Below are 263,890 nucleotides of genomic sequence, written 5' to 3'. Positions count from 1 at the left end.
CAGCCGAGCGGTGACCTTTCTCTACTTGATTGTTCCGCTCGCTCCCATAATCCTCAGTCGGTTAATCACGAGTGCACCTGCACTGGATAAATACACAGCAGTCTTATGAAAAGATGCACTTTACACAGCTTGTTGCCATGATGGGATGTGGCAGGAGCAAAGAGGGGTTTTTGTATCAGTGGGAGCAGGGGCGCTGCTGGAAATTTCGGTTCCCTCTTAAAAATAGCACATGGGGGTTTTTGAAAGTACAAAAAAGTAAAGTGAAGAAAATACCATCTTAGCGATGTCCCGTTCCGCCCCTACCTTAAATAATTAACCGTCCCTACCCAATTTGGTGCCCTCAAGTGTCAGTGTGTGAGCATGTGTGCACTCAAGCATTTACAGTAATTGCAAGTTGGAGGCGTCTGTGTGTGTGTGTGTGTGTGTGTGTGTGTGTGTGTGTGTCTGTGTGTTTCTCTGTGGTGTGGGTGTTGTGCATTCCTGTCCCACAAACCCTGGACCACTCCAAGCAGATGTGAGTCACCGTTGTGACAAGATGTGATGTGTCACCTGGAAGACGCACACAGACACAAAGGACAGACACTAGCTGTTCACTTGGCAAACGTCCACACACACACACACAAACATACACTTTACACATCAGCTTCTCAAATAGCCGGTGATGGATGGTTGTTTCTGCACAACAGCTGGAAAGAAACGGGGGGAAGTGGGAGTCAGAGCAGACGGGTTGGGAACATCTATTTCGATGTGCTTCCCACTGGCAGCGCTACATTAACTCCTTAATTGAAAGGCCCACTCTGAACTGGATCTTTCCTGTGAGCTGACTCAGGGATCAAGGGCATTCATCTACACACGGCTCCTTTGGGGTTTTTAAGTCATTGATGGGAAATCTGATCTTGGACAAAGTCCCAGTGATGTGATTCATGCTTTCATTTAGAGCGACTCGGCGGATTAGTTACAACTGTGTTCATTCGTCCCTCTTCATACTGAAAACTTCATAAATGAAAAGCACAATCAAATCTTATTAAAGGGGTTTTAAGATAGGAAGGACAAGAGCAGTTTCACGATTCCAGTAAAAGCATTCTGTTAAAGATTCTATTTTCTGTTAGAAGCAAAACCACAACAATTTCATTCAAATTCATTTGAGGCATTTTAAAGCTTCAAATCTTAACAGGAAGTTTTAAACAGTTTTTACTATATCAAACCCGAGAACTAAAATCTGAGTTCAAACAGGCAAGTACAGTGAATGAATTCAATGAAACCCTTGAATTGGAGCTGTGTCCTTCGGAGGCTGCATTTAAAGAGACAGCAGGATGGGCTGTACCATTTCAAAGACTCCTGCGAATATGGGTAGTCCCTGGTGTATATTTTTTTTTACAGTTTGACGCAAACACTCAGAAGCGGGTGAACTAAATGTTACTGCACGTAGCTAATTTACATGCTAATGACCAAGTTTTATTCCAATTAATATCTTAAGTGAACTGATTATTCCTCTCGTAATGATATTTCTTTGTGCATTTAATTTCCATCAAGCGCATTATTACCTGTTGTGTATTCCTGTCGGATGGACTCAAATGTTCCATTAGCAATTAAAAACAATGCCGTATAAATGAAATCTGTGCCGGTGAATACAAATCATCTGAAAGTAATTAATCTACAGAAAGTACTTTGGCCTTTGATCCTCCTTTAGCATTCCTCGAATCCCAAGATGCTCCTTGGTCGTCGCTCCCGTGTGATCACGCTCTGACCCCCGACTCCTCTCTGTCAGTGTTCATTCCCATGAAGCACTGACTGAATTAGTATTGGCTTTAACATCACCGACTGATCCCAGGAGCCTTGACACCTCTGCATCTCATTTGCTTGAAAATATTTCTTAAAAAGCCCATTTTCTAATTTCATTTACATGTTCAGGTTCGTCAGCCGTGTATGAATAATTAGCAAATTTCCCCCTGATTTTTCTGACGCCAGTTTTGAGCTGTAAGAGGAGCAGATGCCTCATCCCAATTTATTTATGCAAAGCAGATTAACTTCGGCACCTTGCAAATCACCGGGTTTATTCATGAGTGAAAAAAAATCCACACAATTGACAAACAGGAGCGGCTCTTGCGACGTTGATTGTGATGTGTAGAAAAAAAATGATTTGGCCACCTCCAGCATAAGGTGTTTTTTCCACGAGCGCATCTGTCCTCCTCCAGGTTTCCTCCCGCCAGTGTTTACGTTCACACATGCAATAACACTTCTCTCATAACAAAAAACCCAGGAGATACCCCGGCTATAACTGAATGCAAACCTGACAGTGCTGGTTTAGTGGGACTCAGACATAATCCTGCTATTAGCCAAGACAGGATTCCAATCAGGGCTTCACAACAACAGTTTCCCTCGCTCTTTCACTCTTTCGCCGGCAAAACAGGGGATTAAGAGGTGACAGGCAACCTCCTGGCCCCCGATGTGGGATCAGCAGGAAGGAAAACCTAACAGGTGGTAGTGACAGCATCCAGTCACAAGTCAAATGCCAAGAATAGACAATTTCTTGAACATGCAAACATTATTTCTTATTTTGTACATTTAAGTGGATTGAGAAATAAGAAATGTGGTTAATATTTTTTTGCAAAATTTGTTTCTCATCAATTTAAGTGCTAGGATGTTGCCAATGAGCAAATAACAACACTTTTGAACTAAAGATGTCATGCAAAGATTAATTTATTGACCCTTAACAAAAAATGACAGCTTTTGCCAATGGCTAAAGTGCTAAAGGTGCACGATTATGATTATTTTCTGAAAATTTATGCTATATTTTGCTGGAATCATAATGTCTAGGCTAGTAATCAAATGTGTACATGTGGCACACGCACACGCAATAGCCTTTAGGTGCAGAATCCCAGTTATTTATGACTATTCATCGCTCACCAATTTGTGGTTTTGTTTCTGTGACCTTTGGTGGTTAATTAGTTTTGGATCTTTTTTTTAAAATTTGTGTATTTGAAGTGGCTGAAGCTGAGGGTCTGATTATTGTGCAACACACACATACTTATTCATGCTGGGTGCTGAATGTTTGCACTGTGATACAACTATGCACACGTCCACTCTCAGATACTAATGTGCAGGAGCAGCCACAGCGAGCGGAGCTTCAGCGGTTGTGTTTATAATTTGTGGCTGAAATCAACACTTGAGAATTAGTTGAAGCTTGTTGGCTCAACGTTTTACTTCAACGCTCCAAAACTGGCTGATTAGATTGTTTTGGCAAATGACAATTTTCCCCCCAATCTGCAGGTTTTGTCCTAGTTTCATATCTTGTTCTCTGTAACACTGCAGCACACACACATGCCTGCACAGTGAGGGTTGTATCGATCTCCTGTTGGAGAAGGAGTATTGTGGTCATTACTGTGCATGACACCTATAGTCTGAACCCGCGCTACGTACCCTCATATTAAATATAGACAATGTTGTGCAGCAAATATCGACACAACAGGGTGCAGACGTGAAAAAGAGGTCTAGCAAATATGCCTCTGAACTGAAAACACTAAATCCAAACAATATCGGATAAGCTATACATTTCATGTCATGACAGGATTCTTTGTGTGTCCTCGTGCACGCTGCTGGAAAACAGATGATTTGCCAGCACGGCCATAGCTGCGAAAAGATTCCGTACATGATGTTATAAATCTCGTGTTGAACACATGCTGCGATGGCTCCGGCGCTGAAGACTTCAATCGGTCCTGCTGCGGAGATGCCAAAACACGAGCTTGGCTTACATGCTACATGCACACTCCTGCACTGAGAGTCTGGATAATTAAGTGAAGGAAAAACAAAACTGTTCCACTTGCTTGCATTACATAGGAGCTTTAACTGCATGAGATCCATGACAGCAGAGCTAATTGGCTTCGGTCCTCTGCAGTTCTTGTTGTGTGCCAGTGAGCAGGATGAAGCTTGTTTATGTGTGTGTGTGTGTATGTGTGTGTGTGGGAACACTTTAATTACTCCTCCAATTTCTCGTTAGATCCAACTTTACTGAGATGTTATCCAGAGTTTTAAGGTGGCCTTTTCCTCCACAGAGAAAGTTGTGTTTTTACCTCTTCACCCCTTGTCAGATTGTTTGTTGGTTCGTTTGTATTGGTTTGTGTTTGCAAACAAGATTAAACTAAAACAACTAAATGGATATCCACACAACTTATTGGCCGGATTTGGAATATTTCAGCGAAGAACCCATTCAATTTAGCTGGAGAAACCTTTTTTCAACATTTCCACTAATTTACCAGGGAATAATTCATGGACCTTGATGAAACACACAAGACACAACACGCAAAAGGAACAACACAACTACAAAAACCCGAGTGAGTTCTATGAACAGCTGTACCAAGACACATTAAAGAGATAAACATAAAATGTTAAGCCGCGACTGGCTTTCTAGTTGTGTTGCCTTTCAGCTGTGTTGCTTTTGCTCTTGTGTTATGGCTTTTTCGGTTGTTTTGGCCTTTGTATTCATGTCTCTCGTTAAAGAACTTGTGGGAGACATCTAGACCATAGACTATAGGGGTGAAATACCACCCGTCCAACATCAGGGAGGATGTGGCAACCTGATTCAAAGACAACCAAAGACTCTGTGTGTGTGTCTGTGTGTCTGTGTGTTTGTGTGTTTGTGAGGCAATGACCAGAAAATGTAGCGTAAATAATCTCCACAATCAAAAAATGGCAGGAAGCCAAGTGTGTGGACGGCAGTAATGGCCACATATCTGCACATCTGCTGGAATAAACCCAAACCCTCTGCTCTGCCTTTCATTAACATCCGTTTTTTAAACGAATGGGAGAAAATGTTTGCGTATTTGTGTCCTGCCCGTCCACGACAAGTCTCGTCCACTTACAGCCGGATGACATATCATGTTTGCTGTCATGCTTTCCTCTTCAGGTGCCCTCGGCAGCCAGGGGAGAAAATACATTTGTTGTACGTTGCATTATGTATGTGCAAAATGGCAGCAGCAATACGGCTGCTTTAACATGTCGCATCCAATAAGGGACTCGGACTCGTATACATTTGCTTGAGGAGATACAGTCACGCAATGCATTGTGTGCTAAAATGGCCTTAGCATGGATACACATGGAGGGATGATGCTAAAAGAGCGGATGAGTAATTGGGAGTGGCACATGGGGGTTAACGTGTACAAAGCGACAGATGGAGAGCAACACTTCAAACAGGGAAGTACAAAGCAGCCGCATTACAGAGGGATCCTTATATCTTTACAACTTCACCACTTTTGTGTTGTGTTCACTGAGCACCTCCTGTCAATTAATCCTGTTCGGTTAATCTTGTGGAAACAGTCCCCAGACGCGTCCGCTCGTCCTCTCTGCAGAAACAAAACAAGAAAAACAGCCGGAGTTCAGGGGAAAGTGGGAATTCTGCCTGAGCTCAGCTTAACGAAGGCCGTGCATAGCAGCCGCAGCCTCCTGTCACATTACTCCAAAGATGATGGCTGGAATCCTGACTCTGTGTTCTTGTCTCGCTGGATTAATACGATGTCAGGGGACGAAATATAACCTTCCATCTGGAGAGAGTTAGTCATGTCAGCCGCTGGAGGTTCGACTTTGGGAGGAAGAGTGAGGGGGGTTGTTGCTGCTTGAATCTCCCATTGATCTTTGACGGAGACATAAAAATATCAACAACGTGCAAACACGGGGAAACGCCGTTGCTGGTTCGTGCCACGGCATAAATCCTCACCCTCACCCAACGATGCGCCATAAATCAATCGTGAATCTTTTACCCAGAGCACAGAAGACGGAGAAATGAAAATCCGTTGAAACAGCAACGTAAACAGTGAGTGAAATACATCACAAACATATGTCGATCTCGGAGGGACACAAAAGATTGTCTCTGGAGCATCACGCTTGAAAATACGCTGTCATCTCTCATCTGGCAGGAGAACAGAGTCTCTCTCTCAAGCTCCATCCTCTGTCAGTTAAATCAGAGGCAGCATTAATATTGTTAGTTGGACCCGAGTCTCCACTTGGGGACCAAGGTTAAGTAATACGGGTCACATCACAGTTTCTTTTCCTGGAACGTGAAGCAGGGAACAAAGCTCAGATTCTCTGGATGTCACAAATCTCCATAAATTACATCTTTATGGTAGATATTATTTCCCAGCTAGGTGGACGAGGTGTGTGGTCATGGTGCTGTGAAGCATCAACCTAATTTATTATGAGCTGCTTGCAGGAGGCAACCAGATAATATGAATTCAACTCACGGCCAATCATATCGGGATGATAGATCGTGTGGATGTGTGTGTGTGTGCACTCTCCATGTCCCCTCCTTTCGGTAAACTTCCCTGTTTATATCTCTGCTCCACTATCTGCTGTTTGAAGAGGCCTGGACAGATGAGGCCGGTGAATTATACTCAACCTGCAGGAAACCAAATGAGTGTCAAAGGTTGCGATAACGGTGGATGATGGAGCGATAAGGTTTCCCACGGCAGCCGAGCTGAAAAAAAAAGGCACTACACCAAATCCCTGCAAATTCTCACAATGAAAAAAGGATTACATGGAGCTTTTATTTTTGAATGAGTCTGAGGCTGTGAGTTTGGGACAGTGTGCAGGAAGGAGAAGGAACTCGTATAGAATACTTTCACTTCTTTGTACAGGTTTATGTGAATGTTTGGCCTTTGACCTTGATTCATGATTACATGCTCCAGAGAATCCATCAGTATCTACAGGAAATACTGAGGACAGATCATATTGCAGATATCCAGAAGGTTCATAGACTGTATATAATGACTACAATAATGCAGTTATTATAGTATTTTGAATCCTCTGTTACATACATGCACATACTTGCTATTCTCTTCTTCGGCATCTTCCAGCTTCAGGGTCAAGTGTGATTCTTCCTGGTCGCCCCAGGTTGTCAAAGACTTCAGTGTGAGTGTCAATCATTCACTGAGGGTTTGATGACTGTAAAGGAAAAAAGGAAGGGTGAGAGTGAGCTCTGATGTAGCTGCACTTCAAAGATATCCTGGCCTCTAGGGTGCGTGTCCCTCCACTGTACCTTGGCTCGTGTTCAGCCCCGGCAGGAAGTCTTCCCCCCTTTTTTCCTTTCCCCTCGTTGCAGCTGACTGTTCTCTCATCCTTCGCTCCCGTTAAAGCTACAACAATTTCCCCCCTTCTTCTCAGCGTGTGCAGCATCTGACAGCTTGAGCGCCGGCGAAATGGCAGAAATTCGTGTCAAGTATGTCGGAAAGGATTGGGCCTCTGATCCCCGGTGCTCCCCTGTGGATTCCGGGTGGTTCTGTTCATCCGATTTAGCTCCTTCTGTACTTTTCTGTTATACACACGTTCTCTCTGGTTATACACAAAACGAGATAGAAGTAATTTGTGCACATTTTTTTTTTTTTAAACATATATTTATTGGTTTTATATAGTTTTATACATTTACATCAATTTACATACATACGAGAACCTTCCCCAACCCGAACATATGGCAGCATAACTGGAAATAAATAATATAGAATTCACAGAAATGGCCAAGAAATGATTACAACATAAATTCAAGTACAAAAAATTACAATGAAAATACTAATTTAGTTTAAATTGAATTAAAACAAAATTAAATATATATATATATAAGTAAAATAGAATACAGTCACTAACAAGAAACAGAGCACAGCACACATTCCTCACACCAGATTAGTCACTTCACATTTCCTATGTAGAAATTCACATTGGACATTGGAAATGTGAATTTGTGCACATTTAGCTAGTTATTTAAAAAATGTCTCCTTTTTGTTGGTATTCATATTAGTGCATTCGATTTGAGAACTTGTTACTCTGGCTTCTCTCAGTGCTCCTCTTCATGCAAACAGCCAATCTCTTGATTAATAATCCAGCTTCCTGCTGCAGAGAGTCTGATGTGTGTGTGTGCTACCACACATGTGGTATGCTTGCCACCCTGTGATTCTAAATGATCAAGAGCATTTTCTTTTCCTGATGAGAGCGATGCAGTGACAACCTTCCTTATTGGAATGCTGAAAATTCCCTACAGTGGGAGCACGGGGGTCTTTGATCGAAGAACCGTTAAATAATGAAGATGTGCATTCACAGAGCTCATCAAACCTGATGCAAGTGTCTCTCGTACTCTGTTTTCCCACGTGGACTCATTTGAATGATGACCGCTCACTCAGAGAGAGCGTGTTTTGCGTCCGCACGTAAACACGAACTATAATTCTGAAGCCCGGCGGCGTCTTTAAACCGTCTCTCTGTCATAAAGACCACCTCCTGTAACGGGAAACCTCTCAATCCGGGAGTGAGGCTTGATTTCCACTGAGGTTGCTTTCTCATTACTCAGCTCAGACAATCCTGTCTTAATAACTTTCCTCACACAGTCGACACCTCGGTCAGAAAGCCTCTAATTAAAGTCCGTATATCAGGATCCACAGGTGGGTCTGTTTCACCGGTGTCAGAGCCAGACGCAGCGGAGAATCTGGCTTTCACCTCGGCACATCCTCCCCGACCGGGTGGCTCCACTGGTCTCTCAGTTGAAGGGGGGGGGGGGGGGGGGGGGGGGGGTGTGTAGCCGCAGGCCGGCACACAAATGGAGATGTTAACGTCTCTCGGCCTGTCAGGCAGAGAGGGCTAATTGTAGGAGAGGAGCAGGTGGAACCAAAGCTCTGACAAAGAGGAGAAAACTGTTCAGCCTGGGAAAAGTTTTTGTTTGACTCGCCATTAGAGTGCAGGGAAGCCGAGTGAGGGAGCTTCAGTCGAGGGTTTGTTTCTGGTGGAAGGCCAGGTTAGGAGTTTTCTTTAAAAAGACATTGACGGACTCTCGAGAGCTGACTTCAAAGTCCTGTCTGTTACATTCAAACACTGACTGTCAGACATTTACCTTGTAAAGTAGATAGATAGATAGATAGATAGATAGATAGATAGATAGATAGATAGATAGATAGATAGATAGATAGATAGATAGATAGATAGATAGATAGATAGATAGATAGATAGATAGATAGATAGATAGATAGATAGATAGATAGATAGATAGATAGATAGATAGATAGATAGATAGATAGATAGATAGATAGATAGATAGATAGATAGATAGATAGATAGATAGATAGATAGATAGATAGATAGATAGATAGATAGATAGATAGATAGATAGATAGATAGATAGATAGATAGATAGATAGATAGATAGATAGATAGATAGATAGATAGATAGATAGATAGATAGATAGATTACTTTATTCATACCCGAAGGGAAATTAAGTCGTCATAGCAGCCGGTATATTTGAATACAATTAAATACAATACAATAGAATAAAATAAAAAATATTGAGGTAGAAAGAGTAAAAACATAAGATAAATAGGTACATAAGGTGCAGTGGCAAGATGATGGTAATAGTACTGATGAAGTAAACTACTAGTAGTAGAAGAGAGAAGATGTATTTTCTAGTACTTTTGGCTTCTATTCCAATTCATTTATCAGTATGTGTACTAACTACTTTACTATATTTACACAGCATTGCGTTACATGTTCATATTATTACTTCTGCCAAGGAGTTTGCGCTTTTACTGGCATTTGTTTAATTATTAGCAGATTGCTTCTGGAAGGTTTCCTCAAAACTTGAAATAAGTTTATAACTCATAAAACTTTGGTACGGTTACAAATCGAATCAAATTTCCTGTGATTTCTTAGAGAAGATTCATGAATCTCAAAGAAATCCGGCATATTAAGGGAACTAATATTTATGAGCTTGTGCAATTTGGTGTTGATCCAGATAAAAAAACGTATCTGTAGTTAATTTAAATTTGTTTTTGTTTTTTATCTACACATATATTTCCAATTAATTTAAATGTTTTTATTTAGAGTGAAACACTTACTTTTGCTCAAGTCACAAACTCGATGTGGTGCTTATACTTGAGTGCATTTGTATTTTTACTTTCCCTTGAGTAAAATGTTTGACTTTAAGTAGGTCCGGAGGGGGTCTTGAGGATTTTATAATTGTGTAACCATTGTGCTCATCGCAGCCGCAGTGGAGTGAAAAATAAAAGGCAGTGAAATGAGGCAAGTATGAAAAAAAGAAAAAAGGACAAAGTGATAAAACATGGAAAGAAAGAGACAATGGGCAGAGGGATGATCTGCGGGAGGCGCAGCACGGCGAGTGTTTGTTTCTGTCTTTGTGCTCTCCCATTCATTCCAGGCAGGGCCACAGAGGCAGAATGCTAAGCTAATGAGCTCCCGCAGGACAGCGCCGGTTTGGCACGCCGACAGATGACTACACCAGCTCCCTTATTACCATCCGGCACAGTCTAGGCTTAGCTTAGCTTAGCTCCGGCTGCCAAATCCCCCTGCAGATCATATCCCGTCTGAACTGTCATCCACCCCGGCTTCCTCAATTACACGCACACTGTGAATGCATCTCTATGTTGCATAATTACCCCCACCTCACAACGTTGGAGTAATGTGCATATATTATTGCGTTTGTATTTTGTTTGTGTGTGTGTGTATCTGGCTGTGATACCATTTGGAGGAAAAAGCACAGGTACACAGCTTGAAAAACTCAATTGTCTTCCTAATCTAATTTTGCTTCTCCCCTCTGCTGTCCTAATCACATTCAACATACCTGTGTGTGTGTGTGTGTGTGTGTGTGTATGTGTGTGCAAATAGACACAAGCAAACACAGTAACACACACTGAGCTGCACCTTTTTAGAAGACATCCTATTTATAATTAACTGCACTTTGCTTCCAAAAACCAGTGAAGGCCAGATGGGCAGATATTAATCAGAGAGCCTTGTGCAAGTGGGTCAGAGAGAAATTCGGAGACTGGGATGAAACTAAGTTCATTTCTTGACTTTTGGTTAAAAATGTGAACAGAAACGGAGTCAAGATAAAGTTTCATTTGTCAGTCGCTACTTTTTGTCTTTCACATTTCGTCCTTTAAAGGATTCTCTTGTTCTATCTTTGAGAAAATAACAGAGGGAGAAGATTATTGTCCTGGCTCCTGGTTGAATGTTGCTGCTCGGGTTCAGGCAGAAGCGCGGACCAGGAGCAGCATCTGCAGACACGTCTGGAGACACGGGGATGAGTTATGGACGAGAGCAGGGTTGAATCTCAGGGCTGCTCTCAAACACAGACAATGAAGATGGATTTCACTGGGACATGGCCGTGTTTGTGTGTGTGTGTGTGTGTGTGTGTGTGTGTGTGTGTGTGTGTGTGTGTGTGTGTGTGTGTGTGGAGAGTAGAGATGGAGGTGACAGCGAAATCTGCTCATGAACCTGTCAATATGATGGAATGTGTTGGTATGGGAGTATAACCATGTACATACGTTATGAGCAATGTTGCTGGATCTGTTGACATTGATCTGGTTCTTGCATTTCACGTGTGTGTGTGTCTATGTGTGTGTGTGCGTGTTCGCCCTCTTCAAACCACATTAGTGTAAATCTCAAGGACTTGGAAGGATGATTGAGCCCGGCTTGCCTCTTGCCTCCGCCTGTGTAGCACGACAGGTTGGGGAGTCGGCTGTTGTTTTGCCTGAGAGTGATTTGGACTGAATTGATAAGAAGGCCATTAGCCGCCGCTTCAGCCCGTTGCCATGACGACGTGTCTTGTGTGGCTCTTGCCTCGAGTACCTCTTCCGAAGACGAACCTTTGTGTGTGTGTGTGTGTGGCTTTTTAAGTGTTTTCCAACGACTGGACCTGCCCCCCTGCCACGTCTCCTGGGCAGAGTTAACATCTGTACATGTCAACGGCCGCTCCGATTGGCCGAAACGAGCATCTGCCCGGCGTTCGATTGGGGGGCGGTGTGAGCCGAGGGTCGCTGCTCGCGTTTCTAAACCCTCGTCGCTTTTAAGTGGCTGCAGTAGACGCCTTAAAGGTCAGAGGAGCTTAGTGACTGGAATCTCGCTCACTCTGCAAACGGAGGAATATGCATGAGACCTGCGTGGGAGGCAGCGAACAGCCGACTTATTGTAAATCTGCCCTTGAGCAATGCAAAGGCTGCTTTTGCATCAGGAACTGGAGGCAGCTTGTGTGTGTGCACAGTCTTGGTAACTGCATAGAAACTGCGAGGAGCGCTGTGCTTAGTTCAACCTTGAATAACAATGGTTGGGAAAAAAAAGCATATTTCAGTTTGAAAGCAGGCAAACAAAAGGGCAAATTCTTTGAGTGCTAATATTCAGATTCAAACTTTGTCTGACTGTATGTGTGTGTGTGTGTGTGTGGTTGTCAACAACACAACGGCAACCCACGTCCAACTCTCCTCCCTGGTTGGCGAGGTTGTTTCAAGACCGCCTCCCACTTTCCTCTACCTCGAGGAGTGTTCACCCATCCCCCCCCGCCACGCCATCCTCGCCCCAGCAGAGACGTTGACAGATAATATCACGGAAAGACAAAGAAGAGGAAACGTCGATCGCAGAGTGACGTGCATGTTCAGGAAGTGACCGCTCGCTACTCAGAGTGGAGCTGATTGAGACCTTTTGAGCTGTGGAAGGGGAAGAAATAGAAAGGAAAAGGTGTCTGACTTAGAAATACATGAAGGACGTGATGAACAATCAGCGGTGATGATTGCAATTCTGTCATAACAACACAATTTATATTCACTTTTATATTTTGATAGACTGAAACTAATTCTTGTTAACACGTGTGTTTTGACGAGAAATCCTGTGATTGTCAGTTACTTTTACAAAAAAAAGAATTGAGTCTTTGAAATGCAACAGGTATGAATTTTTCATCAAATGGATGTTCAGGTATCTGAGGGTTTTCCATTTCTTCATATTCATTTAATGCAGGCTGCAGAAAGGTTATTTTAAAGGTCACCTGTTGAGTTCTTGAGCAACATTTCTCCAAGTGTCTGATTAGAGACACTTACACACAATACACGTCTGTGAGGAATAACATCATTATATCTGTTCAGGAGACAATTCCGATATGTAACTTTAAGTTAACAAGGCCTTCGACAATCAACAGGAGGTTCTGACGTTCAAAAACCTTCAACCTTCATCTGCATGTTCACTCATTGTATATCTGCATATTTGTATAACTGGGTAGTTGACAAATAAGGGTAAAACATTATTTTTTTAATAAAGTTCTAATGAGGATTACAGTTGTATGAAATTATAATGTTCAAATGCTGAATTTTTTTAAACTGCTAAGTGTTTCGTGGATTTTTTGTATAATTAAATGATGGGGCGTCACACCACAGGACATTTTCATCCTTGTGGCCATTTTGAGTCATTGCTATACAAGACTGACCTGAGCTAATATGCTAACTGAATAATAACACAGTTTAACCTTAATATGTTTAATTAAATTTAAAAAAAATGTGAAATTTTTTTTGACATTTTTTTTTTGACACATTTTTAACTACAGCCGTCACACTACAGGACTCTCAAAAAATGACACATTCATTGTCTGACAGAAAGAGTGAAATTTATGAAATTAATCAGAGGTTAACAGTCACCTTTCAACATACACAGTACATTCCAACATCTGGGGGGCTTCCTGGTAGTGGAATAAACTAAGGGCCCCTATAGTTGTTCATGTAACTGCCGTTTCAAAAATCTGATTTTCCATGTCACGCCACAGGACAGCATTTGTGTTACGAAAGTTATTTTGCTGTAAATACTAATATACTAGTTTTGTGCATATTAAAACCTAATATTAATAAAGTCATTATATACAATATAATGCCAAGGCAGTTATTACCTGCTCCAGATATTTCTGGTTTATTTTGTTAATATGTAAGTTTAATGCTTCACCTATGTTACGGTCACACCGCAGGACATTTTGCCAAATTACCTTAAAATTAATAATTTAAAATAAAATCAAAACATAACAGATATTTCATACAAAATCATAAGTTTAACACAAAGTACCATAATATGCATCACATCCATGTGTTGTTTAAGTGGTTAAATGCATCTAAATGATCATTCGCACTTAATTACAGAAAAATCATGCGTCATGTCATCCACCCAACTGCAAATGCAACTTAATCTGAGAAGAAGTGTTATTCAGCTCCATGCCACGTGGCACATACTATAATTGGCCTCACCTGCTGCAGAAGGAATATCTGTTCAGCAACAACGTTCACCACCAATGAAACCAGTAACCTAGCAATCAGCGGCTGGGCTGACCTCCTCGCCACGGCAGAAAACCACCTGTCAAATAAACCCCTGACCATTGCAACCTGTCACAAACCCTCCCTGCGTTTCCCCCGTTAAACGTACTGCTGTGTTGAGAACCCTGTCACCCTTAGAGACACTAACAGACACACACACACACACACACACACACACACACACACACACACACACACACACACGCACACACAGTGGAGGGAGGGTCCAGCCTCAGCCAACAGTTATGTCTGTCCTGATTGATGGAGGCTATCAGAGAACAGTGCTGGTTGCAGACTTAGGCTGTATGTTCGTTTGGATCATGATGTATGAGCACCAATAATCTCTTAATTCTGTTCAAAGATGCTTTTCTGCAGTCGTGCCATCAACATGTTACCGTAAATGAGCCAAAATTGGAATCGGATCCTTCTCATGTTCCCAGTCTGATTATTCATGCGGTGGTAGAAATCATCTCCGTTAACATGGCTCCTCCTCGGGTCTCATGGAGTATTCATGGCTGATACTCAATGAAGATCTGCTGGGATCTAAAAATAGCCCGGCAATAAATCAGGATCGTGTGTAAGTGTGAGTGTGGCGATGGTTTTCTTCCATTATCATGAGCTCAAGACCCGCGAAGTACATCTGTGACAGGAGCACAAGCTTGTTTATGTGAAATAATCTGCAAGTGTTAATAACTGCAGGAGAGCTGAACTGTATTTTTGCTTTGTTGTATTCAATGTAGTGTTTTCTAGAAGAAGAGGTGAAGGTAGCAACTCTCCACCATCACAAACGTATAGCAAAATCATCTTGATCACCCCTTGTTGGCTGCATTATATGTCATAAACATGCCTCCTACATGTGAGTAGATGGGACATAGACCAAACTAAAAAGGTAAAACACATGTTAAATACATTTTATCCTTGAGGTAATTCTTATCACACTGATGTTTGTTCAAGTGCAAGTAACTATTAGTATGGATACTTTAAAAAAAGGCATGAAAGGTCATGATATTGGTCGAGCTTGTGACTGCACCACTTCATCATTGCATGTTTGTGTTTATTATCTTGTTGCTCATGACGATGAACCCCTGACCGACCAATCCAATACTCACATTCTGATGAGCAACAAACAAAAACAAACCTACAGGACTGCTTTAACATTTCATTGGTGCAGAAAAGTTACCCAATTTCATTATCCCTGACAATAGGCTGGTTTTCAAATACGTTTTTGTAATTTTCTGTGATCAGCACCTAATAACAGATGGTCCAAGAGGCTGTTTCACTTCAAACTCAGTAATTGGAGAGACAATATGAAGGCAGCCCAGCTTTCATCTGTTCTAAAGTCACCCTGTCCTGCAGGGACCGAGTGGAGCGCTCTGAGAGACTCCAGGATTTGGGGATAATCAGCGATTTTTGAAAATGTTTTTGCATGTAAAGTAGAGCACATCCACTAATACACACCGGGGCCAAGTTTATTCTGCAATGTTCGCTGGTGTGTGTCCTCGACTTCCTAGAGGTAGTTTTCTGCAGTTTGTCGTAATGACCAACACACACACACACACACACACACACACACACACACACCGGCAGCCCGGCAATTATAATGTTTACTCCGTCGCCTCTTGGAGAGTCGGTGCCCATACACTGTGCCCTTGTCATCTATGGGGGGGGGGGGGAACCATCAGAGGGTGTGAGAAAGCCCGGTTCAGGGTGACCGCACGGCATCTTGGGAATTTGGAAACGAGAACAAAAGATGAACACGGGGCATTAACAGGGCCTGTTTGTGTGTGTGTGTGTGTGTGTGTGTGTGTGTGTTTAGAGGGTTTTTGTGTTTCTCTGCTGTTGTTCCGGATAAGGAAAATCGTAGATACAATAATGTGTCATGCATTTCTACCCATGCTGTTCTTCGTGTTACCTCTTTTCTTTGAGGAACAGAACAAGCTTAGTTATGACTAACCCTCTGTGAAAGTATGAGGAATTGACAGGTATGTAAAAAACATTGTTGTGATAACTCAGGGCGCTTTGACTCCTACCTCAGAAATCCAGCTTCTCTGATAGCGACTATTAGAATATCAATATCAGACTCGGATAACACGATGTTGAACAGACATTTAATAAAACTGATAATAGAAGGATGGAAATGATTAAAGGGAACCAAACCTCTGCAGTTATGGATATTACATTATGACATATTGGATGTCAACGGAAAGCAATTATGTTTTGCAACGGGTCTAACAACATCGGCGGCAATAAAAAGTCCTAATAATCCACAGTCGCTCAGTGATTATCACGTAATTACACGATGTTGCGTGCTGTGGTTTGGACTCTCTTCTCGATTTCTTTCTCAATCCGCCCTGGCCGAATGGAAACGGCACAGAAGGAAATTGCAACAGACGGGCGGACTTTTCCCTCCGGCCAGCAGTTTTCTTAATATCATCCAAAATTTAGCCGGAGCTGCGTTGGGATTTTTTCTCTTAGGTCTAATGTCAGCAGGATTTCTTGCTGCTGCAGGATGGAGTCATTCAGAAAGTCTTGACGCTGACGGCTGCAGAGTCAGAGAGTCAACGTCCAGTTGTAATCAGATGTGATGCAGACATGTACGGAAATTGGCTCAAAAAACATACGAACAACAGACTGTTAGAGTCATTTCTCACCTTATATTCTACGCAAGATTATTGTGAATAATCTTTTGAGTATATTTAATGTTATCGTGATTGTTTTATTAGTGTATTCATCAGGGACAATCCTCATTGAATCGCAAGAGAAAAAGACCAGATGTATTATTATGCTCATTATAATAGCATTGTTTCAACAAAGGACATTTTCGTTAAAGTAACTTGATTTACACATTCCCATCTATTTCTAAAATACAAACACATTTGCCGTGAGGAGCTTTGCATCAGATCTATTTACATCTACGACACAAATTGCAGTTATCCCGGTGTTTTGCACCACAAAAGGACGAGTAGATGTGGATACAGCGGTGATGCAGCCGCGGCTTTCAGTGGCTTTCAGCGGGTTCATTGTGGAGAGTATGTTCCAGTTGACAGGCAGAGACGAGGAGAGAGACCACTCACAGTTTTATGTAAATAGCTGTCGGCTCTCTCCAGAGTCAGAAAGATTAAACTGAGGTCGTGGCGAACCCACAGCTGTTCAGGTTTTTTTAATCGTGTTGCTTTCTCCTCAGTGTCTATAAGCTGAGTGGACATGTTAGCATGTTTTCATGGGAACACATGGTTTCAGCTCAGTGACAATAACTAATAATATATGCAAACAGCTTTCATAAGAATCGTAAGAAAACAGCAGTTGAAGCAAACGTTAGTTGTGTAGCATTAGCAACAATCACAAATACTACTTTTGATGAGGTGGTTCATGCTGGTGACATTAAATCATAGGAGGAGGAGTGAGACTCCCAAGGACATCGGAGTGGACGTATTGTGTCAGACCCCCAACTCGATTTAAGTCGAGGGACCCCCCCAGGTAATCAGCAATCTATAAAAATCTCTTTGTTCCCCAGTGGACCTCAGTGTATGACCGGATCCGATACTGAGAAGGTCCCCAAATTCACCAAAATATACCTCTTTTTTTAGATGAACACATCTAGAAGGCAAAAATAAACTCTCTCCCTCTCTCTCTCTCTCTCTCTCTCTCTCTCTCTCTCTCTCTCTCTCTCTCTCTCTCTCTCTCTCACTCTCTCTCTCTCTCTCTCTCTCTCTCTCCCTCTCACACACACACACACAGACAGTATCTTTGCTCACCGACGAGCTTGCACTCTGTCAGCAGTGGGCTGGAGTCCAGCTGCGAGGCGCCCTGCGAATTGCCAGTGATTACAGCGGTTTTGCAAAAAAAGAAATTCAGTGGACGAGTGAGGGAAGCGAAAGAAACGGGGGGGGGGGGGGGGGAGATAGAAAGAGAAGGCAATCAATAAATTCTGAGCACAGCGTAAAAGGAAAACTGACTTTCTCGTCCATTTCTCCTCATCTGTCTGTGGTTTGCACTTTGATTAAGGCCGGTCTGAGCTGCACGTTGGGTCGGAATCAAAGGTATCTGTTGATGGATGAAATGTCTGAGATCCTTTTTCATGTTCCTAGGCTGAGAATATTCCAGAAAGACGGGGGGGGATTCAATCAATAATCCTTTAAGAGCTCATTTGTTTCCTCAGACTTGAATGGAGGCTGAACAGAGAGAGTTCGATTGTTCGGGCGATATCATGCGCGTGATGTTCCTGCACCTGTCATGTACTCGCAGCTCAAATAATATCTTTCTTTCTTGTCGTTAGATGATATTAGACGACTCTAATATCTGCTTGTTAAAAGCGCAGCAGCACGTCAGAGTCTGGTTAGCTTAGCATTGTTGAAAACAGGGAAATTCAGCTTCGCTTTCTATTCATTTCAGGAATCAAAATACGCCCACCAGCACTCAAAAAAATCAAAAGGGACTTGATCAATTTAGTTCGCCATGCTAGCAATACTGCTAGCGAGCTGGCCACTAGAGGCTGCAGCCTGTTACTACAGTTTTGAGGGACCAAAGTTCGTGAGTTTTATGCTTTTGTTACAATGGAGAAATGCTCAATATATAATCTTTGCGTTAATGTTTGAATCCCACTTATTCAGAACAATGTAAAAAGTTTCCAAATAACTTACACTAGCCATGTGACACAATAAAGACATGTGTCTCGCTAAGCTAGCAAACATGTGGCTGTTCATATGCGCTTCATATTTACTCTCAGGACATGGTTCCAAAAATGCTGAGCTGTGCCTTTAAACCAGGCCGTTTGTTCTTTTTCTCTCCGCTGGCTGACGATGACGTGAAACATTGAAAAGCAGATTCTAATCAAAGTCAAATCTAATTTTCATTTCAATTTACACCTTGCCGAGTCGCGTGGAGCTGCAGCGGACGCCTGGAGGATTCTCCCTCTCTTCTCCTCATTCCTCCATCCTCCCGATCCGTCCCTTGATCTCGTACCGACTCCCCACTTTCAGACGGTTCAGAAGAGCCTTGTAAAAAAAAGCACAAGCGGAGAAGAGCTACAGCGAGAGGAGACCCAGGCCCGGGTTCCACACGCTCTCACAACACGGAGAGGGAACCGGTTAATCACAGCTGGGTTTGTGTGACATCTTGTCATTTGTGCTAAGACAGGAGAAAGAAAAAAGAAAAATCAAAGGCCATCGGTTCACATTTTTCGCTCGCTCTCTATTTTCTCCACAGTCTGCACACATTCCCTTTCTCCTGCTCTCTTTGTCTCTTTGTCCTTGTCGCTCAGGTGCCTTATCTGTCATTTTTAATCTTTCGCTCGCTCGCTCCCTTCTCCCCCTTGCTCTCCCTCTCTCTGTTGTGTACATGGTCACGTGACTAAACTAGTTTCTCATGGGGCCGACTGTCCGCTGCCTCCCCACCTCTTCCTATCTGCCTCCCTTTTTCTCACCGTTTTCTCTCTTTCCGCCAGAAGCAATATAGTCATATGTGGCGGATGAAAGCTCCAACTCTGTATTTCTTCTCTGTGTGTGTCTGTGTGTGTTTGTGTGTGTGTGTGTGTGTGTGTGTGTGTGTGTGTGTGTGTGTGTGTGTGTGTGTGTGTGTGTGTGTGTGTGTGTGTGTGTGTGTTTGTGTGTTCCTGCTGGAGCCAAGGCATTGAGGCAGGGTGGGGCTGAGCTGTCTGTAACTGGGTATTGATCTGACACACACAGGTTTGCGAAGGACTTTCCATTCATTGTGGGCAGCCTAACCACAACCTTGTCCCTAACCTTAACCATTACCAATTCATGCCTAACCCTAACCTTACTCTAACCACAATTCACCGCTGACCCCCCCGTCACCTGATCCTGGAGCACAGACAGGCCTCACTGTGACCCGGCTTCGGCCCCATGAGGTCTGCTGGTCCTGATATGCTCAGTGTCCAGGCTGGAAAACGCTTTGAAGAGATAAGAAAGATGACCACGCGTGCACACACACACGTGCACAAACATTTAAAAGGCACACACACTGTGAGCCATGCTCGCTGAAGGGAGACCCACTGACCTGAGATCAGATCAGATTCAGCCTACCTTCTGAGATGAAGATGCTTTTGATTTTCCATGCTATGTGTGTGTGTGTGTGTGTGTGTGTGTGTGTGTGTGTGTGTGTGTGTGTGTGTGTGTGTGTGTGTATGTGTGTGTGTGTCTACTATGCAACGTGCACAGGTTAAAGGGACAGTGCTGGATAATGATTGCTGCTGGCTCTGTGTCCCGGCTGTGTGTGTGTGTGTGCTTCCACACAAAACAGAATACTCAAATATCAATGGACTGACCTTTCCATTCTTACATGGTGCCCTATCCTTGTCTGTGAACAGACCACTAGTCAATCCATCCTCTAATAACCTGGTTGTTGAACTGCCCTGATCTACTGTTGAATAACACAACCACATTTAATTAGAGATTATGTGAAAACCAATGTTGTTTTATATCAATATTATCCCCAGGTATAGCAGATGGATAAATCTTCTCTGCAGGCGTTTTCAAATATCTACAAGTCCCTGATCCCTATTGACATGTTGACATTGTCAGGATTTAATAAAACCAAGAAAGGACTGTTTGTTTGTAACAAACGTCTGGTTCCTCATCTGCATCATTCCTGCTTTGGCTGTGGTTTTTATTTACTATAAAACAACCCAGTGCTGCTTGCTGGTTGCAGACAATTGTGTTTAATACACAAGCTTTATTTCGATGTTTATCCATCATGCCTAACTTACCTTGTGTGCTCAGACAGAACAAGAAGCTAATTTCTTCCCCCTTGTTGTTGATTTGCCACAAACAGTGAAGACGCTGACAGATCATTAGAAACGTTTGTAAATGAGTTCATGTTCTCAACCGCAGGCTCGGTTCATTCTGATCTTTTCCTCCATTTTCTGTTCTTCTTCACTGGGATCTGTTTCTGTGTTTGGCTGAACACACCAAAGAGGTTATTGTGTGTTCAAACCTCTCTGAGTTGTGTGTTTGTTGAATATCTGTCTCGTCATAGTCTGTAACCTCAGCTGGGTTCAGACTATAATTATGTTTCTTGGATGTTGAGGAGATGCCGAGGATAATTACCACTTGTCTAGTTCCCTTTGCGAGCACAACACAATTACAATCGCGCAATATTTCTGCCACCACAAGAAAATACAAAAATATGTACACCACATATGTACAGATTATTGTGATAGGTAAACAGAGCTTTCACCCTTCATCCAGGTGACTCTTCCTGTGTGTCTCCCCGTCCCTCCTGTCTCCTGGCCTCTGTCGACCTTGGACCATACGCCTCGCCACACGCTTCCCGCCGCTCTCGCGAAGCCGTCATAAACAATCCCCAACTGCTAATTACACGCTGACAACAGTGAGCCATAAATCTGCAGCCGGCTAATGAATTTGCACAGATCCGATCTTTCTGCGAGTGTGAAAGACAGAGAGAATGAGTGTGTATGGGGGGCAGGGAGAGATGGAGAAGTCACTGTTGTTTTTGCTCAATCCTCCAAGACCCTGTCTGTATTTTCATTTATTGTGCTCGAGCCCACACGCACAGTGGAAGGGAATGAGGCTGAGCTGCAGTAATTAGCGCCTGGCCGGGGAGTAAACTGGCTCTGTAAGATATTAGACTCCTGATATTAAGTTCTGTCTGACGAGTGGGGCCACTCAAGGGGAGAGGAAGCACGGATTTCAAGAATAAAGTCTTTCATAAGACTAAAGTTGTAACATTACGAGAAAAGTTCTTATCTTATCAGAATAAAAAGTCACAATATTACAGAATGAAGTCTAATATTCGGCTTTGTATCACTTTAGAGGGGGAATATCAGAAGGTCAGTCTGTTGTCTGTATTTAAATGAGGAAAGTGCAGCATCTTATAATCAGTTTCACAAAGGACGTCATACTTCTTCTTCTTTTGGCCCCAGCCCTACATTATCATAAGTATCAGGAGTTTGAAAAGATTGTGTGAGAGTTTTTTCCCAAGAAAGAACCACACAGACAAAATTGCTTTTTTTGTGAAGGAGGAAATGTTTGTCAGTGGTCGATAGTGAAACATAGTTTCCCGGGAAACAATGAGATTTATTCAAGCTTTTGGATCCAGGAGAGGAATTCGATGAGGAGCATGGGTTCACCTTGTTGCTTATTTCCCTGAAAAATGATTTTTGTTCTCTATTCTCGTAATATTATGATATTTTCTCTTAAAATAAGACATTATTCTTGAAATATTACGACTTTCTTCTCATTAACTATTATTCTGGAAATCTCAGAATGTATTTTCTCTTCTTTGGGCTCAACACTCCACCTTAGTATTACTTGCTTAATTGAAAAAGAAAAATCTGTTATTGACAAATCAGAAAATCTGAAACGTGGATTGTGTTAAAGTGGATTCGGAGTCTCCAGCAGTGGCAGCAGCTTTGTGAGGCTACACTTGGACTATTACTTTGTACATTATTACTTTTAAATCCTCTCCTGAATCTATTCGGCCACATCCAATCCAATACGGTGACTTTCCTCCTCCGGATATTCCTGATGCTCTCCGGCGGAGCAGCAGTTTGGTGCGATGCTTACTGCAGCACGTGAGAGGAGGTGAATGGGTTTTGTGTTTCGATGCTAACGGCGGCCGACCCATAAAAATAGAGCCGTTAATGCGCAGGGCCCGTCTCTTCCGATGATTTATTCAGATTAGCTACGAGTACACATAACGCGGCTGTATGGATGCAGCTGACATGTAGCTGTGGTGTCTGTCTTCTGCTGAATACCTTTACACACTGAGGAGAGTATTCATCACGTGCACACACAGAAACCCTGGCGTGAGGCGAGTTGTGCATTGCTGCACTTTGAGATCAAAATGCTCACTGGGGGACGGTTGCTGGTACCAGTAGTGTGTGTGTGTGGGTGTGTGTGTGTGGTTTGCCCACAGCAATCCTCTGTCTAGTGTGAACAGCAGTCCTCTGGCCTTCTTGCAAATGTCCTTGAGTGGATGTGGTGAAGTATTGTCAGCGGACCACCAGTCATGATAAAAGCTGTGACAAAAAAAAACACACAAGTTAAACGCAACCATTCAAACATTTTCTACAGCTCTTCTCTTCCTCTTTGTCTCAATCGTCCTCTCCGCTCGTGTCTTTGTCTTTCTGGATTTCACTCCTCTAAGCCGTCTCCCTATACTCTTACTGCTCTTTCTCGTTTCTTAATTCCCTGTCTTTCCTCACTCTCTGACCAACAATTTAGCCTCCCTCCCTCCCTCCCTCCCTCCCTCTCTCTCTCTTCTCACTCTTTCCCCTTTCTCTCTCTCTCTCTCTCTCTCGCTCTCTCTCTCTCTGTCTGCAGCTCTTGACACAAGCTGAGATAAAACACAATGTCAGAGCATGCCTCAGCTCTCTCTCCGCTGAGTGGGAAAATTGACTGGGATTGTCTCTGGCAGTCCCCACTCGCAGCAGTCTGTGGCCCGTGATGCTTAAAGTGCTGCGCTAATTAGTTTTCTCTCCATCCCTCCTTCCATCCAACACACACACACACAGACACTTTCTTTCTCTCTTTCTCTCTCTCTCACACAGTGTCCCCCTCTCTTTTGTGCTGCCTTCGCCGGAGCCCATCTATTATGTAACGATGTTTTGGAAAGTGCCGATGCACCTTCTCAGGGGCTGTTCTGTGTGTGGCTCTGCATGTCACACAAGTGATGTCTCTTTATTTGCTGAGGAAGCACATGAAGGCGGCGGCGGAGCCAACGAGATGGCACATGACCCGGCACAATCCTCGTAAGCCGAGCCTGAACCTGCTATTAGCCCCCATTATCTGAGCTTTCATGTGCTTCAGTGGTAATGATGTTTACAAGATGATGGAGCGACATGATACAATATGTACACACGTCTGATACATGATGTAAAATGTCAGTGTTGTGCCTTTAAGGCCATTTTGATGCAGGTCAGAACCAGAATTAGGTCCAAAGCTGTAATGCGAGGGAGTAATGAATTTTAAGAACCAAATTTACCTTTCAGATAGAACACAATAGACACGCCTGTACTCTGAAACACATTCTTATCAATGGCCTGCTCCCTATTGGTAAAGTTCATAGAAAGCTTTAGTATTGTTTAGGGCTGGGCAACGATTAATAGTTTTAATCGCGATTAATTGCATGATTTCCCTGATTAATCACGATTAATCACATTTGTATACGTATTTAATACAGTAGCAGTTAAATAAAATATTCAGTGTAAATCTCAACTTAACAATGTTATCAAAGCAAATACAAAATTAAAGCTCAATGCCACTGTCAGGGCATTAATGTTATCCTCTTCGTTATGAAAAATGTATACTCCTCCCTGCGTCTAACGTAGTCTGCCGAAGCCTCGCTCCACTCGCTGTTTCGTTGAGTGATTTGCTGATATCAACTGTGTGTTTTGCATTCAGGTGATATTTTAGACTGGAAGTACTCCGGTGATAAGAAAATTCACCTTGGCAGTGGCTACAAATTACTTTGGTTCTGTCGACTCCGCCGTCTGGAAGAACTTTAAAATGAAAATGGCCACGTAAAAGCTCCGTACCCTTATCAATGGTTGTTTATCCGCCAATTATTTTCTTTTTTCCGGTTCCGCAGCAGTCAGCAACAGACTTTCACAAAATAAAAGCCTGACTTTCACAATAAAACAATAAATAATCAAACCTGAGGTAATGCGAGATAAAATAATTGTCTGAGTTAAATAAGTGATGAGTTAACCTCGATTAAAACGAGTTAACTTGCCCAGCCCTAGTATTGTTACTTAAAGTCTGTGTGTTGTTTTCCTGCCTTGTCCTCTTAGATAAGATAAGACAATGTAACACATAACAGTGTCTTTGCTGTGTGGTGGAAAACTGGTGCACAAATGATTACAGTTCAAATCATGAGTTCAGCTTGAATTAAGGCTTCACACTGAATTCTCTCCTCAAATCAGCACCTGACAGTAAAAAATAAGAATTACATTTAATTGATAGCAAGCAAACGCAGCCTGAGATAAGGTAAGAGAATGGGACAATACCTCAGTCACTTCACAGCATGTTGTAAAAGCATTTCCCTCCTGTAATCACACCCAAGCCTCCAAAGAGCAGAGCCGACACATTTCCCCCTCCCTCCCTCCCTCCGCTTTCGCTGCACCAACACTTGCCGCTGCATCACAAGCGCTTCGGCGAGAACAGGCAGAACGCTGCGAGGGCTAATGAATTGTGCTGTCAGGGAAGTAACAGATTTATTTACATTTGGAAAATGCATATCTCTCTCGGAGCCAGTCCTGGAGAGCCGAGCTGGTGAAACGCTGGGTTGCAGGGGCTCGCTTAATGAATCGGGGACAAGAAAAAGAAAAGAACATTAGGGAAATACTCAAGAAAACAAAGAGAACGTGGAGAAATCTCCAGGAAACCGCACGAGGCCGACCAGCGTGAGGTTTCTACTGCACCACTGGAAATTAGACGGATAATAAACCAGCCAGAGGAAGAGGAGAAATAAGTTGAAGGCTATTAGTTGGAAATCCACTTTAAGAGGTGTGGAGCTGGAGAGACACACAAACACACATATACACACACACACACACACACACAAGAAGCCTTGGAGGCAGGTCGACAGCACGCACATCTTGCTTATCAGGCCTGTTTGGTGTTTCAGGAGGAAAATCCCGTACACACACACATGCACACACACAGCTTGTCGACAGGGAAACCAGCTGAGTCTCTTCTGAGAGTGAACAATGACGAAAATACCTAAAATTAACTGAATTTAGACACACAAAATTATCCTTATTAGGACTTTGCATTGACTTCTGTTCATGCTGGACAGCCTGACCAAAACCTTATCCGTACAATAAGCTGACCACAAACCAGGAGCCCAGAAATGATGCTTTGCTTTATTAGGACCAGGCTTCGGGGCTGGAAAATCTCCTAAAGAGGCAACAAAACAAAAACAAAAACACACACACACACACACACATACAAGCCAGACAGGAAGGAAAGAGAGAGAAACAAAAGAGAGAGCAGGTAGATATGAAGAATCAGTCGGAGGAGAGATGATCTGTTTTTCATCCGTCTCTCTGGAAGTCTCAATCCATCTTTTGATCTGTGTCTCATATCCCTCATATCTCATATCTTTGTCTTGAGGAGTTGCTGTGTGGAGGAGTGGTGCTGTGTGTGTGTGTGATTTTTTTATTATTTGTTGTGTGTGATGTTCTGGTGTATTTGTGTTATGTGGAGAAAATGAAGCCATGCTGGGCAGCTCCCTCGGCACGGCACAGAAACAGACAACGTACGCACTTCTCACTTGTTTCTAATCCGAGGAAGGTGCAGCTCACTGCTAATCAGGGTGCAATGTAGCATGGTGTAAAATTAAACCCTTACAACACAGTGCGAGCCGTGTTGGAGAGGGCAGGGAAGGACGAGCCTCCGGCGGTGTTTGCATGTGTGTGTCCATGTGACTGTGTGTGTGTGTGGTCTTGGATGTTATCAGTCATGTCGGCTGCTGGCCACAGATGAGGTCATTAGGCCCTTTAGCAAGGCAGATTTCTTCCCTCCTGTCGGCCTCTGTTAATAAATCTCCTCGGACGCTTGCATTTTATGGTCACTTCTGTGTTCGTGCGTCTGTGCTTGTGGTTTGTTCAATGTGTGCACTGTGCTGATGTGTGTGTGTGTGCGTTTCTGTGCAGTACATGCGTGTCCATAATTGTGTGTCTGGGGAATCCCTTGCTTTGTGCGTGTACTGTACAGAGTCGTTAAGTGTGTTTGTGAAGCGAGGGCTTTGTCTGGATGCATTTTGGTGAAGAGGCCGGGGAATTCAGAGCAGCCAGTTCCGTCTCGCCGTGGCAGTTTTGTGTGTCTGTGTGTGAGTTTGTTTGTGTTTGTGTAAATCAGTGTGGAGTTCTTGCATTGTTTGCAAATGGCTTAAAATACTCAGTGGGCATCTTTGCTAACAAATTAGAATAGATTATTTATTGCTTGCTGTGGAATGCGTTGTGTTTGCAAGATTGAAAACCAGACTGTGTGGGAGTGTGTGTGTGTGTGTTTGTGTGTGTGTGTGTGTGCATTTTAATCACAGTAGTTTGAAGGTCCTTCACACCTACACAGGTGTTTCTTCACATAGCCTGACTGATGACAGTGATTATCTGGTGCAGTTGCCTACAGGCTGCTCGGCCTTTAAATAGATGGAGACCAGGAACCGTCTCCATTTGTCTTTGCTGCTCAAGCTGGAATCGACTCTTAACACTGCCAGCGACTCAAAGAAGTCGTTTTTATTTCAATAAGTGCAAAAACAAATGTGGATATTAAGACAAATATAGACTATGACTAGAAAACAGGACCAGGAAAACAGGACCTTTCGCCTCCTGTACCTACGTTCTTGCTCATTTACATTCTCACGTGTTTTCACAAACAAAACAAAGAGTTCATTAGGTTCTGATAAATTGTTTAAATCTCCTTGTTTTTTTTAAGTCTATATCTGATTTTATAGTATCTCCACTAATATTGTGTGACTGTAAACCGATGAAACCTTACTGTCTATATATTAAACACAGCAACAAACCTTTTTCTGTCATACTTGGAAAAGCAGCTGTTCTTACTTATCCTTTTTAAGAAGTCTCCATCTGTGTGAATGAACTACTGCCCGAATAAAGTGCTCTGAAGCTGAAAGGCCAGAAAGTGGAAAAGATGGAAGATCTGAACAAAGAGATGGGGAAAGAGTGAATTGTAGAAAATGAAAAATTCATCCTGAGAGTGTAGTGAATGCTCTTTGGCTCCTTGTTAATATGTCGCTCTCATCTTTCGCACCTTTCACACCCTCTCTCCCTCCTTTCCCCCCCGTCGGCTCTTTGCTTCCATCGGTGCGTCACTTCACTCAGATTTGTCCTCGACAGCTTCTTTCAGGAAAGTAGAATCGGGTGCGTTTTTCACTGAAGTAGCACATGATAATGTGTTTTTTTTTTTTTCAGGGTTCCACTCTAACAATTTCTCCAGCACTTAAAGACCAAATTCTTCATTTCTTTTACAAAAAGCCGGAAGAAGAATCGGACGTCAAAGGATTCGGTTATAACTGTGATTTTTGAAAGAGGCAAAGAGGGAGAAAGAGGGAAACTAGTTGAAAGGAAGTGTTTTTATGTTGTTTGTCTTTAAAGTAGATAACAGTTCTCCTGAAATATATTCCTTAATTTTTGCTATTTTCTACTTTCAAATCCATCTTTCTGCACCTCACTCATCTGCAGTAATATAATTCCATAATTCCCAATAAAGGCTCTCTAATGTCTTATTTAGCCCAGTATCACTTATACAGACCTTTCCCCCTTAAACGGAAAAGTTTCTCCGAGGCTGCATCTGAGAGAGGAGTAATTATCTCACCCCGCTGAGAGGGTATTTCAAACATTATAGCAGCAAGAATGTTTTAAAAACTGTGAAGCGAAAAGGAGAAAAAAAAAAAGACCCTCTCAAGATTAACTTTTCATTTGCGGCGTGGCTTTGACAGTCGGTCTCCACTGACGATGAAAAACACCAACTCCAAATGAGACTGTAATCCTGCGACGCACTGAGCAGGAGAGCAGGAGAGCGGGAGGAGGGAGGAGGGATAAGAGCCGCCGCCGCCGCTGGCTGGTTCGCACGGCGGCTCATTAACCATGTGCACTTTGTGTGTCTGTGTGGTTGTGTGAGCTCTCCTTTAATTGGATTTAATGTACGAAGCAGCTCATGTTTAAAACAAAAACCATTTGCAGACATTCAAATTCAGATGATGGTGTTTCAGGTGCACCGACTCCTTACGTATCTGCAGAAAAAGCGTCTGAGATGTAGTGTGTCATGTTTTTCTCTGGGTTTGTGTGTTTGTCTAATGAGGCGTGGGCCAATGTGTGTGTTGAGTCTGCAGGTGGATGCAGGGAGGAGACGTCTCCATGTGGCTGAGTTACTTTAAAGCTGCTTTCAGACATGTATGGAACTCCGGATATTCTCCTGTAAATATCCAGAGGGGATGAATGTGAGAACACAAATGTTCGAGTCAGTTGTTCTGGGCATTTTCCAGAACTTTTCCTGACACTCCCCTAGTAAAATGTCAGAGTTCCTCATGTGTGAAAGACAAAGTCCAGATAATGTCCGGACCCAATTGTCTGGACATTATCCAGAGGTCATGTCTGAAAACAGCTTTATTAAGACGAGCTAAAGGGGATTTGCCAACCTGGAAAATCTTCTTATTTCCACTTGAACGTGTTGTTCTTGCTGTACATGTGCTTTGCTCATCAGGGTTGATGCCGGCCTACGTCAGTTGTCACCAGTTGTTGAGCCGCAGATGAATGTGCAGACTTCAGCAGGTTTCAGCACCAAGGACAGTTCCAGTTCTTTGCTTTGCAGCCACTCTTAACCGACTCGTTCTGAAATAACAAAGCTGCACGTTTTCAATCATCGTGTCACATTCTGCTCTCCAGAGTTGCTACATCGTCCCCACAGGACTGTAAAGTTTGTGAAGGTCACCGAGCCACCAACACAAATCCCCCAAACTCCCATTAGGTTCTGGTCCCTGTCGCCTCCCTCGGTCCGGACCGTGGAGCCTCGGAGGCACCTTCAACTTTCCTCATGTTTCTTAAACTTATCTACCCACCTTTTTGTTTTTGTTTGTTTCCATGCAGTCGATAAAAACCCACGCAAACAAGGATTGTTGTTTGCACCAGGCCCGAGCCTCTACGTACTGTTTACTCGCTGCCGGAGGTTTGCCGATGCCGCACGGAGATAAAAAGTATTGATTGGTAATCCTCTGTTTTGAAAGGAGAAAACTCAGATTAATGACCCCTCCTGCAGTTTGTCTACAGAACCAAAACGAAAGCCACTGAAAGTTAGTGTTGTTGAAAATGCAAAACTTTGAGCTGCACTAAAGCTGAGCACTAAAGTCTTGCGCACCACTTCACAACACGTCTGACAAACTCTGTAAAATCTTGATTTTCATGTGACTTCTCTTTTGCTGAAAGCGTTTTTTCACAGAATCTGTTGATAAAAGCTCCATTATGCAGATTCTCCTGTGATAAACCAGGTGATATCAAATAATGACTCATCCACTACAAATGTTAGGTCCCAATCCATATTGCTGTTTAGTGTGCACACTTAATTTTGTGAGGATGTTAAATCAGACATGAATCAGGCTTTAGAGGTAAATATGTGACACCTTTTCATAACAATTCATTGTAACATACTCCCAAATAATACAAATATAACATGGATGAAATTTTTGGACATTTTAATTCTTCCCCTCACACATTTTAAGCGGGACAACTAAAATGATTGCTTACTCTTAATATGCAAGTATGTAAGTTTGTCAAACAACTGTAAAATGCTAAATGAAGGAAGAAGACATTCTAGTTTAAACCCTGGGTTTTTCTAACCAAAGATTCTCAGGGAAATTAGTTTTATAACTTTTGTGTCAAACTGTTTTTTAGGTGTCTGCCTTGAGAAGCTCATCATGCAACAGGACCAGGATCCATTTCAGCGTACTGATGACTTCGAACATCAAATATCTTCCATATTAAAGGTAAGATAAGAACAAACTGTCCCCAAGGTGTCAAAGCCTCATAACACAAGACTGAAACCTTCTAAATGTGTTAAAATATGCATGCAAATCACCACTAATACTTTAAAAGGAAACAGAAAGTCCTCACTGTCTCCTGTTAAGACGCCAGTGAAGAGAATTTGAAGTCGTAATTGAACAACTCAGGAACGATTGTCAACATTGTTGTCGACTTCCCCTGCCGTGCTAGTTCTGCTCTGTGGATACCTGAGGGGGAAAATGGATTTGCAGTGTTTCCGGAGAAAAGCAGTGACACGCAAACAAAGCACAAGATTAGATTAACAATGCCGACCTAACAAGATAAACGGAGACAATGATGCACGTCGCACAATGGCAGCGACACAAGCCCACCTCCGGTTCCTTTACTCACGAAGCCACTTCCTGACTCACAAACACTGTGATGATCGAAGAATCACAACAACTTTCAGCTCATCGAAGCCGACGGCGAAATAAAGTGCAGACTCACAGGTTCGGGACAGAGACAAATTTTCTATTGATTTTAACTTTGTTCTCGAGAACAATTGCATTTGAGATTAAACAATTGCTGAGGTTCAAGTCAGCCAGATGGAGTTTCAATGAATATTGTTCAGTTCATGTATAAGAACGGAAAAGGAACTCCTGCTCAATGACGGTGCAGTTGTATCTTTAAAACCATTTAAAAAAGTCTTAGCAGGTCTGCAGCTTTGGATGTTTGACGCTCTAATAAGAACGATAATAAGCATTTAAAGACGTTGAAGGGAACTTTGTTTGTTTGTTTGGAGGATTACGCACAAAGCTACTACGTCGATTTCCACAAAACTTGGTGGAAGGAGGGGCCATGAATCAAAGAAAGGACATTTACATTTTGCTGTGGATCAGGACCAAGGGGTGGATTGCGTTCTTTGACATTTTCTCTGATTTCCCTGGGAATAATTCATGAATCTTGGTGACAGAAATCAGGCATGTTCAAGAGGACTGACATCTGAGTGTGTGCCGCTTGATGCATTTGACCTGCAGATCTAATGGATCCTGATAAACAGACGGATACAGAACTTCTTTTAAATTGTCTTTTTCATGGTGAGATGGAGGCTTGTGCTTCCCAAGTGACTTTCTAGTAAAGACTGTTTTATAAAGTAATTTTAAACTGTTAGTTGGAAGTGGAAAATTGAAAAAATTATCATGTGCTGTGTTAAGTTTACTCCCGTCTCCAAATCTGACTGCTTGAAACAGCTCAGACCTTTCATTTCCTCCCACCGGGCCAAAGGTCGCACCAAGTGTTTCTCCTTTAAAGTGCCAGCATTAAATCAACCCCTGTCTGCAGCATCGCTCACATATTCATGTGAAAATCTCATATTGTGTGAGGCCCGGGCGCAGAGACAAGTGTGTCCTCCTGGATCCTCTCTCGTTGAGGGACCTTCCAGGACCGTTGGAGAGGCTCTTGTCGTGATTATTTCCAATCACTCCGGAGCATTTATTATCGGAGACCTCTTATCTCTCCCTTCCTGTCAGATAAGGACAGTGCAAGAGAAACAATGGGTGACCTTCGTCTAAACCCTCCGCTGACGACCGCCATGTGTGCCTTCTTCAGCGTTTTCATGCTTGTGTCACTCGTGATGGACGTTGATTGTAATGTAAAGGAAATCTGTTTCCTTCTCTGCTTAATTACTCCTTTTCTTTCCTCCTTTCTTATCATCTTAAGCTGGGTCTTAACTGCCTTAATTCATTAGCAAATCCAAAATATTTTATTCAACACATGCCCATTATTTTCCCCCCAGAGACTGAGCTCTGCCATGTATGATATACTACCCTGCAAGAAAGAGCTGGGCCAGAGCGTCTTGTTTTGAACGGTTGTATAAGGAAGGATGATTAAACGATCTCAGCGGCCTTCCTCCCACTCGCTCATTAAGGTCTTCCCCATCGCTCCTTTTCCAATACAATCACACCGAGGATCTTCCGGCTGCCGCGTTACACCGGGATTTTCTATTGATCGCTTTGAAACCGAGAGTAAAAAAAGATAAAGACGGCGCTTTCTAAGAGCACTGATTGATTCGGGAAGCGTGAAAACTGACAATGACTTCAACAAGGTTAAATTGCTCCGTTCACAATGCGAGCCGGCACCAGTTTTCAGCTTAGTCTTCTGCTAAATTGTGGTTTTCATGGAAAATTCTAAAGATATGTATCATCGGTAAAAAGGCTGTAAACTGGGGCGAAGGATGTTGAACAACTTCCATCTAAAAGAGGAATGTCGCAATCATGATTGTTTCTGTGAAAGACTGAAAATAAACCTCAAGTGTCTGCAGGCATGTGAGCTCACACACAACAACACTGAGACAAAGCTGTGGAGGGTTGAGCTCCCCACCGAGAATCAAGCTGCAAGTGTTGAGGATATCAACCATCACACTACCAGGGTAAATATCTGTAGTTCTGATATAAACTATTGTAGTTCTTTGCTGTTTCCATTTGTTCAACAATTTCTACACAAAAACAAAGAATAACACCCAAAATATCCCTTTAAACATCAAAAAACCCCAAAAGCTTTTATTGTTGCTTTCAACAAACTGGTTTAGAAAGTCCCAGTTCCCACATTGATGTTTCCCACGGCCCCCTAGTGCCTCTGTTTCCTCACTTGTCCCAGTCTCACCAGGCTACAGGCAAAGCACAGCAGCTCCCAGGATGAGATCCGTCTCTCTGATGCTGATTCACTCCAGCAGAGACCTAGGTGCTTTGTAACTCGCCATTTATTTACGGCCGTTTATTCCACTGACGCAGAAAGATTTACATTATCTCCCCAATTAGCAAATGGGAGTAAAATCTGCTGCATTTTCATTGTTACCCATCCTTTTCCTGACGTCTCTCCCCCGAGTTAACGCTTAGGCAGTGTGTTTTTTATTCCTCTCCCCCTAAAGGTTTTATTCATTATGTTTTTTAATCACTTTCGATCAGATTCCTGCGTTTTTAGTTTGAGTATAGCTTCACAGCATCGGCGGAGTGGATTTTCCCCCCCGATGGGATGCTCGTACATCAGTGTCAGAGCGACAGCGTGTGAGTGAAAAATAAATAAGGAGTTGTCTGTTGAGGCTGTTTCTGCCTGAGCGGGAGAATCGGACCCGTCCACGGAGTTTCCTCGCCGGCGCCAGACAGCGAACTCCCCGTGGAGAGTTTGAGAAAAAATCGTTCTCACCTAAATACGACTCCCGGAGACGTGTTGTCAAATAAACAAGGGTCATTCTAGCAGAACAGAATTCGAACCACCCACCAATAGATTTACTTTTCACACAGGAAGGTCTGGTCCCATTTTTTTGATAGTGTCCATTTCAACATATATATTGTTTTTTCAGCCAATTTATCAGAAATTGCCGAGCTGATCCCTCAGGAGACACCAGAGATTTTACACAACTTTACGCTGCAGGTTCTATTTATGAATTTACAGGTGATATCAGTTTTGCATTCAGTTATTAAGCAGCACAGTTAGGATCCAGGTTCTATCGGCAGAACTGGAATAGTTTTGATTCACCTGAAATAAAGAATTGCTGTGTTTTAATTTGCTTCAAATTCGATGCTACAAAAATGGGATGAAATGCCATAATTGACAGCTGATTGGTCGAGAGTGTGTTTTGGCTCAACCTTGATACTGTGAGAAAACGTGTTCTTTTATCCTTTAAGAGAAGACGAGCCGAACTCGGTTTGGTCAAATCAAGTATTTATTTAGAAAGCAATGAACAGGTTACGGCGAAGCAATGGGCTTCCAGTACATTAGGTATATCAGAGCGCCTCGAACATCCGGCATCTGTCCATTTTATAGCAGTAGATCTTCGTTCCTCCTCCTCGGAAGTGCTCAGGCGTAATCCATCCTCCTGGCATTTGGAGTACGGAAGTGAAAAGGAAGACACTCCCAATGACGCTATAGTTGCTAGGCAACATGTTTTACTTCCTAAATGTCCTTGAACCACAGATGCAATGTCGGCCAAAGGTGTTTACAATTGGAGAAAAGATTATTATGTTTTCTGCTTCATCAAAACAAACCTGACTGTGTCAACATTCGCAACAACTTAACCAAAGCAACGAAACAGAATTAAGTCAACAGAGCCGCTCTGTCTCCTCCAGAACTTTATCAGACAGCTGTGAGAATGACCATTCTGAGAATGAAAAGATGATTATTTCTGCTATATCGGCTGTACGTTCTGTTTGTACAGACATTCAAACGACTAAACCAAATCAAGGCAACAATGTGACGCACATACATTCTAATTCGTAGATTAAACCTTAGGAAGGAAAAGGTTATTATTAAATAATTTGTACAAGGCATAATGTCTAACTAAAATTACTTATATCTTTATTTGTTTAGAGTTCAGTCAGACACAACCTATAGTTCAAAAGTTTGAAATTCCAACAATACCACACACACTGCACAACACACAAATCTCAAGATGGCAGCGTCCATTTCAGTGATATGTAATCTTCAGTTGTCCACAATGGACCACTAGGTGCTTCTAAATCCTACACACTTGTCCTTTAAAGGATCATTTGAAGAACTTCACTGGCTGAGCTCTAGTGCATCCCTGTGAAACTGTGTCTGACAAACTCTCACATCTCCACCACTGTGTCTATTCCACTGAATACTAATGCACGTACCCAGTGCTGCCGGGTATGTGTGGGCTGACAAACTCCAGAAGTCCTCACCACCTTCACCACAATGTCACATCTTACTGTCATCACATTTAAACCTGGTGCGTGGTTCCTCAACCTGCAAAAGTAAAACTCTTGTCTCCCTTAATTCAGTCTGTGGGTGAGAATGGTTTCCCAGACTTCTACGCTCATCCTTTTCTTTTGCTTTGCTTTGTTGCAGTGGCTCTTTGTCATGTAACTGCACAACCGTGTCAAAGTGTTGCAGGTTGACGACTGCAGAGAACGTGTGTGAGTGGAAGCAGGTGTGTGCAGTGGGAGGACAGGGACATAGAGGAGACTGGGTTTTTCGGAATTTTGTCTCTCGTTGATCCTGACAGACTAAAAGTTATGTTCACTTCTCTTTATCTCCAGTTTTGTAACTTTTCACATGGACCATTTTGCTCAGAAGAAGAGAAATAACACACAGAGAGCACTGGGAGACATAATGCAATTGTCCCAGTGATGTTTCTTTGTGTGATATTAATGGCTTCCACAGGCTCCAGTGGCTCTTTGCTGCGCCTGACTGGCCGAGAAACGTCTGGAATAATGCAATAGACATCTCTGACTTGTCATGGCGGATAACTGGATGTGTCCGCTAATGAGCAACCGGGCTACACACATTACAATGGGCCTCCTCTGCCGGCTGCCTGGACGTCTTCGCTCGCCTGCAGCCCGGGGTCTTATTATGCTCAGGTATTTATAAGAATAGCCCGGCAATCACAGAGAGGTGTCAGGCCCGGCCCTCTGGAGAACAGCCGATACCTTATTAGTGCTGTAAAAGTCAGCCAGGCCGAATTCAACAAGAAAATCGAAGGTGGCAGAGTTGGATAAGAATTACGAAGCATGTGACTGTCTGTCAACCTGCTCGCGCATTTTTATAGGAACGACCAGAGATGGCTTCATTCGATGGAGCTGCCAGCCGAAGATTGACTTTTAAGCATTCTCATTGATGTCTATTGGCTTTTGTGTTTTGGTTTGAAAGAGGGTTAGGATTGATTATGCTAATGTTATGAGTCATCGCAGGATTTATGTCCATCTGTGTTGTGACCGTCGATCGGCTGGGATAAATTTACCTGCTTGCTCTCGGCCTGTCTGACATGTCACTATCGATCTGTCGGTTATACGTCTTCGGGCGCTCGGAGAGATATTTATAGCGATGCATGATCTCTCGTCTCCAATGGCTTTTCACAGACGACAGAGGGAAGAATTGAAGCAGGAACAGCACAATAATACAGGGGGATACGTTTTAGTTTAGCCCCACATAGACCCAGGGATTGATTTGATGTGAAGTTTAGTGCTAAGATTCATATTCTCTGGTGGATCAACCCTCCTGAGTTTTTTTGTTTCCCTTTTGTCACTATCAAGTTGACATTTGAGGATCATTTAAGTAACTTCCTATCATCCTAGTTGGCTGAGATTAGCATTTAGCCCATATCACAGCTATGCGTAGCCTCACAGAGCTGCTAGCATGGCTACATGCTATAGCACCTCTAAAATTTAGATTTAGTATCTTTTAATTTGTGGAAAGATTGAAGTGAGAAAATTATCACTTTTAAGTGTCACACTTATTCTTAACCAGGATCAGTTACCAGGCAACTGGCAGATATGTAGCGTCCCAACACATCTGGTTTCTGTCATTTTCTCTAGTTCTTATCACATTTTCCCACTTAGTTTAGTTTTAATCAAATATTTGATGCTATGAAAACCGGTTGAAACATCATGATTGACAGCTGAACGTGACTTGTCATTGGTCGAGCGTCGGACTTTAAAGAACGTTATCGGCGCCAGATGGCAGCGTTGGTACTCTGGTTATGTGCCTTAGTTTCTGTATAGTGGGAGGAAGTGGAGACATGTCGTCCATCTTTATATACAATTTGTGAAATGATAACAAAACTAAACTGTGCACCATAAAGAATAATTCTGTGTGTACCTCGTATACAGAACTGGGACACGTCTTTTGTCTTGTTAATAGTTTTTCTTGGATGTATTTGAGGCACCTTTTACACAGCATAGTACAACACACACAACCACACACACACACACACACACACAACAACAGGTAGAATCTCAACACTTGTCCACTCCATGTGCCGCCGCCGCTGTCATAAATCATGTCTGTATGTTCCAAGTTGCCGCAGATTAGATATGTGGGAGTGAGTCATGGCCGCTGTCATGCGCCGTCCTCTTTGTCCCCAACATGTCTGGCAGGGATGACTAAGACCATTCAACTCTGTGGATGTCACTGTGACGCACACACACACACACACACACGCACATACACACACACCTACACACACACACGTTTAAGAGCTATTTCAGAGAGGAAAGCCCCATGACATCAAGCGGGGTACGCTCCTGGCTCCTGACACTGGGATATAAATAATACCCCTTTATTTAATTTCATATTCCTATTTTTAGATTTTGCCCTTAAATTTCCCACGCATGATTTATGTATCAGAGGAAGGGAAGTCGGAAAGTGGAAGGAGGTGGTTGCTATAAATTCCTCAGATGATTCCAATTCGTTTAATCTGTCTGCTGCCGCCTAATAATATAATATTAATAGGAAGATCGTATGCTCGCATCTGTTCCCCTGCCTGGAATAATTGCAGGTGTTGTGTGTGTGTGTGTAAGAAGTCGCATCTTGTTTACAGCAGGAAAATCCTAATTGTGTTTCGACAAGATTGATTCAATCCTTGAGTTCGTGACATAACATTTAAATGGAACATTTAACTCTCCCTCTTCATGCGCTCTCATTCATGTTCTTAGTGCACACACACACACACACAAACACACAAACACACACGCATGCACAACACAAACGCACAAACCCCAAGTGCAGCAGCTGGAACTTGTTAATTGGAAGCGCTAAATTCAAACGCTATCGTTATCTTAGTTGGCAGGGGCATAAATATTAATATATCATAAAGAGCCATAAAAAGCTCGCCCAGCCTCATTTGGATCCATATATATGCAGCTGTTAGTGTCTGTCAGGGAGAAAGGGACCATCATTTATTGAAGGAGGAGGAGTGGGGGGGAGAAGACAGGAAATGACTCGCTCTCCACACAGATTGAGAGGGGAGAGAGGGAGGAGGATGCCGGGAAATGGAGCTGACGGCCTCCACCATGCAGGGGCCCCCAAAAAAACCCATAAAGTAATTCAGTCTGAAGTGTTGAGACGATGGAAAGTGGAAACACATCTGCTCTTGAGGAAAAGCTCCAACTACACACACACACAAACACACACACACACACATCTTTTCCAGCACACTTGACCTGTCCTTGGTCCTCAGCGGTCCGGGACCCAGCAGACGGCAGAAGTGCTGTTGCTGCTGTGTTCCGCTGTGCCCGGCTGTTCCACCCTCCGCCCGGCCCACCGCCACCGCTGAGCGCCGAGCGGAGATGGCAGGTGTTGACAGAGTTCCACCTGAAGGGATTTTTACCACAAACGCCGCCGCTCCCCAGCTGCTCGCCGCGCCGGCTTAATCAACGCAGGCATGACAAAGTAAAGAGAAAAAGAGGCAGGGAGGGTGAAAACAATGGCGTGTGTGTGTACGTTTGTGTGATGAAAGACAACACTGCTGCCCCCCCAAAATAAACACAAGCGCAATTAGCCATCGGCGTGCTCATTAGCTGTAACGGAGAAGTAAACAACGTGTCGGGGAAATTCACACATCGGGAAATCACACTTACACCACTGTAGGTTACGGCAGAAACAAAGCCCTTTGTTAACTGGATTAGTGAACAGAACTTTTTTTTGTGGATAAACTCGTCGAGTCAATCAGCCGCGGGCGAGCGAGCGGGGGGGCTGGACTATTTTCGTCTCTGTGTCTCAAACAGGTGGTTTATTTGATATGTGAATAAGCTGCAAGGGAACAAATTATCACGGCATCTGTTGATTGACTAGATGTGATAGTTCTTCTTAAGTAGTTTGTTCCAGGAGCATTTAGCAGCTAAAGGGTTGGATATTTCCCTCTGGAGTTGGAGGAGACCAAAACAGAGACAAAAGGAAAGTGAATATCAACTCAACGACTCAAAATGAATGTCAGCGATGTAAATTTACAGTTTCTGCTTCCTCCCCCAAGTGGCTAAACAAAAGTTAACATAGGTGTTTATGTTTCTTTACATCAGTATTTTAGATAATGGTCAGATAGGCATACGAGACATTTGAGATACAGAGTTGATATGGCAGTATGTATTTTTTCAGTTTTCATCTTAGTCTTCTACTAAATTGTGGTTTTCATAGAAAATGCTCAAGTAATGTATAATCGGTAAAAAGGCTGTAAACTGGGGCGAAGGATGTTGAACAACTTCCATCTAAAAAAGAAAATGCCGCAATCATGATTGTTCCAGGAGCATTTAGCAGCTGAAGGGTCAGATGTGTCCCTCTGGAATTGGAGGAGACCAAAACAGACAAAAAAGGAAAGTGAATATTGAACTCAACAGCTCAAAATTAATGTCAGCAATGTCAATTTACAGTTCCTGCTTCCCACCAAGTGGCTAAAAGGTTTACATAGGTGTTTATGTTAGATTATATCAGTATTTTCAATAATGGTCAGACAGGACTATTGGACATATGGGAAACAGAGGTGATATGCCAGTATTTTATAATATTTAAATTTAACAGTAAACTTCTGTATAGGGTCATAAGTTGTTGGAGTTAATGGTAAACATGTTTTTTTTTATGAGCCATGTGATAAAGCTGGCCTATGGTCAGCACATGTAACATGTCAGAAGCCATGTTACACGCTCTCATATTTGAAAGCAGCCTTTAACGTGTGCAGCACATTAGTCTAATTGATTTCTCTGGCATGCGGAGCCGTGTGGTTCCCCACAGCGAGACTTCTTTATCTTTATCTTCTTTATCTTATTCCCCTGCTTCTCTCCCTCCTCACCACTGTGATGTATTTGTCCCTGGGTCTGAGGCGTCACTGCCTTCAGAGTCGTACACACTTCCAATCCGTCACAGCGAGGTCCAAGGCTCTCAACTGTCTGCCATGCTTTCTCTTAAGAAAGGGCCTTGCATGTCTGTTAGTGTCTGTTGTGTGTGTGTGTGAAGGAGACACAAAGTGTGTGTGTGTGTCACAACAGAGTAGAGCATCACTCTGAGTTGCTTTATGACCAAAGCCGTTTTCTCTCCTTCCCTGCGTGGCCAGCTTGTTAAGACTAATGTGTTTATCTCCAAAGCTCCGCTGTCAGAGAACCTACATCATGCAGCCCAAATGCATGCTGGGACACGGCCCTGGGTAGCCTGCATGGTGGCCAATTCCAAATGCTGGCGTAACACACACACACACACACTGACACATGATGCTTTTACTACACAGAAAATGGCATTTATCTTTTAATAAAGCTTGTGTGTGTGTGTGTGTGTAAGTGTTTGAGCTCGCTGCCAGCAACGGAAAAAAGGAATGAGCAATGAAAAGAGGGGGTGAGGGATTTTCTAATTGACAAGCTATCTAATTCATCCTCTCTTCATGTACGAGCTCACCACCGCAGTCACCAACGCATTCAGCGGATCTGCAAAAAGCTAATTGCCCTCGACAGAACGGTGCAGGAATCCTGTTATAATATCTCCGAGAAAGAGTAATGAGTGTGGCCCCTGTCTTTGGTCGGGCTCCAGACCTCTTTGTTCCCTCACAGAGCCGCATTCAGAAATAATGACACACACACACACACACACACTGGCGTATAATTTGAAGCCCAATGATCTCGGTGCAGCGGAAGCGCGGCGGCCGCTCTGGTTTTGATAGGTGTTTTTAAAAAAAACGCGAGAGACGGAGAAAATAGGGCTAATTTAAATTGCCAGATGTGATTGAGTTCCATTGTGTGGTCTGGCTCGACTTCAGGGTGTCAGCCAAAGGGAAGGCAAGAGGAAGGATAAGAGCGAGAGAGAAAAAAAGTGTGTGTGTGGGGGGGGGGCCTTGATGTGCAGAGCTTATTAGGGCACGGCTGCTGAATTGGACTTGATCACTGGGGATTCTCCGGCAAAGCCAATATATCAGCAGAAGCTCTCGGTGAAACGCCACACACACGCTCATACATCCACAAAATGACATATATATATTCTCATGAGTATCATCCTCATCTTATATATATGTATATAATATAAGCTTCCCCTTGAACTCGTGGCAGTGAGATGATCATGTTGAGGGAACCGATGGGAACGTGCGTGTGAGGGACCCGACTGGGCTGTGAATGAACCCAGCGGAGCTCCTGTACTCCAGCTCTGCTCACTGAGCACAGACTGAGAATGTGTTCAGCTTTCATTCGGCACAATATGTCACACCAGCTGGCATCCAATCAAATGTTGTCGTGTCAGCCTGCTCATCACACTCTGATCTTTTCGCGCTATCGCCATTAACGGGCACGTGTCCTGACGAGAACCAAGAAAAGAGAGCACATTTCTCCAGTATTAGCTACACTGGCTTTCAGTTAAATCTAGATAGAATTTAAAATTCTCCTCCTCACCTTCAAGGCCCTTAATGATATGGCGCATTTTTACCTTAAAGAGCTGTTAGTACCATATCAACCAGCTAGAGCACTCCGATCCCAGAATTCAGGTTTACTTGTCGTCCCTAAAGTCTCTAAAAGTAGAGTAGGAGCCAGAGCTTTCAGCCATCAAGCCCCACTCCTGTAGAATAATCTTTCACTTTCAATTCGGGAGTCGGACACCATCTCTTCGTTTGAGTGTAGACTGAAAACCTTTCTTTTTGAGAAAGCGTATAGTTAGAGCTAATTAGTGCGGCAGAACGTAACTTGTTCTATTTTCTAAAATAGGAAGCGTTTAGTTAAAAAAAAGGCATAGAGGTATTGATGTCTGATCTACTGAGTGGGCCACATGGTTTTCGATTATATTGTTATATTTATGCTCAAACGTCAAAATACAGATGGAAACCAAAAGGCTTCATTAACCTTCTGAACCCCCAAAACCAGTGGGCATCTCATTATCCCAAAAACTGGGAATCATATGTGCTGCATAATACTAAACAATGATTATAACACTATATAATATATTAAATAGAATAATGTTTATTACTGGCTGTACAAAAAATGGAGTAAAACTACCACACTGTCATAACAGATGCATTAAAATACTTTATCCTTCCAAAGAGAAAGAAGGAAATCACAGAATCCTCTGAACCCTGAACAACTGGTTTGATGATGATTATCATCATCCACTTGCTTCATCACCTTGATGATGACAGTCATGAATGAATGAATCAGCAGTTAGCCGCCGGCGCCGCTTCAAACGCTAAACAGCCCTCGCTGCCCAAATGAGGAACAGAGATAGCTGCTAGAACAACCAGCCTGTTGATGAGCAGGATGGAACGGGAACATCCCTCATCCTCTCTCTTCCTCTCCCGTTCATTTCCTCCCTCCTTCCCCCTTTTTACGTGTCCCACAAAGCGTCCTCTAATCCCCTTCCACGTCGAACACAAGCCCCTAATGGCTCCTTGGGGTTTGTCACGGCTGCCATCTTGACAAATTCCCTGCGTCTGCAATGGAATGCGATATAAGTCTAATAAGGATCCCGGTGCATGAATATCTCACATGTGGTGACGGGAGAATGATGGAAGAACTGCATGGTGGGAAAGAAATATGAGAATAAGAGAAGCAAGGGTCTCCTACAGAGAATCTGACACCTGGTGTGCCGTCATAGCTGGTTGTCAAGCAGGGTACTTCTGCCCCTGTGTGTGTGTGTGTGTGTGTATGTGTGTGTGTGTCTACAAAATAATTCGGAGGGAGTACTACTTTAGTAGGTGTCGTTCGATGGTTGACTTATGGAGCTGATAGGTCAAAGGTCAAGCTCTGCTAAATCTGTGAAGGTTGGCCCTCAGACCTTAATTTCTCTTTATTTCAGGTAATAACTTTTGTAAAATGTGAATTATGGCTGATTTCACCATTAGAAAAAGCTTATATTGGTCCTTTAGTGAGTTAAAAACCTTTTGTCATGAGAATGTTTTTGCATTTTCATTAATATCAGTTATATAAAGTCCTGTATGTTGCATCATGTGCATATCTTTCATATTTAATGATGAATTCTAGGATTGGTGGCGATTCCAAATGTTTTGTTTTTTTCTTTTCACAGCATCTCAGGATTTATTTCACACATAAAGAGTGACGTTGGGTTGTTCCTGTAAAATTTGATTTGATAAATGAATATCTACAAACACACAAAGACACAGACTCTACCTCTGCACCAGTTATCCGACTATAAAGACCTTCACGATTTGATGACTCCATCAGGAGCTAATCCATTGACAATTAAAGAAAAAGGGACTAATGCAGTTGCCGTTTGAGAGATTCCTTCAGTGTTGGTTTTGTGTGAATGCCGGTCCTCCAGCTGTGAGCTATAAACGTCTGTGTGCGTCTTGTAACATCGCAGTGGGGCTGTCACACTGTCCTGGAACCTACTTACTGTCAATGAAGCTGCTCGAGGATTTGTCACCGGATGAAATAATCATTTCAGTGTCTCTCGGCTCTGCATGGTGACGTAACACAAAAATCTGTAACACTCAAATCTAACAGTGAACCCACGGGACTGTTTCTTTAATGTGGACGCTCTGTACACATGAGTATCTGTTGGGCAATAGGACATTTATACTATATTCATAATTTCCTCTGCATCATTTCATCATTTATGCATATTTTAATTAGCTTGAGAGCATCATTGTGTTCTAATTTCAACTGTTTCATATGCAATGTCCCTTTTCTTTATACACACAATGTGCAGCTAACCCAGATGTATATATAAACCCCTCTGCAGGAGAGTGTGGTTGCATGATTCAGCCGCCACACGCCAGGGTGCTGCCTCTGACATGTGCCAATCTGACTTGTTTACACTTGTCACTTGCTTAAAGGCACAAACCCCCGAGACACAGGAGACTATGATTAGACGGCCCCTGTTTGTGCTGCCGGAGAAAAACACACAGTTCAGACGGCGGACGAGGCACCATGCGGGCGCACACCGATAATTACGCCTGTTTGTGAACTCAAGCAACAGACATTTGCCCCTAAACCTCGGGCATGCATGTTTAGAGACATGGACACAGACTGCCGGGTTGTCCCTGCCTGTCTGTCACGACAAAGACCGGCCGCAGCAACGTCTGATGAATAATAATGACATCGTTATGCCAGTTACCTTGTTCCTCATATTTGTTTGGTTGATTAAAGGCGTCATTAGATGGAGAATCCAGGTTTAAAAATCAACTGAACAGAACACGTTTTGGTGGATTCCTGATTTGGTGCTGGCCCGGCTTGTTAGTGCTCCTGCTTGCCAGCGTCCTCTGGGTAAACCCATGCACTGTGAGCCTGGAGGCCTCAGCTGTCACCACGTATAAAGTCAGCGAAGGCTCCTGAGGTTAGTTAAACTTACATTATTCTCCCCCAAAATGATTCTCAGACGGTATGAAATGTCATTCACAGCCCGGCGGGGGGAAAGGTGATGGTGCGTCATTGCATAAATATTTTTAAATGATGAATAAAAAAAAGCTATGGGCCTAACCGCCGTGTAGTGTTTGTTTTTCTCCGCTAATGCCAATAGTCTTGGGGAAAGCGTAACGGTGTATGCAGGAGGCAGAAGGAGGGAACTGGCCGTTTACAACTAGGGTTGCAAAGGGGCGGAAAGTTTCCGGTAAATTTCCGGAAACTTTCCTCAGGAAATATAATATCCACAGGATATTAAGCTCGGGAATTTTGGGAATTTTGAAAAAAAACAACACTATTGTAAAGATGTATGGAATGCAGCACACACTGCACGTTTCAACCCTCCACTGTGCATTCTTCCATCACATGACAGATAATTCCCAGCATCCTTCACTCTACAGCACTATTGAGGCCTGCTGTAGTGTGCAGGACTAGTCAGGTAAGTTTCGATGATATTACTGGGGAAAATATATTAGCATGCTGATTGAGGATTGTTCATCTGTTCATCTAGCCTATTTCCATTAATTTATCCATCAATTGTCAAATATTTTTACAGACTATTCCAATTGGCATTGCATTAGTGTTTTTTTACAAACTTTTTTCTCATCTTATTCTACAGAACAATGCCACGTGCACTCTCTCATGTGTGGAGACATTTCACCCCATCCAATGTAGAAGGAAAGGCTGTGTACATTTGAAAATACTGTGCAAAGACCTATGTTAAAAATGACACAACAATGAAGAAGCGTATAGTCAAGTGCCCAAAGTTTCCTCAGGGCTCAAATCAGCCTATGACACAACAAAATGTTTATATATGTCTGTATATGACAAGGTAAATACAGTTAGTATAAATTACCCACAACATTTCTAGTTTATTCCCGCTTATTCCCGTTAATTCCCGTCAATTCCCGTATATTCCCGTTAATTCCCGTTAATTCGCATGGAAAGTTTCCAACTTTGAATATTCCCGGAATTTTGCAACCCTATTTACAACCCCGGTATAATCGTACGGGGGGGCAAGAATGAAGGTCAACTCATTTGTTTTTGTCGGGCTGTGAATATTTCACTGTACACTCTGGTATTGACATGTCTGACGAGCTCACTTTCCCTTCAGCTGATTCAGAAAGGAATTGCCGCCTCGTAGTTTTGTTAATTACTTCTTCAACTGTTTTCCAGCCAACTTCCGTGCAGCAACACACTCAGGACAGACACTGTTGTGGCTAACAACGCAATGCCTCATTAGCTACTGGCTTTTTGCTAATCTGTTTGTATGAGGAAACCCATTGGACAAGCAATCTGTTCAATTGGAGGAATTAAGTCAGAGATTAAGTTCTGCCACTTGCTTTTCTCAGGCCTCCTACTGGGCTCTTACATCCCAGTGTTAATTAGCATCTCGGGCTATTTGTGCGAAAGGCTAAATTAGCTCCAGAGTGAGAAACAATGACTTGATGATGATGAGTTATTTCACACGGGTGCTCTATATATGGTCAGGAATAAAATGCAGAAAAAAATTAAGTTGGCTCACGCCTTATGATGTCATAAAATAATCCCAAATGATGGGCTGTGTGTGCAGGGTTCGCCCGCATTGAGATGCAAAGCTGCGATGGCAAGCGTCTATTTGCCTCCGCCGGAGCTTTCCTGTTTGACACAGGATTAATAACAACAATACAGAGATTTATTTGCTTGCGTAAAGCTCGAGGTCTCTCTTGCCCTCCCTCGCTCCCTCGCTCTCTCTTTAGCCGTTTTAATATTTTGAGTATTTCTCGCATTCCTGCCATAGTGTTCATGCAGCGGCAGCGACGGCGGGTCTTAAGTGCACGGTGTAACCTTTTTGAAGTCGTTTTTCGCCCCAAAGTTCTTTGATGATGTCAAGTGCACAGAAACGTGTGAAAGGGATGTCTCTCTCTCTCTCTCTCTCCGAATGGAATCTCTCTGCAGGAAGCTGAATCCTCGTGGACCAATAACCCGTCGCTCGGTGACACAGTGCTGGATCTCGCTGAGCTTTTAAGAGCGAGAGCCACCATCCTTTCTGTTTTGCCTGTGCAGAACTTAATTGAATTTGTCGAAGAAAACAACAGAAGAAAGCTTGTCTGAGGCAGTTCCTATTGGTGTGTGTGTGTGTGTGTGTGTGTGTGTGTGTGTGTGTGTGTGTGTGTGCGTCCACATCCATCCAATCTCCTGGCCCGCCCGCCTCTCGAGAAGTGCTGTGGTAGCTCAATTAGCAAAGCAGCCAGCAAAATACAGAGCTTTTCTCTCCTTCTTTCTCGCTTCCAATTGTTTTGTTTCCTACTCGTACCAGACATGTTTTTTTCTTCCTTTTCAAAACAGCCGCAGCCCAAAAAAAAGTGAAGTAAAATAAAAGAAACTCTCACATCTTCCCTCGCACGGTCGCTAGGAGCCGACACAAAGGCGCCGAGCAGCGTCTCACCTTTTGGCCTCTGTCTTCCCGGCGCTCGGCTCCGTGGACGCTCAGGCTCGATGACCTGTGAAGGTGAAAGCCAGAGGAGCCAATTAGAGCTCACAGAAAACCGTCCAGGGCCCTTTTCATTTTGTTCTCCACATCTCTCCGATATATCCAGCTTCCCCATTCCCCATCTCTGCCATGCTGGGGAGAAACACTCTGAGGAACTGCTCTATATCATGTTTTCTTACAATAGTTCCTCCGTAATTCCATAATAATAGTTCCCGGGCTCTTAATTGGCTACAAGTCAGGGCGCTCGACAAACTTTCGCCCCGGTAACACAGGGAAGCTTCCAGAGGTGGCGGTGGCGGCTAATCGGTTCAGTGGCGACAATTTTCTGTGTGTAATTATTCTTGAGTGCCTGCTGGAGGAGCTCAGTTGGAACCGTTGACACCTGGTCCACACTTATTGTATAATTCCACTCAGCCGTGCGAAGCAGTCAACAGGTGTTAAAGTCCACTCCAGGCTCTTGGCTTTCCGATTAGCGCTCGGGTCATTGAGGGCGATCCTGAAATTTAAGATTTTGTTCAAAACAATGCTAGGTGTTTAGCTGCACACCCCAGCGGCTGGTAGTTGACCAAATTAAATGAATCTTGTGTTTTCCATAGTGTCTCTACAGTATGCCTTAAGAAAAAAAGTAAAAGTTTTGTTTGCTTTGAACTTGAAAACTCCTCATGAGAATCACAATTCAGCTTAAAAATAATTATTTAGTTTTGACCTGTTTGGACCAAACGGATACAAAAATACACAAACACAGAATTACATATTCATTTAGGGCGATATGTTAATAATTCCCCTTTGTCCTTGGGATATTTTGTTCGTCTGTTTAATGAGTATGAAACATGAATTGTGCATTTTTAAAACCTAACTTCATGGAACGGTGGAGAGATCTGTCAGCGTTTGTTCTTCTTTTGATGCATGAAAACAAAATAAAAAAGGTCACGGTTTGTGAATTCCACTTGGTTATTTAGTGTGATTACTAAATGTGAATATCACTGTTGCAAAGTTTGTTTGAGAAAAGTATAAGGTTTCAGTTTATACAGCTCTTTTTTATATAGGAAACCAAAATGCATTGTAGTGGATCATTTTCAGACTTTTTTTCACATTTTGTGCAGTTTAATAAAAGCTTTCTTGCTCCAACAACTTCACCATCAAATGACATTTACTTCAGATCCGTTTAATGAACACAAACCTCAAAGCAATTTCCCGATTTGCACGGCAACCGGAAAATTGCTTTGCAGAAACGCTTTATTTCTCGTAGTTTGTAAATCTGACGAATTAAAACATCAAAATGTCGTTTTTTGAACTCGCTGGGAATACAAACACGAGAGAATAAAAGTCCACACTAGAGGAAATCATTTCACTCGGCTTTATGGGCCTTTCTTCTTTCACTCAGCGTCCTCCTCACTGTGGGTCGGCCTATCTCTTACATGTGCACAGTTTAACTCCTGATAACACCAGTGTACAGGCGGCTGCACGCTGTGTGTGTGTGTGTGTGTGTGTGTGTGTGTGTGTGTGTGTGTGTGTGTGTGTGTGTGTGTGTGTGTGTGTGCTCGATTTGAAGTTGAGCTACTGGGCCTGTGATCTGTCGACGTGACTGATTTGGGCGACTCGCAGCGCTCCCCCACGTTAGCTCAACAAAAAAACAAAAAACAAAACCTCCGCCTCCTTCTTTTCGCCCAACCCTGCCGCGAATTGTCCGTGCAATCATTCTGAGCGAGCGAGCGAGAGCGGCAGCCACAAATGAGAGAACCGCCTGGCATCCTCATGAGGTATCAGGTCAATCAAGCCCGCCGCTGAGCGCTGTACTACAGAGCTCAATCAGCGGCGGTTGGCCTCGGGGGCAGCGTCCTAAATGAAAGAGGATATTGGGGAGATTGTTTAGTATTATCATCGTTCATCATCGTTCCTCAGTTGGCCTCTAACAATATGGTGCCTGGTTATTGTGCGCCCCCTGAGGAGGACTAGCAGCTGCCGCTGATAGAGATATATATACGAGCGGATTGGAGAGAACGGAGGGAGACAGGAATTTGGGGTTGGTGATAGAAGCGAGCTACAGAGGCGGGTTTGAGGAGGAGGAGATTTAAGATGCGGAGAGGAAAGAAGAAAAAGGGGGTTTGAAGTGAGGAGAGTAAATGAGAGCACAGATGGGCGTTGCTGCTTGGCTGTCTCTGCATCTCTTTGCCGTGTGGCTCCAATCAATTAGTTGTGGCTCTTCTTCACTGGAGAGACAGCACTGGAATCGGGTGGCGGCAGGTAGGATAAACAGACTGGCTGGTGAGACAGGCTGGTTCCGCCTGGACACCCTGGAGGCAGCCGAGAGGATGGGGATTAAACTGAACTCCATCTTAAACAGCACCACCCACCCCTCTCCCTCAGGGGAGAAGCCGATGCAGCTGCGGAGCTACGGCAGCCACTGCCTCATTCCTCAGAAGATGCAACCTCGGGGTGTAGCCAAAATCATGACTGTGCACGGTAAACTGTCGCGGTCAAGATGTAATCCTGAAGAAATAACAGCGAACAAGCATCTTTGCATGAAGGGGAAGAAGGAATAATGGGTGAGGGATGGAGGAAGAGAGGATTTAGGGCACGTTGTAAAGGTCACAAGCCTCGTTCAGACTCATTGTGATTCAAGTGCACGATGAAGAGGAAATGTTCCACAGTTAACACAAATGGTCAGACTGTCATTTGTGCGATAAGCAAAGGGCATTTCCCACAACCGCTTGGTTTTGTTGGCTCCGCTCCTCAAACAACTGATTAAAAACCGGTCATTTAGTGTTTTTTCAGTGTGTGTATGTTTGTGTGTGTTGTGTAATTCAATGACCACAAGAGAATAGTTCAACATTTGAGGAAATACACTGAATTATTTATGTGTGTTGGCTTAAAAAGATGGATTATTGTTTCCAGAGGAGTTGAAATAGAGAAAAGGAAAAGAAGCAAATGGCTTAAATCAAGTTCCCTCTCAACTTAAGAGATGTGTATTTTAATGTGGAGTTTACAACATAGAGTTATAGATGCCATGGCAGCTTCCTGAAAGGGAAGTCATCCACCCTGCCTCACCCATGTTGGTGCATAGGACATGGACCAAGCTAAAAAGGCAAATACATTCAACTTAAAGATGGTTTCTGTCATTTAAGGTAGACATTGTCACACTGATCTTTGTTCAATATCCATTTTTCAGGTAAGTTTGGATTAAAATTGTTTATTTTAATGCTATATAAAGCAGGTGAAATGTCTTGATTGGCAGCTGAGACCGACCTCGTCTGGCTCAAAATTAGATCTTTGTTGGAAAATGGTTTTCATCTTCGATATTGTGGCTTAATTTTTTCATCCAGGCTCACAACTCTGACCCATCTGCAGCATCTCCCTCTGTTTGTGCTGGAGAAGCTGCTCTATGTGGTTCAGCTCTGTGTTGCCTTTCGCCTGCAGCACTGACTCACACAAATGACATCGCTCTGCTAGCTACCACAACCCATGCGCTAAGCTGTTGTTTTTGATGGACGGGTTTCCTAGTCGCCCCAAATCACATTTGTTTGGCTCGTCGGAGCTCGTCAGTGAGTCGGGACACGTTCAGCCGAGCTTAGCATAACGGTGGCACGAGGGGAGAACTTCTAACTCTGCCTAAAGCTGGTATCGTACGGGCCTGAGTATAAAAGATAGGAAACTTCCGAGGCTGCACTTGAAGACCTTTTGTGTCACAGCAGCACAACTGGAGTATTCCTTTTCGAAGGCTCCGTCAAATGCATCCTTCCATCCTCAAACGGGTGGATCCTTCTCGGACCGAACTATCTCAGGATACATTGCGCTGCTGTGACGAACCCTTTTTCAAAGAGGTACTGGTGCCAGCAAGCGACAGGATGTCCAACACTTAAGTATCAGGCTTTAACTCAACTGAATAGCGAACGGTACACGTATCAAAGAAAACCCAGGGGCATTAAACCTTTCTGGAAACCCTCTGTAGACCACATCATGTCATTTTGGTTCGGCCATCACGGTGTATTTGGCCCACAAAGGAAGCAGTCTTCTCGGGTTGGGTGGACTGCGAATGAATTGAGACAGAGCTGTAGCTGTAGTACATGAGACGTTTGTAAGGTGCAGTTTGGACGGAGTTATCTCCTGCCTCCAGTGTTAATGCTTAACTAGTCTAAAATCACATTTGTTTGGCTCGTCGGAGCTCGTCAGTGAGTCAGGACACGTTCAGCCGAGCTTAGCATAACGGTCGCAAGAGGGTAGAACTTCAAACTCTGCCTAAGGCTGGTATAGTACGGGCCTGAGTATAAAAGATATGAAACTTCCGAGGCTGCACTTGAAGACCTTTTGTGTCACAGCAGCACAACTGAAGTATGCTTTTTCGAAGGCTCCTTCAAATGCGGCCGACAAATGCGTCCCTCCATCCTCCAACGGGTGGATCCTTCTCGAACCGAACTATCCCAGGACAGATTGTACTGCTATGACGAACCCTTTTTTCAAAGAGGCACTGGTGCCAGCAAGCGACAGGATGTCCAATACTTAAGTATCATGCTTTAACTCAACTGAATAGCGAACGGTACACGTGTTAAAAAAAACCCAGGGGCATTAATCGTTTCTGGAAACCCTATGTAGACCACATCATCTCATTTTGGTTCGGCCATCACGGTCTATTTGGCCCACAAAGGAAGCAGTCTTCTCGGGTTGGGTGGATTGCGTATGAGTTGAAACAAAGCTGTAGCTGTAGTACATGAGACGTTTGTAAGGTGCAGTTTGGATGGAGTTATCTCCTGCCTCCAGTGTTAATGCTTAACTAGTCTAAAATCAAATTTGTTTGGCTTGTTGGAGCTCGTCAGTGAGTCAGAACACGTTCAGCCGAGCTTAGCATAACGGTGGCACAAGGGTAAAACTTCTAACTCTGCCTAAAGCTGTTATTGTACGGGCCTTGGTACAAAAGATAGGAAACTTCCAGGGCTGCACTTGGCTGTCACAGCAGCACAACTGGAGTATTCCTTTTCGAAGGCTCCTTCAAATGTGGCCTTCCATCTTCGAACAAGTGGATCCTTCTCGGACCGAACTATCCCAGGATTCATTGTGCTGCTGTGACGGATGCAGCCCCTGAATTGAGACATAGCTGTAGTTGTAGTACATGACGCGTCTTTAAGGTGCATTTTTCAGTTTGGACGTACTTATCTTCTACCTCCAGTGGTTATGCTAAACTAGTCTAAACACGACAGGAACAGTGGAATACATTTAGTTATCCCACAAACGTCCCATTTCTTATCTCATTCTCTATTCTTTTACGAAGAAATATGTTGTGTCTTCACCAGAGTAAATGATTTTAGCGTGTGTTTAAATATAATGACAGGCTGATATTTATGATTCTATTTCTCAGACATTCCCAGAGAGTCTCTCAGATGTTTATTCAGGTAGGTCCCTTCCCTCTTTGGAAGGACCTTTGACCTAGGGAATGACCTCTGACCAGCTAATGGATGGCTATAGAGGGAAGATCCTTGACCATTGTATTTGCATCTTCATGTACAAAAAAAACACTTCCTTATTAGGCAGAAGGCCCTAGGTGGGAAGTCTTGGGTTGAACTAACCTCTCTATATAATGTGTGTTTGACCACGGCCTGTCAGACTTTCACTATTGGCTTGTGATGTCTCCGGGTATACCATGGTATCCGTCCTTACCTGTGAAACTTATGTGTAATAAACATTATTATACTTGTAAGTACTGGGTCCTCATTCCATTCCTTCACCATCAACTTCGACAACAACCTCGACCTCTCGGCTGACCAGAAATATACTTCAAATACGACATGAACTTGAGCTGTAAGATCGACATCATGAGGCAGAAATCGGAGCCAGCGAATCACAGAGCAGCTCTCGAATCACAGGTCTGTTTGTGATGACGCGGCGGCCGGAGCTGGAAGAAGCTTGACATGTGATGAGGTGACATCACGATGGATCGGGCAGGAGAAGCGCCCGGCAGCCAGTGACTCCGCCATGTCCCCGAGTGATGTCACTGGAGCGGGAGGGCGCACGGTCATCCTTCCTTCTGCAGCTTGAAATAGTCCCCTTGCTTTCCCTTATCTCCCCCCCACCCTCCTCCCTCCTCCCCTCCTTCCTTACTCACCACCTCCTGTCATTCCCTCCTCCACTCATTCGTCCCCTTTGCCTTCTGTCCTCCTCGTTTCTCCGCCGCTCACTGAACAATACGGCTTATCTCAACCCCCCCCAACTCCTCGTTCGTCTCCCTCTCTTTCTCGCAAGTCTTTTTGTGGGAGGAGGAGGAGGAGAGAGGGGGGGGGGTGGGAGCTGTGGGTTCAACGCGGCCACATCTCAGGCTTTTTGCTAGATTAATTTGCTGGGGGGGGGGGGGGGGGGGGCTCTGGCCTGCTTACTGTACGCAGTGAAAGTCACTCAGGGATTAACGGGCGAGCAGGGAGGCAGCGGCCCCCCCCCCACCTACTTGCTGCCTCTGCAGAAAAAGACCCCCCCTCATCCCTCCCAAACCTAACCCCCCCACATCTCTCTCTCTCTCTCTCTCTCTCCTCTCCCACTCAAAACCACTTTCTCTATCTCTCATATACCTCCTTCCCTCTCTCTCTCTTCCCTTCCCTTCCCTCCCTCCCATCAACCCCCTCTCTAGTTAATTACTGTAATGGGCTGGCCGTCCTTGGGGGGCAGTTGGAGGGCAGGGAGGTGGGGGGGGTGTGGGGGTGGGTTGAGCTCTGTCATGCTTCTCGCCTCCAGCACTGACTCACACAGATGTACACTCCCCTGAAGACTGGGATGCAGGGTCACATGTGTACTTGAAGATGCTCACTCACTCGCACACATGTGTGGTCTCAGTTTGCAGCTGCGGATGCTAGATATGGACGAATCGATGGAGTTGGTGCAACGTGATATTAATGATGTGAATGCTGCACAGGGAACGAGTAGCTTTGCACAGGGTGGCACTGCTTTACAGTTAAAGTCGAGGCAAGTCCCTGTCTTTTGGGCAGCAGTGGGAAACGTTTGGTTTGTTGAAACAACGACAAGAAGCTCTCTGAGTTTGAACGTCGTTTCCCTGAGTATTTTATTCAGGCAAGGAGAACTTCCTTGTTTCAAATACCATAATAAGCTCAGGTAGGGATAGTAGTCAGGGTTAAAATCATTGATATTCATTCGCAGACATCAAATAAAACCCTCCAGTCTTTTGTTGACCCATCCATCCAACAGCTCCTCCTCCTCCTTGTTCCATAACATCACCCTGATATCGCCAAATATCTTCCTCCTTGGCTGTCGTCGCAATTACTACAGCCACTAGAGGGGGTTGTTGACTCCAGGGCACTTGCTATAAACAATACAATTATGTAGCTACGCAAGTTATATCTATATTTCATAAGTTGGTACCATTGAAGTGCATTCGTACATGATTTCGAAATCCAGCTCGACAAAATCAATCAATCAATAACATTTTTTTTGTATAGCCCATATTCACAAATCACAATTTGTCTCATAGGGCTTTAACATGGTGTGACATCCTCTATCCTTAACCCTCAACAAGAGTAAGGAAAAACTACAAAAAAAACCCTGTTAACAGGGTAAAAATACGTAGAAACCTCAGAGAGAGACACGTGTGAGGGACCCCACTCCCAGGACGGACAGAAGTGCAATAGATGTCAAGTGTAGGAAAACATCATCAAGATTAAAGTTTTATAGCAGCATTGATAGGGTAAACATTTTGAAGGATAACTTCAATACTATATGTCAAGCAGTCCTGCTGCAATCATAGTCTATGGTCAGCAACCAGCAGGATCGTGATCCACCATCCCGATCAGAGGCCACTTTAGTCCACAGTCATTGTCCACTGCCGCTTATTAGGATCCATCATGGGCCGCCGCCTCGGTCCTAAATTATGTCCTATAAAATTATGTAGTTACACAAGTTATATCTATATTTCATAAGATGGTAACATTTAGGTGCATTCGTTCATGATTTTGAAATCCAGCTCGACAAAATGAAAACTACCCAGAGAGAAAAAAAGTGTAAATCCACGAATCAGCTTTTGCAGAAACCATAATGACCAGAATAGTATTTAAATGTGGTTTAAATCCTTGAAAATATTACAGCTTGTAACTTTTTAAGCTATGCAGCAAAAGACAAAATGATCGAGGAAAGGAAAAAGAGAAAGTATGAGCAATTTGAGTGTGGGGGGGGGAAGGAGCGAGCAGCGGATGACAGGGTGGAGAGTGATGTGCCGAGAGAGATGCGGCAATATACCCAAAGTGTCCACACGCAGGGGAATGTGGGCTTTTGTGTGGGAACTTATTGGCCCAGTTTGAGGATCAGTCAGCTGAAACACTTTGGCTGAAGCTGACAGCTGTTTGAGAAATGCCAAATGGTGCTGGCACAACACAAGCACACACACAGACACACACACGTATAGAAACGCTTGTACAGTCTTGGGAAAACACCTCAGAGCACCGACATTGAGATCAGTCGGCGTGGTTACAGATGCTATTTTTGCACGTGGACACATTAGCAAACATGACAACAGACGCTCGGAAATGGAAATGGAAACACACGTGTAGAGCGTAGGAAGTGCAGCAGAATACAGATGAGGAAGCGTATGTCTGAGCTCAGAGGAAACACCGAGAAGACAGGACTTCTCTCAATCAAGCTAGTTAACGTGATCATCCGTCTGGCCGACTCCAGGAAGAAAATCCCTTTTAACTCTTTCACCGTCTGGACTATTTACGGCCTGGCAGCTGCAGGAGCGGATCGGCGGATACTTCTCATTTAATCAGCATCAGTTCTGCCCACAGGTTGGGTTTATTTTGTTTGCTCGCCTCTTAAACACACTGGCAGGAGAACGAGCGGAGACATTTTTTCTTTGGAGCGCGTCCATTTACAACTTGGACAGCGAGAGGGATTTTAATGGAGAGTTTCTTGGGGTTACTGAGTACACGACGGAGAAGGGTGCCAGCTCCTTCTTTCTTTCAGGAGCAGTTTTAACTGTTCAGAACTATTAGTGATGCGAAGTCCGTGAACTTTAAAAAATAAAATCTGACTCTGTGATTGTAGACTAATGGACGTGTCCTGTTCTTCTCCACAGAGGAAGTTACCGAGGTTGATCTCGTGTAAAGGCAAATAATCGAGTTTTTGAACAACAGAAAATTACTCTTCAACTAATTTTCATTCACTTTTCAGTTGTCTCGAGGTGCAGAGGCGTAAAAAAGCTTGAAATTAAGTGTTAATTATTCAACTTACAGTGATTAAGCTGCTTTCACTGTAAAATGTCTGAAAAAGGATTTCAGCACCTCGGACAGCGACAACATTTTCCCAAATGAGTCAGGCAGCCCAAAAATATCTGAATATTCTCTTATATTTCATTTAGGTTTTTGGGGTGTGTGTGAATGACATCGCAGGACACACACTATGAAATGTATTGAATCTACTTTTTGTAATCACATGCACACACATCCGGACAAACACACAAGTGCTAAAGATGATGACACTATCCTTGACCTTCCGAATATATTCACCGCGTGCTTCATTCCCCTTTTCTTGTTTGCTTACGATCATCAGTCTGGATTTATGTGTTTGTTCGTAGATGTTCTGTTTCCCTCCATCGGTGGGTATTCTCACGACTGTTTTCACCAATTTAAAGGCCTGTGCAGCCACTCTGATGCTTTTAAGGGACGACAAATTGGGGAATGGGGACAGAGGAGGGGGGGTGGAGTTGAAAGTGCTGGATAATCAGAGAGGAGGAGGGAGAGACCTTACAGCTCCTCCAAATTGCTCTGGTGCCACTGCTCATTAAGATGATGACGATGTGAATATTTACTGTTCTTCTCCTGCTACTATTACTGTGCTCGCTGTGTGATCGCCTGCAGCTATCAACATCTCCACTGTGGCATTTAGTCACACACACACACACACACACACAATTACACACTTTACGACATGCACAAACAGCACACACGTCAGTTTACATACATTACACATCAGCCCGCTGAGAGTGATAAAGCACGTTATTAAACGTACTGCTTGTTGTGAGCTTGTAGCCAATTAGCATCACCGCTACAGTCTGGGGTCATTTGAGTTCGTAACCAAAATACCACATCACTGAAAACTACAGGAAGAGGTGAGACGTGTTTAAAACCAAGAAAATACTGCAGTAGAAAAGTTGCTGAAGTTATTTACAAGCCTGTAAAAAGTTAGTTGACAAGACAAGATAAGATAATTAATATATATGTAAACGTGCAATGTTATAGATAGATAGATAGATAGATAGATAGATAGATAGATAGATAGATAGATAGATAGATAGATAGATAGATAGATAGATAGATAGATAGATAGATAGATAGATAGATAGATAGATAGATAGATAGATAGATAGATAGATAGATAGATAGATAGATAGATTACTTTATTCATCCCCGAAGGGAAATTAAGTCTTCATAGCAGCCGGTATATTTGAATACAATAAAATATAATACAATAGAATAAATTAAAAAATATTGAGGTAGAAAGAATAAAAACAGAAACACAAGATAAATAGGTAGATAAGGTGCAGTGGCAAGATGATGGTAATAGTACTGATGATATGATGGTAATGTTATTGTTAGACAGTGTGCAAAAGACAATATTATTGTATAAAATGATATATAATATCAATATGGTTTATTTTAACACATATCACATATGATGTGAAGAAAGTGTTCCAATAAATAAATAACAAATATTTATCATGTAAACAGGAAATACAATGTAAAAGGATTACATGTGCTTAACAGCGAAGATTGACATGATAACAACCACTATCACGTTGGAGCTGCACTTTCATGTTTTTCAATCACATCATGTTTATTTTATGTCTTACTTTTATTCTTATTTCTCTTTTGTGAACCTGTTTTTGGCTTCAGGGACGTAGACCACTTTGTAGGCTCAGTAATTTCATCTGAAATCTTCCTGGTAAATACTGCTTGTGCATTCACACATCGTGGCCTTATTTCTCAGTATAATGAGAATGTAGCTTTTCCGTTTGGATGAGCGTTAGTTCACTGTGACCGGGAAGCGACATTAATGCCTCCGGTCATTTTTCGAAAAAAGGGGGAAAATGGTGAATCACCGTCTGCTGGGAAGAGTGGGAGCATGATGGTCTGGCTTTGTAATTGTACTCATCTCGTGTTGTGCAGCGGTCGCCAACCAATAAAACCTGCAAACATATTGTTAAAGGCTCGGGATAATAAAATAGACTCAACAGATTTCAAAGGCGAGTGTGTGAATCTCTGAATTGTATCTACAAGCTAGATCGCAATTGAATTACAGGTCTAATAATGTATGAAAATATAAAATGAACAGAGAATCCATCCAATATTCATCCGCACTTCAGGGGCCAGATTTAGAAAGAAATCAGACCCCTGGAGTGCAAGGTCACAGTGGAAATAGGACACTTGACAGCTGGTTGTTTCATCCACAGCAGCTGGAGGCTTCAAATGGAACGCTCCTGCATAAAGTGAGGCCGTGTGCACTCTTCAAGAATTTCTTTTGAAGTCTTTACTTTAATCCACAATTTACTGTAAGAGAAACCCCTCCGGTTCCAACGTTTAAAGATTGAAAATGAGGGGTGAGCCACTTGTGTGTTACAGACAGATGTGTGATCAGCAGCTCTCAGCAGAAACCCCTGCACTGGGTCAAGGGTCACAATCAAGACATCTGCTCATGATGGACAGGTAAGAGACACAGAGACATGAAGGAGAGACATCAGAGTGAGTCTTGGAGAAATGTCTTTGCTGTCATGCCAACGACTTGCAAAAGGACACAGGTATCTCATGCCTGAGCACAAATCTGCCCTGGATATGTTGCTTAGAGCTTCTTGAATCCATATTTGTATCCATGAAGTGACTTTAAAAGGTCGTTTTAGTATCTGTCAGCTCAGTTTACTTTTTTTTACGGCTGACATAAAACAGATCTGTTGAGCTTTTTGCCTTTAAATAAACTATTCTAAAAGGTCATAGCATCATTTTTTCCCCCTACGTTTCTTCTATTATTATACAAATTTGTATCTATTTAATTTCTCTTTCAGGTGAATCTATTACTTCTATTTCTTTTACTTCTTTTATTCCCCTCACCATAGTGTTGTATTTAAATCATATCCCAATTTCAAGTAACACAAAAAAACAAATATCCGTCCATTTCCACTGCTTCATATTGTGGATATCTGTTATTTTGAGTTATTTCTACTTTTTCGGTGAATCTGATCTTGTATTTATAAAATCCTGCTCATCCCCGAGCCCCCACACGGCTTTTCCCAACTCCCAGAAGCCACAGGCATTAATAATTGCAACATATAAACCCAGTGTGAAAGCCATGGTCAACAGAGCTCGCTTCAATTATTCATGTCACACACATGTGGGAGTCAGGGGAATGACGTGAAAGCACAGGGAAAGGTTAGAGAGGGAAAAAAAAGGTGGAAACATTGCCTGTGTGCAGATGTCGAGTGTGTCTATGAATCTGCTCAAATAATTAAAAGTTTACAAATCAATTCTTGAGTCTTGTATAGGTACAGAATTATAGGAATTTCTGCGACAAACAATGAAAAATGTCAGGGATGTATTTTTCCAGAAAAATGCAACCAGTGTCCGGAGCTGCAGACTTTAAAACCACCACTGACAAAAATAAATTGGTTTCTCGAGGTGCATATTTTCACAGGAAGCTCCGACTGCCGAGAGGCGATGCAGCCAACGACTTCAGGCTTTGGTCAAAATCTGCAATAGGAATAATTTTTCTTGCCTGATGGATGATAACAATAATATAAGGTGGTTTGCGTGATATTGTGGTTTTTGCAGGTATTCTGTCGTTTGAAGCTGCTTTCAGATGGGAAGTGTTGTGGGAGCAGTTGTGGGAACAGTTGTGTTGTGATGGTCAAGAATTATAGAGATTTCTGCAATAAACAATGAAAAATGTCAGGGATGTATTTTTCCCAAAAAATGTAACCATTGTCCGGAGCTGCAGACTTTAAAACCCCCACTGACAAAAATAAATTGGTATCATGAGGTGCATATTTTCACAGGAAGTTCTCCGACTGCCGAGAGGCGATCCAGCAGAAGACTTCAGGCTTTGGTCAAAATCTGCTATAGGAATAATTTTTCTTGCCTGATGGATGATAACAATAATATAAGGTGGTTTGCGTGATATTGTGGGTTTTGTAGGGATTCTGTCGTTTGAAGCTGCTTTCAGATGGGAAGTGTTGTGGGAGCAGTTGTGGGAGCAGTTGTGGGAACAGTTGTGTTGTGATGGTCAAGAATTATAGAGATTTCTGCAACAAACAATGAAAAATGTCAGGGATGTATATTCCCCAAAAATGGTAGCCAGTGTCCTGAGCTGCAGACTTTAAAACCACCACTGACAAAAATAAATTGGTTTCTCGAGGTGCATATTTTCACAGGAAGCTCCGACTGCCGAGAGGCGATGCAGCCAACGACTTTGGTCAAAATCTGCTATAGGAATAATTTTTCTTGCCTGATGGATGATAACAATAAAATAAGACGGTTTGCGTGATATTGTGGGTTTTGCCGGTATTTTGTCGTTAAAAGCTGCTTTCAGATGGGAACAGGTTGTGGGAACAGTTGTGTTGTAACGGTCACGGCGGAGTCATGTGTGTGTGTGTGGACGGGTGTGCGTTGGTCTTCATGTGTGAAACATAACTGTCAGGAGAGGCCGAGCTGTGGAATCGTTTCGACCTTCTCACCCTGGTAAGATCCTTGGAGCTGAAACAGAAGTGTTTGTTGTTTTTTTAGTTTTGTTTTCGAGTGGAGGAGAAATCCAATCTGCTCTATTCCCAGGGTTGTGATCATGCAGAGATACCCCCCCCCTCCTCCAGATGTCAGGACGCTTTCACACTCCACTGGACACAACTGTGGCGACACCTTCTCTCCCTCACGTTTCGCCCTCTCCCGTCAAGTCACACCTTCTCGTCCTCTCTCCTCCTTTTCGCGCCCTTCCTCTCCGGTTTATTCGGTCTTCCATCACTCCCCTAACACCCTCCCTCCGCCACTCCCGCTGCTCCCTCCGCTCCCTCTGTTTCTCTCCCAGTCAGCCCAACCTTTTTTCACCTTTTTTTCCCTCCTGCTCCGTCGCACAGCATCTCAGGCAATCTTCAGAGTAAACCCAGAGTAAACAATATCAATAATTTCCATCAGAAAACGGTCGACGAGGACACGGATCTGATCGGACGTCTGTGCACGTGAACACGTACGACTTTAAAATCATTTGAAAATAACCCATGTTTTGAGATTTCCATGCTCATAGGAAGAACGGAACAAAACATTTAATCCATGTTTTTGCATCGGCTGTGATGGCTCTTCTCACACATATCTATGTACTATGCTAACAAACTGCTGGCACAATATATTGCATTTAACTATATGGCCAACATTTTACTCTTACCACCTACCCATGGTGTCGTCAGTACAGAAACATCTAGCAACTATTTAGAGTTGATGTATGTCAAATTTTTCCTAAATTTTAGCTCCGTTTTTGGTCTCCACCAGCTCCAGAGTGAGAGTGTGTGGTTTTCTTTGGGATGAAATGTGCCACAAAGCTCATTAGCTTAGTTGTTGATCCCATTTGTTTCGTGGGAAGGCAGCAGACAGTGGATATTTAGAGCTGTTTTGTCATTTTAGCCTCTATGAGAATGAAAAACTATAAGGTAGTGAACATAAAACCCCAAAAACTGACCTCTAATTAATTCAAATATTAAAAAACCTAGGTGGGCTCACTGCTATGAGCAACAGTATCCGAATCTTGTGATAGGAACTTTGAGAATTTTTCCCCCTGAATGATATTCATGGCTCGTCCTCCTTTTGAAACGGAAAGTCAGGCCCTCGCAGGACGTGGACGCGCCCGGTCCATCTGCCCTGTCTGCCACTGAAATCAGGGACAAATGAAGAGTTTGCCATGGACCAGTGAGCAGCGCACCTCAGAGGTTTCTCTATCTGCCTGTTTCCAACACACACACACACACACACACACACACACACACACACACTCACACAGACACACACAATGGGATGGAGCCAGGCTGGGGTTGTGAGTCAGAGAATCACCCCCGAGATTTGACCCATCCTCGTTTTTGTAGGAATGAGCAGCCGCACAGGAGCCGTCTCCATTCTTCACCCATCACAGGGTTCACCCCCCCACAGTGACCCCCAGCACCCACTGGACCTCAGGGTGCTGGAGCCGGGGTACTTTAGATATGTGTGTCCATTCCGATACAAAACAGGTCGTTATATATCTTTTTAAACCGTCTTTTATCACGATGGATATTGTTTCTACTGTAAAAATTGAGATTCGCGATTAAAGAGAAGTCTCTAATTTATCCTGCTTATGGCTAACAACCAATTTAACAAAACTGAAGCCGGCATTTCTCCCAGATGTGGATGTTACGGTCTGGGAACTCTCAGGATTTACCTTAACAGCATAAAGCACGAAAGCTTCGCCCCCGATAAGCCATCGCTCTCACAACGACCAAGACCGGAGGATGATGGAATGAATGATGAGGTTTTAATCAGAATCTCTTTATGCCGGGAACACTTCACCTCATCAGCCCTGGCTCTTCCTCCCTCGCCGGACGCCGGGCAACCTCCCAGAGTGCCTTGCTGCGTGGCCTTTTCAATAATGAAGAGGAGGGAGAGAAGGGAGATAAAACGAGAGAGGAAACGATTTCCTGGCACTGTGGGAGCCCCCTCTGTGACATTTACCTCTAGCGAAGCCCTTCTGTGTGTGTGTGTGTGTGTGTGTGTGTGTGTGTGTATGTGTGTGTGTGTGTGTGTGTATTGGTGTGTGTGTCTGTGTGTGTGTGTTTGATGGCCCTCTACCAGACTAATGATACCCCCCCGTGGCCCACACTCTTCAGGCACAAAACTCCTCTGCCAGTCAGGCCACACGTGTCCTTTAGAATCAGACTGAAGGGAGCGGAGGAAGAGCAATGGGGAGATAATAGCGAGAGGGAGTGTAAAAGATTTTGAAAGTGAAATATGGGAGCAATACCCCCACATAAGTGCTGAGCTGAGGAATAATAGAAGGGCAGGAAATAAAGGGAAAGAGGAAAGGTTGAATAAACGGAGGAGGCAGTTTTTATATCTGATTGTATCACAACTTTTAACCACATTTCCAGAAAAAGCTGCAGTCCATCACGAAAAATGATTTACAGCAGGCTAAGTCAGTAGCTGCCTCTGAGTCAAAGATTAAATGTGTTATCGACATTCTATTATCTTTCAATTATGGTCATGTTTAAATTTCTGTCACACATTTGGTGTTCTTATTTCTTGCGAATGTGTTTCTTTATTTTTAAAGCACTTCGTAACTTTGGGCTGTATGATGAAGTTTATAGGAATTATTACCATTATTTTATATTATTGTTGTTATTAGAAGTTGGTTCAGACACGTCTTGTTGCTCACTGGGCGCCATTCGCTCTTTGAAAAACACTTTGTCACCAAAAACGCAAGGAATCCTGGGAAAGGTTGAGCTGGGAAGGATCGATCCACCTGTTGGAGTTTTTGTTTCTCGGAGATGGAAGGACGCATTTGTCGGACGCCTTGTAAGGAGCCTTCGAAACGGGAGGCCTAACTGCGCCCTTATATTTATTTTATTAAATCAAAGAGCGTTGCTGTCTCCTCATTGGTCTTCTTACCTAATGTTTTTGTCTGCTGTCATTTTGTATCTCCACAGGAGCATGAAGCCTGAGTGTCATTTCACAGGCATATGATTCTTTTGTCCAAATTTAAAACAGAGACAAATGGAGGCGGCTGCCGACGAACGAGCAGGCGCCACCATCCTCTTTAATCCGTCAGCTCCACCTGTTACCATTTCATACTTCATTAACCGTCCCCCCTATTCCCGTCGCTGGGTGGTCTCCTCCGTGTCGACGGGGAGTCCTCCTACCCCCCACCTGGACACACGGCATCGATCATTACCCCCCCGTGCTTCAGCTCAAGGCCTGCAGAATGTCACACAGCTGGAGCCGGGGAGCCTCTGAAGGAAGATGAAAAAGCTAAACCCCGGTGGATGTCATTAAAAAGATCGAGCGCACCTCCGCTGCCCGCAATTTAGTTACGGGAGGAATTCATTGTGTCGCCGCGTAAACCCACTTCACCTCCGGTTCTCAGAGAGGAGACGCAGTGAAGGAGAAGCGTCTCACCTCCTCCGGGTCGGGTTTATTAGCAGCACTGGTGATTTCAATCATATCGCACGACCCTTTCCTCCCGTCACGGAACTGTAGGTGTTCAAATTTACATTTTTATTCCTGGGAACTTTGAGGACTTCTTGCTGCTATAGCGTTGTACAGAAGTTCGGAAACGTGAGGTTGGAGCCTCACAGCTGAAATCAGACTTTCAGCTTCGATGGAGACACTGAATTGTGGTGTGAATAAAATGATGACTTGTTTCTGTAGGTTGAGCCTGCAACACGCCGGTGATTCGTCCAGGATTTACTCCGCCTTTTGCGAAATGTCAGCGGGGAATTTTCTCCAGCCCCTTGCAACACTAAAAAGGATAATCATCATAAAACCACATGAAGATGACATTTGAAGATTGTGTGTGAATCTTAGACTGAAGATGGAGGATGTGTCTCCACTTCCTGTCACCGTACAGAAGTGAAGCCAACACATCCCTGATACGAAGGCGGCCATCTTGCATGTTTACAGCAATCGGGATGATGGAGTATTTATCGATCACAAGTCAGTCTCAGCTGTCAATCACAGCCCAAATTGGCATATTGAATATTTTAATACATTAAACACATGGGAGTGGGTTGAATTCATCTTTTTAAAATGTATTTTAAAGGCATTATCATGTAGAATATCCCCTAAAAAAAAAAAAACCTGGGTTTCTCCCAGGTTTTCGCAGAAATATATTAATACACAAGTATAAAAAGGCTTTGTTTTTTCTGATCAGTCGTCAACATCTAGTGGAGAAGATGACTTTGTGTCAGGGAGCTGGAAGGGGGTCACAGCTTGGCGTCAGCGTTTGTTTACACAGAGAGAGGAGACGGCTGACTGGTCGAGTAAATCCTCGCTCTCTCTCTCTCTCTCTCTCTCTCTCTCTCTCTCTCTCTGAGGAGGAGACAAACTAGAAAATAAAGTGAGAATGTGAACGTGGTGACAGAGATTAATGCTTCATCCCCACTAAAAAAAAATCTGATATCAAATGGTAAAATAACCTGAGAAAAACACGTGTGGGTCAACAATTCCTAACATAATTAACATTTGTATATTATCCTGAAATCCATAACTCAAGACAGACTGATGCACATATTATACATTACAAAGAGTTGGACAAATTGCACATTAAGAAAAACAGCCTTGCCACTTCCTCGTGCTATTGTGTTGATTGTGAGTTTCCTCCCAATAAAGGTTCAACTTATTTTATAGAAGAAAGTATACTACTATGGTCAGATTATTTAGATTTGTTGCATTAAAACACATATTTTTGGGTTAAATGTTAATTACAAATGTCTATAGGGAATATACTGATTGAATATTACTACTTCTACTACTAGTATCCCTACTTTTTTATTATTGACCGTGATTGTCTGAATGTCGTCCATAGTGGGATATGCATATAATTAATATCACTGGATATATTATTATTGCTTTTGTGACATTTAATAAGTCAAGAATTCGACAGAAAAGAATAAGAATTAGATAAATGACCAATATAAAACATTTTTTTATTCCAAATAGTATGAGTGTCGAGTAGATTTAGCTCCAGTTCCAAGGCTTCACCAGCCAAACAGGTTGAGAACTAGTGGTTTGTGAGATTTAACTCAAGTCGGAGTAGGATAAAAACTCTCGTAGTCCAATGCCGACATCTTGTGGATTAAACCGAGCACTGCAAGCAGCTCACTTGGTTCATATCCAGCATTAAAGAAACCTCTGTGATGTGATTTCTCTTTCCTATGTCAGTGTATCCTGTCTGGTGGCTGCGGCCTGTCTCAGCAGCAGCTCTCTGGCCAGGTCCGGCCGGCCGCTCTTGGCCAAGCAGCGAGCCAGCTGAGAGGCCTTGAGCTGGTGGGGGGCGGCGGGCAGCCCCCTCCTCCAGGTGGCCAGGACCTGGAAGGCCTGGGAGGTCAGGCTGTCCCCGGCCCGGAGCCTCACCAGCTGAGCAGCGCTGCGGCGGAGACGTAGGGACAGAACCAGCTCGGCCAACTCCTCCTCCGAGAGCTCGCCGGCCAACCACAGAAGAAGAGAGTCTGACAGGGAATCTGCAGGGAGGAGAGAGGAAGGAGGAAGGAGGAAAGAGGAAGGAGGAAGGAGGGAGGAACACTGTAAAGATATTTACTTATGCAGAATTTGTTGTTATACTTGTGAGTTAGATTTTTTAATATTCTACCTTATAAGTGGTTGAGAGATCAAATCTGCCAAACCATCAAGTCTTGTATATGTTTAAGTTCAATAGTTGTACGCTGTGTATGTTAATGTCTTTTTTTTTTAAATGTATTTAACATTGTAAGGTATTGTTTTCCCAGAAGAATATTTCATGGATGCTGATGGGAAAACTCGGGCTGAGGGGTGACTGATATCTATGAGTGTGTTTTTTAAAAATATTTTATTATTAAAGGGGACCGTTGGACCTTGTTGTTTATGTTGTTAAAAACGTGTTTCTTAAGATTTAGATGGTTTAATTACGATTTGCACTAAAACAGGTGGAAATATACCTACTGTTTTTCACCACCACTTTTTTTACCAGAAAAACTTGAATTTCCGACAAGATTACATTTTTTTATAGTAGGGATAACTCACCCGTCTCCTCACATGACTTCACCCTCGCCGTCACGGGTCGATTGACGCTCCGCACTTTCTGAAATAAGTTAAAATTTTAAATGTACGATCGTTTCTTTCTCTCTGCAGCTCAACTCTAACGTGGACTTATCTTCCTCACCTTGGGTAGAGTCAGAGACAGCGCACACACGGGGTCTCCCAGCGGCTTCGTGTCCATCGGGGCGTCTCCGTCCCCTCGCCACTCCAGCTGACCTCTGGTGACCTTGTAAAACATAGCCGTCCCCTTGTAGTGAGGCGAGCTGTAGTTCCCAAACGGGTCCACCTCGGTCAGACGCACCAGGAGGTGGTTCGTGCGCTGGGTGTGAAAGGTGAGTCTCTCGTGTGGGACGTCATTTGGGTGGTTTTGAGTTCCTATCGCAAAAGACCAGAGGTGTAAAGTAACGAATTACATTTACTCACGTTACTGTAATTGAGTCGTTTTTTTTGTGTACTTTGTAATTTTTGGAGTAGTTTTTGAGATGGGTAATTTTACTTTTACTTAAGTAGATTTTGACTGAAGTATTGTACTATGCTACATTGGAAATTACATCCGTTACTGAGTAAAAAAAAAACAAAGTTCAAGGCGCAAGGCAATTCTCACTGCAGTGGTAGACAGGGAACGCGTTCATTCCAACAGCCAGGCACACATGCCAGTAGCGATCTTTTCCGTATTTTTCAGAAAGTGCCTCTTCAGACTAAAATAAACCATTTCAAAATAAATGTATCAAAACTTTGATTTGTTATGCCTTTTGTGTGCAGAGTATGAATAAATAAACACGCAAAATTAGCAATAATAAAATTTAAAAAAAAAACATGATTGATACATATGGATGGATAAAGTTTTCTCCAAAAAACAAGTTAAGTCTTTCATTCTCACTTTCCACCTTAAAACTATGAAATGAACTGAACTTGACATGTCCTCCCAAAAGTTCTTAAATGTTGTGTTGACATGTTCAATGTTTAATGTTTGACATGTTTAATGTCATTGCACTTATATTTGTAAAGATTCTCCTTTAATTAAAAATAACTGTTGTTGGATTGGATTTATGACCCCTTGTCCTTTTTTTTGCACTTTATAGGAGCGACCCCCATCAAGTTGTTGGAAGTAACTAAGTAACTTTTACTTAAAGTACATTTTAAATGAACTACTTTTTACTTTTACTCTTGTAGATTTTTAGATGGGTACTTTTACTTGTAAGTAAGTGAAATTTCATCAAAGTAAAGGTACTTTTACTTGAGTACAATATTTCAGTACTTTTTACACCTCTGCAAAAGACAGATGATTATATTGCAAACTAAGGAAGATGTCAAACGAAATGAAAACAATAAAAATGCGTGTTTCTGTACTTGTGGAGGTGATGTTGCCGCTGAAACGCAGCAGCAGCTGGTCCCCCTCGCACATGGAGATGTCGGACGAGGCCTCTAGGGGGCCCCCGTAGCCCTGGGCCCTCAGTTTGCTCAGCTCCCAGCTGAGGTCCCGGCCGGGCAGCGCCGCCACTAGGACGGCGTGGGGATCGTCCCTGCGGCACTGGAGGACGACGGTGACGGCGTGGCAGCCCAGGGACTCCTCCAGGCGCTCGGCCAGGGAGGTGAGGTGGGGGGGCTGCAGGGGGGAGAGGAGACGGACCAGCAGCAGCCTGAGGGGATAGGGGGGGGGGAGCCGAGTGAAGGGATTAGCTGAAGAGATGAGTCTGCTATCGTGAGCTGGAGAACAAACTTAATACTCTTGAAATGGAATCAAAAATTCATACTATCTTCAGTACATATATTATTCACAAGGAAAGCTGTGTTAGATTTTAAATAAGTATTTAAACTATAATATTTCAGGAGGGATTGAAGCTCCTCTTTTATTAAAGGGAATAATTCAAACTGCACAACTAATATTCTAAATTAAATTCTCGCTGGCTGAAACTAAAATCACTCAGATAGCTTCATTTTCTTACTTCTCGTTATTTGAACATTTGCACAGCTCAAGTTGTGATTATGTTCTGACATAGAAAAGCTAAAGCCTGGAATTCAAAGCATGTTTGCCCCCCCACGCCCACCCCCCTTTATCCATACTGCCTTCCTTAAACCCCTTATGTAAAGGAGAGCTCACTCTAAGTCGGTTGTAGCGTTCCACATTTCGTTTCTTGTCCTCCGTAGTAGTGAAACGTGTCGAATTAAAAAAGGCGTGTGTGTTACTAACGTGAGCGACAACCCGAGACGTGGAACTGAAGCTGCACGAGGGGTGAGTTCACGATCTTTATGGATGAGAGTAGGATTTAATCTTCAAGGAGAAACGGTCGGTTACGAGTGTGTATTTGACTCCAGATTCATCAACTGAGAGGTATGTTTGAGAGAAAGAATGTTATTCAATAACCACAAGGCATTGAAGGCTTTTTTACTGTCTGTGATATGATTGTGTGTTTAATGTGCACTTTAACTTGTTGTTTTCTATTCTAACATTTTCAGAGGCGTTGACACAGGGACGTCCCATCAACACATCAAATCCCTCCATGTTGAAGTTTCCACCAGAGCTGAATGTCCACCGGTAAAAAATCCCGGATTCTCATTCCACTTCCCAAATAACTGTTTTCCTCAAACCCTCATTCCCTCATGTTCTGTGTCTGTGTGACCAGGGGCAGCGTGGTCTACCTCCTCTACGTGGTGGGAGGACTCCTGATGACGGTCACTGCCGGGAGTCAGTGTGTGGACGTGGCTGTGAGGACGGCACAGGACCCGGCGAAGCTGCTGCGCCTGTCAAACGCACTCTTCACGCTCATGGGTCTCAGGAGGAACCAAAAACGAATTGTGAGAAACCGAGTCTTAGAAGTGAAGCCAAAATGTCTCAATCGCCACCTAGTGCCTGACTACGGTATTGGTAAAAGAAAAACCCTGCCTCCTCCATGTTAGTGGATGGGACATGGGCCGAACTAAAATGTAAAAGTACACGCAAGATACATTTTTCTTAAAGGTGGTTTCCCTCATTTTATGTAGTTCGTACCCGTGATATTTTGGCTTCATTTCTGGAGGAAGTTAAGTAGAAGAATCCTCTCTATGACCAAAATGTCATTTCAGTTTCTCTAATATCGATAAGACTATATAGTTACATCTAACTTTTTGTGTCTTGCAGAAAAAGTCCCTGGCAAAACGGAAACTGAAAAAAAGGCTGTACTTCACTGAAAGGTCTTAAAAGAGCTTATATCCACATAAAAAAATATAATTTTCTGTATCAAGCAATCCGAACTGTTCACTGCTCTTGATGCTTTTCAGTCTCAACAGTCTCCTTGATGCGATCAGAGCGTCGCAGCATAGATCCCAGGAGTTTCCTGGTTCCCCTGAGAAACAAATGCACCTGGAGTCGACTTGTTCTAACTGTATCTCCGTGAGAAGGTACAGGCGGTAACTGAAAACTTTTTCACTTCAGTTGATCTGTCGGCTATTACAGGATTCCTTCTGCTCTGTGGTCAGAAGCAGGATTAGTTACATCCTCTTTCGGGGTGTGAGAAGCTGGTCCGTACTGACTCTGTCCACGGGAGACGACTGCAGCCAGATGAGAAGCTACAACCCTTCAGATCAGCTGCAGTGGCTGGTTGACTTCAGCAGGACGGCTCAGGGACAAGGACACGGGGTACGAAATCCATTGTTTGTCCATGACAACGCGTGTGTCTGACGTATGTAATGAAAACATAATCATAATGTGTGGTTTTCAGATCACACTTCTTGTTGGAGGACAAACTGCTCGAATCGGAGCCGAACCTCGGAGAGACGATGATTCAAAGGAGCAAGAACCTTCTGGTCTGAGTCTGGTGTTGTCTGCTCTGTGTGTGGTTCTGCTGTGGATGATCCTGTCTCATATTACACTTTGTGTTATCGTGTTGTTCAGTTGGACGGTGCAGCGACACATGCAAAGAGCTGTGCTGTCATAGAAAGGCTTAAAAAATAAACACTTGAAAGTATATTTTCTTCCTTGTCTTTTAAATCAACCCAGATCAGTGGTGACCAACCTTTTCAAGCTCAATAATGTTTACAGAGGATTCCAATTGTTTGGCTAACTATTTATATCTCTGGCATTGCATTAGTGTTTTTTTACAAACTTTTTTCTCATCTTATTCTACAGAACAATGCCACGTGCACTATCTCATGAGTGGAGGCATTTCACCCCATCCAATGTAGAAGGAAAGGCTGTGTACATTTGGAAATACTTTGCAAAGACCTAATGACACAAAGATGCAGAAGCATATAGTCAAGTGCCCAAAGTTTCCTCAGGGCTCAAATCAGCCTATGACAAAACAAAATGTTTATATTTATGTCTGTATATGACAAGGTAAATACAGTTAGTATAAATTACCCACAACATTTCCAGTTTATTCCCGTTAATTCCCGTATATTCCAGTTTATTCCCGTTAATTCCCGTATATTCCGTTAATTCCCTTTAATTCCCATGGAAAGTTTCCAACATTGAATATTCCCAGAATTTTGCAACCCTAGTCTTGAAGCATATATACAATAATCAACAACTATTCTCTTCAGATATTTTCATTTTTGCACCGATGGTTATTTTCAAGGGCAGGAAAACTCGATGTTTCAAACCTGTCACAGTTCTCTGTCAGCTCGAAGGAGGCCAGGCCGTTCTGCAGGTTCCTGACGCTCACTCTCTCCAGGACGCTCCACTGCTTGTCCCTCGACACCAGAACCACCAGCAGCTCTTTGGACGTTTCCTTTGGGGACTTCAGAGAGGCACCGAGTGCACTGACCGAGACAAAGATATCAAAACAAATCATTTGCAAGTAGGGTTGCAAAATTCCGGGAATATTCAAACTTGGAAACTTTCCATGGGAATTAACGGGAATTAACGGGAATATATACGGGAATATACGTATTTGCAAATGTACACAGCCTTTCCTTCTACATTGGATGGGGTGAAATGTCTCCACACATGAGATAGTGCACGTGGCATTGTTCTGTAGAATAAGATGAGAAAAAAGTTTGTAAAAAAACACTAATGCAATGCCGGGGATTTAAATAGTTAGCCAAACAATTGGAATCGTCTGTAAAAATATTTTACAATTGATGGATAAATGAATGGAAATAGGCTAGATGAACAGATGAACAATCCTCAATCAGCATGCTAATATATTTTCCCAGTAATATCATGGAAACTTACCTGACTAGACCTGCTCACTACAGCAGGCCTCAATAGCCCTGCTGTAGAGTGAAGGATGCTGGGAATTATCTGTGCATGTGATGGAAGAATGCACAGTGGAGGGTTGAAATTCAACGTGCAGTGTGTGCTGCATTCCATACATCTTTAAAATAGAGTTTTGAATGATGTTTTTATTGCTCAGCGTTTAATTTGCCTATTTTTTTCTTTTTTAAATTCCCGAGCTTAACTTCCCATGGAAGCAACAGATGTATTTAAATCTGTTTTATATTATTTTCCCTATGGCTTTATGTTACCTCACTCTACTGGAAGCTGGTTGATCCCAAGCTGGAGCAACAGGTCCACTGAGAGGACGCTCCGCCTGCTTCCCTCGTCCCCTCACGTCCCTCTTTCTCTCCGGGTTGGGGGGACAGGGGAGGGTGACGGTGAGGGGTCTCCTCAGGGGCTGCGAGCTCGGGTGGGTGAGGTGGAGCAGCGGGCTCGTGGACGCCACCGGGTAATAGACCTCACTTCTGGACTTGACGGCCGCCAGGAGGACGGTGTCCACAGGCTGGATCTGAGGCAGAGGAGGAGGAAGCAGCTGTTCTGCATTATTCAGGCAGCATTTTAGAGTGTTTTTTACAACCAAGACTTTTGTTTTGCCAGCAGCAAGTTGTTTTTTGCAGAATGGGAGATGTTGGTTTTGGACGTAAGATCAAGCAACAAAGTTAGATCACAGAACGAGAGAAAGGCCACAGCCAGGGGTGGACTGGCCATCGGGCATACCGGGCATAATCCCGGTGGGCCGTTGACCCAATGTGGGCCGGTCTGGTCCGCTATGTTGTTGTTTTGTTTTTTTTCTCTTCTTCCTCTCTAAATTCCCTCCAATTGGGCCGGCCAATTGGCTACAGAGGGCTAGCAGTGTGTTGCCAGCATCGACACATATTATTGGTCTATTGTTTGTCATTGTTAATCAATCATGGGCTGACAGGCTCAGAGAGCCCTGACAGTGCTGTCCATCACAATACAAACCGGGGGCGGGGGGGGGGGGGGAGTCGCGGGACTGGCTGCTGCTGAGACAGAAACTTAACTTAATGGATAATAAGAGTAAAAAAACGCCCGGGTGGCGCTGAGAAGCATCGGGAAAAAAAGCAGAAGTCTCTGGAGGTGGAGGCTGCTAAATGTGCCAAACTGACGGACCTATGTGGTGCCGGGTTCACCAGCCCAGCAGCAGCAGGTGCGCCGGGAGACGAGCGAGGAGGACTCGACAATGATGAGCGAGTGGAGGCAGACATGTGAGCGCGCATTTTCAATTTTCAATACATTCTCCAAACTAGCTCGTTACTTGAGCAGCGGAGGTTGGCGTCGCACGCCTCTACCCACGGCGCACCTCTCTCTCGCTCTCTCACTCGCTGCCCCCTCCCTCCTGAGATGTGCAGGTCCCGGTGGCGTGTTTGCCGTCGGGGGGGGTTGGTCTATCCCTCCGCAGGTTCACCTTCAGAAATCTTGTTACGACTTTTACTTCCTCTAGAATAGGATAAGAGATAGTGTCTTATTTTGTGTGCCTAGATCTGGTTTCCCTTTGCTGAGTCATCATAAGGGGCATTGTGTATCACTCTTGCTACTGATGAGAGGTCCATGTTTAGTGATATTTACAGAATGTTTTAGTGGTTATACTGCGGTTTATTAATGTTCTTGGGCAGACACAAGAGGCACTTGTTTATAGTTAATTCTTTGTTGTCTCTAGATGCACTGGTCCATTACTATTTGAACCTCAGCATCTAGGGTTCAAAATTGGTAAAATTATACATTATATGCATATTGTTGTTGTAATTTTTCAGTCAGTTGAGATAAATCTTGAGGAGAAACATTTTGGGTTGTTTTGTGTCTGTATAGACCTACTATAAAAAGAGCTTTGCATTTTTTATTTTAGTTCTTGTACTTTTGATACTTAAGTACATTTCAACACCAGATACTTTTGATACTTAAGTACTTTTAATATGAGCTACTTTAAGACATTTAGAAGACATAAGTTACGTCAATTTAATGGCAGATGTGCTCGGCTAATTATGTGGGCCGGTCTGAGCCAAAAAATGCCCGGGCCGTTTTGTTCTCCCAGTCCAGCCCTGGCCACAGCTGCTCATTTTTCTACCTCACAGCCAAAAATCCGTCAAAATGAAGGGTCATGAATTAATAAGCAGTTGATGTCTTTCTGCTTCTCTCTCTCTCTCGTTTCACCCTCATGTCTTTATCTCATCTTTGGAGCAATTCCAATGTTTGGAGCAGGGAGTACTCTTTCAAAGGGCTGATCTCGAAATTTACACAAACTTTTACCCACTTTGAAATCCCCAAACAGCCCGGAACAAATCTGCTGTGTTAACCAATGATCTCTGCTACACGCCAAACTCTTATGAAACGCAGCAGAGAGAAGGATGGGTAGTGATCAAGGTGGAAGGAAGATGGACGGTGATCAGATCATCCTCCGTACCGTTGTTTGTGCCATCACCGGAGCGGCGAAGGCTCCTGGGAGGTAGCTGAGACAAACGCGGGGGTCCATCGAGAGCTTGAGTGACAGACCCCTTCTGGGAACTGTGTAGTTTTCTCTTTTCAGACAGGAAACCACCGCAAAGAGGCCCAAGGCGTAGACCCTCACTTCTGCAAATGAGCCCTGGGAGGACATCAATGAAACAAATGGAATTATCTCTTACAGACAAATCTTTTATAAACTCACAAATTAAAAAAATGTATTCCCCCTGATGTTTTATCCGGGTTTAGGTTGAGCTTATGAACAATTATGGCAGATTAAGTTATTGTTATTATAACTGACCAACACTTTTGAGAATGTCGATTTCCCAATTAAAATAAATCCTGGAATCCACAATAATTTGAATTCATGCCAGAGCCCCATTTATTTCTTTATTTTATCATTCTCGCCAAGTCTTTATTTTAAAACAAAAAATAAAATGTAATAAATTATAATTTCCCCCCCTGGAATTTCTAACATTAAAAACATTTGAATATAGCCACACATAAAACTTTACCCTCTGTCCTCCATACGTTCCCTCTGTCGTTGCAGGAGTGACGTAACTCGCCCTCCTCTCCTCGTTGATTATTTTCACAGCGACATCCCGGTAGTTGCCCCGGTAACGTGCGCAGAAAGGCACGACAAAGGTCACAGGGAAGTGGAAGTTGGCTCGGCCTTGAACCTTGACCCTGATCACTCTGCTGACCAGCTCCTCTGCCCCGGTCACCATGAGGCAGCTCAGGGCGTCGGCTATTTCACAGCTCAGGACTTCAGCCGCTCCCACAGGCGCTCTGATAAAACACGCGTCTGGTACGTGTGATTGGCCGTCCTCCATTGTACCAGTGAGCCTGGATATTATTACAAAAAAAACAAATACAAAATGTTTTACTTTGTAGGAGAAATGTTAATGTTAAAATGTGTTAATGAATATTTCCGGAGGTGAAAAGGTGTCAGAAAACGAATTTCAATATCAGCCTCTCCCAGAGTTGGCTTCTTTCCTTGATCTGAACTAAAAAAAACACTTACTCTCAATCCTTGTTCTCCCTCATAAATAAAAGTAACCAGGCGCTTGAATGAAAGACGAAATATATAAATCAAAGTCTCCCTTCCTGTCTCACTTCATCTTATCATCCTCACCAAACCCGGTTTTCAGCCTCCTGTCGGCTCCACACACAGTTTTTTGGGCTCTTATAACATCAGGTCGCTCTCTGGCAAAGCGCTGACACCGATAAGCTGCTCGGATTGAAACGGTGACAAAAAGGGATTTTATCAGGGAGGAAGTGTTGCTCTCACCCTGTGGCTTCACCGGATCTGATCTGATCACCAGAGGCAAAGCAGGAGAGGACGGAATAAGCTTGAGACACCACCAAGGTGTATAACTTATGAATATCATATCAAAACAAAAGCAAAACTAACGAGTAAACAATTAACCACAGCCTCTCTTTGGTTAATTAATTATTTACAGCGTGTGGTGGTCCAGCACATTAAAAATGCAAGTGCAGTGTTTGGGATCAATATAAGAATAATGCCTGTAGGCTCATTACAAGGATGTAAGATACTTCCAGGTCAGTGCTTCATGAACTGCTCACACACACACACACACACACTCCTCTGATAACCTGCTGACATTAACCTATAAATATAATATATATAACAACTTTAAAGGCTTAACTACTTTGTTTTCTCAGGAGGCCATTTGGTAAAACTTGTTTCCCAAGAAGAACAAAGAAAAACGTGGAGAAATCTCCAGGAAACCGCATGAGGCCGACCAGCGTGATGTTTCTACTGCACCACTGGAAACTGGACGGATAATAAACCAGCCAGAGGAAGATAGGAAATAAGTTGAAGGGTATTAGTTGGAAATCCACTTTTAGAGGTGTGGAGCTGTAGAGACACACAAACACACACACACACATGCACACACACACAGCTTGTCGACAGGAAAACCAGCTGAGCCTCTTCTGAGAGGGAGAAAAAGAGCCAGTAAGGAAAGAGAGAGAGAGATAAAAGAGAGAACAGCTAGATATGAAGAATCAGTGGCTTTGTCTCGAGGAGTTTCTGTGGTGCTGGTGTGTGTGTGTGTTTGTTATTTTGATTATTTGTTGTGTTACAGTGTTTTTGGAGATAATGAAGCCATGCTGCCCTGGTGCCTGCTCAGCTGAGCTTTTATTAACTCACCCGACAGTGATCCACTCGCTCTTTGTCTCCTCTTTGACCTTGACATTCGTCCTCTCTGCGTCCTCGTTCGTCTCCTTCAGTAAATCCGTCTGACTCACCGAAGACACACATCCCTCCTCATTATCACCCACTTGACCTTTGACCTCCAGTTCTTCCCCAGTGTCCTTCACATTGCTGGAACAGCTGATTCTTGTCTCGGTTGTTTGTTCAGTGTTTGGTGATGGACTCCTCTGATCCCTTTCATCCTCATCCTCCTGTTCACAGTCAGAGATGAGTGGAACCTGAAGGCTCGGGCGGTTTCTGCCGTCTTCAGGTGGAGCTGAGGTTTCTGGGTCTCTGGTTTTGTGAAGCACCGCATCCACACCTGAGGCTTCTTCAACTGACACACGGAGAATTTCTGCTTCCAGTTTGGTTACGATCATGCTCAGATTTTGCATAAGGTTCTCAAAGTCCTCCGACACACTCTGGAAAGTATCACTGAAGGAGTCTGAACCAGCTCCTGAACAAGAGACAAGAACAAAAGAGATGTTTAGAACATGGGCAACTATCACAGCAAAAATATATACATTTATCAAACTCAAAAAAAGTAGATTACAAGGATAAAGTTGACTTTATTCTTATAATATTGTGATTTATCAATTTAATTGTGACATTATTCTTTGAATATCATTCATTTTTTTCATTAAACTATCAATATATATATATATTATATAATTTATCAAAAATTAACAAAACAATTGCTGGGAACCTTCAAATCAAAAGAGCAAGTTCTTTTATACATTTTTACTGTTACATTACAACTTTACCATCAGAATATTATGATTTATTTCTTATTAAATAATGACTTCATTCTCGTAATATTATATCCATATTTATTCTTGTACTATTATGACTTTATTCTCAATTTCCTTTTTTCAATTTCTCACTTATAATCAGAAGTATAAGGGCAGAAAAGAACATTAATGATGGAGATCAGTTCCCTACCTGTTGTTGATGCTTCCTGCTGATCACCGCCCTCTGGTGGAGACTTACTGAGCATGCAGGCACACTCTCTGAGGGCCTCTCTCCATGCTGCCACTCTCTCTGAGTGAAAAACTCTCAGTTCCCTCAGCACACCCAGAACCTTTTGCTTGCACTCTTCTTCTAGCTGCAGTTTATCATCACTCCCCCTCCTCCCTTCATCCTCCTGCTCATATTCTGCTGGACCGAGCATCCTTTCTTCTCCTCCCGTCTGCGTCTCCTCTCCTCCGCCTCCACCTGTGCATCTCCTCCTACCCACAGTCTCCTCGTGATTGACCCTGGATGACCTGTCGGCCTCACCTCCCTGAGTAGTCTCCGTGGATGAAGTGTGGAGAGCCTCCTCCATCCCTCTGCCGTGAAGAGACTCGGCTTCATCCATCTGTTGCAGATTGTCTTTCACTCAGAGCTGAGAAATACAAGAGAAGAGTCATCAGTGTCTCATCCGGCCTGTTTCAGCTCATGTTGCACAAAATATCGTTGAATTATATTAAAAATGTTTAGTAAAATATAAAATGCACTCTCTTGTGCACCTCCTTTTAGATGCAAAGCTGAAGGCCCCTGGTTTTGCAGTGTTAGCCGTCCAGGAGCCAGCGCTGTATTTATACGGCTGCCAGCAGTAAAACACGTTGCCAAGGCGACCCCCGGAGGCGTGGCACGGAGACACAAAAGAGGAGCCAGGAGAAAACGCTCTGTCCTCCAGACACTCCATCCCTCCATCCCTCCTTTCTTCTGTCATTCATTTTACTGCCTGTTCGTTCAGACAGTAACAGCAACAGCTCCGAGGCCTCATCCGCTCCTGGATCAGTAAAAACAAGAACCATCTGGTGTGTGCACTGCACCGGAGGATGGAAACTTCTTTTAAAGAAACTGCATCTCACTGAAACACTTTACAACATCAACATTGTCACTTTGTGGGGTTTCTGTGGAATTCCTGATTTTACTGTCTGAGACAGAAAGACTGGAGGAAGCGTTAAGATCCTAAACCGAAGCAAAAGCACAAATACCATCGTTAACTAAAACGACTCCATTACAAAGTAGAAGAAAGACAAGTTGTAAAAGCTGCACTGAAATAAAACACACAGTTGTCAAAGTAAAGTGAAATGGTGTCAAAGTGATTATTGTGAAAGAACATTGTGTTACTCCACCACATGGAAAATATCCTTGGGCCTTTTTTTTTAATGATTTTTAGACTCAGCGTTGGAAAAACAATTTGACGCGAACAAAAGTCAGATGTTCTGAAACCGAAACACAGAAGCTGAATTCAGCCTCATTTTTTAAACGCCTCTATTTCCTTCTGCAAACTGTCAAGTCAAGTCAATTCATTTCTATGGCATTTAGAAAAAAACCCAATCTTTATCGTCACACTGGTTATATAAGTATAGTCTAATGAAAAAAAAAAGTAAAATGTGTTTTAATGGAATACAATATACAATATTTTTATAAGAATACCCACTATTAAGACAGAAGAAAACTGACTTTAGTCATTGTTATGTCAGCTCTCTGTCACCATCCAGTGGCTGAATCTGCAAACTGCACTCTTCCACTTCATTGATTATTCACTTATTAGGAGAGACGATTTTAAAAGAACACGAACGACACACACCTCAAAATATAAAGAAAATAAATGTTATGTATTTATTGATGGTTTTACTTGCACTTCCGATGATTTGTTTATAGCTTTGATTATGCTTTGTATTTTTTAATACTCTTAATTTTTGACATACATAATGCAAGTTTTTATTTTAATTAATGATGTCTCTTATAGCATTTCTCTTCCCCTTTCACGTAATTTAGTCCTGTACAACATGTTACAGTGCAATCTGAGCACAAAGCTGATACACGGAAGAGCAATGGGTGTAATTCCAGTCATTAGGTGTGTTCTTCATCATCTTCTTCTTCTTCTATTCTTCGTGGTGTGACTCAGGTATCAGGCTGCTTGCATTCCTCTCCTGTGAGCCTGATGTGCAGCCTGGGGCCTCTGGATCAAGCTGGGACACGCACGCCCCTGTGCTCCCTCCACTTTGCTGTTTACACGCACAGTTTGCTTTTTTAATTGTGTAAACAGGTTCACAAAGAAGAATCTGAAAAAACAAGTCCAGCAGAGGCATTAAAGTCTGTTTAACACCCTGCAGTGCTCGGTAATGGAAGTGGAGGCGCGGGGCTGCGCTTGTGCCATGGTGCGTAAAAAGCTTTGAAAGTGGGCGTGCCCGAACCCAGGGAACGGAAACAGACGTGTGTGTGTGTGTGTGTGTGACCTGAGTGTGAGTGTGTGTGTGAGAAGCTGTGACGCTCAACAGAAACGCCAGAGCTGCACAACATGACCGAGAGGACGCGTGTCAAGGTGCGTGGATGATACCTGAGGATTCCTCCTGCAGGTGAGTGCTGCACATCCAGCCTCAGGTGTATCTTAACTCGACTTACTAGGCTCATATAAGCGATGCCAGAGTGTGTGTGTGTAGTTTCTATATCGGTGCCGGGGGTGGTGTCACTTATACGTAGTTTAGGTTCCTTAGAATAAGCGTAAAATAGAAAGTGAAGCCATGCAGCCATGTTTTAATAATGGCTCTCCTGTTGCAATACATCCACAGTGGTGTAACAGCCCTTTCCTGTAAGTGTGAACACACAAGATGAGCACATTTCACACGTGGGGAGCCACTGATGAAAACACACACACACAGTGACACACAACTCAACACCGCACACAACACTATCCCGCTACAGTTCAACTGCAAAACGTGGACATCACAGGTTTTTCTTTCCTTCTCTCAAACCAGGAAGGATCCACATTGGACTTTGGCACTGAAGAGGTAAGTGTACGTGTGGGTTTGTGTGTGTTGAGTGTGTGTGCATGCACGGGCGTGCTTGCTGTGTGTGACTCACTCTTGTCTAAGCATACCTGAGGTGAAGTGGAGAGAAAGAGAGAGAGAGAGAGGCACTGTGTAGAAGTGGAGGTCACGCAGGCACACACGTCTCCTGTGCTGGCAGCTGGTGTTGTGTAGTAAACAATAGCTTGTGTTAACAAATTGCTGTTATTGTTTGTCAGTGGTTTGTGTGTGTTTGTGGTATGGTGGCCCTGAAGTGCGAAACACAACACCAAAACACAAAAGACAGCAACAAATATTTGTCTTTGTGTTTTGTTATTTGTCATCATCTGTTCTTATTTGAAGTTGTTTTCTTAGTTGATGTTGTGTTTTTCTTTATTGTCGTCTTTTCCTATTCTCTATTATGTTTTCTGACTTGTTTTTGTGTTTTCCTATTTTCAGTTTTGTTTCTCTACTTGCCGTTGTGTTTTCTTATTTGCTGTCATGTTTTGTGATTTGCCGTTGTGTCGTTTTCATTGGTGCTGTGTTTTTCATTGCTGTTGTGTTTTGCACTTCGGGACCACCGTAGAATGCAGTTGTATCTCAATGCCTATACACACACACAAACACACAACTTCACATGTTCTCCTCCCGATAAATGACATTGTTTTTCTTCTTGCTCTATCGATCCCCACGCTCTCTGGGCCGTGACACCAGTGGGCAGCGGCCGTGGATCACACAACTTCTATTTCCAGGCCTTAAATAGCGCTTCAGTAAAAAGTGTGAGGTTTGTGTGATGGCGTGCAGCTGCGTGAGTGGGCGTCGATGCGCTGAAAGGCAGAGATGTGGAGCAGGGCCGGGGTCAAATGCGCCAGAGAGAGCTTTGGCGTGTGTCTGTGCTGGCTGCTAGCCAACACGGGTCCCTGCATGTTAACACTGCTACACACAGCTGGGCGGCTCTGATAGACCGAGCAGCCCAGGCCCCTTGTTTTCAGCACTGCTTATTGTTGTGAGTTGAGCAGGGAGCTAATAACACAAAGGTGTGGTCTGTGCTCACAAGATGACAATATGCTGAGTACAAAAAACATCAAATGAGAGGAGATAATCCATCTTTTCAATGATATCATATTTGAAAATGGTTCAAAGGGACAGTTCCTGCCCGTGTTCGTTACAGCAGTAAAACACTCAAACACACACACACACACACACACACACACACACACACACACACACACACACATACAACATTAACCAAGCTTATTTCCCCAAAAGCAGAAGTAACACCGCTTTATGGCCGCTGCACCTAAAAGAGAAGTGGCCGTGAGAAGATGGTTTGGACGGTGTTGTATCGTCCTGTGAGTTTCCAGCCTGTGTGTGTGAGAGCAAGATTGCAAGATGGAAGAGGAGATAGTTAGAGTTTGACAAAGAAAAAAAAGATGATGTGGAGAGATTAACAAGTAGACTTTCCACAAAAGTAATTAGCTTTTGCTCCTGAGCTGCAATAAACAGCCGACATTTTTAAACCCTGCTGCTGAAAGGTGTTGTGGTCTAACCTTTCTTTAGCTTTCTTGTCGGAGCTCGTGTAGATATGGTAACTGAAACTGTGAAGCCATGTGTTGGTGGTGGCTCTCCGTTTCCTCCTAGGTGTTGCATGTGGTTGCATCCAAGAATGTTGCATGTTTAGGTTCTGTTGGTGTGTGTGTGTGTGTGCGTGTGTGTGTGTGTGCTCACTCTATGCAGAATGGACAGTAGATGCATCTTGAAAAAACACTCTAAACAAAAGATGTTGTATTCATATATTTAGAGTGTTAAAACAACAACCTGACACCTGTTTCCAATTTCTGCAAAAAGAAGAAGTTTCCGATGACATGAATAATTTAATACGTGCAACAAATTAATCAGAAAAATGTCAGTAGTGGGGAGAGATGGACAAACTCTTCTGAGAGACAGTTAACAAGTGTCAAAAGTGTAAACATTTCACATTAGAAGGGTAAATTATGTTTATTGATTCACAGGGTGACGTCAACAACTCGGTAAATCGAGAACCACATTTTTCGCAGACTTTCAGATTTGTTGTTGTTATTTTAGACCTGAGTTTGCGTTCACTTCAACTTTATTCAGGACCAGGCTAGCTCAATCTCCCTGTTGTCATCCTTTTATGCTAAGCTAGGCGTCTTGTCTTCATGGCTCGACCTTCAGATTTAACAGACAGATGTGACACTCTCATATCAATCTTCTCATCTCACTCGTGGTAAGACAGTGAAAAAGTCAATTTCCCCCAAAAATGTCAAAGCGTCCTGTTAATGAGGTCACACAGATCCACGGCTGCAGATGATTCACGCCATCGATGGGATATCTCAAGCTAAAATCCAAGCCTTTCAATTACAACTGTAGAACTTTCCTCTAAGACAAAATCAATATCCACTTTGGATAATTTTGGCTTGTAGGAAAAAAAAAAAAATACATATCACTAAAGCCTCTCAGATATTTTAAATTATTCCTGTTTGAGTTAATGGATGTTTCAAAGGTTAATAATCCTGTCTCTGGTACAAGAGTGGAGTCATGAACTTAGATCTCAAGTAAAAGATTACATTCTGTTTGATGGTGCGTGCAGCTTCACAAGATCACAGCATTAATCCTTCAACCATCACTTACTTTTATCTGGTTTTGTGTCTTTCTGGTTTTAGGTTGGACCGCTACGTCTTCTAAAGGTCGGCCTGATGTGGCAGATCTGAAAACAGAGCGCCATGTCGGAGCCTCCGGATCCCAGCCAGGAGATAGTGGAGTGGCTATCCACCCTTCGTCTATCCCAGTATATCCCCTGCTTCCAAGAGGCAGGATACCAGTGTCTGGAAGACTGTGAGGACCTCACAGACGAGCGCCTCCTGGAGCTTGAAGTCCTTCCAACGGGACATCGCAGGCGCATCCTCCGCAGTTTGGAAGCGCTAGGGGTGAACGCTCTTACTGGTGGATGGGATGAAGATGAAGAAGAAGAGGAGGAGGAAGGTGTACAGAACGGGAGGCGCAGGAGGAAGCCAGTGCCTCATCCGAGACATATCTTCTCAAAGGACAAGAAGAGGGGGACTTCGTGTCAGCACAATCAGCCAAAGGACAAGTGGCAGTATGAGATGCCGGCGAGTCAGACTTTACCTCCAGGAGCAGGACTGGGAATAGAAACTGGAGACAGGAACCTCCCTGTACCTCAACCTGCCCCACGTGACCCCCAAAACATCAAAACATCCAAATCTGCACCTGCTCTCATCCCCCCTTCAGTGTCCTCCTCCTCTTCCAGCAGCAGCAGCGAGTCCCTCTGCTTTTCAGGAATGCCCTCAGACTGGGAGGTTCACCCCGAGGACCCTCCTGATGGAAACCCCCACCCAGCGACGACTGTAGACCAGGGGGGGTTTCAGGGGGAAATGGTGGAGAACTCCATCTATGAGGCGCAGCCCAGTTTTAAGAATCGTGCAGGTCCGCGGCCGACTCGCTCCTACAAGCTGAGGCACCGGCCTGTTCCCAAGATCCCCATTCAGACCATCCTGCCACTTCAGGACAAGTAAATTTATTTGCTTATTAATTATCTGTAGGAGAAATGTTTTCGGACATGTTTGCAGAAAAGGCTTTTGAGTTTCTTAGATATTTCTTAGATGAGAGAGTTGGATAAAAACATTGATCCCACTGTATCTGACCCAGTGATCATTAGTGGAAAAAACCTGGAGAAAGCCAGAACACATTATATTGTCTTACTGTATACCGTAGGTGGCAGTAATGTACCACATGGTGTCTGAACTGCTGTTAAACCAGAAGAAGAAGAAGCAGTGTAGGAAGCAAATCATACTTTTTGAAAAAGCAGGGTGAGCAAAGATATTGCAGCCTGACTTGAATTTACATAATTTAATCCTATAGACATGATAACACTTGCCTGGGTGTTACTATTAGCGGCTAATGTTTGTAGCAATCAAACACTTATCATCCGGAGTCTGCAGATTTTGGTGCTTCACAATAACACATACATTTGATCAGTCTGTTATAGGATGTAACTTTACTGTACAGAGAAGTTTGATCACAGATTGAGAAAGACCTCATTTGCTGTTTCCCCCTATATCCATTATTTTAGCTTTGCCTGCTTTTTACCTACTGCTAGTTTAGTTACTTTACGTTTTTACCCAACTCCCTGAAAGAGAGGGAATAAGTCTGTTTCCCAGAATGTCAAAACTATTTGTTAAGCTCAAAGTTTGACTTTAAGAGAGTTTATGAGCAGTTTCCCAAAACTTATCAAACAAGTTGGAATAGAACGGTTAAATAGAAAGCCCCTGAAGGAGATCCACTTGGATGGTGCCGTCGTGTGAATGGATTTAAAACATTATGTTATCGCTTCACATTCACATTGTCACCGATTGAGAACCCCAGGTCTCTCAATTTTCAGTTCTCCATTCCATATTATCTTCAAACTATACGTTTTTGGACGATTGAACTGTGAAACTGACTCTCTGAGTTTCACATCTCTGTTCTAAATGTCTCTACCAAGTCTGTGGCTTTACCTGTTTTTTCCTTATGTGCATGTATTGCCGGTTCTGAACCATTGATTTCCTCTTCCTCCTCAGGAGCACAGCACCGGTGCAAACAACCAGCCCCGAACACGTCACCGGCTCCCAAGGTCCCACAGGTGCAAACGGCACACAGAAAGGTACACGCAGTCTTTCAGCCGCATCCGCCTTCATCCCCGCCATGAATATTTCATTCGCCGGTAGAGTCGGTGGTGCTGTTGTTTGCTCGGATGAAAGACGGCAAGGGGGAGAGATGAGGGGGAGCGCGTGGGTGGGGTGGAGTGGGGGGGCGGGGGAGCTCAGCGGCGGCGGCGGTGTCGCGGGGAACGGCGTCGCCCCGGTTTCAAGTGCTCGCCTCGCGGGAAATAAGCTCTCTCACATCTCCTCCCTTGGCAAGACCCTGGCGCGTGAAGTTTTTTCAGAAGTTGTTCAACTTTGCTGACAACACACCCGCTTGTAGTACAACCAGTACAAATACATATTTGAATTTTGCCTCCCCCGGGCTGTATTTACCGGGCCCAGTCGACCCTCCTGTCTCATCTGAGGAGCCAGTACGTGAGCTGCTGCTGTGATGCCTCTCGATGACAACATGTCACTCTTTTTGGGAAAACCACTTGACCCCATTGTGCGATTGACTCTGGCTCCGTGTATCAACAGATTGCAGAGGCCTAGTCTGCGCTCTTTGTTCCGTGTTGCTTCTCTGCAGCGGTCTCTCGGTAGAACTTGTTTTGCCAACTCTCTCTGTGTGTGAGGAACAAGACGGGTAGCGAGAGACAAGATAGAGAGAGAGAGAGAGAAAGAGCCGAGACAGTGAAGTGGTTTGGGAGGGAAGAAGAGGAGATGGTTGCAAAGCAGGCTGAGAGACGGAGGGAGAGAGGGAGGCGAGGCGGTCCCAGAGCTGGGACACGGGGAGCTCGGCTGGCACGATGAATCCTCCTCTCGCAGCGAGGCGTTGTTTGACTTGTCATTTCATCCGAGCATATTTGAAGAGTTTTACTCCGAGATGAGATCCCGAAGTTGTAATGTAACGTCGTAATCTCACAGAGGGATTGTGGTAGTCGATGAAAACTCACGGGAGGGAGGGAGGGCCGGCGGAATTTTAATTGACCCCATTGCATTAAATACAACTCTTTCAGGAGAAGAATCTCATTGAGAAAACACTTCCTGTTGTGTTTCTTCAGCGGCCTCACAACACAGCAGCCTTGGAAGAATATTCAATAGTAGGTAGATGTGGAGGACTTCAACTAAAACCCTGCTCTCCCTTTTCGTGATGGACATTTTATAAAATGGGAAGGACTCAAACACAACAGCCCAGGGGGTTGATGGAAATATTATATCAGCAAAACCACTGTGATTGATTTATCAAGGGTTTGTTGTCCATTCATGCAAACATTAGTCCATGTGCGGCACTTTGGGGTTCAGTAACTTGCCCAAGGACACGTCGGCATTCGGAATGGTGGAAGACTGGGATCGAACCGCCGACCTTCTGGTTAGAGGACGACCGCTCGAACCCCTTTTGTGTCTCTCCTCTTATGAAGAATCCCATCATGACAACTGAAAGCAGAGGGTTGTTGTCCTCCAACTACATCATCTATTGAATATTATTCCAAGGCCAAAGCAAAGTGATGCTTTCAAATAATAATTAAAAAAAACTAAAATGCAGATCAGGTCAAATCAGGTACAGTATATTTTGCAGTATTGTAGTTCTGTAAACTTAAAGAAACTAAACAACATGAACAAATGTCATTATCATTAACATTATAATCCTCATTATTATTATGTAGAAAAAACTGCAAAATAAATGCCCCTTTATGCTTTAATTCTGGGAATTGGTGACTGAAGTGACACATTTTTAGTTGATTAATGTGGATATAGTCGGTGGCAGTTTTGTGTATCTGCCCTGCTTGCCATGCAGTGACACGGACAGATGGTTCTAACAAACCGATCTGTAACTCCCCGGCTTCAAAGCAGAGGGGCTTCATTCAGAAACAAATCAATCTCCTCGGTCCCTCCTCGATCAATCTCCTCACTGACTCCTCACCGATGGCTGCATCTGGGTCGCTTCTCCCAGACAGAGACTCCGGAGCGAGCAGATAAAGAAGCAGCGTGTTCGACTGAGAGAAACAAAGGCAGGAGGCGAAGCTGGAGCCAGCGAGGGAAAGAGCAGAGAGGAATCAGACAGGAATTGAGTGCAGCCGGGGTCCAGTGGCCTTGGGAGGAAAAACCCCGAGTGGCCTGAGGGTCGGCTGATAGATGATGATCGATGGTTGCCGTCCGCCCGCAGAGCCTGTCCACTGTGTTGCCGGGGATTCTATCATCAAATAAACAGACCTTCATAAAGTACACCGAGCCCAGCGCACGACCTTTTGTGACATCCTGTATCGGCCTGTATTGTTTTGGAAGTGCGTGTCCATAAAGCTTTAGAAAGCACTGCATCCACATCTGTAAGGGCTGGAATGTGACTCTGCTTATTTCCCGGTCCATCCTTTTTCATGCCTGCGGTTTTCTCTCCCGAGGCAGCGTCGTGTCTGAGGGTGTTTCGATCTTTGTACGCCCTCGCCCGTCTGCACGCCGGTGTTTGTGTGTGCATGTCCAGCCCCTTGGCGGTGTCTCCTGACCCTCAGAGTCCTCAGGAGAGGCCGGTGTCATTTTTCACAGAGACAGGCAGCCTCCCACGCAGGGCGGCCCCCGGGTCTCCAGACTAATGGTGTCTGGTCGGAGTGGCTTCCTCGCCTTGCACTGTCCACTCTCCCTGCAGGAGCCAGGGCAGAGAAATAGCCGCGGTATAGGACTCTATACTGTTTGTGACTGACAATGGTGGATCCTACTTTAAGTCTGGTGACATATAATGTAAATAACAGGTGTGAAAGGCGGAGCAAGGGCCCAAAAGTTAGTCGGAGTCGGTCCAGCTCCAATGAACAATGACTGTTCGGTTCAATTGCAGCGTAAAACTATTTTTACTCATTTGTTTTGACTTCATGAGCTGTTGCGGAAGTTGACACAGCATTAAACAATATAAATGAAAAAAAAAAAAGCAGAAGTGCCTTGTGCCTCTGACAATCTGAGGGTTGATCCACAAAGGTTTTGCTGGTAATAAAATAATCATATTACACTGTGTTCATCCAATTATGGAGCAAATGGGTGAGATATGTAAAACCCCTAAGGCTAGACTTTGTGGAAGTATTGAATGAATGACCCTGTAATGTTGCCTTGGTTTAGCGAGCCTCACCGTCCCCTATCCCATTGTCGCTCAAATCACCCTCTAACATGTCGTTTTTTATTCGGCTTGTTTTTATTCATTTTTTTCTCTACTGATCTGTGATTATTGTCTACATGTATGCACTGTACCTCTCCCAAAATGTACAAAGTTACCCAATTTTGAAAAAGGTTGACAGCAGAAGAAAGAAAATTGCCCTTGGGCTGATGTAAGTTTTTTAAACATCTGTCAAAAAAAATAAAGAATATAAAAAAAATAATAATAATCATATTACAGTGGCAATGAAATTAAAGTCATTTTGTGGATGGACTATATTTTTTTTCTTGATGCACTGTTCGGCACAAGCCCATCTACTAACCAATGAGTGGCAAGTATAGGTAGACTCAGCCCATATAGGTGATAACAACAGGATATCTACAGTGCCCTGAATTGCAATTTGAAACTAACCAATCAAATGCAAATGCAACAAAGACATAGTCCTTGGTTTGTACTTTCAGGTGTGAAAATGCCCGGAGGCGTCTACAGGCCTTCACACTGTGTTCTGCAAGTTTCTATTCCCAATGACAAAACCACCGCTGTGTTGTCCCTTTGTCCTTTTTAGCTTCCATTCCAAAGTCCTCGACGCCCATCGCTCCCTATGGAGAGACATTCCTGTACAACAACCCCGAGAGCGCTGAGGTAAGAGAGCACACACACACACACACACACAAACACACACACTCGTGGACAGTGAACAGAGAGGAACAGACGTTTGTCAGATCTTCAGCATCATCTGAGGTGTCGCAGCCCGCACACCACACTTCCCCTTCGGTGTTAGAATTGTCACCGTGGTCGCACAGCAGACTGGAAACTGTGCTTGTTTTCAGTTTGACCCCCGAGGTTAATAGAAAATGTCGCCTAGCCACAAAAAGTTAACGTAGCTTAGTGCGGCAACAAGATAACGGTGTCTGACCGAGAGATGGATTCATCTGATGCTAATCTCCTCTGTGCTCTGCAGGGCCAAGCCGCTAAAGAAGGGTTGCAGCAGGGCTTTAAGGAGAAGATGAAGCAGAGGAAACTGAGGTATGGTTGTTCTGATGTAATACTGCTGCCTCATGCCCCGGATGTGTCACTTCATATTTCCTGAGAAACAACCCTTCTGTATATGGTCCTGTAGTTTCATGTTAGAGTTCACAGTTTCATATTCAAATACGTGGTCACATCTTAAAAAGGGGTATATGCACTAAATGATGCAATTCTGAAGGTGCATTCAAAGAAAGATTTAGAGAAAAACTAAGGGTGAATTTATGGGGAATAATTACATTATTATTATTATTATTATTAGAATTATCATTGCCTATATTGACTATTGAGTCTTCAATTGTAGATTTGGAAGAAATACAAATGATTTAACATGTAATATACATATTCATATATTCAAAAAATATTGGACATAAACATGTTCATCATAAATGGTCAATGAGACCTTTTGGCTTCACTTTTCAGGCACTTTCGTGTCATCCACTAAAAACTCAAAAACACACCTCTTCAGACTATACCTTGAATAAAAAAAAAAAAAAAAAAAAAGTAAGTAGCACTTAAATGGCACTTACTTATAGCATTTTGTAGTTTTGCTTTATTTTTAAAAGAACTTGTACTTTCTTGATTCTTGTTGTTCTTGGTTTGAACCCTCGGGGTTGAATGGATAAAAGCGTCAGCTAAATGAAATGTAATGTAATGTAATCCATCTTTTTGTATAACCTGTGGTTGGTTCACTGTGACGTCACTGGTGGTTACAGGTGCAACTGGAGCCAAACTGCACTTGTTAAAGGAATTTAAGCTCCAGAGAAACACTGTTCTTTATTCCAGTACCCAGCACATTACGTGTCATGTTTGTTCACACAGAAAAAAGCCACCTAAGCAGAAGGAGTCAAAGGAAAACGTCTGTCCACCGGCAGCGACAGAGCCGGACCCTTTCAAAGACGAGTATTCAACAGTGGACGAGTGTGCCGGCATTTTGCCCCGAGCCATTTCGGACCAATGTTTCGATGGTGCTGCTCCTCGCCCCAAGGACGACTCCTTGATCATGGTGGAGTGTGACCTCTACCAGGAGTCTGCAGAGGTCACCAGGAATGCCTTGCCCGACATTTCCCCCTACGCCTGCTTCTACGGAGCGCCCAAACGCCAGGTGCTCAAAGTGGGATGGCTGGACAAGCTGTCGCCTCAAGGGTGAGTCCCACTGCTGCTGAGGATGATGAATTTAATGAGAGGTTCAGCTCAGATTATCAGACGTTAGAAATGTCCTCTTCATCTGATGTAACGATACGTGGATCTGCACGAAATCCTGACGCTTTTTACTCTCCACTCTGGCTCATAAATATTCATTTTTCCATTAAGATCAATGCATTTTCTCTTTCTCTTTCGAGTACAACCTCTCACATCAACAAACCAAAACACGCCTCATGCCAGTAAAGGGACAAAGGAGCGCCACGGTCCGCAACCACTTCCTGTTTCGTCAGACCCTCTTCTTTCTGCACCCCTCCTCTTTCCTCTCCGCGTCTCCTCTGTCTTTGATGATTATTTAAAACTCTAAGAAAGCATTAGATACAGATGCCTTGGGGAGATCTTTCCATTATGCATGGGCCTATTGAAAGGGCAGGAGTAGAAGATGGGAGATAACCCTCCTGCATTCAGATGCACATCGTATCGACTTTCGTTTAGTTTTGGCGTTTCCTCGCACAGCTACGTTTCCCTTCCCAGGGTCTCTTACTCTCTCTGGCTTCCTCTTTATATTCTCCTTCACCACCTGATTTGCATGGGTTTGGCAAACTGCCTCCGTCGCTGTTGAATATTCCAGCGGAAAGTAGCCATTTGTTTTGACTGTGCTAATTGGCATCTGTTGATACGACTCTTGACATTAATGAATCGGTGGCACTCTCTGTTCCGCTGGAGAATCAGTCACCTGCTCCCCTGTCTTGATGGATGTGGACGTGTTCTATTTTTTTACTTTGTTTGCTTGTCAAGGCCGATGAGTTTATCAAACTTATTTCAATCTCAACTTTCCTTTGCAGAAAATGTGTTTTTCAAAGGAGGTGGATGCGGTTCAACGGCGAGAGTCTGGCCTACTACAACAACGACAAGGTAGGTGTGAGGAGAAACACGTGCCGGGCCGATGGTCCCTAACACCTTTTGCAGAGTGTGGACACAGGGCACAAAAAAAGAGATAGCAGGCAACTTGGAGTAAATTTTACCCATCTTTGTTTCAGGCAAAAAAAAAAAATCATATTAAATCTGAAGGTCAGAAATTAGAAAAGACCTTTAGACCTGTAAAAAGTAACTGAGTGGAACATGAAAAGTTCTCTTTTTGTTTTAGATCATACACTGATCTAAAACACGTAGAGACCTGTGTTTTTTTTTTACATTTTTTTTTAACTTATTTTTTATTTAGTTTTCAACAAAACAATATGCATTTTCAGACAGTTACTTTGTCCATTTTTCAACTGTATACAATATTGTTATACATGGTATTCAAGTACAGTGTACAATGCATATAAAGAACAACAAACATCAAACAGTGCTCACTCCAAGAGAAAAAGAGGGGGGATAAGAATAAGAATAAATAGTTGATGACATACAGAATTTATTAAATTAAAAGAGGAAAGAAAAAAGAAAAAACAAGTAAAATGAAAATAAAACCAGAGGTAAAGAAATAGAAATTGTCCACTCCAGAATGTGGTATATGCTATATATGCTTTTCAGAGAGGAGACCTGTGAGGATTCAGATTTTTATAACATTTGGAATGATATCCTGGGTTGTCTGGGGTCATTCATGTCGGATGGGCTGATTTTGCACACGGCACATGTCTGTAATCGAGGAAAACAAACACTGACCATGCGTGTCGGGGACATGATGACAAAAACTATAGAAGAAACTTTTCCCTCTGTGTGTTTTGGACTCTCATCTACACAAAAAAAAGCATTTTAAATGACATTACTGAAACTGAGGTGTTAGAAACGCCTCTGGTTTCTGTTTGGGAAACTATGACATCACATCCTTCCTACTGTTGCAATAACCTCGGTTGTGTACCAGATCACATTTGACATCACTGCACCACATTACCGACATACACAGGCGTCTGTGTTGCCCAATATTGCTGTCAAAGGTGCTGTCTTTCGGGTTGGTACAAAGTGATTAGGATAGGTAGCTAATATACAGAACTTTGCCTCAAGAGGGACCTCTATGGCAGCGTGAGACGGACGGAGATATTTAGTTTCAATTCTCTGGTTGAAACGGTTTCAGACAGAAAGATGCAGCCTGAGCACGACTCTAATGCACATGTTCACGCAGATATCCATACCGCGTCAAGAAACCGAGCCAAGTTTGCGTTCTCTTCCTCCTTCTCCTCCTCCCTCTCATTGTCATCATCATCATTATGATTAGCTCGGCAGGCTAAATAATGGGAGCAAGGACGGAGCGGTGCTCTGCCACGCGTGACGGGCCGGCGCTCTCTCTGTGCCCGCCCAGCCGCACGGCAAAGTACATCGATGTTGGCACCTGACCAGAGAAAGAAAGGAAGGAGAGGAAAGAAGGGAGGGACTCTCTCTCCCACTCTCACTCTCTCACTCTCCTTTTGCCTCCCTCAGCATTTCGTCTTCCCTGCATCTCTCTTCTTGCTCCTTCTTCCTGACAGTTGAGCTAGCGTTGCCCTCCTCCTCCTCATCATCAGCGGGAGGGAGGGAGGGAGGGAGTTGAGGGAGGGATCATCGGGGTAGAGTACCACCCGAATTCACAAGACGTCACTAAGACACATAGGACATTAAAATAAGCTTTTTCTTCACTTCACTCCTCAATACGTATTTTGAAATCATCTTCTGTACTACAATCCGCTCACTCAACTGTTGGCACGCTGCAAAACTTCAATTTTGTAAATTATATGTTTTTAATATGCAGTATAAAATGTTGAAGGTGGTGTCCATCTCCTTGCGATCTTTGCTACGTAACTCTGGTCCCTTCTGAGGTCCTTTCCTGCCCAAGCCGTTGTATCTGCCAACATCTGATCGCTAGCACCACCTTCTGGCTCTTAGTCGTCTTTTAGTCGTTTTTAAGATTAAGATACATTTATTTGTCCAAAACACATGCACAGACATGCACAAGCACACTCATGCAATTGTAGGGAAATTTAACCTCTGCTTTTAACCCATCTGGTGCAGAACACACAGAGCAGTGGGCAGCCATGTACGGCGCCCGGGGAGCAAATGTTGGGGGAGTAAGGTGCCTTGCTCAGGGGCACTAGACAGGGTAGGGAGAATCCTCTTGGATTTTTGGACAGATCAATCCAGGTTCGTCTTTTTGTTGTTTCTCCGTGGAGTCGAACCAGAGACAAACCAGAGACCTTTTCTGCCCATAGTCCAAGTTTCTGCCAATAATCCACCGCTTGGGAACTTTTTCAGATTAGGAAACTAAATCCTGGACAGCGAGTTGATGCAGTTTTCACCACTGTCGCCTTAAAGCAGCAAACGTTCTGGGATCGAACCTGACGGACGACTTGGATTCTTAACTCTACCGATACAACTGGTATTGAGGGTCAGTCTGCAGCTCTAGAGGTTGATACAGCGCCTCCACTTAGACGACTCTACTTAGACTTCCTAGTAGGGAAGAGAAAATAGAACTCAAACTGTTGAAAATGGGCGAGAGGAAACATTAAGCCCGTGATCTTTTATTAGAAGAGAAACAAAAACAATTCAAAGTGTTGTATTTAGTGATTTGAAGCGAGTCTAAAGCGAACCACTTCCCGTTTGACATAATGTTCTTCGCCTCCGTGTTCTCACGAATGACCGTCGGCTGCTTTGTTGCCGCCCTGCGTGTTTGTGTGTGAGCGGTGACCTCGGCGCCCCCCCCCCTCAGGGCCGGCTCATTTTCGCTGCAGCAGCATCGCACAACATCACAATCAATGATGTGGGACCTGTCTGATGCCTGCTCGTTAATCACTTACTAATTATAGCCCTCCATGCGCTCTCTCTTTCTCTCTCTCTCTCTCTCTAATTCCCCTCGTTTTCTCTTTCCATCGCATTTGTTGCTTTGTTTATCAGGACACGCTCTGTCACCGGCAGAGCGGGAATCGGCAGGGAGGCCACCGAGTCAGCACTTTACACTCCCTGTGACTGTCGGCGGAGGCACAACACTTTTTGGAAAGATGAAAGTTTGTGTGTGTGTGACTGTGTGTGTGTGTGTGTTGACTGTGTGTGTGTGTGTGTGTGTGTGTGTGTACAGGGATTGTTGTTTAGACTTTTTAAAAGTCATCCTGCCAATGTGACTCTGAGGAAGCAAGAGGGCTTCATCATGTTTGGGGTGAGCTGAGAGGTCGAGTACAATCTCTCTGTCCCCCCCCCCCCCCCGTGCGCCTCCTCCATGGGGTGAGCGCAGGGCGACGGGAAGATTGCGAGGAAATCTGTCGGCGCTGCTTTACATTGGCAGTTGAAATATGAGTTGGAGAGTTGTAATAGTGCAGAGACGTGTGTGAGTGTGTGTATGTGTGAGTGCTGTAATAGCTGTGCTACTCGCACCACATAACCTTTTGTTTCATGTTTTTTTCCTGTTGACACACAGGGTTCAAAATCTACACAGCAGATCTCACAGGAGTCGTATTGATTCTAACACTTTTCCACTTGAGAAATCTGCAACCGGCGATATTCAACGAAATCAAGTGTCTGGTTGCACTTGAACCATCTCAGGCTCTTCTCTCTCCTGTTATACGAGCTGTTTAGTTAAATACATTATGATAAAAACAAATCTAATTAGTCAAAACTACAGCCTTCTTGAACTAACTTCATCTTTTACAGCATCATAAAAAACAATTTTAACCAAACTTACTAGAACAATGAACTCTTGGACAAACATCATGTGATGAGAACTACCATAAATGACAGAAAGCGTTTTAGAAGAATTCATCTCTCTCTCTCTCTCTCTCTCTCTCTCTCTCTCTCTCTCTCTCTCTCTCTCTCTCTCTCTCTCTCTCTCTCTCTCTCTCTCTCTCTCTCTCTCTCTCTCTCTCTCTCTCTCTCTCTCTCTCTCTCTCTCTCTCTCTCTCTCTCTCTCTCTCTCTCTCTCTCTCTCTCTCTCTCTCTCTCTCTCTCTCTCTCTCTCTCTCTCTCTCTCTCTAATTGCTGCGCTACTCGCACCATATAACCTTTTGTTTCATGTTTTTTCCTGTTGACACACGGGTTCAAAATCTACACAGCCGATCTCAGAGGAGACTTTTTCCACTTGAGAAATCTGCAACCGGAGCAAAATGAGATGCGATATTCAACGAAATCAAGTGTCTTGTTGCACTTGAACCATCTCAGGCTCTTCTCTCTCCTGTTATACGAGCAGTTTAGTTAAATCAAACTAAAGCCTTCTTGCACTAGCTTCATTATTAGCTGAGATTATTCAGTCTGCCATCATCTGCATCGTCCTCTTGTTCCAACTCAACAATAGACTGTATATAGAGATTGAGGATGTGTCTCATCTTTCTCTGACTCTGACGGATGACGCCATGTGGAGCCAGTAGTGATGATGCCGTGGTATCGATAATATGCTATTCTCCCATTTTACAGCATCATAAAAAAACAATTTAAACCAAACTTACCAGACGAATGAACTCTTGGACAAACATCGGTGTAACGAGAACTAGGGCTGCTCGATTATGGAAAAAATCATAATCACGATTATTTTGGACAAAAACTAAATCACGATTATTCAAACGATTATTATTATGTGCCCTTATATTTTTTTTTTAAATGACTAACTGAAAGTACCAGTCACTTCCGGTTCCGGTAAACACCGATTACCGCTCAATTCTTATTCCCCTGTGAAACCATGCAGGATATCGGTGCCCGGTTATTCAAACCCTTAACGATGGCAACATTAACACTCTCCATAAAAACACTTTGTAACTGAGAACTTTGAAATTTCCTCTCATTTTATTAAATGTCCCCATCTGCCCCCCCACTACAAGCTCACAGAGAGAGAGAGAGAAAGAGAGGGGTGGGGGGGGCTATGAGGACCATCATCATTTACCCCCGAACCCCGACATTGAATGGGTTCCATACAAAAAAAAAAAAAGCCAAATAATCGCTTCAACTCGATTATAGTAGTTTGGAGATCGTTTGACCCAATAATCGTAATCCCCATTAAATTTCGATTAATTGAGCAGCCTTAACGAGAACTACCTTAAATGACAGAAAGCGTTTGAGATGAATTAATTTGAAGTGTACTTTGTCCCATCAACTTACATGGAGGAGGAAACATGTTTGAGCAGCTTCACAAACAAAAGCCTGACTGCAAACACAAATTGCTTTTGGCTTCTTCAGTAGAACATTTTTGGAAACTGCTTCCAAGAATGTATTTCGAGCTTTAGGCCAAAATCTGTTCCGACATGCATATAATTATTAAATATTAAAAAAAAAAACGGGCTGGTATCAGCGCGGTCTGATCGGTTTATGATGTTTATCGTCTCTTCTCGACTCGCACTCGAAAACAAAAAAACTCCTCCCGAGTCAAAACGTTCCCATGCCTGATCTGTTTCTCCAACTTTCAACACCCCCCCCCCAAAAAAAAAGCCTCCCTTCCAGTTCAGAAATCCGCTGGGATCCGTCAGCCCCAGACAGAACTAATCGCACTTAATCACCGTCGCAGCTTGAAGGGTTCTGGCCGCTGTGATGTCATCACCGGCGGTGGCGTGGGAGAGTAGCGAGATCCTCGGTCTCACTTCTCCCTCAACGCCGTTCCGTCCAATCCGCCGATCACACCCCTTACGCCTGATTTCGTCGACAAGAGGGGATTGAGTCTCCAGGGTCCTGCTGTGGTGTCGTTTGTGTGTGTGTGTGTGTGTGTGTGTGTGTGTGTGTGTTTGAGAAAAACAGTCCAAAGTCTGGCTTTAGGGCGGTGAGGGGAGGAAGTGAGGAGGATGGCTGCGAGGGATGAAGGGATGAGAGGACCGGGGGGGCGAGGGGGGGGGGGTGAGGCTGGAGAGGAGGCCAGAGGGGAGATGAGGTTTTTCGGATTGGGGATCAGTGCGAGTGTGTGTCAGTCTGGCTGATTGTCTGTCTGTCTATCTGACGCCACAAAGCTCTCTCTCTCTCTCTCGCCCAAGCCCGAAAGCCCCTCTGCTTACTCCCTTCTGTGTCTTCCCAAGACGCCAGTGCTTTCTGTAACAACCCAAACTGTGTCTGTGTGTTTTTTTTCTTTCTGGTTTCTGTTATTTATGCCGGCTTTCATTTCCATCACCAGATCTGCGCTCCCTTCAGGAGAAATCTGGAGCATGTGCTAGTACTGGAATTTACTAGCACTAGAATTGTTCTTACTATATCTCATGGTTTCCTACTTTTCCAGATACTCATATCCTGCTGGCATTTAATATGTATGAGGTCTAATCATTAGGCGATTGTTTTTTATTTATTTTTTTAGAATATTTTATTTTTCCAAATATTTTCACAACATGAGAACATGCAGAGCATACAGAAAACTCTAAATTAAACATTACTGAAATTTACATAACAAAATTTAAAAAAAATACACACATAGATGAAATAAAACTAATTAAATAATTCCCCCCACCCAAAGAGAAAACAAAAAACAAAAAAAAGTTGATGCACAGGATGACACATCACAGAGAAATACCGCAATGACACAGTAAATAATTTAGTTCAGAGCTCCAAATAGGCAATTTTTAAGAATATATATAATAAACTAAATAGCTATTTTCCCCCTTAAGCTGCAATAATATTAATATTAAAGACAATATACATAAAGATACATCAACACTAACTCCTAAGATGCCGTTATCAAACCCTTATGACAAAGAACTGTAATGGAGGCTTGATATTTTACATTTAACCTTACATTTTATAGCTATAAATAATAAGAGAATATAAATAGAACTAAATATATAGAACTTCAGATAATACGTGATGAAAAGGCAAACATAAATCTTCTCTTCTCATCATTTAATATATGAAATATAACATTTCTCAGAAGTACAGTTCGCCTCATATCTACTGAGCGCTCCAGCTTCACTCGGCTCATTGTTTGGTTTTTCCTCCTGGCAACTTCCCCGGTTAGATTCCCTCTGACAGCTCTCATCAGCTCAGCCTTTAGTTCAAATTTAGTGGTTGTAGTTTTAAATGAGATCTGTCGGTCAAAAAATGAGGGTCTTGCTTTTAAAACTCCCTAAAGTTACTATTTTAACGATTTTTTTTATAATGAATATCTATATCATATGAAATACAAGTGTAGCCATCGGGAAATTGGATATTACAACGCTGACTGAGCCTATTACAAATGGAATAATTGCAATATCTGTATACTTGCAGTATTTTGAGATGGAAGCATGTGACAACATTTCTGGAAAACAGCGATTTCCGCAAATAATGCAGAATCCAACATTTTTGTCTTCCATGATGTTTTCAGAGGATCAGCAATGTGCTTGTCAGTGAGCACAACTATCACTCATCAAAAAACTGCTTCCACAGAACAAGTCGACGGCCATTTTTTGGCAGTTTCTGACACGGGATCATTTTTGAAATATTGCAGTTTTGCAGTGAGCTGGTAGAGAGAGAGCTGCGGGCGTTGGGGCTGCACACCTCCAGCTGCCTCCCTCCTCTCACTGGTATCAACACACTTGCACCGTGTGCAGCTTCAAATCGAATCCTCACAGATGCAGTTTGTCTTATTTCTTTACTAAAACAGTGGTTTCTTGAAACTGCCTCTGGATTCCTGTTCGCTGTTGCCACCAGCAACTACAGGTGTCACGGAACCGTACTGTTCTCAATTATTCAATCCCAGAACAATAGAATAACAACCAAGACTGTGATATATATATATACAAGCTCTGCATGACCACACACCTTTGATATAATTATTTGTGTAGACCTTTGCAATGGAACTAATAGGTCTATTAACACACATTTGAATTAATAATGTCAGAACTCATTCATCTACAAGATTAGCAATTGGCTTAACTAACCAACTAACTAACCCCTATAACCCTTATCACTCACTTGGACTTGACCTTAGACTTGTGCTTGCTCTGAACTGCACCATCTTCTAAATTCTCACCATGACTCACCAGTCAGACACTGTAACGGCTGCATTTTACAGCAGATAGCTGCAGTACCCGGCTTTGACCAGCTGGTGTCCTCATGCTTCCATTGAAAACCTGAGCTGCCAGAACCTGAACTCCCTCCACCCTCCTTCCTTTCACCCCCTCCACATCACTGTACACTTTCGCTGCACCTCTCTGCCTTTAATTGTTTCCTGAAGAAGTTTACTGGTTTTGTTCTTTTTTGGAAAGAATGGAGACGTTGTGTTGTATCCACACAGGATAGGGCCCCCCCCAAAAAAATAAAACAACCCTGGGTTTCTGACAAACGTTGGGAGGTTAAAATAAGAGGTATAGCGATACGGGAGCAGCGAGAGTGAGAGGACGTGGGAGTGAGAGTGGGAGGAGGAGTCGGGAGGAAATGAGTGTGGAGGAGATCTTTGGCAGGGGGAGGTGAGTCAGGTGTGAGAAAGAGAGATAGTTAGACTTCATTGCCTCCTTTGCAGTCCGTCCTGGGATTAGTCTATAAACATAACATGTGTGCGTGTATGTGTGTGTGTGTGTGTGTGTGTGTGTGTGTGTGTGTGTGTGTGTGTGTGGGCGGCTGCAGTGCACGTTGTTGTGTCTGACTCCACGCTGACCGCCTCCTTCCAGCGTCGCTCCGCCCTCAAGAATATTTACAGATGCACGTCTCACAATTAAAACAACTCCCCCCTTCATGACCCCAAAAGTAGAATTTAAAACAATTTAATTACCGTTAACCCATTCTGGGGTTGTAATTAGTAGCACGCAGCCGCCATGCTACACACACACAGACACACACACACACACACACACACACACACACACACACACACACACACACACACACACACACACACACACACACACACACACACACACACACACACACACACACACACACACACACACACTCAGACACACACCCACACACATTTAGTTTCTCCTCTCCTCACCTTCCCTCAACTTCCGTCTAAATTTAGCGGGCGAACGAGGGGAGATATTACTGTGAAACTCCTGGGGAGAGAGATGCGCCCGGCTGCCTGTCAGTAATTAGGTTGAGCCACTTCTTGCCATTGTTAACATCCTGCTTTAATATGAGAAGGACCCCTCCCTGACCCTTTCTCAGGCGTCTCCATTCCTCCGTGATGTCTCTCTTTCCCACACGCCTCCCTCCTCTCCCTCATCTGCATCTCTTTCTGCTCGTCATTATGGATTTGGATTTATGTTTTTTCCTTTTTTTCCTCCTTCTTTCCTCCTCCTCCTCCTCCTCTTCGTCTTTATCCGTTTTCCCTTTTGTGCCGGATCTCTTCACGCCGCTTCCATTCTCCTTTCTCTCTCTCTCTCTCTCTCTGCCCTCTCCTTGGCCTTTCACACAGACCTAATTTCATTTTTTTTTCGTCATTTCACGCTCTCTCCCTCCCTCCATCTCTCCCTCCATCCATCCGTCCATCCATGCATCCATCCATCCATCCCCTTCACCCCTGCTCTCTCTGACAGTGCTGCCTGCTCTGTTTTTTTGGCAGCATGGTCTCTAGAAATGAGCTTTTGCGGAGGGCAAGGTCACAAGCTTAATTAACAAAGGCGAGAGAGGAGTCAGAAGTTCACTCGTGCTTTTTTTCCCTTCTTCTTCTTCTCTCTCCATTCGTCCGTCCTTTGCCACGACCTTGGCGGTAGAGCGAACCACAGGAAGATTGACGACGTGACATCTCCCCAACAGTGAAACCAAAGAGTCTTGATCACAATGTCGGTGGCTGTGCTGCACCATAGCTCACAAATCCTACCTCCTCCATGTTAGTGAATAGGACATGGGCCAAACTAAAAAGTCAAAGTACTTTGAATACCTTTTTCTCAAAGAGAGTTTTAGCTATTTCTTATCACAAGTGTTAATATTTCGGATTATTTGGGTTTTGAATGGTTGTTTGATGCTATTAAAGCAGGGTGAAACATCATGATTGACAGCTGAGACAGTCTCGATGGGATATTGCTCCAACTTGAATCTCTTCTAAAGTTTAAATTCGTCGTCAGACAACAGCAGAAAGGTTCTGAGATTTACAATATCATACATGGTCATCAACTAGGGTTGCAAAATTCCGGGAATATTCAAAGTTGGAAACTTTCCATGGGAATTAACGGGAATATACGGGAATATACGGGAGTTGTTGTGGGTAATTTATACTAACTGTATTTACCTTGTCATATACAGACATAAATATAAACATTTTGTTTTGTCATAGGCTGATTTGAGCCCTGAGGAAACTTTGTGCACTTGACTATACGCTTCTGCATCGTTGTGTCATTCTTTACATAGGTCTTTGCACAGTATTTGCAAATGTACACAGCCTTTCCTTCTACATTGGATGGGGTGAAATGTCTCCACACATGAGTGCACGTGGCATTGTTCTGTAGAATAAGATGAGAAAAAAGTTTGTAAAAAAACACTAATGCAATAACAGAGATATAAATAGTTAGCCAAATAATTGGAATCGTCTGTAAACATATTTTACAATTGATGGATAAATGAATGGAAATAGGCTAGATGAACAGATGAACAATCCTCAATCAGCATGCTAATATATTTTCCAGTAATATCATTGAAACTTACCTGACTAGTCCTGCACACTACAGCAGGCCTCAATAGCCCTGCTGTAGAGTGAAGGATGCTGGGAGTTATCTGTGCATGTGATGGAAGAATGCACAGTGGAGGGTTGAAACTCAACGTGCAGCGTGTGCTGCATTCCATACATCTTTAAAAAAGAGTTTTGAATGATGTTTTTATTGCTCAGTGTTTAATTTGCGTATTTTTTTTTTTTTTTTTCAAAATTCCCCAAATTCCCGAGCTAAACTTCCCGAGCTAAACTTCCCATAGAAAATGTTCCCGGAAATTTACCGTAACTCTCCGCCCCTTTGCAACCCTATCGTCAACACAAGCCTTCATATTGTCCCCAGGACTGCAGAGAATCAAAATGCTAGTCAAGCCCCGACGAAGAGCAACAGAGGCAAAAAGAGACTCGTCTGTTTTTTTAACACTTTGAATGATAATGACATTATCGACATGAATAATGCAATGTCTGCTCCGACCCCCTTTTCCCCTCTCTCTCTTTTTTTCAGTATAACCCAGTGATTTTCACGTCTCTGCAGAGCCATAATGTGCTGTCCCCGGTCCCTCTGCTGCTAGAGCATTATAATCTCCGATGTTCTTGGCTTTTTCCAACTGCTTTAAAGGCGTCTCTCTCTGTTAGATTTGCCACATCACGTTTTGAATACTGATCCGACGGCAGCACCAGTTCTCTCCCGGCCTCTTTTAGAAGTGATAATGTTGAGGTTTGATTTTCTTTTTTCTGCCCTTTCTCGCTCTCTCTCTCTCACATTGACAATGACCCAGTACTTTAATTGCCATTGTCAAGGGAGTCAGTAAAAAGGGTCATGAAGCCTCCAGTGCAACATCCTCCTTATTTGGATGCCTCCGCTGGAGCTGCTGGGGGACAACATGGGGGTAATGAGACGATACACACACACACACAAACAAATTCCCACTCAACCCAACAAGCACTTCCTGTGCGTTTCCCAAATCCCCACTACAGCGTACAAGTCTCCTTTTTAAACTTTTTCAGCTCGTAGATTGTTTTGTGATGACGCCCCAAGTGACTGTGTAAGGTGTTGTTCTTTGGATGGGCTCCGTTGAATTTAGGTTTATATTTTGAACTTTTTCCCTTCACCCACACGTCTTTAGTTTCCATGGTTCTCTGCGTTGGTGAAAGTCGGTGGCTAAGGTCATTTCGTTCGGGTCGTCAGTCCATCCTTTCTTTTCTTGTGAACACAGTATCTCAAGAATGCTTTGAGGGAATTTCCTCCATTTTTCTACAAACATTCAATTGGACTAATGAGATCTTGGAGGTCAAAGGTCAAGGTCGCTTTGACATCACCTACCACATTTTTGCCTGGTGAACAGGATATCTCAAATCATGTCTTTAGTGAGCCTCTGCAAATGCTGTTCAAATCTTAACTTCGACTCACTGTGGAAGAATTTGTTGGTCAAAGGTCAAGGTCACTTGAATTGTACCTCGCATGCTTTTAGTTTTGTGAATACAACAAAACAATGTGAAGAAATATCTTGATATTTGATGATATTTGATGATATCTTTGATTTAAAGATAATCTGATGAGTCACTGGGACCTCATGTTCTTGTGATGAACGCCCATAGAGCCAAAGATTAATTTGGACTCAACAATGACCTGATTAGAATTTGAAGGTCAATTCTAGCTTACATTTATGTATCAATACAAGCGGGTGCTTGTTTGTGTTCCTGCAGCAGTTTCTTGATTCAAATCCTTTTTTTTGTCCAAAAGAGCTCTGTGCCATTTGTCAGAGTTATTGTTTGAAAGGGAACAGGGAAGCTATTTCTGCGGGTAAATCTGACGGCGTATTGATGGGTTATGGCTCTCGTCTGAGGATGTGTGTCAGCGTTGTGTTTCAAATTGAAAGCGATCGTATCGCCGGCAGTGATACAACTCTGAATTACACGACTATTGACGCGAGCCGTTTGCTGGGAAACGGTAATTGCGGCTTTACAGATGCAGAAAAAGGGAATAAGCAACAACTCAATAACATTATTAGCATGAATCTGTGTTTGTCGTGCTCTGATCTATCCTCGTGTGTTTGTGTGTTTTTCAGGAGATGTACTCCAAAGGGATGATCCTGGCCAGCGCCATCAGACAGATACGAGGACTGGGCGACAACAAGTTTGAGGTCGTCACCGCCCTTCGGACCTTCACCTTCAGGGCAGAAAGAGAAGGTACACCCAGTGCATCCTTTCTTTTTTTTCCTGTCCTCTATTCTTCATTCATCTATCAGCTACTTTTTTTTCTGCTTGTCAGTCTGCCTCAGTCGCTCTGGCTCTCTGATTCCCTGTCTGGCCTTGTTTTTCTCTTCCCTCTCCCCCTTCCTCTCTGTTTGTCTCTCTTGTTCTTAACTCTCTCTCTCTCTGTCCTTCTGTCTCTCTCTAAATGCCTCTCTGGTAATCGTCTTTACTCACCTCTTTCTCTTTCTTCACACGGTTTTCTCTTTCCCTGCTACTCTCCCCATACGAAGGACGTCAGTTCAATTGGTGTATTTACAACACTTCTCAAACTAGTATCTCTGTATAATTACAAAATGCTGTATTTTGAGAAAACGTGTCAATCTCATTAATTAGTGATAAGTGTGGAGGTGCAGCGGGAGATGACAAGCCTGTCATTTACTTGCTTTATTTCCCAGAAAAGATTAATATCACTCTTTAATCTGGGACCTATTGAAATGATTGACTTGCTGAAAGTTATCAAAATCCAAATCTACTGCTCAATAATGAATATTTTTGTGTGTTGTGCATAAATATTGTACGCTTTATACAATCTTTATCTTTTAACCACCCTGACTCCAGCTTTGTACTTAACACACTCCTTAGATTGATATAGGTTTTATCTGTCTTTTTATATTTCCTTAAGTGATGCCAGATAATCTTGATCGCCCCCTGGTGGTTGGCTACAATAATGTCCTCACCTCCACCTTAGATGCCATAATAACAGGATAAAAAGTCCTTACTGTGGCGCAGCATCACCATCATTACTGTGCAGACTCTGGCTTGGAATGGTGACAAAGAAATGGCGGCACACATGTCCTAGATAGTCTAATGATGTTATGTCCCTGCTTGAACTTGGCTTATCAAATTAATCTTAAAGGTCAGAACAAATGAACGAAATCTCAGCTCCCTAAGGAACTGTCCTTAAGTCTCCTTCCTCCTTCCTCTCCTCATCCCTCTGTCAGACGGAACGGAGCGAGAGTTGTCTTTGCTTATCGTCTTCCAGCGAGAAGCTCGGCCTGTGTCGGCCTTAATGAGAGGGGAAGGGAAGGCATATGCTCTCAACTCCTTACCTCCTGCCTGCTTGATGGCAGTCTATTAGGCGGCTGAGATCAAACCGCTCATTTACTAAGCGAGGGTCAGTTGCCGGGGTCAGATACTGGCCGCCCCTTTGAGTCATGTGAAGAAGTGACATTGGACGAAATTGAGTTTTGCATGATTATTGTGCCTTTGGCTCATTGTGCGGTAGAGTGTGAATATATGAAAATAGATTGAACTCGAAGATCTTTTATCGACGCGATCATTGAGACCTCAATGGGAGTTATTGAGATATTGACATCTGCCGCGCTCGGAATAGAATCATCAATATTTGGCCTGTGCTTCACATTGAACGTCAGCTTATTGCTCTCGATAAATCAGCCGCTCGTGAAGTCGTCAGTGCTCAGTTGGACATCGCTCTGTTACTAAAGCTTATTAACCGACTTGTGATGTAATCCTTTATAATTCAATGTCCTGGAAGCAGGTCTTAAAATGCTTATTGGTGCAATATTGTAAGCAGACAAATACAATACATTTAAATATATAAATGTTTGATTGTTCTTGATCAAGAGCCGGAGATCCTACGAAGAAGAAGCTCGGTGTAAACATAGTGTAAAAATCAGAAGCCCTTTGATTGTGCCGCTCGATGGCTTTCATGCGTTATTAATGTAATGAAGAAGCCTGCTGTTTAAATTATGTATCGGAATGCTGCAGTTATTTGTTATAATTGGAAACACAAAGAAAGGTGCGAGTAATAAGCCATGCCCCAGAAATAGTGTTGGTAAAATAATACTTTTCTTAACCAAATATTCCTCTATAGTCCAGGCAAAGTAGCATAGATCATTTCTATGAGGTGTCCAGAACAACATACTAAAAGTCCTAAGAAATCCTAGTTGAGGAAATATGTTTAATTCTCATCAATGTGTGCCAATAAGGCCCGGCAACAATACACCCCAAAAGGGTGTTTTCAGGTTAGAGGCCAGTCTAAAAGCAGCATTGCCATCACCTATTGGCAGTAGGATGATTGGAAGAAGATTGTGCCAATGTATTTGTCCTACATATGAATGGTGTTTCTGCCTATGCAAATTAGGACATATTCAATACGTGTGGAGCTCATGTATATATTCAAATTCATTAAAAGAGACTTGTAATAGAAAAAAAGTTACTTTTCATGTATACTTTTACCATGTTTTATTGTGGTAGGAGTAAAGGAAAAAATGAAGCCTATTTGGGTGTATTTTGGGCATATTCGATTAGTGTATAGCTCACTTGGATATTAAAATTCATTTTTCAAAGACACTTGTAATACAAAAAATGTTACGTTTCATGGTTACTTTCATTGTGTAAAGTCTTATTTTGATAGGAGTAAAGGAAAAAATAGCCCCTTTGGATTTCTAAGGACTTTCTTATGACTTTTAGTATGTTGTTCTGAACACCTCATAGAAATAATCTATGCGGAAAAAAAATCATTTTACAATTACTTCTATTTTTGGCTCCAAAATGGGAGACTTTGCCTGGACTAATAGTTTCAAAATGAATACATGTATCTCTTTAGTAATATACTTAATCCTGCTAAAAAAGGGATGTTTGTTCACGTCTACTTCATAAAAAAGTAATATAGCTAGCAGCCATTCAAACTTTTCTTCATTCATCATCACAGCGCTTTAACCTTCCTCCTGATCCCCGACGATTCAGCGCAGCATCGTATCGACGACTGCCTGATTCCTCCTTTTTTCTTTGTCTTGGTCCATTTATGAGTCGCGGATCCTCAGCCGTGTCATTCATCACTCTGTCCGCTCCTCCGTCGCCATACGTCACGCTCAGCCATCTTGACAAGGCACTGGGAGGACCTTCTGATTTGGCGTTGACCTCTGACCGCCCCGGGATCGGCCGGGGGGGGGGGGGGGGGGGCTCTCATGGAGGTGGCTGCCCGCCGTCAGAATGAAGAGGGGCCTGGGAAAACGGAAAGAGAGGAGAGATAGAAAGGAGAAGAAAAGTTGGCCCTCATCACCTCATGCATCTTTAAACAGGGCCCACTTGCCTCGTGGCGGAGAGTCATCAATCTTGGGGGGGGGGGGGAAACACATGAGAGAGAAGAAGACATGAGGAGACAGGGGGGGAGAGGAGAAGGAGTAGGTTAGTGAAGTGGAGTTAAGGAGCCGCAGGGCTGATGCAGGAGCTGATGCAGGAGCGCTGGGTGTTTGTGATGGGTCGGCTGGTCAGGAGAGTGTGGGAGAGTGCTAAAGGGCGTCCGGGGGGGGGGGACGGACAGGAGCAACACGGGAAGGAGGGGATTAAGCGAGGGAATAACGGGAATGACGGAGCGAGACGGGGCAGACACGCGAGGCTCGGTGTGAAAAAAGCAAACCGAGAGGTAAAGGCAGAGACGGCAGGGAGAGATGAAAAGGGCAGAGTGAAGATGGAGAGAGAGGGGGGGGGGGCGGAGGAGGGAGAAGCGAGTGAATAATTGAAGGCCACCGGAGAGAGTGTGCACACAGCTGTCGGCCGATTCTCCACTCAGTCCGCAGGTGGCCTCTTCCCTCAGGTACTGTCAGAGAGAGAGGAGAGATGGAAGGAGGACGGAAGAAGGGAGGAGAAGAAGGGAGGGATGCGGTGAGGAGAGGAGGGGGGGGGAGAAGAAAGTGAGAGGCAGGAGGAGACGCGCGGTGGAGAGTGATTGAAAATGGTCAGGACAAGGAGAGGGAGTGTTGGTGAGGTGAGGGATGCAGATAAACACGGGACAAGAGAGAAGATGAGATTTATTGTCTCTCTGTGTGTGTGTGTGTGTGTGTGTGTGTGTGTGTGTGTGTGTGTGTGTGTGTGTGTATTTGTGATGTTGATCATTTGTATTCTGATGCTTTTGCACTCGCCTTTTTCCACCAGACCGCTCGGAAACACATGTCGGGTTTGTTTGAGATGACAGGAAACAGATTTTCGAGAAAGAAGCGGTAATATAAGGAAGGGAAAACAAAATGGTTGGGAACGGGCCAGAATGAAAATGCTGACAAAAATATATAAAGTCAGGAGGACACAGAGTGGAAGTGAAGTTGTATAAACTGCAGCACACATTTCACTTGGCATCGTTTCCCATCTTACTCCCTGGTGGCGTGATGTAGTCTAGTTTAAATATGCATTAAGAGGGTTGTTTTGGCCACTTGGGGGCAGCAAAACAAGCTGTTAGCTCAACATTGACACAGTAGGAACTTATGAAGTTGTTGACTTGTTAGGAAACAGTTATCTCTTTACATACCGGAGCATAGATTTATATATAAAGGGTAGATGTCTCGTTCGACGGAGGCGGACGTCCGCACATGGCGGCCATCTTGGTAGGGGGCATCTCGCTCACCCATAACATCGTGTTGGTAGTGGTAAATAACCATAACTTGCTCAATTTTCAACCGATTTTTAAACGATCTGGTTTGTTATAAACGTCAGAGATGAAGATATGACACTGCATACTTATGATTAATTATGTTATTTTCTAAATAATGAATAATTTATGCAGTGTCATAACTACATCTCTGACGTTTATAACAAACCAGATCGTTTAAAAATCGCATGATGGCCGCCATGTGCGGACGTTCGTCTCCGTTGGCCGGCATCCCAGATGAGACATCTAGCCTTTATATATGATATCTATGTACCGGAGGGTCCAAAAGTCTTAGCATTAGCAAGCATTGAACAACATTATCACCCTAGGAGTTGTTGTGGCTACTGGTGTCTCGATACCAAAAGTGTAGTAGTTGAAATTTCCACGATTGTCAAGACCCAAATCGATACCACGGCAAAAAAATGCTGTGACATTTTCAGAGTTTTGTCATCAACTTCAACCCCAGTATCGGTTCTTGTAACTCCCTAGTTGTGGCAGACATCTTAGATTACTAAAGAAAAAAAAAACAAATGGACATTTTTAAGTCCCCAGATGCAACTGCAGAACCTTGGTGTGCTGTTTCTTTTTAGACCTAGCCAAACATTACTGTCTAGGTTTAAATAGTCGGGTCAATCACACCGTTTACAAGCAAGTAATCATTTCTTTGTATCATTTATATGAAAATATGGACTAACACCTCTATCACAGCCTGTTTTTCTCTTGGGTGACAAAGTTTCCCGGTGTCCAGTCTCTCCTGAGATGTTTGTTGGGTTCTGTCCATTCCCCTTGTGGACATTCACAGAATTGTCCCTGCATTGTCTTGACTCTGTCCTTGGGCTGATTGTCCTGATGGATGGGGAACCAGCCAACAGTCCTTATCGCTCTGGACCAGGTTTTTCCTCACTGATATTTCAGGACTTTGCTCCATTCAGCTTTAACCCTGAGCAGTCCGCCCTCCCCTGATGCTGAAACAGTCCACAGGGTAAAGCTGTGGGGATGGTGTTGGACAGGTGGTGAGCGATACTAGCTCCCTGCAGACATGACACTTAGAATGATGACCACTCTGTTTTTATCAGACCAGAGAGTCATGGTTCTCGGTCCGAGGGTCGTCAAGGTGCTTTCCATGTGTCAGTCACTGAGGTGTGACTTCTGTCTGGACACTCCTGCCATAAAGCTATATTTCAGCTTTTCCTTTTTATTGATGAAGAACACATTTATTTAATAAAGCATAAAGCTGCATCATAATCAGATATTTAAAAATGAAGCTGTCAGGATACTTTCTAAATGCAGTCACAGCTCACACACTGTACACACTAGTGCTCATTAGGGACGGGGGAAAAAATCGATTCAGTTACGAATCGTGATTCTTGTGTATGATGATTTTAAATCGCCATGCTGCCTCCAAAATTTATTTTTAAAAATATATATATATATAAACTTATTTATTGGTTTATACGGGGGGGATATATGGAGGGAGCAAGTTGACCAGCTCTTGTTTTTGCACAAGAATCTAAACATACCCAACACTAGCCTTGCATCGCCTACATGCAAACAACAATGAAGCATAGCCTACTTTTTGTTTATTTCAAAGTTTATATTCTAAGTAAACTTTTATTCATTCTATTTAATTTACCTTTTATTTATTGTTTAAAAGAAGCCTAAGTGGCATACATTTCTTAATGTGTCATTTTGTGTGCAGTTGACTGGGGCTATACAATAATAGGGCATATTTTTTATTTCTTTTCTCTATTGGCTGACCAGCAGTCATTAAGTTATTGTTAATATTTGAAATAAAACTTGTAAAGTTCTGAGTGAATTTGACTGTGTTGTATTTGAAGGTATGATTCAACTTTTTTTCTATATTTCAGCTTTTCCTTTTTATATCCTTATATTGAAGAACAAATGTATTTAATAAAGCATATAGCTGCACCAAAAGCAAAAGTGAATCTGTCAGGATACTTCCTAAATGCACTCACAGCTCACACACTGTACACACAAGTGCTCATATCTGCGATAACCGTCTGATCCTGTTGTCCCTGCCAACACTGTCGGCATTATGGCAAAATGACACGACAAACACATGTAGATTAAATATTGAAGGGCAATGTAAACATATTTATCCATGTTCCGCTTGAGTGTTGGCATGAGACCATTGAAACGAAAGGGAAAAACAGAGCAAACGGCCTCAATCCCTCTGCTCTGCCTCATCATCTCCTTGTTATCCCTGTTGATGGAGACTGCGTGGGCGGCTTCTAAGATCTCTCCTGGTCGCAGAGTGGACCCGACTCTCATCTCATCCACTTTCGAATGCATTGCTGTACGTATAACCGTTAACAAGCGAGATGTGGCTGAGGATGTATATTCTTTTTATATGCCGGCAGAGGTGAGGACGTGTTTGCGTGTTTGAACGCTGCACAGAAATAATTTTGGCAAGCTCGCTGGATGTTTACATACGAGCAACGAACATGCCCTCAAACACACAGGCTCATGAGTCAGATGCCCACATGCCAAACACTCTATACGGGCACAGCAGCGTCTCCTCTCTCTGTCTCAAGTTTCTCTCGGTCCTCACGCCTCCTCCCTCGCTCCAGATTGACAACTCGGGCGAAAAGGAGAGAGAGAGAGCGAGAGGAAGAGGAAGGAGGCCCTGAATAAATGAACAGGCAAATAAGTGAGCACAGGACAGGTAATGGAACTCAGAAAACAGGGTAGGAATGGAACAGTAAAGCCCAGTGATGTAAAGAGCAGTCAATAATTGAGGAGGCGATTCATTATTCATGCAAGCTCTTTGTGAATTCATAAGAATTTGGACCGGGGCGGGGGGGGGGGGGTGTAGCTCGACCAGGGCTCAGTTTTGGACCAAGGTATTTGGGACGGGCAGGTGAGGATGGAAAGTGATTGACACGTCAGAGAGAGTCTTCGCCGCCCTGAAATGACCGGCTCAAAACGCGTATGAAACCCTTTTTGCAAAAGAAAATCCATTTTTTTTTTATAGAACAATAAAGAGAACAGAGGAGAGTCGGCCGTGACCCGAACAGACCTGAGGATAATTACAGCGGTCGGGCCAGACAGAGCCGAACCGAGCAGTGACGCCAACGCTATAGAAGCCGCACCACGAGCCTCCAATTAACAAGCACCTGTGGTCAGAATAGACGTGTCCTTTATCCCCCCCCCCCCGCCACCTCCGGCACCACACAGATCATATTATAAAGGGAACAGAATCTGTGAAGTTTCCCACTGCACAACACATAGATATTCAGGTCTTCATACTAGAGCAGCTGGAGTGATAACGTGTTGCTTTAAAAATTACTGGAGCAACTATTTAATAATATTAAATAAACCCCCGAATATAGTATCAGAAACAGCTCAAACTGTATTTTTTTTTTTTTTTAACTTCAATTTTTATTAAACTTTTCTTAGGCATGGCAAATTAAACATGTTTCTTTAAACAGGAACAAGTAGTATATGGTTGAGTATTGACTCTAAAAACAGACTTCGCACATATTTGTCTCAAAAATAGGCAGCTATTACAAAACAAAGTGAGTACATAATGATATCCACTCATACCTTCATTGCATACCTGCACACACCACCATACATGATATAGCATACATCATATAGACATGTTGCTGAGGTATACAGTATTACAAGGTCCCACTTGGGAGAAACACAGCAAAACAATAAAACCAGAGTCCTCAGCTCAAACTGTATTATGTAAAGCGATTGATACAAGAAGGAAACAGAAGTGATCACACAAAGTAAATCAGATATCAGAGCCATTTGGAAACGGTGACACCAGGTCCCGTGTTTGTAGATCATTCAGAAACATCCTCCCTCCTGTTCACAGCTAATCCCAAAATACACTTCCTGGAAGCGGCGGGTGCGTTGCCCCAGTCTGACCACACACTCAGTTCAGTGCCGTTCTCAGAGCATCACATTGTCATGTTGTGTTTTTCACAACCGTGTCTGTCATCCTGTCAGAGAATTGCTTTTGGATGATGAGTCGATAGCAGCGCAGGGTTTGAATTGAAGTACTTTTTCCAGAAAGTTGATATTGTTTTTGTAAAAAGTAAGAAAAGAACTGCTGCCTTTCTGCCTTTCTCTCAGATCAGGTCCATCCCAGCTGATGGTTTACTTTTCATATCAGTGCACAGCCTTGTTTGATGTTCTTTCCGTTTCATATTGAACAGTTAGCACAGAGGCTGCTGCTGTGGACCTGTGATGTGTATGTGTGTCTGTGTGTGTCTGTGTGTGTGTGTTTACAATCTTTTGGTATCTCTTGTGTTTCCACTTTGCCGGCTTTGATAGCACGATGTCTTGGGCGGAGAGGGACTCTGGGTTTACAGCACAAGCTGATTCTTCTCCACTCTCTTTTTTTTGTGTCCGTTTGAAAAGTTCTAGCTGTAGATGTGTGAGATGTCTTCTTGGGTGAACGTTGTTTGAAAACATTGTAAAACACAGTTTGGAATTTGAAGCGTTGCACCAAACTGGAGCCGTTTAACTGGGCGGTGATCCTGGTGCACATGGACTTTGAACACATATGCAAAGTGCTGGTTAGAGGACAATTTAGCATCGGCAACAAGGTGAAGCAGATCAAACTTTCACTTGTTACATTGTGCTGTAGTAGCAATGCTATTTATATGCAATGGCTGCAAAGATGAGTCCATGTACTAGATAAACAACTATTTCAATAATCAATAAATACTTTTTTTTGTGTGCAAAATCTGGCAAATGTTTGCTGGACCCAGTTGCTATTCTTATTATAATGATAAGAAACTCGATGCATATGTGTTTTGAATTATTCATTACTGAAAGCATTGAGAGGTTTTAACTTTGGTGTCTGGGAATTGGCATTCATTACTATAAAGACAAAACCGAAAAGAGATTTAATCAATAATTGAAATGATTATTAGTTCTAGCTGTAGAACCAAATAGCAGTTTGATATTTTCTTTTAATCTAAAAAAATAACAGTGGACTAGAGCTATAATACATGCATAATGCTGTTTCTTTTTCCATGTGTCCCTCAGGGCTAATTAGTTGCTGAGGGTGCAGAGCTTTTGCCTTGGGGATTTATTTGTAATAATTTTACCTTTTGGGTATCATGTATGTCACCAGGTGCATTAAGACCCATTTCCAACAATATAATTTTAAGTCTGCAGGAAATACAGAGGCCATTTTTTTGTTTTTTTGTTCTACAACTTTCTACATGCAAAATCTGACGAAATCAGTGTTATAATATAATGTTATTTCAGATGTGCTGTGCAATAAACAATAAGTAGCTGAGCGATTCACATGAAATCTGACACAGCATCTTAACACAGAGGAGCTGGCATCCCAACATCACATGATGCCTCCTGGTGGTTGTTGAGCTGTGAGGTTACACTCTTCTCTTCTCGTCATCCACTTTAACAAAATGCTGATTTCCTTCCCTCCTGCCTTCACTCACACTCATAAACCACATTCGCCATCTACCTCTCTTCATTTTCTTCCCTCTCCCTCATTCCCGTGTCCACAGGGGAGCGCCAGGAGTGGATGGAAACTCTTCAGTCGGCCACGCAACCCCCCGCCTCCGGCTCCCAGAAGCCCCCCGACAGCCTCCTCCACCCCTCCTCCACAAACAAGCGGGGCCTGCTGGAGCTCCGCGGTTACAAAGGCAGAGTGCTGGTGTCCCTGGCGGGGAGTAAAGTCAGGCTCTGCAAAACAGAACAGGTACCTCCAACACACACCGCTGGGACTTCCTCTCTGCAGGATGACAGCTTCCTGTTTGAAACGGGGGAAGATAATAATCACAGTAGTATTTGAAGCGAGATGAGGCGGCGACGGAGGGGTGCATGAAAGAGACGGAGATGTTCGTGAATGCGTAATGCGGAAAAGTAAATATAGGTCTAGATGTGTGGAAATGCATCAGGGGTTTACCGAGTGACAAGATTCTCTGTTTTCGGTGAGTAAAACCAGATGGTAACCAACTTATTCATGCAACTTTATTAACCAGATATGCAAGCGCCCACAGAAAGGTCCAGAACATTTTGGAACTGGCAGCTTATTGAATATTAAGTTTGTCTGCAATACTCAATAATAGTTCAGCTTCTTCCCTGCAACATTTAAATTATAGATTTTGCTATTTTACTTCCCTCTTGTGCATAATATAATTTTTATATGTAAAAGGTCTTTAAATTCATCATTGTGACATAACAAGACCCCACATTTGCATAATGCACGTGCCAAACAGCTAGTCTGACACGCCCCTAGCAAAGCCAGGTAAGGAGTTTCCTACAAGATCTGTAAGTTGTTGACCAATCACAATAGAGTGGACCAGCTGGCCAATCACAGCAGACTGGACTTCCGAGGGAGGTGGGGGGCCTTAAAGAGACAGGAGCTGAAACCAGTTGTTTCAGACAGAGGCTGAAAAGAGGAGCTGCAGCAGTGGACAGGATGGGAAAAGTGAATATCAGTTTTTAATATACTTGTTTCTGTCTGAACCCGATTGAGCCCAACCTGAAGCTAACAGGCGGTTCGTTTTTTGTTCCCAAACCCGATTACAGGCACATAATGTGTAAAAAGTCAAGTGACTGAACCCAAACTTAAAAAACTTTTGGGTCCCGACAGATACTCCCGTCTCTTAACAGCAAATATATGGTGGAAAATAATAATTGCCTTTAACGGTTCTAAACCAGGAGTCTTCGATATCTCCTCCAGCAAATGTGCTCAAGACTTTTACTGTTGTTGTGCTGCAGTAACTCTCTGCCTTGGTTTCCAGTTTAAATGTGTCTCATTGTGCCGAGATAACTTTGAGCATCTCCATTTAATTTCAAGCTATCTGGAGCCATAACATCCATCCTCACATGACAGACATGAGTGACAGGATGATGGCTTTTTGAAGTTTAGCTATATTAAAGGGAAGGGTTTTTTTTTTTATGCCGGAGATTGGTTGTAATAGCACAGGCGGTAATGTAATTATTTTTTATTGTTTTTCCCGAAAGTAGAGTCTCCTCTTTGTGTTCACTAATTCCTTTTGATTGACACCTCGGCAGTTATTACAATACCTGGGGAAACTGCAACGATGGAGACTGAAGGGAGAGGGAGAAAAGGGAGTTTTGCTCTGAGATTGTGTGTGTTTCCACCTGATATACACACAGCTTTAACACAAATATCTATATATATATATACACATGTGTATAGGACAACTATTGATGGTTGTGTTGTTGTACAGTGGCTGAAGGTGGAGTGTTTTTTAATCCGTCTGCGCTTTGAACACGATATCTCAAGAACGCCTTCAGAGAATATCTTCAAATTTGGAACAGACGTTCACTTGGATGTAAGAATGATTGGAATCTGGAGGTTAAGGTCACGGTGACCTTAAAAAAGCCTTTATCGCCTTGAACGCATTGTCTGAGGAACTACTCGAGGGAAACCTTTTCAATTTTGGCACAAATGTTCTCTTGACTCACTAGTAACTGATGCATTTTAGGGGTCAAAGGTCACGGTGGCCTCACAAACAAGTTTTGTTTCCTTTAGAGAATAACTTCAAATGTTTACCAGGTGTCAGTAGAGAATTAACTGATTTAGATTTCAGTGTTTAAAGGTAAAAAGGTCACAGAGACTTCATATGAGACTGAAACTACACTGATTAATTCTCGTTTTGTGGATCTGAGCTGAAACCCACAGTTGTCCTTGTGCAAATGTAGTTTCATCCGACTGACAATGAGCTGTCAGCAGCAGACGTGTGTCACCGTGTTGTGAATATGTGAGAATCCTCCAAATGCGCCACCTGAGCCCGTTCACATATTTTTGCAAGTACCCCGAAAAGCCAGCGAGGGAGAAAGACAATTAGTTTTCAAGAGAGAAAACAGAAATTCGTTCTATTCAGAGATGACAGATGCGCTGACTTCAGTTTGTCAAGGTCGAAAATATTGCCGGAACAAAAATATTTACCAGTGTTCCTCACACTTTGTGCATTTTTCATTTATTTAAACTCATCATCGCTGAATCTTTTAATTTAATTTAATGAGTGAATACATTACAGCACGAGAGAAAACCACTTTGTTCTTGGAATAAAATAAATCCTATGTTTTTGTATTCGATTTATATTTTTGCATATTTTTCCCCTCCTGTTAAATTTGCACAAAACTTTTTAAGTATTCACAAACATATTTTTTGGTCCGACTGTTCCAATTGATTTCAGTGGATATTTATTCAGCAGCTTTTTGGACTTTTAATCAAGTTGTTTCGTATTTGTGTTTTTCAGGGTTTAAGGTATTTATTCCATTATAATGAGCTGTATTTGGTTGGAAGCATATTGGTGTGACTGGGACCTCCGGAAATTTTAAAAGAACCCCCTTTCCTGCAGTTCTGGATGTGGTCTGAAAGAGCTTGTGGGTTTTAAATCCTCCGCTTCTCTTCCAGCAAATATCGACGGCACTGCATCTGACCTAAAAAAACTTCCCTGAAATGTGGCTTTAATTTCCATTACCTCCAAACCACTGAAGCTGTTCAGTGGCTTAATGACTTCAATGTACCCGCTTGTCTAAGTTTCTAGAAAAAACAGTCAATATGTGGGGTTTTAAAGTAATTCGGAGGAAGATGGATACTCTCATATCAGTAGTATTTCAGTATTAGCCTTTGATTTAGTGCTAAACTATTAAAATACTCAGTTGTGGCGTCTTATGCTTCAGATTTTCAATTTGTCAAATGACCCAATGGCCCAAAATTACTTTAAAATAGCCTCCCTTGGGTTATTATTACACTCTTTGTCATAACTAAGAGTTTATTCTTTGTTTAATGGAACTCCAGACACTTGGATTGTCGTCTCTCATGCTCAGAGACTCTACCTGTGTCCCAGTGGCAACTCGTCTGCGATGGAAAGATCCATAATAGCAGCGATACTATTTCCACTATTTGTCTCGAGCACGTATCAGTGTGCATATTTGATAATGCCGAGCGCATCCAACTCATTTCCATCCCTCCTCGGCTCTCATTTCGTTTCGCTCGCTCCTGTAGTTTTGTTGTTTGCCTTTCATTATTTTCTTCATTAAGGTGAACAAACATCTTTGTTAGAATTCTCTTTTGGTTACCGCTGCATGTCAGCACATTTCCACTTCCCCTCGATCGGAGACAGCGGGAGGAAACGACGGAGGGAATCGGAGGGAGAGAACTAATTAATTGTATTATTTCAGTGTACCAGCTAAATCCCCGGCATAAATGCAGCGGCGACGACAGACAGATGGCAAACGGAGAGAGGGGAGAAAACAAAGAGGAGAGGAAGAGATAGAAACAAAAAGGGGAGGAGGAGGGGTCGGATGAGTGAGAACTGAGCGTTGGTGGTTTATAAGAAGAGGAGAGTGATGGAGAGCGGGAGGGAGGTAGACCGGCGCCCTGGTTCAAGTTCAGCGGAGTGGAGTATTTAATCTAACATGATGAACGAGCTATTGGAAACATCATCCTACAGGCTCCTCCCCCTCCCCATACCCTCACGGACCGCGAGTCCCGTGATGGAGCTGTGTTTGAGGTCATTGAAACACTGAGGTAAAGAAAGTCAGACAACCAGGGCCACTTGTTTCACGTCTTATCATACTGTGCATCACAGGTGTTATTTGCTCTGTCTTCACTGCAGCGGCTGATTGATTGTTTGTTGGTCGATCAGACTTCCTGCTGTCATCTCGTATGTAAAGCGCCGTTTCCCCACAGAGAAATCCTGGCTCCTGATTGGCCGAACAAAGACATTTTTTTTTCTTTCTCCCAAACATCTGGTGCCGATATATTGGCTAATGTTATATATTCATAAAATTTGAAATGATTTATTATCAAACACTTCATAACAAAGAAATGTAATTTTACATTTTTACATTATATACATTATTAACATTATTAACATTATAAACATCAATACAAATGTATCTTAAAGGCAAATCCAACAAAAATAAAATATTAATTAAATCCTATTTTATATCAGATTGTCCTGCTGTCATCTCGTATGTAAAGCGCCGTTTTCCACAGAGAAATCCTGGCTCCTGATTGGTTGAATGAAACAGAAATGCCTGCCAAATTTTAAGTTTTTTCCTTTTCCCTCCCACTCGGCAAAAGTTTCACACACAGTCGAGCCTCCTCCGGCGGCGAAGGTATTCTGAGTTTACAATAACAGCGAGACTGAGGATTTAATTAATCTCTGCTTTAATTGAATCTCCGTCTCATTTGCTCCTCTCAAAATCTTCTCTGTAACAATTAGCGTCGTCCCAGGGCTGCGACGCCGTTTTGTAGAATATGCGACATGGCAGACCCCCCCCCCCCTCCTCTCTTGTAATGAGTTTCGATTCTGTGTGCATACCTGACGCAGCTCAAAGAGCAAATTAAAAATACTGTCAATTAAAATTTGATATGCGCTGAGTGCAATTTAAACCTATTGTGTTGTCTTCTGCTCTTCTTCTTTTTGCTAATCTTTAGCAAACTAAGCTGTAAACTTGCTCATAGAGAGGCGGTGGACTAGTGGCAGAAACTTGGACTATGGGCAGAAAAGGTCTCTAGTTCGTCTCTGGTTCGACTCCACAGAGAAACAACAAAAAGACGAACCTGGATTGATCTGTCCAAAAATCTGTCTAGTCTAGTGCCCCTGAGCAAGGCACCTTACTCCCACAACATCTGCTCCCCGGGCGCCGTACATGGCTGCCCACTGCTCTGTGTGTCTGGCACCAGATGTGTTAAAAGCAGAGGTTAAATTTCCCCTTGCATGAGTGTGCCTGTGCATGTCTGTGCATGTGTGTGGGATATATAAATGTATCTTAATCTATAAAAGCTTCAGCTTGTTCGCAAGTTGATGCCAATATTAGGGATTTAAAAAACATCTGGTACCGATATATTGGCTAATGTGTATAATCATAAAATTTGAAATGATTCCATTATCAAACTCTTCATAACAAAGACATTTTATTTTACATTTTTGCATTATAAACATCTTTGTAAAGACTGTATTGATCAAAGAAAAGTGATCATTACAAATGTATCTAAAAGACAAATCCTGTAAAATATTAATGAATTCATCTATTATATTAAATTGTATTTATCAGTAGAGGTCCAGGTTGGCTCTGTTGCTCTGCTCTTCACCAACTCATCTCACAGTGGAGCAGCGGTCGGGCTCATAAAGCCTTTACCGCCGAGTTCCACATGCACAGTAAAGTTTTATGAAACATTTTTGATCGAATGTGACTGACAGACCAGTGAGGTGACTTCCACCGACTTCCTGGCTGCTTTTTAAGGACCTCTCTCTGATTCAGTACATGATTTTTAGATATTCTTTCAGGACGTGTATTTTCATCTCTTAAAAAAAGATTTAATTGAGTGTAAATAGATTTCTTCTCAGCTTCACCACGAGTGCATTCATCGCTCGCCTCGTGCTGTTTCTCTCTGTTGCCTCTGCGATATTTATTTGTGTGTTTCCCTGCGTCTCTCTTATCCACGCTCATTGTCCGCAGGGCCTCACTCTCCTTGGCCTCTCTGACTCGCTGCCTGACGTCCACAATAATCAAAAGTCTTTTGTCTGCTTTTTGAGTGTCTGCTCTTTTCAAAACTCCCCTACCCCTGTGTGAGAGACGGTCTTAACCTGCGATGCTTTTAGAGCAGCTTAAGTGGTTGAGTGGACGCCGAGTCGTGGTTACAGAGGCAGAGGCCGCCTCGGCCGCTCCGAGCTTCTGTTAGCGCCGACTCGGCACTCTGGAGCGAACTGACTCGCACAACAAGAGGCTGGGGAAGCGTTGAATAGGAAATTATAATTGGATGCCTGAATACTCCGAGTGGGGCCTTTGCTGACCACTTACCAGGTTGAGGTTATTTATTTTAGTTGTGAGAGAAATTCTTTTTATCTCTTTATAATTTTTTTTTTTGTAGGGATTCAGTGCGTTTACTTGATTGTTGAAAGTTCTTTGAGATGCTTTATTTATGTTGTGTGGTTTGTGGGCAAAAAAGTAGCAAAAAACGAACATTCGCCCTTTCCCCTCCCCCCCCCGTAAGTGCCATTATTGCCACCTAACCCTCGGGCTGTTGTAATTGGCCGAGTTATTTTTACCTCCAACGCCGTTTTCCCCGTTCCTTCCTTCCTTCCCACCATCCTTGGGTGAATTAATTGGAGAGGGCAGGAGGCCACGGCACATATTGGGCGGGTAACGAGTGCTGAGGGGCTGGACGGCCGCTAACACCCGGCGCTCTAATTGGCTGCCTGAGAGGGATGAGGGTCATTAGGTATAGGTGACTGCTTTGCCCTCTCGGCGCAGGCACACACACACCCGCGTTGGTTCCGACAGGCGGGAGTGCTCATGCATCGCGTGTGCCGGCGCTCTCCTCCTCCGCCGCCGTACATCTTCCCCCTGTTTTATACATGTAAACCATTTGTCCTCCTCTGTGTCTGGATTAGCACCACGTGTTGCCTCGAGATCTTTTGGCCCAACTGAGAGGATCTCATTATGCCGTCACGTGTCTTCAAAACCTAGAACTTAAAAGTTCAATGAGGGTAGAAAGTTGTACTTGATAGGACGGAGAGGTGACAGCTCTCGTGTAGAAAAACTTTTTAGCTCAATTAAATGGATTTGTATTTGTATAGCGCTTTTCTAGTCTGATGATGACCACTCAAAGCTCTTTACAGTACAGTTTCACATTCACCCATTCATACACACATTCATACAGTGCATCTATTCGCAGCACTTATTCTATAGGGGGCCATTCAGGGTTCAGCATCTTGCCCAAGGACACTCCGGCATGCAGTTGGTTCAGACTGGGGATCGAACCGCCGACCTTCAGGTTGGAGGACGACCACTCTACCCCTCTACCCCTCAGCCACAGCCGCCCATTAAATTAAGACTTGGCTGTAGTCAATCAATTGTCTCAGCCGCATCCTCTTCCTCCTCTATCTTTATATCTCTGCTCCCATCCTCCTCTTCCTCCTCGCTCAGTGTCTTAATTGCTCATAACGCTTCGCAGAATCACTAGTTGCATATTTCTATTCCGCTCACTCCGCCTCGGTCTCATTGTGCAGAAATGAGAATCGTTTAGTTTTCCACCACACTTCCGAATTAGTCTAATTGGGGCTAATGATGGTCAAATTAGGATTTTGACGGTTTCCAATTGAGTCCCTCTGGTTTGGAAAAAGTTGAAGTGACCTCCTCCTCGTGTAGTAATCTGCAAAAATCAGGACGCTCCCGAGAAGTTTGTTGCCAATTAGCTGAAGGCTCCTGCCCTCGTTTCTTTGCACTGACCATGCATTCCTCCCCCCCTCCAAAAAAAATAGTGTCTCATCAGTTAAGATGGTGTAGATTCATTATCTTCTCTTTGTTTGGGTAATTAGTGCAAATTGTTCTGCTGGTAGAGAACAGTTGGTGCAGGAGACGCGCGTGTTTCCTAGCTGGCACGGCGCGGTGGCGTTTAGCGCTCATCGCTAAGACTGTGTTTTATGATTCACTGAGCACTGGCACAGATCTGGTTTTATTCTGGCTCTCACACACACACACACACACACACACAGACACACACACTCACTCCCTTTCTCTAAACTGCTCAGCTGACCCCTCACCCGTCTCACCCACTCTCCGGGAGGATTACCAAGACCTCCTCTCACTTAGACTTTCTCCCTCGTTCCCCTTCCTTTGTGCTCATGCTGGTCTTCCTCTCCCCCATCTTTTTGACTCATGCATTTTTTTTTTTTTGGGCTTTGTCTCCGCGCTTCAATAATGGAATAAACTGTGTCTTTTTCGGTATTGTAACGTCGAGAAAACATAGAGCTGCGGGCTAGAGAAAATGGCCCAAACTGCTGTGACTGTTGAGGGTGAGGCGGGGGAGGGAGGGAGGGAGGGGTGTGGAGCTCATGAAAACGTTGCCTCGGCATCTAACCCCTATTTCTGAAATGGGCCTTCAAAAAAAATGGAGGCTGAATGCTCGGCTTGGTTTGGATTCTCCAGGTGGACCTTTGCCCCCTGTGCAGAGCTTCGCTGATTCAGACACACACACAAACACACACACACACACACACACACACACACACACACACACACACACACACACACACACACAGGTTTGTGCTGCTATCCCTATTAAGTCTGTGCAATGACTTCCATTCTTTGTGAACTAACTACACCTTATCCCAATTCATGCCTAACACCCACACACATTCTCTTTCTGTCTCTCTCTCTCTCTCTCTCTCTCTCTCTCTCTCTCTCTCTCTCTCTCTCTCTCTCTCTCTCTCTCTCTCTCTCTCTCTCTCTCTCTCTCTCTCTCTCTCTCTCTCTCTCTCTCTCTCTCTCTCTCTCTCTCTCTCTCTCTCTCTCTCTCTCTCTCTCTCTCTCTCTCTCTCTCTCTCTCTCTCTCGCCAGGCGTCTCTTTAACACACACATGGGCGTCACACACTGACCAGGTCTGTGCGTCATCTGCGAGACGGGTGAAAAAGCTGCCGACCGCCGAGTGTGTTATTGGTCTGTCACAAGCTATTTCCAGCGGACCTCTCTTGCAGGTCCGACTCTATATGCGGCTCCATCTCCTAAAAAAAAAATCAAGAGCAGCCCAAGAGAATCGCAGTCCACAGGAGCGGCCGACACTGAGCACGTCCCCGTGGCGATGTCGGGCCTTCTTTAGTGTTTGTTGGTTTTTATTTGGCCAAATGACATTCAAGCCCCGTGTGAGAAACGGGTTCTGACTCTAATGAGGCGACCTGTTGATCCCGGCTTATTAGGGAGGATTCTCATTTGGACAGGAAGGGCTTGAGACGGCCCCTAACATTTGCAGGGGGCTTCGGGGAAAACATTTCTGGTGTTTTGAATAGTTTCGAGATTCCTTTTGGGCAAAGAGAGTGAAAAAGTTATTTTGCTTCAGGAGTGAAACAGTGACTAATTGTTGATTTCTACCCTTATTACCGAGGTTTTTGGATTTTCAACTCTGTGTGTTTCTTTTGACAAGATAATTCAAAAAAGGCATTTAACATTTTGCACCAAACTTTTTGTGACATCACTTGGGAGGTTTTCTCCAGCTGATTAACTCTGAGAGGGGATTGGTCAAAGGTCATGGTTGATTAATTGTGATCAGAAAAACATTATTTTCCAAGACATCTCTGTAAATAACTGAGCTAGAGAGACAATCTAGAGCTTATAGTCATCTGAAAATTATTTCTTATTATATAATATTATTTTTATGACTAGTGGCGTTTCTTTTATCCCAAACTAGCATTTCAATGATTATTATCCGTTCTTGTTTTCGTGCCCTTACTCTGTAAAATGGCCCTGGTTACTTTGAAAGGCCATTTTACCTTATTTCTTCATTTTTGTGTGTTTGTTTATCTGTTAGTTAGCAAATCAACACAAAAGCTCCCGGCGCATATTACCTGAACCTAATGGAAGGAGGTCGTGTGGTTCAGGGAAGGAACCATTCAAACAAAGCTTTGTTTTTCAACACTTTTGTTGTGTGTGCAATAAAAATCTGGATCTAGTGAATAAAAATGTGGTTTCTCTGTTTTAAAAATGTTGAATAAATTAATTTCATTTGGACAAAAACTCAGAAGATGCATCTTTGAGAGCTTTTATATAGATCTTTAGAATGTATGAAAGGAATTATGTCATCACGATATCAGCAACAATTATCATCTAGTTTAGTAATGCGTAAACGTTTGCAACCAAAAACATTAGAGACACCATCTTCATCTTATTTAACCAATAATTATGAAATGGCATCATTACAGTCTAAAGAGAGTCAGCATAGCCTGATCGGGGGGGAATGTACAGAATTGATTTAACGGCTCTCGTTCTCTCTGTGTGTTGGTGCAGGACTACAGAGCGGGACTGGCGATCGCTCAGGTGGAACTCACCGCTGCCAATATCCGAGACGTGGACCGCAGAGGCTTCGAACTCAACACGCCCTTCAAGAACTTCTGGTAAGTGTGCACCCCCCCCCCCCACCCCCCCCCCCCGACGTGTGTGCATGTGCTTGCTGCACAGTGTTTTAATCATATCTCATCAGGCGTCTGCTAAAAAGATCAGGGTTACATATTGAGTTCCATGTTTGAGCCATAACAGTTAGGGTCAAATTCATTAAGTCAGATTTCTTTTTCATAATCAAGGTTTTTCTTCTTTTTCTGAGACTTGAGGAAATCATTAAAACTAGAGTCTTTTTTTATAGGCTTGAAAATCACTTTAAATACAGATGCCTTCAACGGCCGATACGATTTTTTTTTTTTTTTTTTTTTTATATTTTTATTAGGAGGTAAGGCACAGTAGAACAGGAATCAATGTCAAATTTACATTGAATATCACATAATCTCTGTACGACAATTAACAAAATGTAGAGATATTGACACCATAGAAATACTGTGGATCACGATGGGTTAAGAGTAAGATATACAGTCGTCTACCTCCTAGGATGTTTTTCTTAATTTATGGACCACATGAATCTGGTCATGCGAACAATACATTAGATACGATTTTGAGCTCGTAGATATTATATTTGTCTTTTAACATCCTTGCAGTATGCGACATTTAGCAACAAACAAACTAAACTACATACAAGTAAATGTTTAGAGGTATTTTAAGGACTTGAAGGATTCATTCGAACTAGAGTCTTTTTTTATAGGCTTGAAAATCACTTTAAATACAGATGCCTTCAACGACCGATACTATTTTTTTTAATTATTTTTTTTTTATTTATAAATATTTTTATTAGGCGCTAAGGCACAGTAGAACAGGAATCAATGTCAAATTTACATTGAGTATCACATATTCTCTGTACCACAATTAACAATATATAGAGATTTTGACACCATAAAAATACTGTGCATCACGATGGGTTGGGAGTAAGATATACAGTCTACCTCCTAGGATGTTTTTCTTAATTTATGGACCACATGAACGTGGTCATGCGAACAATACATTAGATGCGATTTTGAGCTCGTAGATGTTATATTTGTCTTTTAACATCCTTGCAGTATGCGACATTTAGCAACAAATAAACTAAACTACATACAGGTAAATGTTTAGAGGTATTTCAAGGATTGTATAGACTCAAAATTCAAACGTTCGTGTTCACACCTGTGTATATAATTCACAGTACAAACCTTTTTCATAATCAATGCTTTTCTTCTTTCTCTGAGACTTGAAGGATTCATTCAAAATAGAGTCTTTTCTATAGTTTTGAAAATCACTTTAGATACAGATGCATCCAACGGTCGATAAGAATTTGAACTCGTAGATATCATATTTTTCTTTTAACATCCTTGCATTATTCGACATTTAGCAACAAACAAACTAAACCATGTACACGTAACTGTTTAGAGGTATTTTAAGGATTATATAGACTCGAATTCAAAGGTTCGTGTTCACACCTGTGTGTATAAATCACAGCACAAACCAAAGTGCCTGTTTTCCTCTGTGATGGGAGCTGAGACACTAATGAGCAGGCGGGTCACACAGTCCAGCTTCAGCTCTAATGAGACAAAGAGAAGAAGAAGAAGAAGTGTATTTCAGTCGCTGCCTCTCTCACTTGTGTCGAACCTCTTTCACACGCCACCTGGTCGACCGGCGCTCACCTCACCGACTCATTGTCCATCCCGCAGCCTCCTGTACAGAAATCGCTAATTATCGATCTGGTAAAAAACATTTTTTTTATCATGACGTCTCCTCACGGGAGCTTCATGCAGGTATCTGTGCGTCTGTTGGGCCACAAAGCCTTTTCGGTGACACCGCTCCCCCGAGGGCCTCGGATCAATGGACGCGCTGCTTGTTTGTGCCGTAATGGCCCATTTAGAATACAACCGTCACAGCTGCCTGGGCCGAGCGCCTCTTGTTTGTCTGTACGCGCTTGTTCACAAGTTTCTTTTTTCCTTTTCATCCCTTCCTTTCTCCTTCCCCCCCCACATTCATTCCTCTACCTGTCTGTTGTATGTCCGATCGATCTGTTTTTGTCAGCCCCCCTTAATGGTCCCGTCGCTGGGCAGCTTCGTTAATACGTTGGACGTAATTGCCATTTTGTGTGCAACAAAAAAGAAGGGTGGAATTAAAATGAGCTCAGGTCTCCCGAATTGTTTTGATGAGGTGATTGCTGAAAGGCTTTCATTGTGTGCGTGTGTGTGTGTGTGTGTTTGTGAGTGTGTCAAATCGATTGGTAGCCCTGGGAGCGTTCTCCTACCTGCTCAAGGTGGGGATTAGTGAGAAACTCATCTAATCACTTTAAGCTGTGGAGACTCACTTTGGCTTTTCTGTTGTTTTGCTGCAGCTAAACGGACCGAGCGCTCAGTCCGCGGTGGTAGATACAATCGCAGGCTTTTATGAGGAGGGAGAATGACAATGAGGCAGAGAGGAGAGATGCAACCAGGCCAAGGCGGCCAAGTTTGGAGGAAAAATACTTTTTTGCTCCTGGTCAGAAAAACCTCTAACATGGGAGAAAAATCCACTTTTGTTTGTTTTCCAGGTGAAAACTGTGACAGGTCTTGGATTCTCGTGGGTGCTTTTACAGTTTAATAATTTAGATTTGATTAAGATTTAGATTAAGATTAAGATACATTTATTTGTCCCAAACACATGCACAGACATGCACAAGCACACTCATGCAATTGTAGGGAAACTTAACCTCTTCTTTTAACCCATCTGGTGCAGGACACACAGAGCAGTGAGCAGCCGTGTACGGCGCCCAAGGAGCAGATGTTGGGGGAGTAAGGTGCCTTGCTCAGGGGCACTAGACAGGGTAGGGAGAATCCTCTTGGATTTTTGGACAGATCAATTCCAGGTTCGTCTTTTTGTTGTTTCTCCGTGGAGTCGAACCAGAGACGAACCAGAGACCTTTTCTGCCCATAGTCCAAGTGTCTGCCACTAGACAGAAACAGGTGGATCTATCGATAGCATTGACCTTCACACGCATAATGATGATCTCACAGTTAGATAGTTAAATGTCAGCCTCTGTAAACGTGGGGCATTGAGCCGTCACATGAGGTCATGATTCCTACGAAGTATTGACAGGTCCAGTTTCAGGCGAGGTGTAGATTTTACTGCGTACTTCGGGATTTTTTTAATCTTTCATTTACTCAAAAACAAACTATTCATAATCATACTCAGAATTCTTGGGTATGAAATGAAAAGCTTTGCATATCTTCATTATGGAGGTTTTATCCTATTCTTCTCTGCAGATCCTCTCAACCTCTCTCAGGTCCTTGGACAGACATTCTCATTCTCTCCTGAGATGTTCTCTTGGGTTCAGGTCAGGTTTCTTGCCGAGGCCACATTCACCGAGTTCTCTCTCAGCCTCTTGTGCGCCGTCTCAGGCTGTGTTCTTAATTAAGGTCACCGTCCTATAAGAAACTGAACCTTTCAGCCCAGTCTGACGTCCTGGGTGCTCTTCACCGGGGTCATCATTAAGCATATCTGTGCTTTGGCTCTGTTCGGGCTTTGCCTGGACCCTGACCGGTCTCCCACCCCTGATCCTTTCCCCCGACAGCGTGGTTGTGCCGCCTCCATGCTTCTCCGTTGGCATAGGGCAGATTATGAGCAGTGCCCGGTTTCCCCTCGGACATGATGCTTCATAATTGAGGCCATGAAGTTCAACCTTGTTTCATTAGAGCAGAGGATCTTGGTGGAAATCTGCACTGAAGTTCGTCAGTATTTCTTGATTCTCTTTTCACCTCCTCACATCTCCACAGAAACTTACTAAACCCAGTGAATGATGATTGATTTATCTTGGTTTGATTATTTGTCAGTGTTTTCATTTTATCTCACAGTGTCTTGTATATATTTGTCATGATGATTTATGTCAGTAAAATTTGGGGTTTTTTTTGGCTGGCGTTTAAAATTGAATTGACATTTATTCGGTACATTTTAGTTTAAGTACACTCGGCTGTTTCATATCGATGCTTCTCGGCTTTAACTTGATTAACTGCTCTTGATATTTGACATCCAAGTATAATATGAAAGAAAACCTGTTTAATTATACAAACCACTTTGTATATATTACCATTAAGTACATTACACATGCATGCGAAAGAAGCCATGCGCCCATTCATCATTCATGAAGTGGAATTTGATTTCCTCGCCTCTATGTGCTATGTAGGATAGCCGAGCATAAAATCCTTACACAGCAAATAGGATCAAATCACCAGAGGGAGAAAACGTGGGATTTAAAGGTCACCAGAACTAAGAATTTCAAGTTTCCAAATTTGACCGGGTCCTCGGCTGAGTGGAGAAACCGTGAAGTTGATTGTTAAGAGCGTTTTTTTTTTAACTCGACACCATGAAGGTCGTGTAGGCCATTCAAAATGAAACGCTTTTTTAATTCAACGGTACAAGATTCATGGAAATCTGCTAATTTGCTTTCTTGAGTTGGATGAGAAGATTGATTGAAGTCTGGAAACATTTATTTATAATATCCCCCAATCAGCACAGTTCTGTTACAACACTGGAACATAAGCAGTATTACCTCTGTTTGTCAAACTTTAAAATACAGAGACTTGGGACCTGCTTTCCCCTTTGTTCATTTCAGCTTTGATAACTTTCCAGATAACTGCATAGGCGCAGTGTGGATCGACATTTGAGCACTGTGATTTTATAGTTGCCTGTGATTTTATAGAAGCCTGTGGTTGCCAGGGGGATTGAAATATTTCAGCAGTGTACAGGACCGCTCGAGAGTTGTAATTTCAGTGAAAAGTGGCAGATACAAACGGCTCCGTCATATAAATCTGAGCAAAGGGAGCAATTTAATTATTGTTGACTTGTGAAAAATTCTCTTTTTCCCTCTACTCCATTTATTATGGTCGTATTTGTTTCGCAGTGGTTTGGAGAGATCTTTTTTGTTGTCTTTGATTTAACATTTTCCTCTTTACCGACCTGTCGTCCTTCAAGCTGGAGTTTATCTGGTGGCCTAGTCTGACACAGGCCTGCCGCAATGTTTTAAACTCTGTGGCATGGGATCCTCCTCCTGCCTCCCTTTGCTCCTCTGTGGTTTTGGAGGCCGCGTTGTGGTCCGACGGGCAGAGGCCGGTGGGCACCGAGCGGCCGAACCCCATCAACCTATCGATCTCCGCCGGCTTGTTTGGACAAAGTTGGTCCTCCGAGTGAAAGCTTCCTCCTCCTCCCCGACCGCCTCCTTCCCTCGTACTTTACACTAAGAGTCAGGTTGCCATGGAGACCAGCGGGCCCATTTCTCCTCTCTAAGTACCCCTTTCTGTCAAGCTCGGACTTTCTTTGGTTTCACTCTCAATTTCATACGGTTCTTGTGGTCGCTTTTATTGTCTCTCACGTGCTCTTGCCTCAGCTCACACGCGTGCACGGATAACTTGCTGCACACACTTACACTTACACACACACACACACACTTGAAAGCCGTCTCCATGGGAAACTGTAATTTGAGGTGTTTTTATAAAGGTCTTGTTAAACTTTACTATCGTCTTTATATGTATCTGCCACAAGGATTTTCTTTAGATTGGAAAACAAGGCCTCCGAAAGATCTTTAACCTGCCATGCCTTTCAGATGTCTATTGGCTGCATACGTATGGAATGCTTTTATATTTTGAATGAATGAACATGTGCTTCACATGTTTCTCACCATGACCAAGGGTTGCTCACGTTTCTTTTTGTATTCCTTGCTTCCCAAACCGTGTCTTTCCTACATAAAACGTTCCCATGACCTGTTGCTGGCGTCACAGATCTCGAATTCTGTGGTGAAACATGTTTCTATTAACCCCTCTGGAAATATCACTTTCTTCTAATAATACTATAGAACCCACATGCTACTGCCTTTACTCTCCTGAGATGGTTTTACCTGAGGTTTTGGAACCTGGGTACATGGATTTGCTCGCTCAGCCGCAGCAGCATCAGTGAGGAGGGGTACTTGATGTTGGACGATCAGGCACCTAAGCTCCGACTTAATGAAACCAACCTTAATAGCCCTTGTTCTGTGGGCAAGGGCGGCTGTCGCGTTGATTCACAGGGGCCAGGTTCCATCAGTCCGTGTAAACACGTTCTTCGATTTCCCCGAGTAACAAGATGTGCTGCGTTCAAGCGCCGAGGCCTCGAGATTTCTGTAAGAAATGTTTCCTTTAATTGGACACTGGTGACATGACAGGAAAGTAGAGTCTCATCCACTATTAATGGGAATCTCTTCCAAATTATTCGACTTATAAAATGTTAAAATCAAAAAAATTACCATATTGATGTAGTGTCTACATGTACTGTATTGGAATTCCATGGGTAACTGCTCCTTCACCACATGAAGGATCACACGTGTATGACCAGGCTTTACTTGTGGTTTGGGTTTCTAATATTTTTGCCGTTACCATATCTCAGCATTTTTGGGTCTAATGTAGAAATGATATCCTGACACATTATCCTGCATTAGCAGTTTATAGATTTTAGTGGAACAAGGTGAGACTGATTGATTAACCTGCCTCTATCAGTTTCACCAAATCTATTGCAATCACCCATAGACGTTCATACTCAGCAACCCCCCCCCACCCCAAAAAAACCTCCAAATCCTGCACGCCCCCATAACCCTGCCAAGCGATACTATGCTGTTTAATTGCTCTCTCTCAAATCAAATCAATAACGCTGACGCATGTCTGGGGTGGTGGCAAAAAAAAAAAAAAATCAATTGTTGCAGCTTCACGGCCGAGTCAGAATGGGAGAAGGAGGAGTGGATTGAAGCGGTGCAGGAATCGATCGCCGAGACGCTCTCCGACTACGAAGTGGCCGAGAAGATCTGGTTCGACGAGGCCAACAGGAGCTGCGCCGACTGCCGAGCCCCCCGGCCCGAGTGGGCGTCGGTCAATCTGGGCGTGGTCATCTGTAAGAAATGTGCAGGTGAGGGACAAACGCACACTACATGTGGAAAAAGACACACACGTGCATGATGCAGGCACACACACACACACACACACACACTGTGGAGCATACTGTACAAAATGATAAACAAAAGAGCGATTCCCTACATGGAGCCGCCCACACACAGGTTTGTGTGAGTGGCAGCACGCAGCCTGTGATAGTTCCTAATGCAGTGAAGAAACAAACGTGTCACAAAATGAAGACCTAAAGAGAGCGAGAGAAAATAAGAAACAACCAAAACACTTTCCCATGATTTCTTACTGAAAAACAATGTAATTTTGTTCTGATCATTGGAATTACGTTTGATTTACCTTCAGGATCCGGTTTCCAAGTGAAATTTAACCCAATTTGTCATTTGATACTTAAATCTTCGTTTGCTTTTAATTGTACGATTTCCTTTTGACGGTGTTCATATAAATGACTCAAAGACAATCTATATTTTCAAGCGACTTATCAGAATTAAGTAGAAAAAAATCAGTAGAGCGCATCCGTCTGCCAAGGCCCAACACCCCCAACTCGTTAACCCGACCGACCCACCGCACTGTACCGGCAATTATTGATGTAGTTCCTAACCTCAAACTTTCTCTGAATTTATTGGAAAATTAAAGATTCCTGTGTAGAAAGGGAATATCATGCTTTCGTTGTACATGCTTATAACCTTTGACTCATGAATAAGCAGAGCCTGGATAGAAAAGGTTTCATAAGTGGAAAAAAGGAAAAAAAAAAGGTATAATGAGTGATATTACATTCTCTAAACGGAAAAGAAAAACCAAACCTCTTTTAAAAAATCACGAGCAAGGTTGTTATTAGGGTTGCAAAGGGGCGGAAAGTTTCCGGTAAATTTCCGGAAAGTTTCCATGGGAAGTTTAGCTCGGGAATTTGGGGAATTTTGAAGAAAAAAAAGTAAGCAAATTAAACGCTGAGCAATAAAAACATCATTCAAAACTCTATTTTAAAGATGTATGGAATGCAGCACACGCTGCACGTTGAATTTCAATCCTCCACTGTGCATTCTTCCATCACATGCACAGATAACTCCCAGCATCCTTCACTCTACAGCAGGGCTGATTGAGGCCTGCTGTAGTGTGCAGGACTAGTCAGGTAAACTTCGATGATATGACTGGGGAAAATATATTAGCATGCTGATTGAGGATTGTTCATCTGTTCATCTAGCTTATTTCCATACATTTATCCATCAATTGTAAAATATTTTTACAGACGATTCCAATTGTTTGGCTAACTATTTATATCTCTGGCATTGCATTAGTCTTTTTTACAAACTCTTTTCTCATCTTATTCTACAGAACAATGCCAGGTGCACTCTCTCATGTGTGGAGACATTTCACCCCATCCAATGTAGAAGGAAAGGCTGTGTACATTTGCAAATACTGTGCAAAGACCTATGTTAAGAATGACACAACGATGCAGAAGCATATAGTTAAGTGCCCAAAGTTTCCTCAGGGCTCAAATCAGCCTATGACAAAACAAAATGTTTATATTTATGTCTGTATATGACAAGGTAAATACAGTTAGTACAAATTACCCACAACATATCCAGTTTATTCCCGTTAATTCCCGTATATTCCCGTTTATTCTCGTTAATTCCAGTATATTCCCGTTAATTCCCATGGAAAGTTTCCAACTTTGAATATTCCCGGAATTTTGCAACCCTAGTTGTAATACATGCTAAAGCAAAAAATAAAAAAGTGTGTGTCCTCACCTGAGGCCTGATGTTTGTCTGGGAGTCTGTACTCTGACCCACAGGCACTTTCAGAATAAGATCTCAGGTGATAAGCTACTTATGGGAGCGGGCGTCTGGCCTCTGGACTCCCTCTAATCTATTTGGCTGTGCTGGATGTCACAGATGAAATGACAACAAAGATTAAGCCCCCGGTCGGGAACTCGGGGGAATCCCAAACTGCTTTTTGACCCCTGCTAAACATGATTAAAAAGGGAAGCGGCGGCCATGCTTGAAGTGGAGGGCGTCCTCGCTGGTGTGAAGTATCGTCTCCTTCCCGTTCCGCGTCTTCTCCGAGCTTGAGATTTGTCATAAGTTTTAATGTGATCCTTCACCTCACCTCGGCAGAGCCCGTGTAATTGGTACACGTCAGATATATCCAACATCCCTTTTTCAAACACCCTTAAATGATTTCATTTGCAGGGGTGTTTTAATATTGCATTGGGTGGACGTGCTGGGCGAGAGCGGGTGAATCTCTGCAACGAGGAAGCTGTCCTCGCGCCGTGCTCGCCTTTAACTAGGTGCTGGTCCATTTGGAATACCAATGACTGCTAACGCTTTTAATTAGCGCTCTCATGTCATGGACAATAAAGAGAAATGCTGAACAAGAGAAAGAGGAAAGAAGTAATGAGAAGGCTAATGGTAAAAATGATCCCAGGCTTTCCTCTCCTCTTGCCAAGATGGAATGAATTTTAATAGTCTGCAGCCTCTCTCTCTCTCGCTCTCTGTTGTGGATCAGGTTCATATGGTAATATTTTGTCTTTGCTCGGGAACACTTGAAGAACTGCGAGTCGGTTTCCTAAAAATAGAAATATCAGTTTTTATTTTTAACATTAGAAAAACAGGGGGATTTGATCAAAAAAGCTGAAGAATAATTTTCTTCAGATACCATAATGTAGCGTAAGCACTTTGCACATTCTCGGTTTTTCTAATCACTGTAATAAAAAATGCATAGGACTCAACACCACCTTAAAGTTAGTTATGTTTACTTTTATCGGAAAATTACAAATCCCATATAACCTGGCGACCATTTGGTAAAAATAAGTAAAAACTGCTGAGCATTAAACCTGCATTAATTGATATTCCTGGCTACTCAGGGACAGCAACAAAGTGTAAAAGCACCACTGACATAAAACATTATCGCCTCATTAAATGCATCTAGCTGGAAAACAACTGCCTATTAACACATTCAGCTGACAAAGAGAAACATCAGCAGTTGTACCTCTTGCTTTTTAACTCCTATATTCAAACTCTTTTGAGCTCTGATTTGGTCTCCACCAATTCCTGGGTCGTATATCTAAAAATGCTCCCCCTGCTATTTGTTATTTAGCTAGTTTGTTAAATTGTCTGGGGGGTTTGAAAAGACCTTTCCCCTGAAAACTGCTGCCTACAACAGGAAATGAGTGTAGAGATCGGCAACACTTAACAAAACTGTTAAACTTATGGGCCAGAAAAACAGAAACGATAAACTCAAATAAGCTAAAACGCCTCATGGAGCAAACTGCAGAGTTGGGTGATAGGTGTTTTTGTGGGTTACTCACATCATCTGACCATTTTCGAATTAGATGTAGTGATTTTACCAGATGTCAAAACACAAACATTGATTATTGTAGCTTTAATAATTAGTTTAGCCTTTTTTTTAAGGGACTTTTTTGTTCTTGCTCCTTAAACCGTCAAAACTTAATAATTTGACTTCCCTAAAACTGTCCCTCTCTCTACACTTTTATGTTTCTTCCTCCTTCCTCCCGATGCAGCCACCAGAGAGGAAATGTCATTACTCCAAATGTCTTGAAGGCCCCTTTTCTTACACATGCAATTGCAATAAACTCCCGAAACCAGGCTACAACGTCTAGACACTGGCAACAGTTGCCATGGTAACAGAAAAATGCATCACACATGGTTTTTTTTTGTTTTCCTTCTGACCTGCCTCGGAGTGGTAAGGGGCTGTGGTCACCGGGACAGTTTTTGATTGGAGGTGAAATCCTTCTGAGTGTTTTGTAGAAGCTGCACGGACAGGCTATTTATATGGGAGGTTCTCGCCACGTAGCCGCTGGAACATGTGCACGCACACTTCATTCGGCTTCATTACCCTTACACAAGTGGAAATGGTCCTGTGGTGCTGTGCGGCTCAGTGGCTGGAGCACTGCAGCAGGCAGTGTTTTCACTCCTGCGCAAGAACAAGTGACAGGAACTAAGATTGACTTATGTGGTCTTGAAAGCAGGGAGTTGGATTTTCGGGTTTTAGAAACCACATTTGAACAATACTGCTGTAAGTAGGACTGTTTACATTGATATATTTTTCAGAGGAAAACTGATTTACCTTTGAGGGGGAAGAGGGAATCCTCTTTTACATGTTGGTCCGAAAAAAATATGCTATTAGCCCCAGATTATTGTTTTTAAGAGTTCATTGCTAAATTATTTCAGTAGAAAATGACACAATCTGATAAGGCATGACATCTGGAAAACAAAATAAGTCATGTTTTTCTCTCCCTGGACAGACTTTCAATGTTTATAACAAAATAAATAATTCAAAGCCTGTTAAATCAAAATCGAAGACACCGATTCCATGGTTAGTTCTCGTCTGAATATACACATTAATACCCCTGCGTGACTAAAGTATAGTTAATAATGATAACTACTTAATTTTGAGTATCTAACTATGTGACAAATAATTCAGAGCTCCCTGGTGTGTGTGCCCTGTGGCTCTGTGATGAGACGGCCCCTCTCACACTTTCCCTCACCGCCGCTCGGCTTGAGCACAGAAGACAGTAATGAGTTCATGCCACGTCTGAATCTAAAATTATCCGCCATTACACACAGGACAATAATTCACATCCAAGCGTACAGCAGGTTTTCTGCCTAATGCATTATGCATGTATGCTCCGTCTTTGGCCATAAGCAACCCCAGCAGTCTCTCGTTCACCCAAATAAACAGGCCGACCAGCAAACACAATGAATTACTCATGATTCATTAGCAATTAATGGGCCTCGTTCTGTGCTTTCATTTCCAATTAGGAGTGCTGAGGGGACTAAATCTGTCTGTTGTGAGTGAGAGAAGGAGCTCGCAGTCATGCTCTGCTTCTCCATCTTGTTACTGCCTCTTTATTGTTTATTCCATCACTGACTTAACGTGTGTTTGAGGAGATAACGGTGCATATATGTATCTTAATTTTTGAACTTTTTAGGGAGCTAAAAACCTGACGGCGATCATTTTTTCAAATTAACTAATTTAGAAAAGGTTTTCATGAGCCCAACTGTTGTGTGGATTTCTGTGTGTTTTTTGTTTACCTTGTGGAATCAATCAACTTGACGACCATGGAGAGGCGGTGGACTAGTGGCAGAAACTTGGACTATGGGCAGAAAAGGTCTCTGGTTCGTCTCTGGTTCGACTCCACAGAGAAACAACAAAAAGATGAACCTGGATTGATTTGTCCAAAAATCCAAGAGAATCCAAGAGAATCCGTACATGTCTGCTCACTGCTCTGTGTGTGTCCTGCACCAGATGGGTCAAAAGCAGAGGTTAAATTTCCCTCCTTGCATGAGTGTGCTTGTGCATGTCTGTGCATGTGTGTGGGACAAATAAATGTATCTTAATCTTAATCTTAAAAATCTGTGCGCCAGGACAGCACCGCTCCCTCGGCCCGAGTATCTCCAAGGTGCGGAGTCTGAAGTTGGACAGCAGCATCTGGAGCAACGAGCTCGTGGAGGTGAGTGTGATCATGTCAGCAAATTAAATCTTTACTTTATCCCCTCGTGTGTTTTTATCATCCGCCAACAGTGGCGGTTCGTCATACAGGGCGCTGGGGCGCCGCCCACCCTACAATTTTGAGATGAAAAAAAAAAAAAAAAATGACATGTCAAAAAACATTATATATCAAATAATTTAATAAGAAATGTACTGTTTTAAAGCGTTAAATGTGTGCCGGAGACCGTAAACCCCTGTCAAAACCACTTAATATATTATATTTGGTAATATATTTGCCATTCATTATCACTGAGAGAGAAGCTACTCCTCCCTGTGGGCGCCGGGCAAGTGGAAGTCTATGGAAGCCAACAAAAGGGGCAGGAACATTTGAGCAAGGACAGCTTCTCAATGGCGGATGACAGTTCGAGCCATGGGCGCACTTCACTTGCGCCTACAGCCAATGAAAGGGTTTCTTATACATCATGCTGACAGGACTGTCCAATCAGAGACCTTATCACTGATCTACAGGAGCTGCATAGTTAGCAGATACTTTTAATCTGCACGGAGGTGCAGCTCCGGTCCCGGAGCACTGAGTGAGACAGGTAGAGGACAGACAGTGGACAGATAGAAGCATTGTTGTTTACTGTGTCGTGTGTGTAGTTTTATCGATCAGTAATAATCAGCTGAAATTTTTAACCACATGTTAACGTGCATGGGGACGTGCTCCCCGGGGACTGGAGCACCTCCCGGAGCACCGGAGCACCTCCCCGGGGAGGTCCGGGACCGGGCCGGGAGGTGCTCCCCGGGTGCACCTCCCTCCGGTGCTCCGGAGACCGGGACGTCCCCGGGGACCGGAGCACCTCCCGGGGGACCGGAGCACCTCCCGGAGCACCGGAGCACCTCCCCGGGGACCGGGACGTCCCCGGGGACGGACCGGGACCGGACCGGGTCCCGGACCGGACCGGAGGTCCCCGGACCGGACCGGAGGTCCCCGGAGCACCCCGGAGTTTTTTTTTTCTCATTGCGGTGGGCTATTTAAACCGCGCCGCCCAAGTGCGCCCCCCCCCAAAAAAATGTCACCAGCCGCCACTGTCCGCCAATAATTCTTTACAAGGCCAAATAGCCACGGTGCCTTTTCTATACATTAAACCCCGACCATTTACCTGCTGTAGCATCTTGTTACATTAAATCAGTTGCATCTTAAAGATTGTAGAACTCTGTGCTTTTCCGGGCTTATTGGATATTGATTTCAAAATTCTAACAAAGAGGTCTACTAATCATTCTCACCTGGATGTCCCCCCCCCCCCCCCCTGTGTGTCTTGTCAATCCGTCAGCTCTTCCTGGCGGTGGGGAACAAGAATGCAAACAGTTTCTGGGCCGCTAATCTTCCCATGGAGGAGGAGCTGTACAGCGGCGCCTCGGCGGAGCAGCGGGCCTCGTTCGTCCGCAGGAAGTACCGGGAGAGGAAGTACCGCAGGGTCCTGGAGGGCTTTCAGGACCTGGAGCAGCTCAACCAGGTACAGTTCCCATAAAGAGAGAGAAAAGCCAATGTCATAGTGTTTAAATTCTGAGGTTTTTAGAGAGTATTTTGAAGGAAATGTCACATTAATTTGAGTTTTTTGCTTTTATTCATACACTAACACATAGGAGCTGTTCCTCCTGTTGTATTTTAATGTGTTCCATAAGTTCTGGTCAGTTTTGAAGTGCTCCAATGCACGAGTCATGATAAATAAATCGGCCCATATAGCGGTTTTGGATATGGTTGATTTCCAGATATCAGTTCTATCATTCACCCCCGAAAAATCAATATCTGTGCATCACTGTCAATTAGACAACGGTAAAAGGAGCAGGTAAGTTGAAGTGCTCCTATGCACGAGTCATGATAAACAAATCGGCCGATATAGCGGTTTTGGAAATTTCCTGATATCAGTTCTGTCATACAGCCCCAAAAAATCAATATCACTGTCAATTAGACAACGATAAAAGGTGCGGGTAAGAGTTCGCAGCCTAGAGCAAACTGGTAAACCATCAAGACACAGTTCCCTTTTAGACTCTGATGTATCTTTCCATCTCTGGTCTCCTAAGTAATTGTACATGGCGAAATAGAGCAAAAGTGCAGCTGAAGTTCACCAAGCTCGCCATCGTAAGTGGGCACCTACAATAGCCTGGTCTGTGCTTCTGAGCAGCCTGGCACATTCTCCATTAGCTGAACCCACCGAACCTGAAATGGACCATATTTCTCTGACCTTTTGACCTCCAGTAAAACAGCACTGTACGACCAGCCATGCCAAAGGGGGGGCGACGTATTGATCCCAAGTATAAGCAAGTTGGTGCCGAGGCCTTTTTTTGCCAGTTTGTGGTCTCAGGTTTATTGCTGCGGTAAAAAAAAAAAAACTGCCTCTAAAAAGAAGGGTCTTAAAAAGCCCGGTGCACCGAGCCTTTTGCGTTTCCAGCTGCGTCAGCACATACGCAGATCAGCCCTCGTCGTATTGTTTTCGTGAGTGGAAAGAGAGGAATGGAGATGCAGAGAGAAGGAGAGAGTGAGGAGGGGGGGGGGGAGAGTAAGGAAGAGATACACCAGTGAGCTGAGTGGAAAAGTGGATTAGGATCCACAACAGAAACGCTTGGGTTGGTTTTATTGCGGCTTTTCTGGCTTTTGGGCGCGTGTGTGTGTGAGTGTGCGAGTCTGTGTGTGTGTGTGTGTGTGTGTGTGTGTGTGTGTGTGTGTGTGTGTGTGTGTGAGTGTGAACATGTGTGCTGCTCCACAAGAGATGTGTGAATTTGCTGTCGTAGTGTTGGAGGGAAAGTGTGACAGACACCGAGAGTGTGTGTGAGTGAATCCACACGTCCGCCCTCAGGACTTGTGGTCTGGGCCCTCGCAGACTTTAAGTCACTTTAAGACTTCATGTGTTTCCATGGAGATTAACTGAAATCCCCCCCCTAGTTAATTTCAAAAGATTTTCCTTAACGGTTCTTAATGGGGTTCATATGCAGCTCTGCTACATTACATAGCAACGGTAGCAGATATGGCACAGGCTGACACAGTCTTCCCTCTGCTTTATTTGAAGCTTTTCCTCCAATCCAGCATTAAAACGACAACATACAATAAAAATGAATACATTTTCTTGAATCACATGTAATTAACATGCACAGGACGCGGTGTAACTTTTAAAATCCAATTTCTGACTCAAAACTACCTCATTGGCTGCATTAGAGCACAGCTTTCAATTTTCTGATGTCTTTGTCGACTCGGAGTTCTTTGGAACAAACAGTTCACGCTCCAGTGGAGCACAGCAGTCCATGGGATGTTGCTTTCCAGTACTATTAAAGGCGAGATCAGCCTTATGAGCCTCTCAGGCATATACACTTTATAGAAAGATGGATGACAAGTCCCCACTTGCTCCCAGAAATGAAGCCAGAATATCCTGGATGTGAGTGCTGACATCTAATGCTGAAGACGTCTGGAGCCAGAGTCTCCTCGGTAGTGAGTGTTGAGTGGAGCTTCGGTATCAAGGTCCCGCCGACACAGGCACTCGACCAATCATGGGTCAGTCTCAGCTGTCAATCATGACCCCTTTTTTTAAAGCATTGAATAAGTTATTAAAAACCAAACACTTGCACATATGTCATTGTGATAAGAACTACCTCAGATGATAGAAACCAACATTTTTATAACGTGTACTTTGACGTCCCATCCGCTTACATGGAGGAGAAAGGGATTTTTTTTAGGGACTATGCATTTAGGCAGGCTAGACTTCAGATTAAAAGTACAATTTTATTTAGTCAATTTAAAAATGGCAAAATTATGAATGAAAGAGACATTTTTTTTCAATTATAAGACTGATTTACAAAGAAACCATAACAGAAACAGTCAGAATGTGACCGAATGTGTAAAAACGTTTCCTTTCCATGTGTTGCAGAACATTAAATTCCAAACTGGGGATAGTAACACCACAGATGGACAAAAGTAAATTTACAAATGCAGATCCTACATGCTGTTCATATCTTGTTGCTACATCAATAAACCCCTACAAGGAAAAAGGTCTTCATAAATAACTATGATCGTCTGAGATAAAGAGGCGGATCCTCTGGAAGTCCTGCAGAAAGTCCACTGGAGGCCTCTTGATGAATTCTGGATTTACACGGCCCCCTCAGCACCTGCAATCCCGTTTAGTTTGTGAGTCTGGGAGTACAAAGTGTGTGGGTGTGTGTGTGGGTGTGCATTTGTGTGTGTGTGCATGAAAGAGGAAGATGGCAATCGGGGAAAAAAGAGTGGAAGTGGGTGTTTGTGTTTGCCTGCCTGCTGTCTAGACTGGCTTTATAAACGGGCTCAACAGATTTGATTGGGATCAGTGTGTCACAGAGGCATTACACACACCATGACTCAACATATGTGTTTGTGCGTGCGTGTGTGTTTGATCAAATAATAAACACTCTTCCAAAACAGCTCCGCAAATGTTTGTGTAAAATAATAAATCAGAAGCAACCTATAAAGAGTAAAATCGCAAACAAGGACACTGAGTCTAATCTCATTGGACACGTTCCACTTCTGTGTCACATTTACTTACTGTAACGCGAGTGTGAATATGAAAAAAAAAAACTAACTAAAGAGCTATATAAAACCCATTCCTCAGGGGAGGCTTCTCTTGAGCAAAGACAATAATACGAGCAATTTCCTCATTGACATTCATGCATTTTTTGAAAATCATGCAATGGCATTTTAACAGGGTTTATGGGCCTGGGGGTCATGAAACCTACTCGCTGCGTTACCGTAAATCACATTGTAAAGCGTCAGCTGGAGCAATAAAATGAAAACGACAAAAAAAAGGTGCAGAGGTGATTTTAAAACCCGATTGTGTCGATTGCATTATCTCGAAACCGCGAGTGCTTATTCTGTTGAGTTGTTTTCGCCGCCTTCATTCCCCTCCACCCCCCCCCCCCACTCGCTCTCTCTCTCTCTCTGTATCTCCGTCCCATGTTCCCCATTAGAAGCTCATATCCCGGCGACCTCCACGGAGTCTCCGCAGGCCGCGTGACCTAGAGAGGATGGAGGGAGGGAGGGGAGGGGGGGGTGGGTGTCAAAGGACCCTCTTATATCATTACGCACACTCGCGCACCAACACGCGGCGGAACCCCCCTGGCGGCCGCGGTAATTGCCGCGACTCTGAAGGTCATTTCCTAGAGACGCTACCGAATAAGGCCAGGTTGCATGGGACTGTTTTGCCATAATCTGACCCCATCGTTCCGTGTGTGTGTGTGTGTGTGTGTGTGTGTGTGTGTGTGTGTGTGTGTGTGTGTGTGTGTGTGTGTGTGTGTGTGTGTGTGTGTGTGTGTGTGTGTGTGTGTGTGTGTGTGTGTGTGTGTGTGTGTGTGTGTGTGTGTGTGTGTGTGTGTGTGTGTGTGTGTGTGAAAAAGAGAAAGACAGTAGAAACTAATGATATCGTTCCATAAATCCATTATCTGATGAGGAGTAATTATTGTTTTCTGCACAAGCCTTGCACATAAATAGAAATAATTACATCCATAAACACACACAAACACTTGAGCGTCTTTATCCCTGTGTGTGGGCGGGCAGGTGATTTTGACAGGTGCTTTGTGTGTGCTTGTGTGTGCTCGGTCAGGGTGGACATGCGCAGCCTCGGCGCGCCTCACTCTCAGACGGACTTTGCTTGTTTGCCGGCGGATCGATGCCGCTTGCTGCCTCGGTCCGAGTCCGATGACAGGCGAGGTTGTCTCGTTGAGATTCAACTGCTCGCCACTCGACTCCTCTGTTGATCCACTGTGTTGCGGGTCATCGTGCGCATTGTCGTATCAATGGACTGGGCTGATGGGAACAGGCAGACACTGGGAAAAATGTTTTTTCCCTCAGTCAGACTTTATTCCGCCGACTCTTTCACCCCCCCCTCCTCTTGTTCGCCGGATCGCGGCATCTAGCAGGTGAATAGATTTAACAAAACTCGTCGGCATTGCTAAACAGCGAAGGAATCAGCTCCTGACTAAAGGAGGAACTGACCTCGAGAACACCCTACATGACTGAGGGGTGGTGTGGCCTAGGGGGTACAGTGGTAATTCTCCAACAAGAAAGTTGCCGGTTCAAACCCCACTCTTCCCCATCTGCATGCCGAAGTGTCCTTGGCAAGATACTGAACTCCTAACTGGCCCCTCATAAATGTTGAGTGTACTAAAAATGTACTTGCTTTGGACAAAGGCGTCAGCTAAATGACATGTAATATAATGAATCATTGAGTGGTGCAGTTCTTTCATTGGCCAGTAGGGGTTGGCACTAAATAATGTGTGAACAGAGAAAGGAAAGCGAGGTTCAGTGTGTTTTCTGTGGATGCTTCTCTTCTTTTAGCTTGACAGTAATATTTGAATGATTGATCGTGCAATTTCCCCACTGCATTTAACATAAAGCAGATTTCTTATGCAGAGTTTTCCTTATTCAAACAGCCTGGAAACGTCACTTTGGTGCCTCTTGACAAAGTTTTGACAATATCTCAAAACTTGGAATACATCGGAGAACCTGTGTTATAAACTTGGGGGCATGAAGTTTGAATAAAGACGCCACTTAAAGAAAGATTAGGCTGCGTTATGGAAATGTGCAGGATCAAAACCCGACTCACTCTTAGAGAGCAGAAGTTGAGATATTTCATCTGTGCTACCCTTATTTTTAAAATACGTCTTCATGAAAACTCCTTTCAACAGCCTGCGGCCACAGGCATAGTGTTTTCAGGTTGTCAACACGCATTGTCAACACAATATCTCAAGAACACCCAAAGGGAATCTCTCCAAATTCAGTCAAAATGTTCAGTTGGACTCGAAGGGAAACTGATCAGAGCTTTTCAAAGTCCAAGATCCCTGTGAACTCACTTTTCCCCCTTCCAAATATGGCCCAATTGTTCACAGAATAACTAATTGGATTTTGCAGGTCAAAGGTCAAGGTCACAGTGGCCTCACAAATCATGTTTTTGGCCCTTTTTGAGCATCATATCAGTCTGAGGAGACATTTTTCCCAGTTTGACCAGTTGTGACTTAGACTCAAAGATGAACTGATTCGATTTCAGGGGTCAAAGGTCAAATAGAGCTCATTTGGAGTCTTGAAAAAAAAACATATGCAAAGGCATTCAACCTCACAGGAGTATTTGTAGTTGTTGTGATGTGTTGTACATGTCGTACTTTCCTCTTTCATATTGTAGACACTATATTTGTTTCTTTCGTTGTTTTTTCATGAAGCTATATTTCACTTACAGGCTCCACTGCTCCTATTTTGCTCACTCCATTGTTTTTCATGTCTTTATTCCGACGTTTCCCCTCGTTGAAATTGTTAGTTTTCATTATATTTAAAATGGCCCATTTGTCCTGTTCTCATTTGCCATATTCCCCTTTTCACAGGGATTAGACGTTTTATTATTCCCACCGGGAGCATTCCAATTCAATCTTATTTTAACTTCTCTTTTGAGATTGGCGCTGAAACCCAATTCTAAACTTTATATGATTTTTGTGACGCCGCTTTATAGACACTTTGTCCTCTGTCAAACTGCCGTAGAGACGGAGACACACCGGGGCTGCTCCCCCCCCCCCCCCTCTACACAGGGAAGTGAGACCATCCTCACCGATTCACCGTCTGGGATGTGAAATTTCTTTAAAGGCATTAATCCAGCTGGAGAAAGCTGCTTAGAAAAGAAATGAGCCGCGGCCGCTCTTATTCAGTCTTTTATGAGTCCATCACAGCAGGACACGTTAAGGTGGACTCGTATAAATAAGATTTGCAACCGCAAAACACTCGGCTCCCGGGATGTGATTTACAAACGCATTGAAATTACAAATACAGTTTTTTTTATCTCGCACATACATTATTGAAGAATTTTCATGAATGGTGCCGAGCTCCCCCGGGGTCTCGGGAGTGGGCGGAGAGGGAAAGCACAGCTAGCGTCTTCATGCTGTCGTCTTGTCTTATCTCGTGTGTGTGCTCATCAGGCGCTGTGTGCAGCTGTGGTGTCGCCCGACGTGCTGCAGACGATGGCGCTGGTCTTCAGCGGGGCAGATGTTCTGTGCGCCACCGGAGATCCGACCTGCTCCACCCCCTATCTCCTGGCTCAACGCACCGGACAGAAGCTGCAGATGGAGTTCCTGCACCAGAACAAACTGTCGGGTAAGAAAGTTTGTGCGGCCTCCCCCTGTCAAGCTGTCCGTTGTCGCACGGCACAAATGGAGTTCACGCTCAACAATGCACAATTCTGCCCTTACATATGAAAAGAAATACTTCAGTTTATACATCCACTAGAGGGCAGTGCAGAGTTGAGACTTTCTAATAATAAACATGGCATCTACGGCGATATTTTTAGTATCCCCTTATTGCCTGAATTAATTTCCAATTATATAAAAAAATATATTATTTGTGTTTTTGGCTGTCATACAGATTCTAAATTAAGTGGAGATTGTTAATTTCAATATAGCATATACAATAGATATCAAATTTAGGTATGAGGCAAATTAGCGACATAAGGCATAATGGGTCATAAACGTAATTTAACAAATTTTCCAGTCTCTGGTATGTAGATTATTATATTGATGCTGCTTTTGCTTGAAATTGAATAACAACATTAAATCATAAAATCATTGCTGTTACATCATCACAGTATTTCAAATACAGCTTAATATCTCAAAATAACTTTGCTGCACATAAAATACCACTGGGTAATTATGTGTGTAAGATCACTGCTGGTTTCTCTGCTTGACTACCACATGGTCCAATTTTCCTTGAGTGAGTTGTTTTGGCCTGAAACTAGAGTGAGTTGCATCCTCACCACTACCATCTGACAACAGATGCATTCGCCACAGAAAGCCACTTCCAGCCGTCGCATTAGAAAAGTTAGTGTTGTGTGTGTGTGTGTGTTCAATAATTTAGCACGGCCCTCAAAGGATGCTATAAAAAAACTGAAATGACCCCTGATGGGAAAACAAGTTCTCCACTGCTGGTCCACAGGATCTGAGGAGATATTCTTTCATAATTACCGTACATACCGTTTTTTTTATTCAAAAACAAAGGAGCGCAGGAAGCTGCTGTGAAACAGACACGCAAAAGAAACACTCGTATAAATCTGTGGAAAAAGGCTTTTAAACCAGGTGTGCGATTTGGACTTTTACAACCACCGGCGCCGCATATTTTCAGCCCCATTGTCTGTATAGTTTTAACAAGCCGATCATGTTTAGAAGTCACCCCACCGCTGTGCCGCCACGTTAATACAAACTCAGAGGGAGGTTTGTTTTTTTCCCTCTGCCATGAATAGGAAACTGAGGCAGGAAAACCCACAAATTTGAACCCAGCGAGTTCCCAGTTAAAAAAAAAAAAAAAAGTCTCTCCTCTCTTTATTTTCTTTATCTCTTTTTCTTCTGCACTTTCCCTCAACTCTCTTTTGCGTCACCCATCTCATGTTCCTGGCGTCGGAGGCGCTCTCATGACGTGTGTGTTTTGTTTTGTGCCACTTATGATGAGATTGTATAAATTTAAAGGAGCAGTTGAGGTCGCTGGCTGGACGCAGGAGTGGGGGGGGAACTTGTGTTTCACATAATGTATGCGCCGCATCTGCAAACACTGGTCTGCTCCGAGTCTGTTGGCGACTCCTAATTGCTAGCATGGGTCACCTGGTCGCCATGGTGACGGCCATTACTTCAAGGTGCGCCAGACGGCTTGCATGCGGACACAGGGAACGGACGCACACACACACACACACACATCCAGGCGTGTAGACTTGTCCACCTGAAGCTGTGTAGCAGCGACCTCCATCTTCTCATTAGGTGTCTGGAGATACGTTTCGGGCTTCGTTATTAGACAAACTCCGAGCTGTCCAGGATACTTCCTGTCGTGATGGACGCTAAGACTAAACTGAGCGAGGCCAGGAGCACTGAGGTCACAGACTTACAACCACTGTTTTCCTTTAAAAACCACAATCACAATCTTTGCTCTAATGTCAACCAGTAATTGCTACCTAGCCTTCACCACGGTTTGATTTTATAGAACCGTGGTTGTTTCCTCAGCTCGACCACAGACCACATGTAGCTCTGTGGAGTCAGAGATCTTCGGTGTCTGTGTTGCCAGTAGGGTTGCAAAATTCCGGGAATATTGAAAGTTGCAAATTTTCCATGGGAATTAACGGGAATATACAGGAATATACGGGAATTAACATGAATAAACAGGAAATGTTGTGGGTAATTTACACTAACTGTATTTACCTTGTCATATACAGACATAAATATAAACATTTTGTTTTGTCATAGGCTGATTTGAGCCCTGAGGAAACTTTGGGCACTTGACTATAGGCTTCTGCATCGTTCTGTGTCATTCTTAACATAGGTCTTTGCACAGTATTTGCAAATGTACACAGCCTTTCCTTCTACATTGGATGGGGTGAAATGTCTCCACACATGAGATAGTGCACGTGGCATTGTTCTGTAGAATAAGATGAGTAAAAAGTTTGTAAAAAAAACACTAGTTCAATGCCAGAGATATAAATAGTTGGCCAAACAATTGGAATCGTCCGTACTCATGTGGACAATTGATGGATAAATGGATGGAAATAGGCTAGATAAACAGATGAACAATCCTCAATCAGCATGCTAATATATTTTCCCCAGTAATATCATCGTAACTTACCTGACTAGTCCTGCACACTACAGCAGGCCTCGATAGCCCTGCTGTAGTGTGAAGGATGCTGGGAATTATCTGTGCATGTGACTCTCCATTACATTACTTTGTGGAAAGGGGTTTGATAATGTTGTCTTCTGAACGATTACCAAAATATATACTCTCAAAATGAGCATTGGTAATACTCTGATTGATCATCTACATCATGATAGATGTTTTATAATGAATTAGAAGAAGAGCTGTCGGTGCTGACATCATCATCAGTGGTTTGAACTGACAGGCCAACCGCTGTCCTTATCCAACAGGGTCCAAAAGTTTCTTGTACAATAACACAAAACAAATATAATTTGCGGAAACAGCCGTGAAGAACCCGACTGTTGTGTTGTGTGAAGAAGATTAAAGCTCCACACAGAATAACTGTCCCAATTCCCTCTATGACATTTTCCTACAGTCGGTCACATTACACACAAAGCTGTGAGAAGCTGTGTTCTCTGTGCACGTGGCCCCCGGAGCTTGCACAGGAAAAACTTGTGAAAACTCTGATTAAACAGAAATTGAACTTTCTTTTTTTTTTGTTCGTCAGTTTGTCGAGCGCCCGTGTTTTGTCTGGCAGGAAGCAGGAACAATTCAATACCCACATGACGCCGTCCCCACTGTATCGCCTGGTGTTGACAGAGAGACGATACAGTACAGGCGGGAAAAATAGACAGAGTTTTTAAAGACCGCAGCCTTGGAAAATGGTTGCACACATGCAAAGCAGCATAAGTCAGATATAGGGATTTCATTTGTCAATACTAATTACTAATTAGTACATAAAGCATTTAGTACTCAAAAGGCACTTCTGGCAAGAATGAGTTATAGTATTGTATAGTATGTTATAATATGGGAAATATATTTAAGTGTGTATTTACAGACGTCAGTATTCATGATTGAAAATCAACAATTACTATATATTATATCACCTCAATATTATCAGCTATGGACCACTTCAGATTGTCCAAAACATTTCCTTGTTCTTTCATTCTCATATTCATACAGACGACATTGGTCTTCAAATATATAACAGGCTATCTACATTTTTTTACAATACACCCCAAAAAGGCTATTTTTTCGTTTACTCCTATCAAAATGAAACTTTACACAATGAAAGTTACCATGAAACATACAATTTTTTGTATTACAAGTTTCTTTAAAAATTAATTTTAATATGCAAGTGAGCTATACACTCATCGAATATGCCCAAAATACACCCAGCTCATGTGCTTGTCAAATTCATTTCAAAAGAAACTTGTAATACAAAAAAAGTTACTTTTCATAAATACTTTTACTATGTAAAGTTTTATCGTGGTAGGAGTAAAGGAAAAATTAAGCCTATTTGGGTGTATTTGGGGCATAGTCGATTAGTGTATAGCTCATTTGCATATTCAAATTCATTTTCAAAGAAACTTGTAATACAAAAAATGTTACGTTTCATGGTTACTTTCATTGTGTAGAGTTTTATTTTGATAGGAGTAAACGAAAAAAATAGCCCTTTTGAGGTGTATTGTTGCCGGGCCTTATTGGCACACATTGATGAGAATTAAACATATTTCCTCAACTAGGATTTCTTAGGACTTTTAGTATGTTGTTCTGGACACCTCATAGAAATGATCTATGCTGAAAAAAATTCTTTTACAATTAGTCGGTCGGAAAACGCTACTTTGCCTGGACTATAAAGAGATGTAGGTCTTGAGCTTCTGTTTGATGGCACCACAGCAGATTGGGCCTCTGATGAGTGACTTTGAACACTCGCTGCAACGGACCAGGTGACCGCATGGGATGAAGACGATAGAAATGTCTCTGTCCATACATATTTTACACTGTTTTTCCCAGTGGGTTTTCATCTTGCTTCTCTGTCTCTGAAGTTTCATTCTCGAGTGACACTACAGCTTGTTTTCCGTGATTCTCTTTGTCTTATGAGCCACACAACCGCAACGAGTGTGCACCTCAGGCCCTCGTCCCGCCGCCGCATGGTGCCGCGAAAAAAACAGACGCTGCGCCGAATGAAACGACAACAAACTTTACCGAAATCAGCGTTGCCCCCGGTGGGTGGGAGGCTGGAATAAGCCGGCAATAAACATTCGCCAAACCCGAGCGATTCTCGGCCGTGTCAGCTAAAGTCTAAATTGGAGTAGCTCTCGGTGCGCTACGCCGTTTCACAGTGGGTTGGTAAAAAATACAAATAGGGATAGCGAAAAAAACCCTTCTTATTCCCTTTTGGATAGAGAGAATCCAAACAAAGCTGTCAGCCGCGGCTCTGTCCCTTCCCTCCACAGCAGCTCATTTGTAGCTCGGGCGCCGAGGACATCCTCTGATGCCGGAGCATCGGCACTTCATTAGCTCCTTCTCTCTCCGCGTGTGTGCTTGAGCGCCGGCCTCCACGGACCTCGTTCTCCCGCCCACACCTGCTCGCCCCCAAAGCACCGGGGATACCGCAGGAGCTTGTTCCATTTACATATCCCCCTCCCCACCCCATCATCCCAGATTCCATTAGAAAACAGGCCGGTGGCATCTCTCCGAGGTGGTGTGTCTCCACTTTAGCAACCCCTGTGGGCAGCTTCGATGATGGCTCTATCCCTTAGAGTCAAAGGCTTTCCACTGCGGTGGCTACTTGTATAATTTCAGCCTCATATATCATTTTTCCGTGTCCCTCGTATTCCCATAGCTTACGCTCAGGAGACCACGTAAATAAAATTAACCACCAAAAACATGTATCCACAGCAAGGTCTTCTGTCACTTTTTTTCCTTTTGTCATGGGAGCGAAGACGGATCAGGTAAAAATGTAAATAAGTTAAAAAGAATGATAAATGAGCCATGTAGTTTTTTAAGGGTAATTTATTTTGGCACAGCACGTGTCCAACCATCTTGTCACCAGTGTGTGTTCTGTCACCTGCTGCTGTGAAGACGGTGATGGAGATAAAACCAGACACCAAACACTGTGGAAATGTTTCTGTGATCTTCCTTGGCTCCACTTTCTGAATGTGGATTTACAGCCTCAGTGGATTAAGGAAAACAAATCTGTAAGTGGACTTTTGGTTCCACTCTTAATTTCATTTCGATAAAGCCACAAAAAAGTATTTCCTTGGGTCATAAGTAGGGTTGCAAAGGGGCAAAACTTTCCATGGGAAGTTAAGCTCGGGAAATTTTGGGAATTTTGAAAGAAAAAAAACTACGCAAATTAAACGCTGAGCAATAAAAACATCATTCAAAGCTCTATTTTAAAGATGTATGGAATGCAGCACACACTGCATGTTGAGTTTCAACCCTCCACTGTGCATTCTTCCATGTACATTAGCAAATACTGTGCAAAGACCTATGTTAAGAATGACACAACGATGCAGAAGCATATAGTCAAGTGCCCAAAGTTACCTCAGGGCTCAAATCAGCCTATGACAAAACATAATGTTTATATTTATGTCTGTATATGACAAGGTAAATACAGTTAGTATAAATTATCCACAAAATTTCCCGTATATTCCCGTTAATTCCCATGGAAAGTTTCCAACTTTGAATATTCCTGGAGTTTTGCAACCCTAGTCATAAGAGAAAGCCACACAAAAGTATTTCCTTGGGTCATAAGAGACTCCTTAAAACGGATATTTGACCCAATGGTGGAAAATTACTGGCAATCAAGGTCACATTTTCAATTTGCCCCCCGACCGACCCCCATGACACTGACTCCCTGCCGGCCACATCACTGTAAATCTCTGGATGAGCGTATTAGCCGATGCCTGCAACTGTAAACAGAAGCATAAACATGTAAATTGCATTTAATTTTGGCTCTCTGCTCCACCCGGGAACATTATTCGTCTTCTTCTTAAATGACACACCGTAGATTTGGAGGCTACAGAGATTTTTTTTTTTTATCGTTGCCACCCGAGCATTCCTGACGCCTCGGATCTCTGAATCTTGTGGCACATTAAAAATTAATCCAGCGGGCTTTCGGTGTGGATAATAAAAAGATGAACACCAAGCACACGCAAACACACATTCATATATATATAGAAATATAAACAAGCACTAAATCAAAGGGCCTGTTTCTTCCTGCAGCTCTATTCCACCCTGTTTTAAGGCTCTGGGAGTTTTTCTTTTGCTTTCCAACGTCGTTCCTGTTTTTAACCACCACACTGAGGTTCTGGGGGGGGTGCATGAGGTCACGAGCAGCTGCTGAGAGTTTGTGGAAATTCAACTTTTTTTTCCCCTGATGGAGAGCCTCTGTGCCGAATGGCTTTTATTTTGAAGGATTAGCCTGAAGTGTCATTGGCCAGAGAGCACCTCGGTGGATTCGTGCCCTGCGGGTCCATATCTCAGTTAGTGCATCCATCCATTATCCATAGTGCTTATTCACTGAGGGTCGCGGAGGAGAGGGCTGCAGCCAATCCCAGGTGACACCGGGGCGGGAGGCGGGACACACCCCGGATAAGCCACCGGGACGATATATATAGAGACAAACAACCAGTCCCACTCTTATTCACATCGTAGACTGTATATAAAGATGGAGGACATGACTGCTCCACAAAAATGAATGTACATCATCTGGATCTCCACCAGAGGGCTGCTGCAGTACAGATCTTCATTTCACCTCCTCCATGTTAATAGATGGGACTTTGACCAAACTTAAAAGTCGACGCATATGTTAAACTAGTTTTATTCTTGGTAATTCTTATCACTTATTCTTTTCCATTTGTTTTTCTAGTAAGTTTGGTTTTAATTAGTTATTTGATGATACCGAGCTGGGATTCGAACCTGTGACCTTATTGCTGTGAGGCCACACTTACCCACCGTGCCGCCCTCACTTCTGTGATGACTGAATGATTTGAAACGTTTCCAAGCCCTCTGGTCTCATTTATCTTTGACTTCTACACGATGTCTTGCATGTGTTCTCCCTTTTTGTTATCATCCACTATGTGTCGCCCCATTTATGTGTGTTCCACTGTGTGTGTGTGTGTGTGTGTGTGTGAGCCTCTGACTACCCCACTGTCCGCTGCTTGTCGGGCACCACTTTGTGACCGTTGCCGTGGGCGACCAGATGGCTAATTGAGCACTCTGTCATGTCACCTCCCTGCGCTGGGGACCGAGCCAATCAGCGCAGGCCAGACTTCTCCGCCGCCGCCCCCACAGACATCCCAGTCCCATCTTAACGGAGTCCAGCTTTAGGGGCCCAGGGGGACTGTTGTAACAAGGCTCACACACAGAGAGGGAGAGAGAGAGAGAAAGAGAGAGAGAGAGAGAGAGAGAGAGAGAGAGAGAGCCACAGCATCAACCACCGGCTTATTTACATTACACAACCTGAGTGCTGGGACAGTTGTGTGTATTTGTGAATGTGTGTGTGTGACTCGCCTACCTGCAGTTGGCTGATTAAATTCATTAAAGTCCGATTCCATGTATTTACGCCGCTGCTATTGGCTATACACCTTCTGTGTGTCACCTGATTGGCTGATTGCCTCTTCGGGATGACTTCAAAAAAAACATATTGCATTTTCTGACGCCTGTGTCGTGTCAGACACCGTGTTGTTGTTGTTGATTCTATTGTGTATGCCACTGGATACGCAACTAATAGACCGTGGATGATTATTATATTTTTTTTCTTGTTTTCTCATTTCGTTATATCTCCTCCCAGTCTTCGTTTTGTAACAACAGCGTTGGGGGGGGGGATCCATTTTCATTTAGCAATTTAATCAAGAAGTCTCACTGAGATCAAAATCTATTTTTACAGACATCTGAAAACAAATCACATATACAGCGGCGTCACAACAAGACGATAGCGGCGCACGCGGCAGCCGCCTCGCCCACGGAGAGACGCTAATTGAAACAGTAAGACCGAGAAACATCCAGAAGTGGAACTTTATAGTGGAACAGAGGATTTAGTGTCTGTAAATTCAATTTGATTCCTAGCGTCATCCTGTATTAAGGTGCATGCACGACCACTGAGGCATCCTGAGAGGAAAGTTGGTACAAACAACTTACTGATATACCAGGTGAAATGGTCCAAAATGGCCTCACATGCACAAATATATTAAATGGATAGATACCACAGTATAAAGGCTGTGAGAAAATATCATGTTCCTGATCCTATCACATTATATTTTGTCATATTTCTCATCTATTCCTTCATTACTAGTTTTTACTCGCATCTATTAAGATTTAATACAGCAGAGGATTTAGTGTCTGTAAATTAATTTTGATTCCTAGCGTCATCCTGTATTAAGGTGCATGTACATCCTGAGACATCCTGAGAGGAAAGTTGGTACAAACAACTTTTAAAACTAATTAAGTCAACACTGATATACCAGGTGAAATGGTCCAAAATGGCTTCACATGCACAAATATATTAAATGGATAGATACCACAGTACAAAGGCTGTGAGAAAATATCATGTTCCTGATCATATCACATTATATTTTGTCATATTTCTCATCTATACCTTCATTACTAGTTTTTTCTCGCATCTATTAAGATTTAATACAGCAGAGGATTTAGTGTCTGTAAATTCATTTTGATTCCTAGCGTCATCCTGTATTAAGGTGCATGTACATCCTGAGGCATCCTGAGAGGAAAGTTGGTACAAACAACTTTTAAAACTAATAAAGTCAACACTGATATACCAGGTGAAATGGTCAAAAATGGCCTCATATGCAGAGATATATTAAATGGATAGATACCACAGTATAAAGGCTGTGAGAAAATCTCAGGTTCCTGATCATATCACATTATATTCTGTCATATTTTTCATCTATACCTTCATTGCTAGTTTTTTCTCGCATCTATTAAGATTTAATGCAGCAGCACAAGTTATTGGATTCTGTAAAACGTATTCATAATGTGCTTTACCTTCACGTCATCATCAATTTGTGAGATAAAGATTAAAAAACCATTAAATTCAGATGCGTGCGTGGCGATATTGGACATCCATTTATTTCAATTTCTTCAGACTATCGTGTGAACGTATTAGTCAAACTCCACGGTAATTTAAAGATCATTAATGTGCACACGAGCGAAATTAATTAGCTCGACACACGAGAGCACGCGACAAACACGCCAGCAGTCGGGGCGAGCGAGCCGTCTCGTTAAATTAACCGATTCTCTCTCTCTCTCTCTCGCTGTGAAATGTTATGCGGCGTCGAGCCGAGGCGTCTGTGCTGTCAGCGCAGGGGTTGGAAGTGTCGCATCAATTAAAAGTGGTTTCAATTAAAGTTATTTTACCTTGCCTGATGCGAGAGCTGGAGGTGGCGGATGATAACATCTCCGAGATATCGCCGAGGCTCCGGCAGACAATTGAACTCCAGAATCGGGGGCTAATTGAATTTTAAGCACGATAAGGTTGAATGTGGGGAACTGTCCAAACCAGCGAGAAAGGAAGAGATGAGATGAAGTGAGGGGAATCCTCTGATTTAAATGGACAGAGATGAAGGGAGGACAGAGCGTAACAGATACAGTACATGAAGGTCGGCCATCAGAGCACCTTCATCTCTGTCTTTGCACGAGAATGACCATGTGGCAAAGTCATGACCAAATTAACAGCAGTTTGTATAATTGTGTTTAATGCTGCTTGTGGAAAGAAAAGGACAATGTTCTGCCTCTTTATTGAGGAGTGCAGGGAAAACATCCTCCACGTGGAGGTCAGAGGTCAGGTTGAGGAACAGCGGTCACAAAGCTGGTGGGAAATCAGGATGTTGAGATTCGGGGAAATTCAGCAGCTTGAGAATCCATGTTTATTCTGGTTGAAAGACGCAGGTTGGGATTTTATAGATGAGGAAGAGGGGGAGAAGAAGATAGTGTCACGTGTGGGATTCTTGTTATCTTAATCTGGAAGTTTCCAATCTTCAAAATCCAACCTGTTTTTTTAAAGTACCCAAAATCAACCACGATGATAATGTTCAGATCAGTGTGTGGCACATTTGGCAGGTTTCAATCACTTAAGAATGGTTTTACCCAAGTTATTTAATTAATAATTTCAATGCAAAGAAAGAGATGGTTAAAGGTGTAACAATGCATTTTTCAGATAACCCAATTTAAAATAGTTTATTTGCATTAGGAGCAAGTGGGTTTGGGTCAAGGACAATAGAAATTAGTTTTCCAAAGTTATTTGAAGGTGAAGTTGTGACACACAAGTACAACAGCAGGAAATGAATCGCTGCACCATTTCAATCATTGGGGGAAAACCATTTCCTCCCTCATCTGCTGTGTCTCTAACCTCTCTTATAGATTTCCCCCGACTCGAGCAGTGGTCGGAGGATCCCTCAGTGTCGGACGTCTCCCTCTTCATGGATGGCTTCCTCTACATCTCCTCGGGCCCTGCCAAGTCCACGCTGGACCGCCGCAGACGAGACGGTGGGTGTAAATGTCTCCGCCCGCAAGGCCAATCAGTCCATCACTCCATTTGTAAGCAATCCAGACTGCGTGCTTGTCAGAGGTCCGATCCAGTTAAGTGCTGATCTATCAATCAGTGTCAGTTTGTCAGTTGTCAAACCCGCAGTCGTTTAATCTGCACGCCAGACATTCCAGTCCCAGTGATCAATGGATCTGCCTTTCAAATACATTCCACTTCAGTCCTCTGGGAACGCCTGTCAGAGGGAAACATGTGCCGAGATGACCCCACGCTAAATATCAGAGAATTAAAAAGTCCCTTCTCTGAATCTACCTGTGAGGAGCTTCTCCATCTTCCCCTCCTTTGTCTTTCCGAGGCACTTTCAAAACTTTTAATCAGGCTCCAGTTTCACGCCCAAACTCTTCCGCTGCTGCCGCACCTCCTGCTCCTCCTGCTCCTCCGTGGTCCCACCGCTCCGAACAGCTGGAGCGTTTCGGGGGCCCACGGGTAATTAGGAGAAGGAGCCAGCTTTGGATGCTTCCCCTGGGAGAGAACGGGGTTATCGGGAAGGTGGAGGAGTGGGAGGAAGTGGGGAAGTGGGTGGTTTGGTGGAGGAGTGTAGTGGGGAGTGGGGGGGGAGGAAGCTGTACGTGTGCGGGTTGACAGCTCCTAGCTACCTGCCACTTGAAGGAGCCGGATCTCCTGCATGTTGGGGGTAAGACATCCATCTCCATTTTCCATCCCCTGCACACACGCTCTGCTCTCATTGGTCGGTGGAGGTATAGCACATGCCGGCTAATGAACAGGACTGAGGTCTGGGAAATTGCCCCTTAGAGGAGATTGGTGGCGGGGGGGTGGGTGAGATGTCTGTTGAAATTATCATTAGCCACACAAATGGAAATCAGTGTCACTTCATTTGTTAAAGGATCATTGTTTCCACTTGTAAATCATCATTTCTATTCTTGTGGTGATACTGTACTTGACAAAATAATGGCAGAGGTCTGGTGACATGGTGACCTTTGGGTTTAAAATCAGCCATTTATCTCAACTATCTAATCTGGAGGTAACTGTAGCTGAAATTCTGCTAATGAATTATTATTCACCTTGAATATCTTCCCCCATGAACAGCTTATATCTTGGTTTCCTCAAAACCTGTGAACTGATTTGTGTGTGTTGCCTTGTCCTAGTAGCCTTGAGACAAATTAACATTTTCCACAATCTTGGCAATAAACTCGTTAAGTACATAAATATTTAAAACCGTCATCAGGAACACTTGCTGTCCAATGCTTCCCTTTGTTAATGGCCTAGAGGACAGTGTGTTTGCTGAAGACTCCCTGCGTCTGGAAACAGTGCTGATGTGATAGGGTGAAGCTAAACAATAAAACCAAAACAATGAGCTGAAAGAGGCTAAAGCGCTGCATAGAGCAACATGCGTGACTTATCAGTATTTACATTAAACATATTTGAAAAAACAGGTTTAATGAAGGATTGTTCTTCTAAGCACGATTCCTCATGTTACGTTAACTGCAGTAAAACAGAAAATCCATTGTAGGACGATGGTTTGTTTTATCCGCTGAGTTCAGATGGAGCGACACGACGCGTGACCTTTTGTCAGGGGCCAATTTGAATGAAATGCTACTAATGAATTATTACTCACCTTGAATATCTTCCCGCATAAATAGCTGATATCTTGGTTTCCTCAAAACCTGCAAACTGATTTGTGTGTGTTGCCTTGTCTGAGTAGCTTTGAGGCAAATTAACATTTTCCACGATGTTGGCAATAAACTTAGCGAGTACATAAATATTTAAAAACGTCATCAAGAACACTTGCTGTCCAATGCCTCCCTTTGTTTATGGCCTAGAGGACAGTGTGTATGAGAGAGAGAGAGTAAAGCTAAACAGTTAAACCAAAACAATGAGCTGAAAGAGGCTAAAACGCTGCATAGGGCAACATGCGTGACTTCAAGATTCAAGATTTTTATTGTCAAATGCTCAGAGATAACATGAAGCAGTCGCTGGCAATTAAATACTTGGGTCACAGGCTCTCTTTAAGCAATGCTCAGTAGTTGCAACCAAAAAAAAAAAAAATAGAAATAGTATAAAATAGAATAAAATAGAATATCAATAAAATAGAATATCAAACATTTAAAATAGAAAATAAAATATATTTATCTAAATATATATCTTTACAGATGAGGAGAAAATAACACAACAATAGTTCAATTTGTGCAGTAGTGAAAATATTCAAGGATGCTTATTACGGTGCTGGTGCAAATTTGCAGATATGCCAGGGTGCTGGTTTGGTGGACTTATCAGTGTTTACACCTTTAGCATTAAACATATCTGAAAGAGCAGGTTTAATGGAGGATGTTCTCTTAATTCCTCGTGTTACGTTAACTGCAGTAAAACAGAAAATCCATTGTAGGATGATGGTTTGTTGCTCCACCAGCTGCACGCTGAGTTCAGATGACACGTGACCTTTTTGTCAGGAGCCATTTGAAGCCACTGTTGTACACTTGCTTCTCCACTTCCAGACACTGCAGCGTTCCGAAGCTAACTCCCCCCTCGGATAAGTGCTCGCAACATTTCGGCCAATAAATACCTTGTTATTCCATCTATTATGGAGAGCGTCGCCAGTTTGGGCTTTTGTGCTCTAATGGCGCTTTAACTGCTAGCTGCAGCTGTTGAAAAATTCAGAGGGGGTTGGGTTTAAAGGCCCGACGCGTCCCGACTTCTTCAATCACGAGGAAGCGCTGTCAGGACTTTTGCGAGCACGGAGGGATGAGGTATTTTTGAATGTACTCCAGGATGCCTTTCGCTCCCAGGCTAATGGTTTGATGGTCTATAGATACACCCTTGTTCTTAATAATTCAGAGGTTGCGCTCAGGGCTTAATAAAAGCACTTCGCCACAGCATCTTTAACTTGCACTTTTCTTCTTTTCTTTAAAGTCTGCAAACGACTCCAATGGGCTCCGGTATACTTCCACGGATGGGAAGTGAATTCCGAGTATGACATAGATTAATTTGGTAATGGCCTTGACAGGAGTGCCACGCCGGGGATCATCGTGCCAGGCTGCCGTAATGAAAGAGTGCGATGTGCTGTTTAGCATTTAGGAAACACGGCGCTCAGGCCAAACGTGCCGGGAATCAAGATTAGAGAAAAACAAGAAAATGTTCCTTAATGTTTTATTTGCACTTAAATCAAGGTTCAACTTGTTTATTCTCCACTTTTGTTGTTGTTCTGTCGAGTTGTGTATCCGCTTTGCAAGATTAATTCAGGACAAAAAAAAGAACCGGGTAGAGGGAGCGACTCATGCTCCACTCAGATACTTCCCTCTCTGGGCTTGTGAGAAAACAGCGGGCGGCTACTGTCTGAAATCTTGAGTGGCAGCGTGGACATGGCTCCCCCTTTAATTCCTAATTAATTTTGTCTTTTCCTAATCAGCAACGATCCGTTTTTCTTTCTCCCGCCCGCAACAGTAACTCTTGACTGCCAGAGAGAGAGAGAGAGATGAGGGAGGAAGAGGGAGGAAAGGAGGATAAAAACGGGAGGGTTGGGTTTGTCTACAGAGGAGGCCGAGAAAACCAAGTGGAATTATGTAAACATTTTTTTTATTGAGGACACAAATCTAAGCCCGAGTGAACAATTCAATTACAGCAGCTTCCAAGCCCGAGTCAAGTTTTTTGATAATAAACCCAAATCTTCTTTATGGTTTCTAATGAGAATTAGTTGTCAGGGAGAATGTTAAATGACTGGAGCTTCTAAGTAGTGACACTCGTGTTATTCTGTTTTATATTTAATAAGATGTACACAAAGCCTATTTAAACAATTTGAGGGAAATGCAATATGTATGTGGGAGTGTCTCTGCTCGTCTAAATGCGAGAAGCCCAGTTGCTGCAGCCAGAAACACACGGCAGATAGTTTTTTTTCCTTCCCTTTATCTTTTGGCATATCTGCCCATTCCTCTCTGTAATGAAGTGGGCTGTAATGCTGGCACAGACAGATCATTCAGATTCCCTCCAGTTTCTCCGTTTCCATTTCCAGCGCCTCTGACAAGCTGTCCGGCAGACGTCTTCATCGCAGATATTTTAGTCTGATGGCGAGATAGGCAGGAGATTGGCGGAAAGGGAGAGAGAGAGAGAGAGAGAGAGAGAGAGAGAGAGAGGTGGGAGAGCGACCACAGGGAATAAAAAGTGAGCTGCTGTTTCGGTGCATACTGAAATGGTCGTGATAAAAAGTTCAGGGGGACTATGAGTAAATCTGGGGGAAAGTGCAGTTCAAAATAAATCTCTAGAGACAATTCAGTGGAAACTTTTGACTTTGCACATTCAGTCGCTGGAACGATTCCACAGTTTAATTGCCTCATTAATGACGTGATTGGTTTAACCTACTTGTTCGTCTCACATACTTGGAATTTAGCGTATTTACCGAAGTGCAGAAGTGAGACAGGAGGTGCAGAAAAAAAGGATAAAGAGGAAGAGAAATTCCGAACTATAGATTTGCACAACTTATTTTTTTCCCATTGGAAAATGCAAAGCGGGAATCTCACTTTGGCATACGAGCTAATTGGCCCATTTTATCCGGTGGAGTCATGTGCCACAGTTGGCTTCCGCTGGCGTTGTCTCTGGCGGCTGGTTTGCGGACCCCCGTGGAGAACGGCTGGGCCACGGGGCCATTGCTATGTGTGTGTGTGGGGGGTATAGCTGGCAATGGACGCAGCTGCCTGATTGTAAATCAAGCACTATTGTCGCCATCATTTTGCTCATGCTTGTGTACAAACGCTAGCGGTAGCCCACCCACTGAGGAAATATTGAACCATAAACAAAGAAGGAAGATGGAGGCTTTGGGATTTGGTCGTGTGCAGGTTCCCGTTTCCTGGTGGAAGACCTTGGGATCCAAAAGCATTCACCGCTTGTGTGAGGACGCAACTTGTGCTACGGATTCCAACACAACTGGATAATAGTTGCATTCATCATTGCAGCTATTCCACATAGACACTGCCGCTAAACTGGTTTTATCCAGGGTCACATTGATAGAACTTTTTGTCTGGTTTTGTCGGTTCTTTCACTGTCAAGGCTCCGTGAAAATCTTTAATTCCTCTCATCATCGCTTCTTCAGTCTTCTCCTTAATCTAGAAAATCCCTCGTATTCGTTCACATTCCAAAACCCAGAGGAGATAACTGTATCTGAAATTACATTTGTCAAACATTGGTCCACCTTTTGGCCCCTCTTTAAATCATTGTGCATGTTAACACCTCATGTGGGTGTCCCAGCCGATATGATCAGAAACTGGTTGGCTGAGAACTGAGTTAATTTTGTGTGTCCACGCCCTCTGGACCCAGGATCCCGCAGCAATTTGCTTCCCGGATTCGCACTGGGACTTTTAGCGTCTTTGTCCTTGGAATGGAGAACAAATTTAAAAACATGTTTTCCCCTATTGTACAGTGGAGATAAAATAATTTGTCACTCGAGAAATAACGAGATCACAAAGGTCAATCGCAAAATATCCTCTGGTGACCAATAATCCTTGTAATGAGGTCTAGATTTGCTTAAAAGGGAAAAGGGGAAAGGAACTAATTAAAAACCAGATTTTGCTGCAAAAACCCAACTCGACAAAATCAACATTTTAGCTAAAAGAACAACAACTAGTATAAACTGTGCATTTTGAGTTTAGTTTTCAACAAGTTTAAGTCGAAATGCCTTTTGTCTGACTTGATTGACACCTTCAGCAAACCTCACTTTTATTTAAAAAACTGAAGGTGAAAGCAAATAGATTTGCTATTAAATAGAGTGTGTATGGGAGCTGATGTTTATGATATTTCAATAAATAAAAATATGAGCTTCCGGTGGCACAACATTGATAAAAATCTATTATTAGGATTCATCCAACAAATATTTGAACCAGATAAGATAAGAATCCATCCAAGAACAGTCAATACATTTCCATTAAACCAAAACCACAACCTCATTTGTGTGAATATCAGGGAATCACTGAAGTGAGTCGGCTTAAACCTCTGGGAAACGTGAATATCTGTCAAATTCTGTCTTTACCTCCAATTACATCAGTTACATAAGCACAACTCCCTAATAACCTCTGCAGCCGCAGGAACCGTTTTAAAGCCAAACGTCTGGATAATCAGTGACATTACAGCTTTCATGCAGCTCATGATAGCAATTGACTTCAATTACGAACTCTGGCGGGCCTCTTAAGAAGACTATTGTGCGACTCCCACAGATTGTGCGAGCCAAACTATTCCGTTATTTCCCCATCAGAGGTCGAACAAAGGGAAGGAGAAGCAGAAATTACCAGAAAATATGGTACAAAACAAGAAGGTAACTGGGCTCTGGAGGGAAATGATGGACGTGACATTTCCAGCAAAACCTTTGCAATCCGGAGACACATTAGCAACAGAAGTAAAGTGCGTTACGCTCTTTTCTGTCACCAGGACAACACAGGCGTCCTGTCAGAGAGATTGGACTGGTAATGACTTAAAATACCACAGTCTCTCTCTTTCTCTCTCTTTCTCTCCCACACACACACACACACACACACACACACACACACACACACACACACACACACACACACACACACAAACTTACCACACGTACACTTGGTTTCCGATGGAGACGATGAATCTTCAGCTGCTGGAATAATTCATTTCTTGAAGGGAAGCGGAGGTCAAAAGAGTTTTATTCTTTTCTTCCTTAAATGCCAACCAGATATTAGTCATTTTGCTGTTTTAAAAGCTGTTTGCAGAATCATGTCCAAATAGTTTCCTCTCTTTTCTCTTTTTTTACCCGGAACAGAAAAGACAAAGGAAAAGTCAGAAAGAGCCGAACAAAGAGGCAACTCGCGGGTGAATCGAGCGAAGCTGACATCCTCCTCTCCTATGCTTATCACATCTTTCCCTTCCCTTTTAACAGCCAGTTGTAGACATCATCTTTTTTTATTGGAACTATATCTGTTACTTCAGAAACATCTCACACTTGGCAGAGGAACGCACAATTAGCATATTCATGAGACAAATACAGCAGAAACTTTGGAGTCGCGAGCGACAGGGGGTGGTGGTGGTGGGGTGCTCGGGCGGGGGTGGGCTGCTAGCGTGTGTGTGTGTGTGTGTGGGGGTGTTTGTTGCGGAACAAAAAAAAAGCAGATGGTAGGGTGACTTTGAAAATCCAAAATTAGGTATGTTTTCATGAACTTCATGCTCATTGGCTATGTAAATCCCAGAGTCAGACACTCATGAAACACAACGTTGTGTGTTTTACAGCTTTTTCCTCCGGGATCATGTTTGTTGATTGAAATCTGTTCAGTGCTCGGAAGTCTCTCATCTGCCTCTTCATTCTGCACGTGTTCCGTCACGTACAGTTTGCACGACTCTCGTGAAACGGAAAGATGAGGCTGCAGTCGCCTGATTTCGGATTTTTGATGTGGACTAAATCTTATGATCTTAAACTGAAAAGATTTGATTTCATAACCGAGACCTTTTTATTTTGGAAGTTTGTAGTTTTTTACAAATCAGAGGATGTCATGTTGTTTCTTGGATGCTGATTCTCGGAGGAGGTTGGATTTTAAATCCTGTCATTTAACTGGTGTAATCTCTTTTCATCCATCTAATTGGGTTTTGCATAAAAATGTATCAAAGTTAATCACATTATTTTAAGTCAAAGGAGACAATTTGTTTTCCCCTGTCCCCTAGTGTATTATATTGTTTTAAAAGGTTAAAACGCCCAAATTCTGGTGTAAAGGGAGTATCTCTTGCTCCTGAAATTCCTCATCAGTCGTCCATTCTGCAGAATTGTGATGTCACAATACCTGACATTTGCATAATGCACGCTCAACTGCTCGTCTGCCCCCCCCCTAACAACGCTGGCATTTCAGTGTTCCAGACAGAGGCGGAAAGGAGGAGCTGCAGCAATGTACAGTCTCAGGAGAGCGATGTGTTTTCTTTACAGCTGAGCATGTAAACCTTTTTCAAGTCATAACTCAAAAAATAAGAGCCGGAATATGAGCATATGTCTCTTTTATCTGCACACCCCCCCCCAAAGATGTCTCTGAAACTGCTACGTCTCCATACGTCCACACAGATGAGTGCACAGCCTCCTCTAAGCTGTTTGAGCTCGTAGAGAGTCATTAGCTGTGATGAATGTGGCTGGAGTTGTTCTTAGTTGTTTTATTTCTATCGCTTTACAAACAATATCCAGTTTGGTAAATGTCAGTGAGTACGTGTTCGGTGCTGCAGCTGTTATCCGACTGCAGGACCTGTCACGTGAAAGTGCACGAGGAAGAGATCGAGAAACAGTGTGAAGTTTACATCAGGTTCCAAAATGTGTTAAAAAAGGGCCACGTTTTACATGAGACTGTATATTTAAGAGCTGAAAATCAACAGCATTTCACTTGGATTGTGACTAGGGTTGCAAAATTCTGGGAATATTCAAAGTTGGAAACTTTCCGTGGGAATGAACGGGAATATACGGGAATTAACGGGAAATGTTGTGGGTAATTTATACTAACTGTATTTACCTTTTCATACACAGACATAAATATAAACATTTTGTTTTGTCATAGGCTGATTTGAGCCCTGAGGAAACTTTGGGCACTTGACTATATGCCTCTGCATCGTTGTGTAATTCTTAACATAGGTCTTTGCACATTATTTGCAATTGTACACAGCCTTTCCTTCTACATTGGATGGGGTGAAATGTCTCCACACATGAGATAGTGCACGTGGCATTGTTCTGTAGAATAAGATGAGAAAAAAGTTTGTAAAAAAACACTAATGCAATGCCAGAGATATAAATAGTTAGCCAAACAATTGGAATCGTCTGTAAAAATGTTTTACAATTGATGGATAAATCAATCAATCAATGGAAATAGGCTAGATGAACAGATGAACAATCCTCAATCAGCATGCTAATATATTTTCCCCAGTTATATCATCGAAACTTCCCTGACTAGTCCTGCACACTACAACAGGCCTCAGTAGCACTGCTGTAGCGTGAAGGATGCTGGGAGTTATCTGTGCATGTGATGGAAAAATGCACAGTGGAGGGTTGAAACGTGCAGTGTGTGCTGCTTTCCATACATCTTTAAAATAGAGTTTTTAATGATGTTTTTATTGCTCAGCGTTTAATTTGCATATTTTGTTAGTTTAGCACAATTTTCAAAATTCCCGAGGTTAACTTCTTTGCAACCCTAATTGTGACCATGTATATGAATTTCAGACATGGCTCGTCGCTGGTGCACGTTGGAGGGCGGCTTCCTGAGCTACTACGAGAGCGAGCGGAGCCCGGCAGCCATCGGTCGGGTGGACGTCTCCGCGGTGGTCAGCCTGGCTGTCAGCAACACCGAGACCATGACTGGAGCTGGGTATGAACAAACACACACTGTATAAACACACTCAACACTCTGTGTCCATATTATTACAACCAATAACAACATATATACCTCTAAAAGTTGTTTTTGATGCTTTGTAGATATTCTTTTTGAATCAGTGGCGTTCGAGGTGTTACATTTTTAACTGTAGAATCGCAAAAAATTGAGGTTAAACCTTTTAAAAATCACCAAACTCAGACTGGCTATGGTTATTAGAGTATGAATATTGATGTATCACATTTAATATTAATCTAAATCCAGTGCATTAAATTGTAATTTACACATAAATCAAACTTTACAGCTCTGCAGCCAGGTTTTAGGCCATTCATTTACACTCGGTATTAAAATTAGCTCTCACACACAGACACACACCCACCCATTTAAAATGATAAATTATCATTTCCTTTACTAAATCATAATTTATATGTGATCGCTGCACCAGCTTTGAGGACACGCATGTCAGAAGCGACACAAAGCTGCTCATGAATGATGGATTTCCTTTAATTTGGCAAAACCACAACGTTCTGCATATTGTTGTATTACAGAGCATCAACCTGATTAAAGGACACACACGTGAAAACACACACACAAACATACACAAACACGTGAATAAAGCTCAAAACAAAACATGTCTCATTAGCATAATCTTAATTTGTGCATTAGTCAATTTAACAGAACCTATCAGGGCTTCATCGGTGCCATGTTTCCTGTTTACTGAGGCGAGCGGCGCGTCTTTAACTGCCCCTCCCTCTGCTCGCCATGCAGCTCCACCCCCTCCCCCCCCATCGCTCTCTCCCCCCCTCCCCCCTCAGATTACGATTGAGTTAAAAAAAAAAAAAGTTGCTCTGCCGACAGAACTTTCTCTTTATCTCCTCTGGAAGCGATAAAACAAAAAAGGAAAGAAAAAAATGCACAAAGAAGAAGCAGATGTCTCGATCCTCTCCCAGCTCCCACAGGATCGCACATATGTATAAGTCTGTGTGAGTGTGTGTGTGTATCCGTTAGTGTGAGTGTGTGTGTGTGTGTGTGGGTCCGTGTGTGCGTGTGCGCCAGCTCCTTAGTGAGGACTCTGATAATAGCTTATGATTAAAGCATAAGGCAGCTCCTTAATGACGGCAGCAGATGTTATGAAGAGGGAACAATGTTTTTTATTTTGTGTGTGTCTGTGTGAATGTTGTTCCTACAGCTATTAGAATCACATCTGGACAGCTACAGCTAGGACCTTTCTAATGAGGGGGACACATGCGCTCGGCCGTGAGAGGTCCCGGGATTACATCACACACGCTCTATCTCCACACGTGCCATTTGGAGCCGAGGGCGTTCACACCCCCCTCGCCACAGGTTCACCCCGGGAATTATTTCCCATGAAGCACCAGTGGATTTAACTCTCACGTTCTCCCGGGCGTCCCCTCGTGGCGAGCGCCTCACCTTTCCTGCCGCCGATGAATATTAACGTATATGCAGATGACACACTCCTACCGAGCAGCCTATCGGCGCCCAGCAGGAGGCCGTAGGTGTCGCTTCCATTAAGGCGCAGAGTTTTGGTAATTTCCACCGTGGCAGAGGACACAGCGAATTACAGAGCTGCCCCCCCGCCCGGGACGTGTGAATATTACAAACGCTCTCCGAAGGAACTAATGTAAAGTCAGTCGTGTTGGCTGGTGATAAGTTGAGTGGTTCTCGGGACTTTTTTTTTGTTTTTATTCGTGACTCAATTTTGACTTTTCAAAGTCGACTAAAAACCTTGGAAACAAACCTCCCTGCTCTTTTACTGTTTTTCTTTTTTTTCTCGTTCTCACCGTCTCTGTCTCGCACGCCAACAAGAATAGTTTTTGTCTTTTAAAGACTTGTTAACTTTGCCAGTCAGGTGGGTTTTTATATAACCATATATATTTGAGGGCTGGGGGAATTAAGACTTTTCTCTCAGCACACAAAGTCCTTAAGGAGAAAAAAATAAAAGGTTGAAGGAGAAACTATAGATAACTCCGTGCATGTTGAAACCACAGGTGAATCCTGCAGCGGCGCACTCCTCCACAAGGAGACGACTCTGTGAGCTCTGACAAACTTTACTCTATAACAAAAAGTTTATTTTCCAGCATCTAAATAAGCACAATCTGGAATTAGAATTTTGTTATGTTTAAATCTTGCCCAGAATAACAACTAGTGTCTGTTTTAACCTCCATCGTTTGCAGCGAGATGGGAAAAACTGATTTGGACAAGTACTGCTTTTTACACAAATATGTTCAATCAGATAAAGATGAACACCAACAAAGTTTTGCGCAACTAGAGATAAGTGCAGATTCTAGGAGCTGCAACACAACAGTGTGCTACTCACAAAAACTTTATTACCAGATTTGAACCTGGTCTAAGTTTACACATGTTGTATTCTGGGTTTTAGCTCCATATCAGAGGTGTTCTCTCGCCATAGTAGCACATTAAAACGTATTATCACATGACCTCGATCAGACCTCTCAGGAGGCATGTTACCTTTTTACTATCATGATTCCTTAAATGTCATAAAATCCCAAAATGTATCCCCTGCACACCTGTCTGCTTTAGATGTCCATGTACACTCTTAACCAGGTTTCTTATAATTTATAATAGCAAGCAGTCCTTGAAGAAGATCATCAAGCCTCATTAAAAAGCCTTAAATTGAATTTACTCGAGTCTTAAACGTATTCTCCTGCCTGCCGTTGCCAGTGATGTTTGCTATGAACCGTTTGTGTCTGAATGGGGGAGATGTTTCTCACCTATAAACTAAAAAAAAACATGATTGCTTCACCACTGTGTTGTGCTGCAGGAGGCTATTTAATCCTTTATAGTGGAGGGTGAGTGAGCGTCATGAGACCTGTAGAAAACCCAGTCTCTCCTGTTAACTACAGAGCAGAGGAACGGGATTCTCTCGTGTTTGGAAACTGTGGATTTGAAGAAAAGCGTGTTTATAAATAAATTACTTTTATTTGATCAATTAATCTATTTATTTTAGGCCATTTATCCTGGCCCACAACGAACTTATATCATAAATTGTACCACCACGAATTGATGTAATTTACTGCAGTGAGAAATTATTTATTATACGTAATGAAAGGAAGGAAAATAAGAGGAAGTGAAAGACAAGAATCTAAAGGATGAGTAGAAAATCATACATGAGTTTCTGTATATGGTTAATGTTAAAGAATCTTCTTCTTCTTCTTCTTCTTCTTCTTCTTCTTCTTCTTCTTCTTCTTCTTCTTCTTCTTCTTCTTCTTCTTCTTCTTCTTCTTCTTCTTCTTCTTCTTCTTCTTCTTCTTCTCTTGCTTCATTTGTTTCATGCACGTCCTCACTTTATCACCTTTCACTTTGCTCGTTCTCTTTCTCCCTCTTTCCTCTCTCGTGCCCACCCCCTTCCTCCATCCCTCTCCCTCTGGGACCCCCCCCTCTAACAAGCGCCTGCCCACCTGCAAGGGGGGGGGGGAGGGTTACACGAGGGCACACAAACACCCGTGTCTCGCCTGTTCCCCTGACACGTGTGAGTAGAGCGCTGCCGTGACCCCCGGTGACACGGCACCTTAAACACCCGGCGCTGTAGCATTTAGAGCCTCCCCCGCCGCAGCGTGGCGATGGAGAAGGAGCGGTGTTCAAACCATTAAGAGAGTGATGCTCTGACCTCTATACCTTCACTGGGAGAAAGAGAGAGAGAGAGAGAGAGAGAGAGAGAGAGAGAGAGAGAGAGAGAGAGAGAGAGAGAGAGAGAGAGAGAGAGAGAGAGAGAGAGAGAGAGAGAGAGAGAGAGAGAGAGAGAGAGAGAGAGAGAGAGAGAGAGAGAGAGAGAGAGAGAGAGAGAGAGAGAGAGAGAGAGAGAGAGAGAGAGAGAGAGAGAGAGAGAGAGAGAGAGAGAGAGAGAGAGACGTGGAGCAAAGACGGGAGAAGAAAGACCAACAAAGATTAATAGCTGCCTTTTTGCTTCTGACAGGATGGATTTCATCTACAAGTGTGTGTGTGTGTGTGTGTGTGTGTGTGTGTGTGTGTGTGTGTGTGTGTGTGTGTGTGTGTGTGTGTGTGTGTGTGTGTGTGTGTGTGTGTGTGTGTGTGTGTGTGTGTGTGTGTGTGTGTGTGTGTGTGTGTGTGATTCTTTTATTTGTTCAGTGTGTATATACAGTCACACCGTTCACACACACAATTTTATATTCAAATACCAGCAGGGTAAATGTCTGTATATCTACGTGACCGTATCACAATCCCTGAGCAAAGCTACTTCTATAAGTTAAGGTTAATGTATTTATACATAGATTATAGAATTAGTTTTCCACTTATATTTCCAATGAAAGAAAAACTGTAAGAGCATTCAGTAAAGATCCTTCCTCCACCAAGGCCCTTATGGAACCACGTTGAAATTCACTGGATTTTTTTTTTTAGATCTGCACAAGAATACACACACTCATAAAAATCAGTCGCCTTAATATGCCAGATTATTTCCAACAAGATCCATGCAATAGGGTCCAGACAGATATTGTTAATAAAAACCTTTAGTACATTTCTGCTGAGAGGATAACGTTAAACATTTTTTTATTTTGAGCTCCATGTGAAGGTGACAAGAAAATGGATTCAAATCTATTGTAAGATGTTTGGGTTGAATTGATACAAAATGTGCGAGTGAGTCAGTAAATCTCTGGTTTTTAAAGTTGCACCTTGGCCACAGTTTCTATTAAAAAAAAACAGGATTTGAGTCATATTCCTCCTCTGAACTCTGGAGCAGATGTGCAGAGCTGAGGAAAAGAGCAAAAGGATCGTTCCTCTCTCTATTCGTGGTTCTTTCATGTGGATAAACAAACGGGAACACTACCAACGTCTCCTCGGTGAGACTGTGTGAGAGTCTGCTCCTCTCCTGCTCCTCTGTACTTCGGTTTCCTAACACTTCAGTGGAGATCAGTAGCCAAACGACTGTAGTTGTACTGGGAAGTCTCCTGCTGTAAATCCATGTAATCGTGCACATGTGAACAGAATATTACTGAAGAAGAATATATTGCCCTGTGACCCCGATCATACTAGACCAGAGGTCTTCAACAGGGGGTCCGTGACCGCTAGGGGGGCCGCGGAGGTACCGCAGGGGGGTCGCAAAATTGTTGGTTAATTAGACAATGCTTTTTTTTTTTATTTAAATGTCTTTAAATACAAATTAACATGAATCCAACATATTATTGCGAACTGATAAATGGAGGCAGAAGAAGTTATCTTTCTGTGTATTATTTGACTAGCTTAGTATCGATTGCACAATAACAGGGTAGCTATGTTATACATGGCACTAGGCCTAGTTTAATAAAAAAACACAATTTTAAACAATATATATATAGTAAGGGGTCCCGGCTTTATCTCTCCATCAGTTTGGGAGTCCTTGGCCGGAAAAACGTTGAAGAGCCCTGTACTAGACATTAACATGCATCTTGGACGTAGCTCTAAGTACATCCTTTGTGTTGTTTTGAACACTTTCTGATGCTTAATCATGGCAAATTTAAAGAAGTGGGTCTATTCCTCCAAACCAAGTTCCCCATGATGGTTGTATTATGTCTCAATTTACTTTTCAAGATGTTTAGACGCTGTGAACAAAGGCAGTGACATTTTAGTTTGACCCGTGGCCTATCTGCGAACATGGAGGAGGCCGGGTTTTATTACCTACAATGCCTCCAAGCCACCAGGGGGTGATCAAGAAGTTTTGGCTTCACTTTTGGGGCGTTGTCATGTCATCCATGTTGATATACACACTCTTATGATCAAGAGTTATGGTACATACATTTTTGCAAGTTTACTTTGTCGCTTGAAAGTATAAACTGTGTGCATCTGTCTTTTCATTGTGTGTTCCTGTTTGTGTATGAGAACACTTCACACTGCAGATGTTCATCAGTGATCTTGTGTGTCTGTGGCAGGGCCGTGTTCACCATGGAGCTGTACCTGCAGACGGAGAGAGTCCTGACTGTCGGCGCCGAGACGCAGGAGACGCAGCACGACTGGACCCAGGCGCTGACAAAGGTGACAGACTTTGCATAAAACTCACACTCACACACCCGCTGCCATTGTTTCTTTTTGCAGGTTTGTTTCTCACTTCTAGTTTCAAAAGAGAACTTTGCGAAAGTGCAGAACTCCACCTCGTACTTTTATATTCACTCCTTTGCAACACACACTGTCCCCCAGTGAGCCCCTGTGCCTTTCCCAATAAGACAAGGGGTCCTGCTATCTTCCTGCCCATGCCGACAGGATCTCGTTATAACACCCAACATATATAAGTCCCCGATTCCCCTTTTTATCTCCGTAATCCCCGGTAACCCCGTGGTAGACAGTGGAAGGTGCAGCCGCATTAGTCCGTATGCCTCTCCATCTGTACCACGGCCCTTCCACACCTCCGTACTTCGATTTGAATCGCACAACAATGGCCAGACTGCTGAGCAGGAGGGAGGGATGTACGGCTGGAAGATAATTCAGCCAGGGACCGAGAAATCGGGCAAAGGTGTTTACGCCTCGAAGAAGAAAGCGGCACCTGTTGTTGTGTCGTCGCGAGGTTGGACGTGATAAAGTTTCTCGTTGTGTAATTGTGAAAGTTCTTAATTTCCGTGTGTTCATCTCACAGTGCTTCGTCCCGTCTAAAGTGGAGGGCCTGGTGCAGAGGGACAGCGAGCTGATCGGGAGACTCTACTACAAGGAGGGCCACGACCTGTACTACTGGAGGAAGGGCTGGTTCATGCTGGAAGGCTCGGCCCTGCACTTCAGCTCGGGAGAAGAGGAGGACGAGGAGGAGGTGCTTCATCTCAAACGGCTGCAGGAGCTCAGTAAGAGGGTTGCCCATTTTGTTTTTCTTCTTCAGACCGACTCGTCGTGATTTGGAGCAAAAGGACATGGCGAGATAATAGACATCTCGGCCGTTGGATTAAAGTTCAGCACATTTAATGTAACATTTTGAAAGAGCAGCATTTGTTTTTGGATCTTGATGAAAAAAATCAGGTAAATCAAGATTCAAGATTCAAGAGTTTATTATCAAATGCACAACAATAACATTAAGCAGTCGCTGGCAATGAAATGCTTCAGTCAAATCAGTAAATGCAACTTGGTGCAGATCCATAGAAAAACTGGTTCCGTAAGTCAAATGTTTTTCTCAAAGTACTTTTTGGTCCAAGGAATAAAAACGTATCTTCTGACTTCTTAAAATATCAGGGCAAAGTTAAAAAGTTCCATTAAAACACAACAGAATTACCCACATCTTGTCAAAATGTGTTTGCGAAAGCAGCTAATTTGTCTTTTTGTTAACAGCCGTGTTCTCACACACTCTCCTGACAGGTTCGCTCCTTTTCTCTGATTGTTCCCCCCCGCTCGTCGTGTCAGTCTGTGACAGACGCTAATGTTTGGTTGGCTTGACAGATGATTCTGTCCGAAGTCAGTTGCAGTGCTGACGACGTGTGGAGACAGTTTTTCTTCTTCTCCTGGATTTGCTTCCTCCCTGGCAACAAAAATACAACCCTAAAAATCTGGTAATTTACTATTTAGAGGCATAAAGAAACAAGCTAGTCTACTAAATGTCTAAAAGTAGATCTCTTAAATTAAATCAAGCATCACTTCTGACTGCTGCTCTGGACACGCCACCATTCATGTTTTCCCAGCTGTCATTTTCTATCTGCTTCCACCACTTTATCATGAATCACACAAGTGGGAGGTATTGAAAGGCCGGTGAATCGGGCCGCAGCCGCCATCAGGGACGAAAGGCTCCAAAGTCCACGCACACTTTGGCAGATGATAAAGATTTGGGCACGTTTCAGTCGATTACACGAGTATGGCGTGCGAACAGAAGCAGGGCAGAATCATCAGATCTTTTTAATCCATTTACAGCTCCACGTGGATCAAATTGCGCAAAGTGCAGCCCGGTCCGCTCACCTCGGGCGGGATGACGGACTGCTCATCTTTTATATCTCTTGCTTTTCTCTCAAAGCATATTTGTCACAGCCAGGGAGCCGATGGAGCCGGAAGGGCCTGTGTTTTGTCAGTAAGGGTTCTGGGTTCTGGAGTGCTGAAAGGATTCCTTTAGGGAACCAGAGTCTGTGACACGGGATTAACTGTTATTTTCTCTAACGGTGACACCGCCACATGAAAGGTGGCCCGTGTCGCGCCGAGGGATTTAGATAAATTCACTTTTCAATTAAAAATCGCTACATGTCTCCCACATGCATTAGGAGTTTATTGTCAGTGAAACACAGTCTGTTCCTGTTCCCTCAGGCTGCGACAGGAAGTGAGTGATCACTTCAAAATCTGGTTTCTTTTTTTTATTGTATCCTTAATTGCCTTGTGTGTCATTTATTGTTTTGTCTTCTTCAACCCAACAACTAGGACACTTTTTTTAGAGCCTTAAGCACCAGTTCAAAACATTTTATTTATCTGTGTCGATTGTTCAATATTCATTTCTCTCCCGGCTGCGTAGCACTTTGAAACTTTGTTTTTGGAAAGTGCTGTATTAAAAAGGAGGAAGAATCTCCAAATAGCAAGGGTGCACCACTTGTCAGATTGACTTCCTGCGGCCTTGGCGGTGCACTTGAGAGAGGAGTGATCTCTTTGTGATGTCGCGTGTGAAGACGTCTGCCGCACAAATAACTGGATCCAAAGTAAAACGAGCGGATAGTGACAGATACAGTTGGATCATCATTAACCTGTCACCGGGCACAGATCAGCCTTCCCACCCGGAGACAAGCGCATTAGCTCTGAGGGCAATTTCCTCAGTGGATTTCTCTTAAGGGAGTGGATAGAGAGAAAGAATCATTTAAAAAGGTCCGGAACATCTGTAGAGGACATCAGATGAGCAGGTGGTCCTTCATGTGTGGTTCAGGACACGTGCGTCCCCAGACCAGCTCCTAATGTGGTCGGAGGGATCTGAAATGCATCCTCAGTGCATCTTGGTTCATTCACATCTGGACTTGGAGCTTTCCACTTGAGATTGGCTTATTTAATACAAAAGGTCTGACTTTTCAAAATAAAACTGTTTTTTAGATTTTAGAGTGGTGCAACCATGATCCCTTGATGTGTGAACGTGGATGTAGTGAAAGATGTGCTAATGATTGACATTGAAAAATAGTTTTAACATTTGCATTTGTAAAAAAAATGTTATGGAGGGTTACATCTTCTTTCAGGTATAACCTTGGTATTCAGGCTTTTCCTTTGGAGACGACAATTAATGTGTATTTTCAATTTCTAAGATTTTAAATTGTAAGTGAGGCATTCAGTTATTTTATGTTCCAATTTATTGCTATTTCCTTTTATATAAATACTAATAACGGCCTCTGAAATTCTGTATTTGTGTCACATCTTCTAAACGTGTCCGACCAAATCAATAAAAGTCGCTATCACACTTACAAAAATAGATATTCACCTGGTTCCCACCCATGAACTTTGGATCATTAGGGACAAATGTTGCTCATAGAACTGTCTCTGCTGCTCTGTTTTATTTATTCAGAGTTTATCACGTCGCTGCTGTATAAACAAAAGTTAAAACCTCAATCCCCCTGATTGTTAGAAAGAGAAATACATAATGAAAATCTCTTAAAAGACGTTCCAGTACAAATTATGAAGAGAACAAGGCCGCTGACTGGGTTCCTTATCACACAAGCATATTAAGTGATTAAAAACAAAAAAGTCCCAGTGAGCTGTAAGATGGATAAAAGGGGTTTTTGTTGTGTGTTTGTTCAAACCACAATGACAAGTGTTTTGCATTTACCTGATAACACAGTTAATAAACCTCTCTCATGTCGGTTCTCTGTTTTTCTTCTCTTGTTGTTTATATCAGAATGAAACGCCCGTGCCCTTGAAAATCTGCCCAAGAAAATAAAAAAAGCTAATTATTTGTTAAGAGAGACTTTGGGGAATTAATGTTTTTGCCGTTTAGCTCCAAAATACAAAGGCTTTGTTTGCCAAAACACCAGAGTTGTAATGTTTTTTTTGTATTTCTTGTGCCAGTCCTCCCGTCCTCTTTTGTGACAACAATCAAATTAAAAGTTCTGTCGGTGGAGATTATCAGTACGTGTGTTTATTAAAGAAGCACGTGCAGAGGTGGTGGTGTTTGATGGAGGAAACCGAAAAGAGTACAGGATCCAGTTCAGGAAGCAAGGAAAGAAAATATTTCTGCAAATCATCTGAATCATCCAAATTTAAAAGTAGCGGTGAAAATCCAAGTTCAGGGGAGGTCAGGTAAATATGGAGCCACCAAAGTTATCTCAGCTAAGGTCACTAATTAATCTGTCATATCTTGTTTCTTTAACCCAGACAAAAAAAAGAGTTAAAGAGACATGTTAAGGTTTAAGCCAAGTTAATTAGCAGCCGCACAAATAAAAACCTCTCCTGGCAAGAAAGCTAATAAATGCATTTCCATAAATCTTCAACCCTGGTAAAAGCCTTGTATCATTCCTCGTTATTTCTCTTACATTCTGCACAGGTAATTATTTAATGAGTTTACAATTCCCCCCCGAAAACACTGTGATTTTAATTGCAGTCTGCTTATTTAAGCACGACCAGAGGGATGTTGAGGATGATGAAAGAGCCAGATGTCGTCGCAGAGAGAGTTGTGACTCTTCTCGCATCTTCTTGTTTTGAGTGTGATTGTCGCCACAATCCAAGCAGTTCACTCTTCCTCCCTCAGCATGTCTGCTCTTATAAAAGTAATCACTAATGTCTATATGTATTGTGCAGTGTGTTATTTGCCACTATTGCCATAGAAACATAAACGAATGCTACATAAGAGAACCGAGACCTTTTGGGTGACAGTGGGTAATAAATGCATCGACTTCCACAAAAAAAAAAGCCTCTAAGCGTCGGCACTTTTTTCCGACAGAGATGGAACATCGAGAATGTCAAATCTAAACTGCTCCCGATGCGTCACGGTGCACGAGCACGGAACGCGTTGCTCTTTTGAACGTACGCCGTTTTGGAAGACTGCATTTACCACAGCTCGTCGCTCTTTCTCTTGTTTTTCTTCTCTCTCCTCCCTCAGCCGTCTCCACGCACACCGAGGGTGAGGAGAAGATCCAGGTCCTGCTGATGGTGGAGAGTGGAAGGTACGTCACTCACTGGAAATAAAAACCCCGCCCCCGAAAAGAAAGGTGTGCTAATTGGCACCGTGCTTGTGATTCCATGCATTATGCAGCGGCTTTGATTCTGCCGTTGTCTTGTTAGTCCGAATGCACCTTTACCTGCTGTAACCATCCGAGGTAATTAAACCCGCGCTTGGCCGCCTGCCTCAGTTAGAGAGAAGGGGTGAGATGGCAGGAAACACAATTTTACATCTCCTTGTTTGAATAACACAACCAGACTTTGTGCTTACTCGGTTAATTGCCATTTGTCTGTGTGCGTTTTTGATCAAACCTCAAGGGGGAAAACGCCGGTTGTTGATGGGCGTGTGTTCAGTGGAGGTGCTTTGGAATTTTCTTTTAATGTTGTTGGTTGACTTTCCAAATACACAAACACTGCAGAATCAGAAGGTATTTATTGCAAAGTAGGTTTACACCTACCTGGAATTTGCTCTGGTTATTGGTGCATACAATGAACATAGAAACATAAAAACACAATAAATAAACCACACATAAGAAAAACAATAAAAAACAATATATATTTACTCACTATTAACTTCTTATTTACTCACTTTTTCTAATATTTATACAAAGTAACATTTATTTAGACATAAACATATCTATGTAAAAATATATAAAAGATAAAATATATAAAAAGTGAAGTAAAAAGTGATATGCAAATTGCAGAATGCAAAACAGTGAGCAGTGTCAAATTGCAATATGCAATGTAATGCAGTATAATATAATATGTGTTAATTTCACTTAATAACAAACGCCATATTGTCACAGGAATGTTATTAATGATGTTTGTTTCTTTTTTTTAACAGAACAGTTTACATCCACGGCTTCAACAAGACGGACTTTGACCTGTGGCACTCGGCCATCTCTCTGGCGGCGGGCACGGACGGCAAAGCCCTCGGCGACCAGCAGCTGACCAAAAATGGAGTCCCCATCGCAGTGGACAGCTGCCTCGCCTTTGTCACTCAGTATGGTGAGTCGCTTTTTAAATTCATGTGTTGGGGAAGAAAAGTTTTTCGAGGAAAGGAAGTTCAGCTGGACTGTTATTAGGATTTCCCCCCCGGAGGAGCTGATTCACTCAGTGTGCTGCGTCGTGATGAGAATTTCATGCTTTCCAAAAGCGGCGGCGCATAATGCTGCGGTGACAGTATCCCATCTCTCCTCCGAATGTAGTCTGACTTGTCACGGCTCAGATTGTTCCAAAATATAGACACACAACAGAAATGGGTCTTTTTCTTTTACATAGTGATTGTAAACGCATCAGAGAGGCAAAGGGGGATTTAGAAAATGACATTTACGTGAACTTTGAATGGAATTTGACTTGCAATTCAGATTAAAGTGGGATTATGTAACAAGACGTCAAGTCCTCAACCCAATAAGAACAGAATGTTGGTTATTGTCCTGTAATTATAATTAAAAAAGTGTTAAGACATATAGAAATATATGTAATGTACATTTGTTATTGCGGATTCTACACATTAGACTCAACTCTGGAAATACTGCAGATAGAGCCAGAAAGCAATTAATTAAACTGATTTTATTTATTTATTATTTATTTATTTATTTATTTATTTATTTATTTATTTATTTATTTATTTATTTATTTATTTATTTATTTATTTATTTATATTTATTTATGTATTATTTATTATTTTTATTTCATTTATTTCATTTATTTCATTTATTTCATTTATTTCATTTATTTCATAATTAATGTTTTATCAGCAATACTCTATAGCCCTTGTTAGTTCCAGGTTCAATATGTGCACTAGGGTTCTTTCAATAAGTTTTCAATAAACGTTGAACCCTTCTGGCCCTTGACTTGTAGCAATTCTTTAATTTCGGCCCACTGTGTATTTGAGTTTGACATCCTCTAATGATTAGAGGATATATAATAATATTAAGAATAATAATGACGGTCAAATGTTTCATCCATCATAAATATCCACTATTAAGCAAGGCCCTCTTGTGCTGATGACATCATTTGGAGCCAGAGTTGTGCATTTTCAGGCCCATGTCTCATTTGCTAACATGGAGGAGGCGGGGTTTATGACATTTAAGTGAACTTTGAATGGAATTTGACTTTCAATTCAGATTAAAGTGGGATTATGTAACAAATCCTCAAGTCCTCAACCCAATGTGAACATAATGTTGGTTATTATTTATTTATTGTCCTATATTTATAATTAAAAAAGTGTTAAGACATATATAACTATATGTACTGTACATTTGCTATTGCAGATTCTACACATTAGAGGATATATAATAGTAACAATAATAATGATGGTCAAATGTATCTCACATCATAAATATACACTAATGACATCATTTGGAGCAAGAGTTGTGCATTTTCAGGCCCATGTCTCATTTGCTAACATTGAGGAGGCAGGGTTTATGCCCTTTACTGCTGACAGCCATCAGGGGGCGTTCAAGACCCCTTGGCTTAACTTTCACACTCCATCTTTATAGACAGTCTTTGGTATTAACGGTTATTTATTGTTTTGTCTTGACCTTCCCACTAGGGTTGTGCCAGGAGGGGATCTATCAGCGGCCCGGGGAACCTGCTCGAGTTTCCCTCCTCCTGCAGGACTTCACCTGCAACGCCCGCAATGTGAAGCTGAGGGAGAAGGAGCACCACCTGGAGGACGTGACGGACACCGTGAAGAGCTTCCTGTCTCAAGGAGAGGACGCACTACTGACCAAGGAGCTCTATCCATACTGGGTGTCTGCTCTAGGTACCTTAGGTCAACATCAGCAAGGCAAAATATGCCAGTGTTTGAGACAGGGTTTCATTATGAGAGATGAAAAAGAAAACCCTTGCATTTGCTGTACAAAAAAAAACGTAAAAGGACAGTGTGGCCTTTGTGTGTGCGACCACGTCTCAGTGTGTGGTTTGTTGTGTTAGACGTTGCGTGGAGTTGTTCTCGTAATGTGCGTTTTTTCTTTCTATGTAGACGAGAAGGACGAGAAGCAGCGAGTGAAGAAGTACTCGACTTTCATAGAGAGCTTGCCGAAGATAAACAGATCGACCCTGGAAGCTCTGCTGCAACATCTGTACAGGTACACACACACACACACACACACACACATGCAAGTCAATGTTTGAGTTAAGTGGGTTTAAACAATAAAAACAGGACGTTTTCTACAACTTACCTTGACGTGATGGACCCTGGCCCCCAGGTTCTGTGTGTAGAGCTCTCAAGCTTAAATGTTTTTTTTCTCTTTGTCTATGTGTAGCTAGATTCTCTCTCGTATATCTTTGTCTGGTCTGTTTATTGCTCTGCTGTTGCCGGCGCTGGTCCTTGGTTCTTTGTTTGACGTGATCACACAGCTTCTTTGTTTTGTAATGGACCTTGGACTCTGAGCCCGGCTCCATTTCTATTTGATAATTCAAACTTTCAGGGCCGATTTCAGGTTTTAGCAAAAAAATGAAATGAAACACAGGCTTCATCTCCGACAATGTTCCATTTGATTTACAAGGACGAGTACTAATGTCAAGTACTGTGCCTTAAGTTGGCGATGTTGCTGGTAAGACTACAACCAAATAAATTGCAATGTGAGAACAAAACAGCAGCAAATGCAATTAAAAAAAACATGACCCCGGGTTCGGACCTCCTTCTGGACTTTGTTGTGTGACAACTCCAAATAATGATAATAATCCAACCTAATCAGTGCAGCCACTGCACATTTTAAACCCAATAGAATATGAGAACTTAACAAATTCTACTTCAGAATTCTCTTAAAATTGCCAAAACAAGGTGGTAAAATGTATTTGTCACCTGCTGATTCTCCTCTTGCCCCCCCTCTCCTCTCACAATGACCCACACGCCCTGCTGTTGCATGTTCGATTCATTTTTCATAATATTCTGATGAATACAATTAGATTTAATCGAGTGGCTCATTATTAAGAAACCTGTGTTCTGGACTTCAGCTGTGCTTGCTCATTACCCATGAGGCTCAGTGGGCTAGTTCCTAAAATTTTCTTTTGAAAACATTTTGGATTAGTTCTCAAGCAGAGTGTTACTTGCACTGTTAATAATTGGAACAGGCAGGTTTATGCTGTTATGCCTCAGGGACCGGAGGGATTTATGTGTATGTTGTTCATCCGTATATTCGTCCGTCCTTGTGTCGGGAACATTATATCTTGAAGAACAACTTGAAGGAGTTTCTGCAAACTTAGTAGAAACTTAGTAGAAATGTTCACTGAGACTCACCAATGAACTGAATGGACTTAGGTGGTCAAAGGTCAAGGTCATGGACCGACAGCGGAAAGTTGACATTCAGCAGCTTCATGTTCTCGATACAAATAATAAGACTTTAATGCCCCTTTGTTGAATTTGTGCTTATTTATTTATATTCTCCCTAATCGTCTGCATCCCTGTGCTTCAGGATTCACCAGTGCTCCCACCTCAACCGCATGCCGAGCGACAAACTGGCCAGCGTTTTCTCCTCCTGCTTGTTCCAGACCCGGGGACAAACACCACAGGAAAGTGGCGTGGTCCGCGACCTCATCAACAACTACATCCCCCTCTTCAATGTAAGTCCTGATGAACTGATGTATTCTCCTTCCCCACCTCCCGCGGTTTGACAGCACTCCGAGTGGAGAGGAGCTGATTGGGAAACAATGAGGCTGAACGGAACGTGGTTATATCCTCCACCTGCAAGTTAGATAACATTACATCTTTATTCCATATATAAATATATATATATACTCTAAAAAAGTTGGTATACTTGAAACTTTCAGAATTAGATATTGACAGCAGTGTCTTTGCTGACAGATGGAACACATTTCCAGAAAGTCACTGAGAACACCTAGACTCCTGTCCGGGACGTCTAGCGCTTGAGGGGGAAGAAGGTTTATGACTCTGCTCTATATGTGAGATGCCATTTTGAAAAGAGGAAAAATATAACATTAGAAAAAATCAGATTTTATTCTCCCGACGTTAGGGATGTGGGAGTTAGTTTGCTTGTTTTTCGTCTCAGTATTAAACTTGTCCATCTTCCATCCATCCAGTGCATCAATGTAATTTTCATGTCATTCCAATCAATGAATCAATCAATAATTGATAAAAGCATTTAAATATCACTATAAGGGTTACAAAGGGGTGGACAGTTTCCGGTAAATTTCGGGAAACTTTCCGGAAACTTTCCATGGGAAGTTTAGCTCGGGAATTTTGGGAATTAAAAAAAAAAAAAAAAAAACGCAAATTAAACGCTGAGCAATAAAAACATCGTTCAAAACTCTATTTTAAAGATGTATGAAATGCAGCATAAGCTGCACATTGAGTTTCAACCCTCCACTGTGCATTCTTCCATCACATGCACAGATAATTCCCAGCATCCTTCACTCTACAGCAGGGCTATTGAGGCCTGCTGTAGTGTGCAGGACTAGTCAGGTAAGTTTCGATGATATTACTGGGGGAAATATATTAGCATGCTGATTGAGGATTGTTCATCTGTTCATCTAGCCTATTTCCATTCATTTATCCATCAATTTTAAAATATGTTTACAGACGATTCCAATTGTTTGGCTAACTATTTATATCTCTGGCATTGCATTAGTGTTTTTTTACAAACTTTTTTCTCATCTTATTCTACAGAACAATGCCACGTGCACTATCTCATGTGTAGAGACATTTCACCCCATCCAATGTAGAAGGAAAGGCTGTGTACATTTGAAAATACTGTGTTAAGAATGACACGATCCGTTAATTCCTGTATATTCCGGTTTATTCCCATTAATTCCCGTTAAAGCCCATGGAAAGTTTCCAACTGTGAATATTTCCGGAATTTTGAAAACCTAATCACTATATTGCACAGAGAATCTAAACCAGGCATTATTTACACTCCTATACTTCAACCATCCGGGGAGAAGAACAGTTTTTGCCAAATCTCCACAATAGACTTGACTTTGCTGATGTGTGGATGGGCGGGGGTGTGGGATCAGTGTTCCCCTTGGAGAGCTGCCTGGATTACGGGACGCGCAAGAGCCGATAATTCCCGGCGGAACGCCCGGATCCCTCAAAGCCGGCGCGTTCACTCTGAATCGGTTCCGGGGACGCCGCCACTCGCATCACAAATAGCCAGTGAGCTCAACCGGGTACGAGCCCAATAGCGTTGGAACGCCGTGACATAAAACGAGTGAGACGTCTCGCTAATTACGGCTCGGGCTCGCCACTGGATTCCGTGGACTGGGCCTATTATCAGCCCTAAACACACACACACACAGACACAAAAACACACACACACACACACACACACCATGAGTTTGTTTATCTCCTCCCAATCTTCTCTGCCATTCGTATATTCTCGAATAAACCAAATTGATTTCTGAAAATCATAATGATGTTAAAAAAAAGAATAAGTTTGAATAAAAAAATAGAAGAAAGTCATTTCCCACACAGATTTTTGTGAAAGAGAAGCAAATTCCCTCCGTGTATCAAACGCCTCTCAGCTCAGTTTCCTCCTTCCCAACGCATTTCAGAAAGTGTCAAATCGAACGACCCAATTCCGCATTTTGTTTACGATATTGTTCGGTGTATTTCAAGCGCCAGAGTTTATATTATTACCGGAAGTGGTTTTATAATTCCATCAAGATGCTCAGTGTTTTCTCATGAAAGTTTATTTTTTAGCTGGAGTTTGAATTAAAGTCTTGTGTGTGTGTGTTTGTGTTTTTGTGCCGTTTCCAACAGGTCAATGAAGACCAGGTGCAACAGATGGAGAGAGAGAATAGCTTCATCACACGCTGGAACGACAAGAAGGACACCACGGTGAGTCCGACCCGCGGAACCCGAATGGAAATCACCTGCTTGTGTGGGCTTGTGTCTGCTGGTATCGATTTGCCTGCGTGTGCGTCTGGGTCTCTCAAATCCGGGATTCATTTGAGCAGTTTTCCTGGCAAACACCGAAGGTCGTGGGTAGAGTGTGGGGGGGGGGGGTTGTATGTGGAAGGCGGCTGGGGGGGGGGGGCGAGGCAGGTGAGGGAAAAAGGGCTTTGTTCCTGTTAACCTTTACGCCAGGTACTTTACGCCTGGACGCCTCTGCCGAGAAAAACATTCGGCTTAGATAACTGGTGGAGGGAAAAAACTAAATCACAGGCCGCTGCTGCTGCTGCTGCTGTTGTTGTTGTTGTTGTTGTTGGGATCTGAAGTAAGTTGTCGAATAGCACGCCCCCCCTCTACTTGTCCGTTGACATTTAGAACATGTCCGCCGCTGTGGGGCAGGAGGGTTACTCAGTGGAAAACCAAATGCTATTATAAAGCTGTCGGGCGTGAAAATTAGAATTTTAAATCTTGGACAACTATGGTCAACAACAGAAAAGCTTTGAGTTCTTTTTTCATTTAAAGTAATCATTTAGTGTAATTATATAACACCATCAAGACAATTTCTCTAACTTAATTTTAGGGATAGTTTAAGAAATATAAAGCCTGTGTTTATAGTGGTCTGGGGTTCAGGTTTATATGAGACATTATGTCAAAACCTTTCATCAGCAGCTTCTCTATGTAATTGAGACGTCTGAATAATGTTTAGTTCGTTTTTCCGGTCTAGTTTTTTTTTTAAATTAGAGCAAAACTACATTTTCTCATTTGACTGATTATTAACAAAAGGAGTCGACGGTTCCAGTTCGAGAGGTTTGTTGAGGCTGTGGATGAAGTGAAAGATGTGCTTATGATTGACATTGAAAAATAGTTTTTTAACTTTGCATTCGTTTAAAAAAACTTTATGGAGGGTTAAGTCCTCTTTCAGGTTTAACCTTGGTATTTTAGCCTTTTCCTTTGGAGACAACAATAAATGTGTATTTTAAATTTCTGAGATTTTTAAACTGAAAGTGAGTGATTACGTTATTTTATGTTATCCATCTTCTCTCAGTCCCTTCTCTTCTTCTTTCAGCCTTGTCCAACAAGGACAAACCACAAAATATCTTCACCCTGTTTGTTCCCGTTGCCAGTAGCTTCCTTTCTCAGACTCCTAGACTTCCTCTGAATACTGAGTTTCTTTTTTTATCTGAAGCACATGAAGCCGAATGGCTCCTTCATATCTCTGCCAAAGGCTCCATCATACTCTCAATCGCTGTCGCATTTGTCTCCATTACGGTCGCTCCAATTTTCACCCCGGCCAAACCAATCATAGCTGGTGGATGTAAAAGCAGCACCAGTATCAGGGCCTTTAGAATGTGGTTGTTACCAAACCAGGGAGGTTGAGGTGCAGGTCACAGCTTTGTCCAACAATCGGTTCTTGGCTCTGCACCTGAATATCAAGACAAGCTTTCTACAGGAAGCTTGTTTTCAGAGGTGCTGGCCCCTGCAGGTGAAAGTTCCGACCTCATCCGCTTCCTTGGCGAGCCGGACCCTCGCCCGACCCGGGGGAGTCAATGAATCAGTGATATAATGAGGTGTAAGGCAGAGTCATGCCTTGCGAGTTAGGAGTGTCACTTCAGAATCAATACGTGCATTTACAGCCAGGCTGAGTGCAGGAAGGGTTTGTCTCTGTTTAAAAAAAAAAAAAACAATTTCACTCACATTTTTCCTGCTTCTCCACAAAGTGAGGTTATTTCCTGTCCGTCTGTTTGACTCGACCAACGCCATGTTTGTAAAGTGCGCCCGGTCGTCCTCCCATCACACAACAATGAAATGGAAAGACGGAGAGTGTTCCGAGCGAACCCCCCTGTCCGTCTGTGACATTTTCACAAATCACAGCTTTGGCCGGTTTGAATGACTGTAATTTCTGTGTCCTTTCGGTGCCAAGCGAGTCAGAAGTGGCCTCCTCCCTCTAATCATGCGATAGTTCACCCTGATAAAGCCAATAATGGACTCCTGTTCAGCCGCACGTTAAAATGACAAGGGAGAAGTAGCTGTATCGTCCAGATCGCCGGGGGAACCTTCTCCTGTTCACTTAGTTGTTCATTTTTCCAGCGATGGCTCAGCACTCACCTCGGTCTACCAGCTGTTTGAACTTGGTTTCACACAAAGTGAAATTATCACTCACTTGCTTACAATGTCACAGAAAAGTCATGTTTTAATTGGATGACAAATATTTGTTGATTTGTGCTTTTACTGAGAATTTAACCTGAATGTCTGGTAGAAAAGCTTTAAGTTTTAATCGTACTGAAATTCATCTGTGCCAATTATTTGGATCAAACATTTCAATTTCAATATTAGGAGGATAATCTCTTTTTTAACTCTATAACGTTTCAATAACTTTCAGTTATTCAGAAGGAAGCAATTTCAGTGTATTGACGGGTTAACTTTTGAGGTTAATGCCACAAGATTCAGAATCTGCAGGAAGCTGTTTTTCTTGGCTCCTTCCGACGCTTTTCCTTTAAGTCCTCCTACACGTTCTGTAATCGGCGTGCGTGTCTCCAAAACATTTCTAAACTGCCCCCACACTTAAAGTTAACACCTGTGGAAAGCCTTTCAGTCTCAGAGCAGGTGAAACACGCGCCTCCACCTCTCCGCTGCTGCTGTCTCGCACGTGTTCTCTTTATTTAGTCGGGTTTTGCATTCCATTATCGCTGCTGGGTTTCACTTTGCCTCCAGCGCCGACAACGACCTTTACTTTCCACCAAACACTTTCGCTCCACTTTTTCTCCATTTGGATTCCTGCCACACCGGAGCCAGGAATTCAGACGAAAAGCCAATTAATCCAGCTGCATTGTTTTTTGTAATCCGACTGATCTCTCTTTCTATTTCTCTTCCTTTTCCTCTCTCAGTTCTCTCCAGCTGGGGACTTGATCTTCGAGGTGTACCTGGAAAAGAGAGCGCCGGAGAACTGCTGTTTAATCAAGGTATAAGTGTGTGTCTGCGTGTGTGTGTATTAAAGTGTGGGTCCGTACTCTCGGTGCGGGCACGTGCCTCTTTGTGTACGCCTGCTTTCCCAAAGGCCTCTTCAATCGGGAGGTGAAATAAGAGGGAGGGATGAGGGCGGGTGGGAACGAGAGGTGGAGAGGTTGATAGAAAAGGGCAGAGACATTTGTGGTTTAACCCCGGGGGGATTATCGCCGGCGAAATAAATCAAAAGCAAACCAATCAAAGAAATGTCTGATTTAATTGTGTGAGTAATCACAGTTTACGAGCATGCGGGTCACTGCAGGTTGCAGATTCCTTTCCCAGGTTGAATAGCGACGAGGTTAAAGAGGATTCCTCGGCTTTATTACCCTGTGGAATAAGGCCGAACATTCGCTTGGTTCAATCCGGTTCAGGTAGAGGTAATGACGGAGGAGTTAGCATTTAATCAGTGCACCCTGTACGTTGCTGCGAGTCAAATATCCGCTCCTCAAAGGAAGAGTTGAGGGCAGAGGAATCTATTCCGGCTGCTTATGATCTCAGCTCTTTATAGTCTAGACGTTTGATATCTGTTCTGGCTGTAGGTCTCTCCCAGCATGAGGTCCGCGGAGCTCGTGGAAACCGCGTTGAGCATGAGGAACGTCCCCTTCAGCGCCGAGGACCTCTGGACCACCTTCGAGGTCATCGAGAATGGAGAGCTGGGTAGGAAGGTTTTTCTAATTAAAGAGTCCGTCAGATTTTTCCATTTTCTTTGCGTTTTTATTTGCAAAACTCTCTTACGCCTCTAAAGTTGGAGAAGGGAAGATCACTGTTTATCCTGCTTCACTTCAAACCTTGTGATGCTTCAAAGTTTCTTCACTTCAAAGGTTCACAAGCAAATAAAGTTTTCGAGTTTTGCTGTTGTGTGTTGTTGCTGCTGTCAACTTTTTCTTAAAAATATATGATCATGTGACACTAATTTGAATAAGAAACAAGCCATTGTACAGAATAATGGCCACTCTTTTATTTTGTCAATTATATATACTCTTTGAAATTAAGTTTTGGATTCAACCACATCTGCAATTACTGACTCCTGTAATCTGTGGCTCTTAACTCAAATGAATTCTGATGCATCATGGGAAAATATACCACGAGTTGTGTACTTCTGAAAGAGCCAAGCACATTATTAGACACCTGTTGCATGAATCAATGTGTTTTCTGATGAGCAGTTTAAGGGATAACAGAGTAAAAAACAAATTTACACATTAAATAAATAGGCGTTCCTCCAAAACCTTCCTCTAGAGTACATCTTATAATTTCTTCCTCCATAAAAATCATGTAATCTCTGATTCTCATGCAGACGCGTACAAAGATCCCACTTCCTCTCATCGGACGACCTCGTGATTAGACGACTCCGCCATCTCTTAACGAACCCGTCTCTGTGAACATGGGAGCACGCCGAGAAATGATATGCACATGAATTAATCATCTTTACCGTCATATGTCACGAATTACCTTAATCCCTCTTGCATGATCGACCTCCTCTTGCATTAATATGCACAACGCCACCTCCAGCCTTGCACACCCGCATCTGATCACCTGCGTTGGCGGCGGCGAGCAAAGGGAGAGGGAAAGTCAAAGTTGTAGCTTTGTCGCGAAGTTGCTTAGCTGGCGTTCCCGGCGCACGTTTCATCAGTTCACTGGGAGTTTACGCCGCAACTCTTATGTTTGTTTTTCTCCCGGCAAAGTTGCAGAGGGCACGGCGTCCTCCTCCAAAAAGTGTCGGCGTGTTGAATACTGAATACATTTTGCTGTCGTTTCAGCATATTTTCCCCAGCCAAGACAATATGTCTGCGGAAGAGTAAACAGTGGAGCTATTTTGAAGGTGGTAGCGTGACAGGTTTTGCTCATAAAGCCGTAAAGAAGGGAGGGGGAAGTGCGTTAATTAGCCATTTTGCTGGGACAGCTGCAGATAAACAGGAAAGGGGGAGCCAATATTTGTCGGGAAATGAGGAACTAATTCCATGGCCTTGGTCTGCAGAGATTCCAGAGGGGAGATAAGCTCACCGTTATGAATAAGTTATGCCATTGTGGCTCTTTTTACCTCCGTCTGGTTATGAAAAACAGGTTGGGGGGGGGGGTGGAGATGGAGGCATCGGAGCAGGGGTGGTGGTACACAAATTATCTCCGTTTATTCTTTTTCTTTTTTTCCCGGCTCGTAGCGTGTACCCTGTTCACCAATTAGGACGAGATAATAGGTCTATTTTGCACATGAGTGTGTTTTTATAATCGGCTCCCGATGTGCCGGAGATAAATTAAACTACTTTGTGATGGAAACTGAGGGAGAACAACAACATCATTTGGTTATTTGGTTAAGTGGGATTAGTCACGGGGGTTTTGTGATAAGAGGTTGTGATTGTGCTTCGTGCATTTTCTAATCCGTGTTTGACCAGAGGCCGGAGCGGCTCGGCGGCAGGTGGCTGGTGGACTCTGAGCCACAGATCTCCCCCCCCCCCCTCTGACCCGGTGTGTTTCACTCCTAACAGAGCGGCCGCTGCACCACAGTGAGAAGATCCTGGAGCAGGTGCTGGAGTGGAGCGCCTTGGACTTCCCTAGCTCTGCTTTTCTGGTCATAAAGAAGTTTGCAGGGGCTAAAGGAGCTGACGGGAAAGGTAAAGTATTCCTCCAATGGGACGAAGCCATTAAAAACCGGTTCCTTTGGTTCAACTTTAAGGATTGTGTGTGTGTGTGTGTTGTCATTCTTCATCGTAGCACAACAACTGTTTGCTTTCATTATACATCAATCTGTTGATTCCTCAATTAGTTGTTTACCCCGTACATGTACTTCACCAAACCCAATTTACATGTTGAACGAAAAGATCATGAGTTAACTCTGCTAATTACATAAATTAGAACTGATAAAAAACAAATATATGTATTGTATCACATTGAGGTACCTGTAGTACCTTATTACTGTGTGTTTTGAAGAATTCATTAATACTACGTAGGAAACATTGTGAGAAGTTCAAAGTTAAACATTACATGAAAGAAATGGAAAAGGGTTATAATAGTTTGACGAAAGTAATAATAAGCATAAACAATTAAAACAGTTAGATTCAAGGATAAACTTCTGGGCTTCTATTAAGAGGTTGAAATAGTTTCCAAGTTAATGATAATTATCAGAAATACAAACAGATTATTACTAGTTAGCTAAATGGGACTGATGGGATTTTACTAAAGATAAATAACTAGATTTAAGTGGATGGTAGGAACTGAAAAGCAGACTTGAAATAAACATAATGTTTGTATTTTTGGTGAATTTACAAATGTTATGAAGTAGAAAATTGTTTGAAATGAGAAACTGTGAATTATGATTGTTGTTGATGAAGTGGTGCTTACAGTCATCAGTCGTGCTGTGGGATACATCAGTGTCAGAACCAGTTGTGACATCTTTGAATCGTATAAAACTGAAAACACCACATTGAACATCTCCAATCAGCTGTTTGTTGGTATTTCTGCTTCATTATTGACCTGTTATAGATTGATTGATTAGTAGATGATTGACTTTTCATTCTGTTTTCCAGACGACCTGAAGCAGTTAGTGAGAGGCGACCCTCTGAAGTTCAATGACGGCTCCACCAAACTGCTGTCGGGCCACAAGTTCCAGGACAAACACGTCGTGCTGTGTGCAGAGAAGCTGCTGCTCTACAGAGATATCAAAGCAAGTATACTTCTTTTTATTTTCCAGGGGCTGAATCCACTGTCACATCTACAAACACACACACACACCCGCCCGCCACAGTGTTGGCTCTCGCATGCAAACACACAGAAGTACCTGGTGAACAGAGCACGCCTCCCGCCACCGGGGGAATCTCAAAGGTTATGGAGCTGCTTAGGAAAACCAGACTGTGTTAAAGCGGAGCCCGCATGGCTGCAAACCGCCGAGATTGAACTCCGCCCAAACTCTCCGCTTCACGTCCCTGGCGACGTGTCCGTCCAAATCCTGGAACGGAGGAGGAATATAAAACACACACTTGTGGCGGTGGACTTCCCACTCTCTTTTGAAAAGGGAAGAACACAGTGGGTTCCCCGGAGCCCTCTTTCTTCTCAACACATTCCTGCGGTTGAAACAAGGGATTCGTAAAGGGAGTGAGGAGGAGTGTTAATTATTGATGGAGGTGCAGAACTGAAAGCTTTATTTTCTATATCAGGGTTCACAAGAATACACTTAATTACTGCATGAATGCAAAGGAAATAATAAGTAAGAGAAATTTAATTGATATGCTTTGGCCTGTACAATTATTGCTCGCTTTATACTTAGCGCAAATTATGTTGGAAGGAGACGTGTGTATTTGCCTCCTCCTGGTAATGATTCAAATTGATTGTCGTGCTGTGATGCTTTTTTTTTTAAATGGCACAGATCATTTGTTGGCATTTTGCATCATCTCGGTTTATTTAGCTTGGTCGAGTGTAATGTGATTCTCGCCAGTTTTTTTTTTTTTTTTTTATCTCGTTCTTTCCCCTTGATTTATTCATCCAAAAATATTCAATTGTTTTTTCTTTCTTTCTTGCAGAGCACTAAAGCAGAGAAAGCAATCCCACTCAAATCTGTGAAATGTTACCTGGGCCTGAGGAAAAAGCTGAAACCCCCGACCAGGTAAACTGTGCTCGTATGAATAATAAACCTCTGGTGATGTTTCTTTCTCTCTGAAATCTGAATGTATGTAGATGAATTTGGGATTCAAATCAGCAGTAGATTTCCTAAAACTACCCAAACGGACGATTCTGGCGAAGTGCTTTGCATGGGCACATGTTCCGTTTCCTCTAATACTGTCGATATAAATGATTTCAGCTACATTTGACTCGATTTAGATTTGCAGCTGAGCTTTTTCAGATGTTGAATTAATATTTCAAATAATAATATAGTTGGACATTTCCACTATTCCCTCTTTTTCACTATGAGATGAAAAAAGGCAATGTGAGCGAGAGGAAAGTGCTTTCAGCTCAGCATGAAGGTCAGCGACTGAATTAAAAAGAGGTTTAACTTTTCTTATTTTCATTTTTTTACGCACGTGAAGTCAAATAAATTCGCGGAAACAGTAAATTGACGCAAAGGTCATAACTCGAGGTCCATTTATCATCTGTTTTTTTTGCTCCATTATTACCTTGGCAACTCAGTCGGCCATGGACGAGGCTGGTAAGTGTTTTATTATGTAGAAACTATTGGTCCTAAGTTTTACAAAGTACTTTCACATACTTCCATGAAGTTGTCGTGCGCCACCATTTATAATCATGGGAGATATGAAACAGTGTGTGGATAAAAGACATCCGAAGGTGTAGCGTTTCAATTATCACCACATGTTCACGTTATTTTGAGCTGCGGTGTCAAAGTGTAAAAGCAGCAACACTTTTAGGAATCTGTGAAATTTAAATGAAGCTATTACGTGTTAATTCAGTGTGGTAACCTTCCCTGTGTGTTGGAGGTGTGTGGACACATGAAGGTCTGAACCCGAACAGAACTGATTCCACCGAACTTTATCACTCTTTATTATTTGTCACCTGAGCGGGAACTCTTTTGTCCCTGTGAGGATCCTGTAAGAACGATGACTCTGAGTTCTCCAGTGTTTGGATTGGTCAGTATTTAGGCTGTTTTCATCGGGAGGGATTCGAATGGAGGCGACAGAAATGACAAATATAAACCACAAAAGAAAGGAAATATCTCTGGGTTAATAACTTAGTTACTTCCTCCCTTTGTCGGTCTATGGTGAGACGTTGAAAACCTGTATTTACTTCACTAACCTCAAATTCTGCTTCTATTAATTAGACAACAATTATGTTTCTGCTTTTAGTGGCCATTTGTTAAAATTTCATATTCCTCTGTGCATATTTTGTGATGCTATAAATATTGCAATAAAACAGACAAATCTTTGCATAAACCTTTTAGTGCAGAACTTTGTTGCAGCTTCATAATAATCATTAAGACCCAAAGCAGCTGCTGCACATTCGTAGCAAATCAACCCCGATGTTTTATTAAGATGAGCAAATAATAATACATTTATTATTATTTGTGTGTATCTGATGTTGTGCACACGTGCAGCAGTTCATGCTATTAGTCCCCGAAGATATATCACCCCTGACCCCATCGTATTTGTCACTGTAATGGAACTGATCACGTTTTAACAAATACAAATTATCTAACTCTGCTTCCGAGGCTGGAAAATATCACTGCCACAGTTTTTATTTTAATGATCCTCCATTATTATAATTTACGACTCATGCCCCGACCCGCAGGAGCTCCTGTTGGTCAAACAAAGAGGAAACGTCTCGAGGAGCCCAACCCCAATATTTCACGTTACCCAATTACAATTCCTCATAATTTTCCCCATGTCGGAAATTTCAAGTCCGGCGAAGCGTGAAAAATGAGTCCGGCCGAGCGTTTGTCTGCGCCGCTCGGTCCTGCAGGGGAGAAAAAAGTGGATAAGAGAGAAGAAGTGGGAGATGAAGCGGGAAAGGGAGGAGGGGAGAGGGGGGGACAGAAGGAAAAAAGAATGATACAGCCTGGTATCATAGATATAGGCCGTTGAGTGGGCTGTGGGAGAAGTCATACGGCGAATAAAGGAATAAAAGAGCGAGTGCTGAGGAGAGCGCCGAGTCATGGCGAGAGGGTTCGGAGAGGCGGCGCCCCGGTACCTCGTTAGGCCGAGGTCGGTCTGTGAGGGGTCGGATCGGCTGCCTCGACTCACAGGAGTGCTGCTCCGGGGCTGCCGGCTCTCCGCCTCTGCCCCCCCGCCGGCTTTGTTCTTCCCCCACTTCTCAGCAAAGGATGTTCAGGTGTCTTCTCCCGGGAGGCGCTCTTTCCACCTTGTTGTGCCTCTGTGCAGGTTAATTCATGCAAACAGGCCCAAATGTGCACTTGTGTGGAAATATCTTGCACCTATGTGGGAAGGGGGTCGTTTTAGTTATTTTTTGCAGCATCACACAATTAACAGTTTTCATTCCGGACTCAATTATGCTCCAGTAATTATCCCACTTGCAAAAGTTCTGGTTTCTTTTGCAACTCTCCAAAGAAACTGTGCTTTAAACCTTACAGGTTAAAGGCACTCGCTCATTGTATTGAACAGTTGAGCCCAGAGTACACGTGCGTCAACATGTGGGCTGAAGCTGCAGCGGATAACTTAATTAATTCCTCTATTTATAACCCAGCGTTTCTTATATGTTTTCTATTCCTCTGCATTTTAATGAACAAGGTTTTGACCTGCTGCTTTCTTTAACATTACTTTTTAACTGTGTTTAATACTTTAAAGTTGTTCTTTAAGGTACTTAAAAATGCCACGTGTACTCGTGTATATGTGCACGTGTTTTTCAGGATAAATAAAACAATAAAAGTTCCGATCTGACCCACGTCCTTCTTGTTTCAACAGCTGGGGCTTCACCATCTACTCTGCCAAACAGCAGTGGTGAGTTCTCCAGTTCAACCGCCGATGAGTGTGACCTCTGCACTTTCCACTTCAGAATATCTCTAAAAACAGAAGTGGGAAAAAAAAAGTTGAAGTGAAAGCACTTTGTGATCTAAGTGGGTTTATTAACGGGGACGAAAGTGCAGTTTAATAATGGGACTCGTGGCCTCATGCTGGGTAGCTGCTGGTCAACAATCGGGAACTAAATCATGGTCAACTTTTTATTTTTCTTCATTTGTAGCTGCCGTGTAAAACTAACTTTAATTAAAAGGCACCCTATAGGTTTGCTAATAAAACGCCAGTACGCTACACTCGTACATTTTGTACTTGAGGCCATTTAATTACCCTTTAAAAACACTTCACTTCCTCCCACTGTTCAATAATCAAGCGAAAATATCAGTTTTACTCTCCACTTCATGACGTATATCTTTGATTAGAGTCTTTACGTCACTTAGATTAAAGAAAAGCAGAGAAATATTCAAATAAATTAAATTAATTTATAAAAAAAACTGATTTAATATTAACTACTTAAATTAATATTGCTTAACAAGTACCTATGCCAAAAAACACTCCATTGTCAGCTTTATTCCATGTACAGACCAAATGCAGGGAGCTTTATGATATAAGCAAAGTACAGAAAATGAGCACATTAGCACACGACAGAAATAGCTGCCAATCAAAGACAATACAGTACCACCCTGAATCGGATGACAGGTATTATTTAAGCCATCATCCTAGATTGTTACTTTTGGCACTAATCACCGCGGCAAAGGCGCACTTCACCCCTGCCGATTCACGCAATCACGGCTAATGACAGCCGGCCCTCCCGTCGTCAAGCGATCAACGAACTTTCCTCCTCAGAAGAATCGGCGCCCGGGTGGAGAGTGAACTCACCGGATCCGGTCACCTGTTGGAAAAATGAGTGTGAGGGATAATAAGGTGGAAATCAGCGGCTGATGTGAGTGCTCTCTGTTCCCTCCTCAGGCATTTGTGCTGCGAGAAGAGGGAGGCGCAGGTCGGCTGGGTGACGGACATAATCAGGATGAAGGTAAGACGATGATAAACTGAGACGTTGGAGTGAGAGGGAGGGAGTCACTCGTGCAAAAGCCTGATGAAGTCATTTACTGAGTTGAAGCTGAAGCACGCAGAAGGGAAACATCTTCTTCCTCTAACTTCCTGTTACTGTTGCAAACCCCAAAAATACCAGCGAGTTTGATAAACCCGTTGCAGAAACATCCCTTTTCCCCTTATCCATGTGGAAAATACGCTTGATTACAGTCGGAATAAATCATCTCTTTACAATCCATATCTCGGGGAATGGAAAGGGAAGATACGATAAATCATATTTCCCCCCTCCAATCATCCGTTTCCACGGTGCTGTTAGGCAGATAAAATACATAAACAGGAGGAGAAGTGTAAAGTTTTCGAGGTCACTCAGCAATAACATAAATCATTTTATGTGGCAAAGCTGTGAGAATAAGGTCAAGGCGACTGGTACTTAGCCCCCGGATACAGCCGAGTGTTGTCACTGTCGGTCGCTGACACAGCACATATGAGATAAATAATGCAAGACAAAGCAAACACAGTGGGGGGGCCGCGACGGATGTGTCATGTTTCTGTATTGTTTTTAGGGTTGCAAAGGGGCAGAAAGTTTCTGGTAAATTTCCGGAAACTTGCCGGAAACTTTCAATGGGAAGTTAAGCTCGGGAATTTTGGGAATTTTGAAAAAAAAAAAAAATAAGCAAATTAAACGCTGAGCAATGAAAACATCATTCAAAACTCTATTTTAAAGATGTATGGAATGCAGCACACGCTGCACGTTGCATTTCAACCCTCCACTGTGCATTCTTCCATTACATGCACAGATATCTCCCAGCATCCTTCACTCTACAGCAGGGCTATTGAGGCCTGCTGTAGTGTGCAGGACTAGTCAGGTAAGTTCCCATGATATTACTGGGGAAGACATATTAGCATGCTGATTGAGGATTGTTCATCTGTTCATCTAGCATATTTCCATTCATTTATCTATCAATTTTCTCATCTTATTCTACAGAACAATGCCTCATGTGTGGAGACATTTCACCCCATCCAATGTAGAAGGAAAGGCTGTGTACATTTGCAAATACTGTGCAAAGACCTATGTTAAGAATAACACAACGATGCAGAAGCATATAGTCAAGTGCCCAAAGTTTCCTCAGGGCTCAAATCAGCCTATGACAAAACAAAATGTTTATATTTATGTCTGTATATGACAAGGTAAATACAGTTAGTATAAATTACCCACAACATTTCCAGTTTATTCCCGTTAATTCCCGTGAATTCCCGTATATTCCCGTATATTCCCGTTAATTCCCATGGAAAGTTTCCAAGTTTGAATATTCCCGGAATTTTACAACCCTAATTGTTTTTCAATCTCCTGCTTATGGCTGCTGTATTTTTGTGGAAAACTGTCTTGTCTCCTCATTAGAACAAACGCACAAGTCCACTCATTTGTGTGTAAAGGACTTTAAGTTGAACGTCACGCTCGCACAATCTCCGAGTAGCAGATCATACAAAAGATTCCCGAGCTCTCAAAGTGTTCGCTCAGCACCTTTCATCGGTATTAGCCCGCCGCTCGGCTTCCTTTATGGGAAAGCATCTGCGGCGCCGAGTTGTTTATCACAGGTGCTTTACTGTAAAAGCCTTTTAGTGCCTTCGTTTGGGCGAGCGAGCGAGAAAGGGCACCGTTGTCAGGGAGAGATTGATTTTTAAAGGCGAAGCCAATTTTTTGCCTGTTGTTTCCAAGTGTTACGAGGTGTTTATTTCAGCCCCGGCTCGGTGACTTTTCTCTGCTCTTTGGATCAAGAAAAATCCATAGCAGACCGGAGCCGGCTAATAACGTTAGGATCCTCCTCCCAAATCCGCTAAATATCAGGATTGTCAGCTTCCAACACCGGGGGATTGTGGAAGGACACGGGGGCTTGTGGGAAGGGCAGAGAGAAAGTGCAGATGAGAAAAGTCGGCCGAGAGCACTTCAGTTGTTCTTGATTTCCACTCTCTTACCTGTTAGAGAGCATCCTGATCCCACAGTTTCCATAGCAACCGGCGGATGGAGGGCCTCATATCGAAGCAAGGTGGTTTGGGGCGCTGGTGGTGGTGGCGAGTGTTGGAGGGTTCGGTGGGGGGGGGGGCAAAGGTGCAAGGACGGGTTGTGGCAGTGATGAAATGAGGATTTGTTAAAAAGAGACGGTTCTGTAGGTCGGGGTGGGGAGGGGGGGGTTACGGTGATATGAAAGGATACATTGTTAGAGGGAAAGTTTAGCCAGAGATCAGAACTCTGCCACTTTTCCTTTTTTACAAAGATACTTGTGTTAGTCTGGCCAGAAAAAGAAGTTTATAAGAGACGTGTGCTTCCTGTTTCCTCTTTCAATAGAAGTCGGCATTTATTATTGGTTGTCATGATCAAGAAATATTAATCAAATAATAATATTAACTATTACTATTACAAATAACTCCCAAAAATGTTTTTGAATGCTGCTCATTCCTGTTGTCGGTTCTTTGTCTCCAGTACAGTTCTGACCTCTGTTCCAAGACCGTCAACTCAAAGGACGCTGCAGATCACAAATCCTCCAGAGGTGGCGCTGTGGCTGAGGTCCGCAAGATTTCACCTCACCTTAATTCCAGGAAACCGGTGAGAATTTATTTTTGTTTTATTTGCAACAGTTTGGTTAAAATGTGAGTATTATATATGGAAGGTTTCCAAGTTTGTCGTCCTGATGATTGATTCATGCATCCAAGTTGCTTCTGGCTGTGTTTCTGTTTCAAAAGATTACTCAGAACTCAATAATTCACTTGTTACCTTCATTAAACTTATTAAAATTTGCCCCCGGGCTCCATGGTTGACTTTGAATCCCATCTGGTTCATTTCAGCAGATCGACAGGAGGGCGTCTCTCGCTGGAGGCAACCAGGGCAACACAGAGGAGGCCGGTCCTCGCAAGAGCAGCACAGCAAACTGTCCGAAGCCTCATATCCTCTTCAAGCCCCCGGACACTCTGCCCATCCGACCCTCTGTGAACGCTGGGCAACCTCCAAGGCATCATTCTCCATCCCCGGCCAGGCAACACCCGCCCCTGCCTCTGCCTCTACCCCCCAAGGGCGTCTGTAAGACCGGGAAAAGACCCTCTCTGGGCGGGGAGGGGATGCTGCCGTCGAATCTGCTGAGCGAGCTGAACTTGGTGCTGAACAAGACGGGCCGCGTGGCCAAGAGCGGCGAGAGGCAGGAGGAGAAGTGAGCAGGAGATAGAAGAGTACTTTAATGATCAGTTGAGGAAACATTACAAGCCCGAGAGCAGAAAGGGAAAAGTGTTAGAGACTGACGAATGCAGATGGAGATGAGGGTGAGTTGTTGGGGGCAAATCATAGCCTAAAGACGGCTTTGGAGCTCAGATGTATATATAAAGCAGCGCTAATGCACGAGGGGATGTGAGAGGAACCAGGTGCAGGTCATGGAGACCTCAGCTGGACATGGCGCTGACCCAAGCACTACAATACGGGATTTATTTACCACTCTTCTAAAGTTTCCCGCAGAATACTCAACACGCCTGCTCCGTTCTTCTACTTTTTCCGGCGACTATTTAAAACAAAAAGCTATTTTATCCTCTTATTTGACTCTTCAGGGAAATCATGTACCTTTATTTTCTTATTAGCACTTATGCTGCAAAAGCTATTTCATGGAGTTGCACATGTTAAATATATATCTGTTGTATTTTTAATCGTAGTTTGCGGTCCAACATTAACACACACAATTAAAACATGTGGAAATAGTGCAGTGATAATCTAATTCAAAATAGATGAGCTGGTTTAGAGCCCAATGCCCGTTAACAGTATTTCAGACATGACATGCTGGGCAACTTCCTGTGTAATTATTTATTTGTAATATTTTGTTATCTTTGTAGCCGTTAAAGGACCGTTTAGCTATTAGCAGTATTTTTTTTTAGACATATCAAAGTAATTTTTATGTACAGTATGAATATGTTAATAAACATGAAATATGCTTAAAAATGCTGTTTTTTATTCAACTCTGTAATACTTAATGATAGATGAGTTGCATTTTTGATTTGTTGTTATTTCCTGTACACAACTTTATACTTTTTATAGCGACTGCACAGCCACATCCCTCAGATAGTTACAGTTTGATAAAAATGAAATACTACATTGAGTAAAACCATTAGGATGATATGTAAATGATTAATTCCTTGTATCATGATATAAAAAGTGATTAACATCAGTGTTGTTGTTTAATGAAAATCTCACCATCATCCATTTTAGATTTATTTTGCATCATTAAGACAGATTTTTTTTTTTATGTAAAATTGCTCTCTATATGTTTTATTTATATTTTAATGCGGCATCTGCTCTCTGCAGCTGTATATTATCACCATGAATATACTTATAGGCTCTTTAACACCATGTAAATCTGCTCAGTATGTGTATATATATAAATATATATATTGCTTCTGTACACTGGTGTTCCATGAACAAATCTGAGGGAAGCTCTATCCCCCATTCTGGATCTCAAGTTTAAAAATTACTTCATCTTCCATCTTTGACTTATTTATATCTAATCAGATCATTACTTCACTTGTAGATTTCCTCCCATTCCAGCTTTTTCTCAAGTGAGATGGAAGAACACACTCCCCACCTCTGGTCACATGCTCTCGTTGAATAATGTATGGCGGTTGGAAAAAATGCACACGTCGGCAAGTGTCACACAGGTTCCACCATGAAAAATTCATATTAACGCTTTATTTTCATTATGCTTCGTGCGCCGGCTGCCTGCCCTTTGTTTCACGTCCTTATATTCCAATCATGGAGTTAGCACATTTGTGCATTCATGGTCGCAGATTTTTCTTATTAAGGCTTTGTTTGCACTGTGCAAATATGTATTTTCTTCTCTCGCCTATGCAGCTACGTTCATTGTATTAGTAGAAATGAATACGTTCCCACTTAATTGGCCTGTCGAGAGTCATTTCCCACTCCCAGCACCTTGGCTCCTCCTGTCAACAGGCTCTCAGCACAGACTCTGGGTTCGGATGTGTGATAATGCAGTGCATGTGCCTTTTGACTCTGAATAATTTGTTCTACATTAAATGCCAATTTCCTTTTTAAAATCCCATTATTACCCACTGGAGAACAGTGAAGATAACTACCCTTTTAAATTCTGCACCAAATTTGCTTCTCATCTCTGGTGAATTCACTTGAGCTGATGCCAAACCACCTCCGCTTCCTCTGGATCTTCCCTCAGACGCTCGTCTCTATGTATCTTTACCTCTTCTGTCCTCTGTGCCTTTATAACCCTGCATCTCTCTCCATCCCTCCGAGGCCTGTGGTGTACAAAGGTCACCATATGGTGGGAGAGAGTTCAAGGGGGAAGCTCTGCAAAGTCATGCACATTATTATGATTTTTTTGTACATTCACCAGGACACTCCTTGTTTACTGTAGTGCTGTATTTAAGTGCAATCTCTAAGGACCTACACTGAACCAGTAGTGTTATGGAAGTATTTTACACAATTGATCAGTTTGATGTTCCTGAATATTTCAATCAACTTTAGCATTGTTGGAAGGACAAAAATATATAACATGCATGTCAATATTTGTCTCATAGTATGTTATATCTTTAACCAAAGTCGTATACTCTTCAGAAACATGCAGCAAAAAAATGTAAATGTATTTGAATATGAATTATTAAATAAGACAACATAACATTATAGTTAAAAAAAAACCATGATTTGTAGTTGAATAGCAAATTGAATAATAAGCATTAATTTGTCACTTTTCTCTTCCTAACAAACACTTAACTCGTAACACTACAGGTCACGTTCACACAGCCCTTCAAAATAAAGCACTTCTCGCCCTCTCATCCCTTCTCGCGCAGATGGAGGAGCCATCAGGGGCAATTTGTGGCTCAGTGTTTTGCCCAAGGACACTTCAACACTGCCTCGAGGAGCCGGGGATCCAACCATCGACCTTTGGATTATAGTGGTCGACCCACTTTACCTCTTCACCGAGGAGCTAAACCTTGAAAAACAAATGGAATTGGTCCTTTAAATACACAATGCTGAAAAAAATAATGATTATTTTGATGAAATAGTGAAAGATTTATATATATGACGGATTTGACTGTGCTTTGAGTCATACAGTGTGTGCATGTAGGGACGTACTGTAGCAAAATACCTGAGCTGTGTGCAGCAGTGGAGAGAGAGAGAGAGAGAGAGAGAGAGAGAAACTGGGGAGAAGGGGATTAGAGAGAAAAGAAGCGAGCTGATATGCTCGAAAAACAGAGAGAAAATGACAAGTTATTTCAAAAGAACAGACATGAGTCGTCTGATTGGACGTGAGATGCCTCTCAAATAAATCCCTGCAGCCTGTTGGGTTTTTTTTCTCCCAAACAAGGCGTGTTCGACTTGGGGCCGATGCCGGTTTTTGAAATGCGGAGGTTATTGATCAGCCCCTCGGCCTTGTGGAAGTGTCCGCCGAGACGGCAATCAGACCCCCCCCTCCACCCCCACCACCACCACCACCACCACCACCGTCTTTGGCGTTCGCTCGCTTTGTCTGTGCATACTAAAAACATCAAGGGGCAGAAATGAAAAAGGCAGCGGGTTGAGTGACAGGTCAGAACACGGCCCTGATACCACTCCAGCGAGCCTCTCCGGCAGCAGACACGCAATTAAAAACGATACATCCTTTGCAGCCTTATCTTAGAAGTTTACTCAATTTCTTGGAGGAAGAAGGGAAAAAAAATTTGCAAAGATACCAATGTTGACTTAAAACACAGCAGACGTCCGCGAGGGTGCTTCCACAGAAATGAAGCAATCTCCTCGGCTTTATCCCCGGGCGCTGTAAATCAGAGCGACTGTACTGTTAGCTCTGACATACTGCAGCTGTAGAACACGCCATGTCGAGCCGCGGCCCCCGTTGATTTACATTTCCAGAAAAGGGTAAGCCTTATATTAATGGGGCCGTCCATTTTAAAGGGGCTATAAATAGCTCACCGCGTGAACTCGGCCCACTGCCGGCTGCTGCCTTTTTTTTTTTTTTACGCTGATCCACACATTCTGCCCTCTAATCTCAATTCTATTAATGTCTCGGGTGATATTTACGACACGCGGAACCCTTTTAGCCTGACACGGCTGTAAAGTATACTTTCAAAGCAGCCAAGCTTTATCTAATTAAATGCCTCTGCAATTGCAATTCAACTGGGAGGGAGTCTTTAAAACCTCAATCAGTCCCCACCACCCCCACACCCCCGACCTCCCTCTCCATACTCCGGTTGGAGCGAGTCACCGCAGACCTAATAAAGGAGGGAATGTTAAACATTGCAATTAAAGGCAGCAGAAGAATACGGCTGTAGATCATCTTCATATTCCCCATTGTTGGGATTATGGGAATGCTGCCAGATGGAGGAGGTCACCTCAGCAATAACATTGTATTTGTTTAGGGGGGGGGGGGGGGGGTAACCCTGTGTGCTACTGAAGACTATTCCCAAATTGTTATGCATATTTGCATATGACCGTAGGCGTAGTGTTGAGTCTATTAGTTACTCTAACACACACACACACACACACACACACACACACACACACACACACACACACACACACACACACACACACACACACACACACACACACACACACACAACACATCACTCCAGTGAACTAAGAACACAGGAGACATTTAGTCTGCTAGAAGATTGCTGCCAAGTAAAATATGTATTTATTGGCACAATTAAAACGTTGCTATTGTGGTTTCACTACACTCCAGGTTTACATGCACAAAATAAGTTATATTAAAATAATTATTTTATTCTCAGCCTCATCAAAATCCCAGGAGAGACACTTGAGTCAGATTTGTTTGCCATTACTTTAGGAAACACCTCGAGAGAATCCTTTCAAATTTGGCACAAATGTTTACTTGGAGATTAACTGATTTCAATTTGTGTGGAGTCAAAGTTCAAAGGTCACGGTGACCTCACATGCTTTTGGCTAGATATCAGTGGTATATAGGCAAAGGTCACCGTCACCTCATGAGTCTTGAAAAGGCGGAAGGTTGATTCTAGTCTAGTCACTTAAATTGTCTGTCTACTGTACAACACATTTAGACAGTGACTGGATGACAGATTGTCGCCCTGTTGCCTGACTTCACATCTTGTGTCAACACAAACAGTTTCAGGCCGAGACACTAAAAGCAACACCCAGCTCAGTTTTATTCTTTGTTAGTCTACAACTCCAGATCCCTGCAGCACAATCCAAAATTAGACACATTGATAAAGTCACACACGTATTATAACCTTATTAAGAACGCCCCTCAGGGCCCAAACAGCAGAGTCTGACAGAGTCGTATTACCGATTCAAAAGTAAGAGCATCATCTAACGTACAAACCCAAAGTACGACAAATGAATTCAGCCAAATATAAACCTCAATTATTTCTTAAAAACATGATCAGGGCTAAATTGTTTGTTTCTGTTTCTGTTAACAACACCAGCAACGTACATTATTTATCTTAAAGATCCTGTTCTCTCTTTTCCAGAAAATGTAATATTCTGCATTAAGAAAATTCAGAATTTTCAGAAAGTCTAATCCCAACACTCGCTGCTTCATTTCAAACAACCTATTAATCTTATTAATCTGCACATGTGCTACTGGGACTCGATGGAGTAAAGGTCCCACCAATGCTACATTTTAAAAGTTTGAAGAAGCTAAGGAAGATGATTTACAAAATCAAAAACCTTCCTGAAATCTGAAAAGCAACAAAAAAATCATAGCACAAGCAATTACACTTGAGAAATGGTTCAGATAAGTTCAGAGTGAGTACAGGAATATTAATTTTCTTCCTGCAGCAGATGAATGAGTCAAATTACCAACAAGCAGAACATGTTGGATTGTAGGAACACTTTCAAATGCTTCCAGCCTATTATCATGAACATTAATTGTTCAAAACACTCTCATTGCATAGATTGAAACTCAATAGCGGGTCCATGTCCCATCCACTAGCATGGAGGAGGTCTGGTTTATGACCTATACTCCAGCCAGTCTGTTGGGGATTGTTTCATGTGGCTTTGTCCTTGCGACTAAACTAGACTCAACTGTTTGTGTTTAAAGTGGAACTAGAGTTTTGGTCATGAACAACATGTATGTTTTGATTTCTCAGGCATGTGGACCAACAGAGTTAAGTGCTGTCCCAAACTAGGACAGGCCAAAGTCAGAGCAGCTGCAGTACACTGTACAGGCCGCTCAGAGACGCCCTCCACTCTGCAACCACGAAGATAACGTCTCTGAAAGAGGGAAACAAGGCTCTAAAAAAGCAAAGTCAACCAGGTGGAAAATGGACAGAGGCAGGTGGAAAACCAGCTCAGACAGGAACACGCACTCCTAAAAAAAAAAAGGTCTGCCGGAACTGGGAAGGTTGGCACGAAAGGCTGCACAGACAAACCTGGTGGTGAAGAAGAGCGAAGAGAAGTGCAAGAGCAGGTGTGACGCAGGAGGACGGACAAAAAACAGCAAGAGAACATGATTCAAGAGGAACCAAAGGAGGACAAGACTCAACATCAACAAGAAGAAAGAAGAGAAGCTGCAGAGCAAAGACAAAGCGGAGGTAGAGACCAACATGAGTGAGGATACATGACTGAATGACAGATAAAGAGCTAAAACCAAAGAACATCTGTCCTCCTGACACCTTCACTCTTTTCTTTCCCTCTTCCTGGAACAGCTTCCCTATCTCCCCCCTTCATCTCCCGCCTCCTTCTCTCTTCTCCACTGATTATCACTCCACCCTCCGAAACAAACCCCCTCCCCATGGCTCCTTGTGCGTGTTTGACATGTTCTAACCATGTAAACCATTAGATATGATTCAACCCCAGTGAATTACACCTCCCTGTGTTTCCTGAAGATTGATACAGGGTTCATGGCTCCCAATTACCGGTACATTTGTTTTCAGAGGAACAGATCTGCTTTTTATCTTTTAATTTGCAACTCAATTTAATATATTTACTTATTTTACACTGCTACATACTTCTCACAGATGTGACCTTCATTATAACACCGGTATTATTCAAATAGACCTTGTGGCTGCAGAGATGTAGTCGCTACATTTCGGTTGTATTATTTTCGAGCAGGAGCCCGAGGCTAAGGGGAGAAGAGGTTAAATCAAAATAGAAGGTTGCTAATGAGTTATTATTTTAGATGTTGGTAAATGAGTCACAGTTATTCTTACACTTGATGAAATCGGTCCCAGTTTACTCTGATAAACACACAAAGGGTCAGAACTGATATATTATTTAGTCGTTCTGATAAGAAGTAGAATTAGCCCTGTCGCTAATGGCAACACATTGTCTTCCTTATTCTCTGGGCATCCAATGGCCCAAAAGACCAAAATACAATAAATGAAACACTCCTATAGCCACATACCTTTGAGGTTTTTTTTTAATGGTTTTGGCTTTATATGACTTTTATTTCGCAATGAAGACAATTCCCCTTTAATCTATCACAGCTAAAATGCTGACAATTGTATTTGTGGCTCTGTCCTGTAGTAAAGATGACGAAGGAAAAAGCATTAGAGAACGAGAATACACCTTACTATCGTCAAACAAAAGTTATTTTCGCTTCAACTAAGTTGTACGCTCACATCACAGCTTAAAATGTGACACGGCAGCGTTTTTCATTCAGTCTAAAGCAGCTGTGGAACCACAGATGCTGCAGTTATCACTACAATCATCTGCATTCATATATACAAGCAGACGTCGGCTTTTAGATACAGATTCAAACACCTCCGCTGGCTGCAGATCCATCAGTTAAAACGGTGTATTCATATTTGTAATGTTTATGATCGCTGACAAATATTTTCTTTTTACAGTCTTCAAAGTATACAGATCGAGCCAAACCAGACTTTTGTAGTTTATCAGATTTCCGCTCTCTCTGTTTTTTTCGTGATAGATGTAATAGATATTTATATAAACATCGTACGTCTACTGTAGAATTTTAATTTGATATACCCCTTAAGTGCTGTTATTTGTATAAGACACTGCAAAGGTCGACTTTTGTATCATACGTATTTGTGATGATTTGTTTTGGCCACATGAATCCAGCACCCCCCCAACACACACACACACACACACACACACACACACACACACACACTCCTATTCCTGCCTTTAAAATTCGGACCGGCTCAGTTGTTTTTATAAACTTTGGAACACGACACTTGATCCGAGTGACTCTGAGAAAAGAAAATCCACATTAAAATCAATGTTCTTGTCATGAGGAGAACTTCAATATCCTCCGTGGCGCTGGGGGGGGGGGGGGGGGGGGGGGGAAATCTTTGCAGAAATAACTTTGATGTCACCGGAGTTATCTGGGCTCTTTGACGTGCAGTCTCTTCAAACCTTCATTACAAACCGGTGCTGAGTTTCAGAAAGACGCCGGTGTTTACCGGGTGTACAGGTTATAATGAAACACATGTCATGTAGAAATTATGGAAACTTTAGTTTTGGAAGCTTGACTCGGCCGAGGGACTGAAAGTCAGGACGTGTCAGCCTCAGCTTTCTGACCAGTCGATATTAAAAAATCTGTCTCCTGCAAGTCTCCCCTGACTTTATAAGTCCAATACCAAACCTCTGGAGTATCACTTTCAGATGAAAAATAAATCCTGAGGTTTAATCTCACACGCAGAAAGGCTGTGAATATTGTGCACTGTGGTGGGTGAGAATAATTCTAATATTGATACAACTATAGAAGGCAAATAACCACAGGGCCGGGAAGCCGTGTGAGAGGGTCTCTGGGACTTGGCGGAGGTTTGGCAGTCTGAACAAGTGAGGCACACAGAGAGAGAGAGAGAGAGAGAGAGAGGGGGAAGAAGCTGTGAGCTGATCAGAGCGGACCCGTGAACCCTGCGGTCATTTCCATTTAGTAATCCACTCAAGAGGTGGAATGAGTAGCTGCGGCCGAGCCGACCTCCGCACACCCGCCGTCCAATGGGCAGCCTTGTTCTCCCGCCGGCGTGGGGGCGAGCGAGAGAGTGGGCAGGTGTGAGGAGAGAGAAGGAAAAGACAAGAGGGGGAAATGAGCGAGAGAAGTTGCGCCTAATGGAAATGGCGAGATTGCGTATACCTGAGCATTTAACACGGCTAGGAAGAAAGTGCATTGGTGAGAGGGAGGAAAGGGGGAGGGAGATAATGCTCCTGACCTCCTGACCTCTGAATCCAGAGTTTCCTGTATTGGCTTCCTGTTCCCGGGTGGGACCTTGACCAACCCGGTCCCTAGGAAGACACTCAGCAGTCTGTCCCAAGGACGCCGCCGTGGATTCACCCGTCCATTGATTTGAATTGGGGGAGACTAAGCATCATTTGTTGCCTCATTCAGACTCCATTATTTATTTATCCCTCTATAATCAGGAGTAACCTTCATCTTCGAGTTTGTTTGCTCTATATAACTCTGTCCACACAGGAGGAGGAAGAGTAGGAGGAAGGGGGGGCAGACTGGAAGAGATTTAAACATTTACTTGTCGGCGATGCATCGAGTTTCTACCGTATAGTCGACCTCTGAAGTTGAGGCGTCCTTGCAGGTTGTTTGCTACACTTAATATCCGACTTTACTGTCTGCACCCCCCCACCCCCCACCCCCCCCGAGCTCTCAATCACAGAGCTCAGACATCTCATCATTATTGCATAAAAGCAATTGAATGGTATTAGCGAGTCAATATGAATGCCTAGTCTCCCCCAATTTATTCTTTGACGTATTTCGCTCGCTGTCGAAAAAAAGCTTCTTGTGGTTGCAGGTATAAAATTAAACTATAAATCCTTTTAGTGAACAAAGGGAATCCGTTTTCTAAGGCGTGATTTTATCGAATCTTTACTTTGTGCGAGGCTAACGTTTGCAAACTCTATACTTCTGTATAAATTAAATTAGTTTGAATGTTCCCTGACTTTACGACCCATCTCTACTTGTGTCCACTCACTTTTCCAAATTAAATTTTCTCTAAAACGTGTCCACAGTAGCAGCTTTTGGGCTAAAGTTCCGTAATTGTGCTTAAAAGATTCACTAATTAACTGTGTTGTTCATATTGAGCATAAACTCTACTTGCCTAAGTCCTCACGCACGCGTTGGAGGCTTCAATGAAGATGTTGTACACTCACTTTGAGCGTGGTGATGTTTTGTTTTTGCAGGATTGCAGCTGGAGAACCTGGTTTGTGTTTATCTGTTCGTGGAGCATTGCAAAGACAGCTAGCATAGCTTAGCATGAAAGCCGGCGTGTTGTGGATCATGTGACCTGAGCAGGAAACTGTAATTATTGTAAGTTGTTGTGTCGAACGCATACGCAGCAAGAATCAGGCTCGGTCAATATGTACATTGCAATTTGACACTGTTCACTGTTTTGCTTTTTGCATTGGGCATTGTGCATTTCACCTTTTACTTCACTTTTTATAGCTTTTATCTTTTATATATTTTTAAATAGATATGTTTATGTCTAAATAAATGCTACCTTGTATAAATATTAGAAAAAGTGAGTAAATAAGAAGTAAATAGTGAGCAAATATATATTGTTTTTTTTATTATTAGTATTGTTTTTCTTATGTGTGGTGTATTTATTGTGTTTTTATGTTTCTATGTTCATTGTATGCACCAATAACCAGAGCAAATTCTAGGTAGGTGTAAACCTACTTGGCAATAAATACCTTCTGATTCTGATTCTGATTCTGATGTGAGTGGTTAGCAGGAGGGCTTCAAGGGATTTTGGGGGCTCAGGGCAAAAGGAACCTGGGGGGCTCAAACCAACCCCCACCTCAGATATAGTAGTCTGTATATTGTGTATATATTTCAGATTATGTTGTCGTGGCTGTCTCCTGTACCCGGTTGTGGAATTGTTGGCTAATATTATCAGCCGCTCTCGGGGGAAACAGCTGGAAGCCCAATGGCAGCACCCCCGCTCCAGACACTGTCTGTATCACTTCATACTTTTGCTCCGGTGTCAGCATTTATTTATTTCAGCCTTCACTGTTTTTCTCCCAGTGCTGTGACAACAGTGACCACTATTCAGCATTTTTTTTTGTGTCTTTTTATGTTATCATGTTTTTTAACATTATCCTGACAGTGCAGAGTTGTGTTGGTAAAAGAAGAAATGACAGAAACGATCCAGGTGTGTGTGTGTGTTTGTGTGTGTGTGTGTGTTACTTTCAGCCGTTCCCTCTCACAATGCACCTTTAAAACCAAATCATTTTTTAAAATTTCTCCGAGCTACAATCTGCTTGACTCTGTCTCAGCTTAATGTTTTACATATCTCTTGTCAAAATTAGGGCCTGAATGATTGAGGGTGTTCTCTCTGCCTGTTGGAGGCCGCTGGATAATTCATCCTCCGTCTTTTCTGTGTTCAGCTCTGTTTAACCCTGTGAACCCCCCCCCCCCCCGTCTCTGTTCTCTCTCTGTAGCTGTGGAGCCTCAAAGCCCTTTTCCACCACAATGTGTCTGTAAATCTCAAGGTGCAATTAGCCAGAGGAAGAAGAAACAATCACACAATCCCATCTCATAATTGATATTGAGCCCTTCTACATCCAAACGACTGCAAAAGATCCAATCTTTCCATTTTATTTGATAAAGCTGCGAACTCCATCATATCATAATACGTACCGCATCACAGACACACACACAGACACACACACACATCTCTCTGCATCTTCCCTGAGCCAGGCTGGTGGTTTTGTGTTTTTTCCCCCGATGGCGAGATAATGACCCTCATCGGTGTGTGAGATTTCTGATTAGCAGCAAAACAACAATGACTGCTAATTACCACCTGAAAGACAAAGCAGCGCTGACAGAAGCTTCTTTCAGATCCTTGGCCTGTGTGTGTGTGTGTCTGTGTGTGTGCCTGTGTGTTGCTTTGTCTACGTGCATGTGGTTGATTTCCCACTAGAGGATATAAATAAAAAAGAGCGAGATTGACCGAGGGTAAGAGGCAAGTGCTCCGGTGAGACACGTGGAAAGAGACGGAGGGGACGGAGGGAAACAAAGGCGGTGATGATGGAGTCGTCAACAGTTCTTATTTACCTCCAGCACTTCTCCTCCCTCGACTCCTTACAGCGTGTAAAAGTTAAATAAAAAAAAGGAAAAGCGCATTTGATTTTTTCCCCCAACAAAAACATCAGTAACACAAACCCGTGCAAGGATATTTTCATTGTTGCTAGGAGATGCAAAGAGCTGCTAAAAAGAGGAGTGAATTCCTCACACGTAAAAACATGTTGTTGCAGTGTCTCGAGTAGATTTAAAAACCAAATCTCAAAATCACTGTCATTTGTGCAGCAGCACCGCGAGGTCTGTTTCCCCGGCTCGAGTAAATCTTCTAAAACCTCCACGCTGCTGCCGATTCGCTGACAAGAGGCGCCGGCTTCACCGTGTCCCCACTGCTCCGGCTGGGGATTTGGCGTGTCCTCCAGCGAAATGTGTCCCGATGAATATTTGATACCTATTGGTTTGGTTCAATATGGCATGCATAATGAAGCACAACGGAGCTGCATCAGGAATGCAGTAGTGTGAAGGGAGAGAGAGAGAGAGCGGCGACACACTCGCACAACTGGAAACTCACAGGCAGTGACACACAACATTTCTCAATTTTTTGCAGTTGTAGCTCTGCAGTGAGCCGGTGACTAATTATTGTGTCACTGTTAGATGATTAATACGCTTGAAAATCGTTTATTTTGCATTGTTTCATAAGATACGGGAAATAGGAGACAGTGATTCATCATTTATGTGTAAAAAAAAAAATCACATTTGGCTTTTCAATATGAATATTCTGCAATTAATTAACATTTTTCCCCCCTATGGACAACTTAACTATCTTCAACTGCCAGATTTTTGAATGTCGGCCATTCATGGTTATAGCAATATTCATGAAACTTAGTAAATACATGATTCCTCCGAGCTTCAGCAGGAATCAACTTTGGATGATGATCTCTCAGATCAACCTCAGCTCAAGGTGTGAAGCTGCATGTATGGATCTAATAGAAAGACTGTAGCCTGGAGAGTGGCATGAGCAGGAGTGTGTCAAGAAATTAGGAGGCCCTGGGCAAAAGTAACCTGGAAGAGGGGGGTACAAAATACGATTAAGATTAAGATATGATTAAGATACATTTATTTGTCCCAAACACATGCACAGACATGCACAAGCACACTCATGCAAGGACGGAAATTTAACCTCTGATTTTAACCCATCTGGTGCAGGACACACGGAGCAGTGGGCAGCCATGTACGGCGCCCGGGGAGCAGATGTTGGGGGAGTAAGGTGCCTTGCTCAGGGGCACTAGACAGGGTAGGGAGAATCCTCTTGGATTTTTGGACAGATCAATCCAGGTTCGTTTTTTTGTTGTTTCTCCGTGGAGTCGAGCCGGGGACAAACCAGAGACCTTTTCTGCCCATAGTCCAAGTTTCTGCCACTAGTCCACCGCCTCTCCAATACAAGGGGGTAAACATGACTTTTCCGGGGTCTCTGGTGACCTTTGACCTTCGCAGGAAGCTCCACTGTCTCATATTACCTTTCTGCTTTTTCCTTCCACCCTCCTCTTCGATGGTTTCATCCTTTCTGTTTCCTTTCTTTACATTGTGAAAGTTCTCCGGTGTCTTTTCTTCTAACTTCCAGCTCCAGTTGAACGTTCCCTTTCCAGCCGTCCTTGGATTAATCCATTTTCTCTCTCTCCCTCTCTAACGAGCCTCTTTTCTGCTTAATTAACATTAGCCGGGGCTTGTTTGTGCAAGACTGCTATTCAGGTCATGAATAAACTAGGGACTGGAACTGGTTTCTTTTTGCATTCTGAGAACTATTTAGTTCCTCCATATTCATCCGGCTTATCGGGCGCATTGTGTGTGTGTGTGTGCGTGATTGTTTGTGTGTGTGTGGTTTCCTAATGAATAGAGGAATGCTAATGGTGGTAAAACAGTGATTTCTCCAGCTGATTGGCTGTAATGGATGGTACTCAGAGCTCCTTCATAATTGATGAGGATGTCTTGTGGATGTCCCACTGCTGTTGTGCACTGACGCTAGTGCGAGTGTATACGTGCACGTGCCGAGACGCAGTGTTTTGTTTGGGGGGGGGGGTTTAAGACTCTGAGAGAAGTCTGCTCTTGTTATTTCTGCAGTCGCTCCTGTCAATTCCTATTAACTGCAGCACGCTCCGCTGTCTCCGTTATGTACGACCGCTGGATTGTTGGAGAGAAGCCGGTGTCAGGCTCCCTCATCAAATTGAAAGAAAAACAAAAGCCGCGATCTAATTGTTTGCAAAGGAGAGAACGCACACGGGCTGATTAAATCTCATTGTTTTGCATCTTGCTCGGAACAACAGAAACAGACGAGGGGAAGGAGAGAGGCAGGAACCCAACGCAATGCAGCAGAGCACATGGGGATCTTTCTCCATTGTCCCAGATTGCAGGCGAAGTGTGTGTGTTTGTTTGTGTGACTATTGGGGTAAACAAAAACACAAACAGACACACACTTCACACGGCGGCATCTGATGAAATAGTCTAAACTGCATGAAGACAGGCAGCCAAGGACGTTCGGCTGGCACTGGCTTGCCTGTACAGAACGTCTTGTTTGTCTTAATGAGAGATGGCGTCTACAGGTCTTATGACGTCTGCTGCAAAGATATTTTATTATTGCGGCTGCAGAGCTGAAAGGATGGATGTGTGAGGCGTAGGGTTGCAAAGGGACGGGAAGTTTCCATGGGAAGTTAAGCTCGGGAATTTGGGGAATTTTGAAAAACTACGCAAATTAAACGCTGGGCAATAAAAAGCGTACGCTGCACGTTGAATTTCAACCCTCTACTGTGCATTCTTCCATCACATGCGCAGATAATTCCCAGCATCCTTCACTCTACAGCAGGGCTATTGAGGCCTGCTGTAGAGTGAAGGACTAGTCAGGTAAGTTTCGATGATATTACAGGAAAATATATTAGCATGCTGATTGAGGATTGTTTATCTGTTCATCTAGCCTATTTCCATTCATTTATCCATCACTTTTAAATTATTTTTACAGACGATTCCATTGTTTTGCTAACTATTTATATCTCTGGCATTGCATTAGTGTTTTTTACAAACTTTTTTCTCATCTTATTCTACAGAACAATGCCACGTGCACTATCTCATGTGTGGAGACATTTCACCCCATCCAATGTAGAAGGAAAGGCTGTGTACATTTGCAAATACTGTGCAAAGACCTATGTAAAAAATGACACAACGATGCAGAAGCATATAGTCAAGTGCCCAAAGTTTCCTCAGGGCTCAAATCAGCCTATGACAAAACAAAATGTTTATATTTATGTCTGTAAATGACAAGGTAAATACAGTTAGTATATATTACCTACAACATTTCTAGTTTATTTCTGTTAATTTCGTTAATTCCCGTTAATTCCCGTTAATTCCCATGGAAAGTTTCCAACTTTGAATATTCCCGGAATTTTGCGACCCTAGTGATGCGCAGGGAGGAAGAGGAGGAGAATATGCCTTGGTTTTATTCAAACAGTTCCATGTAGAGACGTTGAGGTGAGGAGCCGACCGCAGGGTGAATGTCTGCGATGGAACATTTTTGCCCACGTACATTCCGACCGGTGTAAATAAACAACAGTTTGTGACACCTCCGCCGCCGCGGCACACCTGAAGGTCCTGGAGACACAGAAGCCTGCAGATTACCTCAAGGCCCCAGAGGGTCTCCCATCACTCCTACACACACCCCCCCCCTGCAGTTAAATACATCTTACTCACCCGCTCCTGCTTCTCTCTCCCGTTGTTGTGCTTTCATTCTGCATCCTCCACGACTCCCACGAGGGAACCTTCACCACCGATCGCATTTTTTACACTCGTTCTCTTGTCTCTTCTCGCTCCATCTTTTTCTCCACCTCCCCCCCACCACCCACCCCCCCATTCGCCAGGCAGGAAATGGAGGTAACGCAGACTGGCAGGTACACGGGCAGATGTAAAAAAGATCCAGGTATCTGTTGTCAGACCAAATCAACGAGGGTAGTTTCAAAGTTTCGCCCGCTACACTTTGTGTGAAGCAGATTTTCAGAATTTTGTTCTGTTATAACATTGATGCGTTGTCTATGTGGGGGGGGGGCTCTAAACATAGATTGACAGATTACTTCAGTTCCAGTAGCCGAATAACGCTGCCAGCTCCTGTTCTCTGGTCCCATCTGTGATTTGAGTACTTTGTACTTTAGTTTGTACATTAAAACATTACGATTCTAATCACTGTGTGAGTTGCACTAATCTCTCAGTGAGTTTTGACTGTGTGCTCATGAAGCCATTTCAAAGGATCAGTACAGCTAATGCTAGTTCCATCCCCCCTCCCGCTGCTTTCCAAATACAGACCTAGCAGGATACTGGGTCCTAGCAAGCGTTCGGGATTCTAAACAAACAGTGAAATCCTCTGATAGGGGATTTACAATATTAATCAACTTGTGGTTCAAAACCAGCAAACATGAAACCACATGTTAGTCTGTCAGTGCTGAGAAATATTCCACTCTGACTAAAAATATACAAATATGCAGTTGTATATAAAGTTGAATATATGCTGCTTAGTTTCATTATAGTTGTAAATTCCGGAGGAGGTTATCCATTCATTATTTGGGGAAAAGTCTGGAGACTACTTGCACAATTGGTCAGATGTAACTTTTTTAATTAGGTGTTGACCTTTTAGCTTTTTAACTTTGACAAAAAAAACACTCTGGAGGAGCTGTGTCTTTGTAAATGAAGGAATATAAACGACCAGACACATAAACCTGGATCAAAAAGGAACAAGAGGAAACAGATGAAGCAACGTGTTCACTTCCATTGAAAGAAAAGGGAGATTTAATGTCAAAAAGGATTTGGACAAAACCTGTTGGGAAATATAATAGTCTACATGCATTATTATCAGCATGAAAGCCGGACATCAGATAACACAGTTGTATTATCGCTGATGAAGATGAAACAGATCCTGTCCGTGTTTCACAATTTCAACCTTGTACTGTTCTTCACAGCAAGTTAAGAAAGTAATGAAATACGAGCAGGACAGCGCAGTCCTGGCAAAAAACCCCAGATCTTCCAAAAAAGAGAAAAATGAAATAAGATCTGTTTGCCCTTTTCCTTCATCACTGGAAGTCTACCGCATACGATTCTCTAAATGTAATCAGTTTGACGAAATATAAATGGACGCGTGAGAATTTACGAGTATGTGGCCAAGGCAAGGTGGGAGGAAAGAAATCTCAGAAGAAAGGCGATAAGATCCCCAAAAAAAGTTTGAGCGATGATGTGAAATTGTTGGAATGGCAAATAAAGCAACTTTTTTTCCCTGACAACACCAGCGTTCTGGGTCCTGACTCCCAGACGAATATCAAATCTGTTCCCGAAGGGAGAAGTGCCTTCATGATCCACTACCTCTCCTCAAATTGAATCTGTTCTGCTGCTTCCCTCAGTTGATAATAAGCAGGCGGGCGCCGGTGCCTTCCGCTTTTTAAATTACAGAGATATAAATGTACACATTTACATCTGGGACCTGCGCTGGAAATCGCACACGAAAGGCGTTTCATGGAACACTTGATCATATCTGTGGAGAATAACTTCGCCCACTTTCTTCCATAAAGATCAGCCCCGGAATGAAGTGTAAATCCACATCTCCTTCAGCATTCAGCATCGCAGCTGGGCCTCTCACATCGTAATGAGTATCACAGGGAACTGTTTTATAAAGAAGCACCCTGACACAAATTTATGCTCACCATCAAACCCGAGCCCTGAGAGTGGTGATCTATGAAAAATTGATCTAAATGCCAGAATCCTCGGGTCCCACTGATTCTCTCTGATAAATAGAAAAAGAAAAAAAAATGACATAAATTAAAGTTTTTATTCAAAAAGCTGAATTTATTCTTTTGATTCGTTGCTTTCTCTAAAAACAGTAATGGGGCACAAGTTTGTTCTTCTAACTGAATCCCCTTGAACACACACAAGTAGTAAACACATTTCTCTCTTTACCTAATTGGCCCTATTTACTTAGTTTCTAACAGTAGACGGTTCAAATTCAGTTCAGAAGGATCCCAGAGAGTTCAGGTAGTAACTGGATCCTGTAAACTAGGGCGTATTACTTTCTTTAACTATGAGGCAAAGCTCGTGTTTCTGTTACAACAGGAAAAACCAAGACAACCCACAAACTGTATTTGGACACTCCACTTCAGTCGCAGCCCCCCCGACCTGTTTCCTGGTCTACACACTGGGGTTGTATCTTGTTGTGCTGTACAGTGCCGCTGTGTGTGATCACGTGGAACCTCCGAGTGGAGCGCCGGCCGTGTTGTGTGTGTGTGTGTGTGTGTGCTGTCATCTCTGATGTGCACGGAACATTGAGGAGTCACAGATCACTACCCCTCGGGGAGATGGAGTTTGTGTGTGTGTGTGTGTGAGCGCTGGGAGTGTGTGTGTGTGTGTGTTTGGGCTGGTTGTTATTTAACTTCTCACCCACTTCTTTCATTCTGGCTGTCAACGGCCTTGCTTGGCACCACAAGGCCTTTTTGTACAGCAGCTGCACATAAGTACAGTTTAAGTCAGATCAAATTCAAATTGAACTGATATTTTTTGTGAATTATGTCCATCATGAAAAAACTCATACATATATAGTTACATTTATTTCAATATATATATATATGTACACTGAATTAAGCTTGCATGCGTTATCTTGCGAAGCCATTTCAGCACCATGGACAGCATCCATCCCATATACAGTGTATTCAGTGGAGGCAATGTCTTCAGCACCATGGACAGCACCCTGCTTTCAAATTGCTATATGTTCCATCACTTATGTTGTTTTAGGTAATTTGTGCTCAAACAACATGAAAACAGACTGAGACATCATGATTGACAGATGACACTGACTCCTGATTGGTCTGGCAGCGTATGGGCCGGGGCTTGGACACTACAGCTCCACCCCCATTCTGATTTTGCATCTATTTGAAGAACATTTTAATTAATAGTGTGAATATGAGATTTAACTTGTTAATTTCACTTTAAGATGATAAAAAACTCAAAATATGCCTTTTCTTGCCTTCAAACTTTAATTAGTGATCAACTTAAGTATTTAGCAGATATATTTTGACCTTCTGTTTAATTATATTTGTTCTATTTTAAAGTTAGCATATGACAAGCTGTCACTTTCTGTCAGTTAAACTTATACGGTCGAATGCAGCAGCATCTCGAGTGATTCTTTTTCTTTTTTTGGGATTTTGTGTTTAATTGTGATTTAGGTTCCAGTCAGTCTCCATGACATGTGTCACTGTGCGTTACAACCTGACTGCTGACGGCCTGTCAGAGAAGTTACAGCCACCTTAGTCACAGGTTAAAATTAAGTGTTAAGTTTCAGCCTATTGTTGCAGCTCTGCCTGCGTAGGTGTGTGTTTCTCGCTCTGGGTACCAAAGTATCCGCGGTTTAATTATCTGCTCACGAAAACCAATTAATTGTCAAGTTCCCCCGAACGTGAGCTCGGCTGTAAAGAGCAAAAAATGGCTGAATGTAGTTTTTAGCTTTTACAACATCAACAAGTCATCATTAGCAAATGTAGCGAAAAGTATTTAACGTTTAATATCTGAGCCAGTTGGTTGAAGAGAATGTCCCGCCTGTTCTCCGGCTGTCCATCGGCATGTCCTGCCCACAAACAGACACCAGGACGTCCACAGTACAGCCCGGGCGGCGCCGGGTTTAACATCGCTGCCAACACCAGATATGACTAATCACGATTACACGCAAGTCGTCTATTCCAGGCCGAGCGAGGCCTATCGCTGCGTAATCAGGCAGAGAGGGAAGAGTGAGAGAATCTCCTGTCACCAGATCCACGGGCGGAACCTAATATTTGCATAACTGCGCGTCAGATAAGGAGGGGAACCATTAAAGCGGGGCACAGTCATAACCAGAGGGCGCGCAGACAGCAAGGCGTCACAGGGGCTGGTTCGGGGGGGTGGTGGTGGTGTGGTGTGGTGATTCCATTAAAGATGGAGATGCAAGGAGGGAGAGTGTGTCCGACTTTTCATGCAGAAACATTGAAAGTCTGTATTTTTGTATTCACAGTGAATAATGAGCAGTTTATAACATCGGTTCTGCCTCGACTGCAGGAAATCACCCGAAGAAGACGACACAGTGGAGGAATGCTCACACTCGATAGTATTGTGTTCCATACTTTGCGAGCCTTATAATCATAATCCCCTTAACTCAGCGCTGGTACATTGGGTTGAGTGTTTTATGCTGAAAAGCCGATCTTCGCTTCAAAAAATCCCTGAACTGCTTAAATTTGTCTCTTTTTATTTTTTTTGTGTGAAAGTTACTCAGCGACTAACTTTTTTCTGGTCTCTGTCGGAGTAAATGAGCGTCGGAGAGAATTATCAACGCAGGCAGCTTTTCGGGCGAGTCACCTCCTTTCTTGGTATGCAGCCACATGATTCTGTCTAGACAATGGCAGACAGGCAGCTGCCTCCGAGCACACACACACACACACACACACATAATCACACACACGCTGGTCCCTTTCATCTTGAGTTGTTGTTTCAGAGGGACCAAAACTAATAGATGAATGCGGCCGGGCTTATCAATCACGCCGGGGGAAGCAGGAAAATCAATGCGCAGCCAAACATTTAGAGCAATCTGACACATGTGTAATCGAAGCTGTGTGGGTTTCCCTTTCATGGCCAAAGTCATGACCGGGGGAGATGGCTGCACGTTGACCCAAATTCCATTTAAACAGGCGTTTTACACACTCGCCCTGTCACCCTCGACCTGATCAGGTTGTGTCGTGTATTCACCAGAGTAAATGATTTTAGCATGTGTTTAAATATAGTGACAGGCTGATATTTATGATGCTTATTTTCGTGACTCTCAGACATTCCCAGAGAGTCCTTCTGCCCTCTTTGGATGGACCTTTGACCTAGGGAATGACCTCTGACCAGCTAATAGATGGCTGTAGAGGGAAGATCCTTGACCATTGTATTTTCATCTTCATGTACAAAACACGTCCTTATTAGGAGGCCTTAGGTGAGATGACATGTTACCCGAAGCCATGGGCGGAACTAACCTCTCTATATAATATGTGTTTGACCACGGCCTGTCAGACTTCACCATTTGGCCTGGGTGATTTCTCCGAGTTCTAGAGCTCGTCCTGACCTGTGAAACTTCTGTGTAATAAACATTATTATACTTGTAAGTATTGGGTCCGTGTTCCTTACCTTCACCATCAACTTCTACAACTACATCAACCTCTCGGCTGACCAGAAATACACTTCAGTTGCATTCTTAACAGGGGAGAGAGATGCAGGGTAAGTCCACAGATAAATGGCCCACGATAACGATTAAAGTCAGCGATTCTGCTTTGTCTTTAATTGCTATTTACTACATCCTGTGGACACAGATTTCATTACAGGCGGCTGTGGCTGAGGTGGAGAGTGGAGAGTGGTCGTCCTCCAACCAGAAGGTCAGAAGTTCAATCCTCAGTCTATCCCCATCTGCATGCAGAGGTGTCCTTGGGCAAGATGCTGAGCCCCAAGAGGACCCCTCATAGCTGTAAGTCGCTTTAGATGAAATGAAACCTCTGTTCCTATTGTATTTGTTTATTTGTTTATTTAGAAGGATCCCCATTAGCTCTACCCTATGACAGAGCTACTTTTAGTGGGGTCCACATTTAAAACATACATACAGATATGAAACATTTAAAACATTCATTACAATACCAATATCAAACATTTAAAACATCCGTTACATTATAAATATCCAAAGTTAAAATACATAAAAAAATAATGATCATACAATTTTACATTACAGATATCAAATTAACTTAGTGGTTATGCAATTATACCTTTGTCATGATATAAAACACTGATATATCCAATTCCATAGAAGCAAAAACTGCAAACCATGTAAGAGAATACTACACATTTATGTACAGTACATCACCATCTAGTGTCACAAGTATGCTGTACCCAAGTGTTTCATTATTTGCTTTTTGAACATACATTTACGTGTCTGTAACTTGTCATTTAATGTGTGGTATCCTTCTGTCAAATAAAGTCCAAACAATGAACAAATACATAAAACCAAATAAGTAAATATCCAGATTCGGTGCCAGCGTATCGATAATAGAATCTTAGGAGTGAGGAACATGATATTTCGCCGTATCCCGTATTCTCCAACCCTGAATTCTTAATCCCGCTCTTCTCTGTCTCTCCTTCCATTTTTTCCTTCCCTTAACGTTCATCCCTGGGCGAGCGCACACAACACAACATGGCATTTTGAGAGGCATCCACACAAAGGGCGGAGAGCGCACAATAATTAATGAGACAAAACTTTCGCGTGTTTTGTCGACAACAAAGCAGGCGGATGAAAAAAGGGCCGAGGCAAAACATCTGGAGGAGCCTGACGAGGGCCTTTCAAGTGGGACGGGAGATGAAAAACTCCTCTCTGCCTTGCGGGCATATTAACAAACGCTTTTTGTTTTAAAAAAAAAAAACATCACCACAGAGAAGCCCATTTTTTATTGAGCAGGGGCTGGGGGTGGGGGGGGGGCTCTCCGTGTGGAGGGTTTCCACCATCAAACAATCAAAGAGAATCTGTGAGCGGCGCGCTGGAGCAACCTAAGCCTATATTTAGAGAAGAGGAATGGATCCACGGGCGCAGGCGGTAATCAGATAATTATGAAAGCAAATTAGAATAGACAGATACAGTGTGCTTTGCTGGAGGCCATGTTTTATTTCTGACCCCCCCCCCCACTTCCCGCCATCTGTATTTTTTATGTTCTTTTCTTACTCTCTCGCTCTCATGTGTCCTTCTGCACCTCCAGCGACATTCCGTGGGATCGATACCACGCTTCAGCTGATTAATGGATCTGTTTCTGTCATTTCTTTTCTTCTTTCTTTTCTTTTCAATGCATGAGCCAAGAGGAAACTGCCTTTCTATTACATGAGACTTTCCTCGCTGGCCGTACGCTGTGGCCCTCGGCTTTTTATTTGCTCCGCGGTCTGTCAGAGTCACGGGGTCAACGCTCACAGCTGGTTGCCCCTCGGGCTAACCGCGGAAAAGAGATGTGCAGCTCGGAAGCTCATATCGGAGAGCAGACCCGGGGCCACGTCTTCACAAGGTGTCAATCATCACGGCTCATTTCTCCTTTCATGACAACCTCTCCTGTTACTGTCCAGAATCATTCATGAAGTCTCTTTGTAGTCGGTTCCCTTCCTCTAGACCTCCTCCGCTGTCGGGCTTCGAACTGAATCCCACAGGTTGGTCTCCTCCTTCCTGTGTCCTTAACCGAGGTGAGAAAAGAAATACATCTGAAGCTACTTCTTGGTTACACTCCAACCCAAAGCTTTAAAATAAGCATCTAAAGGCTCCAATTGTCTTCAGTGATGGGTGAAATGAGCTATTCTGGGCTTTTATTTGAACAAACATTAAACCTTTAATGACTAAATGTGAAGCAAAGTACAGAGTATGTACAAAAACATCATTAGTCGTCCCTTTTATACACTGAATGTAGAAATATTGTGATGTTCACGATTTATGTGCTCAACTTTAACGGTCAGAACGTCAAACCGAGACCTGGCTTCTCACACTGTCGGACCATTCAGAAGAAGTTGACGTTAAATATATATATATATGACGTGCTATTCTGTGTTATTTTGGTTGTGATAGAAATAGGAAACATAGAAGAGGAACGTCTGCTGTTGCCACAATTCCATCGGACTCTTTGGTTTCTGTCCGTGTGATACGTCTTGTCTTCCTGATCTGGGTTTTTTCTTTTGCTCTTTTCTTTTCCATGAGTTTTGCCATCTGATGCAGACACAGTGAGGAAATAAAGGTGCTGAGTTTGGGGAATTGACTTGTGACGGTACTTCATCCGTGCATGAATCTGAAGATGACCGACTAGAAATTTCTGGCATGTCAGAAATTCCTTCCCCTGTCAGAAGGCCTGTCTGGAGCAGCTAATTGGTCCTGGCTATTTCCTGTACGCTGCTCGCCAAATGATGTACGACCAAGCTGACTCTAAAAGGAGTTGTACATCTCACAGCATAGCTTCATTGTAATCACATGGTTCAGATTATCAGCTGTATAAGAACTTCTTCAGACCACAGAATAACATGTAATCACCTCCTTTCAACTTTAAAACCAGAGAGAAGAGCTCAGACCAAACCACAAAACCCCAAAAGTATTTCCAAAATCATGTTGTGATCATGAAAGGAACAGGTCGCTCACGGGCAAAGTTATTAAGAAAATGTTTTAAGGGCCATTAACAGGACGGCTACTTGTTGCATTTTATCCTAATGGCTTATTATTCAGAGAATATCACTTAAAATCTTGAATTACCCGGTGGATGTTTTTTTGGTGTCATTAGGCTTCATTAATTACAACCACAGATTTTACCACTGAGTGACATCGAATCACAGTTTGAAATTTAATATCACACTCATCACTGCATGAATAAGTAGTATGAAATAGCAGCATGATTATAATGTTTACCACCACTCAAGTTCAACTAAAGTATACGTGTTCGTCAAGCTCCCAGACTGAGAAGAAAAAAGCTAAATTCAGGATAAGTTTCTGTTAATTGTACCTTCAGTGTAAGTACATGGAGATTATTCATTACTATATAAAAAAATACATGATTTTCTTATCTTAATGACATTTGCATTTCAACTGACAATTGCTTTTAATTTCCTTCATTACCTTTTAACATTTGGAGTTTATTTTCATGTTGCTAATCATTGCAGTACTATGATGGATTTGAGCTTTAGTTTTTGATATGTGAAAAGCAATGGAACCAATAAACCTCTTCAAACTGGCTAAAGGACAAGTTACCTCTGATGTGCCTTTGAGCAAGGCGTTCAGCTTCTCACCTCTGGAACCATGTAGCTCAGCGCCCAACGTTAGAGGATTGTGTTTATTCAGCCGAGTGTGAACTCCTCCAGTTGTAAAGCAGCTCATTGAAGGACACAACACACGGACCCTGTGTAAAGCAAGATAACAGCAACATATAAACGGAACCATGTCAGTCCCTCTTCACTCCACCCCTCCCATATACATCTCACACATTCAACACACATCATAAAGGTTTACTCTATTTACCGTTCCTATGTTGACATTTGAGAATTGACCTTTGAAATCAAATGGTCGCGTAGGCAGGGACCAGGGACGGCATTAATGAGGGAATTTGGCTCAGAGTGTCGATTTAAAAGTCCATTAACTTCACCGAGCTCTCTGCATACCAACTCCGCTCGGTGTTTTCTCCCCAGTCTACCGCAGCTAATTGCCATTCTGGGTAGGGACGGCTATAAAAGTTTCCCGTTTAGCCATGCACAGAGGTTCCTAGGTGCACCTTGTGGTGTGTGAGACAATATAAGCCTTTCTACAAATAAATAAGATAAAGGGAGGCGGGGGAGAGGGGGGTGAGCGGGTCTACAGAGAGAACCGATTCTGCACGCTGAGCAGAATAGTTAGTAGCAGATGCTATCGAGTAAGTAAAATCCTGATCCCCTCTGTGCAATTTCCATGTTTTGTCTCTTGGAATCACAACAAATCATCGGAGGAGGGAGGAAGGAGGTGACAGAGAGAATTAAATCCACAAACCAAATGAAATGATGGAGGCGATAAAGAATTTTTTTTGCCGTTTGCTAAAGTTTAGATCGTTTACTTGGAACTTTTTTCGCTGAAGGGAAATATTGATATCCACTGTTCTTTCTCTGCAACGGCAAAATGTATCTGTAGGTTGATAAATGCAGAATAGAGCTGATGTTTATGTTTTGAAATCAATCAAATCTTATTCATTTAAAGTTGATCAAATGGAAAAAGTGCTCACTTTGGTCTAGTGACACCACTGTGATGCAAACGCAGCCTCTGAAGGACATGGCCCTTGAATTAAACTCAATTCAATTACATTTGTATTCCGCAAATCATAATATACACGATTTTAAATTTGATTTCGCTCCAGTTTAGAGAGAGAGCGCTGTCCAAGGTGCTGAAGACATCGGCTCAGCAGCCCTCACTGCATTTCCAGGGCGTTTGCTGTCCATGGTGCTGAAAAGGCCTTGGCCTGCTTCCCGTGTGTTCCCCTGTTGTTCACGTTGTTGTGTGCGTGTCTGCTCGTGCACGTGAATTAACAGTTTCCTCGAGTGCTCGCTGTTTATTTGTTGTTCGCCGAGGGGGAAGCCGTGTGTAAAGCTGCAGCTCGCCCCGATCCCACAACAAAACACACACACACACACACACAACACAACACAGAGAACAAACACCGGGTCCCCACTGCCGCACACACACACACAAATACACACAACGCTATTAGATGTCAAGCTGTACCGCAAATCGTGAACGCCTGCAAACGCTCTAGAATGAGGATGTGACACATGTTGTTTCTGCGAATCCACTCTTGTCGGAGAGGAGCCTTTAACTCTGATTTGTTTTTCTTGCCTGAGCTGAATTTCCTGAGGGAGACTACAGTATCATTGTGCGGTGAAAGACCTGAATAATGAACACCTGTAGGAGTTTAGAAAAATACAAAAAATGTGTTTCTCATTTATTAGAATGGAGCGATTTTTTCCTGGAAGCCTGCAGGTAACCTTTATGCTTCATTTCCTGTCACTCTTCTGGGGTATCTTTTTTTCCATCAGCAGCAGATGTTAGTGAATCCACGCGGGTCTCTGAATGGCATACGCCGCTCACATTATTTGCCACAAAAACAAGCAAATTGAATCAACCACTTCCAAACATCTCTGCAGTACCCCGTGCGTGTTTAGGAACTGATAGGATTCAATGGCGAGGGACAATGGAGACCTGCAGGGGACTTTAGCGATGGAGAGGATGTGGAGCATAAAGCAAACAGACACACAAAAGCAGGACCGAGCCGATCAACACAGGCTGAGGATGTCACTCTGTCTGTGACTGTGAGCCGAGTCACTAGCAGTCAAATGGCTGTGTTCGGGTCTTTCTTTTCCGAATGCAGTTTGGTTTTTACCATGGTAAAGCCTCTTCCTCCAATTCTCTCAATGTAGAACACTGACATTGACAAGAGTGAGAAGTAATTAGGCTGTTGGAAGGAGCTTCTCATTTTGATAGTGGTGTTTCTTCCTTCCGAGCCCATCTGCGTTTCTTTCGGATGAATAAACCCTCTGAACCAAAGTGAGTTGTGAATAAACATCTCTGTCGACGTCCTGCTCAGTGAAAGATACAGCATGCAAGCTTCGAAGTGTTGGAGCGGCTGTAGTGTGCTAGTTTGAAATGGAATGATCTGGTGCTGCACCAGGTGGTGTGTGTCCATTCAGCCGCTGTCGTACAATCATGTAAAAGTTTCAGAAGACGGGTCCTGGTGCCTCGGGAGAAGCTTCTGCAGGGGTACGTAGAAAGATTATACAGTAGATTAACTCATTCTGAAAGTAAAACAACAAACCCATCAAACTCTACCATTTAATATACAAATCCAACAAGAATTTCAAAATGGTAAATTAGACATAATAATATAACATGTAACACTGGTTGGTGTATTTATGCTGCTTTGTACGAGTTTGTTCTGCAGAAGATTAAAAGCTAATGAAATAGCTGATAAGTACATAAAAACATAGTAAAAAGTACCTTACATCATTAAAACAGTTCAAGGAAATGAAATATTAAAAACAATAAAACATTAAAATCCAAAAACTGACATACATTTAAGCCGATGTGTTTAAAGAAGTGGTATCAAATAGTGCTCCTGCTGATGTGAGGCTACGTGAGCAAAAATATGAAATTAGTTGAGAAACTCCAACTGTGGAGAAACTTCTGCATGGGTACATGGAAAGATTATACAGTAGATTAACTCATTCTGAAAATAAAACAAAAAGCCCATCAAACTCTACTATATCAAATACAAATCCAACTAAAATGTCCAATGGGTGACAATGTTGAGGTAAATTAGGCACAACAATAATACATGTAACCCTGATTGGTGTATTTATGCTTCCTGCTTTGTACGAGTTTGTTCTGCAGAAGATTAAAAGCTAATGAAATGGCTGATAAAACTCAGTAAAAGGTACCTTGTATGATTCAAACAGTTCAAGGGAATAAAATATTAAAAACAATAAAACATTCAAATACAAAAACTGACATACTTTTAAACCGATGTGTTTTAAGAAGTGGTTTAAAATATGTCAACCTTCAGATCCTCAGGCAGAGAGTGAAAGATGAACTAAGTTGAGAGAACCACCAAACTGAAACTGCTCAACGGCACATTATCAAATTTTTGTTAAACGATATCTAATATTGAAGAATTCTCATTCAAGTGGGTGAACGTGGGCGATTCACAGCAGCAGGTGGTGAAACATCACATTCTGTAATTTGGACATCACGCTGCCTCCACTGGTGGAATCGAAGGGTGGAGGGCTGGATGGATGGGTGGGGGGGATTGAGAGAGAGACGGGGGAGAAAGAGACTGAGTAATGGGGGGGGGGACCTGCCGATAACTGATAGAGACACGGTGAGGCCTCAGCTGTCATCGAGAGCCAATTGAAACCTCACACATCCATTAATCCCAATTGCTGTGATAACCCAACCCTACCCCCTCCCCCCCCCACTGCCTTATTCCTTCTCCCCCACTTTCTCCTCTCCTGACTGATGGGACACAACATGCACTGAGCCACCAGGGCCCCCCCCGATAACAAGGTTTTCATATCGAGTCGCTCCATTACCGAGGCGGCGGAGAGGTGTCAAGATCACGGGAGACTCTTGTCGGAGTTTGTCACCGTCGGATGCCGAGCGGAGGGGCAAGGCGGGGGGGATTAGAGGGTGGGATGAGGAGGAGGAGAGTAGCGGGTACTCAGGATGGATGCTTTAAAGAGAAAAACAAAAGGCACTCGGGTGCTGAGACGACATGTTGAGGCTCAAGAGATGATCCTGGAGCCGGGGAAAAGAAATTCAGAGAGGTTCTTAGAAAGTCTTCTTTGAGCCTCAGGTGAAGAGACACAGTGTTTCTGTTAAGATCACGGCATTCTAAGACTTTTTACCTTGTGCCTCCTGCATGTGTTTTGCTATTTATTTATGTTGTCATGAAGCTTAGCGCAAGTTCAGTGAGGAAGACTTAACCTGCAAAGTGATCAGCTGATTGTGGGTGTTCCTAAATGTCCAATCAGGTCTGGCACGGGCTCTTCAGCCAATCATTCAGCACAAACTTTAAAAATCCCTTCTCTTCTCTTCCGCAGTCAGGCGTCCTTCAGTGACGCGCATAACCCCTCCTCCACCCCAATCTCCTCCAGTCTCCAGTAGAATATTCATCGACCTCAACTGATTATATGCCTAATCTCACATCATGCTGGCAGCGATCATGGACCTTGATGATGGATCCCAATACCGTCAGTGGATCGTGATTACGGCGGAACCCGATCACGGTGGGAGCTGATCGCGGACTAAAAGAGCAACAACCTGCCTTACACTATTACTCGTGACATCCATTGCACTTCTGTCCGTCCTGGAAGAGGGATCCCTCGCATGCGGCTCTTCCTGAGGTTTCTACGTTTTTCCTTTTTAAGAAGGTTTTGTAGTTTTTCCTTACTCTTGTTGAGGGTTAAGGGCAGAGGATGTCACAATTGGCGAAGTCCAATAGGACAATTCTCACGAATATGGGCCATCCAAAACTATCGTTTGACTGATGAACCACCACCAGTGTCTAGACCCCCGGGGGGTATTCCTGTTCGATGTTCTGCTCCACCCCCTTTTAATCCTGATGACATCTCACAGGGGTCTAAAATGCCACAGACTGTAAACATTCATATTCTTGTGTGTTTGTAAATTAAATATTGTAAATTGGAAATCAAGTCTCTCCTAATTGAAATGTGCTTGTGGTGTTTACGTTGTCAGGCCATGTGTGTTCTGTGATTGTCCGGAGACTTCGCCCTCTGCTGCTTCCCGCTCTTTTTCCCCCTCACCTGTTCCCTATCATCACCCTGAGTGTTCACCTAATTTGTTCACCTGTGTCTTGTCGTTTCTTATCGTTTCTGCCTGTGAGAAGCCGTGCCAGGATTCTGAGTTTTTGAGGTTTGTTTATCTGGTATGTTATTTGACATTCTGATTTTTGATCCTATTTGTTTTTTTCCCTTTTTTTTGGAATTCTGTTTTGCCAACTATTGAATTGGATTTTCTGTTTTTTGCTCCTGTCATTTTTGCCTTTTTGGATCCTTGTTTTTTTTGCTATTTTTGAAATAAATAAGTATTTCTTGCATCTTGGTCTGCGATTCGGTCCTTACTCTGAGAAAGCCTAACAGTTTCTTGTGCTACTTCAGAGAGGCGGGGGTGTGGGTGGGTGGGAGGGAAGATGGAGTACAGGATAAATGTGATATTCAGTCTTAAAATGAAAAATCTGTGGCTTGAATTATTTATTCATGGCTTTCAGGGAGGAACAGTAAGAGATGCATGGTGAAGAGAGTGAGAGGACTGAAAGGAAAGAGTGGAATAGGAGGGGGGGGGGTTATCTTGAAGGGAACACCAGAAACCGACTCCATTTGTCATCTGTTGCGATGGAAGTGATTTAACTCGGAAGTGAACACCCGCTGACCTTTGTTTTTCGCACGTCCCGCACGCCGCCGCCGGGGTCGTTCATCACGTTCCGGAGCTAAAAACGGAGACGTTCAAACGCCGCTTGCTTACATTCACGTGCGTTTAGAGTAAAGATCGCACTGAGAGGCCGCGCCATTCATCCCCAGCTACAGGCCAACGGGCGCAATTCGGAAAAAAGGCGTCTAGAATTTCCAGAGTCTGCAACTTTTCTCTCTCCTTGTTGGCTTTGATGATGGCAGGGAGATGTGTAGATCCATAGATATCTATAAAGACTAGATGTCTCATTCGACGGAGCCGGACGTCCGCACATGGCGGCCATCTTGCCAGAGGTTGCTCGCTCACCCAAAACATTGTGTTGTAGTCGTACTTACTTTTTAAATAACCATAACTTGCTCAATTTTCAACCGATTTTTAAACGGTCTGGTTTGTCATTAACGTCAGAGATGATTCAATTTTTTATAAAATAACAATATTATTCATAAGTATGCAGTGTCATATCTACATCTCGGACGTTTATAAAAAAACCAAACCGTTTAAAAATCGGTTGAAAATTGAGCAAGTTATGGTTATTTACCACTACCAACACGATGTTATGGGTGAGCGAGCTGCCTCTAGCAAGATGGCCGCCATGTGCGGACGTTCGACTCCGTTGGCCGGCAACGCAGACGAGACATCTAGTCTTTTTTTTATATATATCTAAGTGTAGATCGTCCAGAGATGCATTGTGGATGTAATGGCGGCTTTGTTCCTCGAGAAGGCACTTTTAAAGGAGAATGGGGGGGTGGGATTAGCCGCACGCAGACAGGATCTCCCGCCTCCAGCCCCTTTGATGCCTTAATGATGGGCGGGCGATGGGATTGATCTGGCGCTTTGTGGGCCAGATGAAAGGAGAGATTCAGACGGGGGGGTGAGGGATCTGCTGCTTTCCTCCCAGGGGTCTCTCCTCTCTCCTCTCTCCTCCACCCATCCATCCACGTCTCCGCTGTGGATCCACCTTTCACTCCTGATGTATAAATGGTGCAGTGGTGTTTATCCTCCTCTAGGCCGCCCCCCCCTCATCCGTCATCCGTCGACCTGGACGTCCTGCGACAAACTCTCTCTAGCTCCTGATTAGCTTTACACTGATGGTATATAGAGATGTAGAAGTTGATGATGAAGGAAAGGAAGTACAAGTATAATGATGTTTATTACACAAAAGTAGTACAGGTCAAGACGAGCTCTAGAACTCGGAGAAATCCCCCAAATCAGCCAAATAGTGAAGTCTGACTTCCAGGGGTCGAACACACAGTAAATATATAGAGAGATTGGCTCCGCCCATTACTTCAGGTAAATGCCGTCCCCATGGGATTTCTGACTAAATAAAAATAATTAAAGAAAGACATGCTTTTGTGTCCGAACATGAAGACACATTGGTCAAGAACATTCCTTCTACACCCAACCATTAGCTGGTCAGAGATAAACATCTGGAAGACTCTCTGAGAATGTCTGTGGGTCCAGAAGGCAGGTATCATAAATGTAAGCCGTTATGTTTTGAACACACACCAAAATGATCTATTCTAACGAATATACGACACACTCATTAACATCTTTAATTTCCTCACCTTTGTTGATGTGGTCTCTTGTTTTATGTCCCGATTCCGCCCTTCGATACCTTCGCCTTGCACCTCGTCTCCCTCCTCTTCCTCTTCTCCTCCAGGCCTCATTTGAATAAGAGATCCCCGGTAGCTCCCTATTCAATTAACCGTTCAGGTCATGTTCCAGCTCTCGCCTCCCCATGCCTACTCCAGCTCCTCTGCCTCTCCACTGTTCTCTTGATCATCCCTCTCTCTGCGGGGAATTATATGCTTCTAATCCATCAATTACGGATATCAGTGCATCGCTTCTCTGCCCCATTAGGAGCTGTGTCATCGTATGACTAAGCATATAACCCCCTCTGCTCGCCTCGGCCCTAATGAATATCACATCCAATCTGCTCCTGGCTTCACGTCCTGATAAACCCCCAGCGAGTCGCTTCTTCTGCTCACAGGAGGTTATTTTTGAGTTGAGGTGAAGTCAGAACAAAGTGTTTTTCATTAAAATGTATTTACATCCCCTCTCCTGTTTCGAGTTTTCAAACTCTTCAAACGTCAACATCAAGATCCATGGAAGCTGAGGCGAAGAGCAAAAGAAAATCACCCAGAACATGATTTTGAGATTAACTACAAACCACGAACCTCCGAGGCCCAACGATCCTTTTAACTTCAATCCAGCTGCCAAGCAAATTGCACAAACTCAAAGAAATCAGACCCCGTCAACCTAAAAGCCAGATTCTCTTTCTTTATAAATCAACGAAAATGTTGAATAAGAACTGACGGCAGCGTATTGGAGCCGATTGTTGGTCTTTTTTTCAGAAAAGACTCAGTTTCTTACACAGTTCTTTCTCAGTTCAACAATAAAGTGGTTCTGATAAGCCAAAAGAATAAATGTGAACTATTTGTGAGACCAATTCTAACGTATAACTCCACATTCTTCATTTTGAGGCAGGGACAGGATGATCCTTTGATATTCGCATAAGAATATGACTCTATACTTGGGAAATTACTTTTTTTTTTTTTTTTTTACAAATCTGTATCAAAACATATTGTATGCGTTCTTCCACCAAGGTTCACATAGTTTTTTGCGTAATCCTTGAAACTAACAGACATAGGCGAGGTAACAAATATGGTTTTCTAGCCCTCTCACTCAAAATCAAGATAAAGGTTTAACATTCTATCATTTTCTGATGTTAAGTGCTGTTCATTTGTCGAAACAAACCTAAAAGACAGATTCTCTTTCTTTATAAATCAACAAAAATGTGGAATAAGAACTGACGCCGGCGTATTGGAGCCGATTGTTGGTCTTTTTTTCAGAAAAGACTCAGTTTCTTACACAGTCCTTTCTGAGTGCTACAATAAAGTGGTTCTGATGAGCCAAAAGAATAAATGTGAACTATTTGTGAGACCTATTCTAACATATTCTTCCTTAGAATATGACTTTATTCTTGTGAAATCTATATCAAAACCTATTGTGTGCATCCTTCCACCAAGGTTCACATAGTTTTTGTGTAATCCTGCGAACTAACAGACACAGGCTAGGTAACAAATATGGTTTTCTAGCCCTCTCACTCAAAATCAAGATAAAGGTTTAACATTCTATCATTTTCTGATGTTAAGTGCTGTTCATTTGTCGAAAGAAACCTAAAAGCCAGATTCTCTTTCTTTATAAATCAACAAAAATGTGGAATAAGAACTGACGGCGGCGTATTGGAACCGGTTGTTTGTCGTTTTTTCAGAAAAGACTCAGTTTCTTTCACAGTCCTTTCTGAGTCCTACAATAAAGTGGTGCTGATGAGCCAAAAGAATAAATGTGAACTATTTGTGAGACCTATTCTAACATATTCTTCATTTGAGGCAGGCACAGGCTGATCCTTTGATATTGCCCTAAGAACATGACTTTATTCTTGTGAAATCTGTATCAAAACATATTGTGTGCATCCTTCCACCAAGGTTCATGCCGTTTTTTGCATAATCCTTGAAACTAACAGACACAGGCGAGGTAACAAATATGGTTTTCTAGCCCTCTCACTCAAAATCAAGATAAAGGTTTAACATTCTATCATTTTCTGATGTTAAGTGCTGTTCATTTGTTGAAACAAACCTAAAAGACAGATTCTCTTTCTTTATAAATCAACAAAAATGTTGATTTATAAAGACAGATTCTCTTTCTTTATAAATCAACAAAAATGTGGAATAAGAACTGACGCCGGCGTATTGGAGCCGGTTGTTTGTCGTTTTTTCAGAAAAGACTCAGTTTCTTTCACAGTCCTTTCTGAGTCCAACAATAAAATGGTTCTGTAGAGCCAAAAGAATAAATGTGAGCTATTTGTGAGACATATTCTAAGATATTCTTCATTTGAGGCAGGGACAGGCTGATCCTTTGATATTGCCCTAAGAATCTGACTTTATTCTTGTGAAATCTGTATCAAAACATATTGTATGCGTCCTTCCACCAAGGTTCACATCGTTTTTGTGTAATCCTGCAAACTAACAGACACAGGCGATGTAACAAATATGGTTTTCTAGCCCTCTCACTCAAAATCAAGATAAAGGTTTAACATTCTATCATTTTCTGATGTTAAGTGCTGTGCATTTGTCGAAACAGATGAGCCGCAGCAATTACCGATGCAGATGTCTGCTGCGTTTCCCTGATGATTGCAGGATCACACAGTTGAAAATAATGAGGTCTTGTTTACCAGCGATTACGGGCGATGGGCTTTGATTCCTGCCGAAGTCGCCCAAGTCTCCGAGTGTACGCGCCTCACAGCCAAAGGTGGAATAAACAGAAGATGGATTCGTTCAACAATCGCGCAAAAATAAAACTGGCATCACTCTCGGGCTGAGGAGGAAAGATGGAGAGACGCGGGATTCGTTTAAATGAACAATGAGCTGTTTGTTGTGTCGGGATTAATGCGCCGCTGAGTTAGATTTTTTCTTCTTCTTTCTTTTTTTGATTGAATTTAGTGCAATCCTCTATTAGTGTGTCACCGCACGGATCTCGCAAACAAATCACCCGTTTCAAGCCGGCTGCCGTCAAAAAAAAATACGAACAAAAATCCTAAATACATAAACTCGCCCGGGGGGGGAACGTGGCATAAAGGATTCCGCTCACTCCCGAGGAGCAGGCGTCGATATTTCACAGCCGAGGCCCCGGCCCTCAGGTGAGCACGCAGTGTGCTGTTTGGAAAAAAGAAATACACTGATTGTACCAGGCCATTTCTTTTGAAGTAGGGCCTCCTCCATTTTAAATCTTTAACTAGCGCCTGTTTGAGTTCTTCCGCCTCCGACGTGAGAGCAGAAACACTTTCCCCCTCAGCTTCGTGGCGTCAGCAGAATTAAAGCGACTTAATTCATGGCTGTTTTTTTATTTTATTTTTTATTTATTTATTCAGAGCGAGCGAGCGAGCGAGCGAGACTGTTGTAATGAAATAAATAATTCATACAGTTGAAGCATATATATATACCATCCACGGGGACAGATTAACTTAATGACACGTAAGCGATGGGTGATTGTAAGATGCGTGGGGGGGTAGGGATGGGGTGGGGGGGTTCACTTCCTTCCTGGCAGCCGGGGCGTATCGTTACAGCACCTCTGGGTGAAATCAACAGAATTAGCTTGTAGAAGGATAAAAGAGTAACTCAAAGGGATGAAGGGAAAAGAAAATGATAAATGCTCCTCTAGAGATTATGAACTGTACATTTTTCCCAGATGGAACAGTTGGATTAATGTCGCCTCGGTCCACTCGGGTCTTTACATTTTCACTTTTTTGAAAAGTAAAGTGCAGCTTCTATTAACTGCAAGTGGCACCGAGAACTGAATCTGGAACCAGGCAGCGCTACAAGCCTCCAGGATTAATCGTTGATCAGCCTGGAAAAGGAGAAATGACTTTGAAAGTTTGTTAGCTCGGTCGCTAGCAGAACAGAAAAGTCCCTTTAGCCCAAAGTTAATCATGACTGGACAGATTTGCACAGATTCTCTTCAGTCCCCAAAGTGATAAAACTCCAACATTTCGCCGTTTTAAAAGTTACTTGTCCCGGTTATTTTGATAAAACTGTCTAATAAGATTCCACCAGCTGATGAAGTGGTGGATTTCAATAAGGAAACGTATTAAATGTCCATGCAAAATCTGTTATTCAATCCATTTAGTTTAACGTCACCTTTTACCATTGCCCTCATCTAATTGAGTGATTCCAATAAAGTTAAACACATAAATATAAACAGTGAAAAACACAATTTTAATTGAATCAACTCAAGTTATCAAATTGATTCCCGCTAACTCATAATAATAGAAAACACTTCATTAAAGCTGACCCTTTACATTTCACTTACCTCATTGAAATGCAGAGTCAATATTTTAGTATGGAGGCTTAGGTCGACATATAAAATGGGTTTTTTGAATTAACGCCAATTATTTAATGCACCTACACTATTTTATCTAGCTGCACCAATGCTCGCACAGACACACACACACACACAGACACACACACACACCTTCCTGGATGTGGCAGCCAATCTGTACTGTGGAAGTGACTGAATGCTAACTAGCACTCGGGTTGTGACTAACTCCATCCTCCACTCTGCCCCTGTCCCTGCACACAGCCGAGCTGAATAAAGATCTGCTGACAATGTGCCAGCCCCCCCGCCGAGACCGAAACCCAAGAACCGGGGGGGGACTCTCCTGTCTCCTCTCCTGTCTCCTCTCTTTTCCACAGTCTCTCCCTCGCTCCCTTGCTTTCTTCTCATTCCTCCACTCAACCAGCTGCTTTCTCCTCTGCCGTCCGTCTGCTATGCATTGTCCCTCCATCCCATTATTTCATCCCTCCTTGCTCCACCCTCCCTCCCTCCTCCATGCACACGCCTTGCAGAGATCTGTGTTGATAAGGGCGGGGGGGCATGGGAGCATATGTTGAGAGGGGAGTTGAGAAGTTGAGCTGAGGAACATTTAGTGCTGATAAAGAAGAAGCGAGTTGAGTGAAGTGAAGTATCTGGGAAGAGGAGTAGCAGGCAGGTGATGGAGGGAGGAGGCGTGTGTGTGTGTGCGTGTGTGTGTGTGTGCATGTGTGTGTGTGCGTGTGTGTGTGCATGTGTGTGTTTTCCCTCCCTCAGCAGAGGTAGCAGGCTGAGTTGCCAGAGCCACAGAGAGTGTAGTCTTTAGAGGCTCTTTTTGAAGTTGAGCCGGAGGATTATCATGGTTGCATCCTCAGCAGTGGCAAACCTGTGTCTGATTCCTGAGACGGCTGGGAGAGGCAGGGAGGAATAAGAGGAGGAGGGGGAGGAGGAGGAGGAGGAGGAGGAGGAGGAGGCCGGGCGCCGAGAGAAGAGGGAGAAGGAGTTAAGTTAAATCCCTCGGGAGACGGCAGACGCAGCTACAGAGCGACCGGTGCACAACGCCAAACAGCAGGGGGGAAGAGAGGGAGAAGAGGAGGGGGGGGGGTGCATGTGTGAGTCGAGCTGACGATGGAGAAGATTCATGAGTCACTCGTTAGTCACCAGCTCGTTCATTATTTAACATTTCCCAGCGACTCCAGGTGAGCGAGTTCCCGTCCAGGTTTCTTCTGCAAGCATCACGACCTTTAAATGTGAAAACGATTTGTCGAGACAAAGATTATTAAACAGCACCAAACCCAAATTGGACTCTTTTAGACCTTATTCACACCTGGTGGTGAGATGTGAGAAAGAACCAAATCAGTTTAGTTTTATATCTTTGATTTTCTTTTTCTCACTTTGATTTAATTGTGAGATTGGGTGTTTTCTTTTTCAATATTAACCAATTTCACAGGGATTTTCATGTGGATCTTTAAAAATGAAACCAATGTCATCAGACTGTTAGGCCTTGCCAGAGATATTCGCTAATTGAATTTATAAATTTTGACCATCGGAGAGGAGGATCATCCATCATCTTCAACTGCTTTGTCTTTGCATGCAAAAAAAAGAAATGGTTGATATCAATTCATGGCATCTCTTCCATTGACCTGAGCAGCTCCATGATTAATTCCAAGTCCACCAGCTTATTTATCTAAATAGATGTAATGAGAGGACATATTAACACCAGGTATAAATGCAAAGGCCAAGTTTTTCGTGAATCTTTGAATTTATTTTTCTCACTTTTATTAAATTTTGAGATTTGGTGTTTCTTTTTCAATATTAACCAACTTCACAGGGATTTTGATGTGGCTCTTGGAAAAATAGGCTTTGCCAGAGATATTCGCTAGTTGAATTTATAAATTTTGACCATCGGAGAGGAAGATCATCCAACATCTTCAACTGCTTTGTCTTTGCTTGCAAAAAAAAATGGTTGATATCAATTCATGGCATCTCTTCCATTGACCTGAGCGGCTCCATGATTAATTCCAAGTCCACCAGCTCCATGTAACCAACTTATTTATCTAAATAGACGCAATGAGAGGACATATTAACACCAGGTATAAATGCAAAGGCCATGTTTACCTTGTATCAATATTAGAAAAAGTGAGTAAATAAGAAGTAAATAGTGAGTAAATATACATTGTTTTTTTATTATTATTATTGTTTTTCTTATGTGTTTTGTATTTATTGTGTTGTTATGTTTCTATGTTCATTGTATGCACCAATAACCAGAGCAAATTCCAGGTAGGCGTTAACCTACTTGGCAATAAATACCTTCTGATTCTGATTCTGATTTTGATTTTTTCGTGACTCAGGCTTCCCAGATACAGATTGCTTTGCAGGAGGTGTTAAGGAAAGCGAGATATAAAAAACTTTTCCTTTACATCCATCAGCACCGGAGCTCTGGCACAGGTGGAGAACCGAGGGCCGAAGGGGGCGAGACAGAAATAAACAGAGTGTCTGTCCGATAGAGAGACCGAGGGAAGAGGCAGAAGAGGAGGAATCCGGGTGCCCTGAGATGGATTCAAATCATCCGGACGCCGCTCGGGCCCCGGCGTCCACGGGCTTGACACCTAAACAAAGCGTAATGGAGGCTGGAGGAGGCCAGGTGTGACAGCGTGGAGAGGAGCCACAGGGAAGATGGCGGATGGCGAGGAGAGCTATGAGTCAGGAGGAGGTGATCTGGAATCTAAAAGGAGAAAGAAAGAGAGGAGACGAGACCAGGGTTTTCTGAATATTGTTCCTGATAACATCAGCTGGTTTTATTAGTAGACGTCTGTTCATATCTGTCCTGTCGCCTTCATTTATGTTCATCACCACAACCGGCAACATGGCCGCAGAGCTAATGAATTCGACGTGAGAGGTAGAGTGAGGTGAAGAGAGCAGCTCATCACCCAGTGAAGCAGCTCCTCCGGCCGCAGACACCTCCACCGATCGGACCCTCAGCACGTGTTGGACCGTTCCGACTGTTGGTTTGACCCGGCGGCAGAACGTGTCCGGTCGGCGGAGACATTTTGGAATCGACTGCCCTCGTGGAGCAAAACAGGAGCCGGCGTTTACCAGCAGAGGGGGGTAAAGACACACTGAAGAGGCGTCGGCTCCCTCACTCCAGACACAGAAGCTGTATTTTTGTTTTGGGGAGTGGGGAGAATTAAGTGAAAGATAAACTCGTGCCCTTTGTGTTCTTCCAGCTTTTGCACTTGCGACTCCTAAGGTTGCGTTTAGTGGTGTTAATGAAGAACTCGCTTGTTTTGCTCGGCGTCCGCCCGCTTCCTTTTGACTTTGAGCTGCAACCAGAGGGTTTATTAGTCATTAAGCCGGCGAGCTATCAAGAGGAAGGAAGGAGGAGCGATTTCCTGCAACTTAAAGCTTTTTTAAAGGAGAGAGACGAGGTGGAGAAGGGATAATCCAGTCGAAAACACGCCTCACGCCGAACCCTCATGCTGACTTTCCCCCTCAGTAGGCTCTGAGTGTGTGTGTTTGTGTACAGGGGGGGGGGGGTTCTCGATGTGTTTGCAGAGCGCAACTGGAGTGCATAACAGCGACAACATACCAGACAGCTCCCAGCAAAGCAGCACTGACATGCAGGATTATGTGGCGCTCGCACTCCGGCTGCATCGACAAACACGCCGGCGTGGAACCGGGACCGGGAGGACACTTCAGCCGACATGTTTGCAGCAGTTTACTCAGGAAATATGTCAATTCTCAATGTTTGGAAGCGGGATTATGGTGTTTTATTGTCAAATGGTGCACCCGGCAGATATTACGTGCACGTGTGTGCTCTCTCTGTGCGCTGCAGTGCTGGTACTGGCTGGTAGAGAGCAGAGGGAAGTGAACCTAAGTGCAGAGCAAGGATTGTCAAACCTTTTCATGTCAAGGACTATAATTTACGTTGTTCAGGGTTTTTAGTTTTGAAAAACCACAACAGAGACAGAGTTTTATCCTGATGGGAAAAAAGGGTTGTTTCCATAACAACCAGAGGCCACTATCTGCTCACTGTACTTCTGTCCGGACCCAGGAGCCAGTTTCCATACTGATCCTTCATGATCACAGTCAGAACTACCTCTGACATAATCTCCTCTCCAATCATTTTAACAGGGGCCGGACAACAAGTTGCAGGAAAAGACCACAACCCCAGAAATAGACCATCTCTCAATACGCTCAATAAATCTCTACTCAGCCCGTTTGTTCTCCTCAAAGATGTAAATCTGTCAAAAGGGTCATAAAAAGGGGCAGTTGTCTCTTTTTTAGAATAACTGGAATATCGTCTTTATTTAATATTCTGTCACGATCAATAAAGTAGAACTGTATTCAGCGGAGCGCATCCCTGCACCAAGGCCCAACAGTTCCCTTCGAGTCAATCAAGCTGCACCAAACCTCACACCCTAGACATCAGTCCCATAAATATGCCAGATTTTTTCCCCCATGAATTATCTTTATGGGAATGTGGTCGAAAAGTGAGTAAAAGGAAGATGTCTCATCTATAGCAAGGTTCAAAAAAGTGATATAAAAAATTCCTTGTCTGGACCCAAGCCAAAAATGCAATGGCTTCTTTTGTCTCATTCTCAAAGGTTTTTCCTTTAGTTCACTCACTCCACATGATCTGGATTGAAAAAGTGTCTCTAAACCTCCAACAAACCCCTGAAGCAAAGCACAGGGAATAAGTAATCTATAATTTACAATAAATAACACTATAACACTTTTTTTGCAACAAAAACAACAACGCAAACAGATATCCTTTGATCTTCTCAGCCTGTGAGGAGGGTGTCAAGTAAGTACCTAGTAACTAAGTACTTTTACTCAAGTACTGCACTTCAGGGCAGGCTTCATGTACTTGTACCTTAGTTCATATAAATATTTTGTTCTTCTTATCATACCACACTACAGTTCAGGGACAAATATTTACCTGTTTTATTTACTTACATTTATGTGGCTATAGTTATCTTGCAAAATGATATTTAATGTGTATTAATACTACCTATACTATCTAACACACTGAAATGTCATCAGAATATGAAGTAGTTAAAAATAGTTAAAAAATTGCATGAGTGTGCTTGTGCATGTCTGTGCATGAGTTTGGGACAAATAAATGCATCTTAATCTTAATCTTAATCTTAGTCTTAAATGAATTGATATAAAAAATGTACCAGACCCACCCCCTTGTCTGGGTCCAAGCCAAAATGCAATGGCTTCTTTTGTAGCTCACATTTCATTCTCAAAAAGTTTTTCCTTTAGTTCACTCACTCCACATGATCAAAAAGTGTCTCTAAACCTCCAACAAGCCCCTGAAGCAAAGCACAGAGAATGAGTAATCTATAATTTACAGTAAATCAAATATAACACTTTTATTGCAACAAAAACAACAACAAACACAAACCGCGCTCGTCTAATCTCCTCAGCCTGAACCGGGACACCAACCAGGGATTAACATGCTCCGTGACACGGCAACCCGCCGATTCATTACGCCCCTGTGAAGAGCAAGGCATGTTATTTTGAAAAGGACAATTATTCCAGGCAATCACTGGTAATTGCTCCACTTCCCCATTGTTTCGTCTGCAGGGCCGAGACCAGAAGTCACAAAAGAAAAGAAAAACTCGCGTGTGAGAGAAAGTGCTGCGATCCGTTTCTATTTCTGAATCCCGGTGGAGCTGACAGCCCGCCCTTGCACACACACACACACACACACACACACACACACACACACACACACACACACACACACACACACATACACACACACACCCACTCACCTGCCTGCTGGAGAAGAAGAACATTCACCCCTCCATTTTAAGATCCTGCGATAAATTCCCGAGATGTAACACTGTACCTGCTGCACGTTGCATGTGGAAGATAATAGCGGTGAGTTAATTAGCATTAGCATGTAGTACATCTGGATCATGTAGGAGTGTTGTTTTCATTCCTCCCCTTATGGAGCAGTGGGGGGGGGGGGGAGGAGGCTGGCGTGCAGCCGTAGGATATGAGGTAATTAACTTATCTAGCAGAGACGAGTTCTTGAGGCTCCTGCTCCACGGAAAATTGGCTTAGACGTTCTTTTTCACTCCTCTGCATGGACAACTGGAGCAGTTTTAAATAATACCGTTGTAATGGGGGCAATAGACGCGTGTGTTTTACTAAAATAGACGTTCATTAACTCGTCGTATCTCGGCGAAGGATGCATGCGACGGGACGGGACGAAGGGAAAACTGCGTCAATCACGTGCATCGTTTGTTGTTTAATTAAAAACCTTATTTGCATTTTGTCCCCAAAGAAAACAGCTAAACAACGACAACGTTTTAAGTAAATCCGCTCTTCGTCAACCTCACCTCGGTGCCCAGGTGCTGTGGGAGGTTGTAAACAGTGAACCTGGCCCTTGGGGGGGTGGGGAGTGGGGGGGGTTCCAGAGTATGATGAATGTATTGGCCCAGCCGACTCTCTGTGTTGTGCTCTCGTTCTCTCCAGTCGCTCGGAACGTCGAGCGCCCGCCGCGGAGTTCCCCGTGACTTTGCTCCGGCGGATGGAGGTGTTTCGCCGGCGGCAACTTTTCAGCCACCTTAGGAATTCCCAGCAGAAGGCGGCCCCCCCCCGCCGGATCCCCCTCTTGGGTCTTGAGTCTCCTCTCCTGACTTTGACGCCTCTTACAAAATAGCACACAAAGATTTATTAAGCAATCGAGCCAAAAACATTCCGGTTGTTTTGGCCCGGTGTCCACCGACGCCCACACGAATCTCACAGGTTTGAGAGAGCAGGATTCTGTTTCCTCTTGGCGCCCTTGAACTAAAAAGGGATTCGGCTTCTGTTCTCTCTCTTTGTGAGTAGAGTGTCAAGCAAGTAACTAGTAACTGAGTACTTTTACTCAAGTACTGCACTTCAGGGCAGGTTTCATGTACTTGTACTTTACTTTATATAAATATTGTGTTCTTCTTATTGTACCACACTACAGTTCAGGGGGAAATATTTACCCGTTTTATTTAATTACATTTATGTGGCTATCGTTATCTTGCAGAATGATATTTAATGTATTTATACTACCTATACTATCTAACAGACTCAAATACCGACAGAATATGAACTAGTTAAAAATAGCCGCGTTGCAATCAGATATAAAATGTTGCTAAAATAAGGAAGCATTGGGATGTATTGGGATGTACAATACATCACAGCTTGTTCTCCCTTGTGTTTGTGTGAGTTTCCTCCAGTCTCTCCATCTTCCTCCCACAGCTTTAAGACTTTCCGATTCAATTCAGCTTAATTGGAGACTCTTAATCGTCCATAGGTGTCAATCTGACCTTTCCAGCATGTACCCGGCCTAGTTTAGTGCCATTCTTGTGCAAAAAACATGTGTTATTTGTATCGATCTGCTCTTCTAACTCTAGTATGAACAATCACAGTATTGTATGTGTACCTCACTAAACAATCCACACACCGTACTTCCTCCACCAAATACATCCGATATGAAGGGGGAGAAATATTTACACGTTTCATTTATTTACATTTATATGGCTGTAGTTATCTTGTAGCAGGATATTTAATGTATTAATACTACCTATACTATCTTATAGACTTAAATGTCTACAGAATATGAAGTAGTTAAAAATAGCTGCACTGCAATCAGATATAAAATGCTGCTTGAATAAGGAAGCATTGAGATGTATTTGGATGTACAATACATCACAGTTCAAATCCCAGCTTGTTCTCCTCGGTGTTTCATGTGGGTTTCCTCAAGTCACTCCAGCTTCCTCCCACAGCTTTAAGACTTTCAGATACAATTCAGGTTAATTGGAGACTCTTAATCGTCCATAGGTGTCAATCTGACCTTTCCAGCATGTACCCGGCCTAGTTTAGTGCCATTCTTGTGCAAAAAACATGTGTTATTGGTATCGATCGTCTCTTCTAACTATATTATGAACAATGTCAGTATTGTACGTGTACCTCACTAAACAATCCACACACCGTCCTTCCTCCACCAAACACCTCCGATACGTTTCCACTGGCCCCGGAGCCTCCTCTCACCGATTTGTCACACTTACCAGCCACCGCAGTTACACAACTAGTGTTTTAAAAAGAGTGAATTATCACAACAGGCGCACGTAAAGCTGCAGCGGAGGGCATCCAGCCGCCTTTTGTGCGATGTTTTGTTGTCCCAATTCTCTCATTTGTGTCTCTTTCCCGTGATGGAGTCGCAGAACTTGAAGTGCCCCGAGGCAAAGATAAGATTGAGGCCGGCCTGAGATGGAGGAGACTCATTCCCCTTCATTGTAATTAACTGTCACGCTCTCCCTTTCTCCCCGCTCCCCCTCTCGCTCTTTAGAAAATATTATGGCTTGTCCCACCAGGTGTTCCTGCTGTGCACCTGAGGTAACCGCAGTGTTTTGTGTCATTTTTCCCAGCGAATAAAAGGAAAGATGAGGTTTTTGGAGCTGCAGCACACCTGACATCTCTGATCAGACTCTGTTGTTTTTAATGGACCTGATGCATCAGCGCCCTCACGGTTCTTTGGCAGCTCGTCTCACCTTAAGGGAGGGGGGATGCGGCTCGGCTCCCATGCTGCTTTGCAATCTGAGCAGGATTTCGCATCTGACCGCACGCGTTAACCCCGGATTACTCCACGTCTTCTCGGTCATGTTCGGCTTTTTCCCGACACGCCGCGCCGCAGAGCGAGAGAGAAACTATATTCCTTTTTTCTAAAGTGTACAGTTCAGTTTAATATAGTCGAAGCGGTATTTTAAGCATAAAACACACGACTACCACACACAAACTAGTCTGTTAATATCCTTGAAATCCACCTATTTCCATTTATAGTTCTTTGAAACGAGGACACATCAGAACTTTTACTCCCCTTGTTGTTGATTTCGATATCAAACAAACGGAAATACAATTGAGTCTTCTAACCCTGAAACATTCCGATTAACTTTTTGTTTTTCTTTTGCAACTTGTTGTGTTGTACTGTCACTGACGTGGAGGACTTTGAGAACAGAGTGCGGTTTTTACATGCAGAATATACCCTGTAGCCTCTTAAGTGGTGGGTGAGATTCGCCTAAAATGCCTGTCTGAGGAGAACCGAAAGTAAATTGAAAGCTGTTCTTGAACCATTTGGAGTACATGCATGATCTTGGTCTCTTTGAAAGGTAACAGTCTAATTGCTACTGACATTGAGTAATAGCAGTTGGAACACAGTGAAGTAGAAGGTTTTTATTTCCGCCTGAATATTTTTTGTTAAACAGATGCCTGCAGATGACTCTAGCTGGGACTTATGACCTGGAAAACACATTGGGACCCTAGCATGAAGCCTTGACTAGCCGTGGTAGCTAGCCAATTTGATAACAATACCACAGAAAATGAATATTTCACAGATTTTTTCCTAAGGGCATGTCTAGGCGTTTTCCACAAAGGCCATTTGGAAGTATGGTGACCAACTAGGCTAAAAAGGAGGCAAAACCGGTCATATGGTCTAAAATTTATACAAATAAACATCTTTCATGTTGTTTACATCTTGATGCTGGCTGCGCTGAGATCACGCAACAGCTGACTGTGGCTATTCTTTGATGTAATAGTGTGTTTTGTACTGATTATGTTACTGGATTGGATCGTCTGGACCTTTGTACCAAGACTGTTTTCGTTGAAATGTTATCGATCTGTGGATTGATATGATGCTTCTTAGGTGAGTGACGTCGACTTTGTGATTGGTTTTTTTGTGTTAGTGTCTTGACTGAGACGTTAATTGTACCGGCTGTGGTCATCGGATCTTGAAATGGTTTACATCAGTGGAATCGGAAGAATCTTAGGTTTCTAATGTTTTGTTGCATCAGTATCTAGCGGTACGAGGCAGTTCTGAAAATAACAATGTTTGAGGCTTAACAGGTTAAAAAGAGAAGTGAGGCACGAGAATCCATATCGCTGCAGGAAAGTCAGGACACGAGCTTCCATCAGGACAAGAAAGAATCATCGCACGTTTGTCAATGTCAGATATATGAATCCCACGTACACGCCAACAGGTTCATTGTAACATTTGAGGTTGTGTTTTATTGCAATGTGGATATTATTTGAAAGGATCAGTGTGTTCAGTGTGTGTGTGTGTGCACAGAGACGGTGTGTTTCTCTGTAACCTGGCAGAGCCGTTGATGATATTTATCGGCCTAAAGCCACAGCAACACTCGGTTGTCATTTTGTTCTTGCGGTTTATTAAAAAATAAAAACAGTAGATCTGCCAATTCACAATCCATTTGGAAAAAAAAAGCCCTAATGCTGAGTTTCACTACCTGCCAAGGACAGAGCTGCGTCCCACAGTAAATGATCTTGAATTTGTGCCTTGCAAATAAATATTATGTGTTTACTCTCACATGAGACTGTGTTTGCTTGTTTTTAAAAATGATTTATTGAAACTGAGTTTACTCGGAATAACTGAATAACTCCATTGGCAGCAGTTCTTTCAAGTCCAACCAGAGACTTACTACAACTTGTGAGCCACAATGGAGGCAGTGGAGGAGTAACAGTCAATATTTGGAAATCAGCCCACATGTGACACACAAGTTGTACACAATCACAACTCAGAGCAAAAAATTAAGAATGAGGGGAAATCTTAGAGAAAAATGTATCCTGTGATATGTGAAAAACAAAGTTTAAACTCTGTATCAACCCCCGAAACTCTGCTGCTCTGTGCCTTTCACAATTTGCCGTTGCAAAGATGTTTTATCTGTCTAAACAGTTTTCCTCTGCTTCCCCTGGAGTCGTCTTTAAATTCAAACATGACGGAGCTACAGTTTGTATCACTCTGCTCATTTGGGTGCAGGGTTCATCTCTCATAAGCTGCAGCTCGCTCGTGGCCATTCTCCACACACACAAACCCTCCGATCAGACATCACAATACAATGTTTACTGAAGTTTTAACCAAAGTTCTCAAGGCACTGCTGAAGATATCGCGGAATAACAAGGCGGAGCTGGAAATGTAACACAAGAAGGGAAGCGGTAACAAAAGCACACACTGGTTGATGGAATAGTGCTGCCTACAATTTTAACAATTTTACCAGATGTGTAGCTTTCCGAAATGTTCTCTGGATTCTAATAAAAAAAAAACTCAGTTCAATCCTCAGTTGGCTTTCGGGTTCGAGGAAGCTCTGTTGATGCTGGAGGAGGAAATCCTGTCACAAAAACTGCCCGGGGTTTTCACGCTGGAGGCAGTCAGGTTGCCTCAGATTGTCCCTGCTCAGGTGAAGCCAGGGTGTCAGTGGCCAGTTTACCCCCCCTCACCACCACCACCACCACTGGGAGTGCTGAGGCCAATTTTATTAGATCTGTGCTCGTCTGGCCTTTTTCCTTTTGGGACAGCGTGTCAACTGCTCCTTGGAAATCGTCGCTCCATCCTTTTCTCTCCACTTCCCCTGGCCTGTGTTTTACTCACTGCTAAAGGTCAGAGAAAGGTCAGGCCTGGGATTCCGCACACCTTCTTCTACAGCTCTCTCTCTTCAAAGCGATGGATTCCAGTCGGGTAATCTGGCCTCTCCAGATATCCCTGTGCCAATCTCGCCCTGTCTCTTCTGGCTCCTGCTTATCGCTGGATTCTCTCTCACCAAAGGAGGGAGTCTACCAACATCTAATGCATGGCCCCCAAAAAATACATTGATCAGCGATGATCTCTTGCTTTTCCTGTGCCACACATCCATAAAATCAAGTAATTCTAAATTCAAAGCTGGAGAAACTTTCCAAAACCTCTACTCATCTCATTCTGTCTAATTTACAACCAAGAGTTAACAAGATAAATCACTATTTTGATGCAATCTGAAAACTTTAAAAATGCTTCTTTAACAACGATATAAATCTTGACACTAGCAACACATTTCAGATTCGGATAAAAAGAATAAATAACACCAGTGAAATTATTATATATCCAATATGTAATTCTCATTCTCATCCTATTAAGTTTTTGAAACAACTTATTTCTCCATGGATGAAGTAAAAAAAAATACAGAATATTGCTAGACTAAAATATTCTTTGCATCTCTAACATTGACTCGATGCTTCCTTGTGACAAAGTTTTATTATGAAGAAACATCACTTGTGATAGTTTCTGATGAAGTGTGCTCGTCCGTGTTGCCCCAAGAAACAGCTTAATTAATAAAAAAGAGGCAATTATTACTTTGCACGTCTGTTAATTAGCAAGAGGAGAATATGCAACGCCAGGGAAATTAGCATTTGAGTATTACTGAGCTATTAACGTATTGATTTGGTTTTCATGACGTGGAAATTTGCGATGTTTCTTTGCTCGCGAACAGAACTGCATCATCCGAGGGTCACAAAGGAAGTGCCCGCAGTCTGTGTAACAAATAAACACGTCGGATCACTTTCACCCTAAATGAAACAGAGACACTTCATTAACTCTTATTATAAATTCTGATTAAATTTCTCTGTAACATTAAATTAATGAAGCACACATCCCGACGATAATTGAAAGCTATGCAGATCAAACTGCTATACATGTAAGTAATTAGACTGATAAAGGGAATCAATTAACCATCATTGTTAATAATATGTTCCTGCTTTGGGTTGTCTGAAAACATAAATACAGCAGGATAAATAAACTGAATGAATTAACTGTTGTACAAGAACACAGAAAGTATCTAATACATCTGGGACACAAAGTTCCTTTCCCTCCACTGTTTAATTTGAAATAACGTGTCTGTACGAGCAGAGGGACTAAAGTCAAAGAACTACCTGTGACTGTTCATCGTTAAAAGTAACACTGGATTCAGTTGGATTATTATTTTTCCCCGTCCAATTTAGAAATATTGAACATTAGATTACGGTTCTGACAAAGTTGGGAAAAAAATGTGAAAATTGTAATTACAGACATTAGTTTTTGTTGATGGCGAGACTCCAACTCTAACTCCATCCAAACCAGTCCCATTTAAAAATTTGATGTTTAATTCATTTCTCTTATTCAACTTTTTCTCATTCAAATGTGTGATGCAAAAGCCAAATTGTCGAAAAACAAATTTTCTGGTTCAGTCCTGACTTGTCTGAACATTATAAGAGCCGGATTTATTCCAGGGATGTTGCAGAGGGTTCACTTTTGATTGTGGAACTAATTCTCCTTTTTTTGGGATACTTTCTCATACTGCAAAAATTGGATGGGAATCAGATTTGCAAAAATGTTCAAATAAGTTTGAGTTTGTTGAAGTTTGGCTAAAAAACTGATTTCTTTTGTCAAGTTAAACTCAAGGTTTGTCTTTGTCGACATACAATTTACTGAACATAAATTGAGTCAATTTGACTAAAATTAACATTGAATTTTACTTTCCAAGCCCGGGACTGACTCACTGACTCAGAGTTAAGAAGCTAATTAATGTAAAATTAATCCCAAAGAAATTAAGTCTTAAATCAAATTTTAGTTGCAGCATCTCAAACTATTTATGTGTTCACTCTTTCTCTTCCAGAGCAGAGTCACTGCCAGTAATTTTGAATAAAAGCTGCACACCAGCTCTACTCTTCCCTTTTTTTTTTACCAAAATACTTGATTGGCATTAAAAGGCTTCCATGTTTTGACCTTTGCCCCCCAAACCCCTTTGTGTCATTTCTCTTCCCACAACACAGTTTTCTCTGAACTCTCTCTGTCACAGCAATTTGCACAAAGGACACAATTAAATTAGTTTGACTTGACCGGTAAATAGTGAAAATGACCCACTCAATGCCAAAACAAACCACATCGTGCCACAGAATTTGAACTTAGCGGTCCGGGAATGTTTTGTGGTTCCAGTGCTCTCTGGTGTCGGCCATTAGCCGATCTGACCCGTGCAGTTAAGAGGTGTCAACCATGATTTGCTATTGTACATCTTTGGTCTCTGTGGTTCGGTGCTGATGGCCTTTAAAAGCCCTACTGGGGAGCTCTCGATTATCATCTACTTAAGGACCATCGCCGCCCATGGCTCTCTGTCATGCACTTCACCTACATTAGTTCTTCAGATATAAGGTCAAGCTTGACATTAGGGCTGCGTTTCTGACGGTTTACTGTTTTCCCGGCCGGTACTTTGTGCTCGCCATCAGATAGAGTGCAGTTTCCCCGGCTCATGCCGAGAACCGAAGTAAATGGCTTGTCTCAGTTTGTCTCTGTGCTGAATTTCCACTTGGTTGGTAGTCAGAATACAAGTGAGTAGATTCAACTGTGCGGCACATGAAGCAATAAGCCAGTAAAGTGAAAACCGTTTTCTTCTGTTGCTTTGATATCATATGTTGCACCCAATGGGTTTTCTTTGCTGTCTCCCTCTCAGGCCGATATCTGAGGTCCACAGAAATCTTTGTTTATTGGGTTTGTTTTTCACAAACTTCCTATTCCAGAAGTAAAGATGTAGCCAGATGATGATTTGTCACTACATGGCTAATTAACCAGCAGCTGGCACTTACTCAGGATACTCGGCGCCTAACTTTGCGGATATCCTCACTCTGCTGCCACTGGTTGGGATGAATGTAGGTTGGATAATAATCATATGGTAATTTTACTTCTTAAAACCTTTTTTTAGACTTCCTCTTATGAAAAAAAGGATGGAGAACAATCACATGATATTTCCTCCACTGAGAAGTATTCTGTAAATGAATGTCAGCATCAGAAAGGACAAGACAGCTGAAATTACCCTGGTCAACCCGGGGATGATTATGCTGTCTTCTTGCCTTTGCGCCACGCCAAGTACACTTCCTGAGAAGCAAGAATTGTCAACTCTCAGACAATTGTCTCACATGCTGCTACTCTAGAATCTGAACTCTTGACTTTTCCCTGAACTGGGAATAGAAAAGAGGGCTATCAATTCGTCAAAGTGCACGATTTGGGTGTTAAAGCTCTCAAGACCTTTTAAGATAGAAAAGAAGAGCCTCTCTTCACCAAATTGTATGAGCCGAGTCATTTTATAGCTTTTAAGGTTTATTATTGTTAAACTGAGAGCAACTTGGTCTTCAAGTCTTATTTTTTGATAACTGCAGCTCTACTCGGGACCTTGGCACTTGTTGGGTACAAAAGCATACAGCCTACTTAGCCTATATCCTTGCAAACCATTCAAATCAGTTTCTCCTTCTTCCGATAAGACAGCTATGGATATTTATTCCAGCCCAGACAAATAACATTGTACATACAGCGGATGACATTTCTCATTGACATTTCTAATATTTTAAGCTTATAAAGACACTGTTAAGAGAGTTAAAAATATAAAAAACGTGGCTATTGACATTTGAAAACTGCAACTCCTTCACGTCACAAGTTTGAACATCTTGAGTTACGAATCAAACCAAGTGTTATTTGTTGTACTGTAATTTTCTAAAGGCCATGGAATCTTCTTAGAACAGTTTTCGTGGCTTTGACCAAATGCCATAGCTTTTACTTTCCTCTCCCTTTACCTCCCTGTTGGAATTAATGCATGTGGGTGAGAGTGAGGTGAGATGCACACAAAATTGCTTGGAGCCTCCCCTCACATGCTCTGAACTCTTTACCCCACTGAGCAACTGTTCCCTCCGATAAATAACACATCATGGAAACTCTGCCCAACTGACAAGGCCTCAACCCATCAACACCCGACCTGCGGTAAACTGAAAGAAAGAGAAGGGTGAAACACTTCTCCTCAACTCCATTCTGACTTCTTTTACTTTTTACTTCTTAAAAATGGATATTAAACATCCGTATTCTTTCGTAACATTGAACTTTAAAAAGACCTCATGCAATCTAGAACTCCCATCCACATTCTCCCCTGGTTTCTTCCCATCTCTGACCAGCTTCCATTTCCTTCCTCTGTCATGTTCCCCCCCATGGGCTGAAAATGCTAATTCTATCAAAGGAGTCATGGGATTCTGCTTGCCTCAGTAACTTTTTTCTCCCCAGATCCTGCGTTGGATTTCTTCCATGATGTGCTCTTGTCTGTAAATTACATTCCGTATAAAACAAATCTTGTGTGAATTGTCGATCGCAGCACGAGTGTATTTGTTAAGCGCACACACAGGTGTCTTATCTGCCTCCGTGTTCCTTCCGCTCTTCTTTCTCTGCCACTAATGGGGGTGCATGCCCAGCCGTCTGTGAAGGACAAGGGAACCTTTTGGCCGAGACAAATCGCTTCGGAGCGGCGCTGTAGCCTCCCACCACCTCCCCGTCCCTGTGCTCCCAACACACACACACACACACAGATGAGAGCACGGGCGCGCACGTTGTCCTTCTCCCTCCAGGGTAACAAGGGAAGCGTCTGCGCTGGGCCCATAGTGTTCCATCAGGAGTCAGCCAACTGAGCCACCGGTCTAATCCCTACCAACAGCCCACATGGCCGCACCGCCAAGTTCCAATTAGCCCCATAAAAAAGTCCTCCATTTTGCCTGGATGGGGACCTTTTGGAGGGGTGTGCCCAGCCCTCCGTGACCCAGCAACCACCCGATTATACAACGCTGCTATAAAAGCAGGACAAGATGGGGGAAAAAACGCCAGAATTTTAAAACACACCCGAGGGGTGACACTTGTGAGGAACAAGAAATAAAAGTCCCAGCTCCTCTCAGCGGAAAACCAAAACTTTCTGCTTGGCAGCAACTCAAATACACACGGTTTAATGTCAGAGGCTTGGAAAAAATCATAAACCCCATACTTGAGAGTCAGTGGCAATTGGCAGGTTAATCAAAACATGCATACTGAAGTACACAGCACTCATATTTACAAAATTACAGGGGCTGGTGCATCACAAGACAAAGGCCAATTATTTATTTGCAAATTCAAATTACTGGTTTTATACTGGGTCAGAGAAGCAAGTAAGCATTTCTTCCTGATTCATTATTATTTACATTTCTTGAGCTGGTACAGTAGCAATTTAAAAATCTAAATTTCAAAGCTCTGTGTTTGACGATTGCTGTTTTTATGATTAAAGCAAACAGTCTGTACAGGGTCTCGAGATGGCGGAGAAGGACCAATGATCAGAAAATTGTCGCCACAGATATTTTCCCAAAGTTAGAGGCTCGCAAACGGCGATAACAGCAGATTTATACATCCTATCTTCTATAAACAAAGCCAATGTAGTGTAAACGTGGACAGGCTCTTAATCTCGCTAGTTCTTTTGAGGTAAAGAGTTCTGCTGACAACAAAGTCATCGTGTGTGTGTGCGTGTGTGTGTGTGGGGTGTTGCGGCGGCCATGTTCAAACCCGCTAATGTCCTGAGCGACCTTGCTAAATAAAGAGCAGTCGATTGAGCCATCCGCTCTCCCTGTCCATTGCCGGAGCACTGAGGCTTGAAGTATACATTTGCGCGCTGCATTACACCCTCTAACAGGCAGTCAGTCAAAATAACACGCTGCCTGAAATGTCAGCGTTTACCTTTGTAATGACCAAGCTTACACTGAAATTAATAGATCCTCAGGCTCGTCTCCGTGGCTGCGTGTCTTCAAACTGTCAGAGGCCGAGACCCTGAAACCACCATCACACACTCGCATAAACCACACACGCCCCGGTGTTATAATAATCTGCTACCACATCCCACCTTCCAAACACTGGAGGTCAATGGAATGTGGAGGGACTGCAATTCTCACTTATAGTTTGGATTTGATGGACTCAAAAGACCAAAAAATCCATTGACGTTTCCCAACACAGTCGTCTCAACAGGGCCTAAGCATTGTGATAGTGCAATAAAAGGATAGTTGACTGTATTGAGACGCTTACTAAAATAAATAAAAGGCTAAATCTTCTTTAAATAAACAAATAATGGCTGAATTAAAATGAAAAATAGCTCATGCCAAGATCGAGACAATGCTTTATTAGCATTTATTATTTTTTGTATTGATTTTTTTGTTATATTAGTCAACTAGTGCCCATTAAACAATTCCCCTGAGCTCAGAAATACTTAAAAAAACTGAATTATTAACCGGTAAAAGACAGATCCCAGTAGTTCTGGTTCAATGATCATATATCCTGATTTGACTGGGTTTGGTACCTAGCAAATATCTCTATCTGTAAAGAAAAATATGCAGGTTTTACCACAATAAAACAATGATCATAAAAATCTGTTTGTCTCAGCACTTACACAGATGTTTTTCACGTTCCGTCACAACATAAACGACTCCCCCCCGCAGGTGTGAAATCTACACCGACTGGTTTTCACATGTGTCAATCGATCAATGTGTCATTTTTTAACACTTTAGCTTGGATGTGAGTCACAGCCGAGCGTCTCTGACTGTGTGACGCTGACAGCTCTTTCTTCCTCTCTCTTTCAGGAGGCTACAGATTAGCCTTAATGCCGAAGAGAAAGCCGGTCTTTTCTAAAGAGCTCCAGGAGGCTTTCTCCTTCCTATGGAAAGTACCTGGCACTGAATGTTCTGTGCTCCTGCTGCTGAAAATATGGTTCCTATAGCTGGAGGCTAACTGAACAGTCCCCCGTTAAGCCAATTATTTAACCTTTTGTTAAAGAAAGAAGAAGAAGAAGTAGGAAGAATCTTTTTTTAGTGATGAAATACTTGTTTACCTACAAGAGAGGTTGAAAAGACTGTTTTGCCATATGGGTCTTTCGCCTTTAAATGTACATAGAAACTTAAAACCCTGTCCTAGAAATCATCATCACCCTCATCATCATCATCATCATCATATCTCTCTGGGTCATCACAGTGATTGTCTGTACTGCTCCTACCTACACCTCAGGTCCCTCAGGGCCTCCAAGTTGTCTCTGGTCACCTTCATCATAGTTGTGTTGAGAGCCGAGGACCTTGACTTGACCAAGGTGGCCCACATCAGCCCTAATCTTCTCAGGCAGCAGTTCCTATAATTGACACTAATCCATAAGTCATTCCTTGAGGGCATGATAACTTTGATGTACCCCCTAATGAAGGGTACGAAGCTATAGGGAAGCGACTCCGAGTGATTTAGGAACCTTGCAAATGGGGCCATCGTTCCCATTGACTCCACACTAGCCACTGGCTGCTCGACGGTAACCAGGTTTGTTGTAAATACCCCCAAGAGGGGCAGCACGAGGTTTGATGAAGTGGTCCCAGATCTGGTTACAGACTAACACACTTGCATCTTCAGTAATCGTCTCTATCTTAGTGACCTTCCGCACCCCTGGGGCAGGGAGAGGTACAATGTGACCAGCACAAGCTTCAGGAATAGGTTTTGCTGGATATTAGCTATTACCTGTGTGTCATCTCAGAATAATAATAATGCTCACTTGAATTAAAATTCTGCCTTTCAAGGGACCCAAGGACTCTTTACATGTTTCTCTAGGGACAAATATAATATTTTTCCCCCAGTAACACCACTGGAACGATTCCTCTGTAAATAATATCCCATCCAGTAGAGCGTGTTAATGTTGTTGGTCACATCCTTGATGGCCAGGGGAGAACAAGGGGGCACTGACCCTCTGCAGAGCCAACATGCCTGACTCCTGCAGGTCGGCCTCCCAGCATTTGTCCATTAACTGGCCGACCAGGACACAGTCCATTGACATTGTGGATGTCCGCCATCTTTGTTCTTCCTGCTCTTGTTGGAAGATCCGTTGTCATAGTTGCTCAAGCATGCACAAATTAAATGTCATATGTATTTTAAAGTCAGGTCTCGTTGATTTTGAATCATTCTGTCATTCTCTACTCTTTCTGAAACTTAGACAGTAGTTAACGGCCCCCACTTGGCTACGTTCAGTGATCACATGCAGAAGCAGGAGCTGCTATTAGCCACTGGAGCGCATTGTTGTGTATTCACGGGTCAGTGCGGCAATGCAGCACCTGCCCTCACCTGCTCTGCTGTTGCTCCCGTATACACAATAAAATGAAATGTTAATGGATGCTAATGAAATGGCTAATTGTGGATTCGGTGCAACCATGCGAGGCTCCCTCTCCAGGCCTCGCTGTTCACCATTTATCACACAAACACCTCTGGAGAGTTTCAGGGGGGGAAAAAAATCGGGAAAGTAATAAGGATAATCAACATTAAAAAAACAATGAATACAGCAATCATTATGCATGTGGGCCGAGCGGCGGCGGCATTAGCCTGCTATGCAGCGCGCGTCTCTCCCCGGCTCAGAGGTGACATTCCTTTGAGCTTGTTTCAGATTGTGCTGGAACTTTTCAGATAGTAAGATGGAAAGGTGGCTCGCACTAGGCTGGCCGGCGGCGCTTTCTCACCTCAGAAACAGTCTTGCTTGTCAGTCCCAAAAGAGACAGCCGCCGAGGCCTGCTAAAGCTGAGTAAAGCTCCCGGCTGTCTTTATCTCTCGGCCTGTGAGCCCAGAGTGGTTCCAGGCAGTGATTAGCGAGGCGGATCTCACGTGGGTCACCCTTTTGCTGGAGGAGATCAGTGCTGGAGATTTGAGGCATCTGGGCACCTTTGTAGTGGGGAGCATGTGAGTGACAAGGGAGGAGAGGAGAGGAGAGGAGCGGTGGATGGAATGGCAAACTGGAGAGACAGAGAGACAGATGGAGAGGAGGTCTGGGTAGAGCAACGGGAGGAAATGAAAGCTGTATCGTTCGTTTTCTCAGGGAATGGAAGTGTTTGGTACTTTAGGAAAAAGGAAGCAGCGACAATACCTGAGATCTGTGCCATGCAACTTTAGGCCAATTTAGATACGAGCTAAGAGTGACAACACATTGTCTGTGGAAAATTATCAAATAGAGATAAACTTTATTGTTTTTAGCAGGAGGCTGTTATCTGCTGTTTCTATATCAATATAACAAATAGTGGTGTTAAAGGAATAGTTTAACCTTTCTGGGTTAGATACAAATATTTGTACCTCTCTCATATATATATTAAATATAAATGCACGGCCAGCAGCAGTTTAGCTTAGTTGAAAGACTGTGGGGAGGAAAAAAGATAGTTTGGCTCTCTCCAATCATATCGAGATTTCTCATCCAGCACCTCTGAAGGTCATTAATTAACACAGAACAATCCATTTGTTTAATCTGTGCAAAAATCCACGTGGAAACGACTGTTATACCTTTTACAGCCATGAATTACAGATGCAAATAAAGACTATATATCACTGGGCTTTAAAGGCACTGGTAGGAAGATTTGATTACAGTTTACACAAACTAGCCATTTGTTTTCGAACCGATGTTGTGGCTACAGCTATAACCTTAGATCTAACATTCTTGTTCAATTCCATTAGAAACGGCGTCGTGTCGTGGTCTTGTTTGAATTATATTGTGGAAAGAAATTGTTGCCTCCATATTTATACTAGCCTATTATACTTCCACAATAACATGTGCAATTGATCATATAAATACTCCCAGAGTTAATTATGTTTCCTTCAAAAAAGTACATTTCTATGTCATATGATTGAGGTTTCGTATCCCATCTGTCAAACACACGTCAAACCAGCTGCATTATGCTCGAATAAGAGCAGAGGTGACAAAGTGTAATTGCTTATGAGCGGCAGAGATCTGTGTTTACTTTGATGACAGATTGCAGACACACATTCGAAGTGACATCCAGGGGCAACGGATTCAACAATCTGCTTAAATGGCAGTGAGGAAAAAACCGAGTGGCCCACAGGAGATAGCTGTGACTTGTTAAATGCAGAAAATGTCCTTATTGTTGGAACCAAAATAACCAAGATGTATCTGAGAAAGTGGCAAAAGGTGGCATGGAGAACTCTGCGGCACACGGAGGAAGAGAGAGAGAGAGAGAGAGACCTCGAGTCGTCACAGTTTGCCTCAGTCTCTCTTCCTGCTCCCTTTCATTCCCATTCTGAACAGGATGAATAACCTTTTTTTATGAAGATCTAGGTAGTTTTTGAAGGTAGAACTTTAATTAAGTGGGCCCTCCACCCTAAAAAACTCTGCTTGCATATTGTATTGATTTGGCGGTCGTGTGCCTTTAAAGGTCTTTTAGTGAAATAGGCCATTTTTCGAGTTTCTACACCAGAGTCCAGTCACTGTAGTAAATCACTAGTCTTACTAAAACCCAGTCTGCATAATGACGGACACTTAACCTCCTTTACAGGTTTGTTGGAATAGGTAATTGGACTGTACTGCAAAGAGAAATTTACGGGGTTGAAACCAGCATCCGTTTCTATAGTCTCAAGGCCCTTGCTTCGACTTTATAGTGCTAATCGTGGCCATTATAACGTCATTGATTCCCCCCCCCCCCCCTCCACCTGCCTTCACCGCATGAATAGAAAACCCTGTCATTTGGTTAGTAATCGAGAAAAGTTGTTCCATTTCAGTGGACTAAGCTCCCGTCTGCTTTTATGTCGCAAAAAACGAAAGTTGATTTGCCTCTAAGACAATGTGTCATATAAGTCTGTGAGAGAGAGAGAGAGAGACGGAGAGAGAGAGAGAGAGAGGGAGAGACAAAGGAGGGTGGTGGGAGAAAGGAATCATAAGGGGGCACTTATGCACATGTTTGATAGAGATAAGTGACGCCCCATCTACTGGTTGTTGTTAATGAGATCTCTTGCAACAGGAAGATGTATGTGGCTCTGGCGTGGTGCGCACTGGTGGGAAATGACTGCTGTCGGGGGGGGCTGCGGAGGGGGAGGCACTTCATCAAGTATAATTGCCGCCCTGTATACACTGGTCCCCAAAGGCTCTGGCTCCTCTGTAGACACCCGGGACCTTCCTCCTCCTCTTGCTCCTCTTCCTCACTCCACCCTCCGTCTCCCATCATTTCTACTATATCATATCATATTATATCATACTCTTTGTATATTCTTTGTATATATAAGTCTATATACACATATTTATACATGTGTACATGTTATTATTATTATTATTATTATTATTATTATATTTACTATTATTATTATATATACTGTTGCTGCCATTATTACTATATACTGCTATTATATTGGTATAATTACTATCATATATAGATATGTTATATTATATACTATATATACTTTACAATTTTTATATACTGTCTAACAATAACATTACCATCATATCATCAGTACTACTACCATCATCTTGCCACTGCACCTTATCTACCTATTTATCTTGTGTTTCTGTTTTTATTCTTTCTACCTCAATATTTTGTATTGTATTTTGTTGTATTCAAATATACCGGCTGCTATGACGACTAAATTTCCTTTCGGGGATGAATAAAGTAATCTATCTATCTATCTATCTATCTATCTATCTATCTATCTATCTATCTATCTATCTATCTATCTATCTATCTATCTATCTATCTATCTATCTATCTATCTATCTATCTATCTATCTATCTATCTATCTATCTATCTATCTATCTATCTATCTATCTATCTATCTATCTATCTATCTATCTATCTATCTATCTATCTATCTATCTATCTATCTATCTATCTATCTATCTATCTATCTATCTATCTATCTATCTATCTATCTATCTATCTATCTATCTATCTATCTATCTATCTATCTATCTATTTCCTATCTTTTCCCTTCTGACCACTTTTTGGCCCCTGATCCCCCTTGAATGCATATTTCCTGTTAAACAATGCTAATAGAACAATGTCTCGCTGGTTACAGAGTGTGAACACAGGCTTGATTAATCAGGCAAACGCACAATGACTTCCTCTTTGCCATAGGTCCCTCGTGTTCCCTTTACAGTTCAGTTTTTTGTCTACGCTGTGCATTTGTTTCTGAGGAACACAGTTACTTAATCAAACAGGAATAGAAGCTGTTTCATCTTGTTTAAATTGTAACATTTTGCCGCACGGTTTCATTTTTAACAAGACGTCTCTGAAATGGGACACAACAATTGCTCTATTTTTAACACGCTACAGTACATGAAAGCAAACAAATAAATCTGGTGTGCGTTTTGTGGCTCGAGTGTTGCAGCGCAGCCGTGCTAATCAGCGACATTGTGTTGAAATCCCACTTTTGGTAGCAGTCGCTGTGCTCGACAACTGGTAAATAATGGGGATTTTGCATATTCAAACAATTATGGCATGATGAGCGAACAGTCTCAGATATGGCGACGAGATACAGACTATTTGCCTGAATTGTGGATCGCTGCTGTCTCTCCATATGTCTGTCTCTCAAATTGGTTTGAGGCGGCAGCAGAGTTTGTTGCTAACGTACAGGAACAAATATTATAAATATCCAGCCAACATCATATCGCTGAAAAGCAGTTGTGGGAAGTACTTCGTTACTGTACTTAAGTAGATTTTTCCCATATCTGTACTTTACTTGAGTATTTATTTTCCTGACGACTTTTTGCTTTTACTTGTTACATTTGAACACAACTTTCTGTACTTTCTACTTCTTACATTCTCAAACTGGCTTGTTACTTGAGCAGCGGAGGTTTGCGCCGCACGCCTCTACACACGGCGCACCTCTCTCTCTCTCTCTCTCTCTCTCTCTCTCTCTCTCTCTCATCTAGGGTTCAAAATGTGTAAAATTATACATTATATACATTATATTCATATTGTTGTTATAATTTTTCAGTCAGTTGAGCTAAATCTTGAGGAGAAACATTTTGGGTTGTTTTATGTCTGTATAGACCTACTATAAAAAGCATTTTTAATTTTGGTACTTGTACTTTTACTTTTGATACTTAAGTACATTTCAACACCAGATACTTTTGATACTTAAGTACTTTTAATATGAGCTACTTTAAGACTTTTACTCAAGTAATTTTCTGACGGGTGACTTTTACTTTTACCGAAAAGTCACTTTCAGGTAAAATATCTGTACTTTTACTCAAGTACAGCTTTCAAGTACTTTATACACCACTGCTGAAAAGGTCTCGTTCACTTGCAGTGGATTGTCGGCTTCCACAATGGAGCGGCTCATTTGCATATTTCAAAGCTGCACCAGCATATTTGGCACAATACCCCAACGACCGTTCAGGGGATAGTGGGAACACTGGCACGCGGGATCCAGTGGAGGCCGTTCGTGTTGGCGAACAGGAGTGGGACCAGTGCAACCATCGGCCAGTCCACACTGATTGCATGGCACATCAGTGCAGCCCGGCGCCTTTCAGGGAACGGAGAGGGTTTGTTTCCTGCCAGTGCCGCGGTGAAGCCATGTTCATGGCAGGTCAGCCCCTCTGCTGGGTCCGTCAGGTGGGCTCTGGCAACCGAGAGGGATGAAAATAAAGGAGTGCATGACTGGATCAGCAGATGGGGGATATTCTGCACTTGGTGCCATGCAGCTGCGACTGCAGATAACATATGCCAGGGAAGGGGGGGGGGGGCAGGCAGCGGCTCTGTAAACCATGATAATCCACACAATGTTTTTAAAGGAGGGCCAAAACAAAGCCTAATGGTACTTCAGTCGAGCATTATCAGAGGTATTGGACCCATTACAATGCAAATGTGTTTATTTTGCCGCGGTTACACGCGATAATAACGACGCTGCTGCCAAACTGTTTTCTGTGATTGCATCAATTTACAATTCCTCTTAATCTATCTGCTGTCATGACCATCCAATGAGAATTATTGACTTTTTTCAAAGAGGTTATATGTTTATTACCTAAAAAAGGAAAAGAAAAATGCCTGCTGCATCACATTATATGAAAACTGGATTTTTTTATATTAAAAATGAAATAGGCAATTGGCCATACAAGTCGTGAATTGCTGCCGTCTTTAAACCGGAGGAACAGGAGAAAACATCGTCTGTTGAAGTCACAGTTTAATGAAACATCATTAGTGTAAATTCCGCTGTTTGATGTGTACATTGTAGTATAAATTACAGTAATCAAAGGAATGGTAATAATATGCTTTGAATTAATGGTTTCCGCTGCTTAACCAGCAATAGAACTAGGTCAGGATGTAGTTTCAAGGATCACATACGGGAAGTCTTACATCCCATCTGTTATTCAAGGACCGACTACTCCGATCCTCCGTCCCTGCAGCTGGATGGATGGTTTTACACTGAAACTGCTTTGGATGCAGTATTTATTATGTGATTACGTTAGAAACGAGCCATTATACCAACTATGGTATTACACAGTTTAGCTTTGATGCTCATGCTCTCCGTGTCGGGCTCCATCTTTTGTAACATTCTGTGTTGCCATGCAGGCTTTACTCCAAAGTCTGTGCAGTTCCATTCTGATCCTGCACATGTAGCAGTATATGGTGCGTGTAGTTTGATGTAGCATTCATACATCTGGTACCTATCCTCCCCCAAAAAAAAAACTTTATTCATGCACGCATCGCACGTTTTTCCGTCATCGTGGGCTTGTCATTTTGCCACCGACACAAATGCCAACTGAAATGAGAAGCACGGCGACCGGGCCAAATCATGTCCGCGGCACGTCCAAACAAATGGAGCAAGAACTGTTGGCCAGCTTTTCAACAATGGGCCCGCCTATCTTCTTCAATGGGTACCTAGCTCCGGCAGCAGCTGCCAAATCCACTTCAAATGCCCCCCCCCTCCCCCCCCCCTCCACTACAGACAGAATCCTTTAGAAAAAAGGGTTCGAGCACCATCATGAGACTGGGGCTTAGCCATGAGAGGGAGTAGCTTGCATAATTCTCGCAAATATGCAAAGCCTTTGAACTCGGCGCTGTGTGCTGAGAAAAATGGTGGAGTCTTGCAGTTTACTGTGTGCCTATGGATGATGGAGAATTATTGATTCATGAATGGGATAGAGGCCCTCCTGAGAGAGATTGATGGGTTGATGTCTCGGTGCGTCATCTCGGGCGCTTAGGCTTTCCTCTCACGAGCGGCCGAGGCCATCTGGTGCGGGATGCCTCCGAAGAGGAACAACCCGCTGGATGTTGCACGAGACTCGACAAAAAGGGAACAGATGCAACGAGTAAAAATACACAAAATGTGTATCGCAGCAGGACAGAGAGACGCCACTAGACTCTAAAAGGCGTTGATTTGCTTGTTGAACCGTTCTCGCAACTGGATCCTTGAAAAAGAAAAAGAAGAACAGGAAAACATGGCATCCAACAATAGACTGTTGTTTGTGTGGGGAGCAGCAGGATTACACACATGAGTGGGCTCCTGTGCAATAGCCAAAATGAAGTGGGCATGTTTTCAGCATACAGCATACCATTGATTTATATATGTTTGATACAGTTCAGAATGAAATTAGCAGCGGAAAAGATCACTCGGCCATTTAATCCTCATAGGAAATTCAAAATGGTTTAAAAGACAAGGGAGAGAAATGGTGTTGCACAACAGTATGCATATGTCCTTTTGATGCATGCATAATCTATAAAATACAGGATTGTACACTTACTTTTACACATTCATGTAGATTGTCTTTCATTGTAAAGACCTGGACAAACCAGGAACCTTAAATTAAACAAGCAGCCAAGCAAAGTTGTCAAGCTAATGGATTTGTAAGCAAGTTTGTTGTGTGGTGTGTTGTATAATTTCAACTTCAATTACTTTTCATTTATTAAAGGAAATGTTCAAGTTAGAAATAGTCGCCCTTTCTGATACAGAAGAATCCCTTAACTCACTGAAAGACAAATTCTGTCTTGACCCGATCAAAGATGCACTGTGTTTTGGAGAATTAAATCAGTACAAATCCATTAAGCAATATACAGGTTAGACTATGAAGACAGATGGATTATGATTTTCTTCTAAACTAGAGAATTGATCATGACTCCGATGAGAACAACGAGAGGTGCTGTCAGCAGCGCGATGATTTATGCCTGGCAGCGGTGCAAGATTTTTAAAAAGTTCCGACCCTATGAGCGAACAAAAGAGGAGAGAGCTTCACAGAAATACAGAGGGCAGAGGGAACATGACTTTCCGCCTGCTGAGATGCATGAGCCAAAAATGTTCAAGGCCAACTGTGTCGTCTGTCCGGCAGGTTTTTCTTACATTAGCCATGGAAGAAAAAAATCATCGGAGGGAGCGAGAAGCAAGTGAAATGAAATGTATACAAAACTATTCTTTTGAAGCCTAATCTGCCTTTTACTAAAACGTGAAACCATATGATATTCAAGGTTCCTATACTACAACAACTGAGAAGTAAATGTACATTTTTATTTAAAATATTGGGAAATATACACGTTATACAACCTTTCACATGCATTCCAAGCCCAAACTTCCAATATACTGGATTTTCACACACTATATATATATATACAGTGAAGTTGCAGCCTTACTTTTTTGACAGGTGACTGCTGCTGAGCTAGCACAAAGCCGCCATACTGCGAAGCACCTCTCGAGCTGCGACAGTTCTGCCTGTGCGCTCGGGCCGACTCACCGAGCACTGAGTGACTCCAGCGTTGCCAAGAAGCTGTCAGAGCCGACAAAAGCTGTGGCCGCGGTGACACACGTCCTTTAATCCAAAGGAGAAAGTCGAGGAGGTGATAAACACAATTTTTTAAAAAAGTGCTGATGATCCACACAAACAGATGCCTCCAACAAAGGGCTGTCCAAAGATGTTTTTTTGCTTGGCTGTGCAGTTTTTCATCACAAAGTGGGTTGTCCCGAGCTGTCTTGAAAACTGGGGTCTGACTTTGGATCAGGTTTTAATTGCATTCACTCTTCAAACTTCATATAACTTGAAGATAAAGTTTGACAGTGTTTTCCTCCAAAGGCGAATGATATACACATATTGTCCCTATCATCAATAAACAGGCTCTGGATCAGCGTTCAGTTGGAAATATCACCATTAAGAGCAACACTTTCTTCTCCATCGCTGGAAGAGGTTTCACATCAGGTGACCTCCATACCACCATGCACTCTTAACTTAGAGAATAGATGATGAGTTCCTTGGCTTCCCAACAAGATAAAACCTCTCTCTCCATCGGATGCTGATGTAGCCAGACAGATATGACACAGATATCGATTAGACCAGAAGTTCTCGAACTTGTCTCTGACAAAATGATTGAAGATCACTGAGAACAATGAGACAGTGGAGTCATTTCCACTCTGAGTTCCACAGGTTGAATTTAGTTAGGTCATTTATTGTTTTATGCAGAGATACTGGAATCAGATGGAATCTTTCTGAGGTGAAATCAAAAAACTGCAAAACTCTGGACTCTGAAACTTCAGAATAAGAAAAAAGTATCCATATGAATTGCTGAGCAGCCACATTGGCTGTTCATCTTTACGTCGAATATCCCAGATGAGTCTTGTGGATTCCTTTGAAATCTTAATTTGTGAATCCTCCTGTTTAGAGCTAATCGTCTGTGCAGCACAGTCTCCAGCCACTTGCCTCATAGAGGAGGAGGCCGGCCTCATTAACAACCTGTGAACCTGCACATTGTGGGGAACTCATTCATAGGAATTAATTTACTCTGCATATTGGAAGGCTCCTAATTATCAATTGTGCGTCATGTATTACAGTGACCCGCCCGACCTCCAATTACAATAGCACCAATCGGAGTGGGGTTAATTCAAAGCGACGATCAATTTGGCCCAATCATTTTGCTCCCCTCCCATGGGTGACGGAGCCACTGAGTCGCCAGCAAATGTGTTTCCATCCAGCCCACATCAACACATTACCTTGTTTTACTGTCTCTGTTAATAGAACACATTAATCAAACCACTTTTGCTTCTACATGCCGTGTTAATGGTACTGTGCTAAATGCATTCTGGAGTATAGCGTTCCCGTTATTGAAATGAATACAAATGGACTCTGGCTGGTACTTTGTTCCGTGTTGTTTTTTATCTATTTGCGCTCTCGCCTATGTGACTGTTTATCCTCGGGTGGGTCTCGATCAGATTGTTGCCCTCCACCGCAAATTAATACGTCCTTGACTTCAGGACGCGATGAAATACAACGATTCCAAAAAACAAAAACGTGTATGGGAACAGTGAAGAAAATGAAAATGTACAAAAACAAGCACGGCACTTCCAAATAGGAAAAAAGGTCACGAGTGAGTGTGTGAGCATGGAGTCTTGTTCCTGAGCTGAAGTAGAAGGAGGTCGAGAAAAGTAAAAGTGTGTATTCAGATCAGCCCAAAGAA

The 263,890-nt window shown here is 42.9% G+C and overlaps 2 protein-coding genes across 2 annotated transcripts; one reads left to right on the top strand and one right to left on the bottom strand.

The window, feature by feature from the left end:
* Positions 1 to 66,069: 66,069 nt before the first annotated feature.
* On the bottom strand, positions 66,070 to 78,159 carry dthd1 (death domain containing 1). The gene is made up of 10 exons (XM_061066672.1): positions 77,745 to 78,159; positions 76,761 to 77,259; positions 75,100 to 75,430; positions 74,547 to 74,726; positions 72,376 to 72,635; positions 71,509 to 71,667; positions 68,281 to 68,570; positions 67,055 to 67,305; positions 66,916 to 66,973; positions 66,070 to 66,377 (listed from the first exon to the last, which is right to left on the bottom strand). The coding sequence occupies exons 1-10, from the start codon at positions 78,157 to 78,159 to the stop codon at positions 66,070 to 66,072; spliced, it is 2,751 nt and encodes a 916-aa protein (XP_060922655.1).
* Positions 78,160 to 83,328: 5,169 nt separating this feature from the next.
* On the top strand, positions 83,329 to 198,539 carry arap2 (ArfGAP with RhoGAP domain, ankyrin repeat and PH domain 2). Its single transcript, XM_061066277.1, has 33 exons — positions 83,329 to 84,134; positions 85,183 to 85,265; positions 88,944 to 89,020; positions 89,340 to 89,404; positions 90,227 to 90,550; positions 91,393 to 91,462; positions 104,099 to 104,219; positions 114,186 to 114,379; positions 124,456 to 124,562; positions 131,264 to 131,463; positions 136,844 to 136,929; positions 138,242 to 138,424; positions 144,885 to 145,059; positions 155,797 to 155,922; positions 165,129 to 165,273; positions 171,180 to 171,282; positions 171,878 to 172,076; positions 176,270 to 176,333; positions 176,772 to 176,774; positions 177,173 to 177,336; positions 178,886 to 179,098; positions 179,318 to 179,423; positions 180,753 to 180,900; positions 183,056 to 183,133; positions 186,073 to 186,147; positions 186,730 to 186,847; positions 188,671 to 188,796; positions 189,709 to 189,845; positions 190,699 to 190,781; positions 193,546 to 193,581; positions 194,566 to 194,629; positions 197,129 to 197,251; positions 197,491 to 198,539. Exons 1-33 carry the CDS (start codon positions 83,329 to 83,331, stop codon positions 197,851 to 197,853), a joined length of 4,965 nt encoding a protein of 1,654 aa, XP_060922260.1. The 3' UTR covers positions 197,854 to 198,539.
* Positions 198,540 to 263,890: the final 65,351 nt, after the last annotated feature.

The sequence above is a fragment of the Limanda limanda genome, chromosome 22 (genome assembly GCF_963576545.1).
Source record: "Limanda limanda chromosome 22, fLimLim1.1, whole genome shotgun sequence".
NCBI lineage: Eukaryota > Metazoa > Chordata > Actinopteri > Pleuronectiformes > Pleuronectidae > Limanda > Limanda limanda.
This window is presented reverse-complemented; position numbering and strand designations above follow the sequence as displayed.

Coding starts and splice junctions, on each gene's coding strand:
- dthd1 (XM_061066672.1), bottom strand. CDS start 78,159: ATGGATGAAGCCGAGTCTCTTCACGGCAGAGGGATGGAGGAGGCTCTC. Junction 74,727..75,099: donor GAACGTATGGAGGACAGAGG/GTAAAGTTTTAT, acceptor ATGTCCTCCCAG/GGCTCATTTGCAGAAGTGAG. Junction 66,378..66,915: donor GAAGTCATGTGAGGAGACGG/GTGAGTTATCCC, acceptor TCCTCCCTGCAG/ATTCCCTGTCAGACTCTCTT.
- arap2 (XM_061066277.1), top strand. CDS start 83,329: ATGTCGGAGCCTCCGGATCCCAGCCAGGAGATAGTGGAGTGGCTATCC. Junction 104,220..114,185: donor CTTCAGGGCAGAAAGAGAAG/GTACACCCAGTG, acceptor CCGTGTCCACAG/GGGAGCGCCAGGAGTGGATG. Junction 194,630..197,128: donor CGGACATAATCAGGATGAAG/GTAAGACGATGA, acceptor CTTTGTCTCCAG/TACAGTTCTGACCTCTGTTC.